The 218,624-nt window shown below is 37.6% G+C and overlaps 4 protein-coding genes across 8 annotated transcripts; all 4 read right to left on the bottom strand.

The window, feature by feature from the left end:
• Positions 1-676: 676 nt before the first annotated feature.
• LOC131425831 (uncharacterized) lies at positions 677-176,367 on the bottom strand. Of its 5 annotated transcripts, XR_009229035.1 has the most exons (16): positions 176,159-176,311; positions 146,585-146,921; positions 146,300-146,499; positions 35,364-35,687; positions 34,656-35,277; positions 16,172-16,268; positions 15,193-16,102; positions 14,834-15,131; positions 14,613-14,776; positions 14,320-14,412; positions 8,115-8,306; positions 7,879-8,052; positions 7,238-7,820; positions 6,651-7,180; positions 5,483-6,571; positions 677-5,408 (listed from the first exon to the last, which is right to left on the bottom strand). XR_009229035.1 is itself a non-coding variant. In XM_058588038.1 (14 exons), the coding sequence occupies exons 4-14, from the start codon at positions 35,019-35,021 to the stop codon at positions 6,508-6,510; spliced, it is 3,471 nt and encodes a 1,156-aa protein (XP_058444021.1). In that variant the 5' UTR covers positions 35,022-35,277; positions 35,364-35,687; positions 146,300-146,921; positions 176,159-176,311; the 3' UTR covers positions 677-6,507. The 5 variants fall into 5 exon arrangements, 1 of the variants encoding a protein (XP_058444021.1); XR_009229033.1 differs by lacking the exon at positions 176,159-176,311 and adding an exon at positions 176,337-176,367 and having other exon boundaries at positions 146,300-146,923; XR_009229034.1 differs by lacking the exon at positions 176,159-176,311 and adding an exon at positions 176,341-176,360 and having other exon boundaries at positions 146,300-146,921.
• LOC131425832 (uncharacterized) lies at positions 146,932-160,854 on the bottom strand. The gene is made up of 2 exons (XM_058588040.1): positions 151,210-160,854; positions 146,932-151,161 (listed from the first exon to the last, which is right to left on the bottom strand). The coding sequence occupies exon 1, from the start codon at positions 153,315-153,317 to the stop codon at positions 152,241-152,243; it is 1,077 nt and encodes a 358-aa protein (XP_058444023.1). The 5' UTR covers positions 153,318-160,854; the 3' UTR covers positions 146,932-151,161; positions 151,210-152,240.
• An 8,095-nt stretch (positions 176,368-184,462) lies between the features above and the next one.
• On the bottom strand, positions 184,463-203,095 carry LOC131425830 (uncharacterized). Its single transcript, XM_058588037.1, has 13 exons — positions 202,627-203,095; positions 202,510-202,559; positions 197,494-197,908; positions 196,698-197,430; positions 196,501-196,635; positions 196,158-196,441; positions 186,732-187,018; positions 186,489-186,669; positions 186,370-186,429; positions 186,171-186,311; positions 185,785-186,116; positions 185,404-185,728; positions 184,463-185,342 (listed from the first exon to the last, which is right to left on the bottom strand). Exons 1-13 carry the CDS (start codon positions 202,666-202,668, stop codon positions 185,208-185,210), a joined length of 3,120 nt encoding a protein of 1,039 aa, XP_058444020.1. The 5' UTR covers positions 202,669-203,095; the 3' UTR covers positions 184,463-185,207.
• Positions 203,096-216,178: 13,083 nt separating this feature from the next.
• LOC131425310 (uncharacterized) lies at positions 216,179-216,974 on the bottom strand. Its single transcript, XM_058587106.1, has 2 exons — positions 216,878-216,974; positions 216,179-216,815 (listed from the first exon to the last, which is right to left on the bottom strand). The coding sequence occupies exons 1-2, from the start codon at positions 216,957-216,959 to the stop codon at positions 216,310-216,312; spliced, it is 588 nt and encodes a 195-aa protein (XP_058443089.1). The 5' UTR covers positions 216,960-216,974; the 3' UTR covers positions 216,179-216,309.
• Between the last annotated feature and the right edge of the window lie 1,650 nt (positions 216,975-218,624).

Raw genomic sequence — 218,624 nt, 5'->3', positions numbered from 1 at the left:
GGCAACTCTTCACACGATTGAATCAGTGCCATCAAAGAGAGACAGATATCATCGCAACAACAAAAACCCGGCATGGCTCATCTAACATAGAATCGACACCAGTGCGAGAGCGAATTTCTCTCGATGACATTTCTGAGAATCAAAGGTTAGCACGCTGCTGTGGGGATCCTCTCTGAAGCAACAAACGGTCGCTTATTCTCAATTCGCGATCCGATTCTATACAGGCAGTTGATAATTGCGATAGAATCATTTTACTATTGCCGCTTATTCTAACTATGCGCATATAACCTTTGTATAAGTTGTATCTATGAAAATGTCTGTGAATGCTTCACACCAAGGTTTTGAAATATTGCAACCTAGTATGAGAATCATAAAGCCGAATCACCGATTCGATTTTCTGCGATAATTGTCAACTTGCGATTCTCTCTTGGTAAATTCCACACAGCACCGATAATTATCAAACTGTAGTTTTTTTTAAACGGCCGTGAAATACTCAGAGCATGAAGTAGAGTGAAGAAATGTAGCAAAATTCTCTCACGGTTCATGCATTGAGAGACTCGAGTTCTTGTAGCATCTTGTATCGGATTGAAAATGTTGTATACAATATAGATACCAATATAGCAGCTTCTGTCAAATTTTCGGCAATCACATTATGTGAAAAAATAAACGGCACAAATTTCAACATTTTTCCTTATTTATTCTCTGACTCATACCTTTCACATGTTCTTTATAATTATTGTACTTTTATTCGATTCTTACTACAACATATTTTGCCTATGTTTTGCATCTGCGTGGGTGTGTGTGTTCTTTTTTGTTAGCGATAAGTATTAACTGTCATCTCACTTCAAGGTTATGTTGTTATGTTTTGCAGCAAGTTTTCTTTTTTGTTTGTTTGTTTTTTTTTCTTTGTTATTGGCTAATAAACTAAGATTCTTCACCCTGCCGGATGCCGTCTCTGACATCAACACGACAAACCAACAATAAAAGGCAAATCTGAGATCAGCTGGAGCCAGCTCGAAGATTCTGCCAGTTGCTAGCCATTTGCGTTGCAGTAGTCTAAATCTCTGTTTGTGGTGAAACATAGTCTCTAATATAGCGGCACACTGACTGACTTATTTTTTTGTTTACCTTTCCAACCTACAGTTCACTATTAATTTCACTTACTGTTAGTACTTTTTTTTGAAGGAGAGGATTTTCAAAACGACTAGCCAAATTTCACCGATGAGTTAATCTCAATTGGTTTGTTGTTTTAGTTATCTTCTTAGTATGTTGGCGATAAAATTCAATAAACTTTCGCGTTTATTTTTCATCCATTTGTTCTTTCTCCTATTGTTTTGTTGTAAACTTATGGGTTTTGTTGTTCAACGTTCAACGCTCCACCTACTACTATTGACTAACAGTGGTTCCATCTTTCAGTGACAATCAAGTGACAGTCGCCGGTGTACTGTAGTAAATGATGGCACGAATTCCAAATATGTACATAAGGTTAGCTGTTTGCCGATTACACTGGCAGATTATTTCGTGATAGGTTTACTTCAAGGATTCTGGATACGGCAAACTCGTTCGTCAAACCAGAAAACCGGATGCATTCTGCTGTAATCGATTATTTGACAATCTGACAGCTCATTTACAACCACAAATGCATCGTTGCCATTTTGTAAGTAGTTTGTTTTCATCACAAAATATCTAACATCAACCAGTTTTAAGTACGATTCAGAGGACCAGTCAGTTTCCGTCAACGTTAACCAGGCGTCACCGTCCGTCAACATTAATTAAATGATTTTATTCTCGAATTGTTCACACGTACCAGACGTCAAAAAGTGTTCTGTAATAATGACACATCGGGCAAATATACGTATTGAATGCAGAGATGTCATCTATACAGATTTATCTGTATTATACAAATTTTACATGCGCAAAAACCATTTTATACAGATTGAAGATTTTATATACAGATTTCCTAAACTCAATACAGATTTCACAAAAAGAATTGGAAAAAAACAAATCGATATTCTTTCGTTTGAGCTCTCTTTGGTAGCAGTGACGAGATAAAAGTTTCGTAATCATTGGACGAATCAAAAATTGATTTGAAAATCTGAAAACAGTGTTGGTATTTGAAGTTGAGCATTAAATTAACATTTTGAAAGTATATGATATTGGAATTGTATTTTTTTTGATTCCGATTGGTGATGAAAATTGCAAACATTCAATTTCGTAATTGAAGATTGAGATAAAAATATTCTCACTATATTGCGAATTTTAAACTTGATTAGACACCTGCGAAAAAAATATTTACACAGTCCATTTGCCGCAGTACACACATACAAATGAGTCCAGTATATGAAAACTAGTGATGCCACTTAAGCAGAATTATACCTGAATTCACAGATTTCTGATTAACAGATATTTGTGGATTGTACTTAATATCAAATGTTAAATGGACTTGTTTGAAATTTACATCTTTAGAGCATTTAACTTTCACTTTTGCATGATAAAATGCGATATTTTTTCCAATGTCACTGCAACAATTTGATTACACAAACTTTTCAAGTCCTGCTTAAAAATTTAACCTGGCATCTCTGATGTGCTCGGCACATGGCATTTATACTTATATTAATGAGTAAGCAAAAAGTTCCTGTCAAAATTTATTTTTAGCGCTAGAGTCTTAACACTGGCAATAAAAATATCGATTTTATAGTGAATACAGATAAATACAGATTTTTTTGTATAAATATATCTGACACCTCTGATTGTCTGATTTCATGCAATTCCGTTCCACTGTCATCAGATATGTCAAGTTTGCAGACTTTTTTAGGCAGACTTTTGAAAATTGATTTTTTCGCAGAATTTCTTAAAAATTTACAGACTTTTGAAATTGTCCCCACGTTTTTTTTGTTTGCTCGTGAAATTGAAGCCTGCAGACATTTTTACTGACTTTTGCGAAACAAGATTGAAGATTTTTGAAGATATTTGAAATTTTTACCTGGCATCTCTGATTGTCATTCCTTGACGCTAACGGTCACCCACTGACGGAACATAGGAATCGTTCATTAGACGAATAACATATCTCGATAAACATTACAGAAAGTCCTAATTGCAAATGACAGTTTCTCTTATGTCGTTTTTGCTCGAGAAAATTGAAACTGACCCAGGGTGGTTTCACCAAACAAACACTTTTAACGAAACTGTGTTGGTTTTGCAACGTGGGCTTCAGCAAGCCTGATATAAAAACCAGGGTCGAAACTGACTCGATTTTCAGTTCAACAAACGTCAAAACTAGGTTCGAAACTGGCGGTTTGACAGCAGTTAGAGTGGAAACTGGGTTAGGTTTAACATCAAGCGAAAACGACATTAGTTTACTTTCTGTTTCGATTATTACGGTCCGATCGGAAATCTCTTTGACGTTTGTTTTCATCAGTGAAACAACGTACGATTTTGACATCTCTCTCGTTTTCAATGATTTGTCACCAGGGCAGTAGGCTTTCTACTATTAGAATTTCCAGACCCCGTTGGTAAGTCACTAAAAACGTCAAATATTTGTTGATGAATATGAAGCTGGGTAAAATTAGTTTAGGCTTATGTCATTTTGTGATGAAAATTTCTATGAAGCTATTTCACATTTGAGATTGCAAGTGAGCTGTTCGAAAAATTGATATTTACTAGCTAGCTCGCTATAAAATGAAGCCAATGCTGCCATTGATGTATCATCCATAATGGAAAGTCAAATCTCGATTCCTCGATTAACTAAGAAACGCAAAAATTATTCGACAAACTCTAAATTTTAGCACAGCTTTTAGATTAGATTAGAAAACAAATTTAAAGTACTACAAGTTTCATTAAGTAATTGAGAAATTCAAAAACAAGCTCGCCACAACCAGATCCAGCCTGTGGCAAGGAGAATAGCGTACGTTTTCAGGTTAACAATGGTGATCTCTTCGGTTCCGGATATGCACCCCTATTTTTTTTCTCAACAATGCATGATAAATTTTGCAGAATTTGTAGAACGAATAGAAATTCATTTGTTTAGCCTTCCTAAATTGATTTCAAATATGCGCTTATCTGGTTATACCCGTTCAAAGATTAGTTGATTAGTGTTTGTCCCTATATGTGTTCTTGAATTTTGATCTAAGGAATTTTGTTTTTTCCAAGAGTAGTAAGGTTAAAATAAGTGTTGTTTCAGTTAATAACCGGTGGCTTTCGTTTTATTTTGATAATAATTCATCACTCTCTTCTGCCTCCATTGAGTTTTTTGTTTTGGTTTATGCAATGGACAGTAGAGGGCTGCACGTTTTGAAAGTGTTGCGTTTCGATAATAGATTAAGATTTGTTCAAATTTGTATTACGTTATTTCCTAAATAGAGAGAGAATATATATATGTTGTTGTACAGCTTAAATAACAACCATGTACATGAATATTTTCTTCACTTTTATCTGACGATAAAAATCACTGAATTTTTCAACGAATTACTGTTTGATTCTTTGTAAATATTAACCCTTAATTATGCTGCTGGTTGTATCCATGACTGACTGATCAATTTGCTTCCTTTACTTGACGAATCATTCTCGAATTCGAAATCATGACATCCTCTGATTTTGTTTTTCCAACTGTCAAACCTAGCTTCTATTGGAAGGCTGCCAAAAATTTTTCTAACGACATTCCCATATTAAATCGGGTTCGAAAGTTTTCAAGCGATAATTATTTCTGTACACGTCTGTTGAGACTAAATCACAATATGAAATAAACTTCCAAGTTCATGTATTTTTAAATAATCTTGACGTTAAATGTTCTTATCGTGATTCCGGTTTATAACTTAAGCGAAATGCGATATGAAATGAACAGCATAATTCCATGAAAATAAAGCCAATGGTCGTAATTCAAGTTTTAAATCAGCTAAACAATGAACAATTGTCAATTTTCGCTATAAAATCACTGTAAAATGTCAATTTTCGCTATAAAATCGCTAACACTTGAGTTCGCTTGAAATATTTCCGCCCCAATCAGGTAGCAGCTCAGCAGTGACAGTTCGAGCCATGTTTCTTATTCCGTGCATATCGACTAATTCAATTCCAGCTGCATACATCCCAGGTCAATTAAAAACATTCCGCTGGTTTTTCGTATGGTTAATAAGTTTATATGATACGATGAATTAGACGCGACGTTCAATATGGCATTCAGACACTTTCAATATATTTCATTTGTGTGTTTGTTTATGCTTTAAGACTAATTTTTTTTACTTTTTCAATTATTTCATATATTCTCTTAGCCTACTTAAGATGCCATATTCAACCACATTCCAATGAAGTATTGTTGACATTTGCCATTTTTTGCTGAATTATGTTTGATTTGAATATTACACGCTAATTTTTGTTGTTGCACAAAACACTGGTTCAGTTAGAATATAGAGTACCTCATTATTATTATTATGTTGCTTTATTTACCCTCGGTTTTAACCTTACGGTCATTCACTGAGGTATAGAGTACCTCAATATGCTCACGTTGTTAAGGGATGAAGTATAAATTTATAAGATGGATGTAAAGTTTGCGTTTAATGTGTTTTTAACCAATTGATTATAGTAACCAAATTGCAACTTTTACAATGCCTGACGGCAAGGCCGTGCAGGGTATCGATGCAATACTATTTTGTGACTCTTGCTTGTTTTACTGGTTTTGCTGTTTCGCACTTATCTCTAAACATCTATCGAATCCATTATCAAACATTTCTAGTTACTGTCATATGAACCATTCTAGGTTTTCGCTTTCCTTGCCTTCCGATATATTTGAATCGTCGTAGACTTAAGGTATTTTGATGGAGAAATCATTCCCCCCCTACGGACTAGTTAGCCTTGAACTATTGTGAATTGAAAGCACCAGCTGTCGCCACGTGCACTTGTATGTTCATACACCATTTTCATTTATATCAAAAACGCACATTTTGAGATATCGTCCAATTTTATAGGTAATTTACACCGATTTTATAATTGTTTTGAAAAACCAGCGTGAACATCTTATTGCCGTTGTCAGTGTTTTTTTTTGCACTGAACCTCGTCAACCGAAAGAGATCGAATAGAATCCTGAAGAATTTAGTACCAATAGCCATGCTGGATGCATTCTAGTTTTTATATTTTGTTGTTAAGTGGGGCTCTTGGATGCACCAAACAGTAGTAATAGACTCCACCGAACCTTACCCTTAGCAAGGTCCTTATTCTTCTCGATCCCTTTTCCATTCAAAATCCTTCTACTGGTTTCTTTCTGGTGAACTGTCACTGCTTGCTTTGAGTGAAAAAAAAGTTACTAAATTTCGCAACAGAATTGATTCTAGGGCTTGAATCGAAATTCTGTTTGAAATTTAGTTCAGTGAGAATCTTCATTTCTGTAATCATACTTCAATCATCAACCTTGCTTTAGAAAATAATTTCAACAGTTGAAAAACAATGCTGCCAGCGTTCTTGTTTCACTCCACAATGTCCATTTGTCCTTCGCCAGTTCAGACCCCTTAACAATCGTTCTTATAGATAACCCAGCGTCGAGTACGTCTTCACATACGGGGCGTCATCAGCGGCCGACTCATCTCTGCAACGAAACCAAGATGTAAGTCAAGGGATAACCCAGGACTAATTTTAAAAAAATAAACCCTAAAACCACAACTCACTCATCATCCCACGGGCAAACGGCGTTTCCTTTCTTCTCGCTGTTGTCGTCCTCACTTCTCTGCTGCTGCAGAGAATCCTTGTCCCGTTCTTTCCGATCCCGTCGTTTCTTTCGTTTGATTTGATCCTCGATTATCACAACCGTGGCTCCGGCCGACGCTTCCGGTTCCAGTTCCTGCTTTTCTCGCGTTGTCACGTGAACCGTCACCGTCTCGGTGCGTTCCGTTTCCGTTTCCGCTTCCGCTTCCGCTTCGGGTTCATCATCGGCCGGATCCATCTCCACTTCCGCCAGCGGGGCAATCGAAGGGGCTGGTGTTGGAGCCGGGGCGACACAACCGGGTGCCATGACTTCGCCCTCCATCATTAGATCGTAGTCCACCTGTTCCAGTGACGATTGATTCGGGTGTGAAAGTGATTCGGAGAAATTGTCGTCCTCCACCAGTGGGGACATATCTTGGGGAGGGTTGGAAATTGTGCGATCCATAGCAGCCGTTCCGATATCCTCGTCGTTTTCTTCTCCGGTAAAGTAAACCTGCTCGGACAAAATACGCAATACAGTAAAGTCCAACTCAGACACAAACGATCGTACCTCTTCGGCTTCCTGGCGGTCCTCAGTCAGTGAACTCTCGCAAACCACCAACGACTGCTTCCGCTGCTGTACCTCGTCCTCCGACGAGTTCGCTAAGTAAACACTAATCGTAGGCGGTAGCTTATCCGAAACACTTTCCCATTGTTGAGCTCCAGCTTCAGAAACACTCAGAACTGATCGTTCATCTCCTTGGCCGTCAGTTACTTCCATAGGTTTAACCTCGTCTTTTCTCACAGTAAAACCAGTGACAATGTTTGTTTGTGTTGTCGCACATGTACACTCACCGATACGTTCATAGTTCGATTCTGTTTCACTAGTTTTCTCTTCAACAACAACACTTTTTACACCGAGCTGTTCAGCACCCTGCTCGGAAATGCTCTCCTTTTTCTGTTTGCTCAGATTTTCGTTCGAAATGGTAGGTGATACAGTAGAATCCTCACGGTCCTCGAAGCTTGTCGACAGCGATCCTTGTGAGACATTGCGTGGATAGTCCACAGACCGTTGCTGTTGCAGAGTACAAACCGGTTCGGCAGAATCTCCGCCGGTCGAATTAGCACGAAGTGCAAACTGCAGATCCGAGAGTCTGCGAAAAAAGATCCGTTCCGTATCTTCACGATTCGAGTTGTACGATTGTTACTCACCTCGGTGCCATGGTCATGGAGGCCCTCCGTTGCTCAGTTACCACAGGTGCCAGCCGTTTGGAACTATGGAAATCACTATCCAGCGTGTTCTGACGGAGTCCACAGGATCGTTTCATCCGCTCCGATACGTCACTGATATCTGCTGGGCGGATAACATCCGCCGCTTTTGTTTTGCTGAAATTTGACAATCTCCTATAGACACTATCAGTTAGCGAGCTAGGGATGTTCACACTAACCTGTTGATAGGTAACTGGACATCACCGTCATCCCATGGGCATACCGACACGGATACGGGAACGGATGGCTCCTTGCCAGCGGTAGGCGCTTTCGTAGTCGATGGCGTATCCCAGGGACACACCGCACAGGCACCAGTCGCCTCCAAGGTTACCTCGAGGGTAGTGCCCAAAGATTTACCACCTCCGACTTCCCTGTTTGGAGAGAATAAATGTGCTACAATGAGAAACCTTTCTCAAAACACGGCTAAACCATAGCGAGGAACAATACCAATACAGATGAACTTTCTGAGAATGTTTACACCATCACGAGGTACGTAAGTGTGTTTGTGTGTTAGTAGGGGGGAGCTAGATAATAGTATGTAGTCAGCAGTGAGCGGAAACAACAATGGCGGTAAATATGACAAAACACGTTTGTTTGTTTTTTTTTCTGCGCAATCACCAAGGAGCATTGTTAGAACGGAACATCAGGTGGAGCGATTGACATTACTGGATATTTGCGATGGAGAAAAACACAGAAGGCGCTGATGAACAGTAGTGGAAATTTAGATACAGCCAACAGAAGAAACAAGATGTGTTAAAGAACAGCAAACAAACATTTGTCAGCTACTGAACATATAATGAAAAGAGTGTGTTGAAACGCGTAAAATATGTAATAAGTAATCGAATCTGTTAATATCTTGAGTTAGTCTGAAAGCAAAACAATCGAAAGCGTAAATGTTAGCTATAACAGAAAAATAATAACGCTTTAAAGTATAGCTTGGTTTCAGCAATCCCGAATTTTCAAGTCTATTTTCTCGAGGATCAGTCATTTCTGAATTCTAGTTGCTTCAATTTCTATATTATTAGCTCAGAGAACAGACTTCAAAGCAAGAAATTTTCTTCAAAAAAGCTATGTACAACGAAGTGAAAAAAAATTGTTTCAATTGCCATTCTATGAAATCCATAAGCGATTGCTTGTCTGTTCACAGCGCATCTATAGGTGGATTACTATCAACGTTATATAAACATGGCTTGCTTGCGTTGATAACCAAAACTTTGTAAACATACAAGTAAAACAAACATGCTTGGATTTCAAGCACGTAATTTTTAGTTCTACTTGACTCGCTGAAGTAAAGTTGATTTGACTTATGTTACAGAAGAGAGCCATGTTTGCTCAACCTGTTTTTACCTCATTGCCACTTTCTTATACACATTGAACATTTTTACATGGATGTCTGCTCTCTGTGTTAGAAGTCAGTTGTTATTTAAGAGTTTTGATACCGTATGGATCCCGCTATATGCACAGTGCAATTAGAAAATAGTCGAGGGGGCAAAATCTGGCGAAAGTGGAGGATATGGTAGCAAATCGGAACCATAAGTTGATTTCGATCAGCTGTGATAAAACCCTCTGCACCCTCTTTGCAATCATTAACAGCTAACCACTGTAACCTTGCTTTTCGATTTCCCATTATGATGGAATGATCTTATGAGTCGATTTCTGGAACATTTGGTCTCATTTAAATTCAGTATATTAGTCAATAATGACTGTCAAACTGTTTCTTTGTTTGCACTATACATTGTTTCTTTAAAATTATCAAGTTTTATCAACACACGAAATTGTACTTTATTCCTAATTTCCCTAAAATAGTGTCACTGAGAATTCATAAACATAATTCATAAACAAATGACACCAGAGAGATGTCACTATTGAACGCTAGAAGAATATTAAACTAGTGACATCATACCATACACTTTTTTAAATTATGAAGCGTTTTTTTTTAAGCGTTTTGATAGATATTCTAGTCTACTTTTCTATATCATTAAAAGTACGAAACAATTTTAAAACAAAAACTTTGAGTAGGTATATCAGAGACATATCCGCGAAATTGACGCAGGACTGTATTCCAAATGGGTATAGATATTAACTGATTTGATATCGTTTGAACGTTTAAGATTTTGTAGTGTTGAAAAGTACCAATTGGGTTCTGTAAGATTGTTTTTGTATTCTAAGAATTAGAGCAGCAGATTAAAACAGTTTTCTAAAAAAGTTGTGTACGTTACTTTTAGAGTCCTGAAAAGGACCATTAGTGGCTTGGGAGCCCTGGAAAGGACTATTCTGTTACGGAAGAAGGGTGCCAGTCAAAGTCGTTAGTAAGTTTAAATTTTGACCTATAAGAAATCATTACACAAATATAATCGTAACACAACCCGTGCAATCGCTCATATATTTCAATATTTCATACATTTCGATATTTAAGTGGAAAAAACTATCACGAGATTCATTTCCGACTTTCAGAAGGGCCAAATTGTGGAATTCTATACGATATTAAACACTTCGAAAGCGAAGCAGCCATATGCTAACTTTATTTGCGCTCATTTGGCGCGAATTTCGCACTTCAAAAAGTGCACAAAACTAATCAAATTTTTCTGGATTTGCACTAAATTGACGATTTTTACCTTCGATTTGCAAAGTAAATCTCTTGAATCTAATCATAATAGTTCTTTAGGAGACATCTGAAGCCATTAGAACGACTGATTTGGTATAATGTTCTCCATCATTTTATTTTAATCATTTTATCATTTCATTTTTATGCAAACGATCAGCAGCTGGATTATGCAATCGCACGAACTGCTCGCAATGTCGATTGATACAATACTAAACTAATTTTGGTTAACCATTTCACGACCATGAGATGTCCAGGGTGAAATATGTCAGTACAGCACAATATTTTAGCAATCGTGGGTGTAAAGTAAGAGAAAAACATACCAGGGTGCATAAGTTTCCTTTAATTCCATGTGAAATATTTCTCCCTATGATCCTCAAAAATAAATAAACGAAGAGCTGGGTTCATTATATCATAATTTAATTTATTGCTTTAATTATCAGAATAGTTGAATATGGTATTCTACGAAACGATTTCGTGTACTTGTTTAGCACAAGTGGACGTTGCACATAACACATTTATTTTGTGTTCTATTTCTTATACGTCGTTTTACACAAACTTTGTTAGTGCAATAAAGATTGACAGTTCTTTTTTTTATTCATTCAGAAACACATTTGTCGCCGGATGTGTCGGAAATAAGTTTATTCAACTTTCAGTTAAAAAACATCGATTTAATAATAATTGAGAATCGATACCGATTATTATAAAAGGGAAAAATATCTCCCTTGAGCGTGAAGGGGTTAAGAGCTTTCTTTTTACGTGATTTCTTTTGTAACTTTTTCGCAAATGAGCAGTCCCAACGGCTACAAAAATAGCAACATTTGTATTTTTCGTTGAAAGCAACTATCAATATGCTGTACGGGACTCATTTCGTGCATGCAGAAGAGCCAAATTGTGAAATTGTCTACGATATTAAATTGTTTTATTTTTGTTTTCTTGTTCTCCAATGCAAAAGACCAGCAGCCGGATGACGCAGTCGCTCTTGTTTGAAGCGAAACTCAGACTGTGAACATCCAACAGCAGATATGCTCATAGAAGAACTAGTTGTTATTTTTTGCGTTTAGGCTTAAGGTACACGGGCAAAATTCCGATTCAAGAAATGACTAAAAAGGTCATGATTTGGGGAAAATAATATATTTTCATGTTATGATAATACACCATGATTAAAAGTTCTCGGATCATGGTTGAAATTTAGCGTAACGCATTTGACGTTATTGGGTATAACTTCAGGCGTGTTTCTGCAACGATGGTAGTCTTTGCAACGTAAATTCAGGCGTTATGTTTTAAAATATGTAGATTTTAAATATGAATTAAATGGAATGGTGTGAAAGTGTGTGGCGTATTGTTTATACGATTTAAACTAATGTCTCAAATAATGTACATTTGAATAGCAAAACTGTGAAAAACACAACGAATTTCTTTTAATCTGACGCATCAACAATTTAAATATGTTTTTGAACAACCACGACACCTGAAATAATGTGTTTACTTGCGTTCGTTGCTCCAGATTTGATTTTTTGTTTCAGAATTTGGAAAACATAAACGAACTGCATGAAACTACACGGGTGAATCAAACCTCTTAAAAAGATACTCTATGTTGAATTCTTGCAAATACCGCGGATCGATTTTTCCTATTTTTGTTTTCAAAACATCGAAATTATTTTTCGGTTTACGTTATCTCTCGGAGTATTATTTTAACAACAACAGTCACATCGAATATGTAAGAATACATTCAGATATATTCATACAAAATGTAAAACTTATGATGTCAATTTTCGGTTCATTATCTTTATGTTGTCAATTCTCTGTCAGCCGGTGAGTAAACCAACACAATTATAAAATGAATATGCCTCAGGATTAAGTAAAAATTTTCAGTAGTTCATGATTTTCAATGTCTACTTTTTGTCTTACCATTAATCTATTAAACAATCCATCACATCATTTGAGGCAAAGGGTTCAAAGTGATATCCGGATAGAAAATTGGAGTTACGAGCTCTAAAAGAAATACATTCCTCAAGTAACGCATTTTCGGACCATGATTAATTTTCATGGGAGAAGATTTTTGCTCATGGTTTCATGAGAAGTTAAAATAATTGGTTTCGTGATTTTCTAATCATGACCGCAGTAATGGATTTCTTTCCGTGTACGGAAGCTCATATCCATATGTAATTCTATTGTCTTCACGTGAAATTTTGAAAATCCGTCCAGGTAAACAAAGTACAGAAAGACGTAGTCCTACGTCCAAAATTTACCTAGTTCATTTTCTCCAACCGTTTAAATAAGCACAAAACTATTGCTCGTAAGGATCACAGAAATTCGAACAACCATTAAGTCCCCTAAGATGACGCTACGATTATCCAATTGCATGCGAAGGTATCAAGGACAATTGAAGTAACAATTGGTGCTACAATAGAATTACAATAAGAGCTACAATAAAAGTCGTCTCGTATAACGACATGTTCATAGCCAAACAGGGCAAAGGAGCATTTCAGGAATATGTTTTATGTTGATCTATACTTTTATGTTGCCTCGAGAATATTTCCAAAAGATGGAACTTTTAAATTGGCACGTGATTTCTAGAAAAAAACTATTCAACTTTCTGTTCTTGAAGCTCTACAAAGAAGACCAGCCATTCTATAAACACTAAAGATACCCTGACCGGTCACCGGTGACGTATCATCTAATTATTTTTTCGAATTTTATTTTATGACTATAGTTAATACTTCACTTTTTATCATTTTGTGATATGTATATTTCGATTGACACTTGACGAATACTGATTTTTACCATAACCGGTAATTTGACCGGAAGAAAATTGTTGCTTTTCTCTCCAGAAAGAATAAATAATTGAGAATTATTGAGTAGAGTTCCAGTGACCCCTAGTGTTATATACTATTCGACTCATTCCGACGATTTCGAAACATGTCTGTGAATGTTGGATGTTTCAACAAAAATGCTATAGATTTAACGAACAAATCTGTTAATTTTACCATTCAAGTAAACGAAATTGCTGTTTTCGAATGCTGAGAAAGAAGACAGTAAAATGCAAAACAAAAATCCTCTTCTTTTGACTAGAAACGTTTCATGATGCGTTACATGGCCATTGAACGCCATTTATGTCAGTTACGTAGTTGCCGTTTCATGTAAGGGCAATTATACAGAAGAACATAAGAATAAATGGTAAAGGATGATTTTTTTCTGGTATCTTTTTGGCAACACTGTTTTTGACAGATCACGCGTGAATGGAAGAAATAAAAACAGAAATATTATATGTGATTTCAAATAAGGCAATGTTATTTTAAAATAAAACTTGTATGACCCGAAAATTTCATATTTCATTTCTTAATGATGTTTGTGAACCGCAAGTAAATCCAAAAAAAACAAAATAGCGCAAAGTTATAGAAAAAGCTTTCACAAAATAATAGTTAGATAATCACAGAAAAAAAACATTTACTACACTTGGATCTAACCGTCGTGAGCAACAAGTTTAGTAGTACTAGACAAAGGAAAGATAATTAAAAACACTGAAAATACCATAGCTAAACATGTATATATAGGAAACAAAATTATGTGAGCGGTCCAACACCAAAGTTCAGTGAGAGCGAATGTGTCTTGTGAGCAAGTGTGCGAAAGGAAGGAGGCGAAAGAAACTGTGGCTGGACAGAAATGCTGGCAATTCCGCAGCCCAATCGAACTGGGTCGAGTCCCTAGTACAGAGGAGCAGGAACAGCGTTCTCCCAAAAAACAAAAAACTTGTAGGCAGATGTGGTGGGATGTCTTACTGCTTTCCGTTTTTCTGTTCGGTGATTCCCACTAGGAGGGCCGACTGTCCTACATAGCTGCCGGATGGCATGTCACCTCTGTAGATTGAGACACTGAATGTAAAGTATAAGGTAAATAAAAAGAAACCATTTCAGAACTAGCTGGCAACACTGTACCACGCTGTTGGTTGAGCACGACCCCGGCGCTCAATCGAATCGCAAAACTGCGAACCCGGGGGTGTGGTGATGTTGGACAGAAAAAACAAGAAACCCAAAACAAATCCTAAAACAGAGTTGCATCCGCACTCACTCACCTGTAAGGAATATCGCTGAGATTGCTTTGGCTATGAGAATGTGGCACCTTAGTGTTGTCCTTAACCCCACACACAGCCAACTCGTGGGCAGACCCCGACAAGCTGCGGTCACTTCCACGTCTTTTCGACAAACTGTTGACAATTCCTGTTCCTTGACCGGAGGGCTAAAACGAATTCCAATTGTAGTTTTCTATGAAATTTGACAGCATTGTTTTAATCACCTGCGTTAGAAGCGATGGATTCGGAGTAGCTGTCGTAGATCCTTTCTTTTTAGCTCCACCCCCGAAGCCAAAGAAACGTTTCTTGTGTGAAGGCTGGATTGCGTTGGCCATCAACGATTTGTAGTGTTCCGATCGAATAAAACGTGGGTAGCAGTCCTTTTTCAACAGCAACATGTAGATATGTTCAGCTGCCAAATCAAACGCAAACCTAGACGGATTCCTCAGGCCGAGTTGTACTTTTTCCATCGTTTTACCGTCGATATTGATTTCGCAAGGAGCACCCGGCTCAAGAAACTCCCTAAAATTACAAATGTACGATTAAACATCTATTCCTCTAGCTCAAATCCCCCTGAACTTACTCGTAAATCTCCTTAACCTTCCTGCAAATCTGCGAATGTGACGACCGTCGCAAATCATTGACCGCCATCCAGAACCGAATGTTTTCGTGGGAATATTCCTTTTTCAGATAAGCAGTAAACTCTTGCAGTCCGGTCGGATCGGACACTACCTCCTCGATGGAGATTCCCCAACGTTTGACACGTTTCTCGGTTGGCACTTCGACGACTGGATTGTTCATCTGCCAGAAGCTGACATCTTCGGTAACCCACGGATTCGATGGCAATGGTGGTTGCATCATAGGATCATATTCGCTGAAGGTTTCAAAATAGGACACCAGACTCTCGCACGCCTGTGACATTTTGACGCGGTTGCGCCCAAGCGAAGCCTTCAAAATCTCCACCTCTCGTTGCCAATCATCAACCGTACGTTTCCGAGGCTTTCCCTGTCGATCACGGGACGGAATCGGACAGGATTCCATCGGTGTGAACTGCCCCGGTGGAGGACGATGCACTCTCCAGTAGGCTCGCTCCTGCGAGTCTCCCACGATCTTGTCGCCTTTCTTACGTTCCTTGGCCAACCGAACCTGTTCCTCGGCCTGCATCGTGATGAAGTCCCACTTTCCTTTGAGATTTTTGTGCAAACTACCCAACGCTTCCGCTTCGTAATCCTCCAACCCATGGCGCTGCTTGTTCCGCAACGAACGTTTTGCCAGATAGATCGCATACTCGATGTTGTCGGGAGCTTTCTGCTGCCAGGGCCAATAGTACGGTGTCTGGAAACGGTACAGCGACGAGTCATCCTTCACCACCAGTGTTTTGGAGTCCGACACCGGAAAAAAGTAGCCATGCATGCAAAGCTGATTGCTGATGTTCAACGCTTCCGATTCCTCGATGCCCAACCGTTCCATCAGCCATTCGATCAAATCGTAACCTGAAAGGGCAAACAACAACAAAAATGAGAATAATTATTCCGATTTTTTCAAGCGGTAAAACTTCATACCCATAAATGCCGAAGGGATAGAGGTGAGAAAAAGTTTCTGACTGCGAACCGGCACCCCAGCCTCTTGATCCTGCATTTCCCGCACCAGACACTCCATCTGAAATAAGATTGAATGGTTGCAGAAAATTTAAGTTACTTTAAACGAAATGATTTCAGTCGAACGTTAAGTAATATCACAACAGAAGCAATTAAATTCCCCAGCAAAACCGTAGAACCTTCATAGAAATGCCGCCCATATTCATTACTTTCAATCAAACCCCACCGTAAATCTGCCAGTTCGCTCTGGCTTTGGCTGTCTGTCTAGACCAACCAGCCAAACACCTGACATCGTTGGATTTGGGGACTACTTACACAAAATTGTACCTATAAATTACTACCGAGAAACGTGACCTCAATGCTGATCAGATTGGAAGCCTTCGCAGTACTCGGCTCGGCTCAGTTTTTGCGTTTGCGGAGAATGGCGCCATGGAATGAATTGGCAAAATTGATAAGACTAATCCGCCTAGGTGTGAACTGGTAGAACTGTTCTTCTAGAGCGCATTTACTGCTTGTAACCTACTTCGTACCGCAAATAAAATAGGACATAAGCATAGCTGAATGGATTCTTTTGCTTGAAGCCCGAAAGTCCAAGTTGTCTACATGATTTAGCCGTTATCATCAAGATATCGTTTGCTTCCTCAACTTTCCTACGATGCTGTCGTAGGGGAAATTGTTGAACATATTTGTCAAGTGAAAACAGAAAAGTACAACACAAAAACAAAGTTTTATCAAAGCTTGCTCCTAGCACTATGTTTGCAAGTCCGTGTAAAACACAACTAGCTGTTACCGGAGCACCAGTCAGTTTTTGAACTTTCTAGTCGTTTGGTCTTCTTTTTCGAGAATTGGATTCCTAAGAATCCTTCAAAGTTTACAGAGGGTTTAATTTCGTTTCCAATAGGAGTGTTGAATTTAGTTAGGTCTATTGAAACTGTGATCTATATGTTCAAGCTGCTAGCTGACCCGTAAAATTTCGTCCCACCCAACATTAAATTTATTTTTCCGGACGGCAGAATTGTCAAACGAATTATGCTGATAACGTTTCTCTATATTATTTTACTGATTACTTGGTCTACAATAAACGGATTGCAAAACACATTCAGCGCCAACTCGTTCAGTCCGGCCCGAAGAAGGAATAACACTAAAATTTAATGTGAAAATATTAAAATAATTTTGTCATGCAAAAATAAAGCGAACGCAGCACCCAGGTAACAAGTAAGCACTAATAATGGCATTAAAATAGCCTTTTATAAGCACCAAAAATGCTTATAGCTCTATATAAGCATTCCTGCTATCTGAAAGCTCATTTGTTGTAAATCAATCAGAATTCAGCTTTCAAAATGCACACCAGCCATAAATAAGCATTATCTATGAATAGCCGTATATTTTGCCAAAGTTGACCTTAAGTCAGCATTAGTATGTGCTTATTGGTTATCGGGAGATTGTTCAGCACTAACAGAATCTCATCCATCTCTTCTATTACAAACGCAGCAATAAAAACAACAAAAAACCGATTGTTAAACTCAAGGAAATTACTATGTCATGTAAACAAAAATTGGATTGATGTTTACAAAATCTTAACAAACATAATTTCTAATGAATAAGTTTCATATCTGATTTATAGAAGAACCGCTCATTTCACTGTTCAATAAATGATAATGCAAATCATTGAAATGTTAGTTCATTTATTAGTGAACAAAAAAAAATTACGCGCCTGAAATAATCAGGTACTTTCGAATAAAAGTGTCTTTATGGTTGTTCACCAATTTCTGATAACATAACTGGCTATTCTTTTGTCGTGAATACAACTTACTTTACTATGGGGCACCTATTCAATATTTACCCTCTGAGAGAGAGAATAAATTTTTTTTTTCATCGTGAGTATCTCTTGTTGTATCTAACGTATCGATATCATTTTTGCTATATCTCGGTTAATTTTTCAAAAGGGCGTATAAGCGTATAGAATATAAGAAATGGGCAAATACGATTTAACAAAGCCTGAAACTTGGCCTACAAGACCGAATTCAATTTGAATCGATTTCAAGCGTTGCAAAGTTAGACCAGCAGCAAATGAAATTGAGATCTTACTTGAAGAACGAATGCATCTAGACGCTAATAATGTGAATGAGATTCAATTTAACAAGGCTTCTAACTGTGTGTACATTATGTTTAAACGTGAAAGTGATGCAATTGCATTCGCTTCGGTTAACAACGAGGTGCATAGTGTTGATCATGATAATGTTAAATATAAAATCCCTGTGTACATGGTGGACAATGCAATAGAAGTACGCGTGCATGACCTTCCCCCGCAGACCAGCGATGGGTTCGTTCGGGAAAACATGTCGCAGTACGGTGAAGTTCTTTCCATCGAAAGAGAAGTATGGCGGAATTTTTTCCCCGGTATCCGGAATGGCGTGCGAGTGGTACGTATGCAACTACGTAAAGCAATTCCATCATACATCGTGATATGGGATACATCCGTGTAAAACGCTGATTACCTATGAAAATCAGCTGATTATATATCAGTTTTGTGAACAACCTGTACACTACGGCAAACCTTGCACTAAAACTGCGAAAAGGACATCTTCAATCAAAGACTAGGTAAACCGTTCAACAACGGAAACTAGTGAGCGCAGTACTGCTGTTTCACCATCAAACCAACCGACAACTGCAACCAATGTACAACAAGGCTCATCTACAGCAACTAGCAACGAGCTCAAGACTACGAACAACAAGGAAAACGAAACGAAGATGGACACCAACAACAATACAACCGATGAGGCAATGGATGACGAGATGAGCCCCGAACAAAGTGCCCCCCAATCTTCGCAGGAGAGAAATGGAAGCTCCTCTCCCCCTAGAAAAAAGAGTGACAACGAGATCCAATACAAAAAATACGCAAATAGGACTGAATAAAAATATCTTTCAAATAAAAAAAGGAGGAAAACTCATTACGCGTGTTTGCCTTTCTCGTATTTTGGGAGCTCATAGCTCAGTGATCTGTCGAAGGATTTATACAATCTAACTACCAATAGATTCAAAATTTTTCAACTTGAACGTGTATTGCAACAACATTGAAGTGTCTCAATAGTACAAAATATCTGCTGCTGTACAGTTGCAACGGCATAAACGATGAACATTCCTCTTTATTCCATCATTTCCTGAGCAACGGTTGTCGACGAGAGAGCAACATCGGAGACCTCATGCTTTTGGTATAAAACGAGAGCCGCACAGCAGAATTGTGCCGAAGAACAGTCGCAGCCAGGCGCATAGCAAAACCACAACGAAAGCCTGCCAGGAGAAGTTGTCAGTCGTCATGGGAACGCTCTTCAGTTAAGTTTTCCGGAATTCGAATCGGAATTCATTGTGAGTTCCATATGCACCTACTGATTCCACTCGGAATGGATTGATTTATCTTCTTTGGAATCCTATTGGAAATCACAATGAATTCCGAATCAAATTTCGGACGAGTTTACCGAGTGTACACACCAAGAGTCACCTCAGATCTAAATGCAGATCCTGTTGGTCGTTACATTTCAAGGCATTTTTCAGACCCAAAAGCAAAGCCTTGTTATTAAAATTCTGTAGCGAAATTTGACCTTCTGTTTCAACAGACTTCGCAGCCGATTCAGAGTGTACAGAATCATTGCATGGCTGGTGCTACGATTCTACTACACTTTTTCAGTCCCACAGACCATTAAGAATTATTTGAATTTTCTTCATTTACTACCAAAAGCATCAGATTTATCAAAATGGAAGTTGAAATAAGTTTTGCACCCTCAGTAACACTTTTAGTTACGGTGGACAACGCTCTCACGCAATGCGAAAATGAAAGTATTGATATAGAACACATCTTTAAAGTAGTATGAGTGCCGTTTCGAAATGTCCCGTGCGAAACAGGGTTGCCACATGTCCAGATTAATCTGTATATTATTTCTTCTCATGAAAAACACAGATTTAAATGTGGAAAAAGATAGTATTTCTTAACACCGCTAAAATCAACAATCGGGTTAAAAATTACTAGGATCAGCCCCATGGGGTTGTTCGAGTTGTTGATGTGGAACAAGGCAACCAAAATTTCTAATTATTTTCAATCAAACAGTTCAATCAATCGTCACACTTTTGAATCCGCAATTGCACGAGAGTCTGCTTAGATTAATTTTTATTAGGATCCAACACCGAACACGCGAACCCAGAATATAGACTCTGTTTGTCTTGATTTGTATTTGTTTTGTAGCCGATGAAATTACACCAATATCCCATATGTATGCAATTATAACTCTTAAATTATAATTAAATAAATAAATAAATAAATAAATAAATTGAAAATACGTGGCTTGATACATTCAGATCGAAACGTGGAAATATTTCCAATCAAAAGAAGAAATAATATTAATAATTGATACAAAATATACTGAACTGTAGGTGTTTAAAACCTGACCACATTTCTACGTGTATTTTTCCTTGAGTTTCTGATTTGCACCCCTATATAGAAAATAAAGATGTGTTCCACATCAAAAAACTCATATTGCTACTTTTACAGAAACCTTTCTTAAACCAAATGTCAAATTAAAAAACAATCCACATTATGTGGTTCATCGATTTGACAGGTTTACTGGAATGGGTGGTGGAGTTGCCATTTTTCTCCAACGGCAAATTAAACATCGAATTTTACCTTCTTTCAATACTAAAGTTATTGAAAGCTTGGGAATCGAAGTTGAAACCATTCATGGAATTTATTTCATCGCTGGAGCATATTTGCCATTCCAATGCACCGGTGAACATTTGCAAAAACTCCCAAGATATCGACCGAAATTTTTCGTAATATGCAAAGCATGTCCAGGGGAATTGTAGGCAAAATAACAGTAATGGTAAAAAATACTTCATCATCAACTCTCTGCTGGTCATTTTACATTTCTTTATACCAGTAATCCGACTTGTTTCTCTTCCGTGAAAACCCCCTCTTCAATTGATCTGGTTCTAACAGATAAAAGTCACATTTGTAGTGAACTGATTACGACATGCTGACTTTGACTCAGATCATCTTCCTGAAATATTCAGACTTCCCAACGAAGCTATAATTAATTCAATTAGTTCTACTACCTTGATCAAAAAGTTCCCGGTATTTATTCAGAAAATTAAAAACACCAAATTATTCATCGAAATCAATGTCGTCAAAGTACTCCCCATCGACAGTTGCACACTTATGCCAGCGCTTGATCCATTCCTTAAAACATTTTTTATATTCAGTTTACGGTATGGCCATCAGAGCCATCTGTGATTTTTCCATAATCTTATCTGAAAGGGTGCAGAAATGCTAAAAACTTTTAAAAATGTCCAGACATCAAGCTGAAAATATGATGAAATATCAACCAAAAAAACCTAGAAAAGTAAAAAACATTATCGGGTGACTGAGAGCGCCACACGGTGGTGATTCCGGGAACTTTTTGATCAAGGTAGTATATTTAACTGTCATAGACAGGGATGCCAGGTTCACAGATTAATCTGTGTTTCACAGATTTTCAATTTTCTGCCCTGATTTTAAAAATGACACAGATTTTCACAGATTTCTGAAAATGCTCACAGATTTTGGAATAAATCACAGATTTTCACAGATTTTGGAAATAGAGCACAGTTTAGCACAAAAAGTACAGAGCGTTTCAAGAAAAAGGTACAGAGCGTGTTGGTAGTGAGACCTTGTTTTTCTTTTTTTGCTCACCAAATTGATTTTGATCTGCTATTAATGTACGAGAAATAGACTCAGATTTTCACAGACAGGTTTTTGGCTTGATCACAGATTTTTGAAAAAATGACCTGGCATCCCATCCCATAGTCATAGAGCTAATTGATTTGAATACAGATCCCACATTGAAAATCATGTGGATCATGAAATTATTTTAGAAAATTCTGCGGACATCGACACAGCAATAGATAATTTGAATCATTACATTATCGAAGCTAGAAACCTTTCAGTTCCCGAAGCTCAAACTAAATTAAAATCTCCTATCATCGATGACAATCTTCAACTGCTCATTCGGATGAAGAATGTTCGTCGACGTCAATATCAACGTTCTCGTGATCCTGCTATGAAAAACATAGTTAAGGATTTACAAAAAGAAATTAAACATAGATTTACTCTTTTGCGAAATGAAAATTTCGCTAAAGAAGTTGAACAAATTAAACCATATTCTAAACCACAGAAACCAATTCCTGCTCTCAAGGCAGGAAATCAAATACGCCTTACAAATTACGAAAAAGCTCAAAAACGTGCTCAGCAGTTCGAGAGTGTCCACAATTTTAATTTGAAATTGGAATCTCTCTGAAATCTGATCATGCTTAACTCAAGTGTTGTTACAAGATGACATTACTGCGACGAATTTTGATGAAATTAGGTCAATTATTAGGAAACTTAACAACATGAAGGCTCCTGGTAATGATGGAATGTTTGATAATTAAATTGTGAAGTTTCTGATATGATTCATTTTCACATGCTTTGAATTATGAATTTAAATGAATGCTTTGAATTATGAATTTAAATGAAAGGTCTTACAATCGCATAAAACTGTATCGAAATTGGTCCGGATATGACCTTCTATTCCGAAATTACAGATTGATAAGTATAAACCTTTTATTTTCAGCAGCGTGTTTGTTTACAGGGCACTGAAAAAAATCAAAATATTTCAAACTAGCCATATATTTCCCCAACCGGACAGATTTGGTTAGTCAATGACCAAATACATTGATATCGGGCATACAGGATCTCCCGGAACCGGGAAGTATTGTAAAAAGTGATCGCATACTCCAAACCGCACGGAACGACCGAAATTAGCACTGCGCCTAAATCGTAAAATTTCCAAAATAACTATAAAATTTGTTAAAATTGAGAATTTACTTTGCTGAAAAAAACTCTTATTTTTAGAGAATGTGTTTAGTTGGCGAATATCCTGGGCAAAAACCCGCAATATTTCAATCCAACACGAAATTCTCATTGACAACTAATTTTGTTATTAAAACCGAAAATATGTTTCTATTTATCTATTACCGTTATTACTGAGGGACAGCACAGAAAACAAAAATGAAATTGGTTTTATTAACAAGTGTATTATACAAAAACTCATGAGAAGTGTCAAAGCCAAACAATCCATTAAAAAGCTACAAAGGACAGTCTTGTTGAAAGTGTTTGCAATTGTTTAGATGTTTTTCGCATGTCTTACGATATATCCATATATAAATTTCTAAACCGATATTTAAAAATGACGCTAACTCTTAGTGGAAAGTGTATCTATTCAAAATTTGTGCGCATTTGAAGAGATTGTGCGTAATAATGGTTCTACGCGGAACAGTGAAGTGAGTTTCGAATGTTGCCACTCTAATTGTATATGTCAAATGATGTACTAAAATCTGGAAATCAACTAATTTTTTCGCCAAAATGCTGATTTCGGTTTTTCCGTGCGGAAATCATTCCATTTCCTCAGAAAAGGTTGAACAATTTTCCAAAAATTTAGATTTAAATGAAAATTGTTATAAGTTGATGTGGAATTTTGTCCGGATTCGGCAAAAAACGAAAAAAAAATCTATTATATTATTCGTTCGGAATTATGTCAATTTTTTAGTTATTAATTCAAGAACACTTTGTAATATTGATATTTGACATTGATTCTGTTCTTTTTAATATTCGTCCGGTTCTACGGTTACAATTTTACAATTTTACCATTTTGACCAACTTAATAACCTCGAATCGAAAAATGAAACTTTGGCAATTAATGTGAAAGTCTTGTAATTAGTAATTTAAAACAAGCTTCGAGTATTTCTCAGCTCTTTACTTTTCTTGGAGGATGTAAACTGTATATATATACAGTCAAAATTCGCGCAAAATCTTGAATAAATAAAGTTGAAAGCTAGCTTGTAACGTGTAACGAACTTTTTCCTTTTTCGGATTACGTGATGTTTTTCAATGATTTTTTTTTTGCGTGATGCAACCAACACCTACAATGCCTTCGTTGCCTACCTGAAGAGAGCAAAAAAGTTAGGTGAGAAAATCATCACATAAATTTTGTATTGTGAAACGAACGACGACGGAAACGACCCTCTGGCAGAAGCATTGACATCTTTTCCTTTTTGTACGATTGGAACAATGGGAATGTTCTTGTTCGGGAAGGGAGCTGCCTCAACGAAAGACACACACACACACATGGCAAATATAGCTCGGCTCGAATTTGCTGAAATAGTTCGAGTATCAAGAAAAGTTTGTCCCTCCGTTCGAGAACTTTTATTATTGGCACCAGATGATGGGAAGTTGCCGAACGTTACCCGGATGCGTTAGTGAATTTTATATGGTAGAAGCGAAGTGTGATTGGATATTACGTTTTCTATCTGGCCTTTAGTCAATATTTTGTCCAATAGCATTTTTTTGCGTTATTTAACCAAAACGAAACTCGTTTTACTAAGCAATATCCTGTCCGACTACCGATCTAATGAATAAGCTCCAAATTTAAACCACTCTGCCTTGATTGGTGCCATAAAGATAATCAAATTCACCTCGTGCAAAAAGAAAAACAGCCGTATCTGTGCCTGCGATGTGGGACAGCACTTAGGTTCCAACCACCGGTTATGATACCAATCTACTTCACAACCTACCGCACCGACAGTAGCAAAAAAGGAAGAAAATCGAAGAGCGAATAAGCCTGGATGTGTGTCACCACGCGCTGGGGGGGTGTGCGTAAAGTGAAATGGAAACAGTTTCACTGTCACGATTTCCTCTGTCGATAATGGTAATACATACAGAAACGAGCTTCCTGTGAATACCGCCGCCGCATTCCGGTTTACAGATCCCCACCTCAGATAGTGTGTCCGAAAAAGGAAACCGTTTTGAGCCTTTGGCATATATCGGTTTCCAAATCGAACCCGCCGTTTGGGGCATTTGTCAAGCTGAAATAGCTGAATGCCAGACCCGTTTTCCAGGGTTCGGTTTGGCGGGGAGGATTCCGATAAAAAAATTATCTTACTGATGACTGCTTATGTATATAAATATCAATCAGCAATCAGAAATTCCCGAATTCTCACAGCAGTTCAGGTAGATAATCGTATATATTTTAATATTGCGAACTCAGCGCCGACTCGGAAAAATGTTGGCAGCACCGTCACAGATTTTAATAAAATTTTCTGGACCTGTAGGCATCGCCAAAAAAAAAGACATGCATTCTTTTTCCAAAATTGATCTAAACTATCTTTTGAAAAGAGTCTAACTATTTTTTAACCATTTTTTTTCTGATTATTATAGTCGAAAGATGACAAATCAATATAAAATTTCCTAATCAATATACAGGAAAAATTACGAATCGCATCCGACACTGCAAAAAATCGGTTTTAAAAGCTTAATGTCGATTTACAATACATATGATTTTGTTCCCTACAAACCCTTCAAACAATGGTAAGGCATGGCATGGACATCTTTAAGCAAATAAAATGTTTTTCTAAGAAAAACTTTTTCCTGTCAAAACTGATTTTTATACTAGTCTCTTTTTATCAAAAACAAACTAAACTTCAAACTTCAAAATCATCCTAGAATGCAATGAAATTTATGAGGAGTAATAAAACCGCCCATCTTTAAGAATTCGCATAAAAAAACCGCAAAACTAAGCAAACAATGATTGATAAAAGATATCTTAAAAATCCTTAAAAAGACCGAGTCCGGTGTAATCCAGACAAAAATGTTTTTTTTTCAGAATTACAGGCTGATTAGTGTACAAACTCCAATTTCAAATTACTCACTTTTCTCAGAGATGGCGTAACCGATTTTGAGAAAGTCACGAAAAAGGGTGCTGTGCATAGTCGTTTAGGTGCTAAGAAACAATTGCATTAATGAGTATTGAAAATCATGTTTCACTTTGATCCGAAACATGGCGAAAAGTCGCTTACTAAGTTGTGAATAAATGTTCGTAATAACGGATTAACTTGAAGATATGTTGCACAACACAGATAAATTGCGCTTTTTCCATAACACAACAGTAATATAAACTAACTTGATAAATTGCACAATCAGTAGAAAAATACAGGACAGCAACTTAACATGCTACTTGGGTATACAAATTAGATCATAGATGAAAGGAATCAATTTTTTTATTAACATAAAGATAAATTTGAATTAAATCAACAAACATTTTGCCAATAAAATCAACTCAACTTTTGTTGATAAGCAAAAAACTGGTAGTTTATTTCAACAATAAAATCAGCTGGAACAGCATTTTTTTTCGTTGGGTTAAACCAAAATGTTAATTCACATCAAACAAAGATTACTGTTGGTGTTGAAGGAGGAAATTTGTTTGAAACAATCATATTCTAGATAGAAATTAACAAAAATCAAATTTAAGAATCTACTAATTGTTTTGTTCTTTCAAATAAGCTCCATTTTTCTGCGTGTAGTTTCCATAAGGCCCGTGCAAAAAAAACACACACACACTGAAAGATAAGTTATATCCACTCAATGATAAGTTATGTTCAATGCGGTTCAAGTAATTTTAGATGATTGAACAAGACTTTCGCTGTTGGGAGGTTCTGCTCTTCGTGTTTTGACAACAACGGAAAGAATAAACGAAAGAAAGGATTGAAAATGGCTCAAAACTAAATGGAAAGTAGTCGAAAAATATTTTCGTATTAGAAGCTAACAAAGTTTTCGAGGAAATGGCTCTGCTGGAAGTTGGGTTTCTTATAATTTTGTTCAGCAGAATGATTCCATTGATTTGTAACATTCAATCATTTAACTATGGAATTTATACGGCAATATTCTATTTGAATTTCAGCAATTTTACTCTAAAGAATATTGTGAAGCTGAAAATCGGCTAAAACTCAATTGAAAGACGACTTCTAACGTTTGTCCTCATAGATAGATTTGCTGATGTACCTGCGAAGAACAGGAATGTAAGCACGAATAGAACCTAACATTCGTTGAAAATGTGTCATAAAAGATGCGAACATTTTCAGCAAAATGATAAAGTGCAACCAGTCGGAATAATTCAAGTGCTGTCGTACTCCGGAAGTTCGGTTTTACATCAAAGCAAGCTAGATAGTAGTATGTATATCAAATTCAATAACACGACCGTTATCCACACGGAAAAAGGGTATCATAACCGTACATATGAAAATCAGCAATCTTTTCAATGAGATAATCAATTATATTTTGCTGACACCGCAGTGGCCCCTTCTCGCTCCTGTGACTGTGACACGATGCGGACTAAGCTTTCAGTTATCCTGGGTGAGAGATAGCCGCTCCGGAAGAAGTTCGTTCCCACATATTCAAACACACACTCACACGCACACATACATACATCAAAACAGTGCGGTTCCGGCAAATGCGGTAAATGATGACGATGCAGACGGGGGCAATGGGTGTTCTCCGGGCATCACCGGTGAGCATCTTTCCTGGCAGACTGCTGACCTTCTGGTCTGGTCGGCAGCGCCACCGGAGATTAATTCGATTATTAGCGCTATTGTGTGGCGCGAACCTCGTTGATTGCTGCACAGGATACGGCTTCACTGGGGCCCATTCCGGGAGCAATGATGATAAACGGTGCTACCAGAGTTGTGAAGTCGGCGAATCGGAGCGGAGGACGGCCGGGCCGGATGTGTTCCGTGCGTGGTTGAATGTTTCATTGAATTGTTAATTAGCTCTTCTGTTTGGTATGCTAATGTACCGCAAGCATGCAAAGTTTAAGATGCAGAATATAAATCATATTCAATTTATTACACTCCCCTCGGGCACACGTTGGTGGGAAGTTGTTTGCTATGAATTAAACTAATCACAGTTCAAGCAGTGGAAACAATGACGATTAGATTTTTCATAAGAAGAAAGAGAATATTTGGTACAAGGATCTTATCTTGTTCGTAGCTTCGAGCTACTCATTCGAAATTTCGCTGCATCAACTTTTTCCATCGACAATTCAAATATTCAGATTGCGAAAACCCTTGCTTGGTTTTTTTGTCTACTGTACCAAAAATAACGCAGATTGGTTAAGAAATGCTGAGCTTTCATCGAAAAGCTTTAAATATTCAGTTGAAGAAGACTGAAAACTCCATTCGTTCATACATTGATATTAACACAGTCTTGCCAATGTCAAATGTTCTGCACGGCACAGCCAAATGTTTTGTTTTCGTCCTTCCAGAAAACGTTTTTTATTAAACGGTAAACGATGAAGGAAACCATAGAAAAATTGGACTAACATTACGGTGCTAGTTCTCCGTCAAATTACATTGTCAAATAGTGGTTTCGACTGCCGCCGATGGGACCCGAATTGTCAGATTGTTGTTACCTTGACAAAAATCTACGGTTTCAATTGTTTCCCGACACACCTTATTTACCTGGTTTGGCTCTTTCAAATTATGAACCCATCACTCAATAAGCCGTGTGACTAACTAAAGACTGTCTCAGAAAGTATGGACGCAACCAAAAACCGCTGCCATTTCGCAATGGTTCAGAATCTGTCAATTTTTATGGCTGCGTCCAGTTGTTTACACTTTTCTCTAAGTACTTGTGCAGTTGTTTATTCGTTTTCATTAGTTTGTTTCAAAATGCGTGAACTTTCAGTAGAACAACGTCGACAAATTGTGTACAAAAGGTGCACAGAACGCGGACTGTCACTGAGAAAGATAGCAAAAATGGAAGGAGTAAATGAAAAAGCCGTGCGAAATGCAATCAGGAAGTTCGGTGAGGATAACACCTTTGAGGATTAACCGAAAACGAGTCGAAAAAAAGATCTTGCCAACCCTCAGTTGGATAAACGTATACTGAAGACGTTCGAGCAAAAGAAAGAGGGTTCAGTTCGGGATGTGGCCAAAAAAGTGGGCACTTCGAAGTCAAATGTTCTTCGCGTTAAAGAACGTTTGAATCTTCGAACTTATAAGAAGCAGAAACAACCAAAACGTTGTCCGAAACAAGAAGCATCGATCAGGCCGAGGGTTCGAAAGCTGTACAATACGATTCTTGCTGGAAATTTAAACCGCATAATCAAGGACGACGAAACCTACGTGAAACTTGATTACAAATCCTTGCCGGGACCACAATATTATACGGTGCGAGAAGGGCAAGTGTTAAACCAGTCCGAGGCATCGATTGAAGTCGAAAAATTTGGTAAAAAAACTATGGTCTGGTGAGCAATTTGTAGCTGCGGTAAGATTTCGAAACCCTTCATCCCCACTGCTTCAATGAACAGCGAAATATACATCAAGGAATGTTTACAAAAACGACTTCTACCCATGATTCGAAGCCACAAGGATCCGGTTGTCTTCTGGCCAGATCTTGCTTCTTGCCACTACTCGAAATCAACGGTAAAATGGTATACTACCAAAAATGTCACTTTCGTCCCAAAAGACATGAATCCACCAAATTGCCCACAACTTCGACCAATTGAGGAATTTTGGCCATTAACGAAGACGCATCTTAGGAAACATGTCTCGGCAGCCGAAATCATTCAACAGTTCGAAAAAGATTGGAAAAAAGTGTCAAAACTTTTCGCCAAGAAGTCTGTACGGAATTTAATGAGGAACGTTCGCAAGAAGGTGCGCCAGCTAGTCTACAATGGCTAAGTAGCAAATGTTAAGAATAATATTCTGTTGTTGTAGTCTAATATTATTAGTATATCTAATAAAATTTGAACATCTAACACTTGTGAATTATTTACAGCGAAATCAAAGTGCGTCCATACTTTCTGGGACAGTCCTACGAGAAACTCATTGTTTGTTGCCAGGAATTGATTTTATTCATCAATGTAATCTTTTTAAGAGCAATACAATCATTCCAACGCTTGTTTTTAGATCAGCGAGCGACCAGTAGTCACTGAGGACCAGATATAGGCTATACAGTGCATGAAGAAGCAATTCAAAGTGTAATTCGTTCAATTTAATCATAATTGCCATCGATTTTTGAATCGGTGCATTGTCTTGTTGAAGCAGCGATTTTTTTTTTGACTTTTACATTCAAACCATCGTACAACGCTTTAGTATTTGCTTTTGATTGTTTTTCTTTTCTCGAGTTAGATTATACCATGTGTATCCCGAAATACTGAAGTAATAACCTTCCCAGATGACCATTGTGCCTTGGACATTTCGGACGTAGTTCGCCGGCTGCAGTCCACACAAATGATGATCGTTTTGATTCCGTAGTGAAGTGATCCATGTTTCATCCATTGCCACTTCACTTTTTTCTGAATATTCGAAATATCATCAAATTTCACACAATCTTTTGGAAGTTAATACACTGGACCCTCAATTTACGCTCAAAGTCGAGGGTGCGTAAATTAAATTTCGCGTAAATTGAATAAAACATCGCGTTATTTCAAAATTTTTGCTCAGTGATCTGTGGAAGGATTTATACAATCTAACTACCAATAGAATCGAAATTTTTCAACTTAAAAGTGTATAGCAAAAGCATTGAAGTATTTCAATAGTACACTATTGAAAAACCTATCTTATTTGACTTATGTCAACACCAGCCAATCAGAACGCGTTCTGAGGAAGAGAACAAAATATCTGCTGCTGTACAACAAATCGTTCGAGAAAAATGTTCCAAAAAGTGTTGAAAATCGTAGTGAGTTCCTCAATTTGGTCCTTCTGAATGCTAAAAACGAATCCCTACAGCATATTGATAGTTTCTTTCAATAAATTATGCAAATCCGAAATGAAATAATTGACATTAAACATCGACGTTAGGACCACCCATTAGTGAAAAAGCTACAAACGAAATCACGTAAAAGAAAGCTCCTAACAAAAATTGAATCAGTTTGGATTCCATCGCCAATGCGAGCAGAACGATTACGTCACAGCTGCCAGTCATTTGCATGAATAAAAAAGCAACGGTGGAGAGCATTACAAAAAATCAGCCGTTCTAATGGCTCTAAAAGTTTTCTGAAGAACTATTAGGATTCGTTGTTCGCAAATCGAAAGGAAATATCCTCAGTTTAGTGTAAATCTAGAACAGTTTGGTTAGATTTGTGCACTTTTCGCTGTGTGAAATTCACAGTAATCGAGATCAAGTGAAGCCTTCTTTGTTTTTGCGAAAAATGTGGAAAAGGAGAATGCTTGCATAATTCATACAATTGATCAACTAATTGATATTCGGAAGTGTTAAGGAACATGTCAGTTGTTTTCGTATTCACGACATCCAGTTATGTCTCTGACATTACCCACCCGCCTTTTGTGAGTCACAGGAGTCACGAAGCGTTGCGTGCGTTACTTTTTTTTGTAATTTGAAGGCGCCTATATGTTACTTTTTTTAATTTTGGGCTTTACGAAGCGTTACATGCATTACTTTTTTTGTGAAACATAGGCTTTACAAAGTTATAGATGTGGCGAAGCATTACATGTGTTACTCGGTTGTAAGTTACAAGCGTTTCTTCTTAGCAAGTTTTAAGCGTTACGAGATGTTTTCGTTTGTAAGTTAGAGACGTTATGAAGTGTTACTTTTTGTAAGTTACAGGTGTTGTGAAACGTGATATGTGTTACTCTGTATAAGTTTATGAAGCACTACATGCGTTAGTTTTTGTGAGTTGTGGGCGTTATGTGCGTTACTTTTTTGTAAGTTATAGGTGTTATGGAGCGTTACATACGTTACTTTGTAGTAAGTTATAATCATTACGAAGCATTGAACGCGTTACTGTTTTGTAATAATAGGCGTTACGAATCGTTATATGCGTTAGTTATCATAAGTTATAGACGTTACGAAGCGTTACAAGCGTTACTTTTTTGTAAATCATAGGTGTTACGAAGCGTTACATGTGTTACTTTTTTGTAACTTACAGGCGTTATATGCGCTACATTTTTTGTGAGTTACAAAGCGTTACATGTGTTACTTTTTATGAGTGATAATCACTACAAAGCGTCAAATGCGTTACAAGCGTTACTCATTTGTAAGTTTGAAGAGATGCATGTGTTACATTTTACAAGTTTGGGCTTTATGAAGCGTTATTATTTGTAAGCTTTAGGTGTTATGAAGCGTTTCATGCCTTACGTTTTAGTAAATTATAGGTGTTAAGAAGCATTACATGTGTTAGTTTACTGTGAATCCTACGCGTTAAAAAGCGTAACATGCTTTGCTTTTTTGTGAGTCATGGGCGTTACGAAACGTTACATTCGTTACTCTATTTGTCAGTTTAAGGCGTTACGAAGGGTTACAAACGTGACTTTTTAGTAAGTTTTAGGCGTTAGGAAGCGTTACTTTTTGTAAGTTGCAGGTGACATATGTTACTTTGTATAAGATTTTGGCATTATGAAGCGTTACATGCGTGTGTTTTGTGAGTGTAAGTTAGAGGCGTTACTTTAAATAAGTTTTAGACGTTATGAAGCATTACATGCGTTACTCATTTTTAAATTATAGGTGTTACAAATCGTTACATGCGTAACTTTTTTTGTAAGGTTTAGTTGTAACAAAACGTTACATGTGTTACATTTTCAAGAGTACAAGCGTTACGAAACGTTACATTCGTTACTCTTTTGTTTTGTGTGTTAGGAAGCGTTATATGTGTTGCTTTTCGTAAGTTATAGGTGCTAAAAAGCGTTACAAGAGTTTTGGCATCCCAATTTTCTACATATTGAAGAGTCACTTATTTGCTAAATTTACTGCAAATGTGTAAATCATGAAATGATTAATAACGATCGTACAACGACATGGAATACACAGATCAAAATTAGTACGATGGCATATCTTATCGAAACGAAAATTTGTATCTAATTTTGTAGAAAAATGAGCATAAATATTATTCAAGAGAATTAATTGTTCTATTCTATCCATGAAGGAATCATTAGCTCTTTGCTTGATAAGAGAGTATTCAGTAAATTGAAATATTATTTCACGTGATTTAACGGCTTCAATATTTTCAATGTTACCGACAGCCACGTACCCAGAGGGAGGGAAAAGGCCTTGGTCCTTCCCGAAATCAGAAACAGAAACGAAAAAAGGCGGGTGGGTAATGTCAGAGACATAACTGGATGTCGTGAATACGAGAACAACTGACATGTTCCTTAACACTTCCGAACATCAATTAGTTGATCAATTGTATGAATTATGCAAGCATTCCCCTTTTCCACATTTTTCGCAAAAACAAAGAAGGTTTTACTTGATCTAGATTACTGTGAATTTCACACAGCGAAAAGTGCAAAAATCAAATCAAACAGTTCTAAATTTGCACTAAACTGAGGATATTTACCTTCGATTTGCAAGCAAGAAATCCTAAAAGTTCTATAGAAAACTTTTAAAGCCATTAGAATGGCTGATTTTGTGTAATGCTCTCCACCGTTGCTTTTCCACCAATGCAAATGACTGGCAGCTGTGACATAATCGCTCTTGTCGGAAGCGAAACTAGCTTTGCAAACGACACAAAATACATCTGCTCGCAGTGGCGATAGAATCAAAACTAATCCAATTTTGTTGAGAGGTTTGTTTTTACCTGATTTCGTTTGTAGCTTTTTCACTAATGGGCGGTCCTAACGGCTATAAAAATAGCCGCATATAGAATTTTAATGTCGATTATTTCATTTCGGATTTGCATAATTTATTGAAAGAAACTATCAATATGCTGTAGGGATTCGTTTGTAGCATTCAGAAGGACCAAATTTAGAAACTCACTGCGATATTCACCACTTTTCGGAACATTTTCCCCGAACGATTTGTTGTACAGCAGCAGATATTTTGTTCTCTTCCTCAGAACGCGTTCTAATTGGCTGGTGTTGACATGGATCAACACAAGATTCTGCAGATGAGAAAGATATCCGGCCGTTGGATCCCGCACATACTTATTTAAAGCTAGAAAAACGAACGCAAGCGCACTTCGAGTACATGTTTGGCTGAATCCATTATTATACGTCAGAGAACAGAATGATTACCCGACAATAGACAGAAGTCAGCACGAGTGCCTCGAAGGGCGTCTCAATGGACCGGAAGGATCACAATGTCAGTTTTCTGAGATCGTCATTTCCGGAACCTGAATCCGAAACCAGTATAGCTAAAGTAAATTTGTACGACCATCTACTAATATGACCTACAAAATTAGAAGATGTTTTCCGTTCTCCACGAATCGGCTGTGCTAATCTATGCAATGAATTGTCGTCATTTAATCTAGGAATGTAAATGATCTCAACAAATATGGTATCATCACATGTCTTGTGGGTTGTTGTGCTGTATAAATATTCAGAAGGTCTTAGACATGTGTACCTTTATTTATGACCGTTATTAAACGCATTGAACGAACATCAAACATCGCATATCATCAATCAATATAATTTTAACTTTTCAACACTAGATGGAAATTTGTGATTTGCAGCCTAGTTTCAAATATAAATACATGTGTGATGCATTTTTAAGGCCATCCGGATCGGTCGTGTCTTGTACAGAACCTTCTAATTTTTTCAAAAATATATATATGAAAAGGAATATGCGTTTGAAATTACTGCCGAATCCACCTACCTTATCAAATGCCATCGGTCGCGACAGTTTCTCGATCCCCGTCTGGACTCCACTCCCACTTTGGTTGATGGTGGTCGTTGACCCCGTCGATGTGGTCGTTGCTCCTGCTGCTGTTGCGAGTAGCTGCTGATGATTCGTTACCGACAGAGATGGCACTAGCTGTAGTTGATTGTTGTTGCGGTACGGTTGCAGTTGTAACTGTTGCGTAGGTTGTTGAGCTTGCGTTTGTAGTAGCGATGTTGTTGTGGCCGCCAGTGCCAGTGTCGGTGGAGGTGACTGCGGATGATGTTGCTGCTGTAGGCTGTGCTGCTGCTGTAGAAGCTTGCCTCCATCTCGGTCCGGTGGCAGCACGCCAGGTGGTTCCATGGCCAACAGGGGCAACACTTTGTGGCTGTTCGAATACTAGGCCGTGGATGGTATGGTTGCGGCCTGGCGGTAGCTACTCCCTGTTTTGGTTCGACAGTACCAGTTACTGTCAATTAGTGTTTCTTGTTTTTTTGTTGTTGTTGTTGTTTGATTTTATTAGTGCCGTCCCGCAAGAGGCACTAAGTTGAGCTTGGCTTCTGCATACTTAGTAGGAAGGCCTAGCCAAACTCCATCATGTGTGTGTTAGAAGGAAAATCTATCCGACGACGACGAAGGGAGAGAAACAAAAGTATAATCAATCACACAGACTGACTGACTAGCCAGTTGTTTCGAGTTATTCACCTAGTAGCATTGAAAGCTGAGTTGAACGGATGCCTTGTGTTTTCGACTTCGAGCTGCCCACCGCGGACAGCTGCCAAGGCGTCCGCTTGTATCGATCGCTTCGTCTTCCACTGGGTAACGGTAGTTGTAGTGCTAATGGTGCTGCTGCTGCTTCAGCTGATGTGCTAGTTGCTGCTGTTGCTTTGGACACGTTCTTCTTCTTCGATTGCTCGAAGAAATCAGTGCGAGACGGAAGCTGGGGGGGCTGCGACCGGGAGGACAGACAAAGATCTGCGGTTAGCGGTTCGAGCCCCTGGCCCATCTCGATGTCACCCCCACATCTATCTGGAACGGAATAGAGACAACAGGAATAGCATGATTATACCAGTAAATTCAATAAGAAAATTGTATACAATTTTGTGGAGTTTCAAGCAAACATCTAGACGCCATTCGTCAGGGCCATTTTAGGGGGAGGAAATTAATTTCAGCCAAACTTCGTTTGACGTTGCGGACGCACCTCCGCATAATAAAACCAGCGAAAATATCATCAATCATTCACAAAATCGCATCTCATCGAGAGGTGATGAGCGAAATAAATTTTTACGCACTGAGTGAAATGCGATGTTGCTGTTCGGAGTCACTTAGACCGAAAAAAAACAGTTTCATGCCACGTATGGTTTCGGTCGTTTAGTTTGCGACCTTTGGAAGAAACGGTTTTGGTTGGTGTCGAAAATAATAATTTCGTTAGCGTGTTTTTATAATGACCAATATTACCATCACTCTTAGCCTAGTTGGCGGCTACTCTCGCAATGTACAAATTTCGTTTCTATTTTGCACTTTGGCATAATTTCCATTACTGTCTCTTGAATGGATCACGTAAATTCCATAGCGCACCGCACAATTTCCTACGAGTTATTACCAAAGTTTTCTCAGAGGTACATTTTTGACAGAATGTTGTCAAGTTTCCCAGTACGTTGTCATTGTTTCAGTTTCTTTTACGCTTTTGAGGTGATTTTTGCTTCCGTTTTTTCCACTTGTTATAAGTTCGTCATTCCGTGAACTTCAACGTCTGGTGGAAACGTTGCGAATGCGTAATTTCATCAGCAACTTTTTCTATTTTACTTTCCGGACCTTGTTATGCAATGAAGGAAAGTCTACTAAAATGAAAAAAAGTATGCCTTTCCCTTTCCTAGTGTACATCCCACACAAGCATGATTTCTATATATTTTTTCATCTTGCACAATTATCTCGGCATTAAATTCAACCGAAACTGCACCTGCTGCTACTGCATAGAAATTGCGAAATGCATACAAATTCGATAGCAATTTCGCGGAACGAAATCGATCTGATTTATATGCGATTCCAATTGGATTCGAATTGGATGTGAACTACTCCCATATGAATAATGACTTTGGGAATCCCAGCAACAACAAAAAAAACCCATTTTAATAACATAGCTTGTTATTTTCTTCAGTTTCATACCGTTTGTTTTGTTTGAATCAGGTGTTTATGATACGAGCCTTGTTAATATGAGTTTCCAAAATAAAATTCACTATGAATATTAATACATTGAAATCCATCATCTGTCAATATCACTTTTGAGGATGAATTACAGGCGAATGATGGACTAATCAAATATTGACTTTTATACCAAATAAAATAAAAAAATCTTCTCATTTACTGTTCTGAAAAAGCTTCCAGTGAGCTTTGTATCTGTCCCCGGTTTTCGGTTACGAAATCACCGATAATAATGAGAAAAAAAGTTCCAAAAAACAGAACTTACTTCGATTTCTCAGCAATGGTTAAACCGATTTTCACAAATCTCAATTCAAATTAACGCTCTCGTTGTCTTGAAAGTTACTGCGCAATTTCATCCGATTCCAATTTTCGGTTCCGAAATTATATCGTGTCAAAACTTTCAAACCGCCATACAAAATGACGATGCAAAACCGGTACGCAACGTTACGTGTTGGCACGGAAGAAAAAAAAATACCACCGCCCTTGCGAATGAAACACATAGCGTGCTTTGTTCAATTTCGTATATCGTGCAGAGTTGCCACATTGGAATCAATATACTTTAGTAGAAAAATCTGCAAATCTGTACTGGGAGATCAAAATTCTGTAATAAAAATCTGTATATGAACATGGTAAGCAATTAAAGCGCAAGGAAAGAAAAAGTCATTAAATCGAATCTGAAAATGACAGCTATTTTTTGTTTAGAGGCGTGCTAAACAATCTGCTAGGACCTATCAGGGTAAAAACATTGGAAAAGATTCATTCACTCCAGGAAGAGCTATGAACCCCCTCTGACTATAACTCCTTACCACATTGGGTGAGAAACGATAGAATATCCTTTAATTTTAGCTCACCATACACATATTCAACCATGTATGTAGAACCAAAAACCAAAAAGTTACATACCAGATGATATGAAGTACCGTAATCGTACTCACACAAATCACAAAAATAATATTCAGTAAGCATGGTTGAGTTTGCAATAACCAGTCAGAGCTCAGATCAGAATCCTGCAGTGAAACTTGTAAAAATGCAATAGACATTTTAACATTTTCAGATTGAAATCCGGTAAACGTGCTGTTGTCTGAGCGCAAGTTTGCGAGCTGTACCAGTAGCTGACATGTTTGGATGCAGCCCAAGAACGAATCTTGCCTTCTCCAACAAGTTGGCAGTGATAAGTCTGGATCTTTCATTCGTGATACAAGCTTCAGCCAGCTCATCCGAGATAGTTGACTGACAATTTACAGCATCCGAATTTTCAACGGCTGGTGTGAAATCCCAACTGCATCATCCATCGTCTGAGGTTATGTCTCGTAGGATGGAGGTGCAATAGTTACATCATTCCTCATTTGAAACTCAAATACTTGATTGGATTACGTAGCCATATCAACAAGCCTTAGACAAATTCAGCAGCTAGAAGTTCTATATAGGCGAACAATAATAGAACTAAAACTAAAACAAATGTATCCTTTGCCGGCCGCTTTAGTTTTATTCGAACAGTTCTACTGTCAAATTTAAAACTGGTATACGTTGCCGTTCTATTTTTTCTATATTTGAAACACGAGTATAACGCTGCTGTGGCTGCCAGTTTCTTTTGTTATAATTTCAGGATTCAAATTTTAAAACTGACATAAAGACTGTCCCAGAAAGTATGGACGCACTTCGATTTCGCTGTAAATAATTCAGTGTTAGATATTCAAATTTTATTCGATATACTACTACTATAGGAAAATGATTTCCGAAAGATTTTGTGATCGTGGAAAATTTTCTCATAGCAGTGTACGACGAAGAAAGAAATTCTCTTTCGTCAGACATTCAAGTTAATTCACTAGTCATTTAAAAAACGATTTATACATCACTTTAAATAATTGATCACTTATTTGAAGCAGCTCCAAAAACGTGTATTAGAATTAATACTCAATCCAAAACAATCGGACGCTTCATGTCTCTCGGTAGATACTTTTCCACACCAATCACGTCTGTTCTCTGTGGAGGAAAACTATGGCCGCTAACGAAATCGCGAACGTGACTAAAATCAGGCACATTCACATCTACATCACTCAGCCCGAAACTACAGCATTTTCACAGCAATCGTTCCGTACTGATGAAACGAGGTTCATTAAGCATTCAGGAAATTAAATGAAAATTTGATTATGGTGCTTGGCAGCGGGCTTCGAAGAAAACTACTGCGAAACGAAGTGATTTGTCAGCCTCGTTTGCAGGGTTTTTCGTTTAAAAATTTGACGCTGATATACGAGCAAGCCAGGAAATCATCGTCAGCCATCAGGTTCGGTGAAATCATCAAGACTTGATAATTGGCTCTCCTTTGGCAAAGCAAATGTTGAAAATGTCACAGCTGCTATAACCCTGCATTCAGAAATTGATGGCTGCTCCAGAACGGTGCCGTTTCACGTTACACCACGACGGCAAAGGACTGCAACGTGCATAGGCCAAACTTCATTTTCACCTGAAAGTTAGAGAATCAACAGATGACTTACAACACGTTCCAACAGCTCCAGTCCCCATGGCTTTGCCATAATATTATTACGGAATCATCTCGTAACACGTCCACTCGGCATGATTCATAGCGGAAATTTTTGAAGCACACAAAAGTTGGTGAACAATATAAAAAAAAAATTAAATTACTATGTTCTAGCTTAGGTCATACAGTTTTGTTTTATTGTGTTTTCATTATTTCAAATGAAGCAAGAGAAAGCCGACCATTTGTATTAACAGATTACAAACACGCAATTCAAATAACATGATCCGTAATACAATTATCACTGATATCTCCTAATAATAGAACAATACAAAAAAAAACAACATGACTAAACACTTGAATACCCTAAAAATATAAGAACTTTTGCAAAAAAAAAAGAATTTCAGAAACTAAACCCTTCTAACACTACAACCAGACAAATAAAATTCGAAAACATTAGCACAACAAATGAAAAAGTTATACATAACGTAATTGTAGTATTAGATATTTATTTAAAAAATCCATAGAACTGGATAACGATAGTATTGAGTCTACAGCAAAAAGCTTTGAATTTCGAAAAAAAAATTAATAAAAAATAAAATAAAAGGTCCGTGATGGCAGCCTTGAGGCATACCAAAGCTCACTGACAGGTATCGCTGGTAAAAAACTCTTTGCCTCATCACGATCCGTTAAGTACTGCGAAAATCAATTCGAAAGTTTTCCTCCCAAACGGCGGCATTTCAGTAACTACTATCTAATTATTTATTAAGTCGCGAAGTATTACTAATTCGTACACGAATAGAAACTTTATAAGACGCAAAATTTGGACATGGAAGTTGTTTGACTAGATCCTAAGAATCCGATCAGAAGAAAATAGTAGACTATTATCACAGCCAGTTTTGAGAAAAAAATAAAATTTGGAAAATCTTGACTGAAATTTTTCATAAGAGATTTTCAGACAAAAAAAATATCAATCACAAAACGCACTGCAGAAAAGTTCAGTACTGTTTTTTTGGCGAACGCGATTCTCACTTAAGCTGATTTCACATGGCAAAAAATCAGTTTTAAAAAGTTTACTAGTGAACATTTTGTTCGATGATGTTTAAGAAAACAGTTCGCACATTCAATATATCTGATACTATTCTTGAACAGAAGATTTTTGGGAAATGAATTTCCATAGCCAATTTCTTAAATGGTGGAGTAATATCAACAATAGAAGCAACAAGTGCTGTGATTAATAATTGATATAATGATAATACAAACATTAATAAAAACCCATCACAATTCATGTTATATGCAGTTGATTAAGAAACATTAGCAAATTTTTCTTGAATATCATACGCAGAAGTAACAGGAGTGCAGGCAATCGCTACACCAATTCAAACGCGCTATGCAAACGCTGCGCCTGCTGTGTGTTTGAGACATGTACAATACTGCACTCCTGTTACTTCTATAAATCAAATTCATGCAAAGAATGTTTTACTGGGTTTAATCTAAAGCATCGCTATAATCAGAATGTAGAAAAAAAAATGTTCGTACTGGCATACGTGCATCAAAAATATCGCCGTCAATATTTCTCATATGCGAATTTATTCAGTAGAGATTTCATCAGTGATGAAAACATAATATTTAAATCCAATCACTTCGGTGTCTAACTTAAGCCTAGTGGAAATTCAGCATCGAATTATCATCGGAGACTCTTTCCATTATCTCCTTAGCGATAATTCGTGGTTAAAAATTCGTCATCAACTTTTGCGGGCACAAAAAATCACTTATGAACTTCGAAAGTTCAGAGTTTTGTGTACGCTTGTTTCATGAATAAAAATCTTGGAAGTGATTTTTTCAGCCTCTGAGTTTTTTTTAGAAAATCTCATGAACTGATTTTTTCACGAGTAACTTTGTCTGATCATTATTTTCCCCGACACTATTCACAGTGATGATTCACTTCGTCATCACTGATTATTCAATTAGAGTTGAAATAATGTTCAAAAATGGCATAATTTTTTACTACCTGTGTGGTTTCGAGTATTACGTCAGTTTTAATAATACGACGAATTTTTCAGTGAAAGAACTATCTTGTCTCAATAGATTGGTATGAAAACATCAAGAAACATTTAAACGACAGATACAAAAATAGCAAGTGGGAAATTTCGCTTTGTTTCTGAATGATTAACAAAACCTAAAACACGTAATTTTTCAAGGCTGGAAAAATGATCGATAAACTAGAAGCAAAATTTAACCTTTTTAAAATTACAGCAACAATTTGAAAATACAAAAAAGTTTTAAAGTTATAAGCTTTATGAAACAAAATATTCTTTTTCGTTATTTTGAAAAATCCTGGGAGATTTCGAACCACTTTGGAAATTCAGACAATTTCAACAAATATTGTAACTTCGAATAATTTCGTAATGAAAACAACCTAAGATTCTGAAGGAATATATTGATGAGAAATCTATGTTGTTTTTTTCGGAAACGCAGTTTCCGCGCAACTTACTTTTGGTAAATTACAAAAAAAAAGTTTTCAAAAAACACTTAACAAAATTTTTCCATGATAATTTATTATTTAGTAGTGTAAAAAATATATTACGGAGTAGAAAAATACATAGTGATTCGATATTCCTCACAAACTAAGTTCTTCAAAATAGCCGTCCATGAATCAAAGAAAAAATTCACATAAAAACTAACTTTTTAAGATGTGCATAATATTCGCAAACAATAAATTTAAAAATATGAACTAGTTTGGTTTACGCAAAAATGTTGGGAAACAAGCATAGTTCCAAAACACAAAATCTCTTTTGGAATCTCAAAAATCTATTGATTTTCGCCTAATCGGTTGACTGTTAAGTAAAAATTGAATTAAAAGTAAAACGATGACAGAAGTGACGTATAGACTAATGTCAAATAACAACAGATAAAACGAAAGGTTCGAATTTCCCTGCATTTCCTTTAGTGAAGACTATCTTATCATCACCTGATGCGTAGAAAATATTAGTGAGAATCTTATTTCATATTTAACTGTCAACAAAGACACATATTCGGTTTCAGTAGAATACATTCTTTCTAAAATAATTGAAAGCCACACAATGAAAATTCTCTGATTTTTCTGTATCACATAGGTTCCTTACTCATGCTTTTCTGTATGTCCATGATGACATTTGATCAAAAGAACTGCATAGACTGGGTGCTATCACGTTGAGCAAATGGTTTGGCTTGTCATCGTATTACCGATGTCCAGAATTCGGAGCCCACAATCAGAATCCAGGTCTTGAACTCGGAACCAGCGTCAAGTTCAGAATTCGGGTGCAGAATCCAAAACTAAAATCTAGATCCTGATCTCAAATTCAGATCCATATAGTTCAAAAATACCTTGTGATTTTACATCCAAAAAGATGCATATAAGTAGAGCGGCACAGTTCACGCAAATTTACTTGAGAGGGCATGTGAAATCACGTGGCAAAAAATTCAACGAAATGAAAAAAAAAATCAGGGCGACTGGACTTTAACCGAGATAAATTGAGGCACAAAGTACGTCCGTCATTCAATCAACCCACAGAAACACATACAGTTGCGCTTGTTTGCGGAATGCAAATTACAGTGGGAGCTTGTTAAATTTATTACAATCCGACATAAAATCATTGAGAATGAAATTTTCAATCATTGGACAAGATCGGTTTTTTGGGATTAAAGATAACTTACTCTTCATTATACTCTGTCAAAAAATAAATCTGTCAATCAGCTTATATTATCAATTTATAATTGAATTATTGAGGTTTACCATCAAATCATCATTCTGAGACGCTCACAAGCTAAAGTCAAAAGTATTTTTATCTACGACATTATAAAAGTCAGACAGTACAGTTAGTAATTTTGGTTACTAATGACTTTTTCACTCCGTTTTTCTTCAATTTTATTGACAGACTCTTATTACAGAATACTAATATCCCGATACAGATTTTTTTCTCGTGCAACATACAGATTTGAATATGACCACCCTGAGTATGAACCTTTGCACAAAACGGAATCTATAAATATATGCTATGTCACAGTTTCCACTTTAGTCAAAATTGTTGAACCAAACAGGTAGCCTCTTTAATGAGTGGATGACAAAACTGAGTTACATCCATTCACTCACTGGATAGTCGCATTTGAAATGTATGTGGTGTGTGGTTCCATTTTTCGTTTACTGTACACCGTGTTCACTTGAGTATATTGAATACCAATTAGCTGTTCAGTTTTGATTCTCCAGTAACTAACAGGCCAATTCAAAACTACCAGCGATAGATTTTTCGGGCCCGACTTTCGAATGGAGACCTATAATGTTATATACCATTCGACTCAGTTCGACGAGATCGGAAAATGTCTGTGTGTGTATGTGTGTGCCCTTTTTTCTCAGAGATGGCTGAACCGATTTTAACAAACTTATACTGGTTTGAAAACTTCTGTCGGGCCATTGATCAAATTCAAATGGCTGTGACTTTCGGTTCCGGAGATATGATTGTATAAGTGACGTAACCGACAAAACACGTTGTTTTTAATCGCTCTCATGTATATAAGGGTGCCAATATTTTGGGATCACCTCTAATTTTGTTAAGCGCTATTGTTCAAAAGTTTAAACACCTCGAAAAAAGTCCCTATGCAAAATTTGAGCCAAGTCGGTCATAGGTGAGGGGTGGGTACATGAGTTTTCCGAAATTGAATTTTTTTTTTTGAGGTCAAACATCTTAGAATTGCATGAAACGTCAATATTTAGTGCCACCTCAGAAAAATAATTTTTTTTGAAAAAATCTATGGGACTATGTTCCAGGAAAGTCGAATTTTCGAAAAAAATTTTTTTTCAAGATAACACTTTTTGTTTTTTTTTTAATTTAAATTGACAAAAACACAATACACTAACTTTTTGCATAAGCACTATTATAATTGACATGGTCTGATCAAGTGAAATGTTTTGGTCGAGTGTTTGTTCCAAAAATTTCTTTCGAGCATCACATAAAAGTAAATCAGATTATTAAGAGTTTTCTCTTAAAGCGGCCTCCCAGGTTCAATATAAATGATTTGCTCAGACTCACAGAAAAATACAGAATCTTTTGATCTAATTTCACGTAGTATTATAAGTAGAATTAGGTCACATTATATACAATCTTCAATTGAATCGATTCACTGTTTATAAAATTAGTAAAATTGTGCGTACCCTAATTCCCGACCAAAAAAAAAGTAGGTTTAGATTTTTTCCTACCAACAAAAATCACAGTATCGCGGAAGAAAATTATTGCTTAGTGGTCTTAACTAAATCCACTAGATAATATAATTGAAAAGTCGTCAATCATATAAGAATTATTATTATTATTATTATTATTATTATTATTATTATTATTATTATTATTATTATTATAATTATTATTATTATTATTATTATTATTATTATTATTATTATTATTATTATTATTATTATTATTATTATTATTATTATTATTATTATTATTATCACTGTAATTTTGTCGTGAATACGACTTACTTTACTATGGGGCACCTTTTCAAAATTTACTCTGTACAAAAATGAGTAGAACTTAATCGCGATTATCTACTGTTGAATTTAACGCAGTAACATAATTTCCTCTCCATATCATCGGAAAAAATGGTCAGCAATTTATGATAAAATTTTCAAAAGTATGAGATAACCACTAATTCAAAATTGAAGTTTTCTGAAGTGTTTGGTATGAACGAGCATTAAGGTGAAATTCAGTACAAAAAAAATGGCGCGCAAAGTTCCAACATCGAATCATCACCCTACACCGGCACCTAGAAATGCGAGATATTTTCAGTGGTTGAGTGGAATGGGACTTACGACATGCTTTACTCGCTAGTGAAACAGACACTAACTACGGATGGTAGTAAACCATGAGTAATTGACTAATATTAGAGAAACATATTTGTGCTTGTTGTTTAAAGATGGTCAATTTAGTCATTAAATTTATAATCAAAATGCTCTTATATTAATTTTCTCGTCTATTGCGGAAAATTTCATTCTTAGTTATATATAAAAACCTTTGGAAAACTAGAAATATCGAGTTTGTGAAGAGTATATCAGTGTATAAGGGCCTAATTATTGAACATTTCCCATGTTGGTTAAGAATCATAGATAGCTTTGTTCATGATTGGCCAGGGGATCTCAATAATTCATATATCACAATCATGTTTTTTCTTTTAAATCGCTATATAATTTACATTTTCGAGACAGGTTTGACTAGTTAGTTATTGGAATTAATTTCAAAATAATTCCTAACTTAGGTTTAGGAATTCTAGATCACTGAAAACGATTTGTTGTAGATTTTTCAATTTATGAATGAATCTAAACATTGCATTATTTATTGAATCGGTCTTGTCCTCTACACAACACCGTTTTTTTTTTGCTCTAGTGTGTTCCGCCTTATATTTGTACCGTTACAATTATGCAAGGGATGAATTGAAAATTTGTTAAATTCACACAAGATATCAGCTTGTACGGGCGATTATCGATATTCGGATGTGTGAAAGTAGCATGTCATGTATTCGTATTCACGTCATCCAGATATGACTCTGACATTATCCTACCGTTTTTTTTGGCATTAAAAATGCCTTACTCTTCACTATACGGGGCCGGGTGTCAATTAAAAGTTTCAAAAATAGCCGCGTAACCTTTTTGTGTCATAATTTTGAACGTTAATAACTCGGTCATTTGTTGATGGATTGTTATAATTTAACAACCAATCGATTCGGAAACTTTTAACTTAAACATGTATGACGACGTCGTTTCAGTATTTCAATAGCATACTATTGAAAAAATGGTTGGAATCGACCTATGTTTTCATCCACCAATCCCTGCTTTACAAAATGACGTCAACTTCTTGTTCGGCATAGGAGGCTTTGCGTCATGCATAAAAAACACCGCATCGTTCTGCGTAGTATGAAGAGAAATCTATAAATATAGGTTGCACAATATTTCTTTGCCTAGTTGATGTTTGACTGTGAATGAAACAAGTAGCGCGTCCAGTGAGCTGATGATTTAATTGTATATGCGTTCACTTGCTGGATTGTCGCTTTTGTATTATGCGTTGGTGAAACTTCCTGCTGTCTGCACAACACCGCTTCGTGTTCGCTTGAATATCTTATATATCATCTGGCTATTGAAGAACCGAATCAGCGTGGTTATCGGTTCTTTTGAAACATCCCATGTATTTAGCAAATTGTTGGTCGATTTTGCCATTAAAAATGCCTTACACTTCGCTTCCCGAGGCTGGGTGTCAAATTAAAACATGCAAAACTAATCGCGTAACATTTTTCTGCCATAATTTTGAACGCTCATACCTCAGTCATTTGTTGATGGATTTATATAATTCAACAACCAATCGATTCGGAAACATTTAACTTAAACTTATGAGAAAACGTCATTTGAATATTTCAATTGCATTCCATTTAAAAATTCATTTGAATTGAGTATTTTATTTTGGTTCTCTGGTAACTATCAGGCTAATTTAGTATTATCGGCAATAGATCTAATTCGGATCTAATTTGCAGTGCTTGTTCCTCGATGATTTGTTAATGGATTTTCCTCATTTAAATGATTCCAAAGCTTCAATATTGTAAGCTTAAAAATGTTTTAATTTGTCAACGGATCGGTTTGCATACTTAAATCTCCATTCCCATACAAACAAAACGGTGGCGCGAAAATGGATTCAGTATAAAGTTGTGTTATTATGATAATCATAGAAACTTCTTCTTCATTATATGTGACTGAACAAGTTGTTGTCCCACCAGGTATTAAACGCTTCAAAAGATTCAAAAAATAAATTCTGAAACTTCTAAAAGCGGCCTCCTCGGTTTGGTAGTATAAATGAGTTCCACAGGCTCACATATACAGTACAATTAGATGCAATATCATAGAGTATCAAAGATAAACTAAAGATAAGTTTACTTGCGATTTTACATGTATCGTTTGAATAGCAACCCTCGTAGAATTTGGTTAACCGCCAGTTTCAGTTCAATTATTATTTGCTTCAAAACACGCGTTGTAACTATGACAATGTTCATTCATGTGTTAATAACATCAAGTTACAATATGAACAATATTTCTGAATTTTGTTGCGTATCCATTTGGTATATTCCTAATATGCCAAAGCGAAAATCAATGTAAGTAACTAAATATTTTATGCGGACTGTTTCACATTTTTCTTCCTCGTATTGTTGCCATATTATTTACTGACACTTTCCGAAGATTATCGACGATTTTGAAGAAGGATTAATAAAATTACACTATTACTGAGCTTTTTTTTTTTTTTATTCAACAATATAATATATTTTTAGGCACACTGCTTAAGCTCTAAGATGCCAAGGGTATTTTCTAATCTTAATTAACGACTAACTTAAAACTAGAATAGTATCGTTAGATTATGTCGTCTTAGATTTTCTAGAATCCATTGTATGTTGCATGGGTCTTCCAGATGGCGCTATCTATGGCCGATTCCTTTCGGTTCGTGTGGGTCCGCGGGAAACACCCCCAGGCTACGAAGGCCCGGCGGGTGGCCCGCATGCTGGTCATCGACTGGAGCGTAGAACCGTAGACGGTGATGGTGATGTTACGGAAGAGAATGAAAAAAAAAGTAAATATTGTGGAAACCGAGGTAAATAGGGGGTATGGAAACAAAATGTCTGAAAACTACAAAGATCTAATTAGTTGCCATCGAGATGGTGAAGAGACGGAGAAAGGGGGAACGAATAGTTAGTGACAAAAAAAAAAGATCTTGTTAGTTCCAATGAAGATGGTGGACAGGGACGGGGATCGAGAGAATCGGGCGGATATTAGTGTCGAACCTGTAGGTGGAGATTATACTTTCTGAGCGAGGTATATCAGATTACACTTGGATATTAATGTGTTTAAGGTACTGATATATGAGAAACATATATGAACTATCCCGACTCGCCATCACATCTCGGACCGGAACCTCAGGTGGTCTACCTCGGGCCCTAAGGGATTCCAGTAGCTTCGATCTGGCGTGGCGATACTCTACGCACGACCACACGACATGCTCGATGTCCTGATAACCCTCGCCACAGGTGCAGAGACCGCTCTCCGTGAGCCCAATACGCCGGAGATGTGCGTTGAATGTGTAGTGGTTTGACATGAGTCGAGACATCACACGAATGAAATCGCGACTCACGTTCATCCCCCTGAACCAAGGTTTCGTCGATATTTTGGGAACAATGGAGTATAGCCATCTTCCCAGTTCGTCATTGCTCCATGAAGTTTGCCAACTTTCGAGTGTCCTCTGACGAGAAATGCTAAAAAATTCATTGAAGCAGATTGGTCTTTCATAAATTTCACCTTCTAATGCACCCACCTTAGCTAATGAGTCTGCCTTTTCATTTCCCGGAATGGAACAATGCGAAGGGACCCAGACTAAGGATATTAAATAAGACCGACCAGATAAAGTTCTCAAGTGTTCCCGTATTTTCCCCAGAAAATATGGGGGATACTTTCCTGGCTTCATTGAACGGAGAGCTTCTATTGAACTTAAACTATCCGTGACAATGAAGTAATGGTCTTTGGGTAAATTTTCAATGATCTCAAGAGTATACTGAATAGCAGCTAATTCTGCGACGTAGACTGAAGCCGGATCACTGAGTTTGTACGAAGCGGTGATGTTTTTATTGAAGATACCAAAGCCTGTGGATCCGTTGAGATTTGACCCATCAGAGTAAAACATCCTTTCACAGTCAACTGCTCTGAATTTATAATAAAAAATATTAGGGATCACTTGAGGGCGTACGTGATCCGGAATCCCACGAATCTCTTCTCTCATGGATGTGTCGAAAAACACAGTAGAATCAGAAGTATCCAAGAAATGAGCACGGTTGGAAACAAACGAAGAAGGATTAATATTCTGAGCCATGTAATCAAAATACAAGGACATAAAACGGGTCTGAGAATTGAGCTCGACAAGCCTTTCGAAGTTTTCAATCACCGTCGGATTCAAGACATTGCATCGAATCAGCAATCGATATGAGAGATCCCAGAATCGGTTTTTAAGTGGTATAACGCCCGCCAGCACTTCGAGACTCATCGTATGAGTCGACTGCATGCAACCCAAGGCTATACGCAAGCAACGATACTGAATTCTTTCCAGCTTGATGAAATGGGTGTTCGCCGCGGATCGGAAGCAAAAGCATCCGTATTCCATCACGGACAATATCGTTGTTTGGTACAGCCTGATCAAGTCTCCTGGGTGAGCACCCCACCAAGTTCCGGTTATTGTGCGAAGAAAATTAATTCTCTGCTGGCATTTTTGTTTCAGATACCTAATTTGACATCCCCACGTGCCTTTGGAGTCGAACCAGACCCCGAGATATTTAAATGTGAAGGCCTGAGCTATGGTTTCACCCCTTAGTTGAAGCTGTAATTGTGCTGGTTCTCGCTTCCTTGAAAATACAACCAGCTCAGTTTTCTCCGTAGAGAACTCGATACCCATTTGAAGAGCCCATGTCGACAAGTTGTCGAGGGTATCTTGTAATGGTCCTTGGAGATCGGCAGCTTTGGGTCCTATAATGGACACAACGCTGTCGTCGGCAAGTTGTCTTAGCGTGCAAGATGTGTTTATACATTTGTCGATGTCGTTTAAGTAAAAATTGTATAAAAGGGGGCTTAAACATGAGCCCTGAGGAAGACCCATGTAACTGAATCGTATTGTCGACAAATCATTCTGCGCAAAATGCATATGTTTCTCGGACAATAGATTATACAAAAAGTTATTCAAAACTGGTGAAAGACCATGCTTATGCAACTTCTCAGATAGGATATGTATTGAAACTGAGTCGAAAGCCCCCTTGATATCTAGGAAGACTGATGCCATTTGTTCTTTACGGGCAAATGCCATTTGAATTTCGGTTGAGAGCAACGCAAGACAATCGTTCGTTCCTTTGCCCCGGCGAAAACCAAATTGTGTATCTGAAAGCAAGCCATTGGTCTCGACCCAATTGTCTAGGCGGAAGAGAATCATTTTTTCAAACAATTTCCGGATACAGGAAAGCATAGCAATCGGCCGATACGAATTGTGGTCGGAGGCAGGTTTCTCTGGTTTTTTAATGGCGATAACCCTCACTTGTCTCCAGTCATGAGGGACAATATTACCCTCAAGAAACTTGTTGAATAGATTCAACAAGCGCCTTTTGGCAGGGTCAGGCAGATTTTTCAACAAGTTGAATTTGATTCTGTCTAGCCCCGGGGCTTTATTGTTACACGACAAGAGTGCAAGAGAAAACTCTACCATCGAAAACGGTGTTTCGTTTGTATTCGCTGTCGCGACGCGGGAGATCTTCTGGTCCGGAACAGAGTCGGGACACACTTTTTTAGCGAAATCGAATATCCAGCGGTTAGAATATTCCTCGCTTTCGATCGTGGTGTTTCGATTGCGCATTCGTCGGGCTGTGTTCCAAAGAGTGCTCATCGATGTTTCTTTTGTTAATCCGTCAACGAAACGGCGCCAGTATCCGCGTTTCTTTGCTTTAATTAGGTTCTTCATTTGCATGTCTAACGCCGCGTAATTCCGATAATTATCAGGTGTTCCGTTTTTTCTAAAAATGATATACGCTGCAGATTTTTTAGCGTTTAACTCTGAGCACTCTTTGTCCCACCACGGGTTGGGAGGACGGATGTTAGTTTTCGCGCCCGGTACACGTTTCGTCTGAACTTGAATCGCGGTTCCGAGAATCAAGTCAGCCAAAAACGTGTACTCTTCCTCCGGAGGAAGTTCTTGTGTTGATTCTATTTTCTCAGATATAGAGTTTGCATATCTTTTCCAATCAATATTTCGTGTGAGGTCATACAAAACATTGATTGTCTTCGATGGTCTTAATCCGGTGACAATTGAGATGACGATAGGCAAGTGATCGCTACCGTGGGGATCAGGGATTACCTTCCACGTGCAATCCAACCGTAGCGATGTCGAGCAAATGGAAAGATCCAGCGCACTTGGTCTTGCTGGTGGTGCAGGAATCCGTGTCATTTCTCCCGTATTTAAAATTGTCATATTGAAGTTATCGCAAAGGTCATAGATCAGAGTTGATCTGTTGTCATCCTGAAGACAGCCCCATCCCGTACCATGAGAGTTGAAGTCTCCTAAAACTAACGTAGGTGTAGGAAGGAGCTCCATGATGTCACAAAGCCGTTGGTGCCCAATCGAAGCTCTTGGGGGAATGTATACGGAAGCAATGCAAAGGTCCTTGCCTTTCATTGTGATTTGACATGCAATAACTTCAACACCTGGTATCGAAGGGAGGTTTATCCGGTAGAAGGGATAGCACTTTTTGATCCCTAAAAGTACTCCTCCGTAGGGGTTTTCTCGATCCAAGCGGATTATATTAAAATCATGGAAGGTAATTGGTATTTCAGAAGTTAGCCATGTTTCGCATAAGGCAAATGCGTCACACTCCAAGATGTTTATTAATACTTTGAAGGGGTCTATTTTCGGTATGATACTTCTACAGTTCCACTGTAAAACAGTGATCGGATCCATTACCTCGTTCAATAAATCAGCCATCGAAGGATACAATCGCTGAAATGAGGGGCCATTTTGCAGTTGACTGCTTCAGAAATGTTTTGACTGTGGGTATAAAACTCATCATAAGCTGTTTCAGGGGGTCGGAAATATTGAAAGTTGTGAAAATCCAGTCCACAATATCCGAGAATTTTATGAATCCAGCACTCGGTCGATTTTCTGGTTGGTTTTCTGGGATACTTGGGGATTTTGATGACCCAGGAAGTGCCGGGAATTCCTTTTTAGATCTGAGTTTCTCAAGATCAGGAGCTGTTTGCTTTGGTTTTTTCATTTTACCAGCACTTCCCATTGCTGTTACTTTTGGGGGACCCTCAGAAGATACCTTCGAACCCTTGCTAGGGAGCTTGTGAGAGGAAATATTTATCCTCTTCCTATAGCTGTGAGGGACTGCCGAAGATGTACCTTCTTGGGGATCGTCAGAATCACACTCGTCAGTTGACAAGCAAGCGTAAAGGTTTCCGGTGAGTTTAGGTGGCGTAGCACTCTTGAGCATTTCTGCAAAAGACCGTTTGGAACGAGACTGGAGAGACTGTTTCAATTTATCTCCTCGCAGTTTGTACGCAGGGCATGCCGCGAGGTCATGATGGTCCACTTTTCGATGCTCTTCCCGCAAGAGCCATCCGCGTGAGCCCCTCCACAGTTAGCACAACGATACTTATTACCACAATGAGAGGCTGTATGCCCCAATTGTTTGCAATTGGAGCAATTCATGACCCGCGGCACATAGAGACGAACAGGCAGACGAACCCGGTCCAGGAGAACGTAGTTGGGTAATGCCGAGCCGGCGAAGGTCACTCGATAAGAGTCTGATTGGGGATAGGATTTTGTATCATCCCCGGCGATCGACACTGAATGCAGCCGTTTGCAATCCAGTATCTTTACATTCTTAAGTACGGGGTCTTTGAAACCGCCGGCCCCGTACTTAAGAAGATCTTCGCATGTCAGGCTCGCATCTGTGACTACGCCGTCTATTTCTACTTCGCGGGCTGGCACGTAGACACAATACTCCCGCGCAAAAAGATCACTTTGAACGATCTCGTTAGCCTGCTTTGAGCTGGTTAACAAGACCCTAGGCTTCCCTGGGCGTACTTTATCAATACGTGTAATAGTAGAGTATCGTGAAGTCAATTCGTGAGATATTTTTATAAGGTTAAATTTGTTGTTGTTCTTGGTCCGGAAATAGACCACACAGGAACCGGTCGAAAGCAAAGGATCATCGGGATACTTCTTTACCCTCGGAATCTTATTGTCAGCTGAAGGGGTAGGGACAAGTGGGGGTGGTTTTGGATCTGTCTCCATTTTTTCATCCGGAGGGGGGGGAACCATTATTATTACACGGAGCTATCTCCGCACAGATTTGATTATGTATGGTGTAAGTGAAATAATCAGAGGATAGCAACAAAATACAAACAATACTTAGCTTGTTCGGCTGCAAAAACAAACGGCCACCAAGACCTGGTCTTGGTCGATTGCCTCTTCAATAGATGCCTAAAACTCCGTGAGGAAAAAAGCACAATCACAATTGTCTATCTATGGCTGTGTGACGGTGAAAAAACCTCCACGAAGAAAAAGCACAAATCACGATATCTAACTCGGTGCAAAAAAAAACTCAACTCACTCGCACACCCGAGTGTCCGATCACAATCGACACTGCGAAAACAAAAGAACGACCTTGAAAGCGGATTAATGCGGACTGTACTGGACTGGATTAAAGCGAATACACATCCGATCGCGTCGACAGATACGGTGGGAATGATTATTACTGAGCTTACTGGTACAACATTTTTCGTTAAAATAAATAAAATCTTCTCTTGGATCGATTAACTGTTTATAAAATTAATAAGTTTGTACGTTTCTCGAAGATTATTGTCATAAAATAAATCAGTTTCATTTGTTCAGGATTAAATCTTTAGGTTGTTTGTATCTAAAATTGAGCTTTCAAGTTACTTTGAATTCTAGTTAAAGGACGTTATTCAAAATCTTAACAATGTAAAAAATTGTGGAAAGGGATCAAAATTGAATATAATTAATTATCAAGAAAGAATCTAATTGTCAATTTTATCATTCGCCAATAATCTAAGCGCTTAAACTAGAGCAAGTTTGTAATTAGTCAATTGAAAAAGTTTTTAGTTTAGTGTATCATCATCTCTTTATTTTTGTATATATTATGAAGACCCTAGAAACGTTCCATTTTTAATGTTATTGTGCTCGGTCGTGTCTTGAATACAACCCTCTAATTTTTTTCATCCATTAAACCCTTGCCAACCCTTAAATTTATCTGCAAGAATATATAATTGCATGGTTTGTCGTACAATGAAATAGAAAATTATGAATTTGTAACGACTGCGACTTGAACCCAGAGTCATTGAGTCACAAAACACGTCCGTTAATCGACTGAGTCACAGAAGCCCATATCTACTTGATACATAAAATTTATACAGTGGTATTTGCTAACCGAATGCAATTCACAGTCTGAGCATGTCAAATTCATTCAAATGCTACATCAAACCTTTATGAATTGAATTGTTCGTCATTGAACTAGTTAGGTTTCAATGAATTTGCATTGTATATGGAATGAACTCTCCAACTAAGTTTATATTTTTTATAGGTGTTTACACATGATTATTTTATGGTAACGCAAGTTTATCTGATTGGAGTTAATAAAATTGAGATTATGCTCCGATTCACATTTATGCCAATTTTTACTCATTTCAATAAAGATTAAATTTGATTTTGTTTCTGACTTTGTTCATTGGAATTGTTAACGATAATGCTTAGACTGAATCTTAATTTTAATGAAAAATCTCCAAAGACCGAACACCGAAACCTCGCCGTTCGGGGAGGAAAGAGAAAGCTAAACAACTCAACGTCACTCAGCACTGATTGCGTTTGCACATTGACGGTAGGAATAATCTGCCAGAAACAATTCGTGAAATTTCACTCATCGCGGACAGACAGCAATCATCATCAGCATTAGGAGTTTTTTTTAAATTTTTTGATGTCCTCGGCTGGACTTATTCGCAAACCGTGCTCGGTGCAGTGGCCGTTTGATGGGGGATAGCTCTCGCCTTGCTACAAAAATCAAAGGCTACTTTGCTGGTAACGGAGGACGGTGCAGATTGATTTACTCGACTGCGAACCGGCCTGCTGCTGCTGCTACCACTGCTAGGGGCGGTCATTTTTCTGTGGTTGGCATCTTTTCCATAGAGATCAAAACCAAGAAAACAAATGCTTAGTGGATTTAAGTAAATATTAATTCAGCTCTGTTTGCGAAATTCAACAGCATATTATTATTAGGAATTTCTTGACTGCGGTGGAGATTTTATTACAACGGCAAAAAAAGAGGAGAAACGTTTGCTATTAGTAAACTGTGTTATCGAATGAATTTATTATTCCAGTCAAATGTCAAAAATGATAAAATGATATTCTAGCGAGCGTGTTTCGAAACGCGAATCAATGAAACAAACCAGAAACAAAACTGAATTTAATGACCGGAAAACCGATGTTCTAATCACGAACCATGTATTCAAGCAAGCCTTGTAAAGCGAATAAAGATAACAACATCGTAAATTCTAAATGGAGTCGCCCGGAAAGCGTACCGAAATTCCATACCATAGAAGACAGGATGAAGGCACTGTCAAATTCTTGATTAACTACCGTACTGTATCCGCTCATCAATCCCCTTGCGACCGGATAAACATTATACAAACCGCACAGAAAATTAAATAAAAACAAAAGAAAATACGATGGCTTCTAATGGGCAGCAACGGAACGTCGCACACTTGGATCCTTTTTATGTGCGAACAAAATAAATTACCCTCGCAATTGGTCGGCAAACGTAACGGCGGCCAGTAACGATGAATTACGAAGTTTCCTATAAATGACTGTGGTGGGAAAACGTGTGCCGATGTGAGTTTTTCGTTTCTCTGGTTTGGGGAAAGTTGTATCATGAACTCGAAAGGCGAAAGCTCAATTCCAGCGAAAAGTGGGTGGTCAAACAACAAACAATTCCAATTTTATTCGCATGTTTCATGTTTGCGCGCACGTTTGTGTGCTTCTGCTTGGTTCTTACGGATGTGTACACCGCACAAAACAATTATATTCTTGTCATTGAAGTATACTTTTCACATAAATTCTCTTTAACCCGAAAACAAAACAATAGCACAGTGGAAATTCAACTACCGGTTGGAACAACTTGAGCACATTATCATCAAGCTGAAACTGCTATGTGCTATGAGATAAACATTTGAAATAAATTCCAAACATCGTGTTATTTTTCCGTTAGTTTCAGTGTGATGTTCAGAGAATAAATGGTATCGAATGGGAAAATAATGACCCGCCAAAAGCAATTTCATGCAAATTCATTTCCTCCATCCATTTTTTACGGCATTATTTATCCTCAAACTAACTTCCTCTTTTATCGATTTTTAATAAAGCTTGTTCAACTGTCAGCTGTCACTTGATACTTAGTCTAAGTTGCATGGAATCACCGTGTCAAATATGATATCGAAATTATAGAATTGCGTTACTTGAAAGTAAAGGATGATTTTTTTGCCTTTACCTTTCTGGCAACAATGTTTTTGACAGATCACGCGTGAATCGTGTCTTGTATCATTGTGGAACTTGTCCAGTTTGGTCTATAATTTAATCATGAATCGTGGTTGGATCTATAATTTATTCAAGAATGGGTGCTGGAAAAGTTTAAGGAAGATTCACTTTTTTTATCGAAAAATTGTGTTCAGTGACGAAGCTTATTTCTGGTTGAATGGATTCGTCATATGCCGAATCTGGAGTGAAGACTACCCAGAAGCACTGCAAGAGCTACCATCAAGATGCATCCCAAAGAAGATACTATTTGGTGTGGTGCCGGTGACGCATGGGCCTTCTAAAATGGAGTCGCATATGAGAAAAGTGTCAAAGTCAACATTGATGTAAAATTAACTACAAAGTAACATGTACGTGTTCAGCACTATTTCATCGGATTGCGTTTCAGAGTAGCTGAGTTGGTAGAGCATTTCTACAGTGAGAATGTTTCAATTGTGTTTTGTTACAATAACCGATTCTTGTAAACGAGTTTGTCATCTAGTTGACCAAGCACAGAGAATGCATTATGTCTAAAGCTTCAAGACTTCTTGGTTTCATTTTTCGTATTTCTCGTTCATTTTTCGTATTTCGTATTCTATTTCAGATATTGACTATCTGAAAGCACTCTACTGTAGCTTCATACGCTCGATTCTAGACAGATTGAATCTGTCGTTTGGTCACCTATTCACCTTCGAGATATTCAAGGCATATAATCAATCCAACGCCAAATCGTCCGTTTTGCACTTCGTCGTCTTCCGTTAAACCCTCCTTAAGCTGCGAAGATCGTTGCAAGCTGATTGAGCTAGATTTGCTCTCTGTTCGACGTGACGTCAGTAAAGTCATTTTTGTCGCTGATTTACTACAAAATCGTACTATTCAGATCTTCTACAATTATTACACTTATACCGTTTTCGTTTATTGATCAGAATAGCCCGAGAGCTGACCCAGAGTTGCCCAAACAACTTTTGATGTGTTTGTTTCAGCCACCTGGGATCGCTCTAGATCGAACTCCAACCGCGTAGTTATCAGTTATCTGTCTCGATAAATTATAGGTACTAGAATAGTCTATTTAGTAATCATTGTATAATTTCTAAGTTTTTAGTTTTGAGTTATTATGTGTTATGCATCATTTGGATCTCTGTAATCTGTTGATGCAAAAGAAGAGGAGGTTTTATGCCTGTTGGAGAGAAAGTTAAAGTAAACTAGCTGTAGTGGGCTTTTCCTTGCTTCACAATAAACAATGATGCCTTTCGAATTATTGTTTATAAGAGAAATTATTTTTTTTAGGAGTTCCATTTTGGAATGCTTGAGCACAACTCCCGGTTCAATCGAAATAGTGCGTGAGCCAGTCGTCATAGGTTTTTTTCCAGCTGCACGTAGAACACTTCTTTCTCGTCATCGGGTCTCCTTCCGTCTGGGAAGTGCACGTTAATGATGCTGCAATTGAAAAAAAACGGCCTTTAATTCTCAATTTACACATCCTAGCGTTGATCGGCTGCCACCCAATCACGCATCTTGCCCAGCCCTATAAAGCCAGTTCTGAGCTCGTTCGTTGTGCCACAACTTTTATAGAAGGTAGCAGCTCGATGGCCACTTTTCCACACCTTCTGTCTCGTCCAACAAAGCTCCTGCAGTGCTACGACGTCGAATTTGCAAGGATTTAGTTCGTCGTATCAAATCTTTTCTGCACTCGGTCAATTCGTAAACTTCAGGCTAGTTGATACGGACTCCAAACTATGCTAGCATTTTCAAGTATAGGCCGAACTAGCGAGCAGTATAATGCCTTCAAGCAATGTGGATCCTTAAAATCACGTCCGATTTTAGCAATAAAACCTAATTGTCGAGTCGCTTTTGTAGTTAATGTGGAACGATGTAAATTAAAAGTGAGTTTGGAGTCCAACATAACACCAAGGTCACCACTCTTTGAAGCGTTTGTCCGTCAATTTTATAGTAAAAAAGTAATGGATTCAAAATTCGGTGGAATGTTATGACCTGACATTTTGCTATGCTGACGATAAGCCAGTTCATTCGACCCCAGGGAACGAATTCGTCCAGAAGCTTTTGAAGATGCAGACAGGCGTCCACATGACATGACCAATTGCGTAATCAATCGATGCTAAAATCTTTGACAATGTCTTTATTTGGGACCGGAACAGGGATGCTAAATTTTAAAAATAAATATCTGTATATTTGAAAGATTACGACTAACAAAACCTGGTACCCTAGCGAGTAAATATAATTCGTATTCTCGTCAATTCACTTATGTCTCTGACATTATCCACCCTACTTTTAATAAAATGGAGGTTTTCGTCTTTGAATAATAACTATATACAATGAAAGTAATAATTACTCAGGAACGTTTTCAAATTCTAAATGTGGGCCGTCATTTCATAATCAAATACCATTTTATATGTTTTCATAGGGTATCTTCAATTGTGCAAAAGAGGGCAATCAGATTTAATGTTGATAGCATCTTGTTATGGATCGGTTGATCGAGTTTATTTTTAGCCTAAGCTTGTAAAAATTGGTTTAACTATCCCTAAGAAATCGAATAAAAGGTCATAGCAATTTCTGAAAACATAGGCTTTGTTTTTGAATCTAAATTTGTTAAATACAGTCGAACCCTCTCCTAAAAGTCGAAGTAAGTACCGGAACTTAACTAACAAGACCTGCCAATGAGAAACCAGTTTTAAAGATTCCGCTTCTGTTCGCATAGCAATACTTTTGCACTTAAAATTGTTATTTCTACGCTAATCAACCTGTAATTCTGGAACCGAGAGTCAAACCCAGATAAAGTTCAAATTTTTTTATGGAATTTTAAGACCTTACCTTTGAATCTAAGTCAGCTCATTAATATGTTACATACTGATACTTTTACTGTAGGTAGGATACGTCTTGGAACAAAATTTCATCCAAATCAAAAATGTTTTTTTTTTAAAGCCGAAAATTCTGAGTACGCAGATTTCTTCCCCCAACCTTTGAGAAGGCTATGTGAAAATTTGAGAATGGTATTTTTTCGTGTTTTTGAAAATTGCTAATTTTAATATTGCGCCATCGTGCAGGTCTAGACCAAAAATTCTGAGTACGCAGATTTCTTCCCCCAACCTTTGAGAAGGCTATGTGAAAATTTGAGAATGGTATTTTTTCGTGTTTTTGAAAATTGCTAATTTTAATATTGCGCCATCGTGCAGGTCTAGCCAAAAATTCTGAGTACGCAGATTTCTTCCCCCAACCTTTGAGAAGGCTATGTGAAAATTTGAGAATGGTATTTTTTCGTGTTTTTGAAAATTGCTAATTTTAATATTGCGCCATCGTGCAGGTCTAGCCGAAAATTCTGAGTACTAGTACCACTCATACAACTCGATTCTGTAAACACCACTCATACAACCTTTTTTCAGGTTATGTCATTTTTCGACTACAGAAATTCAAAAAAAAATATGGCGAAAAAAGTTTGGCTCTTTTCAAAAGACAGTCTAGATCGTTATTGGAAAAGCAAAGTATCCAAAAGATTTTTTTATTATGTGACAAACCCGCATACGCATGGCTGCCAGACGGCTGACAAAACGCTGCCAGCAAGCAAAATATGGCTGGCAGCCATTCTGATGATCGACTGCCTCACATCCACCAGGATTTTTCCACATTGCAATCTTTGACATTTTCAGCGAAGGTGAAAAGATGAAAACCCTTGGCTAACTTAGATACAGGCGACTTTGGTTTTCCCAAATTGGATTTGACAACCGTCACTGAATCAATTTTGGTCGCCGTCTGGTGGCCATGGCTGCCCAGGTAGCCAAAAGGCCATGCGGGAAGCCTTCAAGTACAACAAGTTTCATTAAAATCTGAGAGGGTGCTGCCAATTCTGAATACGATTTAGCACGAAATTCGTCTTTGACATTACATTCTCGAGCAGAAGAATACAATTATGATGTATTATTACTACACATACTTGCATGAAATCGACTATTGATTGAAATTTGAAGAAGCCAAGTGAAATAAGATGAGTTTAAATATTTGAAACTTGATACAGCCAGGTTTTTGTCGAATGTGTTCCACATCAGCAGTTCGAAAAATCGCTAATCGTGCCGTTTTTTTGAGCTAGAAGAGCTGAAGCAGATCGCAAATGTATAATGTATATCGTATAAGTCGGCATACCAAACGCTCGAACGGAACGCCTTAATGAGATGCTTGACTTCTACTTCTCTAGTAGGGAAAAAAAGTAATGAAGTCTTCTGCTAGTTCTCCTTTCCGCCCTTTATCTTCATCTTATTGTTCCTACATCAGTAATATTAAGTTAAAGTTATTCATATTCTTGCCGTACCAAATTTAAAATGTTAAAATGAGAAGTAAAAAATGGTACTTTACATTGAAAGAGAGCCTACTTTAATAGAAAATTGTGGAGTGTCAATAACTGGAGGGAAACTAATTCATATCGGTTTTGACTGTTAAGTTGAAAGAATTGTTTAGTTGGATTCTGACAGTTCACACTTTTTTTCCGTTGTCAAAAACAATCCGATAATCGAGGTAAACTTTGCTCAAGGCTATCCGTTAGAGTGACTGTCGTGAAAATAGAAAAGCTATTTTTTGTTGTCAATGCCATTCCAAACGCGAAAACAACCTGTCAAATTGAAAATAATTGCCAATGAAATTTTTTGAGCTGTTGCCAACATTACGGAAGAGTTATCGTCTCTTTCCGGTACAGTACAGCCAAATTCAGCCTGCTTTTCCATTAGTTGAAATTTTGTTGAAATTTTAATCGTTTTTTTCTGTTTCATGGTAATGTCAACTACAATTTTCCCGTGAATCATATGAAACAGTTTCATTTTCCAGTCTAGAAACGAATCCCATTAGCTCGTTTCAACGACGGCTGCGATAGGTTTCATTTATCATTCTTCCATTTTAATTTCATTAATTTCCATAGCAAACAACTTTTCAACAGAAAAAAAAAAGAAAGTTTCAGTGTACCTGGCGAATTAAAAAGTCTTACCAGCGAGTCGGAGGATTTCGGGAACTCTTTATCCCTGCAGTACGAAGTTATACAAACAGACGTTGGATAGAAAGAAACAGGAAAAAAACGCCTGAAACATCTTGAGCAACAACTTGCTGGCCATTTTTTCTCCACCCGCTAAGAAACACAAAACAAACACGCTTCAATGAAGACTTTACTCAGACTAGGAAAATTAAAACCCATAAATCCTTCTCGGTTTTGGAGTTGGTTAAAGCTTATAATACTGTATGCTCGATAAAACAATAAGCATGGAACAGACAGGAAAGGTGTCCGTTTAGATGAAAAACATAGGATGAGAAAATTAGGTGATTGGAAACCATTATATCAAACGGAATTATAATGATAATTATGTGAAAATTTTATGACGGCCATTTCATTCGAATGCTATCAAGGAATAAAAACCTCCGCAGGCGACAAGTGACGCAAAGAAAAAGCGATTCAAAATGCAAATGCAAATTGGAATCGGATTTGTGCATAGTTAATGAAGTTAGATAGAAGTTTGTGCTTAATAATGCTATTGAATTTGCATGATTGAAATGCTCGGAAATTTAAGCTGCTTTGAAGGAGAAGTGTCTAGTGTGATCTAATACTGATCAGCATTAAGAGCAAGACTAGAACACGACACTGTTAACCTTCAAAAGTCATCTGTCAAAATTTTCTGCCATTTGGTTATAAATCAAAACCCTGAAACCCGATGTAGTATCCATAAAAAAAATCAGAAACTACGTATGAAACCTTATGACATTTCACGAACGTTTTTTTTACGTTACCTCTTTTTACGCAACTCTTTCTACGAACCAAATCCCAAATAACGTAAACTTTTTTTAAGAACCAACTTCGTAAAAAGAGGTTTTTACATCCAATGAGAACAATTTCCGGGTCCATGGAAATTACTACAATATGGGTATTTTCGGAACGGGATTGATGAGTGGATGACGGAAAACTATGTTTGAGGTGGTTCGGAAATCCAAGATGACGACTTCCGGTTTGACGATATTCCTTAAAAAACGATTGCTGAATTCCAGTGAATCGAAAGTAGAATTGCTACCGCATCCACCATATACGTCGGAATTAACTCACAGCGACTATTTGCTATTTGCTCATATTTGAAAAAGAATCTTACCGAAAAAATATTTTTATATGATGATGAGGTTATTTCGGAGACTGAAGCGTTTGTTGATTCCGGTTTTCTTGCTGTGTCTTAGAAATACATGAAACGTCGAGATCTGGTGTTATCCCGAAATTTTTTTAAATCAATTTTAAAACAGACTTTAAAAAAATTGTTTTTGAGGTATCTGAAAAATTTTGTTGCCGTTTTTCCTAGCCCGATTTTTAAAGTTACGCATATGGAGTTGGATCGAAAAAGGACAAAAATTATTTTCTTTGTCAGATGAGGTTTTAAAAAACCTTTTTTTATCCACCTAGTGGTGCAATGGAGCCTTTCTCATGTTACTCATATTACTTACTTATTTCAAAAAACATGACTAGAAGATTCAGTCAAGATATTTTTTTCAAACTTTGATAAAATCAAACAATTTCTTTGGTGTAAACTACCATGACCTTTTCAATTTGTAAACAGTTGTCAAGTTAATATAGATTTAAATGTGGCAACCCTGTACGCTATACAAAATTGAACTAAGCACACTGTGTGCTAGATGGGTGCGTTTTTTTCTTCTTCTTCTTCTTCTTCTTTTGCATCATTTTGTATGACAGTTTAAAATTTTGATACTCATTGCCCAATAATTTCGGAACCGGAAGTCGGGTCTAGATGAAATTTCCCAGATAATGAGCGCTTCAATTTGAATTATGATTTGTGAAAATCAGTTTAGTTTTTGGAGCTTTTATTCACTATTACCGGTGCGTTCAGCAGCGGAAACCGGGGACTAGTAGTCCCAAAGTTGATTTATATATCCAACTAGATTAATTTACCAGTAAGTTTTATACAAATTTGCACCTCGTATCGCCATCGCTTGTGAAAAAATACATATGAAATTGAAAATTTTCACTAATCGCACTGTAATACCGAAACCGGAAGTCGGATCCGGATCAACTTCTCAGGAACTTTTGAAACAATTTCAAGACCTTTCATTTCCATCTTAGTTTGTAAAAATCGGTTGAGAAATTTCCGAGAAAATTGAAGGCGCATTATCTGATGAATTTGCACATATTGTCTTGTAATTCCGGAACCGGAAGTCGGATCGGGATAAAATTCAATTGTGATCTATGGGACCCTAAGACCTTCATTTGAATTTGAGTTTCTGAAAATCGGTTCAGTAGTCTCTGAGAAAATCGAGTGACATTATTTGTCACATGCACACACACAGGGGGGCGGCCCGTTTGGCATAAGGTCATTTGGCATAATACCGTTTGGCATAACGCTATTTGGTCATTTGTCATAATAATAATTGGATTTATAAATTTTTGTTTGCGTTTCGATCGAGTTATGTTGTGCAAGGAAAATTCGAACGAAATATGTGAATTTCATATTCGGTCCAAATATTTCGATAATATTAGGTGAAATAGCATTATTACATATTTTTTATATTTAAAATTCTGTAGTAAATAGCACAATATCATTTTGTACAAGCAACTCGCTTAGTGCTAGCACAATATTCTGTTCGTCATAGATGATTCAGGTCGAGACGGCCGAAGGCCACGAGTGCGCTGGCGACCCGCCGTCGGAAGCGCCGGCCACTGTCTAGTTGCGGACGATTGCCCGGATAACCCAAAGCTAGGAGCTATCTCTTAGTTAAGTCCGAACAAGCGGCAGCGAGGTCGGACAGCAGGTCATTAAAAACGATAAGGCGTAGCTGCATTAGACCTTTCAAAATTGCAGTAAATTAGAACAATTTCTATTAAGCAGCATGTTCAGCTGTTATGCCAAATGACTGTTATAGCAAATGACCATTATGCCAAATAACCGTTATGCCAAATAAACATAATGCAAAATAACCATTATGCCAAATGTCGTTATGCCAAACGTGGTAGCCCCCACACACAGACATTTTCTCAGTTCGTCGAACTGAGTCGAATAGTATATGATATTCGGCTCTTTAGAGCCTCGGTTCAAAAGTCGGTTTTCACAGTGATGCATTTTATCCATTTTCATTGTATCGTATAATACATATTAAATAATTTTGTTTATTGTTTATTTGGAGTAGGGAAGAGCTCGGTGAAGTTAGTTTCTATTAAACTTGCTCTACAACAGGCGTAAAATATCCTCTTCTTCTTCTTCCATTTCACTGATTATATTGAAGAAAATCCTAGTTTCTGTGAAACGCTCGCACTTTGGACTTGACATTCTTCATTAAATTCTGCACAGTTACTTTTGTGACTTTCCTGGTGGCAGCTGTCCAGTTTATTTTGAACTCATGCATGTTTTGGGACACTGTACCTTCCTTCCGAAAGTGCCGCTTGACAATTGCCCAATACCTTTCAATTGGCCGAAGATCCGGGCAGTTCGGTGGGTTGATGTCCTTTTCCACGAATTGTACATTATTTTTTGACAACCACTGTAGAACGTAGTTGGCTTAGTGGACTGAAGCTAAATCCGGCCAGAAGAGAGGAGGAGCCTTATGCTTTCTGTATAGTGACAGCATTCTCTTCTTCAAACATTCTTCCTCGTACACCTTGGCGTTAATTGTGCCCTTCGTGAAGAAAATCGACGACCGCAAACCACAGGTACAAATTGTTTGTCAGACCAACACCTTCTGCCCAAACTTTTCCATCTCCACCGTGGTGTCAACGTCGTCCAGGTCCTGGTACACCGATTTCGTATAATATTGCGGTCCGGGCAGCGTTCGAGAGTCTTCCTTGGCGTAGGTTTCATCCGTCTTTATTCTGTTGAATCCGGTTATACAGTTTTCGCGCTCTTGTTTTGGCCTGAACTTGCTGTACCAGGGACTTTTTCGGCACCTTCTGTTTCTTGTACGTTTTCAGGGAGTTCCGAACTTTGATCCGTTAAATCATCCCGATGCAGGTGTTGAACTGCTTGGCCAAATCCCGCGAGGACACCGATGGGTTTTTCCTGATGCACTCAACCACTTTTAAGTCCCGGCCGGGCTGGCTGGGACCCGTTTTCCTACCGCATCGGGGCAAATCCTTCATGGAAAGGTTCTTACCGAACTTCTCGATAGTATTTTTGACACTAGTGTGGTGCACTTTCACCCGTTTTGCAATTTCGTTGTACGTGACACACTTTCTGAACACCAAGTGTGCAGAGTTTTCTTTCGCGTTTCCGGATCAATTCGACTCATCATTGAAACGATAAACCGTACCGAAACCAATCGATTGCGCAGCTGTTATTGACATGTAAACAAACATGTAACCGTAAAACACGCTGCAAAAAATTAAGCCATTTCAGAGTAATAACTGTTTGAATGTTGCTAACTATTTATCGATACACTCCTTAATGTTTCTAAAATAGCTAAAACTAAAACTAATTAGATAATAACCCTAGGAACAATTTCTTGACAACATTTCGGTGTACCCATAAATAATTCAGAACATACACGATCCGAAGAAAATAATAGTTTTTCGAAGATTACGGCGATGGATATCTATTTGTAAAAGCTAAAAAAGCTCGGATCAGTCTATTCTTGATAGAAGGGGATCGCCACAGAAGTAGCCTTGCTAACATCGAGACAGACAGATAACAAATCAAAATCAATTAGTTTGCATCTGTCATGCTAACTTGGAAGGTTCCAACGAAGCCGATTCAGAGCGAAAAAAAGTTTGGAGCTAGATGAAAAAAGTATTGGTTTGTGATGGTCAAAAACATGTTCACGATTATTATTCTGTGGTTGAGAATTAGAGTCATTTATTTTTAGGGTATGAATTTTAGTCCCTGGAGCAAGCGCTAGAGCTACTGTATTTTGAATTTTGAAAATATTTGCGAACATTTTGGTCAACACCGTAATAACTTGGTAATAGCAAAAAAATCGCGACCCTAACGAACTTTTCTTTATATTATCGATTAATTCTTTGTAGGTGAAAACGTCAGCTAAATTACATATGCATAATATTAAACTAGAGGTGGATTAATACAATTGTCTCTGGACTAAAACTTTATGCGTCAAGTCTTCTAGAACTTGCACCGAGAGAACTGGTCTGAAACCTGAAACCCGGTTGCGGTTTCCGGTGTGGAAGAGAAGCGTACGACTAATCAGATTCACTGGCCTGAGCATCACTTCACGCTAATTTTAACCAAAGGCACTTGGTTTAATGTGTAGTGCAAATGCTCGCCGTACAGCCGAACCAGGCGCTTGTAGCCATCTCGCTTCTGCCATATTCGGTCGGCTCTGTTCTGCTTCATTGTGTGGGCAGTGTACATACTCATCTTTTCAATGACATCATCTAGCTTTCAAATTCTTCCATCCATGCTCGTTCCATCCTGAAATCTACTTCTTAATGCAGTTTCCTCCCATTTCAGACAATGGACTCTGCTCATAAGTGGACGAGGTGGTGTTCCCACAGATTCCACAGCACAGCACAGCGCCATCCAACAGGCAAAAGACGCTGAAGCTATATGCCTAACCTACTTGCTGGCGTGGATTTGCACAACGAGCTCGGTTGTTCTCGCTGCTCTTGAGTGGCTAGGAGCCGTACAGCTCCGGTGTCGGAAAAAGCTCAAGTAGCATTAAATTATTTTCCACCCGGAGGCTGCTAGAACATACGAGGCTTTAAGCAGCTGCTACCGGAGCCGGGTTGCGGACTCGCGGTTCAGTTCGGAATTGCCGGAATCACATTTCATTGGATGGGTTGCGAACAGAGAGCCAAATTAATTTAACCTGCAATCATCCTTATGGACTCAGGATAATTGCTGCTGATCCCACAAAACCACTCGTCGAATGTCACTGCACATCACCGACGGTGAGGTCTGCCTGAACAAAAGGTCTAATTCCACATCAGAATGTAATACCATGGCGGCTTGTTCCTAGCGACAGCGAATGCTGAAATTATCGCTCGACTTAATTGTCGTCATAACGGTTTTTTTTAGTTTTATTCCATGGTAAACATTTGCGTCGGTCGCTTGTACTTTATGCCAAACCATTGAAATCTTAATATCTTACCTCAACAATCAAATCAGATCCTCAGTTGGGCGCTGTGTTGAAGCCTCTGGCCGATTTATGTCTTTGAAGAAGATGGTTTTTTTTTATTTGTTCTCTTGCTTCTCAATAAACAACCATGCGACTCCTTTTTATATCAAATAATGGTCGCGCATAATTTTTTTTACAGACTATCCTTCCTTTTCATCGAGAAGGAACATTCTCATTACTAACAAGCAAAGGCTTTAGGACAATTGGTTCACTAATCGCGTTTAGGTTCATGGACTTCCTTGATACAACTTTCGTGGATAGTCAGGAATTTCGGTTATAAAATAATTCGAGAACTTTTTAAATTTACTGAAAAAGTACGAGCAAGTCACAATCTCGTTTGTTTTATTTACCCATAACTGGTTAAAGAGTATTTAAATAATTTACTAGGATTCTGAATTTTTGCGCTTTTATTTGATCCTACTCTACTAAGAATCCAACAAAAGTGCACAAACTCAGAGTTTAGGTAAATTATTGAGATACTTTTTAGTCAGAAATGGGTAGAAGAGATAAACAAGAAAGTTATTCGTTCTTTTTTTCCTAATTTTCCTTATATGGCAAAGTAAATTCTAGATTACCGTGCAGGGAGAGAGAATTCGTTCAAAGTCTACGTCAACTTAGATTCATTTTCAACATACTGAACGTACGATTTTACTGCGAATCTCAATCAATTCAGCTTAAATAACACGTTTATTCTGACGTAACGTCGTCATACACTTATGAGATTTAACTATTGATCAGAAAAAGTTCATTTCAGTGTCACTCGTGAATAAATCAGTGCAAGTGACTTTCTAAAAAAAACTCAGTGACAGAAAAAATTATTTCCGAGATTCTCATTCATGAAACAAGCGTCCACAAAACTCAGAACCTTGAAGTTCACAAGTGACTTTTTGTATCGGCAAAACTTAATAAACAGTTCGCTTTCACATCTCATCCAAGTCAGTCGATAAAACAAAACCGCTTACGTTCGGGACGGAAGAAACCAAGTACAGTATTGTGTAGTGAACAATAGACCTCGAAAATGAGTGAACCAAACGAACGAAAGCTACCGCCGACACGAAAGAATACAATTATTGTTGACTTCAAGCAGTGCACAATTCGACCTTCGATACGAGAACTTGAAGGTTTGCTTAAGGAGCAGTTGCATCTTGACATTAAACGTGTGCATTTACTTCAATGTAATAAGAAGAATAATGTTATTTACATCCAGTTTTATAAAGAGTTGGATGCAATTCAATTCGCAAAAGATATTAACAATGTGCACTATGTGGAGCATGAAAATATCAAGTACAACATTCCAGTATATATGGAAGATAGTGCTATAGAAGTGCGTGTGCATGATCTTTCCTCAAGCGTCGCCGATTCTTATATTCGCAAAACTATGCCCCAATACGGAGAAATTCTCTCTATCGAAAATGAAAAGTGGAAGAATTTTTTCCCTGGTATTCTAAATGGCGTACGTTTGTTACGCATGCGCTTGAGGAGGCCTATACCTTCTTATGTGACATTCGGTCAGGATACAAGAATCCCGTGCAAATCACTTGTTACCTATGACAATCAATTAGCCACATGCCAATATTGCCAAAAAGCAGTCACTACGGTAAGCCATGTGATAAACTGGACAAGGAGACAACTACACCAAAAGACAACGGTGTTTCCTTTACACCAACCCCAAGCAACCCCAGTACACCTGTGACAGTCACCAACAACAGGGAAGTATCCCCTTCAACGAAACCATCCAACGTAACCCCTATAGAACGAAGTACACCAGCTGCAGTTAACAACTTACTATCCAACCAACCAGCAACTGCAAACAATGTACAACAAGGCGCATCTACAGCAACTAGCAACGAAATCCACAACAATTCCACCGATGCGACAATGGATGACGAGACGAACCGCGAACAAACTGCCCCTCAATCCTCGCAGGAAGGAAATGGAAGCTCCTCTTCCCCTAGAAAAAGGGTGACAACGAGATCTAATACAAAAAAAATATCTAAAAACTCAGCTCAATCGGCCACGTAAATCTTGTAAGAAAATAGGCCTGAATAAAATATTTTGTCGTGAATACGACTTACTTTACTATGGGGCGCCTTTTCAAAATTTACCCTCTGAGAGAGTGATAAGTTTTTGATCGTGAATATCTATTGTTGTATCTAATGAATCAACATAATTCTTGCGACATGCCATCGGAAATATGATCACAATTTTATGATAAAATTTTCAGTTTTGTGACATAGTCTCAAATAATTCAAAATTAAACTTTTCTGAATTGTTTGGTATAAACGAGTATCGAAGAGGATAATTCATATGGCGCGTTTGCCTTTCTCGTATTTTTAAGCTCATAGCTCAGTGATCTGTGAAAGGATTTATATAATCTAACTACCAATAGAATCGAAATTTTTCAACTTAAACGTGTATAGCAAAAGCATTGAAGTATTTCAATAGTACATTATTGAAAAACTTGTCTCATTTGATCCATGTCAATACCAGCCAATCAGAACGCGTTCTAAGGAAGAGAACGAAATATCTGCTGCTGTACAACAAATCGTCCGGGAAAAATGTTCCGAGAAGTGGTGAATATCGCAGTGAGTTCCTCAATTTGGTCCTTGTGAATGCTAGAAACGAATCCCTACAACATATTGATAGTTTCTTTCAATAAATTATGCAAATCCGAAATGAAATAATCGACATTAAAATTCTATATGCGGCTATTTTTATAGCCGTTAGGACCGCCCATTAGTGAAAAAGCTACAAACGAAATCACATAAAAGGAAATCTCTTAACAAAAATTCAATCAGTTTGGATTCTATCGCCACTGCGAGCAGATGTGTTTTGTGTCGTCTGCACAATTAGTTTCACTTTCGACAAGAGCGATTACGTCACAGCTGCCAGTCATTAGCATTGGTGAAAAAACAACGGTGGAGAGCATTGCACAAAATCAGCCGTTCTAATGGCTCTAAAAGTTTTCTAAAGAACTATTAGGATTTGTTGTTCCAGAGTTCAATGTCGTAGAGAATTACGCAATTTGACCTTTCTGAATGCTAGAAACGAGTCCCTTCAGCATATTGATAGTTTCTTTCAATAAATTATGCAAATCCGAAATGAAATAATCAACATTCAAATTCTGAATGCGGATATTTTTATAGCCGTTAGGACCGCCCATTAGTGAAAAAGCTACAAACGAAATCAGGTAGAAACAAGCCTCTCAATAAAAAGTGAAGCCTTCTTTGTTTTTGCGGAAAATGTGCAAAGGGGAATGCTTGCATAATTCATACAATTGATCAACTAATTGATATTCGGAAGTGTTAAGGAACATGTCAGTTGTTTTCGTATTCACGACATCCAGTTATGTCTCTGACATTACCCACCCGCCTTTTTTAATAGAAAAAAACTTAATGATGAATTTTCACCCACAGAATTATCGCTAAAGAGATTATCGAAAGGGAGAAGAGTCTCCGGTGATATTTCGATTCTGAATTTCCTTTACGCTTCAGTTCGACACCGAAGTGATTCGTGCAAGATTTAATTATTATATTTTCATCAGTAAAAAAATCTGTTCTTAATAAATTCGCAATTGAATCACAACTGAGAAATAATGACTGAACTATTTTTGGTGCACGTGTTGTTGTTCATATTGAACACTATGAACAACAATATTTTTTCCACATTTCAAACAGTGCTTAAAGCGATGGAAGGCTGTTTTAACTCCAGCTGACTCATTATACTGCACTACAGGGTCCGCCATCTAACATTTTTTTTTGAACTAGCAGTTATTTCGACATTGGTAACCCACTTCTGATTTGATAGAAACTTAGTTTTATTCTTCCGCTGAACGAAAATAGTTGTGTATACGCTTGAGGAACGCGTTATCGCTTCGCTATCTGGACTTGCGATCAGCTTGAAGAAGACCTTTTTGCCAAAAAATCATCTTCTCGGATGAGGTACATTTTCGGCGGGTATGTTAATAAGCAAAACTGTCGCATCTGGGGGACAGAAAACCCGCACGTTATCATGGAGAAGCCGATGCATCCTCAGAGAGTGACGGTTTGGTGCGGACTTTGGTCTGGCAGCATCATTGGGCCATTTTTCTTCGAAAATGAGGCAGGAGCCGCCGCCATGATTAGCGATTGGTTCTTCCCGTTACTTGAAGAGGAAGACTTGGACACCATTTGGTTCCAACAAGACGGTGCTCCATGCCACACAGCCAACGCTACGATAGATCTTCTGCGCACAGTCTTCGAAGATCGAATTATCGGTCGAAATTCGGATGTCGTTTGGCCGCCTCGGAGCTGTGATTTGACACCATTAGACTAGTATCTTTGGAGGGCTGTCAAAGATAAGTGTCATCTGGACAAGCCAGAGACAATTCAAGCCTTGAAGGACAAAACATTCGTGCAGCCTTAGGTGAAATAAAGCTGCATACAATCAAAAATATACTAAAAAACTGGACCGACCGTATGGCGTACTGCAAGGCCAGCCGAGGCAGCCATTTGAATGAAATTATATTCCACAATTACCCGGACGGATTGTACTTTAATATGAAAAAATAAATTTTGAAATCGGATGAACCGTTTGTGTTTTATTGCATGTTTAAAAAAAGTTACATGGCGGACCCTGTATTTAGAGAATAAACCCAATATCCCGCTATTTAGTATGCATTTGATTCATATAAGTAACAGGAATGCAGCATTGTCAGTATGACTGAAACACTCGAAACACTATCGCGTTTGAATTGGCGAAGCGATAACCTGCGCTCCTGTTACTTTTACGTACGATAGTCAAGTTAAATTGGGTAATATTTTTAATCAGTAGCATAACAGGCTCTGTTATTATTTTTACTATCATTATAACTATTATCAATCACAGAACTTGCTGCTTTATTGATAACGTTACTCCACCACCACGGTAGAGCTGAGTAAATCGCGAATACATCACTACTATTGATCCACTATTGAGTTTATTCATCATGTATTCTGCAATGGGTTTAGATCGAACGACTATGAGAATTCATTTCCCAAAAATCTTCTGTTCGAGAACCATATCCGATATATTCAATGTGCGAACTTTTTAAATATCATCGAACAGAATGTTCGCTAGTGGGCTTTTCACAACTGATTTTCTTTCTATATGAAATCAGTTTCAGTGAGAATCGCGTTTGCAGAAAATCGGTACTGTACTTTTCTGCAGTGTGTTTTCTGTTCGATGATTTTTTGTTTGTCCGAAAATCACTTCTGAAAAATTTCAGTCGCAATTTTCAAAATTTCTGGGCCCCTGATATGGCTATTGAAAGCATGCATCAGATCTGATTGTTTCTTGGCTTGGGAAATATTTTTCTAAAGGCGAACAAACTTTTTCAACAAGGTGTCTTAGATGTGCCGTTCGCATCAAATATCGACTAATTTCGAATGACGGGCAAAAAAACAATAACTTGAAGTTGTCACACAGAGGAATATCTCCTCGGTAAGAAAAAGATTGTGGATTAGAGTCCTCTGGTTGATTCCTTTCCTCTACAGTTTTTTTTTTGTTTTCGTTTCCGCCATTAATAATTTTGTTCAGGTACTAAAAGGTGATTTTTTATAAAATATAAGATTAGATTTTCAAAAACAACACAAACAAAATTGAGAAAATTCATGAAATCTTTATTGGAATCGATAGAACGATCGATATAATTTAATGTTTGAAGATGTTCATTGGTTCGCGTGCCGTGTGAGATGTGGCACCGTCTTGTTGAAACCACGTATCAGGAATGTCTAATTCTTCCATTTTGGGCAAAAAAAATCGTCAATCATCACACGATAGCAAAAGCCATTCAGAGTAACGGTACATCGTCGCTTTTGAAGAAATACGGCCCGATGATGCCACCGGCCCATAATTCACACCAAACAGTAACTTTTTTCGGGATGCATTGGTAGCTCTTGCTATGCTTCTATGATAAAATTATAGACCAAATTGAACAAGTTTGATAAAGACATAGGACACGACTCACGCGTGATCGGTCAAAAACTGTGTTGCCAAAAAGATACTAGCAAAAAAATCACCCTTTATCTTGTCGTTAGATCAGTTGATTATTCATTGTATGAACCATAACTCATCTCACAAGAAAATTTTCTTGATATGAATCATGTTACTCATGAAATAGTGAAGAATAGGCATGATTTTATGAGATGGAATGTTTCATGATTTTGTAATAATGGTACCGGGAATGAACTTTTATCCTTGTAGGGGTACGTCTTTGTTTTCTATATAGGATTGCGACTTCAAAATACAAACATTTAAACTGCACAAACAATGATCAGCTTCCAAACATCATCATTTTAATAACATTACACCACCAGCTTGGGAAAATTTATACTCATCCATTCGAGTATTTTAATTAATAATGAGCAATGTAAAATTTTTGCTGTTTTTAAGCCTTTATCACAATTTCCGCTAACAGAGACTACAGTTTTATATACATAAGGACTTCGATTGTTGTAGCGTTTAATTTTAACGGTCCTTTTCTGTGTATCTAACATTCTCAAAGAATTTATTTATTTCGAACAAAATTGTTTGCCAAAACACAGAAAAGTATATGTGGAATCCACAAAAACGGATTTAAGGCAAAGAACAATTTTAAGAATAAATATTTTTTGTGCAGCGAAGCCTATAAATAGAATAGTTTGGAAATTGTTTTCCCACTCGTTTTTTCAAAGCGAAATAAGAAGCAACGACTTTGAAATAAAAAGTAATCATAAAATCGAATTACGTTATGTTATCTTCTGGTAGAGAAAAAGTAAATGCGTAAGTATAACGCAGTGGTCGTACAAATGAAGCGGTAACACCAGAAAACATTAAAAAAAAACCGACAGAATCGTTTTGAATGATCGAAAAATGAAGCTGCGTGAGTTAGCTGACATCGTAAAAATATCCAAGAATTTGTTGGCTTTATATTGTATGAGCAGTTGACTATGAGAAAGCTCTGTTCAAAGTGGGTGCCGCGTTTGCTCGCAGTTGACCAAAAACGAGAACGTGTTGATGATCCTGAGCAATGTTTGGCCATGGCTCACATCCACCATATTCGCCAGATTTGGCTCCCAGCGACTACTGGCTGTTCGCAGACCTGAAAAAATGCCGGCCGGTAAGAAATATCGCACGAATGAAGAGGGTCTCACTGAAACTGGGGCCTATTTTGAGGCAAAAAATGAATCGTTCTACAAAAGTCGTATTGAAATGTTAGAGCAGCGCAGGAACGATTGAGTTGCTCTTAATGGAGATTACGTTGATGAATAAAGTTAATTTTAAACCAAAAAATGGTGTTCTCTTTGATAGGCCCGGAACTTTTCAGCCCATGTGTTATGATATTTCCGCATAATATCTGTATAAAAGAAACATCTTAATCGAGTGCAGATCACCAACTTCGTTTAGAAGTTGTTATAATCCGGAAACGAACATCGTAAAGCTCTAGAGCGATATTTGATCATAAATGCAACACATGCACAATGCAATTCAATAGCGACAAGAGTACAGCAACTTGTTTCAAAAGTTCTAAGTCTGATGATTTTCAATACCATACGTTCTAAGATTTTAATCAGGAAGAATTTTCCACCTCCGCTTATCAGTTGACTAGATGATCACTACGGAAGATTATAAAGTAGATCGAGTTTAGTTTCCGTCAAAGCGAAGTCCAAGATCTAATCTAAGAAGGTCTATTGATATAATCTTTGATCCTTTGGAACAATAATGAACCCTACATAGTTCGAAATCTTGTTATTTGACATCTTATAAGATGCACATAAATGGATTGCACAAAAATTTATATTCAAGGACATGGAAAATTGTGTGATTCAAAAATTACGTGGCTTGTATTCGAATGAAATAAAAAAATAAAGATCAATACCATCAGCGCGACTTGAACCAAGAACTATCAGAACACAAATCATGTCAGTTAGTCGACTGAACCACAGGAACACATGTCTGCTTAATGAATAATTGATGTATATATAAACCCACACAGCGCCATTAGGTAGTCGAGTGCAAAATACACTAGGAGCCTGTAAAATTCTGCACGGATAGAACATTGCGTCATTTGACAAGCCAGGTTGTTATGAATCATGTCGTTTGTAGAATTATGTCACCTGTAGAATTCGTATTTTTTTTTGTGTAATGTGATCTACGAAGGTGAGATGGTAATCAATTACAAGTTTCGCAGAAATTTTTATTGACATAAAAGATAACACTTCTTCTGAAAGGATCAATAAATGGAGTTTTCTCAAATGTTAAGAAGTGTTTTCTGTAATCTGAAAACAACCTTTTCTACGGCACCATCAAGCTAGCTGGCATGTTTAATTCTTTGTTCTGTTTTGACTTTCAAAACTCAGCGTTTTATCGTTTTTTTGCCTCCCATCGGCGCGGTTAATAAAGGTTCAGGCTTGAATTGATTACGAAATCACGGCATATTCAACACCGCCTCCGTTTACCACTCTTCCCGCTTACTTGTAGGCGTTCCTGCGACGATAACTTTTTCATTTCAACAAATATGCTAATTTATTAAGTTATGGTCCCGTACCGGGTTTAGGGCGAGCTCCGAGATGCCAAAGTTGAACCTAGTACACCTTCAATTATTCTGGATCGGGAAGCGTGTTGGGAAAATTGATTTTCCTCACTTTTTCGTTGACGGAAAGCTATGAGCCTCTCCCGTGGGGATATGCGTGGGTTCTTGTGGCTGGTAAATATATTGCTTCTATTAACCTAATTGCCTTCAGGTATTTAACTAGGCATGTATGCCTAGTTCTGCCGTATTTGGGTTGATAACGTAGGTTTCAAAAAACTTTCCAATAAAGCATATTAGCGCCTCATGATTATCGAATGAAACAACGGGCGAAAGCTGGAGAATCGTGTTGGTTTAAGTAGGCGTTGGAATTACAAACCAGATGTTACTACAGTTACTACCAAAAACTTCAGTTTTGCTTATGATTTATTCGATTTTTGGAGAATCCAGAGCAGGCTGAGACCATGCTACGTCAAACGACTATATTATTTGTCATGATTAGAATCAGAAAATAATTCGTTCTATAAAAGGATTAGCAAGAAAATAATATACGTGATAACAATGTTGATGATTGCTGATCATTTCACTGAGAGCGGCTCAATATTTCTCTTTATTGTATACAACATCGTCAATCAGGTAGATGGTGCTAGAAGAACTCACTGGCTCTTAATGCGTGAACCGCGAGAGAAATTTTCTACATTTCTTCGTTCCACCCAGTGATGCCACTTTTCTTTGAGATCAAACCATTAGATTTTGTTTCAAGTGTACTTACCATAAATACAGGCTCCTCAAACTTAGTGATCGGTGAGAAATAAATGTATTATTACTTTTCTACTTGGCTGTGTCAAAAATTTATGGAGATAATTTATCAATATTTAGTTCTTTTCCATTTATATATAATCTGGATATTTCAGGAGAAATAATGCAAAATCCATAGATGTCAAGAGGTTCGTCCACCTGAGTATGCCACGGCCCTTACCAAAGTAGATACAGTTTTGCAATGATCGGCGCTGTGTGGAATTTACCAAGAAAGAATCGCAAGTTGAACATTTTTGCAGAAGAACAAATCGATGGTTCGACTTGATGAATACTTAAGTTCAAACATTTCGAGACCCGTGTGCGTAACATTCATAAGCATATTTACAGACACAACTTATGCAACGGTTCCCTCCATAAAGCATACGTAAATAGTTAGAATAAGAGGTAAGGTATAATATTGTTAAGAGAAATTACTGTGAAACAGAAAAAAAAACTTTTCAACAGAGTTTTCTTTACCTTATATTTTAATCATTTATATCTTTAATCAACATTTTTCAGAAGGCTTCTCAGAAAACGAACCATTGCATTTTGAATTAGGGAAATATCAATGGTTTTATTTCAGAATAAGGCGTTTTAATCTGTCAGAGCAACACCAATTGTTAGATGATTTTGCATTACGCAAGTTGAAAATGTTTTTTGAGAACGTTGTGAATTGAATTTTTATTCTGAATGTAATTTTAATGATAAAATATAACCAATGTTATCAACACTTGAACAAAACATTAAAATAGTCAAGTTCGAACAATTTAACATTACAAACCGACATTCATTGGCAATCACCTCTTCCATGGTTACTCTTTTGATCTACCTTAAGTTGCGCAAGAAATATCTGTACTCGCCAAAAAAGTAACGATTTTTGCCAAATTTTGCTTTATTTAATTTTTCTTACATTCCCATGTTAGAGACACTTGAATACACACATTTCCATTCCAAAATACTCTTGAAAACTTCTGAACAGCAAGAAGTACCTGTGTCAAGTTTGGTAAAAACCCGCTAAATCACACTGAAGTTATACTGAAACATATATAAAAACGCGCCAATATCGTTCCTGCTGTGGTTGTGTTGCCATACAATAGTCACATGAGTCTATCACAATTATCCACTTCCCGTATTGAATCGGATCGCAAAACGAGAATGAGCGACCACGTGTTGCTTTAGAGCGAATCCCCACAGCAGCGTTCTAACTCGAGAGGCAAATACGGGTCATAGGGAGATATTTACTCTCGCACTGGTGTTCATTCTTCGTTCGATGAACCATACCTGCTTTGTGTTCGTGAGATGGTATCTGTCTCTGTTTGATAGCACTGATTGATTCGTGTCAAGAGTTGCCAAAGAACGTGTTTTTATAAGATAAACGCCACCATTGCGTAGTAACGTATTTTACACTTTGAGAGATCTAGGAATAAAATTCACAACGGTGAGTACGTCTTACTTTACTATGAGGCGCCTTTTCAGGATTTGCCTTGTGGTTTAAGTGGTTGTACTTAACGTAACAACACAAGTTTTTCTGCATGCCATCAAAATTATGCTCAGACATTTATGATTAAATTTCTACTCCATTCTTGAGAACTACGACCGTCTCGAAATATGCAGATATTAAAACACTGTTTTAGAGAATTCAATCACTTATATTCATTTGAACCGTTCGCGAAAGGATTGCCCATCTCTAGTATAAGGCCTCGAACGCTAATGTTGCGTTCTCATTCGCTTTTCGGACGTCGTGTCGAACAGTCGTCTCCAACTATCAGCAATAAAAGCAGACCTTCTTCGTGGTGTAAAGCCTAATTTGAATTAGATTCCTAATCCAAACTTTTGGAACTGAATGCAGAACCTGTAAACTGAGATTTTTTATGCAGTTTTTACGCGAATTTCTAAAGTTCTGCGGTTTTTTCCAGGAGGATCTCCGAAGTTGCGCGGTTTTTTATGCGAATTTTCCATGATATCCAGTTTTCTTGTTTTGTCTTAGAAATGCATGAAACGTCGAGATCTGGTGTAATCTCAGTAAAAAAAATTCTAAGGTTCCAATAAAAATTTCATTAGTTTTGCGGATTTCCGGAGTTACGTGTTTTTTTCGAGGATTTCCTAAATTAAAAACCGCAGAATTTGTTCGGTTTTTTCACATGGTTTTTTACGTGGTACGTATCCCCCGTGTAAAAAGAGATTTCAGTGTATTCTAGTCCTCTAGAAATCTAAACTCAAAGGTTGAGAATATAGTTTCAGTTTCAGAACATAGTTCCAGAACACAGGTTCAAATGTTAAAACTAAGACTAGATTTTTAGAACTGAACGAAATTCGGAAATTCTAAATATGAGTTCTAGAATTCTGAAACAAAACTTTAGGTCCGAACTCCGAACGAGAGGTTTGGAACTGGCTTCTGAACCATAATTAAATTCCTGAATTTAGTTTCAGATTTTTTCCAGAATTCTCGTTCAAAATTCAGGACGTGCATGCTGAAATTGAATTATGAGCTTGGATTCCAGAACATGATTTTGAAACTGACTAGAATTTGGAAATTCAATTCGGAACCTAGAAATATGTTCAGTTCCAGAATCCTAGAATTAAATTCACGAGCTGAAATCGTTATCTGGCTTCCGAACATGAATTTTGCAACTGAATTTGGAACTAGGTCCTAGGTTCCGAATTTAGTTCTTCAATTCAGTTTCAGTTCCTAAATGTCCAGAATTCAGTTTCTGATGTAGATAAATGAACTGTGACAAAAAGTACTCAACTCATGTACTAAATTTCGGATAAATTTCCCAACTCGGTTCCTTTTAGAATCATTAAAATATTCCCAAAGAACAGCACAGTACCTAAGGGGGGGAGGGAGGTGGGACACTCGCTCCGTGCGCAGTTTTTTGGAGGGCGGTAAACCAATAAACCTTTTTTTTTTTTGCTCGTTCAAGTCATCCTTGTTTTGCTGAATCTTATTTTGCCCGGGCGTTAAATTTCCTCGGTACGCCACTGCAGTGCACTGCCAAAGAACTATAAAAAGTTTTCCTTTACAGAGTACTAAATCCACACAAAAAAAAAACATCTATTACATTGTTAGTTGTATTGCTTCACTCTCATTTGTTCAGCGTTATTTCTGTGATAAAATATGTCTGTCATCAATAACTCATCCTTTAAATATATATGCACCGTTATGCCCGCGTTGTTGGTTCAATGAATAGGGCGCTGGTCTTACAAGCCAGTTGTCGTATGTTCGAGCCCCGACCTGGAAGGATTCTTAGTGTCAGTAGGATCCATAGTACTAGCCATGCAATGATTCTGTACACTAAGAATCAGCTGCGAAGTCTGTTAAAACAGAAAGGCCAAATTCCACGGAAGGAATGTAATGCCAGGAATTTGCTTTGCTACCGTTACAATTCGCGAAACTAAGCAGTAAAAGATGAAAAATTCACACAATCAATCAACTAATACAACTGATTATTGACATTTGGGAGTGTGAAAGAAGCATTTCAGTTTTATTCGTATTCATGAGCTTCAGTAACGTCTCTGGTATTACCCACCCACATTTTTTAAATATTCTTGACAACAGCTTGCTGTTTTTTCAGTTAAGGATTTGTAAATTGAACATTCAAATGCAATCCACAACTTCTTGGACAACATTTTTGTATAATAAGGCTTGTTCGCGTCAAAATCTGGACACCCCCAAAATACACATAACTCTGGAAATAATTCATCAGCGCGTGAAATATTTCGAAGACTGCTGAACCTACGTCTGTTTACTGTGTAAGATATCTAAATGATACTACACGATGACGTTGAAGGAAGAGTAAGTACGATAGCAATTTTATGCGGTCGCAATGAAAATCCGGAACTATCAGATAAAAATCTTGTCAGTTAAAAGCTTAAATTTCTTGAATCTTTCGATACACGTTTGACAACAACCAGGAAGACTGGTAGCGGAACAAAAACGGATCATAGGAACTACCAGAAGAACGCGAAAGTGAAGCAAATTTTGCAGAAGAGACCAGATCTTTCGCTACGTACTTTAGCTAGAAAAATAAAAATGTCTCCAACTTTCGTACGTACCTCCAAGTACTGGCACGGTATGAATTCGTGTTCAAGGTGAAAACTGTATCAACCCGTAAAGATACACAGAATATGACGATGAAACTTATATGCCGAAAGACTTCCGTAATTTCCTTTTATACTGCCAACAGTCCACTAATCTTTAAAAAAAATTGAATAAAAGTAGTTGAAAAGTTGAAGTAAAAAAGTGTATTTAAAACTGTACATTGTGAAACGGTCGTAGTTCTTAAGAATGCAGTAAAAAATGTATATATTAGCGACCTTTGAAAAAGTGCACAAAAGTTATCGATTAGTACTTTGAATGCACGCAAAAAAGTTACTGCATTTCCACTTGAGAAGTTCGAATAGCATAGAGAAGCATTTCAGAACGAAGCAAAATGCTTTACTTCCTTAAAAATATTTGGGTTGGCTGGTAATATGCAGCTGTGGTTGCGCAAGCCAAAGCCTCATCGCTACCGGAACTGTAAATAAGGTGTTGTGTCTGGTATAATTAATTCGTGAAAAATCGCGCACCTTCACTCGTAACAGGTAAGAAAGATGAATAGAATGATTTTGGAAACTTTTATTTCTGCGATGTGCCATCTTCGACGGTCAAACTATAATAAGTTTATTCTAGTAGATTTCTGCTTCACCTCAGCAGTAAATCACTGTAGTAGTACTGTGCAACGAACGTGTGAGAAGGAAATGTCAATCTTGTATGATCAACAAATTTACCTGGGGTAACAGGGTATACTCTACGCTCTAATTTTCTTTAGCGGATAATTCGGTGGGTAAGTGTATTAATTTTAAACACATGGAAATATACCGTAAAGAATACCTAAAGAAGCGTTTGTTACCATTCTTACACACTTAAAAAAAACACTGTGATTTTACATCTTATTAGATGCACATAAATGGAGCGTCGCAGCTTACGGAAATTTACGTGGAAGAATATTTAATATTGTGTCTAAAACTCCATACATGAAATTCATTGAAATAAAAAAAAAGAATACTGAGAGCAACCGTCGCGACTTGAACCGAGAATCATTGGATCGCAAGTACGTCTGTTAATCGACTGAGGCACAGAAGCATGCATTTGAATTTATACAGTCGAACCTGCTAGCAGAACGCAAGTTACAGTCGAAACCAGTAAAATTCAAGCTCATCTAACATTCAGCCATTACAAATAAAATTTTCCGTCATTTGACAAATTAAGTCTTTATGAATTACATCGTATGAGCGATTAAGTCACCTGTAAAGTTCTTTTTTTTTGTGTGTGTACGTAGCCATAACGCTCCCTCGATTAAGTTATTGAGTTATCGTGAAGAAAGAACTCTCTCGATATAAACAACAAGCTACAACTATAGAAATCTTCGAAAATCCTGGATAAAGCAACTAAAACGGTTGAAGCGAAGATTGTACAGACACTAATGGCTGGAGTAAACTCAAAAGATCGCAGTTTCTTTATGCAGCCTAATCAAGTAACTGTTTTAAGATGACTAATAAAGCACAATTCAACGAATAAAAAATGCACCTTGGATTGAACTAACAGAAAATCTTTTTTATTCCAAATTAAATCTGTTCAGATTTCGTCACGGACAAGTCTCAAACGGTTTTCTAGTTACAAAGATTAAAAAAAAGTGCATGCAAAGATGCGTTCGCCTTATTCATATAGAAAGGCTATGCAATCTCTGTGAAAACCGACTTTTTTACGTGTGTCATATACCATTCGACTCAGTTCATCGAGATCACAAAATGTCTGTTTGTGTACGTATGACTGTGTGTATGTGACAAATAATGTCACTCGATTTTCTCAGAAATGACTGAGCCGATTATCACAAACTCAGATCCAAATGAAATGTCTTATGATCCCATAGATTGCTATTGAATTTTATCTGTATCCGATTTCCGGTTCTGGAATTACAAGGCTATATGTGAAATTTTATGAGAAAATGCGCACTCAATTTTCCCGAAAATTTCTCAAACGATTTTTACAAATTAAGATGCAAATAAAAGGTTTTGAAATTTTTAAAAAAATTATCGAAAAATTGATCCAGATTCGACTTTCGGTTCCGGTATCACATCACGATAATTTTTAATATGTATTTTTCCACAAGTGATGGCGAAACGAGGTGCAAAATTTTATCAAACTTACTGGTAAATTCATCTACAAGCAGAGAAATTGAGCATGTTGAAAATAACAAAACATCTCAAGCTGGATCATGATTGTTACGAATCAATTTCTCCCTTCAACATCAACAATAATCTCTGTTTGATTTGAATAAAAAATTTTGTATAACCAAACGAAAAATATATTTGTTCCGGCTGAGTTTATTGTTGAAACAAAATAACTATTTATTACATGTCAACCAAAGTTGAGGTAATGTAATCAGCCATGTCCTTGTTGATTCAATCCAGCTCTTCAAATCAAGAAAAAAAATGGTTCGATTTATCTATAATCTTATTGATGTTGAGATACAACTAACTTTACCGTTTAAATGAACCGTAACAGTTTTATATCTTTTGTCTGTTTGTCCCATTTCATAGAGGGTTTTTAACATTTCAAATGTATGTATTGATTGTTAAGAATATTTTTGAAATTTGCATTAAACTACGTAACACATTTTCTTCACAAAAAAAAATTTTAGCAGGATCTCTATCTTGACCGGACTGATGGAGCACCTAACCGTTGGATGTTATAAAAATTGAAAAACCTTGATTATGGTATGTGAATAATTCGATCGTACAGTGACAAAACTCCTAATTATTTTGAAAAATTCATAATTATGTTAAAAATAATGTTTTTTCAGGAATTTTAAAACGAATACAAATCGAAATAAAAGTACTATCAAAAATTACCTTGTAAATTAGTTTGAAAGAAATCATTTTATTCTTAAAAACGAACAAAAATGTATGATTTCAACAAACAAAAGCGTTAGTTGCAATAGCTAAATTTAAGGTAATTCGCGTGCTTTGTTCAATTTTGTAAAGCTAAATTAATCTTGAGTTGAACCGGTCTCTCTACCCGTTTATCAGTATACACTAAAGACGTGTATAAAACTTATGACGTGGTCCTACTACACACATTATTCAGTTACGATTATGTCAAACAAGCGTATTGATGTCGCACGTAAATCCGACTAAGAAAAACATCCGCTAGGAATTACGATAAACGACCAATACAAAAACCTGTTGGCATTAGAATTGATAAATTGACTGTGAAAATTCCGTTCAGAGCTTTTACATTTTATCACAGCTCAACGAGAAACACATTGAAAAGAAGAGTCTGTTGTTTGGGGAATTTACCAATAAACTTTCCACGGAAGTAGAATCGTTTTCTAGCGGGGAATCGGCTCATTAAAGATTGAATAAACCTAAGATTATGACGACGTTATACTACAAACAGCCCTTATTCGTTCTCGGTAAAACCCGAAGGTTTGTTCAGAAAAAAAAATCTTTTCCAATTTTATCATTCATCTAATCTCACATGTAACACCCAAAATTAATCCTTCCAGCAGCGCTCTGTGAATCCATAAATGCGAAGCGTTTGACTGCGCCGGCAGCTGAGCAAGGACATGTTTTTCATTATCTAATGTCATGAATTGTAAACGGATGCTGCTAAAAAGTTAGCTGTACGAAACCGCAACCCTCCGGAGAATATGAACTGGTTGATTCCATGAAAATTTATGCTAATATTTCGGTCTGAATGGAAAAGTTTGACAAAGCAATCCCGAAAGCAGTTGTGTTCAGTTATGCAAAGGCCAAACTCACGTTTCACCTACTCAAACTCAAAGTCACGTTCCGTGATGTACCGGCGGAATGCTGTGCCCATAACGTCAATGAATGCTGTCCCACGTATGGAATGTGAGCAGGAATAATCCGTCCGACCGCAAGACTTGAGCTGCATTGAGCTGCCACGCTGTGGATTGTATGCTGTTGTGTTCCAAACTTTACTTCAAGTTTTTGTTTTCATCTTGTTTCGGAACAACGTGCCAACTGTGAAATCCGTAACAAAAAGAAAAAAAAGAGGAGAAGATGCCACAGCATCCATGCACAACTTTCATCAAAGTCACGTGGCAGAAATGAAGTGGTTCAGTAAATGTTAGTTTGTTGGCCTCCAGGTTATCACGATTGTTCAACGATAGAATCTCGTCTTTGTGGAGAACCGAACCGCGGTATTCTGCTGCCACCCTCTTTCATAATGAACATACAAACTGTGGAAGTAGAGCAAAGCCAGCAGAGCAGACAGGTATTATCAAAACAACGTCTTTTCAAAGTCAACTTCATCAATTTTTAATGTCCTCGGGATCAATTGTACTTTATGCATGCTGGAGGATGAAACGGCAGTGCTTGGAACTAAGGATAAATGTTCTACGAATGGGATGTGTTGGTAATATGAAACGGATTCGATCACCGGTGCAGTGAAGGTGCAGGCTTCGGTAAATGACTGGAGAGCAGGTGGTTCAAACGAAGATCAAATCCCATCCCTGTTATGTAGTGCTCAAAAGAAGAAGATGATGATGATGGTGATGAACGTAAGCTATACGTATGTATGTAGTTTCTTCCTGGGTGTCTATTAATAGTTGCTACGGGTCGCAGTATATCCCGAGGCGTTCGATGGTAGCTTTCTTCTTTCGTTTTCGGTGTGCAACCAAGTAATTCCTCTTTACTTCGTTGAGAAGATGAGATGAAGTATGCTTCACCCGATAGTGAAAAACCGGAGAACAACTACAGTCACACCATGCTAAGCGAGGATGATGAGATTGGCAGGAAGCTGAGCTCTTTTAGCTCATGGCTAAATGTGCAACCGACTGTAACAAGATTGAACGGACTGTTCTAGTGCCTACATGTGCTTATCTACAGTTCTGTGGCTTGGTTGAACATAAATGTTTGTGCCTTTGGAAACTCAAAATAATCGATGGCATTTTCCATCAACGTAGATTTCTCGATTATCTGGATATCTGTTTTGGAGACACTACTTCAAAACCAGCTTTGTAAATAAGGGACGTCTTTTCTTGGCAGCAGAATACCGAGCTAGTTATTGAAAGCGTTTCGGTTGCAGCACTAATCCTAGCATTAGATACGTAATTGATTAATTGGTTGAGAGCACTTTGGTATAGCGTTTCCTTTGAGGAATTGAGTTACATGTCAAATGAAATCGTTCAACTGTAAATGATATAGGAATTGATATGGATGCCAACAGATTGTGACAAACATTGTATTAATGAGCCTTCACAGATGACTGATTTCTCAACAAAACGAAAATCTGTATCCAGAGCTCTACGTAGTGAATGATAATGGAGTGAAAAGACCTTATGAGCCAAGATGTCAAATATATTTATGAGTGGAAGTATCTATTGCGTGCAAAGTAAGTCATTTGTTTCAGCTCGTACTTTAGTCTAGGGTACCGTTACAATTTCTTGCTTCGTTGATTCGGATAGTTCGACCGTAAATTACGACAACATTTCAATGTGCCTTAGATATGCGGATAACCAACTATAAACGTGTTCTATAAATTCCACTATCAAATTATCAATTCTACAAGCTCCTCGAAACGCATGTTTGCGTTTTCGAAGCACATACGACAGCTTTGAGCATGTAGCAATTCATCCATTTGCACGGAAAACCTTCCAATAAAAAAATTACGATCTCGCAATTTTTTATTTTTGCAGTTGTTATTTTAACTAATAGGTAGTTGATTCAACCAATTTGCTATTTGATTTACACATATTGAAGTAGTTGAAAAATATGTTGTTTTTAATGCTGTCTAATGTCAAAAAAAAGCACAAAGCAAAACAAAAATTCGCAATAAAAAATCAACCATTACTTTAGTTAAAATTCAAACGCGCTTCCCAAACATTTTCATGCAAACGAAATTCGCTTATTATACGTTTGTAAAACTCGTGAAGAGTAACTTTTGAATGATAGTAAATTAATGTTTATCATAACACTAGTTGTCAGAATATTAATGTGATGATAAATTATCTACATCTTTACTGCTCTGGTGTTACAAGAAGAAACGATTGATATAAAGTAGTGTTATGCACAGATAGCCGTTAGAGATATTGCAATTAACAAAACGTGTTTAACCAAAACTAGAACCCAGTGAATTGTATGCGTTTGAATTTCGGTCTCAAAATCAACTTGATTCTCCATCGTGAAATGCATGTTAATGAATGAGCATCATGTTATCTTCAAGTCATGTACAAAAATTGTATGAACAAAGTGATTAAATTGAAAATGTTTAATATTCATTCATATAATCTGTTGAAACTGTAAGTTGCAATGGCTCAAAAAATAGAAATCAGTGCATTCGGTTCGACTTTTTGTTCGTAAGTAATATAGTGGTCACAATTAGAAAGTTTTGTTGACATCAGCACTACTTAAAGACAGTATATTAAAAATAAAAATAAAAATGGTTTCTCTTAATAATTCATTAATTATGAAGCAACAACAACATTAACTTTTATTTATACCGTCATAATAGAATATATCATTTATATTAAATACTACCTGACCCGTCGAACTTCGTTTCGCCCGAATTTATTTTTTGAATTTATGTTTTCGGCCAGTAGAATTGTCGAACGTCGTATGCTGTTTATGTATCTTTCCATTATTTTACTGATTACTTGGCTACGACGAATTAATAAAAAATATAGTGAATAAGTTAAAAGCTTTTGTTACGCAAAAATTAAGCGAATGCACCGATCGCCTCATCATGTCTCTTAAAATCGACAAATTCGACATATGGAATAAAAAGTGGAGCAAAAATAACTAAGATGACTACTTTAAATTGATTCCGCAAATTTATAAAAGCTGCCCTCGCGACTTGTAGTTCGTCACTTCTCGCTAGTCTAATGATATTATTTAGTCGTGTTTGATGAATGTTCGTAGCGTGACAATCACAGGAACAATTTTCGATTAACAATTTAGCGATAAAACTTTTTTTACTTTTAATTGATAACTTCTTATCAGTCAGTAATTATTTAGTAAATTACTGACATATCAGAGACTCGGATGATTCGCATCGCTTAGTTCAACTCCTCTGGTAGAAGTTCAAAGTTTATATGCGAGAAACCTTTTGCTCACTTAAATGAACCTTGTTACGTCGAACTTCTCCGAACTTTATCTTCAAATCCTTACTCTTCTTTAAGTACTATGGTTCTACATTTTTCATATTCTTTCTCCTCTCACATTCTCTAGTTAAGTTGATATTGTTAAAAAGCGAAAGATAAAATGAGTAATTCTTGGACATTCAAAAGTTCAAGTTAACATTCTTTAAATATTGTGTCCATTAACTTTTACATGAACACTGCATTCGTTTAATAGTTGTATCGATAGTCGTCGCATTTGTCGACACCACATCATTTTCTTTAGTACCCCACCTACGATTAACGAATGGTGGAGTTCGGTACTGAGAATCTATATTAGAAAGTTTTACATGAAAACATGAGGAGTGATTGTACCAGTATTCAGCTTATCGTTCGAGTCAATGCATAAAATCTTACAACTAATGGTTTTCAATCCACCACAATTTACCCGATGCGATTAAACGAACTTCAGCATGCTAAATGCAAGGCAAACCACTTTGTTTGATCTCATTATTTAAACAGCAGAATCCTATCTTTAATTCGTGCAAAAATCGTTCTATAATGTGATTTGTTCAACTCACGCCTACGATGGCCAACATTAATCACAGTGCATCTTCTGGTAAACAATATCAGAACTTTTGATCCTGTTTACGATATAGCTAGAACACTCATATGCGTTCCATCATTAAATCATTTGGCAAGCAATAATGTTGATACCCAATTAAGCACGTGGCTCGGAATGACAAATCACATGAATCAAGTATGCAAGAGAAAACTTCACACAAAACAACTCGTTACGCGCCAAAAGATTTTCTAACGATCTAGTATTCTTTTCTTCGACTGCCAAACATTTATGCAACTCGTTATGCGCCAAACACCTATGGATGATCTAGCAATCATTGACGACTTTTTCAACGGAAAATTCCATTGTCCATACAAAACTCATTTATGGATTTTTCCCACTTTTCCAGCAAGTTTTCCCATTTTTTTATGTACGAACCCGGTGGGGGTAGAAACTAATCAAACAAAAAAAGAATCTTGTAAATCCGTCCATCCGTTCTAAAGTGATGCGATTACAAAGAATGATCTCTGCATTTTTATATATATATAGATTACATATTTTTTATATATTTTAACATACCGGATTTTCATTAAAAAAATCAGAACGTATATCCATAAAGAATATTTTATTGTCATTCAAAATCAATAATTTTGCTTAAGTTGAAATAACTAATCGTAATATCTAAAACAACTAAAGCCGATTTGTTTTTCAACTCACAACTGTTAAATCAAAAACAAGGTCGGTTGTTGTAACTGAAATCTTTATTGAAATTGAAAGGTGTGTACCTTGACTAACTGACAGCATATTTTTTTCAACCAAAAATTTTGTTATTTCAACCAACGTTTCTGTTGATCGAAAAACAAACATGACAGTTTTGAAAAAACAACAATCGATTAGTTGTACCAAATTTTAACCAATCAAATTCAGAAAAACAACTAATATTTTGGTTGTTTCACGATCGCGAGGGGTTCCGTGTGGGCTTCAAATATTCAAACTTTATTCCTATTCAGTAAACACGGTAAAATACACGCAAGGATGCGATTTTTATGATGAAATACTCGGAAATTGGTTAACTAATTATTGTACTTTATCAGCCGATAAAATAAACCGTTTATGAAAGAAAGATAGAACAATATGTGCCTGTTGTGAACAATAAATAGACACCGGTACCGGAGTCACTGCGAAACAATGCAATCGCAGTTGACTTCAAGCTGCGTTGAATTCGAGCTTTTTGTTCTCCCGCAAACGCTATACGAAATCGAACGAAATACGCTGTGTGCTTCGTTCGCAGAGCGGTGGCGGTGTTTTCTTCTTCCGTACCAGCACGTAGCGGTTTCGCATCGTCATTCTGTATGACGGTTTGAAACATTTAAATAAAATGAAAATCAGAAGAACCACCCCAACTCCATCAATATGGCAGAAAATTCTGGGAAAATCATCTCCAATAGGGGTTTACCCTTTCAAATAGCGTATATCAATTTGTTCTGCTTGGGGGCCGTTTTTATATGAAAACCCGGCTACACCCTTTGCACATATTACCTTTTAATTTCGAAGCCGAAAGTGGGATAAAGATGATTGCAATCTATGGGACCATAAGACCTTTCGTTTGAAGCTAAGTTTGTGAAAATTGGTTCAGCCATCTCTAAGAAACACACATGCATACACACATACACACAAATCAAATACACACTCAGACATTTTGTGATCTCGACGAACTGAGTCGAATGGTATATGACACTCGGAACTCCGGGCTTGCGTTCAAAAGTCGGTTTTCACAGTAATTGTATAGGATTTCATGTTCAGAATCGAAATTCAGACACGAATCAGTAATGTTTCATCACGACAACTCACGGTCGCATGCTGTAGTTTCAGTCGAAAGCTGTTGAAATGACAGTGTTTCGTGAATTTTTTTTTCATCCGCCTTAGTGCTCAGACTTGAAACCAATTGGCATCAAGCAAACATCAAGAATTCAGTTCAGTACTGAATCAATTGCGGAACGTTCGCAGAGCCAATTTTCCTTCAAAGAAGATCGATTGCGTCATCCTGCTGCGGGTCGTTTACATTGGAGCAAAATACAACGAAAAGTGGACAACGACGGAGAATATTATACAAAATCAGCCGTTCTAAAGGCTCTAAATATTATCTAAAGAACTATTACAATTATTTCTTTACAAACCGGAGGTAAAAATCACCAGTTTAGTGCAAATCTATAATAGTTTGATCATCGCATCGTGTTCTAGAAAAATGTTTCGATCAGAGGTTAATATCTTAGAGAATTAGTAATTAGTTTACTGTAATTTGCAAATGCTTAATTTCGGATAATCGGTAATCGACATCAAAATTCTATATGTTGCTAGTTTTTTACTCCCTTTTGTTCCGCGTTATTAAATTGTGTGTACAAAATCTTTGTCTCCAATAAGTCAATCTTTAGTATAAATACCGTTACAATTCTGAAAGCGAAACAGTAACAGGTTTTGAAAATCACATAATCAACTAATACGAACTCACCCCCCAGTTTTCATTTTTTTTCTCAAGTGTTTCGCAATGTTCATATGAAGATTACGAATCACCCCTTCTAGGTTTGAAAATAAATCGAGATCCCATGGATAATTTGTTGCTAATTAGTTACGGTGGTATTAATTGTTTGCTTAAATTTCTACGAGTGCTTCGCAAAGTTCGTATGATTTTAAAGAAGCACTCCTCCTAAATAAGCTCGAAAACCAATCGTAACCCAGTGAACAGTTTTCTGCTAACAAGTTACGATGGAATAGAATTTTCTGATTTTTTTTCACGAGTGCTGCGCAAAGTCCACATGCAGTTAACAAAGCATCTCTCCTGAGAAAAGCTTCAAGCGTAAAAACTTGTTTTAATCAACCTAATGGTTGTATAACTCCTTTCTCATATAACTCATTTTTTCATTAATATTACTAATGGATTCTTCAAAAAACTTTTCTATGAATATTGATTGGGAACAAAAAAGTTTGTTTGAGTATACATTAGCATAACCTTTTCAATTTAAAACAGTTTTAACCCAAGTTCGTTTTTTTTTTCATTTTCGCTTCAAATGACAGTTTTAAATATCCGGATGAAATTTGGTAGGGCGATGGGTTCGTAAGACCTTTCATTTGAGCCTACGCTTGTGAAAATTGGATGAGCGGTCTCTGAAAACCTCGATTGCACGTTTTTAGTTCATTTTGCATATTGGTTGATCAAATACGTTGACTTTCAATGAACCGAATCATCGTACCTGGTTCCGGAAAAACCGGAAAAAAGCTTGTAAGCTTGAGAATTCTAGAACTAAATTCATGAGCGCGAAGGGTTCAAATGAGTGATCAATAGTTCTTTGTTGAAGAACGGCATTTCTCTAAAAAAGTGAGACATTACGAAACCTCATTAGAGTGACCTTTTTTTCTGGTTATTTTCGCTCGCTAAACCTAAGCTATCGTATAGTCTTAGCAGAAACATACAAAGAACTAGTTTTTTTTTATTAAACTTTCTAGTTCTGAATTGTGCTATCAAAACGAACGGTTTTGCCCATCACTACATTAATCGATACAATGGTCCTGTCAAGTTGGCAAGCTGTCACTACAGAGGAGAAGTGCTACAGTGGCTTCCTCTTTCCTCTTTCAGTTGTAATTTTAAATACTTGCCGGTGATAATCGAAAACTCAAATTAGAATCGCAACCCTCTATGTATAATTCTGAGCGCAGAGAAATTTTGTTATCGACTTCATACATATTCATTCGAACTTGCTCACTACCAATAGCTAAGACAATGAAGCAGGTAGACTACTTGCCACTTGAATCTGAGCTAGCAAAACGTCAAATGACTAGGTACCCGGTACTGACGTTGAACTCTGAGAGCTTAGTTTGAGTATGGCTGTAAAAGTCAAATGAATGAGAGTAAATTTCATTTGGCTATAAATTTCATTTTCATCAAATAATATTCGATCGGAAATGAAATTTTCTCGTGCTGGTAGTAGCATACGTTTGTAGTTAATATGTCATACTTTACTTACGCACTGTTACGATTCAGAAAGGGAAGCAGCAAAAGTTTCCGAATTTACACAATCAATCAACTAATATGAACGTTTGTCGATATTCGGTAACGTGAAAGAAGCATACCAGTTTTATTCATATTGACTTCCGCCAGTTATGTCTATAACATTACCCACCCTCATGTCTATTTTATAGTTCTAATACTTACATCTTCATTTTATACAAACATTTATCATAAACTTCACAAAACTTTGCAAGTAGATATAGGTCTGGATCTTCTACAAAATGAGATAAAAATGTGAGAAAAATATATTCTAATAAATTTACTTATCCAATTTCCAAGGAAATGTATTCAAGTGCCTTTTTTACATAGAGTGTGTGTTGTGTGTATATGTTGAACTTATCCCAAGCTCCACTGTCTGGCAGTGACTTACAGGAAAAAAGATGTTTTGTTAATACATGCAAATAACTTTAGTCCAGCACTCAGGGAGGTGAATTCCGATGGCCCATTTCGTATACAAAGCAAATCATGTTCCAAGGTCACAGTTACGTCGATCAGCCCCGCCTAGATGAAATGTATGCATCAAATGGATTCAAATGTTACAAAAAGACTTTCGATCCCATTTAATTGGCAGGCTATCGACGCGTATTTAGTTTACGTTCGTTAGTTCTGTAGAGTAATAACATTTTCTAATCTCACAAATACTCGAGTTTCCCTTCAATGTTTCATTTATTACCGCATCGAAACCTTCTAAACCTTCAGTCTTCTGAACCAGCCAATTACACCCTTAAAACATAGTATGATATTGCACACTTTTTAATACTTTTTCTATAGACGCTCCTGTGCAAAACACTAATAATAAGAATAGAATTATTAATTATACATAAAAAGTTATTCTTACTTATACGACGTACTTTGCTTTATGCGTCAAATTATAGAAGAATGATATGCAAAATGCTAACTTATGAACTGCAAAGAATGCTGCAGACGGTTTTCATGAAAATAAGTTGACAATTTAAAGTCACATTAAGGGTTTTAATACTCTTCAGCAATCAAACGTCAAGGCGAAATACTGAACCTATTTAAAGGATTGTCAATAATTTTCGCATTTCAAATGAACTATTACTCACAAACCAATTCGCATCTTCTCATTTTGCTACTAACGCAGGCGATAGCACGTGATTCTATTGACCAAATGTTATCATGAACACACGGTGCGGCATAAGATACTTGTGAGCGCTTAGCTATCTCATCTTTCAACGACGCCTAGAAAAAATTTAGCAAACATTGAGTTGTCGAAACATTTTATGTTTATGCACGAGTCATTGTCTATGTTTCGTAATGAAAAATAATATCAATCATATAAATTAATAAAAAAGGTTTCATTTTTTCTATAGGAAGTTCAAAACAGTTATTAAAATATGGGTTGGTGAAACGGAGCTTACTAAGGATTTATTTTGTTTCCATGGTTTGAGTCTGGTATTATGAAAGTTACATTAAAAAGAGCCAGCTACAAATTGCTGATAAAATAAGCATAACATATTCCAAATAAAGTTCTATAATCTACGGCATGAATAAACTTTGCCAATGAATGTTTCATCACTTTTTAAACCATCATTTACTGAAAGGACAATATTTTGATATCAGTAAAAACATCGAACCTACGCTGTCACTTTCACCCACCACAACGAAAAACCAACCAAGCATTATTGACAATCCGAGTCCTTTACCGTTAGGAAAACAGAAAATGGAAAATCAACAGGATAATCGGCTTTGCCCAATAAAGACAAGTCACCGACCGAATTGTTTTCTGCGTTCATTTACCGATCCGGATAATATTATCGTACTATCATCGACACATCAAAGAGATTGACTTCCCATAGGAAAAAAAGCGTTCAAAGTGATCCGATCCAATCCGTAGAGCGAAGAGTGACCGACAAACAGAGGTTGTGTCTTTTGGTGTTTGATATCATCCTGCCAGCTGCTGCGTCTGTACAATAGACTGTGACAAGTGGGACCATGTTGGAAATAAATCACTTTTTGTCCTAGTCAAACGAGTGTCACCTGTTCCCCGAAGGATTAGCTTTCATCGGAGTAGGTTTTCAAATACGGGGAAAATCTGCATATCACTCGGATTAGTTTGTACTTTTTTATATTTCGTGTACGTTCGTCACCGGACTTTGTTCATCGGAAGTTCGTTTATGTACTATACACTCCTGTCGAAGGCCAACAGTTCATCAGAATCTTCATGCCACAGTTGTAGAAAATCGATGCTCACACCAACTTTCAATCGTTTGTCTCGCATTCTTCGTAATGGAATCCAAATTACGTTGGCATGAAATTGATCCTTCCGCTCATTACCATAAATAACAGTGAGATTCTTCAACACAAAGCCATTGAAGCTCTGGCTTGAAGAATATCTCAACCGTCATGGTTTGCTGCCCAATATCTAGGGTAACAGTTCCTGTTCCCATCGTATTCCCATCCCCAATTCTCCAGTTGGGACTTTTGAAAATTTTGAATTTCGTTGTCATTCGGTTCCTTTCGATCATATCAGCAAATGAATACCTGCATCTTTCGATGTCACTATAACGACAACTACCCTAAGGTGCATATCTATAGTATATGCAGAAAAAAGAAAGACACACTGCCAAAGACCGAGAACAAAAAATGGGCTGATTCAGACGACAAAGGACAAATTTCTGCCTAGACAAAGAGTATCGAGTCTCAGCTGTAATGAATTTCGATTCCACTTGTTCATGAAACCGATTTCAATCAATTCGTTTGAGTTTGCTGGGGAACAATTGGTTTCGATATAGAACAACTAGCATCATACTTGGCTTGATATAACAATTTTGCTTTATTATACAATGCATAAGCATTTGCGATTTGAGGCTGTAAACGTTCATTCACTGTTATTACAAAAGAAATAATTATATACTGCTTTTCAATCGAAATTTTAATATTACAATACCAATATTCAGTTCTTTTTATGTCAAAAAACTTACAAGTGCAGTTTGCCTCAATCCATAAAAGTCAAAACATGACCTGAACATGAACAAGTAGAACTTTTTGTCTCATTTTTTCTTTCTATTTATTCTTCGTGATGGAGCGAATGAGAATTATCAACCATCGTAGATCGCTTGCCAAATAAAAAAACTATAACAGAGAAGGCAAACCTGCACGCTATACAAAACTGAACAGAGCACGCTGTGTGCTGGGCGTTGGCGTTTTCTTCTTCCGTACAGCACGTACCGATGTGTACCGGTTTTGCATCTATATGTATGGCAGTTAGAAAGTTTTGATACTCATCGCCCTATAATTTCGGATAAAACTGTACAGTATCTTCCAAGACACTGAAAGCTTTAATTTGAATCATGATTTGTGAAAATCGGTTTAACCGTTACTGAGAAATCGAGGTGAGCTCCGTTTTTTTGGAGCTTTTCTTTACTATTGCCGGTGCTTTCGGAAGCGAAAACTGAGGACGAGTAACACCAAAATAGATTACTATTTCCACTAACTGCCAACTAAATGAATTCACCAGTAAGTTTTATAGAAATTTGCACTTCGTTTCGCCATCAAAAAATACTCATGAAATTGAATTTTTTTTACTTATCGCGCTATAATACCGGAACCAAAAGTCGGATCTGGATCAATTTTTCGGGAACTTTTTAAAGAATCTCAAGACCTTTTATTTGCATCTTGGTATGCGAAAATCGGATAAGAAATATCCGAGCAAATTGATTCCGCATTTTCTCACACATATTGCCTTGTAATTCCGGAATCAAAGACCTTTCGTTTGAATTTAAATTTGTGAAAATCGGTTCAGGAATCTCTGAGAAAATCGAGTGACATTATTTGTCACTTACACACATACATACATACATGCAAACATGCAAACATACACGCTTCCACACACAGACATTTTGTGATCTCGACGAACTGAGTCGAATGGTATATGACACTCGGCCCTCCGAGTCGCCGTTCAAAAGTCGGTTTTCACAGTGATTGCAGTGCCTTTCTATATGATAAATGCAAAAACTGAGCGGAGAGTAAAAAACCTGCCATTATTTTCACATATTTGATGCATATTACCCTGTAGTTCAGGAACCGGATGTTGGATCCTAATGAAATTCGGGAACTTTGTATGGGACTATAAAACCTTTCTTTCGGACATAAGTTTGTAAAGAACGGCTCGGCCATCACCGAGAAAAGTGAGTGACATTATTTTCACATATTTGGTGCACATCACCCTGTAACTGCGAAACTGGAAGTCGGATCCAAACGAAATCCAGAAGCTTTGTATGGGACTACTGGATCTATCATTTTAAAATAAGTTTGTGAAAATCGATGCATCCATCTCCGAAGAAAATGAGTGACATTATTTTCACAGTTGCGGTGCGTTATTTTCACATTTTTGTTGCATATCGCCCTGTAGCTCAGGAACCGGAAGTCGGATTCAATTGAAACTCAGGAACTTTGTATGGAACCATTAGACCTTTCATTTGAACGTAAGTTTGTGAAAATCGGCATTGCCATTTCCGAGAAAAGTGAGTGACATTATCTTCACATATTTGGTGCATATCATCCGGCAATTCCGGAACCTGCAGTCGGTTCTAAATAAAATTCAGGAACTTTGTATGGGACCGCAAGACTTTTCAATTGAATCTAAGTTTGTGAAAATCAGTTCAGCCATCTCCGAGAAAAATGAGTGACAATATTTGTAACACACAATGTATTTGAAAGTATGAATCATGCGAAATAGTTATCATTACACCTCTAGGTGGATTAAAACAGTTTTTTTATTTGTTTATTCAAAAGTTTATGTTTATTTATTTATTTATTTATTTATTTATTTATTTATTTATTTATTTATTTATTCATTTATTTGATTATTTATTTATTTATTTATTTTTTTATTCATTCATTTCCATGTAATCAACAGACAATGTGTAGTCCCAATGATCAATAGCTATTGCTATTTCCAAGTATGCTTGCACAATTGGATTGAATTTGCAACGCATAATGTGGAAGTCGAAACCGGCAAAATAAGGCCATTGCAAATTGTTTTCGAAATTTTTGTCTCCCCCCCCTTCAAAACATGTCAAAATTATCGAGGGGCAAAAAAAATTGATTTTATTCCCAACGGATTTTCAGCCATTTAGAATTTGTTTTACGCTGTGAAATTAATGGATTTTCATTTACAGTGCAGATATAGAATCGCCTGCACCACAAACGTATATTAGTGTGCGTGTGAACAGCGGAGACTGTCATCAAACAAACACTTTGTCACAACGTGATTAGTAATAATTACAGTTTGTGTATACTTTACTGATTTGCATACGTGGCAGCTATGACAAATTGTTTTCCTGTAACGTTATTTTTACGTTGTTTTTTATCGGCATGGTGAGTTGAAAAAAAGTATTCACGTTTAATTTAAAGACTTTATATCAAGTGATTTTAGAGTACGAACAACACAATTCCAATTGCACTGAGAATTCAGCGTGATGGTAAGCTGATTCAACAATCTGTTCTTGGCGTTGAGCTTCAAGAATCATTCTTCGATGTAGTTAAAAAAGAATTTGATTTACCTCACGGTATACAACAAATCGAAGAGATATATGCAGGAACCCAATCATTTCAATTAAAAGAACTGTTCAGAATTTCTGCTACGACTAGAATCAATGATTCTATCACGGCAATTGGTGGTTGCACAAAAGTTTTATGCATCTTGAAGTCAGATATCATGAAATCACAACCAAATGAGAATGTTTTCGATCAAATGATGAACTACGCTGCGCAATTGCAGCTTCCTAATAGCAGTGTTGTATCCATAATTAACGGATGTTTTGTTTTAGAAGGTTTGTTTTTTCAATGGGGATTACTCTATTGTCTGCAAGTTGTTTTGACAGTGTAAAGTGACGTCTTTACTCAGTACTGTTTGTCAAACCATCATGAATAGGATAACTCCGGAACAACGCTTCCAAATTTCCAAATGGAAATTTTTCTAGTCAATAATCCACGGTTTCCGTAGCTGGGCAGTGTTGTTCCAAGGTAGCTTTCGAAGAGCGAATCGAGCAAATGTGCGCTGTACTGATTCTATTCGGTGGACGCCATTGAGGTAATATGGATTTCAAATCGTAGAGCAATACTCGAGCGTTGTACGAATGAGTGAGCAGTGTAACGATTTTAAACAGTGAATATCTGTAAAATGTTCTGCTATTCTCATTATAAATACCAACCAAGGAGATGCCTTCGCCACAATGAGCTTAATCGAACATTATTCAGAGTCATTCGATTTATCGCACACCACCTTCAAAAAAATCTAGTTGTTGATAGAATAAAGTGGCATCCTTGATGCTTCGAACTATTTGGAATAGCTTAAAACAGCGAGAGATAATATTGGACTTTCCAAAGAAAGCTCCATATCGTTGAAGTACAGAAGGAAAATCAGGGATCGAAAATAACTACCTTGTGGAATATAAGCTGAAAGGATAAAGGAAGTGCAAGTTTAGCACCCAACAAAACAAAGTGGTGGTAGTCGGATTGGGCCAAACCTGGTGAGTAAGCTGCATGATCAAGCACTTCTCACTGGAGATTTCCCAGTGTATCGCGAACGCATTTATAAATCTTTATAATATTGTCAATTTTCCGCAATTTTTTGGTTTAAATCGTTCATTTGTTTCTGATTTAAATGAATACTATCTGAACCAACCTTCCCTTTGATGTATTTAATGTTCTCGTACGCATAGCAAAAGGCATTCAAACCAGTTTTCGATTGTTCGATCTAGAAATACTCCTAATATCAACAGAAAAATATCCATGCAATTGTCCTGTATGCCAAGCATCGATTGCAAAGTCTATTAGGCACCATGATAATTCGAATAATAAACCGTTCTAGCTCAATGTTTTCAAATTTTCGCGATTCATTTTATACGAGCAATGCGATACAACTCAATAAAATCATTCGTACCGCATCTCTCGGATCGATCGGACGTTATTTCGTGCTCTTAAGCAGTGCCGTGTGTGTTTTTCCTTGCTAAAGGTTTTTTTTCTCACACATTCGATAGTTTACCAGACTGGTATAATAGTGATCAGACGGTGCCTATCATCAAAAACTGCCGTTATTCTATTGTGTATCCAAGAGGGTTAGCTCTTTGTTGCGGTGCTAGTGATTGTTCCCGTGCGAAGGTTCCGCACACTAGCAGCAGAGACAATCATCTTGCTGACCTTGAACTGGATTAGTGGTGTCTAGCTAAGTATAATCCTAGTGTTTTCTTTTTATCATTCTACCCGTTTATCTCAACATATCTCAATAAAGCTTGTGTTTACTTTACTATGAACGAGGGCGGAGGGCGTCCTCCCTCAAATGATAATCTCTCCATAAAAATGGATGGCATAGAACTCCTGGATAATTTATCTTCCCCTGATAACCCCTCTCGCACACGCGTGTGGCCAACCGGTTCTGCGGGGCCCTATGTGGTATACTTCCGGTCCAAAAAAGAACAATCACTCAATTTGATGCAAATATCAAGTGAGCTGGCTAAGTACTACTCGGACGTTATCCAGATAGCAAAAGTTCGAGCGAAAAAGTTGAAAGTTGTCGTGAAAACCCTCGAGCAGGCAAATCAGATCGTTCGCCATGAGGCCTTTACGAGGAATTACCGCGTTTACATACCAGCTCGGGAAGTGGAGATTGACGGCGTGGTTAGTGAGGCGAGTTTGACCTGCGAATACCTTCTGAAGAGTGGGGTTGGCTGTTTCAGAGATCCTGCTCTTCAGAATGTTAAAATACTGGACTGCAAGCAATTGAGTTCAGTAAAAATTGCAGAAGATAAGACAAAAACTTATTCTTCATCAGACTCATTTCGGGTAACTTTCGCTGGATCTGCTCTTCCCAATTACGTCCTTCTGGGCAAGGTTCGCTTACCTGTACGCTTATTTGTCCCGCGGGTAATGAATTGTACCAATTGCAAGCAGCTGGGTCACACAGCCACCTACTGCGGCAATAAGCAAAGGTGCATTAAATGTGGAGGGGAACATGCAGACGAATCATGTGGCAAAAAAGCTTCAAAGTGTCTTTACTGTGGGGAAAACCCACATGAATTGAATTCATGTCCCGCGTACAAACTGCGCGGAGAAAAATTGAAGCAATCTCTTAAAGAACGTTCCAAACGAACTTTCGCAGAGATGCTGAAGAACACCATGCCACCTGTCGAATCGATGAATCTCTTTGATTGTTTGCCTACCGACGAGAATGATTCCGATGACCCTCAAGAGGGATCATCCTTTACTATGCCTAGCGGTTCTAGGAAAAGAAGAACGATCTCATCTCCTAAACTGCCTTGTAAAGGCCCAAGGATATCCATTGCGGGGACCAAAAAATTACAAATACTCGAAGTGCTTCCCAAAAACCGAAGCAAAAGGCTCCTGGTCTAGCGAACTTAGCATCAGACCAAGAGTTTCCTGCACTTCCCGGTACACCAAAAACCCCGAGTACCCCTAAAATACAAACTGAGAATCAATCAAGTGCTGGAATACTGAAATTCTCTAACATTGTGGACTGGATTCTTAGAACCTTCAACGTCACTGATCCTCTCAAGAGTCTGTTGATGACATTTATGCCAACAATTAAAGCATTTTTGAAGCAGTTGACTGCAAAATGGCCCCTCCTTTCAGAGATTGTATCCTTTGATGGCTAATACATCGAACGAGGTTAAGGATGCAATCACTGTACTACAGTGGAATAGCAGAAGTATCCTCCCGAAAATTGATTCCTTCAAAGTTCTTTTAAATAGTTCGAAATGCGACGCATTTGCTTTGTGTGAAACCTGGCTGACCTCAAATGTAACCCTCAACTTCCACGATTTTAACATAATTCGCCTGGATCGAGATGATCCCTACGGAGGAGTACTTTTGGGGATCAAAAAGTGCTATTCCTTCTTCCGAATTAACCTCCCATCGATACCAGGTATTGAAGTTGTCGCATGTCAGGTCAGAATTAAAGGCAAAGACCTTTGCATTGCTTCCATCTACATTCCTCCGAGGGCCTCGATTGGGCATCGGCGGCTAAGCGATATCATTGAGCTTCTTCCCGCACCAACGTTAGTTTTAGGTGACTTCAACTCACATGGTACGGGTTGGGGTTGTCTTCATGATGACAATAGATCAACCGTGATCTATGATCTTTGCGATAACTTCAATATGGCAATTCTTAATACGGGAGAAATGACACGGATTCCTGCACCACCAGCAAGACCAAGTGCGCTGGATTTATCCCTTTGCTCGACATCACTACGGCTGGATTGCAAGTGGAAGGTGATCCCTGATCCCCACGGTAGCGATCATCTACCTATCGTAATTTCAATCACCTGCGGATTACGACCATCGGAGACAATCAATGTTTCGTATGACCTCACACGAAATATTGATTGGAAAGAATACGCTAATTCGATGTCTGAGAAACTCAAAACAACACAAGAACTTCCTCCGGAGGAAGAGTACACGTTTTTGGCTGGCTTGATTCTCGACTCCGCGATTCAAGCTCAGACGAAACGTGTACCCGGCGCGAAAACTAACATCCGTTCTCCCAATCCGTGGTGGGACAAAGAGTGCTCATCATTGAACGCGGAAAGATCTTTAGCATTCAAAAAGTTCAGAAAATATGGAACACCTGATAATTATCGCAATTACGCGGCGCTAGAAAAGCAAATGAAGAACTTAGTTAAAGCAAAAAAACTAGGTTACTGGCGACGGTTTGTTGACGGATTAACAAAAGAAACATCGATGAGCACTCTTTGGAACACAGCCCGACGAATGCGCAACAAAAACACCATGAACGAAAGCGAGGAATATTCTAACCGCTGGATATTCGATTTCGCTAAAAAAGTATGTCCTGACTCTGTTCCGGAACAGACGATCGTCGCCTCATCAAACAGAAACGAAACACCTTTTTCGATGGTAGAGTTCTCACTTGCGCTCTTGTCGTGTAACAATAAAGCTCCGGGGTTAGACAAAATTAAATTCAACTTGTTGAAAAATTTGCCTGACTCTGCTAAAAGACGCTTATTGAATTTATTCAACAGGCTTCTTGAGGATAATATTGTCCCACATGACTGGAGACAAGTAAGAGTTATCGCCATTCAAAAACCAGGAAAACCAGCCTCCGATCACAATTCGTATCGGCCGATTGCCATGCTTTCTTGTATCCGGAAATTGTTCGAAAAAATGATTCTGTTTCGTCTAGACAATTGGGTCGAGACTAATGGCTTACTTTCAGATACACAATTTGGTTTCCGCAGGGGCAAAGGAACGAACGATTGTCTTGCGTTGCTCTCAACAGAAATTCAAATGACATTTGCTCGTAAAGAACAAATGGCATCAGTTTTCTTAGACATCAACGGGGCTTTTGACTCAGTTTCAATAAACATCCTATCTGAGAAGTTGCATCAGCATGGTCTTTCACCAATTTTGAATAACTTTTTGTATAATCTATTGTCCGAGAAATACATGTATTTCGCGCATGGTGATTTGTCGACCATACGATTCAGTTACATGGGTCTTCCTCAGGGCTCATGCTTAAGCCCCCTTTTATACAATTTTTACGTAAACAACATTGATGAATGTATCAATCCATCTTGCACGCTAAGACAACTTGCCGACGACAGCGTTGTGTCTATTATAGGACCCAAAGCAGCCGATCTTCAAGGACCATTACAAGATACCCTCGATAACTTGTCAACATGGGCTCTTCAGATGGGTATCGAGTTCTCTACGGAGAAAACTGAGCTGGTTGTATTTACAAGGAAGCGAGAACCAGCACAACTACAGCTTCAACTAGGGGGTGAAAACATAGCTCAGGTCTTCACATTTAAATATCTCGGGGTCTGGTTCGACTCCAAAGGCACCTGGGGATGTCATGTTAGGTATCTGAAACAGAAATGCCAGCAGAGAATCAACTTTCTTCGTACAATAACCGGAACTTGGTGGGGTGCCCACCCAGGAGACCTGATTAGGCTGTACCAAACAACGATATTGTCCGTAATGGAATATGGGTGTTTCTGCTTTCGCTCCGCCGCGAATACGCATTTCATTAAGCTGGAAAGAATACAGTATCGTTGCTTGCGTATTTCCTTAGGTTGCATGCAGTCGACTCATACGATGAGTCTCGAAGTGCTTGCGGGCGTCTTACCGTTGAAAAATCGATTTTGGGATCTCTCATATCGATTGCTAATCCGATGCGATATTTTGAATCCGATGGTGATTGAAAACTTCGAAAGGCTTGTCGAGCTCAATTCTCAGACCCGTTTTATGTCCTTGTATTTTGATTACATGGCTCAGAATATTAACCCTTCTTCGTTTGTTCCCAACCGTGCTCATTTCTTGGATACTTCTGATTCTACTGTGTTTTTCGACACTTCCATGAGAGAAGAGATTCGTGGAATTCCGGATCACGTACGCCCTCAAGTGGTCCCTAATATTTTTTATAATAAATTTAGAACAGTCAACTGTGAAAAGATGTTTTACACTGACGGATCAAACATCAACAGGTCCACAGGCTTCGGCATCTTCAATCAAAACATCACCGCTTCTTACAAACTCAGTGATCCGGCTTCAGTTTACGTCGCAGAATTAGCTGCTATTCAGTACACCCTCGAGATCATTGAAACCTTGTCCAAAGACCATTACTTCATTGTGACGGACAGTCTAAGCTCAATAGAAGCTCTCCGGGCAATGAAGCCAGGAAAGTATCCCCCATATTTCCTGGGGAAAATACGGGAACATTTGAGAACTTTATCTGGTCGGTCTTATTTAATATCCTTAGTCTGGGTCCCATCACATTGTTCCATTCCAGGCAATGAAGAGGCAGACGCGTTGGCTAAGGTGGGCGCATTAGAAGGTGAAATTTATGAAAGACCAATTTGCTTCAACGAATTTTTCAGTGTATCTCGTCAAAGGACGCTCGAAAGTTGGCAAACTTCATGGAGTAATGGGGAACTGGGACGATGGTTACACTCCATTATCCCAAAGGTATCGACGAAACCTTGGTTCAGAGGGATGAATGTGGGTCGGGATTTCATTCGTGTGATGTCCCGGCTCATGTCTAATCACCACATCTTGAATGCACACCTCCGGCGTATCGGCCTCGTGGAGAGCGGTCTCTGCACTTGCGGTAAGGGTTATCACGACATTGAACATGTTGTCTGGGTATGTACCGAGTATTGTGGCGCCAGATCACAGCTAATTGACTCCCTTCGGGCCCGAGGTATATCACCCATGGTCCCAGTACGAGACGTGTTGGCCCATCGAGACCTTCCCTATATGCTGCTATTATATCAGTTCATAAAGAACATTAACTTACAAGTCTGATCTGCTGAAGGGTTCCACAACATCCTCCTTCAACCTCGTACCTAACATCCGCTCGAACCTCCCCAACTGTCGTCTGTCCACCATCTTCATCGAAAAACTAACAAGATCTTTCTGCTGTCACTAATTTTTTGCTCCCCCGTCCCCGTCTCTTCACCATCTCGATGTCAACTAATTAGATCTTATCGCTGACCTAAGTAGTTTCGCTCCCTTACCACCTTTTTCAACAACATAAACTTCTCTCTGTTTCTTTCCTTCTCTTCCACAAAATTCACCACCACGGAGAGCCGCTCAAGTCGATGATTATGCGGGCCATCAGCCGCCTCCCCGTAGTCGGGGGTGTTTTCCGCGGACCCACACGAACGAAAAGATGCGACCAACAGTGATACGTACCAACGTCGTGCCAGTTTACTCCAGCGTACAAGATCCAGCCAGCCACTGCCGACCACCCGTTGAAGACTAGATCTCCCAAAGCTCATATGATGTGAATATAAAAAAAAATCTAGTTTAAGTAGTTTAAACATGTGCCCTCGGCATCTTATAGCTTAACGCAATGTGCCTTATAATACGTTATTAAAAAAAAAAAAAAACTCAATAAAATTTACCGACACAGCAACTGATGAATACACCGGAGAGTGTTTGATATGCTTAATCCACTCACATAAAACCCAACTTATAACTGGCCCCTGATTTCCACAATTATCACTTCATTCATTTAATGAAGAGAGTGCGGTTAGGAGGGTGCTTCAAATTACGCCTACAAGCTCGCACTCCGATAGACATCAGACCTCTGGCAGCATTTCGATATTATCAACAACTAGAAAACCATCGTTCGGGAGCTGCACAAACAACTACCCACATTGATGCATTGCAGATATAATCGGTGCATTTAAATTCAGAACCAGTATCAAAGTATCACACTTTGTTAGACAAGCAACAATTGGTTTAGCAAAATGAGCAGCCGAACAACTACATTTAACTGATATTGGTTGTTGATGGAGTGTGAATTCGTCACTATCGAAACTGCGAAATAATTTTATCTCTATCGGTATAGGCGGAATTTCCCTTCCTAACTGGAATGCCGATTGAAATTATATTGCAATATTGATAATAATGGTTTCGCTAAAATGAAAAAAAACGATTCGTCAATCATTTATAATACAGATGACAGAGCGAATTTAAGTTATTACTAACGTTGAATTGTACCCCAAAAAGCCAAGTTTCCGATGACCGAACAGTGCACCAGAAACGCACCACAAACCAACAGGGCAGTGAAATGCTCATCGGCGGTCCTGGCGCAATGTGCCGAGAGCCAAATTGTCTGCGGGCGTAGGAAGACTCGTCCCGGAACACATTCATCAGTGCATACTTTCAATAACAAGCATCGACGACACGGCGACGAAAAACCAAGTGCTCTCATTTTCGGCCCACAAATTACATTTCCCGGCAGAAACCACGATTTGTCACGTTCATGTTTCTGTGGATGCTTCCCCGGGAAGCTTGGATTCACGGGGGGGAGGGGAAGTACATTGTTGTTCGGTGCCATTTCAGTTTATGCTTCCGCTTTGTGAAGGAAAATTTTGATATACCATCCGACAGTCGATGGAACCAGCCTACCTCAGCACGGTGAGAAAGGTGGGCGAGGATAAGGTGAGGGTGGGGAACATGCGACCACATCAAGCGCAGATATCCCAATGGTAGTAGTGTGGTTTTAGGAACAACTATGCTAACTACCGGGTCTGGAGTGGAAATCGTCGCCATCAGTCAGTTGTTCACGAACCGGCAAACTGGCGTCCGCAGTGAGACAGAGCAGAGTGCCTGAATGACGTACTTGGGAAACCCTCCAGCAAACTGATACACTTACAACATGCATAGACCGAAATGATTGCAAAATGGGATGTTGAAATTAAATTCCTTTTCCATTTCGTATGCACGCTTGACAGGTGCAATTTATATTCGGAATTACGACAATTTAGCTTAGCTCTAGAACTGAGCTGACCGTTCAAAGCGCGGAACATTTTGGCATACTAACAGTCGAAGCTTATCAATCATTCGATCATAACATGGCACAGTCATTTCAATTTCGGCTTGAGATCCTAGCGAAGATTTTTAAGACCAATATTTGGTGTTATGAAAACATGTTTTGACCCACCTAGGATGTAATGATTCGTTTCTAATATTACTCATATTTTTACACGTATTACTGTGAGATATCTTTCGGGCAACAACTTCCAAGATTCACAAAATAACACAATTTAAATAATTAAGAGACCAGCGTTAAAGTGTTCCTAGATTAGAATTTGAGTCGACATCGATTGCTAAATTCCGGTTTGAAGTTCATTTTGACCTCTATTACCGAGAACCAATAGAGCCGAAGTCGATTCGTATGACACGTTTTGGATTTGTTTTTACTGTTGGCATAGTCGCTTTGAATGGCGGTTGGGACTTTTTAATTACTCATCAACCAGTAATTCCGTAACCGGGAGCCAAATTCAAGAATTTTGTATGCTACTTTAACATTATTTCTACCGCGATTCTGCGCATACCTATTTCGACTAAAAGGTGTCTTTTGCGTTTGAAAGCAAATAATTCATTTAGGGGTTAGCCTATGTTTATGCTTAGGGCACATAACCGTTTTTACTGTTCTTTACGTTTCGTCTTGAACTCGTCAGTGCAGAGCAGTTCAAATTGAACTGCTTATTGCAAATTTAAACAGTTCAACTTGAACCGCAATATTATACGAAATCGGTGTACCAGGACCTGGACGACGCTGACACCACGGTGGCGATGGAAAAGTTTGGTGTTGGTCTGGCAAGCAATTTGTACCTGTATTATGCGGTCGTCGATTTTCTTCACGAAGGGCACAATTAACGCCAAGGTGTACGAGGAAGAATGTTTGAAGAAGAGAATGCTGCCACTGTAGAGAAAGCATAAGGCTCCTTCTCCCTTCTGGCTGGATTTGGCTTCAACCCACTACGCCAACTCCGTGGTGTACAATTCGTGAAAAGGACATCAACCCACCGAACTGCCCGGATATTTGGCCAATTGAAAGGTATTGGGCAATTGTCAAGCGGCACTTTCGGAAGGAAGGTACAGTGTCCCAAAACATGCAGGAGTTCAAAAAAACTGGACAGCTGCCACCAGGAAAGTAACAAAAGTAACTGTGCAGAATTTAATGAAGATTTTTAAGTCCAAAGTGCGAGCGTTTCACAGAAAAATAGGATTTTCTTCAATATAATCAGTGAAATGCATAAAAATGTAATTTTTCTACAATATATCGAAAACTGATGTCAAAATATGTTTTTTTTTCGCTTTTTTATTCAATAATCAATGTTGTTAACTACTTTTCGATACACTGCTTAAGTGCTAAAACTTAAGGATTTCTGAAAATCCGTTAAATGTAGATAAATTAAGTAATACAACGAGAATAATAATTGTACGTTTATTTCGTAGGCATAAATGTTGTAATTGTAATAATAATCAAATCTAATCCAAATAACAAAAAAAAAACGATGGTTATAAAAGCACCATTGCACAGAAACGGGAAATAGGCGGGACAAAAAAGTGTTGGCTATAAATTTTATTTTTTGTAGTTGGTGTCTTCACAAAAGTTGTTTGTATTTAACTCACGGAACGACCGAAATTAGCTCTGTGCCTAATTCGCATTACTGTTTTTGAATTAGTTGATTTTAACAACTAAATTTCCAAAATAACTATGAAATTAGTTAAAATTGAGAATTTACTTTGCTGGAAAAATCTCTTACTTCTAGAGAATTTGTTTAGTTGGCGAATATCCTGGACAAAAACCAGCAATATTTCAATCCAACACGAAATTCTCATTGACAACTAATTTGTTATTAAAATCAGAAAATTTGTTTCTATTTATCTATCAGCAACATAACTAAAGGACAGCACAAAGAACACAAAAATGAAATTGGTTTAATTAACAAGTTTATTAGCCAAAACCCCATGAGAAGTGTCAAAGCAAAACAATCCATTAAAAAGCTAAAAAGGACAGTCTTGCTGAAACTGCTTGCAAATTGTGTTTTTACGCGGAACAGTGAAGTGAGTTTCGAATCTTGCACTCTAATTGTATATGTCAAATTACGTTTTTTGAATCTTCCAACCTTCCGGGCTACGCCGTCCGGTGTATTACTTGTATTCGGTTTTTGTTTTCCGAGTGCTCAAAGTTTTCAGTGAGAGAGTCGATTTCGCGAAGTCGAATGAAGAAAGCAGCGATTTAGAAGAAAAATTTTCAAAAAGTAGTTTATGTTTCGCTTATTTCTTTTTCTCCAATACAACATCGTATTTATACCTGCCAATAGAGAAAAGACTACCGCGACTGAAATATTTTTCGGTAGTAGTGTGCCATCTAGTGGCTAGTAGTCATTACGGTGTTAACGTTTTTTTCGGTGACAGTGCGCCACATAGCTGCAAATTGCAGAAGCCAATTCAACCATTTATGTTGGTTGAAAACAACGTTTTAATTCTCTAATTCAACTAAAAAATTAGTTGAATGGAAATGAAGTGTGCCTTAGCTAAGAAATGACAGCACGTTGAATTGGTGAATTCAACTAAAAAAATAGCCATTTCAACAAATATTTTATTATTATTAAGGGAATCAGAAATAGAAAATCAAAATTAGCAAAAGTAAGATTTTTTTAGTTGTCTCAAAAAATAACTAACTAAAATCAGAAAATCAACTAATTTTTTCGCCAAAATGCTGAATTCGGTCTATCCGTGCTGGCGCATCTTTTGATGTAAAAGATCATTCGGGTAGTCCATAATTGGACTTAAATCTGAATTCTAACTTTCTAACAAAAAAGTTGCAGAAAATTTTATTCTGAGCAACTTTGCTGGAGAAGCCATCTTCCTATCTATTCATTTGCTCAAGTTACATTAATTTTGAGAAGTAAAAGTAGGCTGACTCTCAAAAAATCAATTTTATGGTTCTAACTTTTATGTGAACAGATTTACGAGAAAATCGACCCCCGAAGATTTATCGAGCTAATTATTGAGCAGAATTTTGTTCAACTAAGCGTTTCAATATAAGCTACCATTCGAAAGTTATGATCGTTTTTTCGTCAAAAACTGGTCAAACTTCCAATATGAATACACTGAAGTCTTTTTTTATGCGAATTTACGTACCGCATAATAAACGCATAACTCTGAAAACTCGCATAAAGAAATCCGCGTAGCTCTGAAACTTCGCATAAAAAAGACCTTAGTGTATTCAACAGATTCACCCAAACCTCCATTTACGTAAATTTTTTTTTACGTTACAAAAGTAACGTAAAGGTTTTACGTAACTCTTTTTACGTACAAAATCCCAAATAACGTACAAACTTAAAAAATGTTACATCTTTATAGATGCACATAAAAGGAGCGTCGCGATTTACTTACATTCACAATACAAAACATTTAAAGATAAGTCATATCATTAACTTCACAGTTGTTTTAGCTGCAACTCACATCGATACAGACGCAAAATATATGCTTACATGTTAGTAGATGTAATATTATGTCATCACCGAAGAAATTACGGCATACTTGAATTTACGTCAAGCGTAAATTTAATTTTTTCTAAGAGTGTAATCTTTTTTTACGAACAAAATCCCAAATAACGTAAACTTTTTTACGAACCTACTTCGTAAAAAGAGGTTTTTGCATACAAGGAAATTCATTTCCGGCTCATTTACATTCCAAGGAAATTACTACAACATGGGTATTTTCGGAACGGGTTTGATGAGTACATGTTGGAAAACGATGTTTGAGGTGGTTCTGAATTCCAAGATGGCGACTTCCGGTTTGTTGATATTCCTTGAAAACAAAACAAAAGCTCGATAGTGAGGCTCAAACCGAGAAATATTAGATCGCCAAGTCAGTTAAACGAATCAAGTGTTCTTTTTTTTTTATTTATTTATTATAGACACAATATTAAATGTTCTTCCACGTGAATTTGTGTGAACTACGACGCTCCATTTATTTGCATCTAATAAGATGTAAAATCACAATTTCAAGTGTGCATGTCGTGGAATTTTAGACACAATGTTAAATGTTCCTGGACGTAAATTTGCGTGAACTACATTCATAATTCAAAGTATGTAAAGAGAACTCATATCATTAGCTTAATAGATAATTTAGCTGAAACTTACATTGGTAGAGACGCAAAATTTATATTTAGATGTTTGTAGATGTAATATTGTACGTCAAGCTTTAATTTTTTAAAGAGTGTATCTTTTCATTAAAAGCACTCTTAGAAAAAATGAAACTTACATTTGACGTAAATTCAAGCCACAATTTCCTTTCAAGTATTACATCTTTTAACATGAGGAAATAAATATTGTGTCTGTTTCGATGTCAACTACAGCTGAACCAGCTATGAAATTAATGATATTCTTCAATTTTACTTGTTTTGAGATGTAAATTTAAGCGAACGGCGACGCTCCTTTTATGAGCATTTATTGAGATGTAAATTTACACGATTTTTTCTAAGTGTGTAGAACTTGATCGTGAATATCTCCAGTTGACCTAAACGCAACAACATAATTCTTTTTCCATGCTATCAGAACTATGATCAGCAATTTATGATAAAATTTTTGGAAACAATTAGGGAAACTCATCACGCTTGTCTCTGTTTCTGAATTTATTTCTAGAATATGGTTTAACAACTAAAAACTATGACTCTGGAAATCAATTTAGTTCCTTAATTTTTGTTCGGTACTCGAACCCAGAATTTTGAACTACACACTTAAAAAATGTTACATCTTTATAGATGCACATAAAAGGAGCGTCGCGATTCACTTACATTCACAATACAAAACATTTAATGATAAGTCATATCATTAACTTCACAGTTGTTATAGCTGAAACTCACATCGATACAGACGCAAAATTTATGTTTACATGTTAGTAGATGTAATATTGTGTCATCACCGAAGTTATTACGATACGAGGTCTGTTCAAAAAGTTCTCGGAATTTTTTAATTGCGCGCGTCTGGAGAGTCCGGGGGCAAATTTTTTTTTTATTGTGTTGGTATATATGTCCCTAATGTATGGTGAAATTTTCAGCTGTATTCATTGTTTACATTCTGTCTTGTAGCGGCTGGTGTAGACGTGTTTTTTTGAGCTCGGCGATTTTTGTTAGTTTAAACAATGGAAGAATTGAAGAGTCAAAGAATTTGTATTAAATTTTGCGTGAAAAATGAAATAAAGTGTAACCAAGTGTGCGAAATGTTACTGAGAGCCTACGGTGAGTCTGCTATGAAAAAAACAAGTGTTTACGAGTGGTATAAGCGTTTCCAAGATGGCCGCGAAGACGTTGAAGACGACGAACGCTCCGGTCGACCCAGCACGTCAATAATCGATGAAAATGTGGGAAAAGTGGAAAAAATGATTATGGATGATCGCCGAATCACTATCAGAGAAGTTGCTGATAAAGTTGGCATATCAGTTGGCTCATGCCATCATATTTTTTCAAATGTTTTGGGCATGAAACGAGTGGCAGCAAAATTCGTTCCAAAACTGCTGAATTTTGATCAAAAAAACAAACGCATTACCATTGCTCAGGAGCTGTTAAACGACGTCAACGACGATCCAAATTTACTTGAAAGGGTCATAACTGGTGATGAAACATGGGTGTACGGTTATGATGTCGAAACAAAAGCACAATCGTCCAAGATGAAAGATTAAGGCAGAATCGCTGAGAGTGCTACAGAGCATTAAAAACAGTGACTATCAGGGGTGTTTCGAAGACTGGAAAAAACGCTGGCATAAGTGTATTATATCTAGGGGGGATTACTTTGAAGGGGACCATAGAGATGTAGACGAATAAATAAATATTTTTTTAGAAAAATGAGAATTCCGGGTACTTTTTGAACAGACCTCGTATACTTGAATTTACGTCAAGCGTAAATTTCATTTTTTCTAAGAGTGTAGAATTTCAACTTCAGAATACATCTGACTGGATGTTAGATCTGAACTCCGAACCTGAATGTTAGAACTGACTTCCGAACTCGAATTTAGTTCCTGAATTCGGTTTCAGAAATTACTTCCTAAATTCAGTTTCAAAATTCATTTCCAGAATTCAGAACCTGCAACTAAATTGGGAACATGTATTCCGGAACTAGATTTCGGAACGGAAATCTTTTTGGCAACACTGTTTTTGACAGATCGTGAATCATGTCTTGTGTCATTGTCAAACTTGTTCAGTTTGGTCTATAATTTAATCATGAATCCACGTTTGCTTTATGATTTAATCATGAACGGGCTTTGGCAAAGTTGGAGGAAGATCCACCTTTTTATCGAAAAATTGTGGCAGCCAGAAGCATTACAAGAGCTACTAATGCATGCCCAAAAGTCACTGTTTGGTTTGAATAAGGAACCTGGATTCTGATAATGAGCCTGATAATAACCCCAGAATTCTAGTTCTGGATTCCAAACCTTAATTTTACAACTAACTTCTGAGCCAGTTCCTGATTCCGAATTTCTTGAATTCAGTTCCAGTTACTGAAATTTGGTCCAGAATTTTAATTCTGGTGTAGATAAATAAATGATGGTAAAAAGTGTTGTAAACATCGGATTTATTCCACGAATCGGTTCTTTTTCAAACCATTCGAATATTTTATTCATTACGATGCACAGAAATCTAATATACCAAAAAATCAGAAAATTAAAAAAACTTGTAGTAGCTAATATTAGAGACATAACCGCGAGATTGACGTAGGACTGCACTGGAGATGTGTATAGATATGAATTGATTTGATACCGTTTGGCCGTTTAATGTTTTGTAGTACTGAAAAAGGGGAGCGGGTCATATCGCCGAAAGCCATTTCGCCGAAAGTCGTTTCGCCGAATGCCATTTCGCCGAAAGTCATTTCGCCGAATAGGTCATTTCGCCGAAAGTCGTTTCGCCGAAAGGGTCATTTCGCCGTAATGGTCATGTCTCCTGCATGTTATGTCACCTGTATAAATGATGTGGCGCAGCCACATAACCGAAGCCAAGAGGGCTCGGCGGCACAAAGCCGCCGAGCCGACGCCAGCTGAGTCGGCCGCCGACCCGCCGTCGGAAGCGGCGGCCTCTTGCATACAAACCTGTAACCGCCTCGTTTGCCCGGTCTACTCAAAGCTAGGTTTCTTTGCTTTAGTTAGGTCCGAACGAGCGGTAGCGAGGTCGGACAGCACATGAACCAAAACGATGTGGCGTAGCCGCATTAGATATTTTTTCATTTTCACTTAATAAACGGAAAATACCACCTACATTTGCCTGGTAGATACACCTATGCAATTGCTTTGATGCTTACTAGCTAATAGCCAACAAGTTTTCTTGGGAACTACTTTCTGAGGTTCATGAATCAATCTTTATTCAAGAGTACAACAAACAATCATTATTCAAGAAGTACAATGGTAGGTCAACAAAACGGGCGTTAACGCTATCATCTTTCGTTTGTCTTTAATTTAAATTATTTCGATTTCAAGACGATTTCAGGATTCGGCGAAATGACCCTTTCGGCGAAATGACCCTGATCCCTGAAAAAGACCATTTGGTTTCAAAAGATTGCATTTGAATTCTAGGAAGTAGGGCGGGGTTCTGAAAAGACTATTTGGTTACGAAAGATTACGTCTGTATTCCAGGAAATAGAGCGCCATGCCAAGCCATTTGAGATCAAAATGATGTACGAGATTTATTTCCGGTGTCCAGAAGGGCCTAATTGTGGAATTCTGTACGATATTAAACACTGTTCGGAACATTTCTCTTGAATACGATGCAGCTAAATGATAACACTATTTGCGCTCGTTTGGTGCGAATTTCGCACAGTGAAAAGTGCACAAAGCTAATCAAATTATTCTAGATTTGCACTAAAATGATTGTTTCTACCTTTGATTTGCAAGGAAAGCATTTTTAACAGTTCTGTAGATAACATTTAGAACCATTAGAACGGCTGATTTTGTATAATGTTCCCCATCGTTTTTTACTTTTCGTTCTGGAGTAATTTCGTTACACTTTCGTGTTGTGAAATTTGGAAAATGCACCAGATGAGCATAGTAAAGAAAGACGTAGTTCTACGTCATTAAAATATTCTGTCAAACATGTGCACGCTTTGACATGAACACGATTGACGCAGAATTGAAATGAGTTTGTTGCGTTCAGCTTTCTGACGCCTGTCTGTCACTTGTAAGCACGTTTACGAAGTCAATCCATGGGTCAAAATAATTGCTGGATTATAAGATATTCAATTTGTCCGGTTTAGTCCCGGTCTCTCTCCTTCAACTGTATGACAATTTGTTCTACATTCACGTAAATTCGTTCGGGGTTTGTTCAATGCGAAGCTCAACTGTACGGGAAAGGCATTCACTCAAGTAGTGTCGGCTTCATTCGCACCCGAATGAACGAACAAGTTCGAATACCAAAGAGACTATCGAGCAAATTAAGCGAATTAAGCTTATTTGACATTCGTTGTTTTTTCGATTTTCAAGCAATATTGCTACAAACTGGACAACAATTTTTTCTCATATTTTGCTTCGTTTCCCGGTGATTATGGAGCAGTAAATTAGATCTAGATGAAGTAATTTTATTTCAAATTCAGGATCAAAGTCGGACTAGCTATCGCTTGGAAAATTAAGAAAATTGATTTAGTTATCGCTTGGAAAATCGGTTTTCACAGCGATTGCATATTCTTTCAATATGGAAAAAGCAAAAATCGATACATTAAACTGAATCGCTTTTATACAGTATGGAACTTTTCGTTGTTGGTTGGTACAAAAGTTCCACCGCAGTAAACCTAATACCCGGGATTGTCGTTTCGGTCGATGAAAATTGTAATTTTGATTTTGATAGCGAACACCATTCACAGTACCTCCTAAACTTCGTTCGAGCTAAGGGTTCACTGAGGTCAAAGGAATTTTTTGCAATCGAACTCAAACGGCTTTAGCTTCTCTCGATGGCTTCGGATCTAGAGGCTAGAAGGTTGTTGAAAAATTCCAACCGCAATGAAAAAAAAATCCGCCTCGGCAAGGCCTTTTATTTTGTTTGGCAGTAAACATGCCAGCAAAATATGGTATCTTTCCGTTTCTGCACGCCTGAGTTACATTTTATATTTTCGGAATGCAGACTGCCAGCTTGCGTTTCGGCATATTGAATGTGAAACGAAGCATGTATTAACATAATATAATTTACTGGTTGTTAACTGGGTATATTATAGGCTTCGTGCGCATTTAGGCTTTTTTCGGGTGTATTCCCAGTATCATTCCTGGTCATGAATTCATAAGCAAAGAAGTTGTATGTTCCGGTGAGTCCTGTTATGTGTTGTACGATTAAGTATGAAAACATTTAAACTCAAGTCCGAGCACATGTTAATTTATAGACGAAGGAAAAGTTTTGCTTTGGCTGGTTATTTTTAGTTCAATGTGAAAGTTTTTTATAATTTGGCTTGAACGCGTTACGGAAATTAAAGAAATAATTTCAAGATTACTTCCAAAAGAAATTTTTCTAAGTCAATTTATGTGGAATTTGAGTTTGACCTGGAGGTAACTTTTCTCCCATTGGATCGAAACCAACCAAATTATGCATAGATCCTCTTCGAAAGGTATTACTTACATCCTGTGAATGGAACCGTTGTGTGATTTGGTGCGGCTAAGATGGAAGTGAGTCAAGTGCAGGCAGACATAGGGAAAAATGTATCTTCTTATAGAAAGTCCGGGGCTGTTTCGCCTGTTATAAAAGAAAAAAAATGCTTCAAATCTTCAATTCAACAGGCACAAGAGCACTTGAAACATTTAAGGGCCCAGTTGGCTTTGGATCACAAGTGTGTAGCAGGAAGAAGAACGAAGCAACATCTAGGAAAGCGGAAGGAAAAGATGAGGAAAATTTCACCCGAAATTCCAACATTTCAACACGTGATGTTGTCGAAAAGGTCGCCGTTTCACCCAGTAATGTCAAATTCCCAAACCGAGCTGAACGGTAGCAACTGTTGCCACGAACCGTGCTAGGAAGCTCCCCATTGAGATGCTGGCCAGCTACAAATGCAGTGTGATGGATGACGAAATATGTGTCAAAACTGACTGAACTGATAAATTCGAAGAAAACAATCGTTTCAAAAAAGAAAAAAAGCAAATTTTTGTCACATTTATATTGGAATTTACAGACAGAATTCTGTAGCTGCACTCTGGAAAACAAAAACAACTTTTGGCTGAATTTAGCTTCATGTCACTATGCCAAAAGCACACTGGAAGAGTTTAAAGCTACAGTTTTTTCTCAACGTTGAACACTGAAACGTTGAGATTTTCCCCAATCAACTTAACATAATTGATTATGGTTATGTAAACTGAGTTTAAAACTACTTTTGTAAAGATTCTGTGTAAGCGAAAAACAAACAAAGAAACAAACAAGATTTAGTATACTCACCAAACCAATCATAAAATAATATAACACGTGCATCAACTGTCTAACTGACTTCTAAGTGACCAATAAAGACTAAGAAAAACATATTTTTTGGAAAACTCAACTTCATTCATCAACATATCAACACAATCAGTCCAGCGCTTGTATAACATGTCAACATTTTTGTGGAACGATTTATCTTTTGTCTCAGAATAAGCATTCGTTTCCGAGAGAACTTTCTCGATGGAGTAGAATCTTCTTCCTTATAGCATTTTTGAGGCCTTCAAACAGGTAGTAGTCGTCGGGGGTCATATCCGATGAGTATGGTTTGTGCGACAGCAAATCGATTGAGTTAATCTGTGGTTGTCTTTTTTTATCCATTGTGAGCAAACCCACTTTGACTAACGTTTGCATTAAAATGGTTTTTTTTTTCGGATGGTGATAAAAAAGCTAATGCAGATAATTCGACGCACACAATTCTGTACGGAGTTGCTTACTGTTTTTGTTACTATAATTAATGCTTCATGCTAAATAGTGTACATACTACCGCAATTTTCGTATACGATTATTAAAAAAGATTCCGGCGTAATTACCTTATTTCGCTGGACGGACCGTTTAGCATCTTCAGTGCCGTTTAAACTCAATTGTTTTTAATGGATCAGAATCCACTTAGCACTTTTCAAGTCGATGCTTAAATAGCTGTGTTATTTTTCCACAAAACCAATGATAGTTAAACAAACGAAATTTAAAATCCATTGTTTAGAGAAAATCAAAACTAGCGTCACTTAAATCAGTGTTACTCGTGGTTCTAGCATCAAAATGTCATGACATTTTGAAGGTTTTGAAGGTAATGCGGAAATTTCGTCGTCAACGTTTTCTATGTATCAATACAGGAATTTATTGATCCACGTTTTATTTATGTGATGAGACGCATGTTTTGACAAAAATCTGGAATCACATTTTGACACTGAATCCTAAAAATGAATGCTGGAATTAAACTTTTAAACTGATTCTTGAAACTTATTTTTAAACTTGGATCTTGAAATTGAATATTGCAGATCTGTGCTTTGAACAAGAGTTCTGAAAATGTATTGAGAAACTAAAGTTCCAACCTAAATTCAAAATTTGAGCATGAATTCTTGACCTGGTTTCTGGAACCGAATCTTAATACTAGATTTGGATTAGGAGAAACGGAATTAAGGACCTGGATCCTTTATAACTGCATTCTGGAAGTGGATTCTGAAACTGGATTGTGGCCATCGATTGTTGAACTGAATTCCTGGATTCAGGGTTCTGGAATTGTGCTCTGGGCACGCTCTGGAATTGTACTCTGGAACGGATATGGATAAAATTCAGGATATCCGTATTCACAAGATGTGGGACCTTTCATTTAAATCTAAGTTTGTCAAAATATTACTTACCAAAACATGTCATACGGGAGATGAAATTTTCAAATTGGTGATAATAGCAACCAGAAAAAATTACCATCGACGTCAATCAAATGCAAATCTCTGTAACATAAATTGTGGCTCTTTGGACGTTTTACTTTGTCCGCCGTTCTTAATTTGTAGATGCTAAAAAAACACTCGACATTGCTTAACATTGAAAAGAATCAACAATTTGAATTGAAAAAAGTGAATGTATGAAAAGAATAATCAATGGAAATTTTTGATCTCGTTAGCCCCACCTTATTGACAGTAAACGTGCAATGGCGCGAATATATAAAGCGAAGCAAAGTCTTGGCATTGTGGTTTCAGTTACTGGACCCAAAGCTATTGATCTGCATAAACCATTGCAAGATACCTTAGATAACTTGTCCGTTTGGGCTGTTCATCTTGGTATCGAATTCTCTGCGGAGAAAACAGAGTTAGTCGTCTTTTCAAGAAAGCATGATCCCGCGCAGCTTCAGCTCCATATGATGGGAAGAATGATCCAACAGGTTTTAACTTTTAAATACCTCGGGGTTTGGTTTGATTCCAAATGCACGTGGGGAGGACACATTAGGTATCTGATAACGAAATGCCAACAAAGAGTAAATTTTCTTCGAACAATAACAGGATCTTGGTGGGGTGCTCATCCGCAAGATCTAATAAAATTGTATCAAACAACGATACTTTCAGTGATGGAATATGGATGCGTTTGTTTTCGTTCCGCTGCAAACTCTCATATTATCAAACTTGAGCGAATTCAGTACCGTTGTTTGCGAATTGCCTTAGGCTGCATGCATTCGACACATACAATGAGTCTTGAAGTTCTGGCGGGAGTTCTTCCATTAAAAGATCGATTTTGGGAGCTTTAATCACGCCTGCTAATAAGATGTGAGGTGCTGAATTCCATGATAATTAATAATTTCGAACGACTAGTCGAGCTTCGATCTCAAACAAAATTCATGACATTATATTTTAACCATATGTCACAGGAAATCAATCCTTCAAGATATATTCCTATCCGTGTCAGCATCCTAAGTGCCCCTGACTCAACTTTATTTTTCGATACATCCATGCAGCGCGAAGTGCGTGGAATCCCGGATCATCTACGCTCGACGGAAATTTAAAAAATATTTTCAAGTAAGTTCAGGCATATTGACTCTGAGAAAATGTTTTACACGGACGGATCGCGAATTGAAGAAGCGACAGGGTTTGGTATGTTCAACAATAATGTTTCGGCCACATTGAGGCTTCAAGAACCTGCTCCTGTGTTTGAGTGTAATCGTCACATTATCTCCAAACCATTATTTCCTCTTCACAGATAGTCTGAGTGCAATTGAAGCCATTCGCTCAAACATGACTGGCAAGACTGAACCGTTTTTCCTGGGCAAAATAAAACAGTGCATGAACGACATATTGAACAATAATTATCTAATCACTATAGTCTGGGTCCCGGCTCATTGCTCCATTCCTGGCAATGAAAGAGCCGATATTTTAGCCAAATGTGGTGCTATTGAGGGTGAAATTTATGAGAGACCGATTGCTTTCAACGAATTCTATAGCTCGTCTCGCCAAAGAACACTTGCTGGGTCGGTGGATGCACTCAATTATTCCGAAAATATCGACAAAGGCATGGTTCAGGGGACTGGATGTGAGTAGGGATTTCATTCGTGTGATGTCCAGACTCATGTCCAATCACTACACGTTAGATGCACATCTCCTTCGAATTGGACTTTCCGAGACTAATCATTGTGCTTGTGGCGAAGGTTACCGCGATATTGACCATGTCGTTTGGACATGCGTGGAGTATCGTGATGTCAGATCTCAACTAATAAATTCTTTGCGTACCCAAGGTAGACTATCCAATGTCCCAGTTCGAGACATTCTTGCTTGCCGTGACCTTCCATACATGAAACTTATTTATCATTTCATAAAGAAAATTGGAGTTTCAATTTAATAAAAGCCCCTTTTAAGACTTAGTTCTGATTCCAGCTGCGTCCATGAGTTCAACCAATAGCTAAATTAGAATAAAAATAATGTAATGATACAAACAAACTCGAAACAGTTTATGAGATTAACAACAAAATGTCTGAAAATAACTGCTTATTTTATAATTTATAGAAGTTAATCGTTTGGGTCAAATAATATTTCCGAGTAGATTTCATAATTAATGACGAGTTACCTAAGATGATATTTAAGTAATAAGAGAATATGTTTTAATAAATTCAAAACGTTGTGACTATGTTAGAATTAAATTAGGATAAGAATATTATGTAAAAGTGATGCTACGGCGAAGAAAAACTTATGTAAACTGCCTTAAGAAATAAACGTATTTATGAAAAAAAACGTGTCATACGGGAGATGAAATTTTCAAATTGGTGATAATAGCAACCAGAAAAAATTACCATCGACGTCAATCAAATGCAAAACTCTTTAACATAAATTGTGGCTCTTTGGACGATTTACTTTGTCCGCCGTTCTTAATTTGTAGATGCTAAAAAAACACTCGACATTGCTTAACAAGGAAAAGAACCAACAATTTGAAGACCGGAAATCGGTTCTAAAAAACTAATTTTGATATTTTCTTTCATTGAAAAAAGTGAATGTAAGAAAAGAATAATCAATGGAAAAGTATTATTTCTTGAATTTTTCATCTCGTTAGCCCCACCTTATTGACAGTAAACGTGCAATGGCGCGAATATATAAGGCAAAGCAAAGTCTTGGCATTATATTTCTTTTGTGGAGTTTGACTTTTCTGTTTCAACAGACATCGCAGCCGATTCTTATCGTTCAGAATGTTGGCTGGAAGTACGATCCAACTGACACTAAGAATCCTTCCTGGTTGGGGCTCGAGCTACGACAACTGGCTTGTAAGACCAGCGCAACATGCATTGAACCCCTAACCTGGCCGCGGATATATAAAGGAGGTTGATTCTGTCAGCACTGATTTCATTCGCATCGTATGCAGCTCTGCAGCTGGTCGATTTTATTGTCTTGAATATCGGCTTTTGATGTGGCTTGTGGCAGGTTTCCCGATTTTACTTAACTTGACAAAAGGAAACCATTATGCTTATTTTTCTTATATATTGAATCATGGCTGTTGTGGATATAGATGGCTTTCTCAGTCATGAATCGCTACGGAAAATTTAAGAAATAAATGGTTTGCTTTGGCAATCGTATTGGAGATAGCTGTCAATATCTATTAAAATTCATTTTTATTAAAATTGCTAAACATTGGACAAGAAAGTCCAGTCCTCCTGCGAATGAAAGCGCTTTCAACTGTACACCGAAGCTAAATTAAACTACGAATCGATAGCCACTTCCGACTACAATCGCTGCTCGCCACAATCCAAACAAATAAATTTCAAAATCGTCCACGAGTTCTCGCGGTACCACACTGCCAACGTAAATATATAATCGTTCATAATTTTCTCCACCCATAAACAACGCCGACAAGCCTGGCTTTGTTTTCGGTATCATCACCAATTATCTAATCTATATTTGAATTATTATAGCATTCGTCGTGTAGCAGCCACTTGCCCGCCCGCACCTAGTTTCGTATTTGGAACTCGTTTTCCCTTGCATCGAACACCATCTGGGAAGAATCAAAGCACATTCAGGCGGGAGCGGGAAGAAAAACTCGCCGGTATAATTATAATTATCTGCGCCAGCAAAGGTTTACTCAAATATTTATGCTATACTAATGAGGTACAATTTCTACTTGCGAAAGACCTGTTCCCGTACGGGGGGGGGCAAGCTTGATGCATAGCTACTTTTCAGAGTGATCCCTTAGGAGAGGCGATCCTAATTTATTTCATTTCATTTCTCGTAGTTGACAGCTGTATCAAATTCGTTCCTCGACAGATTTACCGGTTTGACTGTAGGTGCACCGAGCGTGAAAGCGAGGAAGCCGGACGATGCTTCTGAGAATAAAACCAATGGAACATGAGTTGTAATTAGATTTGACAGTGAACCAAAATTGAGTAATTAATCGATGGTTTTATTTTTATCTTGGCGTCGTTTGCTTTAACAGTAAAAAATATTTCGACATGAATTTTGGACTCGATTAAACACGTCAATATCGTCCTAGGAAAATTTGGATGAATTTGAGTCTTCTGAGTTGGAGATATTCTGAGAGTGTCGAAAACGATTCATATTTACTGTTGATCTGACACATGTTTTAGGCGTTTTATTTATTTTATTTATTTATTTATTTATTTCTTATTCCTTCATCTGACCTGTTAAAGTCTCCATGAAGCATTGGAAGGGGAAAAGCCCAATTGAAAATAATTCAATCGTCCAATTGGGCGTAAAAACCCCTTCATCTTTTCTGACGGTTGACAATAATACAGTTCTACATACATTTTCATATTACATTGTGGGCTTACACTTATACATTACAATAATCTTCTTAGTCTATTTTTAAAAACATCACATGAAATGGAAAAATCAAAACATTCATAAGCACTATTAAAACTATTACACATTCCCCTAATGGGTTCGTTTTGTCCATAGTCAGTACGTTGATAGTCAAGTCTTAAAAAGTTCCGTGATCTTAAAGTTCTAGGTGGTACATTGATATTTACTTGAGAAAGGATATTAGGAGCGTCAATTTGTCCCATCAATAGTTTCCCTATAAATACAGCTCTGGAAATATTTCTCCTTTTTGAAAGTGTGTCCATACCCAGTAATCGACAACGATCAGTATAAGGTGGTAATTCTGTCGGGTTGCGCCAAGGTAAAGATCTGAGGGCGTAGCGGAGGAATTTAGCTTGTATTGATTCAATTCGGTTAATCCAAACGTCCGCGTAAGGACACCATATTACCGATGAAGCTTCAAGAACAGATCGGACAAGGGTGAAATACAATGATCTGAGACAGCAAGGGTCACTGAATTCTTTTGCTATTTTAAAGATAAATCCAAGATTCCGGTTAGCTTGTGCAATGATATGGGAGTAGTGGTCTCTGAACGACAGCTGAGAATCAAGTACTACACCTAAGTCCCTTACAATTGATACTCTCTCAAGGAATTCTCCAAAAATAGTGTATCTCCAGAGAATAGGTTCTTTCTTGCGTGTGAATGAAATAACGGAGCATTTCGATGTACTAAGCGTCAATCGGTTACGCGTACACCAGTCGCTGAAGACATCAACTTGTCGTTGTAAGGCCATGCAGTCTTCTTCAGATCTAATGATATGGAATAGCTTGAGATCGTCTACATAAACAAGCCTACACCCTGGCAAGGCAAAACAGATGTCGTTGTAAAACAATGAAAATAGCATAGGTCCGAGATTGCTACCTTGAGGCACCCCCGACAGATTCGGGAAGCTATTTGATTCACAATTTCCAAGCTTAACAGAAAGTGAACGGCCAACAAGATACGATTTGAGCCAATCTGTGAATGTTTCCGATGCACCTAGTTTTCGAATTTTCGCAAGTAGCAGAGTATGGTCAACACGATCGAACGCTGCTTTGAGGTCTGTATAAACTGTATCAACCTGTGCTCCATCTTCAATGTTTCTGATGCAGTGTGACGTAAACTGAACTAAATTCGTAGCTGTTGATCTACCGGGGAAAAAACCATGTTGATCGGTCGATATGTATGATTTGGTTTTTTCAAACAAAACATTGCTAACGAGAATTTCGAATAACTTAGAACCAGCACAAAGAGAAGTTATACCGCGGTAATTTGCTACATCTTGCTTATTTCCTTTCTTGAACACAGGGAACATGTACGATTTTTTCCAGCATTGTGGAAATATTCCTTGCGACAGAGACTTATTGAAGATTATCATTAGAGGAACACACAGTGCATTCGCGCATCGTTTGAGTATGATGGCAGGAATGCCATCTGGGCCAGTTGATGTTGATGATTTCAGTTTTTTCAACGCAAAAATGATTTCTTCGCATGTGAATTGAATGTTACCAAGACTTATAATATCGCAAGGAACATCTCTGAGCCCGAATTCCATCTGAGCAGGATCAAATGAAATTGTTTCGAAGACACTTAAGAAATGTTTAGCGAACAAGTTGCAAATTCCAGAAGATGAATTTGAACATTCATTTCCAAGAGTCATAGTAGAAGGGAGGCCTACCTCCTTGCGTTTACTTTTCACGAAAGATCAGAAACGTTTTGGATGTTGTTTAAGATCGGCTTGTGCTTGTAAAACATGTCTAGAATAAAGCATGCGGTTATAGACCTTGTAGTTGTTACTAGCGAGAGTGAATTCGTGCTTAGTTATAGGGTTACGTCGATTTGTATAATGCCGAAGTGCAGCTGCTCTTACGCGTTTCAGTGCACGAATGTGCCGATTTGACCAAGGTGGTTTTGGGCGAGGTCGTGACGCTGGTACATGTAGATTAAACAAATATTTCAGTACATGTGTAAGCTTTTCTACCGCTACATTGACATCAGTTACATTATCCAAAAGAGATGCCCAATCAATTGACTCTAATGAGCTATTCAATCCGGTGAAATCAGTTTTCGAGAAGTTAAATTTCGAGTCTTCGACAGTATTGTTGAAGCAAACTTTTTGGTAGCATGTCAATTCAGCCAGAAGAGGTGGATGATGAGGATCAATCCCAACGAGAGGCTCGACAGCTTGACGAACGTGACAATTCGCTAATGCTTCCTCGTTTATGAACAGAAGATCTAGAGTACGATTCAATCTGTTTGTCACCATACTAATTTGGAACATATTTAAAAGAGACATCCCGTCTATTAGAGTGCAGTTTGCTCCCGAAAGAGAGGAAGATGTCGGATCGATGGTAGCATAACCGTAGGAAGTATTCTTCCATACAAGACCAGGTTGATTGAAATCTCCAAATAGCAAATGAGAAGTAGAAGGATCCAGTCCACTTGCAATATTCAATGCAGAGTCAATATGCTGTTGTATCACGCTTGCGTTGCTTGCCATATCAGGTGGAATGTAGACCACACCCACGCAGACATTATAATCGCGACTACCTATATGAACCCAGAGCTGTTCTAAAATATTGTTACAGTTTGTGTTTGCTTTTGACATTAATCGGTTAGTAACAGCAATAAGTACACCACCGCCTCTTTTTTTACCAACACTTTTTGAGTCACGATCATTCCGGTAGACTGTGTAACCAGGACCAAACAACTGCAGCGAGGAGATGTCGTCGTTCAGCCATGTCTCCGATAGTACAATCACATCAAATTCCGCATCATAAACAGCAACAAAGAAGTCGTCGATTTTGGTGCGCAAACCTCGCACGTTTTGATAGTATATTTTTAGTTGTACAGTAGTAGCATCAGGATCCGGATCTGCAATGTAAGTCAGCAGGCGAGTGACGGAATCGGGATTGCAGACGTCATTCTCAGTCATTGGCTGCAAACAGGAGTTCTTTTGAGGAGGTGCAGTATCGAGTGTAGCTTCGAGAGGACATATACCCTCCCAAGCTTTACCTGGAGAAAAAATTATGGCGGCATCAGGAACTGGGGATAAATTCATGGCAGCATCAAGAACTGGATCTGCGATGGCAGTCGGCAGGCGAGTGACGGAATCGAGATTGCAGACGTCATTCACAATCATTGGCTGCAAACAAGAGTTCTTTTCAGGAGGTGCAGTATCGAGTGTAGCTTCGAGAGGACATATACCCTCCCAAGCTTTACCTGGAGAAAAAGTCATGGCGACATCAGGATCTGGAGAAATATGCTTGGCAGCGTCAGTATCTGCGATGGCAGACGACAGTAGTCCGTCAGTTGATTTAAATCCAAGTAATTGCTATCCAGCACGAAGAATATGCTGACGTTTCTTCTCAACGAGCTTTTTATACACAGGGCATTCCAAACTGTACGCTTCGTGTTTTGTGTCTAGATTCAATTTTCGGTTTCTGTTCATCTGAGCACAGTTAGCACAACACAGTATTTCTGAGACACAAACAGCCGTGGAATGGTCACCAGCACATTTTGAGCATACTTGAGAGTGGTTGCACTCATTGCTCTTATGTCCATAAGCACAACATTTGAAGCAGCGCACGATCCCAAAGCATTCAAACACTCTACATATATCCCAGCCAATGTTCACACGACCCAACTTTAACATAGCTTTGTTCGCATCATTATTCACTTCGACTATATAATTGTATACCGTAATGTCGTTACGCACTGATTTGAAGCAGGTGATTAATTTCAACTCAGTCAAGTTGACTGATTCATTCTGATCCTTCACACATTCCATAAGTTCACTTTCAGAAAGCATATCGGCAACACCTATAATTTTTTTTTGATATATTTCAAATGCTGAAACGTGTAAAATTCAAGTGCTGAAACATATAAAATGAAAATATTATTTGAACATACACATTTAGATAAATTTACATCTTTATAGATGCACATGGAAGGAGCGTCGCGTTTCACTTACATTCACAATTCATAGCATGTAAAGATAAGTCGATCCAGGCGCAAAATTTATTTTTACATGTTAGTAGATGTAATATTGTGTCATTTCCGAAGCAATTACGGCTTGCTTGAATTTACGGCAAACGTAAATTTATTTTTTTCTAAGAGTGTACCCATTCTTTCACAGAGCTAATTTTGAAAAGGCGGCCCATAGTAAAGTAAAGCTACGATCAGACTAGCCAGTTTATCTGTCACAGTTTATCTGCCACAGACAAGTAATTTTTCGGCAGTTTATATTTGGTCTGGCAATGTGATTACACTATTCACAGTTAAATGACTGCAACAGTCAAGTTTGACTGCCGACAGTGAATACTTTGACAGTTGTTATGTTTGACTGTGACAGACTTTTTGAGCATGTCTGCATTGTGATTACATTGATCAGACAAATCAAAGTGGTCACAAACTTAAATATAGGGAGTGGGCTGTTTATTGCAGTTTTTCTGCACAAAGTGATCACATTGGAAGAAATTTTGTGGGGCAGAGAACTTTTCACGGAATATTGCATTATGATAAAATATCGATCTGATCTCACAAACGGAAGTTCGTTGCGTTGCTACTTGGTTTGTTTCGAAGCAATTAAAGAAGGAATATATATATATATATATATATATATATATATATATATATATATATATATATATATATATATATATATATATATATATATATATATATATATATATATATGTGCTCCGTGCACAAAGTCAATGCGTGACATTCGTCATCTAACACTCGATGTGGATAGACGAATAACCTACTACGACTAATTTCGATTTTGTTTTATTTTTTATTCGCAGTTGTCTACCTACCCAAGCTATGGGTAAAAACCGCCATAGATCCGAGAAGGATCCAAAGGATGCTAAGCGTCTGAAGCCAAGTGATGTACAGGTAAACGATCGTTTGCTGAGTAAAAACCAATATGCTGATCTGCCAGTAGATGTCGAAGAGGAACTGCAGAAGAAGGAAAAAATGCCGCCTTTCTACCTGAAGGGCTTCCCACCAACTCTACGCTCGGATTTCAACACACTGATCAGCAAAGGACTACAGGCAACAATCCGTTTATGTACTGAAGGCTACAAAATAACTGTTCCGGCTTTGAACCACTACAAAGGAGTGGAATGTTATCTGAAGCAGACAAAAGCGGAATACTTCACACACGATATTGCCGCCAACAAACCTATGAAGGTTGTACTTCGAGGACTACCCGACATGATGGAAGCCGAACTAAAGCAGGCACTGTCGGAGGCTGGACTAAAGCCTTTGATGGTGTTCAAAATGAAGCGACATAATACGGATAAAAAGTTTAGAGATCAACTGTACCTGATTCATCTGGAGAAGGGCTCCATCACCATGAGTCAACTGAAAACGATTAAATCGTTATTTCACATAATCATCGAATGGCAAAAGTATAAACCGGTACATCGGGATGTCACACAGTGCACAAACTGTATGAACTACGGCCATGGAGCGAGGAATTGCCACATGAAAAGTCGGTGCGGGAAATGTGCCGAACCACACAATACCAACGATTGCCTACTAGATGACATCGCTGTAAAATGTGTGAACTGTGATGGCGACCATCCATCTACTAGCAAATCGTGTCCCAAACGTGCTGAGTTCACAAAAATTCGACAACAGGCATCCCGTAAACAATCAACGCGCAAAAATGTTCCACAGAAGGATGAAATTAATTTCCCACGGCTCCCACCGAAGAGGGATATTCCGAATTTGCCGCCACTTCCTCGCAGCAATCCAAAGACATCAGCCGCTGGATCTCAAAAAGAATCTTCCTCAAGAATCCCTCCTGGATGGGGCAATAATCAACCACAAGCAAAGGATGACTCTGGTGATTTATTCTCTGCTGAACAACTGATCGTCATTTTTGAAACAATGACAACAAAACTACGAAACTGCAGAACGCGGTTAGATCAAATCAACGCCTTAGGCAAATTCATCATCGAATATGCAATATAATGAATTGGTTATAGTAAATTGGAATGCTTGCTCACTCAGGAGCAAAACTGCTGAATTGTCCGACTTTCTTCAAGAGAAAAATGCCGATATTGCTACTTTAACTGAAACTCATCTTAAACCTGAAATTTCTATTTTTATTTCCAATTACAGGATTCACAGGCTCGACAGGACAACTACCAGAGGAGGGGGAGTTGCCATTGCCGTTAAACGATCCATTCAGCACAGGCTTCTGTCAGCCTTTAAATTGCAACTCATAGAAGCCATCGGAATTGAGATTACAACGACGATGGGACCCATCATCATCATTGCAGCGTACTGCCCCAAACAAACCAATCTTCGAGATGGTACGTGTGCATCATTGAAGCGAGATCTGGCTATGCTCACTCGACGACAGAACAAATTCATCATTGCTGGGGACCTGAACGCACGGCATGAGCTGTGGGGAAACAGAAGACAGAATCGAAACGGATTCGTACTTGCCGAAGATTACGAAGCTGGACAATACAACATCTTCGCTCCGGATCAACCAACGCGACTTTCCAGATCGGGAGTTCATTCCATTTTGGATATATTCATCAGCAACATCGCCATAGACAGCTCTCCGGTTGTCTTCAACGAGCTCTCTTCTGACCACTTTCCAGTAATATTGACGTTGGGATCTTCACCAGAAACAGTGCCTATTCAACCTCGGAGGAACTATTATCGCACCGATTGGGTCCAATTTCAACAAATCGCCGACCAACATATTAATATTGATCTGCCACTTGATTCCCCGATGGAAATCGATGCGGCCCTATCTTCCTTCCAGCATTCAATCACAGTCGCTCGTGATAGGGCGGTTCCAGTACAACATATGCCGAGTTCCTCTCTTCAAATCGACAGTGTCACCAAGAAACTCATCCGACTTCGGAATATCTACCGGAGGCAGTATCAACGAACTGGCATTCTAGATAGGAAGACTACTTATAACAACTTAACTAGGATAATCCAGGAAAGGATATCTGAGCTTCGCAACAGGAACTTCCAGCAAAAGCTTCGAGTAATTCTCCCACATTCAAAGCCCTTCTGGTCCTTAACGAAGGTGCTTAAGAAAAAACCGAAGCCTATTCCTCCTCTGATGTCACCCCAGGACGCAGCTGAAGGAATACCTTTAATCACACCAGTAGAGAAGGCAAATGCGCTAGGCCAGCAGTTTGTGTGTTCTCACAATTTAGGACTTAACATTGTTAGTCCATATGAAAGAGCCGTTGCTGATAGCGTAGCTGAGGTTGACCAATCAGACAGCTTGGTTCCTGAGGAAAGTAGAGTCACTGCGAATGAGCTGATGGCTTTTGTGAAAAAATCCAAAAATATGAAGGCCCCCGGTTTCGACAACACATTCAACATTTGAGTATTCGCTCATTTGTCTTCTTAGCTGAAATTTTTAACAGGTGCTGGGAGCTTGGTTACTTCCTTTCAATGTGGAAGTTAGCTAAAGTTATCCCAGTTTTGAAACCGGGGAAAGATCCTTCCTTTTCCAAGAGCTATCGGCCCATCAGCTTACTCTCTGCCCTATCCAAGCTGTTTGAAAAGTCAATACAAAGGCGAATTCTTGCTTTCGCAGATGAACAGGACATATTTCTGGAAGAACAGTTTGGGTTCCGGAAAGGAAGATCCACCATCCACCAACTCACAAGGGTTAACAACGTCATCCAGCAAAACAAATCAGTGTCCAAAACGACTGCCATGGCAATATTGGATATTGAAAAGGCATTCGATAATGTGTGGCACGATGGACTGGTGTTCAAACTGCATCGGTATAATTTTCCCATGTATCTTATTAAAATTATCAAAAATTATCTTGCAGATAGAGCATTCCAGGTTTCTCTGAATAATGCACTTTCAGAAAGATTTACTATTCCTGCTGGTGTACCCCAGGGAAGTATCCTAGGTCCCATTCTATACAACATTTTCACATCAGACATCCCACCTCTTCCAGGTGGTGGTGTTCTGTCACAATTTGCTGATGATACTGCCATTCTTTACAAAGGTCGTGTCATTAATGCTCTGAAAAATAAACTACAGACAGGTCTGGACGCTTTAACAGAATATTTTACAAGCTGGAAAATTGTGATCAATGCAGCAAAAACTCAGGTCATCTTGTTTCCACATTCAAGATCTCCAAAACTTGTTCCATCAGACGAATGCAGAATACGATTCGGTGATGAGGTCATTTAATGGTCCGATGAAGTTATCTATCTAGGACTCACCTTTGACAGACATCTGATATTCAGGTCACATGTTGACAAAATCGTTCAAAAATGCAGCATACTCATTAGGTCTCTGTATCCGCTGATTTGTAGAACATCTAAACTGTGCCTGAAGAATCAGATGGCTGTCTATAAACAAATCATCTACCCCGCAATTGAATACGCAGTCCCTGTTTGGCGAGGTTGTGCACGAACACACAAACTTAGGCTTCAACGCATTCAAAGTAAGATCTTAAAGATGATTCTAAATCTACCCCCTTGGACAAGGACTAGTGAAGTACATGAGATTGCCTCACTGGATATACTAGAACAAAAATTCGAACAATACTGCACGAAATTTGAAGAGAGGTGCTCAATCTCTGAAATACAAATAATTCAAAATTTGTACGTATTAGGTTAGGGATAGTTATAAGTAGGTAGACATTTTATAAATAATTAAAATAAATATTATGATTAAACATTAGTATGTAAAACAAGAGTAACTAAAACACCTAATATTAATAACGAATCGTATGAACAACAAAGATGAAAGGCCAAAGGGTCAAAACACTTGTACTGTAAAATGTTGATGTAATACACAAAAATAAGATTAATAAACAGATATTTATGCATAAAAAAAATGTCAATGCGTGACTATTCGATAAAAACAAATGGTAGTCATTTCATTTAAATTCATATTTCATTTCAAAATATTTCATCTTTGTTACAGTACTTTGGTTGTTCTGTTTCTTATTTTCTATCTGTATCTTGGTGTTCACTGATTTAGTGTCATTTGATACAAATAGTATTCGGAAATAAATGAATACGACGGAGAGGGAGAAGCTCCCAGTCAAGTGCTTTGTTTGTATCCTTCCTGAACTTTGAAACTGATTTTGATTTGACTCTGCAGTATTTTTCTTCAAATGCGAGCATAAATCATAATTAACTTTTTTCATTAATTCATTGTTTAATTTTTCATAATAATTTCATCCAAGTACAAAGCAAAACGTTCCAGTACTATGCTTCTGGAGATCCATTGCATTTTATCGTGAAGGAGGAGCTAGGAAAATTCAATAGTAATTTCTATTAAGAATTCTACGAAATATGCGATAAGCTTCATTATTTCTACTGGAAATGACGACATTGACAACGCGGTTCGGTGAGAAGTTAGTACACGTGGTTAAGCCATAGAATTGGGGTCCAATACTCGTTAATCGATTTCGATCGATTTTAAGTACTTTTTTGTAAAATAAACAATATTTGTGTATAAAACTAAAGAGCCACAGCATCATATACAAAGAGCCTTGGGCTATTCCCGGCTTCCTGTTAGTGTTCCTGAAATAGTGGTCATATACTCAAAAATGGAACTCACTCTCATTTCGTAGAGGTCGCTTGACCGATATTCACAAATTTAGGTTCAAATAAAAGGCCAAAACTCCTGAGCTTCTGAACTTCTGCGCGGATGCAAGTGTTTAAAATTTCATTTTTGCCATTTCTAAAATTATAAGTATTTAAAATTTAAACCGTCGTTTAAAGTACGATGGCCGAATCATATAAAATCTTATAAAATTGACTAAAATCAATACAGTTTGTAAGTCATGTTAACAGATGCTCATTCGAACCGACCTCATTTACACCGATTGCAGAAGTACTTGCAATAGCAAAACTGTTTCATTTTGTTGGTTGTTGGTTGTGCTAATTGATTTTTTTCGTTTTCTTTCTAGAAGCAATAAAAATTATTTCGAAGAATACCACATATATGAGAATGTGACAGTATGAGTAATACGAGAAAGCCATCAATACACCACTAGGTGGATTAAAACAGGTTTTTTATTACTATCTGGTTTCTACACATTAGAAAATAATTGATCACGAAACCAACCCTCTTGGGGAAAACCACGTGTACTCACTTCTCACACTAGTGCTGGAACGTTTTGCTTTGTGTTTGGATGTAATAAACAAGTTTTTGGTTGTCATAGAATCTGTGGCAGACAACTTCTGCACAACAGTTTCAGAAACAGTCAAATTTGTCTGTACAGTCATCAACTGTTTGTCTGTCGACTATGATCACACAGTGATTACATTGTCACAGATAATCTGCACACTTTGACTGCATACAGATGGACAGTCAAGCCGATTTTGACTGCTTGCAGACAACTGCGAACCGATTACACTATGATACAGTCAAACTGCACAAGTTTGTGCAGATAAACTGGCTAATGTAATCGTACCTTAAGACGTATTCACGTCAAAACTGTGCTTTAAGGTGTGTTTCTGACTTGCTTACATCAAGTGAATGGTAAAACGGACGAAAAAAGCGGTAAGCTATAGAAGTAGTGGTAGGGGTAGGCTTTCGAAGGACTATGAAAATTATCTTTAATAATCAAAAAGTCGATATCTGACGCTACATTGTTTGGTCAATTTTCTTGTTCTAAAATTGACCAGACAACGTAGCGCCAGATATCGACAAACTGGACTGTAAATGACAGACTTCATTTTCCTCTGAAAAGAAAAGTTTACATCAAAGGTCGAAATAAACAGAAAGAAATAAAACGCACTAAAATAAACATCACTCCTTTCTATCAGAAGACTGAGACAGCCGCGTTTTTTTTTGAAAAATTACAACATTTAGTAATAATAACATACGCCTAATGGCGCCGCATCCGCTGCTGATAATTTATGGAAACAGCGTCATGCGCCGTCTGTTTTGATATTCTCGAACGGCGCAGAGCTTATAGTTATTTTTATTATAATCACTATAAAGTAACAGATTTTGTCTTGTTTTCTCAGGTTGAGCTAGAAGGGGTCAAAGAATTGTAGTTTCAATGAAAGTCATATGACGTCAACTACCTCTCTGTGGTGTTGTCAGCTGAATTCTTTATTGGTCCCCTGTCATGTAACAATGAAGCCCCAAGGAACAATTGAAAGTGCCATTATTTAATTTTTACTTTTACAGCGGCTTGAAGCCCTGAATATCGATTTTAAGCTTCGAAAAAGTTTAGCTTGCTAAAAACAAGCATAAGCAACAATATTTTCGAATCTTCTTTAGAACTTGAATGGGAAATTTTAAAGGGAAAAGTCACACTAAGATACGCTGGTGTTTACATAACAAAAATTACGCTATCAACTTGGTCATGAATCTACGTTATCTCGTACCGAAGAAAAATCTTGACAAACCTACGATGCCAAATCGGAGACGTGACCTAAGTGCTTCAATCTATCTTCCGTGTTTGTCTGCAGACTTTCCATCAACCATCGATGATTTAGACATGTTCGCAAATGTGATTTTCTGCGACACAGCTTAGACCAGCCCAATCGGAATACCAAACTGCGAGTATGAGGTAAAATGAAATTGGAAGCGGACATGAGCGGGCAATATATTTTCCAATTTTGCCTCGCATAAAACAAAAATCAAACTACAGCTTCATAGCTTAAAACAAACATTTGGAGAGACTACAGTTAACGTCATTTCAACCGGGACATGAGTACATGAGCTGAGTTTATGGCAATTTGATGTGATCGTTGACGTCGGTACCGTCATCGTCGGCGTGATTGTCACCTTGTTTATCATATTTGTACATGCCCCTGTCGTCACGTCGCTCATTTGGCAGTCTATCACAAGGGAAGCATGGGGTAAGGCGCTGCTTTCAGCTCACTTCAGTTCAAGCTTCAAGTTCCAAGGGGAAAATTTTCTCAATACTTTTATCGACGAATGTCCTTTAATTGCGTAAACTTCTACTCTCTAGGGACGCCTACTGTGACAATAGTTTCACCTGCGAATGCTTTACACCATCCAACCAACCTGCCAACCAGCATGCAATACGGGAAGGATGAGTTGAGCATCACAGAGAAAGCGGAATACTTGGGATATAAGAAAAACCGACAAACACATTCGACATGAGATAAGGGTCATATTATTACGTCACACTGGCGGAGAAAACATCCTGCGTGGCTCGGAGCTATGCTGTGCTGTCTCATATGTGGGTACGACAACGACGACGACGACGACGACGCATTTTACGCGCGGGTCGAAAAAAAGTGGGTGGAATAATTTTCGGTACGGTTGTCATAGCAAAACATATACGCTGTGGGCTTGTTGAGTGCAAAATTGGTGGAGTGTGGTAAATTGTTGCATAAATATTTAAATATAATTTAATCATCATCAAGGTCATATTCAGTTGTGTATGCTTCCAGAGCAGGCATGTTGCGAAGTGTGACAGTATGATGGCAGGCTTTACGGGAAAATACACCGCAATTACTCGTCCGTCCTACGGTTTAAAGCATAAAATGTGCTTGACAACTTTCATTAACTCGACGGTGGGGACTGAAATTTCTCGCTAGAACAACTTTTACGGAAACTCATATGCCCTTGGCAGGATAAAAATATATAAGAAACGGTGCACGATAGCACATTCGAATTTGACAGATCAGTATAATAATAACGTATGGTAGTAGATAAATACGTTAAAAATAGTTCAAAGGATAGAAAAACGTGTATTCTTGCTTTTTGTATGATACCATTGGCTAAATTCTTCCAACCCATCTCACATTATGCTTCGCAATCAATAATTTTATGAAACTCATGATTTCTCGTACTCGTGCTGACTTCTCAGCTAAATGAAGTAAGTAAATGAATGAAAGCCAAGTATTTCAATAAATTTTGTATAATTAATTTCAATGCGACCTTAAAAGACGTCGATATAACATATTTTATTGATTTGTATGAACCTTCGTAATCTTGCGTTTAACTTTGTATAAACAAAGAAAAGCGTCGCAAGAATACCATGGTTACACTACAATACCGAAAGAAAACAAACATGTTTACAAGTTTTGCGAAAAAGTGTTGTTGATCTGATTGCTACTAACTGGAACTGACACGTATCACACTTATACGTGCAAATTAAAAGAGCCGTGGAATATGATGCGAAATTGTTCGATAGCATGCATATTTAACGTCCGGGTATTTTGGCTTAAGTACTTGAAAATAATTTATATTTAGAACCATTTTTAGATCCCGAAGCTACTCTTGCTCTATCCAGCAGTACAACTATGATGAAGACGAAGATAGAAGCGACCTGTTCGGTAATAACAAGCAAAAGTATGTTTCGATCCAACTATTGGGAAAAATTAATTTACAAATCTATACTTCCATCATAGTCACTAGCGGAACTATAAACAGGAAAAAAAATTACAGGTGATATAATTCTAGAAACGATACAATTCATGTTAACTTCAAATGACGCAACAATCCATTCAATTTTACAGGCTCTGAGTGTAATCTTGGATTTATATGTATAAATTATTCAACGAGCAGATATGTGCTTCTGTAGCTCAGTCATTTAATTGACGTGCTTTGAGATACAATGTTTCTCGGTTCAAGCCACGCTGTTACTACCGATTTTTTGTTTTTTATTCCATTGTTTTTCATAACATATCATTTTCAAATCACACAATTTTACATGTTCTTGTTTATAACTTTGTGTGAAATACTAAAGCATGCTTTTGTGAACTATTCGAATCAATCTTAATAAATTGGTTATTTAGGAGCAGATAAAAGCCCACTGAAGTAAGTTTCTATCGAACTTGCCCTCCAACAGGCATAAAAACTCCTCATCTTTTGCATCAACAAATTACAATCATCCAAAAGACACATTTTACTTATACTTAATACATTATTATTATTTTTGTTTCGATAATAGAGTTAATAATAGTTAATAGTTTTAACCTAAAGGCCATTCACCTCTTTGGACCAACAAAACTTTCTGACCCTATGTGTGGAGTTGGGAATCGAACCCAAGTGGACTGCGTGAAAGGCCCATCACGATATACCCGTCCCCTAATATTGTTTATACTAATTAAACTGAAAATATCAATCCTAGCTGAACTGAAACTAATTAAATCTAATTAAACAGTAATCTGAGAAACAGGTTCTTAATACGTATAGTAAAAAAATTTGAATTGAATCGTGAAAATTTTCGTGAACGATTTGGTACGATTTTCGTCGTAGATTATCAAGACAAGAGTGCTTCAATTAACTTAGCTCGACTTTTGGCAGTGTAGCACCATCCTATATGACTGTGAAAAACTGGTATAACGAAGTCAATCGTAATCGCAGTTCACTGGGCGATAAATTCAATGAAGGTCGTGCAAAATCAGTTGTTCTGCCAGAAAACATCGAAACTGAGAAATATCTGATAGTGCAAGATCGTCATGTGACGTACCGTGAAATGGAGGTAGCCTTGAGCAATAGTGTGAAAATGTGTGTTATAAAAAAATTTTTCTCGTTGGGTCCTACATAATTTGACAATCACTCGAACATATTAAAAGACTCGCATTGATGCAATGAAATGCTGAAAAAATCAATCGTGGTGCTAACATATACAGAGGTGACGAAACATGGATTTACTCATATGAGCCCGAAACTAAACTGTAGAGGTATTCCAAGAAGAACCAAATTTAACAAAAATTGTTCACGCTCGAAGCACTTCAAAGAAAAAGGTAGCTTGTTTTTTCGGAACAAACGGCCATATCGCTACCGTTGCTTCAGAGGATCGTAAAACCGTCAATTCTGATTTGTATACCACAATTTTTTATCAGAAGTTTTTGGTGAAATAAGGAAAACAAACACAAGACGTAAAATCATTCTTCATCACGATAATGCAAGCTCTCACACATCGGCTCAAACAATCGAATATTTGAGCACCCAAAACGTCGAATTGATGTACCACCCGTCCTGACTTGGCACATAACGACTGCTATTTGTTCACTTCCGTGAAGAATAAACTGAGTGGAGAGTGATTCAATACTCCTGAAGAAGCTGTTGAAGAGTTAAAAAACTGAAATTTTTTTTATGAAAATTGGTTGATGCATGCGTATGCAAAAGTAGGAGAATATTTTGAAAAACAAATAAAACCATTTCCGATCAAATTTAATACTGTTAGGTCATTTTTAGGCTAAATACATAAGTAACAACCCTCGTACTAATTTTTCTCAGAGGTGGCGTGACAGATTTCTAAAAGTTTAGATTCAAATGAACGGTCTCATAGTCCTTTGCAACACTTCTGAATTATACATGAGTCCGACTTCCGACTCCGGAATTATAGGGTAAAGTGTGTTAAATATTTTATACCATCACTCAAAGGGGCGAATAAAAACGTGCCCGAAGGTATATAATCCCCTTAGATTTAGTGTCCCATTTACTCATTCGGACCAAAAACGACAATCTCGATGTGCGACAATGGTCGAAACCTGGATCTATCTTTACACTTTGGAGTCAAAGCGATCGTTAGCCGACTGAACTGCAGAGAGTGAGAACCGTTCAAACCGACCAAAAAGGCAAATGTTGGCCGCAAAGGTTCTGATCTCAATATGCTAATTGAATTTGGTTGACATAACAATTTTCGTAACATTGATGTGTTTGAATAAAAAAAATCGGAGATAAACGACTTCAAATGAAAACAATCAAAGTGCTCTTTCACCAAGACAATGTACCGTATCACAAGTCGCTTGCTACTATTTCGTAATAAATGGTTTTTCATAATGTCAACGAGTTCACATTTTCAACCAGATCGGGGATGTGAAGTCTGATGACTTGCTACCTATTGCTGGTATTGTGCTTTGGCACAATGTTGATAGTGTTTCTTGTATACCATAATAATACCACTATGCTTTGCATAATGGCAAGATTGCAAAATACAAACAATACAGAAATCGTATGCTTTTGGATGAATGGTAGTAGCCACTTTTTCGAATATTTGATAAGTTAAATTTCTTAGTTAATCGTTTTTGTAGTAATGAAGATTTTGCTCTTCGAGTCTAAACACTTTTTAGCCTTGAAAATCATTGTCGAACTAGCCAGGATGCGTCAGAAATTGGAAAATTTTCTGGTTGACGTCAGGTCACTTGAGATGACGCCGATTGATGGCACAGTTACTTAGGCTATATTGCCGGTAAATTTTCGTCTATAGCCCGATGGACTTCCTTTTCACTGGACTACCAGCGAAAAACTTACTGTGTCGAAATCTCGACTCGCCAAACCACGACTCGAAGTGTTCACTCGTTGAGAGGTTCTCCGGTTTACTGCAAATAACAGTTTCTCTTTGACTACTTTTTCTTTCGCGAATTTGCCGATGGAACTTGTATTAGACGCTTAACTTTTCACGTAACTTTCAAATCGAAACCTCAAGCATCCGATTGATATTGAAAGCTTTGTAGACATTTTTTTAATGTCTCCGTAATAATCGAAAGAGAAAGTAAACAAAGATAGTCTCTCATTTGCAGTTAGGCCCTTTCGTCATGGGACGATTGGTTAGTTTCATCAACCGTAACCACGTAGTCAAATTTTGATTGAAATTTGTTGCATAACTTACGCACTATTGTTTTCGAACTGATTGGTTTCGTGCTTCGTTCGTTTCAATTTGACAAACAATGCTTTTGTGTCAGCAAAGCGCATGTCAAAACGTGCATCAACAACGAGCCTGTTGGTAGATCTTTATATTGACAAACAAATTAGATGAGGAAAATTAATCATGGCTAGATTTCAATGTGCACATATCTTATTTGCCTAACATATTCATATTGTGTTGCGAAATCTATGTGTTATAGCCTGTTGGCATTATACCGGGACGACCTGGACGACCGGGACGGGACCGTCCGGGACTATCCGAGACGTTTTTTCCTCATCGACAATGACTGAGCTGCCGGCGTGTGTATGTATTGGAACGGTAAAATCGTTCTGCTTTTTGACAGTGTGTGGGTGAATGTACGTTTGAACAAATTTTGTTAGAATGTACTCTTTTCCATCCGCACATGAAAGAAGCAGATTGAATAATTGATTCCGTTCCATAAAAAGAACATAACCGAAAGGATCCGTATTCAATCCAAACAAGATAAGGTTCGGGGTGGGATCGTGTTTCGTAGGCGGAGGTTTTACTTTCAGCGCTACAAAGTATCTCCATAAATTTCATTTTCGATTTGGTTGGTTGCTGCATGGTAGATTGGTTTCAAGAGGCAATAAGTAACGGCGGAAATCTTATTGCTTGACACAGTGTCTGAAGAACACGGTCGGGAATGAATTTATTCAATTGTGCTTTATTTTTTCGTCAGGACATGCTAACTATTTACTGCCCTTATTGCATCGTTGTTTCGCTGTCATCCGACGACACGTTTTGTTGATATCTTTTCACAAAGCAACCTATGACTCGTTGGTTGCGTGGACCATTATTCGTGTTTGTTTTGGTTAAGGTTTATATTTTGAGTAATGTGATCTGATATCAGCTGAAATTGAAATTTCGATACACAGTTCGAAAAAATCTTGTGTTTTTACATCTTATTAGATGCACATAAATGGAGCGTCATATTTTACACAAATTTATATTAAAGAACGTGTAAAATTGTGTGATTCGGAAAATTGCATGCCTTGAATTCGAATGAAATAAAAAATAAAAGATCGATAGCCGGCAGCGCGGTTTGAATCGAGAAACATTAGACCATAAAGCACATTCGTTAATCGACTGAACCACAGAAGCACATATCTGCTTCACACTTTAAAAAAAACCCTGTGATTTTACATCTTATTAGATGCACATAACTGCAGCGTCGCCGCTCACGCAAATTTACGTGGAGAACATTTAATATTGTGTCTAAAACTTCATACATGAAGTTCATTGAAATAAAAAAAAAAGAATACTGAGAGCAACCGTCGCGACTTGAACCGAGAATCATTGGATCGCAAGTACGTCTGTTAATCGACTGAGCCACAGAAGCATGCATCTGCTTGGCCGGTAAAAGGTGCATTTAAATTCATACAGTCGCACCTGCTAGTAGAACGCAAGTTACAGTCGAAACCAGTAAAATTCAAGCTCATCTAACATTTTGACATTTGACAAATTAGGTCTTTATGAATTACATCGGACACTGACACCACGGTGGCGATGGAAAAGTGTTGGCAGCAGGCTCCTTCTCTCTTCTGGCAGGATTTGGCTTCAGCCCACTACGCCAACTCCGTTCTACAGTGGTTGTCAAAAAATAATGTACAATTCGTGGAAAAGGACATCAACTTCGGCCAATTGAAAGGTATTGAGCAACTGTCAAGCGGCACTTTCGGAAGGAAGGTACAGTGTCCCAAAACATGCAGGAGTTCAAAAAAAATAGGACAGCTGCCAGGAGAGTCACAAAAGTAACTGTGCAGAATTTAATGAAGAATTTCAAGTCCAAAATGCGAGCGTTTCACAGAAACTAGGATTTTCTTCAATATAATCAGTGAAATGCATAAAAATGTAATTTTTCTACAATATATCGAAAACTGATGTCAAAATATGTTTTTTTTCGCTTTTATATTCAATAATCAATGTTGCTAAATACTTTTCGATACACTCCTTAACATACTAACTAATACAGAGAGCGAATCGATTCAATTGAAGATTGCATCGATTTTTGTCGGAATTTGATTATAGTATTATGTGACATTACATCTAACGGTTCTATATTTGTGAGTCTGTGTAACTCATTTGTCCTAAACCAGGGAGGACGCTTCAAAATCATTTTCAGAATTTTATTCTGAATCCTTTGAAGCGTTTTCTTCCTGGTGGAACAACAACTTGACCAAATTGGTACTGCATGAATCATGGCTGGTCTGAAATTTGTTTACAAATTAATAATTTGTTTTTTTTAGACAGAGCTTAGAATTTCTGTTTATAAGAGGATCTAAACATTTAATATATTTATTACACTTTGCCTGGATTCCTTCAATGTGATCCATGAAAGTGTGTTTTTTGTCATACGTTAAACCTAAGTATTTTGCTTGATCAGACCATGTCAATTCCAAGCCATTCAATTTAAGAATGTGATTATTGTTTGGTTTAAGAAAAGAAGCTCTTGGCTCATGAGGGAAGATCCAAACAAAAGTTATGATATGATAATATGAGTCATAAATTGCTGATCATATTTCCGATAGCATGAAGAAAAATTATGTTTTTAGCTTAAGTACAATTTTGAAAAGGCGCCCCACAGTAAAGTCAGTCGTGTTCAAGGCAAAAGACGAACGCGAGCGCACTTTGGAAACATGTTCGGTTGGACTTTTTTGTACGTTGGTAACTGTTGACTAAACCGGGATGTACTGAAGCCGAAACTAGTGTTCCGATGCAGTCTAGGGAGGTTGAATGGGTCAATGATGTCGATTATCTGGGATTATCATGGTATACTTTTCATGAACTGTCTTGAAAAAAAGAAAATTAAACCATCGACAGTGAGTATTAGTGTGCATTATTGGATAACCGATTGATAACCGAAACAATCAGTCGTGATAGCGCCACACTCGAGACAGTGTATTTTCTCCAGAATGTTAAAACGAACTAGTACGCAGTATTCTGGAATATTGAATTTCGAAGCTATCGTGGTATAACTAGTTTGCCAGCAGCGTCGAAACTATTTGAGCTAGTAGTTAGCGCTTCAATATTATCTCAAACGAAGACATACATATCCACCGACCAGCATGGTTTTATGCCTGGACGATCAGTGAATACGAACCTACTGGATTTTACATCGACATGTATTACGCGGATCGAAGAAAAGTCACAAGTTGATGCCATCTACACCGATCTAAAAGCTGCATTTGATCGAATAGATCATGGAATACTAATAGCAAAATTGTCTCGATTAGGCGCTTCGAGAACGTTTGTAAAATGGTTGAGCTCTTATCTATGCGACAGAGTACTACGTGTGCAGCTTGGCTCTTGTACTTCTTCTCCGTTCACGAATAAATCGGGTGTTCCTCAGGGCAGTAACCTTGGTCCACTACTGTTTGTGCTGTTCTTCAACGATGCTGCTTTACTACTTGGCGTCGGATGCAGATTGGTTTACGCTGATGACTTAAAGCTGTACCTGGCAGTCCGTGCTGTTGAAGATTGTGTCCATCTTCAGGAGCTCCTAGATATTTTCGTAGACTGGTGTCGACGAAACTTTTTAATAATCAGTACCGTGAAATGTCAAGTTATAACTTTTCATCGCAAAATAAATCCAATAGTATTTGACTATCAAATTGATGGACAAACGCTTGATAGAGTCGAATTTGTCAATGATCTCGGAGTTTTGTTGGATGCTAAACTCACCTTTAATCTACACCGATCAACTTTAATTTCCAAAGCAACGCGGCAACTCGGATTTATTGCAAAAATTAGTCGGGACTTCAAGGATCCGTATTGTTTGAAAGCGTTGTATTGCTCATTGGTGCGTCCACTAGTTGAAAATGCGTGTTTAATTTGGAGTCCTTACCAACTGGTTTGGAATTTACGGATAGAACGTGTACAAAAGAGATTTATTCGATTTGCTTTGCGGGACCTTCCCTGGCGGAACCCACTGGATCTCCCACCGTATCCTGACCGTTGTCGCCTGATTGGACTGGAAACACTAGAGCGACGTAGAAAAATACAGCAAGCGTTACTTGTGGCTAAAGTAATCAATGGCGATATTGATTCACCAAAATTGTTATCTCTCCTTGACTTCCGTGCTTCTCAGCGATCTCTACGCTCGACGAGTCTACTTCAACCAAGATTTCATCGTACTACTTTCGGACTACATGAACGAATGACAGAATGTATACGTGCATTTTCCAAAGTTGAACATCTGTTCGAATTTGGGGAACCATGGCATAAGTTTGCACAAAAGTTATCAAGTGTTTCTTTTTTATAAATTGAGCGTTTGTACCTTTTTCCTTTCATTTAGACTATTATTTGTCAGATAAATTATTTTAACAAATAAACAAATAAACAAATACGGAATTACTGTTTGAGCCTTGTTACACAATGTTCACATCGATTGGATCGAAAGGGAACGAAAGTCAAAATTTTCCATCCTATTTGCTCTTCGAAGACTACCGTGACTGAATTGTTTACAATTACTACGTTACGAGAATCTCTGAGCTTGCATCAACTAACACACCCTGTAAATAGATCAATATCAGCTCAATCGGCTCTTCGTTTTTGACACAAAAATTGGTTAACCCCTTAGTAACCGTTCATTATATTGTGTTTTCCCGAATTTGGATTTGGCTGAAATTTTATAGAAATCTATGAAACCATGCTTTCGAAAATTGTCATAGTTCTCTCAGGGAAATTTTCGTGGGCTCTATTGTGTAGTTTTTGACCGTTACTAAGAAGATTGTTTGAGAAATCGGTAAGAGTTACGTATCAAAAATTTTGAACGCTCTTTTTTCCGTGCTTTCGGAACCATTAACATATATTCGAATTGAAACCAGCAAAATGTTCAAACTAGAAGAAGCTCTTTTTGCCTTTCTCATATAGAAAGGTTATGCAATCACTGTGAAAACCGACTTTTGAACCGAGGCCCGGAGGGCCGAGTGTCATATACCATTCGACTCAGTTCTTCGAGTACGCAAAATGTCTGTGTGTGTGTTTGCATGTGTGTGTGTTTATGTGTGTATGTGTGTATGTAACGTTTTTTGCACTAACTTTTCTCGGGGATGGCTGAACTGATTTTCACAAACTTAGATTCAAATGAAAGGTCTTGTGGTCCCATACAAAATTCCTGCATATTATTCGGATCCGGAGTTATGGGGTAAAATGTGCAAAAAAATGAAAATATGTGTTCTAACTTTTCTCATAGATGGCGCGACCAATTTTCACAAACTTAGGTTCAAATGAAAGGTCCTGTGGTCCCATACGTAATTCCTGAATTTCATCAGGATCCGACTTCCGGATCCGGAAATATAGGGTAAAGTGTGTTAAAAATATTATACCATCACTGAAAAGAGCGAGAAACCGTAAAAAGTTTTCTGAATCGACCTCAAATCTTTTCCAATTGATAGTTTTTATCAGTAGACGGTCGAACAAATCTATTTCGGTTATTCTTTAAAGAATCGAAGAAAAATAATTTTGAAGAATACCACAGTATTATATATGACAGTATGATTGATATGAGAAAGGCATCATTACACCACTAGGTGGATTAAAACAGGTTTTACATTGTCATTCACAATAACACACTCCTGAACTTGAAGGTTCACACTCTTGATACTCTGAATTTCCGGAACCGGAAGTTGAATCCGTACTATGAAAAAGTTAAAATCAATTTTTTCTCAATTTCAATTTTTAGAATATACGAATATTTACTTAAGTGGGAAATTATTTTCTATGCGAATTCGGAAATTCTTTTTTGTTGATTGATTACTTATGAATTTGCACTCACGCTTCCAAGAAACAAGAGGCACTAAACGCGCACCAAGAATGAGATATGAAGAAGTTAGTTGTTTTATTTTTGATCCGGGCCCCTCCCGAAACGAAATCCTGGGTACGGGCCTGTCTGCTTGTAATAAAGTCTCAGGAATGAGAAATACTGAAAACTTAAGATCGTTACTATGTTTTATTTACAGATTTAATCATGTTTCCCAAAGCTGTTCTAACAATAGCAGTCCGAAAAACGCAACTAATTCAAACCTTACAATAAACCTGATATGCATTTATGGATGTTTTCAATCCAACTAGAAATGGATTGAAGACGTAAAAGACTAGTTCAACTCTTCAGCACTTCGTTTCAAGCGCGCGATTCTATCGCAACAACAATAAATACATTCGCCAGTTTATTGCCTATTTATGGTCCCAGTTATCAATAAATTGGCGATGATTTCTGTTTGATGTTTCATTTTATATCTTTTCGTTGATATTTTCTGAGAGTGGGTGTTTGTAATCATAGCTAACATTTCAACGATTGAGAACTATTTCAATACGAACTTGGTTGACTGCAGGTGTGCCTGCAAAGTAGAATCAAATCGTGACAGTATTTTTAGAACTGGACTTAGACTGGATGACATATTATGACATGTAACTTTTTTTTTGTATCAAGCAATATTTTCTAATTACTTACCGACTAATTCAATCGCTTCTCATAGCTTGCGACGTCGTGCTGGCGATCGTTTACACCATCCACGGTTGCAGTTGCGTCAGGAGCAGGAAATGTGCCGCTGTGGATGTATGTGTTCGCAAACCTCCGCACCACAATCCGAACGCTCTCCCCCAGAATCCTGTCCGCTGCCTGTCGCACTGCCTCCGATGATCCTGCACCAACTGATCCGCCGACCGAGAAAAAAAAATTTTTTCGCTTTCCTTGCAAAGCTACTTATTCATCTTTTGCTCTATTCAAATCACTTACACGTGGCCACTCGACACAGGCACAGACGGCCCTGACGGAAGGATGGGTAGGGTTGGGTTGCAGCAGAAGACAGCCCCAATTCCTCTCGACCGCACTTTCTACACAATTTTTCCACTTCGAATGATGCTCTTAGATTGCTTAACAGCTTCACTTCCTCCGCCCACACACAGATCAAAAAGCTTTCGATTCACTTCCAGCACTTTTACGCTTTCGCTTTGGCCTGCGCTGGCTTCGGCAGGATTTCCCTTTCCGCACTGGTGCACAATTACTTTTGCTGTGTGGTGCCTCTAATGACAAAGCTGCGTTGCAGGACAACAGCTGCGTTACTTGTAAATGTCTCTAAGGAAAATGGTGATAGCAGAGAGAGAGAGAGAGAGAGAGAGAGAGAAGAAAAAAATGTAATGCAAAACACGCTCCTATCCGATCGGTGTCTGCCGGGTGTACGCTCGAAGATGGGAGCAAAAGTACGCCGCGGTATCGCGAAACGGTTTAAATGTCGAATGCTGCAGAACTCAAACAGACTTGGTAATCACTCATCTGCTGCTTCTGTTTGTGATCGGGGAGGATTTTCCGCATGCCGGTGGGGTTCCGTGTGTACATCATTCAGCATCTCAAAATGTTCGCTTTCATACCGCTACTCGAGGGAGCTTGATCTGGTGATTATGTTCAGCTGTGTTTTGGCGCACTGATGATGTACGGGTTCAACGGGAGGGAAGACATCCGAACAAACAGAAAAAAGGGGGGGTTTCAATCTCTGGTTACGCGAATGACTGAATAAATTATTCGAGTCAGTGCCAAGTTCAGTTACGTTCTATCTTTTTCGCTCTTCCGAAATGCTCCACAAGGTCGTCTTTAGAGACTTTATACTGTATGAAACAGCAGCCAAACAGATATTATTCAAAGCGATTCAAATGATAAAACATCATGGAGATAACGAGCCTGTAAATCTTATGCACCACTATTATCTCCCTCCGAAAATAATTTGCCAGCATCGTGTGTGCGTCCTGAATGTGGACTGGTGCAAACCATTCACCTAAACAATGCTGATGCTTCCTTTTATGGTTCTGGCAGCATATGACTGTGTTTGCGCTGCGAGAGGATAAGCCGCCTCATAAATGTTCATTGTTATATGTTTACCACAAGCAACATCTGCACGGAACAATAACAACATTATCCGGTGGCTGAACAGACATACACACAAAAGCGGATACAATTATATGTACATTGCCGAATGTTCGAGAGCCGTACTTTTCGGTGTCGGTTTCACCACGAGTTTTGAAATTATCCTTGGCTTGCGTTATAGATCATAAAACGGAGATATATGCCACAAATACGGTCGAAAAAGCAATTTGGTAATTCTAAAATCTCGCAATTTATTTCATTAAGTATAGTGTTTTTAGAAGCGACCGTCAAACCGTCAAATTTATGCGCTTTGGGTAGGAAAAGTAGTAATGCCAACATGCAGCTAGCAGCTCGTTTTCCTACCTTATCCAAGGCAGTTAACACAGCATACCGTTTACCGCCGGGATGATATAAATAGAGAACAAAGTACTGAGCAGTTGGACTATTTTGAAACGAGCAAACTTGTGCGAAAAAACGTTAGTTGTGGTCCGCGATTAAAACCAATTGTTATTAACTTCAAACTGTGTCGAATTCGTATCTTCGTTACAAGAAATAGACATTTTACTCAAGGAGTTGATTCCGCGGATAATATGCAATACACATTCCGTTAGCTCCTGGGAAGGCATGACATACAGAACGCGTATTATCTCCCTCAACAAACAACAAGACCGAAATTTATACGAAAAAAATTGTCTCAATGCGGAGAGATTTTTTCCATCACAAAGTGGCCCCAACCGTATTTTTCCTCCTGATTTGGTGAAAGAATTTTGCTACGGATATTTTGAACGGTGTGCGTATCTTGCGTGTTCGCTTAGCAAATCCAAATTTTATGTGATGTTCGGTCACAAAGAAGAATGTTTATGTAGATCACAGGTCACCTACGAAAACCAGCAAGCCACGTGTCAATACACTTCAAGTCATCCGTGGACTATAGTTAGCATTATAACAAAATGAACAAAAACATATCTACACACCTAAAACCAATTCTCGAGCTCGGTAAAGTAAAATTCCGAGACAGATCGAATTTAGGGTAAGGGCTCCCTATTTCATCTCATTTGTAAGAACGTCGCCTCAAAACCCCGATTTAGCCACTAAATTCACTATAACTTTTTCATATTACTACTTTATTCGCCTTGCTCCACGTTGAGAATTGATTCACATTTCTTGAAAATTTAATTGATGTATTCACTACTCTGCACCTAATTTCATCTCAATGGAGTTTCATCCATTCTATCGTTGGTCCTTTATTCATCCTATAAATTAGTAATGGCGACAGAAATCAAAACAAAATATTCCACTATTACACTTTCATGTTCAAAATGTCAGAATTCTTCTTAAAAACGGCCTAATGCCAACTATGAGCCAACACACGATATTTTTAGAACCAGTTTGAAATCCTTTCGACGTTTAAAAAATTTTCGGTCGTTTCCGTTACCTTTCGCTTTAAATTTAAAATTTGGTGAACTTTAAATAAAACCAAAAACGGAATTGTTACTATTTAGGCATTAGCCCTTCTTAAAACAAAATGCAGAACCAGAGATGCCATTTATACAGATTTATCTGTATTGTATAGATTTTTGCGTTCGCATACTGATTCAAATCAATGTACAGATTTTATACAGATTTCCTAAATTTAATACATTTTTGTACAGGTTCATAAAAAGTGAGAAGAAAAAAATTACACTTTTCTCTCTGAGTATCTTTTAGTATTCGATTGTAGTGATTCTTCAAAAGTTTATCAATCAACGGACAAATCACATGTTAAAGTGGATTTTTATGCAGATTATGATTAACACTATTTTATTAGTGAAAATAGATAGAGCAGATATAGACTTTCTATGCAGAGTAATACATATTTTCTATGAAGATATCTGGCATCTCTGTGCACAACCGATGAAACACACACACTTCACAGCGTTATGTTGACGTATAGCAAAATGAAACCAGTGCTACTAGATTTGCCACAATGGTTATTTCAATAGTATTTAACACGCTCTTTCTGGTAATATTCGAAGCCGAAACAGTTTTATTGAAATATTAATATCAATAATATAATTAAACTAATGTCACGGATACCAAAAACATACTTTTGGATGATAATTTGAAGAAGAAAAATAATTTTCGTTTTATAACATTATGAGATAACTTGGCAATTTTACGAAACCAAATGAGATGAAAACAAAGCGCAATCAGGTGATCAAAGTGAAAAACTTTCATCTCATATTTTTGAAGACTTTTATTGCTTGTCGGGTAATTTTTGAAGTTTTTAATCGTTAACTAAACAAGTGGCAAGTGAACATTACTAATTATGAAGTCATCCAGCATTCAATGGTAGTGTAATTGTGCGAAATAGTGATCTTGGACTTGAGATGAATCGATTAGTAGATAATCAGAAACATGACGAACTGTAAATCTTGAGACGAAAATGTGTCCTAAATTGAAAAGTGAGTTTATTTTATATGAAAAAAACGATCACCGAAGAACTTAAAACCATTTCTTTCAATGGGAAAGTGTGACAATAGCTTTTATAACCATTTTAAAACATTTCACAGTTTGGTTCAGGTAGGTTGTAAAATATTATTCATGTTCAAAGTAATGAGGTGACGGGATGAGATGGAAATAGGAGCTCAGATGAAATAGGGAGCAGTTACCCTATATTATGTAATCCGAGAATCGTTCAGAAGATTTATTTATTTTTCGGCGAGGTTCCTTTTTTGCCGAGATCTGGCAAACTCTTGTGCTGAACTCATCGAAGATTAACAATTATTCCGAAATTATTGTTTGTAGAAATTTCGAAATATGTGAAACTCGGCTAAACAACTGTCATTTACGTTTTACATTTTTGCTAGGCACGACACTGACGACACATACTCACACACATACATACACACTTAGCCTTCCGGGGTAATTTTCACTAGTCAATTTTTCAAGTGATTGCATAAACTTTCTCTATTAGAAAGGCAATAAGTGTACTTTTATAGAAAAACATCGTTATCTTGATCTTGTAATAACACTAACAAGTAGGTAAAAATAGAATAAAAGATTTACAAACTTACATATTTTTCACCTGAACAATATAGATTTAAATGTGGCAACCCTGCACACTATACGAAAATAAACAAAGCATACTGGGAACGGAGCAAACGCGCACGTACCGACGCGTACCAGTTTCGCATCGTTTAAATGTTATGACACTCATCGCCCTATAATTTAGGAACCGGAAGTCGGATCTGGATGAAATTTCACAGTATATTTAAAAACAATGAGAGCTTTAATTTTATTTATGATTCGTGAAAATCAATTTAACCGTTGCTGAGAAATCGTAGTGAGTTCCATTTTTGAAGTTTTCTTCACTATTATCGGTGTTTTCGGAAGGGAAAACAGAGTACACCCAAACCTCCGTTTACGAACACTTTTTATACGTAACCTCTTTTTACGTACCTCTTTTTACGTACCTCTTTTTACGAACCAAATCCCAAATAACGTAAACTTTTTTTACGAACCAAATCCCAAATAACGTAAACTTTTTTTACGAACCAAATCCCAAATAACGTAAACTTTTTTTACGAACCTACTTCGTAAAAAGAGGTTTTGTCATTCATCGAAAGTGATTTCCGACTCCATGGAAACTACTACAATATTGGTAATTTTGGAACGGGTTTAATGAGTAGATTCCGGAAAATGATGTTTGAGGTATTTTGGAAATCCAAGATGGCGACTTCCGGTTGATTGATATTCCTTGAAAACCCATACAATATAGGTATTTTCGGAACGGAATTGATGAGTAGATGTCAGAAAACGATGTTTGAGGTAGTTTTGAAATTCAAGATGGCGACTTCCGGTTTGTTGATATTCTTTGAAAACCTATATAATATGGGTATTTCCGGAACGGAATTGATGAGTAGATGTCAGAAAACGATGTTTGAGGTGGTTCTGAAATCCAAAATGTCGACTTCCGGTTTATCGATATTCCTTGAAAACCCTTGCAATATGGGTATTTTCGGAACGGAATTGATGAGTAGATGTCGGAAAATTATGTTTGAAGTGGTTCTCAAATCCAAGATGGCGACTTCCGGTGTGTTGATATTCCTTGAAAACCCATACAATATGGATATTTTCGGAACGGAATTGATGAGTAGATGTCAGAAAACGATGTTTGAGGTAGTTTTGAAATTCAAGATGGCGACTTCCGGTTTGTTAATATTTCTCGAAAACCCTTACGATATGGGTATTTTCGGAACGGGGTTAATGAGTAGATGTCCGAAAATGATGTTTGAGGTGGTTCTGAAATCCAATATGGCGACTTCCGGTTTGTTGATATTCCTTGAAAACCCATACAATATAGATATTTTCGGAACGGAATTGATGAGTAGATGTCAGAAAATAATGTTTGAGGTAGTATATATTTGAGGTGGTCTTGAAATACAAAATACAATTTGAGGTGGTCTTGAAATACAAAACAGTGACTTCCGGTTGATTATTATCTTTTGAAAGTTTTTGCCATTTTCCTTTAACTCTTTATTCCTTTAAAACACTATACCGTTCCGAAAATACCCATAATGCAAGGGTTTTCAAGGAATATCAACAAACCGGAAGTCGCCAACTTGAATTTCAAAACTACCTGAAAAATCGTTTTCTGATACCTGCTCATTAACCTCGTTCCGAAAATACCCATATTGCAAGGGTTTTCAAGGAATATCAATAAAGCGGAAGTCGCCATCTTGAATTTCAAAACTACCTCAAACAACGTTTTGTGACATCTACTCATCAATTCCGTTCCGAAAATACCCATATTGCAAGTGTTTTCAAGGAATATCAACAAACCGGAAGTCGCCATCTTGAATTTCAAAACTACCTCAAACATCGTTTTCTGACATCTACTCATCAATTCCGTTCCGAAAATATCCATATTGTACCGGTTTTCAAGGAATATCAACAAACCGGAAGTCGCCATCTTGAATTTCAAAACTACCTCAAACATCGTTTTCTGATATCTACTCATTAACCCCGTTCCGAAAATACCCATATTGCAAGTGTTTTCAAGGAATATCAACAAACCGGATCTCGCCATCTTGAATTTCAAAACTACCTCAAACATCGTTTTCTGATACCTGCTCATTAACCTCGTTCCGAAAATACCCATATTGCAAGGGTTTTCAAGGAATATCAATAAAGCGGAAGTCGCCATCTTGAATTTCAAAACTACCTCAAACAACGTTTTGTGACATCTACTCATCAATTCCGTTCCGAAAATACCCATATTGCAAGGGTTTTCAAGGAATATCAACAAACCGGAAGTCGCCATCTTGAATTTCAAAACTACCTCAAACATCGTTTTATGACATCTACTTATCAATTCAGTTCCGAAAATATCCATATTGTAAGGGTTTTCAAGGAATATCAAGAAACCGGAAGTTGCCATCTTGGATTTCAGAACCACTTCAAACATCGTTTTCCGACATCTACTTATCAATTCCGTTCCGAAGATACCCATATTGTTAGGGGTTTTAGGCAATCTCAATAAACCGGAAGCCGCCATCTTGGATTTTGAAACGAACCCAAACATCATTTTCTTGCACTTACTCTTCACATCCGTTCCGAAAATAAACATATGATGCGCGGTTTCCACAATAATCACACAAAACTTTTTTTACGAACCAAATCCCAAATAACGTAAACTTTTTTTACGAACCAAATCCCAAATAACGTAAACTTTTTTTACGAACCAAATCCCAAATAACGTAAACTTTTTTTACGAACTACCCGTTTAGTTCGTAAATGGAGGTTTCGGTGTACTAGTAGTCCAAAAGTAGTTTTATATATTCACTAACTAACAAGATCTGTCAACTAGATAAATTTAGCAGTAAGTTTTATAAAAATGTGCATATCGTTTTGCCATCGCTTGTGAAAAAATACTCATGAAATTGAAAATTTTCACTAATCGCACTGTAATACCGGAGGAGTCGGATCTGGATGACCATTTCGGGGACTTTTAAAAGAATTTTAAGACCTTTTTTGTCACTTAGTTTGTAAAAAATCGGCTAGGAAATTTCCGCTAAAATTGAGTGCGCATTTTTTAATAAAAAAACTGACACCCGCTCTAGTTCTTGACTGCCGTAATCGAATTTCATATGTGTGATACTTTCATATATTACTACCATTCATACATATATGAACCACATACCAGTAAGTTCTTGCTGCGTAGCTCTCTAGGTTGTACCCGAAGTATGATTGTATATGTATTATGCAAATGTTGAAACTCATTTCCTCCTTTTCGTTACTTTGATGTCTAAGCCCTGCGCTTTGTTCTAGCATAAACTGCTAGAACAAAGCACCATGCGTTTCCTTTGAATTTGATGGGGACGCATGGTCGACTGTTATTTATTTTTTAGAAAAAAAAACAAATATTGTGGTCGCACACATTTTTTAAAAATATGAAAACACTTTAACATGTCCAAAAAATTTTTATGTATCACTAAAAAATCCAGGGTGGTGCAAAAATTGGAAGAGGGAAAAACTATGTTTCAAAATTTTCAAGTATATTTTATGGAAGAAATGCATTTTCAAAAATTTTGAGAAAAATTATTAACCTTTCCCATAATGCTTTAAACATACCTGATTTTTTCAAATTTTTCGGAGGAGCGGTTTCTTCAAAAATCAAATAAAATAGAAATCAATAGAACCACCCTAGCTCCGTCAATATGGTAGGTAAAGGGTTGAAATTACGAAAAAATTGTTTCCAGTCTATGGCCTTTCGAATGTGGTATAACAATATGAATTCTACTTGGGAGCAGATTTCACATGCTTATCATGCTATAGCCTTTAGTGCCATAATTTGAGTTTAGAATTCTCATTCTGCAACAAATATTCAGAATTCCGAATGATATGAATTCTAGATCTGGATTTTGGAACTAAATATTAGATGTGAACCAAAATTTTGAAACTGATTTCAGAACCTGAAAATAATTCCTGATTCCAGATTCTGAGTTCGTTCCCCTTATTCAAATTAAGCATGCTGGAATTGAATTCAGGAACTTGGGTTCTGGAACAAAATTTTGTAACTGGATTCAATACTACAGGTTCGGAATTCAAGTTCAGTATTCGATTCCAGAATTAAATTTGGATCCTGAATTGTGAAAATGATTATAGTTACAGAATTCTAAAACTACATTAATAATCTGAATTCTTCATCTGGAAAAAACGGCTATTGTGAATAAGTTATAATTTCAATTGTCATTAACTTTTTTTTCGAAAATTTGTATTACATTGCAAATGTATGAATTTGCACCTTTTTCGAAAGCTATGTAAACTAGCCGAAAGTTCGAATTAAAAACACATACTGTAGTAGTCGAAATAAAACTTCCGTGATGTAACGGTTTTGCTGATTGTCCCCTTCCCCCCCTTGTCACAATTTTGTCACAATAGTTTAAACCCCATTAAAGCGTAATTTGTACATGACGTCTTATCATCAAGCAGTAACTTTCCCCAAAGCCTGAATACAGTCCAGCGTCAATTTCGCAGCTATGTCGTTGACATTATTTACTCCTTGTTTTTATAGACAAGATACTTGTCATACTGCGGCCGAAAGAATCGACTTGTAGAAAGAACATTTCAACGACAATATTACTTTGAGAAATGAACCGGTTCGTGTGATTTGACGCTACTCGATTATTTTTTGACGATTATTTTTTTTAGGTAGTCGAAAATTAGACCTCCAGAATGACCTTTGTGATAGTCGTGGCAGCCGGATCAGGGTCATTTCGCCGAAATCCATTTCGCCGAAAGCCGTTTCGCCGAAAGTCATTTCGCCGAAAGGGTCACTTCGCCGAAAGGGTCATTTCGCCGAAAGGGTCATTTCGGCGAAAGGGTCATTTCGCCGAATCCTGAAATCGTAATTAGAATTGATTTAAATTAAAGACAAACGAAAGATGATAGCGTTAACGCCCGTTTTGTTAACCTACCATTGTACTTCTTGAATAATGATTGATTGTTGTACTCTTGAATAAAGATTGATTCATGAACCTCAGAAAGTAGCTCCCAAGAAAACTTGTTGACTATTAGCTAGTAAGCATCAAAGCAATTTCATAGGTGTATCTACTAGGCAAATGTAGGTGGTATTTTCCGTTTATTAAGTGAAAATGAAAAAATACTAATGCGGCTACGCCACATCGTTTTGGTTCATGTGCTGTCCGACCTCGCTACCGCTCGTTCGGACCTAACTAAAGCAAAGAAACCTAGCTTTGAGTAGACCGGGCAAACGAGGCGGTTACAGGTTCGCATGCAAGAGGCCGCCGCTTCCGACGGCGGGTCGGCGGCCGACTCAGCTGGCGCCATCTTGGCTTCGGTTATGTGGCTGCGCCACATCAGTTATGCAGGAGACATAACATGCAGGAGATATGACCCTTACGGCGAAATGACCCTTTCGGCGAGATGACCCTTTCGGCGAAATGACCCTTTCGGCGAAACGATTTTCGGCGAAATGACCTATTCGGCGAAATGGCATTCGGCGAAACAACTTTCGGCGAAATGGCTTTCGGCGATATGACCCGCTCCCGTGGCAGGCATGTGATTTATTTAAATTTCAAATCAGCAAACTCTTAAAAAAAACACACATATAGTCTGAAATCAGGCAAATTGAACGTTTATAGAAACAAATCGTGACTGAGAAAGTCGTGAGTAACCATTACAGTTAATCTATCAGTGGTTCCAATAACTACAATGAGTGTTATTATGATAATACTACACTCCAATTAAACCCCAAGAAATATTATGAGACCAAGCACAAGTATGTAATTTCCCATCGCAACAACGCTAAGCTGCATGTTATATCTCCGAACGAAACATTGTTGGGTATTAGTGATGGGGCAATACTATCTCATCCACCTTACGGTCGAGACTTGCCACCAACAAATTACGTCTGGTTTCAATTGTCCCGGGTTGGCGGTTCAATGCATAGGACGCTGGTCTTACAAGCCAGCTGTCGTCTGTTCGAGCCCCGACCTGGAAGGATTCTTAGTGTCAGTAGGTACTATGGATCCATGCATGCAATGATTCTGTACACTAAGAATCGGCTGCGAAGTCTGTTGAAACAGAAAGGCCAAATTCCACCACAGAAATGTAATGCCAAGACTTTGCTTTGTTTTTCAATCGATACAGAATCATATTACCGTCAAGATAATCAATTGGGGACGGGTATAGTGTGATGGGTAAGTCGATACCTTTCACGCAGCCCGCCTGGGTTCGATTCCCAACCCCGCACACAGGGTCAGAAAGTTTTTCTGGTCCGAAGAGGCGAATGACCTTAAGGTTAAACCTCTATAATCGAATCAAAAAAAAGCTAATCAATAATCGACTCGATTTCTTCTAGAGCACAAAAGCCGAGCTTGTTCACACTAAACTCCGTTCGGTAATTTTTGCTTCTTTGGAAATCACCTACCAAAATTTGAACAGCTGAGGTCGGTAATCCAATTTAAATGTGTTGGAGCTAAATTCATGTGCTATCCGAACGATAGAAAAATAATAAAAAATTTCAAAGGATAATAAGAACATGTGGCATCCCTTAACATCACAGACCAACTTGTTCGAATCTGAAATATTCTCTTAGAATTCATTTGCGACTGTTTATACGTTTACTTTACTTCAGCGATTTAAATTCCTTAGTGAAATCAATCAATGAACACTTCTTTTTCATATACTATACGTAAAACGCAAAGTAAAGTCAGAGTACAGAATTCTATTTTTGTAATTCGACCACTCAGATACTTAGAGTACAGAATCATTGCATGGATAGTGAAAAGATTCTATTTGTGAAAATCGGTATCGCCAGCAGGAAAGTGAGAAAATAATAATCACAGACATTTTGCGTACTCGACGAACTGATTCGAATGGTATATGGCACTCTGGCCTCTGTTTAAAAGTCGGTTTTCACAGTGATGGTATAACCTTTCTTTATGATAAAAACAAAACATTGTCACTAATAGCAGAAACTCCTCGGAACTCCATACTTGTTCCATCTGTTATCTTGAGACGTTTTGCTTGAGTTTTCCTCTCCGGTGTACAAATTTTGTCGAGCTATGCCCGTTTATCAAAGACACACAATGAATCTCAAATGTCTTTATTGAACGAACGATAGAATAGTAAATAATACTCTTGACATTGTGATGTCAAGTATTCTGAATTTCTCCCGACGACTAGCTAATGATTAGGAGATTGATATTAACTAATATCATGAACACTAAATGCTTCACCTAATAAACATACTTATTTACGTAGAATGTATGAACTACTTTGAACTGCACGAACTGTACTTTTCTAAATTCCAATACATTCGCTAATCGGATGTTATTGTTGTTTTTTTAGCAGCGAACACACCCTGCTGACTATTATCATCCTCGAAATATTATATTGCCGATAGAGCAATATTTTGCCTTACTAAATGACCCAGTCAAAATACCAGTCACAAACACCATGCCCCGGAATGATTCGATTCAACCGGAACACGCAATACTGTGCGAGCTTAGGTGAAACGATGGTTGCGTATTTTACGGGGCACTAGCATTTTGCTTCGCTTCCGAGCGCCCCATCTCAATGGAGAAGAATGCCGCTTGATAAATGCCGAGCAAAACAACAACAAATTTAGCGTCTAATTTTCCCCTCACCAACGCGTTTTTGTGTTTCCCTGTCGGTTCGAGGAACGACAACTGGAGCTCAACAGTGCAAATCAGCACGGTTGTGAACTACTTTCGTTGTCTTTTCCACGCCACGACTTGGGTAAGGAAAATTTATACCGAGCTTATAATTCATTGTCCACACTTGTCATAAAATGTCAGAAAGCAGTCGTTTATTAGATCAATCAAAGTCCTTCCAGCAGTTCGCCGTCACGATTAGTTTTTTTTTCACAAGTTCAAGTTATGTCTTTGCGCCAAGTTTGCGATTTCAAACCACCACCAAAACAGAAGTAAATGAAGAACAAAGACCATTTTGCTGCTCCGCGATGTAGCCTAAAATAGTTCTTGACATATTTTATTATTTCTTTCACCCTGTACAGTTGGGGACTCCTGGAATCATAAAAAAATGTTATCTACTGGTTCGAGGACTGGCTGCTTTCCGGTGAAGGAAAAATAAATAGTTAGCATCAACTCGTTTCGAAGATAGAAAGAAAATTCTCAGCTTGAAGGAGTGGTTTTTTCCGCCACTATAGCGCCTTTTTTTCTTTTTTGCTTTCTCGTTCGTGATCACGTGTAACCAATCACCGAAATTGACTGCGCTTAGTAATGGCGTTCGAGACAGTGAGAAAGCGAAAAAAAAGGCAAGCACCAAAATCAAACAAAAACGTTCGCAAACAAGCAGACACGATGTAATTATGGGAGTAGTTCTTTCTCGCTGCTTCAGAACGAAATCTAATTGTGACGATAACAGATTTTGCATCCAAACCGACGAACTGTTTGAAAGTGATGGTGTATTGTTTGCTTAGAATGAGCATCACACCACTTCAAATGAATTGTTCGCGTGGATGTGTCTGAATCAAACAGAATGCAAATTTTTTTTTCTTACAGCAACTACGTTCTGGTACGAGTGCTTCGGAGAGTACTTTTAAAATATGCATTTCTTTCATTTTGGTTAAATTTCAACAATCTCTGGTAGTATCGTTATTTCCAAAACATTAGTGATCATCGAAAACATCACAAAAAATATCAATTTTACAGGTGACAAAATTCAAACAATTCATAACTGTTTCACTTGTCAAATGATGTGATATTCCATTCTAAGCCGATTTTCATGAACTTAGATTTAAATGAAAGGTCTTGTAACCCCACACAAAGTTCCTGAATTTTATTCGAATTCGACTTCCGGTACCGGAATTACAGGGTGATATGCGCAAAAAAATGCAAATAAGTGCACTTACTTTTCTCAGAGACGGCTGAACCGATTCTCACAAACTTGAAATGAACTTCAAATGAAAGGTACAATTGCGCTATACAAAGTTCCTGAATTTCATTTTGATCCGGTTCCGGAGTTACAGGGTGATTAGTGAAAAAATTCTTATTTCAAAAATGGATCCCAGTCACTTTTCTCGAACCAACTTCGATTATACAGGTTCCCAGATTCCGGTTTCGGAAGTACCTCTTTTCGTTTCCTCAGAGATGGCCTAACCGACCCAAATACTGTTTCACTCTGAAGGTTATACTAGCTTATGGACAAACCTTTTTGTTTTTTAAGAATCAAAGAAAATTATTTAGAAGAATACCACATATTTATATATGAGAATATGTGAGAGATATGAGAAAGGTACCATAACACCACTAGGCGGATTAAAACGGGTTTTTTTCTTTGTATTTTCTTATAGTAAAACAGTTCAAGAATACTTTGTGAAATTTTCAAGCCTATCGGAACAAAACTCAGCAAGTTATGGGCCTTTATCTTTACTTATCTCATACTGCGAAAAAGCAAGAGTTCGACACACAAGCCCAAAATTTCTGCTTCGATTGACTTAAAAGCTTGTCAAAAAATTCTTGAAATAATTAATTATATCAAATTATACAAGAAAAAATGATTCTGTGGAAATTTTAGACCCTACGGACTTCCTTGAATAATAAATTGTTTCCATTGATTTAATAGAAAAAAAAAACTTTAAACGTGTGTTTCTCGAAAGCAGGTTTTAGAAGACCGTGTCCATCGTCATTCAAAAAATAATGCAGCATTTTTTTTCAAAATTGGTGCACACTTTCTACATATGAAAAACCAGACCCCAACATTTTCCCTTACGTTGTTTGTTACTTTGGGGAGGTTTTGCAAGTTACAAATGACGGAATTTTTCGTGAAAAATCGTAGTTTTTACTTTGAACAACCTCCAAAAATTAAACAGACCCTACCCCTCCTTAACCTTCTGACCTGACAACTGAGGGCTGATTTTGTTCCAATTTTATGTCAGTATGTTCCAGTTACTGATAACTATAAGGGAAATGTTGTGTTGAAAAAATACATACTTTCAACTCGTCAAAAGATGCTTGCTTTCCAAGGTAAAATATAAATTGTATTTTATATCTTTTAATTTTATTACAACTACTATTACTGTATAGTTAAAGTATAATAGAAAGAATTCATTTTTACATTCTTATTGCTCAAACTTGATTTTAGAAACCAGATTTAATTTACAAGGTGAGATGAAAAAACTGCAACAAAGTAAAACGCCATAATTTTTTCATTTTTTTTTTTAAATTTTATTGAATGAAAGCAAAAAATGTCGGAAATAACATCAAATTTGAGAATCGGTTTAGATTTGTTCGAATTGGCCACCTTTGGCACGAACTATGGCCTTCAAACGGCCAATGAAACCATCACACGCTGCCCGAAAGTGGCTCTGCGGTATTTTGTCCCATTCTCGGCGAAGCGCTTGCTTGAGATGATCGACACTTTGGTATTTTTTAGTGCCAACCTTGCTTTCCAAAATACCCCAGGCACAATAGTCCAACGGATTGGCATCCGGAGATTTTGGTGGCCATTGTGCGGTGGAAATGAAGCGAGGAACCTCATTTCTTAACCATTCTTGGGTGGCGCGTGCTGAGTGCGATGGTGCTGAGTCCTGTTGGAATGTCCAAGGTCTGCGGCCGAAATGTTTGCGTGCCCAGGGCTTCAGAACTCCCTCCAAAATATTTTCGCGATAGATTTGCGCATTTATTTTGACCCCACGGTCGATGAATACGAGCGGCGAGCGACCATCGGCTGTTATGGCGGCCCACACCATCACCATGGCCGGCTTTTGAGTTCTGGTGGCCAACCGAAGTTGCAAATTTTCAGCTGACCTCTCTGGCAAGTAAACACGATCATTTTGTTTGTTTACAAACTGCTGGATAACGAATGGTTTCTCATCGGAGAAAACCAAATTCGGCAGTTCACCACTTTCGGCCAAGCGAAGCAACTCTTTAGCTTTTTCGAGTCTAACTTTTTTTTGCGCATCAGTAAGATCTTGCACTTTTTGGAACTTCAATGGCTTTAGTCCAAGCTCATTTTTCAATATTTGCCGAATGGCATATTGCGATATGTTCAGCTCACGAGCCATTTTTCGGCCACTGCGACGCGGATTTCGTTCAATTCGCTTCTTCACTTTTCGAACCATTTCTGCCGATGTTGCTGTTTTTTTTCGTCCACTTCCTTGACGTCGGGCTACGCTACCAGTATCACGGTAACGAGCGATGGTACGAGACACAAAAGATTTATTCACTTTTAAATGCTGGAGGGCTCTAACGATAGCCACTTGTGGTTTTCCAGCCAAATGCAAAGCAATCACACTATCACACTTGAATTCCATCACAAATAACTTTTTTTCTGAAAAATTCCCACCAAAATGCTTTTGTGCGCTTGTAAATAATATAATGAGCTGTCACTAGAATAAATCTGACAGCTGTGGGACGAGCGGTTTAGAAATGACAGCAGTCTGAAGTTGGTTGCAGTTTTTTCATCTCACCTTGTATTGTCATTGCAAGAGTTGTATTTATAAAGAGATGAATTGAAAAAATGTAAAGATTGCTTATTTATCATGCAGTGACTGGGTGGAGTTATCAGTTATCATTATTCGGTTATCATACTTAGAACAGAATTCATTAATATATAACGATTGCCGTGGTGCTGAATTTTCTTCACTTATACCGTTCAAAACCAAGAGCCGTCCAAACAACTTTTGAGATGTTTGTTTTAGCAACCTGGGGTCGCACTAGATCGAACTCCAATCGCGTAGTTTCGCTCTGAAAATTTTTTCGAGTCGCATGCGAGCTTGTTAATTTTTTCTTTTTTTATGAGTTGTTGTTTAGGGCGCGTACCACGTGTTCGCTTTACTCGGAGTCAGAGTCGCCCGCGCGTAGGTTCAAAAACGAAAACGGTATTAAATAAATGCACGTGAGCATATCTACATCAATAAATGTTACATCACTGTAACCGGCACGTGAACCACACGCAACGGAGCCGCAAAACAACTTAATTTTAAGGAGCAAGACTCTTTGCAAGCGTATGAGTAATGTCAACAATTTGTGCGTAAAAACAAATTCCGGCGCTTCCTTTCCTGATTTTATTCAGTAAATCTTCCATATGGTTGCAAAATAAAATAATCGGATACTTCTGCTTAAAACTGCAATTCAAGAAAAGCGAAAATCTTAGTCTAAAACTCTTCCGCTTTCCTTAAAACTGCTCGAGAAAAATAATTTCAGTTCCAGCTTACATCCACTAACACATTTGATTAGCAACAAACACATTCCTATATGGATTTCCTCTTGCAGAAATTTTTGCGATATAAAGATTAACGTACCTTCTGTGGATAAAGCCGCAAAATAGGAACCTTTAATTTAACACGCGAAAGGCAATGGATATGGAATGTTGTCGTAAAACTATTTATTTTTCCGGAAAACTGCTTTTGTAACAGAAAATATACAGTTTTGTTTATTTTGTGTAGCAGAATCTAATACAAATGCATTGAAGCAGTGTTGCTAACTCTTTTATTGGGGAATTGAAATCTACATTCTTAAAATGTAAACAATTTTCCATCAAAAGTTGGTGAAAAAATGATTAAAACTGATATTTCATCCAAAAAGTCTGGCTTAACGTTCGTTTGAGCATAAATTATTGCTAAAAAAAGATTGTTTGAAACTCAATCGTGCAAGCCACTTTGATAAACTGGTTGCACTGCATATATGAATACAAAGATCTATGACATACGCACCAAATAAAATGTACGTAATACACAAATTATCAACACAAGTCATCTTGGTTTACTCTTGATTCTTAAGGGCATTCCCCCATAATACATAATTTATTCTGTGCCTAGGCTCAAGACTCCCTTGTCGAGAAAAACGCAGTACAGGGTCCGGCACTCGAAGTGTAACCAACTTCAGACCGCTCGCGCAGCTGACGCACGGGCATCAGCTCTCTAGAAATTTGCTAAATGACAGTTCGGAGTTGTATTGTTTACAAGCGCAAGAAACATTGTATTTTCTGCCGAGAAAATTTTTCCAATTGAGCAATTCGTAAACTCTCAAAACGATAGGGTTTACTTGACCGACCGTTCATACGAGAATTTGAGTCATCGATTGGCCACCAGGAGGCAGCACCCGCAACAGATAATGGTTTGGGCCGCTGTAACCGCAGATGGGCGCTCTCCAATCGTTTTCATCGAGCCTGGCGTCAAGGTAAATGCGACATATTATCGGGAAAGTATTCTGGAGGTTGCTTTGAAGCCGTGGGCAGACAAACATTTCGGTGGCAGACCATGGACGTTTCAGCAGGACTCGGCACCGTCTCACAAAGCTCGAGTGAACCAAGAATGGCTGAAAAACAACGTTCCGAACTTCATCACGTCCACACAATGGCTCTCGAATTCACCAGATGCGAATCCAATGGATTATTCTCTTTGGGCCATTTTGGAGAGCAAAGTCCGAACTAAAAGATACACTAGTCTCGAGGCGCTGAAAAAAGTTATTGTCCGCGAGTGGGCCTAAATACCTGCAAGTCACATTCGGCAACTTGCGATTCGTTTTTTGACCGTCTCAAGGCCATAGTCAAGGCAAAAGGTGGTCATATCGAGCAAAAGTGAATTGATTCTGAATTTTGTATTATTTTTACACATTTTGTACTTTGAATTAAGTAAAAGTAATTTTCCAAACTGAATTTATGGCCTTTTTAATTGGTTACACTTCGAGTGCCGGACCCTGTACATGGGTTTCTTTGGTTTAAAACTAAGAGCAAATTCAGCAGCTGGAAACCTTTATGGGAGATATGTAACAATTGTATCCCTAGCCAGACGTTTAAGATTTGTTTATTCCAACAGTTCTACTGTCAAATTTTAAACTGGTATACGAGGCCGTTCTACTTTTTTCAACATTCGAAACACGAGTAAAACACCACTGGGGCTGACAGTTTTTCTTATTATAATTTCCAGATTCAAATTTTAAAACTGACATAAATTATGCATCTAGAACTAGAACACTCCCGATTAAAATTCTTTTAAAGTTTAAAATGCCAGTTTTCGACAAACTAAGATTCACTAATATGCTTTGGTTTTCGTTTCAAGTCGCATAACTATTCTCCCAGTCTGGCAACAGAGGCAACCATGCTTCGAAGTAAACCGATATTTCTCAATACTAGAGAATAGATCCATCATCATCGTCAACCTCTTAGCTTCGAGTTTACTTGCTTTTCTAGTAGTGCTTCAATCACTATTCGCGTATTATCGATTAGTGTGGTTTGAAGGAAACTTGAACCAGTACTAGCGATGTATTTCTGTCCACACTGGACAAGAGCTGGGTGGCTGGGTGGCGACGGCCAAAGCGCAAGGAACAAAAGACGTGCAAAGTCCACCGGCGCCTTCGGACCTTACCCGACAACCGACTGTATTTGACGATATACACTGCGATGGTGTAGGACATGAATTCAGTACCAGCCCAACTTTAATCGCCCTGTTTTGTTTCCGGGATATTTCCACTTTTGTGATGTAGCCGCCCCCCTCTCGCCATTATTACACAAAGAAAATAAAGAAAATTAGCATATCCGTTGTGGATGTCGCGATGAAAACGAAACAGGATAATCACGTTGACTATTTTTATACTACGAAGTACGAAGGCAACCAACAGAAAAAGCTTCGCTTTTCTGAATACCAACTTTAGTAACTAAATTGTTTTTATGATGTTTGGATTTATTACCGTTGCTTTGTAATTTTTCACACAACATTGTTGCAAGCCGTTGCCATGTAAAAAAATACCTTTTGTCAAATTTTTGTATATGCTATTTTATTTACAAGTGAAAAAAAATTCTGTTTGTTTTACGTTGGATACAGATAAAAAGTTATGTTGATAGTTATTAATGCATATGTAAGCCTGTCTGGTTATGACTGATTTCATCTGAAATACATATCTATCCATTTATAAATTCCTCCAGACATAACCTATTTACGTCGATGAGACACGCAATATGTTAAGCAGTTTATAATATATATTTTTAGAAGTATAACATAATCACAAATAACTATTACGGATTTTTTTTTCAAATGTTTGGTATGAACGAGCATTAGAGTGAAATTCAGTGCCAAAATAAGGCGCTCAAAATTCCAACCGCAGCGTATCGTGCAAAACCGACACATAGGAATACGGAACATTTTCGATAATTTAGCACAGTGTGTTCACGTCACGTTCTGTATGCTAATAGAACTGGCATTAACAACGGTCAATTTAATCATTCAATTTATAACCAAAATGTTCTTATAATTCATTTAGGGGTTAGCCAAATTTTGTGCTAGGGCACATAACCGTTTTTATTATTTTTACGTTTCGTCTTTGACTCATCAGTGCAGAGCAGTTCAAATTGAACTGCTTAGTGCTAAACTCGGCAGTTCAATTTGAACCGCTAAGCAGACGTAAAGTTTCTGCTACTTACAGAACACTTTTTGTTTTGCAACGGAGTGCAATGTCTATTCTGACGTGCCGAACGAAAACGTGTTTTCGACTATTTCTGGCCGATGCAGGTATGGTCATTTAGGGGTTAGCCAAATTTTGTGCTAGGGCACATAACCGTTTTTATTATTTTTACGTTTCGTCTTTGACCATTTCTGCTTAGCGGTTCAAATTGAACTGCCGAGTTTAGCACTAAGCAGTTCAATTTGAACTGCTCTGCACTGATGAGTCAAAGACGAAACGTAAAAATTCTTATAATTGATTTTCTCACCTATACAGAAATCGTTCATTCTTTCTTGCAAAACTACAATCTTTGGCATGTTGAAAATATGTATGTTTATGTATACGCAGAATAATCTCGATTTTTTAAAACAACAAAACCATCAGTTGTCTATCAAACCTATTACTGCTTAGTACTACTTAGTTTCAATTGGTATTCGCAGGTCCCCGCAGAGTATTTGGAGTACTTTAGGTTCATGGTTGAAGAAAACTGTGGTGAAATCAATTATTGATTTGGTTCTATGCACCCGACGAACGACCATATTTAAGTTAAATCCGGGTCTAAATAAACGAAACACAATAATAATCGGTTCATTTTGTTTTAATTATGTGTAAAAACTGTTGGTTATAAATTAATAATATTGTATTATTTTTCATGAAGTTTTAGAGAAACTAAGATAACTTTTGTTCATGCTTGGCGAGTGCATATAAATATTTTACAGCAGAGCTTAAAATTGTCACGCATTCTCAATGAAAGAAACCATTCCAGCAGTCTCATTTTCAATGTTTTACTGTCTCATTAGCGGCCCTTACACGATCATTAAAAGTGTCATTACTAAGAAATGACACTTCTGCTTAAACGCTCGCCATTACTGCATTACTGTACATCATTACTTTTCAGCATTACACGTTCATTATTAATGATGAGTATTTGTAACTACTCCAGCAATAGCAATAGCAATATTTTTATTTTCGTTTAGCTGAAAATAAATTTGATTTGCCATTCAAACGTTAAGGTTAATGAAATATTAACAATTTAAATTTACACTTTGTCATTTTTTCGCGTATAGTACTAAAGATGTTCAGCACTTCCACAAAAAAATAAGAAGAAATAATGTTGGTAATGATGGAAAATCCGGAATTCCATCATTACTCGTATCATTACTGAACTCGTAGACCTTACACGATCATTAAAAGTGCCATTACTTTTTAGTAATGACACTTTTAATGATCGTGTAAGGGCCGCTATTCGTAAATGACCGAAGAGAGACGAAGCATTTTCGTTTCTCATCAAAAAAATGAGAGAGCATAATTGCCAACGTCACTCTTTTCTCTGTGACAAGACGAAACCAAACTAACGTCTTCAGGTAGCAACAGCAGAATTTCAATTCTCATTCTTTCATCGATGTATTGAAAATATGTGACGCTTGGCTATAAAAAGTGACTGAAATATGACAAATCGAAGTAATTACATCCCAGAACCTCTTTGGAAATCAAAACTACTACAAATTCGAGCACCAACAGTTAAAACTTATTGTGAAATCTTTTTCTGACGTTTTCAATTCTCACAGCTTAGGTTGAATATCGTCACTGCATACTATGGGATTTTCACTGAAAACTGCAAATGACTGAAATGGCAAATGAAAGAAAAAACACAATTTTGAAACTACTGTCCCGCTTATGTCATTGACTGGACACAGCGATGCCAACCCTACGGATTTTTCCGTATATCAACGGATTTTTGTCTTTTCTACGGATCTACGGATGGACCTTTTCCAAGATATGTATGCATTTTTTCCAAGATATGTACGGAAAATGCTTCAATATTGTCACATCATTTATCCAAATTTTTTTGTATGTCCAATTATAAAAACTATCAAACATCTACCGGCACTGAGTCCTCATTTTAAGGAAGCCTGTCTTTATCGCTTGGCATTCCAATCTGATGATTTTACGTAGTTTTTTTTATTTATTGATTTACTTGTATTTGATACGTACTAATTTTCATTCTAAACATTTTTTTAGATACATTTAGTGAGTTTTCCCCCATATAAGTACACGGCAAGCTCGTCTCAAAGGAGCATGTACGAGTATAATTAGACTTGGAGTCAAATCTACGGATTTGACCTCAGGAAAAAGTGGTATCACTGACTGGACATGGATTTCGTTCTCATAGTTTGCAAGCGAAGCTGAGAGTGACAGTAATTTCTTGTCATTTTCGTCTATGTTTCAGTCAATGAAAATGAGTTTTTTTAGCTCTGATTTACAGTTTTAGAAGTCCTAAAATTCAAGACAGCGGCTTTCGGTTGTGAAATATTCTTCCAAATCACTATGTAGTTTGTATTTTCGAGACGGGTTTGACAAGTAAATTACTGAAATTAATGCTATTTTTATTACTTTTTCATATTTAGAAACCCTAGATGGCCACAAACGGTTTGTGGTTAATATTTCTCATGTGAATGAAGTTAAACAGGTCTTGTTCGCTACACAACCCTGTAATATTTTGCTTTCGTATGTTCCGCTTTGTACCATTAGAATTCTGCAAGTGAAGCAATGAAGTTTTGTGAAAATCCTACAATCAATCAAATAGTATGTACGATTGAGGGGAAGTATGAAAAAAGCACGTCCGTTTGATTCGTATCCACGTCATCCAGTTATGTCTCTGACATTACCTACCCGCCTTTTTTTGTCGTGGAATCTTGAAATTACGAGAAAGGTTTCGTTTTACATGGGGATTACGTACCGTGTTAAAAACAAATCCATAAGAAACAAAACTGAAACGGAAACCGTGCGAAAAAACCAAGTAGGAAATTGATTCAACGTAATAATTCTAAAAACCGCAGATTTGAGTATTTGTTTTTGTAATAATGTAACTGTTATTTCACAACAAGAAATTGAAATCTAAGAGCAAATTCAGCAGCTGCAAGATGCATATGGGTGGTCTATGATATAACTGAAACTGAAACAAACGTATCCCCAGCATGCCGTTTCAGTTTTATTCATTCGAACAGTTACACTGTCAAATTTAAAATTGGTATAACGGTAGAACGGCCGCCTATTTTTTCTATATTTGAAACACAGACAAAACGCTGCTGGGGCTGCCAGTTTTTCTTGTTATAAAATCCAGATTTAAATTTTAAAACTGACATAAATTATGTTTCTAGAACTATGCCCTTAATGGTCATTTTTAACTTAACTAAGTGGGAAGAAATGGGTATTGGATAAAGATCTATACACCTGCGTTAGAGACAGAGTTGTAGAGAAAGTGTCATGCTGAAGCAACTCATTTCATTGGCGTAGATCATAATACTGCTAGAACTATACTGCACTACTCGATATGATTGAGGAGTTTAAGGAATTAGTAAAATTTAAGAAATTAGTTAGTGTAAAAAGTCCTTGTATAATAAACCATATGGAAGAGACCTTAGTGTATAGCAGTGACCAATACATTAAAAGAAACAAACTTATAATTTTCCTTATCCAATAAGAAAATACTTATATATAGCTGATAATCTTTTGCTACAATTCACAGCTACCGATGATACTGCAATAAGAAGAAATCACCACTGAATGATAATCTTGAGTAGATGAACTCGATTATCTCCTCACATCACCTAATCACAATTAATATGATTTATCGTAGTAACGCTAAGGTATATTAACAACTATTGTATTTTAATTATTATCGCAAATGCAGTGGTTTTATCGCAAATATATTCACCATTCGTTGCTATCAGTTTGAGCACATGAAAAAGTGACTGGCAGTACAGTCACTATAGCGTTTTGATTATAATCATTTCAATTCATTTTTGCTTTTCACATCTACATCCACTAGCGAGTTTAAACAATACAACCAATACTAAAAAAATGTACTTTTACTACAACACAACCCAAACGAATTTCAAATCTAGTTGTGATTTGCTACTAGAAATGTAGAATATGTCGAGTAGTTTCTATTCAGAGCAGCCATTCGAGGCGTACGCTTCAGGATATTCCCCTTGTATGCTCGTATTTGAACATGGCCCTTCAAGGGTGACGGGCTATTCATCAACCTTTTCAGAGGAAAAATCTATTCAACCAGCGTTCCGCAAGCATACTACGTTGCGCCGGTGGCATTATGTTAATTGTGCAAAGATGAAAAGAATAAGTGTTGTATTGAGAGCAAAAAAATACAGGCAAACAAGGAAAAAGGTTCTGCCTCTCCGGTACAAAGTTCAGCGATTCTATCACCATACACCAATATTTATATCTTTAAATAACAAAGTTAATGTCTTGTTAATCATTAAAACATTGAATTTGACACAACTAAACAATCGTTGTTCATTATAGGAGAAAGTAATATAAAGCGCCCTTACTAACTAAACTCTTCCCTTTTTATGCAATCCAGCATTTTCTAAACAGAAGTTTCATCACTATCATTTCGTAGGATCTATCACTGTGAAAACCGACTTTCGAACGGAGGCCGGTAGGGCCGAGTATCATATACCATTCGACTCATGCACATGCACTAATTTTTAGAGTTCATAGGTTGACCTCTAGCAGTTTTTCGTAAAAAGTGAATTTCTCCATACTAAATCCCATGCAAATTTGAAACTTCGAGCGCGATAGTTTCACCGATCGAGTTAAAATTTTGCATAGTTCGTATGGGACCCCAAAGGGACAGAAAAAAGTTTGTGTGAAGCTATAAAATAAGCGTTTTCAACTTGTTCCCATACAACCTTGTCCCACACTAATGCGCAATAAGTTTTCTCGGAAATTTCTTCACCGATTTTCACAAACAAAGATGCTAATAAAAGGTCCTAAAATTCTATAAAACATCCCCGAAAAGCTGATCCAGATCAGATCTCCGGTTCCGGTCTTACAGCGCAATAAGTGAAAAAAAAAATTTCATGAGTTTTAATTTCACAAGTGATGGTGAGACGAGGTGTAAATCTGTATAATACTTACTGGTAAATTCATCCAGTTGGAAAATCTTGTTTAGAGAGTTAGTGGATATATAAACCTACTTTGAGACTACCTGGTCTCGGTTTCCGGCTTCGTAAGCAACGATAATAGTGAAGAAAAGCTCCAAAAAACAGAACTCACTTCGATTTCTCAGCAACCATTGAACCGATTTCTATAAATCTTGATTCAAACTAAAGCTCTCGTTATCTTAAAAGACACTGTACCATTTTATCCAGTCGGAAACTTTTGGTTCCGAAATTGTAGGGCGATGAGTGTCAAAATTTGCAAACCGTCATACTTAATGACGATGCAAAATCGGTACGTGCTCTTACGGAAGAAGAAAACACCTTCTCCTTTTACTACGCTCGCAGCGTATTTCGTATAGCGTGCAGGGTTGCCACATTTAAATCTATATTTTTCGGGAGATAAATCTTTAAATCCGTATCGGGAGATCAAAATTCTGTATTGAAACTCTGTGTACGAAAATGACAAGAATAACAAGTGCCCCGAAAGGAAAAAGTTTTTAAATCGAATCCGCAATTGACAGCTAATTTTTGTGTGGAAGTAGCGTTTATTGTAATGTAATTGGCAATCATGTCACTTTACTCTCTGTTTTCATATGCACACACTTAAAAAAAAACCCTGTGATTTTACATCTTATTAGATGCACATAAATGGAGCGTCGCAGTTCTCGCAAATTTACGTCGAAGAACCATTTAATATTGTGTCTAAACTCCATTTCCCCGGTTGGGAGTTAGCTACGGGTTCGAATCATGTCTCTGCGGTAACATTTTTCGCGGCTTTCATTACATAATTGCATTTGCATATCATTTTTCCCCATTAGATCCTGATCATATTCAAAACTAGCTCAAGACGGCTCTACGTTTTAACAAAGAATAAAACACAAATCGTCCATATTTCTCTTTGGACCATGAATCAAGGCACTATTTTTTCAGCACGGTGAATCTATTTATCTTCAATGAATGTTTTGACCAGATTCTCACTACAGACGCCTTTATTAAAATGTTTCCAGGTAGCAAATAGAACAGTTTGGCTTTTAACTGATACATGGTTTCGCGTACAGTGAGGAATGTGGCGCCGGCCTGCTAGAACCACATGTCGAGTGCAATTAATCTTTCTAATCTGTGGAAAAAGCCTATTAACATCGAACGGTACCTTTTTAAGTGACTCAGAACGATAGACTCCAATCGATTTCGAAAAAGCAAAATTTAGCTATTCGAAAAACCCTGTGATTTTACATCGTATTAGATGCACATAAATGGAGCGTCGAAGTTCACGCAAATTTACATGGAAGAGCATTTAATATTGTGTCTTAAATTCCATGATATGAAATTCGTTGAATTAAAAAAAATGAATACTTATAGCGACCGCCGTGACTTGAACTGAGAACTATCGAATCGCAAAGTACGGCTTTTAATCGACTGTACCACAGAAGTACTCATCTGCTTGGCTGATAAAAGGTGCATTTAAATGCAAGATACAGTCGAAACCAGTAAAATTAAAGCTAATCTAACATTAAGTCATTACAAATTGAGTTTTCCTTCAATTGACAAATTAGGTCTTTGTGAATTACATCGTATGAAGGATTAAGTCACCTGTAAAATTCAAAATATTGTTGTGTGTATGGTTTCGGCCAGCTGTTTCAAACAGTGTAATGCAAATGCGCACTCAGTTTTCTCGGAGATGGCTGGATCATTACACATCATTCAAGGTTTTATTATTAGGTCCATTTTCGGTTAACGGTTAAATGTTCACATGTGCAAAATATTGCACAATATACGTTCTCATTTTTCTCCGAAATGGCTGGATCGATTTCAACAAAATCATAATCTGGTCTTCCGGTCAAATGAAATTTTTTTCTGTTCTCATCTGGATCTGATATTTACCTCTGAAATTAAATGGTGATATGTTCTAGAAATGAGAAAAAGGGTGCTCCTAATTTTCCCAGAAATGATCTCATCGATTTTCATAAACTCGGATTCAAATGGAAAGAGTTAAGATTTCACAAAGAAATTCTGAATGTAATTTAGATTAGAATTGCAGTTCCAGTATTGCAGGGAGATTTATGAAAACACTCAGATTCAAGGGCGATTCGCTACAAGGGATCAGATACAGAGAAATATATCACTTAAAATAAATTTATAAATTTCTTCAGTTTAAGAGCTCGTTAGTAGATGATCGAATAAACTTCATTCCGTTATACCAGTCTCCGATTTTCGGCTGGGGAAACCCCAGGAATAGTGATTAACAACCTTAAACTCAAATTTAAATATGAGAAAGTCCTATGATTGTGTTGGTAACTGTCAAATTTCACTTGATTCCGAATTCCATAAAAACTCATGGAAAATAAAAAGGAACACATTGGTTTTGTGCTAAAGACTGATTTCATTTATAGACTTTGTTAGTTGATGATCTAACAAAAGTCGGCTTTGACTACAGTTTTTAATTTTAGAAGCATCAGAGATTCTGATCAAAAACATCAAAACGGAACTCACTTCGATTTCTCAAGGATAACTGTACTGATTTACATAAGCTTGTATTCAAATGAAAGGTCCTATGTAGATGCTAAATTGTATCTGAATCCGACTTTCCGCTTCTACGATTAAAGAATGAAGATATTTCAACCCTTTGTTCAAAATGATAAAGCAAAAACTAAATTCTTTAAACAATGTGTCATTATTCTCGAGCTCGTCCTAATGAAATTGGCACCATTGAAAATTTTACCTGGGATAGATACAGATTCCACAGACAATCCTCTGACATGTTTCATGTAAGACTGGAGCTATAGACACAATTTTTCTTATATTTATTTATTTGCTTGCTTCAACAGTTTCACTTTTGCATTGATTGACCAATCAAAGCGCCTACTCCTTCAAACCCATCGCCTCAGATAGGGAAATCTAGTATACCAGCATAGTGTCTTAAATTTTTAGCAGACAAAATAGGACACCGCTTGATATTAATCAAAATTTCAATCATATGTAATTACAAATATGTGGCTTGATACATTCAAATCAAAACTTAGAAATATTTCCAATCAAATGATGAAATAATATTAATAAGTGATACAAAATTGACTGAGCTGTAAGTGTTCAAAACCTAACCACATTTCTACCTGTATTTACTCTTGAACTTCTAATTTGCACCCCTAAATAGAAAACAAAGTTGTGTTCCACATAAAAAAAACATTTGTTTTTGGTTTGCTGCATTTAAACGTGGTTGTACAGATACCGAATGTGGTAATCGTTCTGGTCGTGCAATTGAGGTGGCTATTCCAGAAAACATAAAAAAGTCCGCCTGGTTATAAGTTATCGTAAATTGAAATATGCGTGGGATATCTGAGGCCGTAAAGATGTTAAAAGGCAGTGTGTTTACAATTTTGCATGAACATTTGACCATGGAAAAGTTCTTTTCAACTTGGGTGCCACGTTTACTCGCAGTCTATCAAAAACAACAACGTGTTGATGATTCAGAGCAGTGTTTGGCCATGTTGACAAGAAATAAATCAGATTTTTTTGCATCGATATGTGCCAATGGATGAAATATGGATCCATGACTTCACTCCAGAATCAAAACGATCACGAGTGGACTGCAGTACAATATTCATCTGGTAAGGTTATGGCTTCAGTATTTTCAGATGCACATGAAATAATCCTCATCAACCATTTGAATGAATTTGAAAAATCGTCAATGGTATCGATGGTTAAATTGAACGAATTACACTTCCAATTGGGTCTCAGTGACTACTGACGATTCGTCGATCTCAATAACGAGCTCACCGGAAAGAAAATCATCTCAAATGAAACGGCATTTACTATGACCGACACATTTTTTTCGGTGAAATAAAATAGACTAAATGGTGCATTTAACACGACACTTCGACCTACTACTGTTAATATATCCGGCGCTAACGATTTCAGTCGCGAGATAAAAAAAATGACGTGTTGTGCCTGTTAATAGGACATATTGCGGGATTTGCACGCAGTAGAAATCTTGCTTTCGAACCATTTTAATTACTTTATTCCAGCTATTAAAAAATTATGAATACTATGATAGGTGTCGACGGTCGACGGTAAGACGATCGTCTCGATCTCTCAGCCCATCTGGGTTAGGTTCCCAAACCCGTTACCCAAAGTCCGCTAACAGTAGAAAAAATCGACAATCCTTGATTACCTTCAACGGCCGGAAAAAAATCGACACAGCCATCGTTCAATACCGGTGCTTACCAGCAATTTTTCTTAATAAAAATCACGGGACCTGAGTGACGATAATATTCCACTGCTAGAAATCTGATTCCACAATCTATTACAGATTGCCATTCTTAATCAGCGTTGCTCAAAGCGGAAAGAAAGAAAAAAAAAGCGAGAAACCAACAAACCAACGAGACACTGAGCTCGAACCTTCCTCTCGGGCTAGCTGGCACAAGCGACGCGTACTTTCAACGTGTTGTGCCAGCACTTAGCTCTGCAACAACCATCTTCAGGCTCCTTATTGCGAAAGACCTAAATTCATCAGAACAGGAGTCAAGTGAGACATGAGAAGTGGTGACATTCCGAGGCAATCACCCGCGATGCTCATCAGCACACTAGAATGAGAGGATATCTTCCAGCGCTCGCTATACGCTATTTATCTGGGGATTTCCGACTGGGGACGGCAATAACACTCCTTCTCGCTCAATCACGACCGAGTTCCTGCTGGTATTACTGTTGTTACTATTCACTGCTTGATGCTGACGTGAGGCGTTTCGAACGAGAAGAAAAATCACCGATCAATGTAATTTTTCTTCTGCTGTCACTTTGTTTTTTTTTTAGATTAAGCGAAACTAAACTTCAATTTTCTCTGTACAATCCCAAATGCACTACTGTCACCGAATTCAAGCACAGAACAACAGAACTTTTCCATCTATGTATCGCATTTTTTCCCTGAAATATTCAAAGGTTCAGCCGAAGTTCTTCGGCCGTCAGCACCACCACCACCACCACCACCACCACCAGTCGCACTACCAGTAATTCTCTTTGTGCTACAACAAGCGACGGGAATTTTCCGATGCACACACCCAACATTTCACGGTGACCCACGGATCCAGTAGCTGACAGCTGATAACGAGTCCTGTGAAAGTGGCCGCTGCACTTGGCGACAGTTATTGCAGTTATTTTTCTGTCCGGAAAATAATAGTTCCTGTTGCCGTTGCCTTTCCGCTGGATCCACAAGTAAGGATTAGAAAATTTACAAACCAACCGCAACCGCACACCGACGGATTATGTAAACTCATCGCAGTGAAAGTCTCGGTTTGACTGGGATTCGCAATCAACACTCGAGTGGTCGCTGGTCTGTGTTCGGGTACGGTCGTTCCAGTTTCGGCATTCGGCTGTTTGTTTTTGTTGGTCGTACGCACGCGCTGCCGGAAGTTACTGGAAAACGGTTACACTGGTGAGACTGTCTGGGTGCTCCGTCGAGTCGATTCCGAATGTATCTGACTGGAAGGGAACTGTCAAATTGAAGATGGGAAATGCGGGTGCAGGGTTGAAAATGATTTGCTCGGGAAACTGATTACATATTAGGCAATGCTGGGGATGCTGCACATTTGGATTTTTGACGTGATTACGTCTTGCATTACCATAGAGCACCTTTTCAAAATTTGTACAGAGGGGTCTCGTATAACGCGGTACACCGGGGGCGTGAAAAGCGAATCCGCGATAAACGGGACCCAGAGCATACGGGATTTCGACTGATTGGGGCTGTGAACGATTATCTCGCTTCGGTCGACAGATAGAGCTGTACAATCTTCGACAAACTTGTTGTAGATACTTAGACCCACAATTTAGTGTAGTTTGACCGACAATTTGTTGAGAACTGCACCGCCAGGGGCGCTTTGAAAAGAGCATGAAATAATTCATATATTCACAATAGAAAAACAGTTTGAACATGAAATATCGCGAATATTTTTCTTTCGGTGGTGTCGGTGTTTTCAGAAAGAATGTTCCGGAGGTCAAAACAGATCAAATGGTGTAAACAGTAATTGAAATTTATCGCATGGCTGACTCTAGTGTGCAATTCGGCGTTCGAAATTCCTGCAACTCAAAATCATGTTGACTGATTAAGATGGTTTCTTCGAGAAGGTGTTTTAAGGTTCCAATACCTATTGAACGATTGATGAAACAGTTCTTATTGTATCTACAATGTGATCTTCTGTAATTGAATACCATACTTGTTTATGAGAGTGATCTTACCGATCAGTTTTTGAATAAGTTGATGAAGGAGAGACAGATTTCAAACTGTTTTTCTAGTAGTAAGTTACTAAAGTATTAAGATGTATAAGCTATCGACATCTGAAATCTGAGGAACTTGATAGAGTGAAAACTCGAATTTCATACTTAATGTTTTGATTATTTATACAATTATATATAATGTTAAGTACATAAAATGTGACATATATTGCTCATATAGTTTCATTTGATTTATTATTTGAATTAAACCTTTTTAGTGAACAGGGAAAAGCCCAATGGAGCGAAAATTTCATAGTCACACTCTTCATCAGGCAGTAAATCTCCAAATTCAGTATTTGTAACAAGTGCGGATAACCAGTGCGAGATTGTAACAAAAGCTGCTACGTAAACGACCAAAGACATATTTCGGTGAACTGATAAATCGATAAATTTATAACACTCTTGATAGCTGGAAAGTTTGTAGGGATCACTGCAAGGGAAACTACGAAAAGCAAACCGAAGAAGTTTATTCTGAATGGCTTCGACGTGGTGGATGTCGAGTTAACAATAAAGAGCTAGAAAGACCATTTTCAAGAATCGCAAAACAGTTCACAATATAGTGCCTTTAGGCAATACATGTTTTTAAAGGTCTTTGTGATACTAAATGTAAACCCTAGTACTTCGAAAATTATTTATTTGATGTTATCCTCAAAATTAGGTTTTGTTTACAACAGGACGCTCAAATCCTCTACGGTCGAATTCCGTTTGAAAACATTTCGGGAAACTATATGGTCGAATACGACTGTTGAGCGTTTGCGATAGAAAGAATTTTCGAATTATTTTAATGCATAGAAAACCATTCTATTGAGACCGCATCAATTGGAGAAAAAATTCGAACTGATTCTACGGGAATTAGGTATTACCCTAATCTTTGAAAGGATTAATAATTTGAAATCATTGGCTTATGTTAGTTTTAGGAATTGTTGTGGAAGGTTGAATTTATTTAAATAACAAATAGTATCAAAAATAGTCGAAAATGAAGATATTATTCAAATTATTAATCGTACAGTAAGTTATATTTGTGGTTAGATTTGTTCACTCTGATCGTTCTTCCATTCAATCAATAAGTTCTTTAGTTGTGTGTTAGATTGTCTAAGGGTGTGTTGCATTTGTTCTCGTCGTTCGATGTTGTTATCCAAAGAACAAAAGTTCTCCAATTCGTTGAGTAGCAAAATTTTGGAGTGGATTTATTCAGCGCTTGGTTGTGGAATAATAATATCATCTATATCATCTGTATCAGCGTAACATCAGCGACTATTTCTTCTGCCGTAATCAATTCATCAGCGATGATGTCATCAATTTCTGCACGAGAAAGATGTTCAGCACCCATCTTTTCACCGAAATCCTTAATTTCAGAAATTATTCTTTCGTTCTCAATATCATCGATTTGTGTACCAGGTTCAAAAAAAAAAGATGGAAGTAGTTTTTTCTAGCAATTTTTCAACGTTGATGACTTAATTTGAACTAAAACTGATTGAATGCAGTCAAAGCAATTCCTATGATGCGATTTGAGCAAAATTGTTCTAACTCGGGAATGAAACAGTTTTGCACCCAATCTTGGAAAATTTCTCGAGTCATCCAGCCTTTTTTATTGCTCCGGTAGTGTACTGGGAAATTCGAACGCTACAAATTTTTTAAAGCACATAGATTAGCTACATTTTTAAAACTCCAAATACCTAGCCTGATAAAAGTTGGAACGGTAACTTCGAGCTGTCATAGCTCAGCTGTTTTTCAACGAATCTCAATAAATTTTACATCCTCGAATTTTGTGAAATTCGTAAATTGATTCAAAAGCTTTGTAGCAGACGAAAACCAATGAAAATTTTATGTTTCCAGTTCCAGATTTTTTTCACGCGCCCAAAATGCCCTATCTGCTTAATTTCTACTGGATGTTCAGCAAGTTAGCTACAACGTGTTTATAGGAATCAATTTCACGTCTCTAACACAACCAAATGAAACGAAAGAAAGAATCTATGATCGTTCTCTCTGTTGCACTGTAGTTGTTTTTATATTCTTGCTTTCAACGCGACTCAACTAGTATATAGTAGTATGTATGCAAGAAAGTAATTCTGCAGAAACACACTACCACAATTACGATAGCGTCGCGTAGAATGTATGCTTAGTAGATTTGTTAGTGAATCGCATGACACAAAATCATTTTATGACGGAGGGAAGCACATGAGTTCGCATCATTTTGCGAATCCTCCGAAATAACAGCTATTTTAGAAAACCGAAAAATTCAGAAAACTATATAGAAACCGCATATTTCTAAACTTGAGAAATCCCATAAAAGTAATCATATTTCTTACCAAGTTTGTCCGCGACCAAACAGCTATTAATTCCTACACAAGCATTGTAGAAGAAATCTCTGCCGTCAACTAGTATAAATCACTAAACAAACAAATATAATTTTCCCAAAAAAATAGATTTCTAAGTGATCATGATCGCAATAGCGCAACCTTTTTTTGGAATACTGAACTACTGTTTACATTATCGAATACTTTTTGATATCCCAAGCAATGTTGAGGAAGATACACTGCTCTTAAATTATCACACACAAGCTTTTATAAATCTTCTAACCAGTTTGTAAACCCTCGAGAAAACGATCTCAATAAATCAAAATAAATCAAGATTACAGGAATTTCCAACCCAGAATTGCACACCAGCGTCACCAAGTGAGAAAAATATTTACAACTGTTCACACTATTTAATCTGTTTTTACCTCCTTTACTTTCTTTCCGAAAACACCGCCAGAGATATCATATAATAAATTTTATATTGTAAGATTGTGATCACACTAGCGCCATTATGTGGGAATGTTCTCAACAAACATAGTTTTCATTATGTAAACTATAACATTCCTAACAACTTTCCAACAAACTAAACCGCTCTATATCTTTTAGTTCTTTTATAAGAACATTATTCTGATAATTGACATTTGTATTCAAGCACACTAGCTACATCTTGGAGTAAGTCCAAGTTAATACTTTTGCTGTTTGACAAACTCCCGAATTCTCGCATTCTTCAAAATACTATGTTATAATTTGCGAGTTACTTGAAGCTCAAATCGTTTTCTCTGTATTAAGTGAATGATTTATATCATGCATTTTTTCAAAGCGCCCCTAGCGGAGCAGTTCTCAACTAATTGTCTGTCAAACTACACTAAATTGTTGGTCTAAGTATCTACTACAAGTTTGCCGAAGATTGTGTGGCTCTATCTGTCGACTGAAGCGAGATAACCGTTCACAGCCCCAAGCAGTCGAAATCCCATATGCTCTGGGTCCCGTTTATCGCGGTTATCCGGCAATAACGAATCCGGCAACAACGAATACCGGCAAAACCGAATCCGCGTTGTACGAGACCCCACTGTACTGTGGAAGAATGGGTCGAGCTTAATCGTGAATATCTCGACTTAAATAAATATAAATATATATAAGTCAAAAGTTTGGTTTTCTCAAATTTTTGGAAACAATGAGAAAAACTCATACGTTTGTTTGCCTTTTTCGCATTCGAACGACGGTTACCTTAAGGTATTCTCAGTCCATATTCTAAAATGGACGAGTGTAAAAGGTGAACCATGGTCGAAATTCGATCATTAATAGTCGGGATTGGGAGTCTTGGTGAATATCTTCCGCATTGTTCCTCATTTAGGGCAGATTCTTGAACTTAATTCTAAAACTGAATTTCAGAACAAAATTCAGAACCTGAATTCTGAACTTAATTTAAGGTTAAGAATTTAGTTTCAGATTTTGGTTTCACAATAAAGGTTCAAAAGTTAAAACTAGGACTCTGCAATTCAATCCTGATTCTAGATTCTGAAACTAAAGTTTTAGAACTGGTATTTAAATAAGATTTTGGAAATTGTTCCTTGGGTTACTATCTAATTAGTTTTAGTTTTAGTTAGTTTAGAAATACTATGTTCAAGTGAAATGTATCATTTGGGTGATTATAATCTGTTTATGCAAAAGATGGGGAGGTTTTATACCTGTTGGAGAGCAAGTTTGACAGAAACTAACTCCACCGAGCTTTTCTCTGCTTCAAATAAATAAATAAACAAAGTTGAGTTGGCGGTTCAGGGCATAGGGCGTTGGTCGTATAAAGACTGTCCCAGAAAGTATGGACGCACTTTGATTTCGCTGTAAATAATTCACAAGTGTTAGATATTCAAATTTTATTCGATATACTGATAATATTAGACTTCAACAACAGAATAGTATTCTCAACATTTGCTACTTAGCCATTGTAGACTAGCTGGCGCACCTTCTTGCGGACGTTCCTCATTAAATTCCGTAGAGACTTCTTGGCGACAAGTTTTGACACTTTTTTCCAATCTTTTTCGAACTGTTGAATGGTTGCGGCTGCCGAGACATGTTTCCTAAGATGTGCCTTCGTTAATGCCCAAAATTCCTCAATTGGTAGAAGTTGTGGGCAATTTGGTGGATTCATGTCCTTTGGGACGAAAGTGACATTTTTGGTAGTATAACAGATCGGCTGAAAAGTTCGTATCGTTTCTATGAGAGGGCGCCACTAGAATTAAATCCATACCATTTTCAGTTAGTACCAACCTTCAAAAGATACGTGTATAAATTTGACAGCTGTCTGATTATTAGTTTGTGAGATATTGCATTTTGAGTGAAGCTACTTTTGTTTTTGTGAAAAAAATGGAAAAAAAAGGAATTTCGTGTGTTGATGAAACACTACTTTTTGATGAAAAAAAGTGCCGCCGATACCAAAAAATGGCTTGATGAGTGTTATCCAGACTCTGCACCGGGCGAAGCAACAATTCGTAAGTGGTTTGCAAAATCTTCGTAGAATCAAAGGTAAAAATAATCAGTTTAGTGCCAATTCAGAATAATTTGATTAGCTTCGTCCACTTTTCGCAGTGCGAAATTCGCACTAAACGATGGTAAAAAAAACTAGCATTTGACTGCTTCGCGTTCGAGAAAAATGTTCGGAAAGTGTTTATTATCGTAGAGTATTCAAGATTTTGAAGCGTCTGAGAGCCGAAAATGAATCCCGTACAACATTTTGGTAGTTTCTTTTACTCAAATATTGAAATATATAAGCATATTGAAATATATGAGCAATTGTTACGATTATATTTATGTAATGATTTCTTCTATATCAAGGTCAAATTCACAAATGTCAAATTACATTCTACTTCCTGAAATACAAACGTAATCACCCGTAAGCAAATAGTTCTTTCCAAGACTCCAATGATCCTTTTCAGGACCCCAAAAGTAATGTCTGTCTTAAATTTCCACCTTAATTCCTCACACATGGATCAATAAGTCCCGAGACCAAAGCAGAGATGGCGCTCGTAGTAAACCAGTAACCACGTCTTTCTAGAGTACTAACCTTTGCTTGAAACGGGTCAAAATTTTAAGTCGATCCGACCAGAAACAGCTGAGTTATCGAAGTTGGAGTAAAGTCGTTTTGTAGTTTGTTTAAAAAATGGAAAAAACCGAGTTTCGTGTTTTGATAAAACATTGTTTTTAATGGGTAAAAACACCGTGCAAGCGAAACAATGGATTGAAAAATGTTATCCGGACTCTTGTCCATCAAAAGCAACGATTTGTCGGTGGTTCGCCGAGTTAAAACGTGGTCGTACCGACACAAATGACGCGGAACGCTCGGGTAGACCTGTGGAAGCCGTTACACCGGAAAATGTGAGTGAAGTGACAAAAATTGAAAGATCGGAAAGTAAAGCTCCGTCCTTCATGAAAAATTGAGCATGAAAAAGGTTGTTATTGGAGAGACTCTTTACTAGAGTCACCAATGTTATTGACCGCAGAGATTCCTTTCTGCAGCCACCAATGTTACTGGCGAGAAAGACCAGTTTTTTCTTGGCTCCTCTTGGGGCCACCAATGTTACTGAGGGATATCTATATGAAGCCTAGTGTAATTGTTTCGCAGCCGGATAGCTCTCGTAGCGGTCTATCCACCTTGAATTTCACTTGGGCTGGTTTTCGGATGAGTAACAATTTCCCCCCGAACTGCAGTGAATTGCAAGTGTTTTATTTTAACAAAATCTTAACTATATATACAAGTATTTTCCTTACAACAAATGTAAATGTTGCGCGACATTACCGCAACATTCTCGGTTTTCCCTTTCCATCCCATTGCGGGATCCTAGCTCACACGGATACCTAGCTATGTCAGCGCGCGCATCTAGTTTTACCTGCTTGTTTACAAAGGTATTATTTACTTCATACATCCTGGTGCGCGGCTCAGACCGATGCTGTGTATTTACATATTTTAGTCCTTATCGAAAGCTGAGCGGAAAGATTTGATTGCTCTAAATGTGGAAATTCCTATATTTGGCCCTAGACCCGCTTGAAGAGCGGCTTGTCTCGGCTTGCACACAAATCATAAATCTATACCTGCTTTATTCAGGCACTACAACCGCTTGAAGAGCGGTTTAGTATTGTTCATTATTTTCTTAATACTTTACAATGTCTAGACCCACTCTTTGGGCCATTGGATAAAATCCCTGATTTGATTTAATTATAAACTGATATAATTGAATTATTAAACTGGTCCGTAACAAAGGTTTTTTCCAAGTGGGTGCCGCGATTGCTTTCGATGGAACAAAAACAGCAACGAGTCGATGAAAAAAAAAATTGGAAAAACGTTGGAACCATTGTATCACCCTAAAAGGTTGTTGATAAATAAAAAAAAGGCGTTTATAAATTAAAAAAAAATTGCAAAAAAAATGTTGTTTCCATTGTTAGTCTCGGGACTTATTGATCCATGTGTTAAGATACAAACGAAACCTTCCTTTCCAGGACTACAAACATTACGTTTACCTACTCCAAGTTTTAATTAATGAACCTTCGTTTGAGGTTTGGGATCACACGATAGTAGGAGAGAGCCGGATTGGGCCAATAAGGTGGAAACAATGGAAGCCCTCAATTGTCTTGTAAAAGGTGTGAATACTAACATCTTTTAATTTTGTTTAGGTATTTGAAATCTATTTCATTACGGCAAAATGACATTCGACAAAACGATGTTCGCAAAGTGGCCCTTTCTCCAAACGTACATATTTCACAGGGAATGTGGCATTCTCAAGTTTAATAACAACTCCACTCGCGTTCACTTGGGACATTTTATTTGATAAAACAACAACTAGTGTATCGTGTAAGAAATGTTGCACCTTGTAAAATGGGTTTTTCTTTAAATTATAATATAGTCACGAATTCAACAAACTCTACTAGTATCAGAAATGATTTCACCAAATACATAAGTCGCACGGAAAAGCACTATACAACAGAGTAACACATACAAATCATTATACACACATACATGTCTATACTGTAAGTTATCTAGATAAAAAACAAACTGTTTTGGCACTATTGCCACATGGCTGTCGTGTATCACATTGACTATATTCGGTGAGTTATTTTGTTCGATATATTGTTATTTCAGATGGGAATGTAATGCAATACTTCCTAGAACTAGGGTTGCTTGGGTGTCAGGAGATGATAATTACTTTTCTCTTCCTCTAGTGATGAACCACACAGACTTCGAAGCACTGGGATATAATGTTTCAACTGTTGTATCTATCTTTTAAATTGTTTCAATCAATGTTTGGGATCCATCACGACTAGGAAACTCTGGATGAACAGTGCACGAACGACGTTCAAAATCGGTGCTAATCGGAAAAGTGAACAAATTGGAATTTCAATCACTATCTATAGCAAAGTTTCAACTATACAGATTTCGACATTCAATTCACTACCATTTCATTTCATTCTTCCTTAACATCACAGTTTGCATGTTTCGCCTATTCATCATAAAGCGCATCGATTCCAACTGCATGACTTTGTCACATCATTGTCACATGAACGAAGGGGAAGTTTTTCTTGAGCGAGACGATTTGGTCCGAGATGGGCTTTTCAAGCTGCGTCGAGATCTGTCCGACCATGGTTCCGGTACTCGGCCACACCATTTGATAAGATCTTGAACTTCATTCTGCAAGTGAATCGATTATTGTCGGAAGTCGATGTCAAAAATGCATCGCCCATTCGCTTACCTGCAGATAACCGGGAAGTTCGTTGAAAATGTCCTGCTTTGTAAGTTCGGTATGCTGTGAAACATACGATAAACAGCTCGCTTTCAGTGTGGATGCGTTGAATCGATCGGAAATTCCCAGCAAATAGATTATCGATTCTCCATCGATCGATGTAATGAGGGTATTTTCACAAATGTCCTTCAGGTTATCCACGGAGTATCGATCGGCCAGCAGCATCAGTTCACAGATCTGATCAACTCCCACCGACTTATCTACCGGTGCACCATACAAATAAAGTAACATTCTCCGGAATATCACTGGCGAAGTGTCGTGGATTATGATTTTTCTACAAAATTGGAAAGGGACATCGTGAACATCCTGGGCATGTCTAGTCGTACTTACCTCGTTATTTCTTCCTGCATCCCGGACAGCAGTGCCTTTTTGAACCACTCACAACGTGCTGCCACAATGACCCGGTGTGCTTTGAAGGTATGCGTTTGATTTTTTACGGGTGTTCCGCAGTTCGTTCCGCCGGTACTGTCCGACAGTAACGCATCGTCCGGACTAAAGTCGAACACCGAAACGATGTTTTCGTTTTGACAGTCCGTCGGCGAAACAACCACTTCAAATTCCATATCTGCTAATTGACCCGAGTGTAACAATTTAAGGGCGTTTTTCGAAAGACTGCTGTGTAGTGCCGACGGAGGTTCGCAAAGATTTTGCACTAGGTTCAACTGGAAAAAAATCGGGAATGATCGGGATATTTGATTTAGTTGATTCATTCTTACCTTTGTATTAGTATAATCAAAATATCGACTAGGACAGGGTCGTGGATCACCGAACCCACTGTTATCCACGCAACGATTCTCCAACAGACCTAATTCTAACATGGCACGTGTGAACTGTTCTTTCTGTACCAGATTGGATATCTGGAACAGAATTCCAACGGTAATTCTACGGTTGCAGAATCGAAAAATTCATACTTACATAAAACATAGCTTCGTTCAAGGCAGACTTATGTTCCAGTAATTTTGTAATAATTCCATTCTGAATAGAAGAACCTGTTCAGTATATGCTTCCATATTTAACGTTCAAACAATACATACCACCTGACTTGTCAAAAATTTGAAGCAAAATTTAAACTCCTTCCAACCAATCTTTTCATCAATGGTATCACATAATTCCTCTAATCTAGCAATTAAAATTGGCACTTCCAGAATAAGCTGATCCAAGTTCGACCGCACAGTTTGATGTTGATACAGATGATTCATATCGTTGAACGTCGATCTTGAAGAATGATAAAACAAATATAATAAAAACGTATCCGTTGTATTACCATAATTGCACACCTTTTGTGTAGTATCACTTCCAACGCACTTGCCACCCGCCCGTAGATGTCACGCATTTTCTTCACCTCGTACATGTACAGGAAGAATTTCAAATCATTTTCGGAGTTTGGTTTCATCCGAGAGTCACCACCGGTGGATGGACTCGGTGGTTCCTGGTACACACTGTTACCGGAGTATCCGCTGGAACTTCTGGTGCGCACGCGAACCGGCTGCCTTCCTTCTCGTGTTCCGCCCGCCGAACCATTCCCGTTGCTGCGAGTGTCGGTGGCGTGCGTTGATTTTAGATCCTGAAAAGTTGGTTGGAAATTTAATAGCGTGAAAACGATCCTTGGCCAAAATATTTTGCCTGGAAATATTGAGAAAAAAAGACTTATATCCGAAAGATCAATTGAATTCGAATTCAATAACTATGACTATTGCTTTAAAATCCATTCACGGAAAGAAATCCGTTACTGCTATCATAATTAGAAAATTATGAAACCAATCATTTTAACTTCTCATGATACCATCAGCAATAAGTCTTCTCCCAAGAGAATTGATCATGCGTTACACTTGAAGAATGCATTTCTTCCAAAGCACGTAACATCAATTTTCTACCCGGATATCATTTTGAACCCTCTGCCTCAAGTGATGTGATGGTTTGCTTAATATAATAATGATAAAGCAAAAAGCAGACAGTGAACAGCAGGAACTTCTAAAAATGTTATCTTGATCCTGAGGCATATTCATTTCGTAATTATGTTGTTTTACCCACCGGCTGACAAAGAATTGACAACATAAAGCTAATGAACCGAAAATTGACATCATAATAGCACGGCTACGCTTTTCGTTTGGCAAACATCAACGTTACATTTTGTATGAATATATCATCACACCATTCTATTTATTTCATATTTTAAAACATAACGCATGAACTTATGTGGCAAAGATTACCATGGTAGCTGAAACACGCCTGAAGTTATACCCATCAACGTCAAGTGCGTTACCCTTAAATTACAGCGAAATCAGTCCAATCGGATCACGATCCGAGAACTTTTAATCATGGTGTATTAACATAATATGCAAATATACAATTTTTCCCAAATCATGACTCGTTTTGGTCATTTCTAGTATCGAAATTTGTTCCAACGATCTTCCTTTGCTCGAAAGCGGAATGGGATTGTCCGCGAACTCTGTAATGTACACCCCCGTGCCGTCGAGCACTCTTCTGAGCAGTGGGAACAGATAATAATCCGCGAGAGCCAAATCGGGTGTAAAAGAAAAACTGATTTTAGACACAATTCCCTTTAGAAGGAATTTTTATTTTGCGTTTCACCATTGTTACTGAACAAATATTGTAACAATATGCCTTTCTACACTCTCGGAGGGATGCGGAATGCTCTGCTGGTTAGAAAGCAAATTGAGACACCCAAATCCTAAGGGAAATTGGTGTTTCAAATTTTGCTCGTAAAATACTAAGCGTTCCAGAAGTAATGATGAATGCGTTATGAGTGCCTATTGGCACGAAAATAAAACTATGTGTCTCGGAAAAGATTCAAAGTTTTACTTTATCACATGACAGTTTGTGTCTTATGACACGTGCTGTCACCTTATGGAATCCATAATGCATTGTGAATTAGAGCTTCTTAAGAACATCCAGTGACTCATCATCAATGCTGGAGGTTATCAACTGACTACCTGCAACATTGGAGTTGGACTCCAGGATTCTCCATCGAAGCACCGGAATCGTCGGGTTTTGGAAATTCAACCTAGATCCTCTTCAAGCTTTCTTTGCTGTTTTAAGGGACACTAAAAGAGATCTTATTTTCATGAAGGTTAAAGGGTTCAATTACGAACCTGTTGAACCTTGCCTTCTCATTAATCATTTCCAGCCTTTTTTTTACAAGGTGAAATGCATTTACGTACGGAGTGTGGGACTCTCCACAGGACTACCCAACTGTTGATTGGAACTACCCACTAAAACACCTCGGATCTCCAACCCTACCTCCCCGGCACCACCGCTAGGTATTACTTCGGGGTGGAAGGCTATTGGTGCTCACAGCACCCTTCCTAGGTTTATGCAGAACGGGGATCAGCATCCTGCTCTCGAGGGATCGACCAGTTGGATGACGAGGTCGGTCCAGTGATGCCGGCTGGAGGGTAACTTCCGGTTCACTGGCGCCTCGACGACCCAGAACTTATGCTACGTCGCGGAACTACTCATCTAGTCCCCGACAAAGGATCTAGACTACTCCGACGGAGAGTTCCCCGGCGAAGGATAATCTTCCGACACCGAGTCTCTTACACCAAACGGGACACCCGATGGAGTGCCGAGGTCGGTCCCGCGATTCCGGTTGGAGCATGGCTTCCGGTTCGCTGGCGCCTCGACGACTCGAATCGGTGTGGTGGCGGCTACTCGATTAGCCCCCGCCGAAGGATCTAGCATACACCGACGGAGTGTTCCCCGACGAAGGAGGCCCTCCCGAAACCGACGCTTTCGATTCCCGTCAGCGCCCGACCGAGAGGATACCTGGGTCGATCCAGTGATCCCGGTTGGAGGATAGCTTCCGGTTCACTGGCGCCCCGACGATCCTAGCGGTATTACGCCACGATTTACTCGTCTAGTCCCCGACGAAGGATCTAGACTACTTCGACGGAGAGTTCACCGGCGAAGGAGGTTCTCCCGGACCGACGTTTATTCGCTGATCCCTCTTGAGCCTACTAAGGTTGCACGCGGCTAGCGGTCGCGGCTGCCTGTTGTTGTTCCGTACTCCATTTCCGCTGCAATATGCCCGCAATTTGGGATGCGGCGGTCAACACTGCGTTCCAGTTCTCTACGCAGTGGCACATTCTCTGGATCAGGTTCTCCGGTGTGGTGTCAATGCCGCATGCCTCCAGTTGCTCACTCCTTTGAGCCGCGAAACGGGAACATGCGAACAAGACGTGTTCATTTCATTTCCAGCCTTTGCATGAGCCAAAGGCGACTGTCCTCATTCTCAGGATCATCATCCCATCAGAACAAGTCTTATTGGATGAAATTGAGGCAGTAACATCTCGCAATAACCTGATTGGATTGAGCAGGGCCGGTGAAACATGTTAAGCCTAGATGGGTAATTTAATCCTGGGGAACGACCCACTATTTCGAAGTATTCCTTAATTCTAATGGAAATAACATTTATCTCACACGTAAATTGGAGGTTTGAAGAGTTTTCGGTGTTTTACCTTGAAACAAAATTGCGCAGTTGAAGGTCGAATACGGCATAAAATTACTGTGGGGTTGTTGACGTAGGACTACACAACTAGTTTCAAAATCTGCTGTATTCTGTATAAACTCGGCTAAGCCTTGGAACTGACCCAGAGTTTACAAAGTTTTCCAGTCAATCGAACCACAAACACTAAACCTACCGACTTATCAGTGACATTACAAAATGGAAATAACGAATTCCTTGTATTGATAATATTGCTTTTTAAAGAAAAAAACGCGCAAGTCCAGCAATGAATTGAGAAGTGTTACCCGCATTAGGATCTATTAAAAACAAAGATTTGTGGTATTCTGATTTTAAATATGGCCAAATGAAGCAGTCACCAGGAAAAAAATGGAAGTTTTGATCATCGTGGTTGATGGAACGCAAAATCAAAGTCCGTGAGATTAGGTGTGCTGAAATGGTTAGTCCATCAACTGGATGTGATTTTATGATATTTCGCGAAAATCTCACAATAGAACAAAAGCAACAACGCATCAACGATTCAGAAGGCTGTTCGGCATGGTTTCGTCGCAATTGAAAATATTTCCAGCGTTGATATGAAACAGTGGACGCAACATGGATCCTCCATTCTAATCTGGAGTTGCAGTCCGAAAACGCAACAGGTAACTGGGAACAGTCATGGTGTTAGTTTTTAGATGCTCGAGGTATAATTAACATAAACTATCTTGAAAAGGAAAGTACCATCAAAAGTGATTATTACATTGAGTTATTGATGCGTTTGAAGTGCGCAATCAAAAATTGGCATACTGTGCTGCATTCTGAAGATCTAATGCGGCTGCTACTTATGCCGTTTTTCATTGAAAAATACTGCTGGCGTGGATTGCTCTGGTTTTGCACATTTGAGCAGAAATGGCAATAAAAGAGCGTCAAAAACTTCTGCTCGAAAGTGCAAAAATAAAAAATTGCATTGCTTCACCTAAAAAAGCCATAACTGGCTAGAAATTGCCAAAAACATTCACAGCTCTCTGTGCATAAAAATTCCATTTTTTTTGTCGTGAATACGACTTACTTTACTATGGGGTGCCTTTTCAAAATTTACCCTCTGAGAGAGTGATAAGTTTTTGATCGTGAATATCACTGGTTGTATCTAACGAATCAACAGAATTTTGGCTACACGCCATCGGAAATATGATCACAATTTTATGATAAAATTTTCAGTTGTGTGACAGAATCTCAAATAATTCAAAATTAAACTTTTCTGAAATGTTTGGTATAAACGTGGGGATAATTCATAAGGCGCGTTTGCCTTGCTCATATTTTTAAAGCTCATAGCTCAGTGATCTGTGAAAGGATTTATATAATCTAACTACCACTAGAATCGAAATTTTTCAGCTTAAACGTGTATAGCAAAAGCATTGAAGTATTTCAATAGTACACTATTGAAAAACCTGTCTCATTTGACCCATGTCAATACCAGCCAATCAGAACGCGTTCTGAGGAAGAGAACAAAATAAGCTGTACAATAAATTGTTCGAGAAAAATGTTCCGAAAAGTGGTGAATATCGTAGTGAGTTCCACAATTTGGTCCTTCTGAATGCTGGAAACGAATCCCTACAGCATATTGATAGTTTCTTTTAATAAATTATGCAAATCCGAAATGAAATAATCGACATTAAAATTCTGTATGCGGCTATTTTTATAGCCGTTAGGACCGCCCATTAGTGAAAAAGCTACAAACGAAATCACGTAAAAAGAAAGCTCCTAACAAAAATTGGATCAGTTTGGATTCTATCGCCACTGCGAGCAGATGTATTTTGTGTCGTTTGCAAAGCTAGTTTCGTCTCCGACAAGAGCGGTTACGTCGATTACGAAAGTCAGCGGCATCCATCGGAATTCAAATTCAACTCATCACTCTACATCACAAACGCTTTCATAAAAGGTTCTTTTCAGAGCCACCATTATTTTATTACTATACTGGTTATTTCATAATATTTGTGTTTCAGAATGTTAAATGTAAATAATCTGTACTTTAGTTTAGGTGCATCGTTTCCAATTCTACATACAATTTCATAAAATTGATCAACTAATTGATATTCGGAAGTGTTAAGGAACATGTCAGTTGTTTTCGTATTCACGACATCCAGTTATGTCTCTGACATTACCCACCCGCCATTTTAATTTAGGGCACTTTCATCCATTTAGAAAAATGTGGTCTTATGAAAGCATCTACGATCAACTTTACAGCCACTTTACTCTCGACAAGTTAATTCACTTGCACTTTAGGAGACATAACTAACTTTGGCGAAAGCAAAAACGCATAATAGAAATATTCACTAGCATCGTTTCACCCTAGATCCTTAGATAAATCAAAGTTCAAAATTTAAAACAAATTCTTATCCATAAATTTAATGATCCTAATCGACAATGCACCGAGAATGATAAATGTTTCATTAAGAGCCATCGTCATACAGTTTCAGTTTTAAGACAATCTATTCCGCTTTGAATTTTCTTCGAGTTTACTCTTTCAGTCTTCACTTTAGTTAACACTTCTGTGATTTCTCTGCTATTTTCACTTAAAATTTTGTCTTAATAATAAAATAGTTCCCTTTTTAGAACAAACTCCGACAAGGAGCAAATGTTTCTCGTTAGCGATGTTGATTCACTGTTGATGCTTTTTAGATTTAGTCTCCCGAAAGTATGCTATGACAATCTCAGCAAACCCGACGCCATGAACTTTCCGACTCGTTGTGCCCCTCTAGACAGTTTCGAAGGACTCGTGCCAGATTTAGTTCATTGCCGAACATTAAATCTATTCTGATGTATGATAGTGTATCCGTTCTCATCAACAGTTACCAAAAACCCACCTGATTTCACATCAGAATGACCAATCACGCTTTGGTTTTTTTTTTCATCTGCAGAATCTGGTATATGACGTGCAGATCTAATGAAAGTCATTTTTATTGACTCAAAATAGACGAAAGTGAACAAAAATAAATGTCACTCTCAGCTCCGAGTCTGAGGTGGTTGAAATCGTAACTGACCATAACAACATGCACTATTTAGAACATGAAAACGTTCAACCCATCATACAAGTGTACGTGAGAGATCATGCCAAGAAGTACCCATGTTAATCCCTGGTCACCTACCGTAATCAGCTGGCAACATGTCAATATTGTCAGTTACCCGTTTACTATGATAAGGCTAGCGAGAAACCGATAAAGAAAGCATCGACATTCAAGAACAACAGAACTACTAACTACCAACTTCCAAAGGGAAATAATGAAAAACTCCAACGTGGGTTGGTGAACAGCAACAAAAAAAAACCGCACGATGACTTCCCAGAGTGACAGAAGACGGGGGATGGTGGACCAATCCGTACCGTAAATCATTCAGTTTCATCGTTTCTGCAATTTCAGGATACGAAACTCGTCTTTTTCACAAAGCTTGATGGAAATCAGAACTCGTCTCACACGATCATCTGTTATTCAAACACTAGTGGATAGATTGTCATGAAATTGAGTGTTGGGTCATCTATAGGCTTGTTCTCAGCATAAATATACACGGTTCGAAACTATTCTCGTCTTTTCTGTGAGAGGTCCGGAACTTTTCATTCCATGCAGTATTGTCATCGAGGAAAAAGAACCGATGTTGACAAACAATTTCGATTATCAGCTCGAATATGTTAAAAACATAAATTGCAAGGATAATATTAAATACTGTTCTGGTGCAATATCGAACATCTTTTATAGAAGATTTTCATACGAATTTGGCATAACTAACAACGACATCATAATTGTTAAAATAAACATACTTGGATTCGATTCAAACATTCCTTCGACACAAATAAAACCCGGGTTTGCGATTGAATGCATAGCGCGCTGGTCTTACAAACCAGTTCTCGTATGTTCGAGTCTCGATCTGGAAGGATTATTAGTGCCAGTAGGACCAGTAGCACCAGCCATTGTCTTTTAGCAATCGAAATAGGCGAAAAGTTTTTGGTATCATTCGGAATTTCGCAGGGAGGCCATCTCGAGCCATTATTATTTTTACTCTACCTTAACGATGTCAACCCTCCAATAGTAATGTGTAACAATGGTGACTCATCAGTACTAAAAAAGGCGGGTGGGTAATGTCAGAGACATAACTGGATGTCGTGAATACGAAAACAACTGACATGTTCCTTAACACTTCCGAATATCAATTAGTTGATCAATTGTATGAAATTGTATGTAGAATTTGAAACGATGCACTTAAACTAAAGTACAGATTAGTTACATTTAACATTCTGAAACACAAATATTATGAAATAACCAGTATAGTTCTTTAGAATAAAATAATGGTGGCTCTGAAAAGAACCTTTTATGAAAGCGTTTGTGATGGAGAGTGATGAGTTGAATTCGAATTCCGATGGATGCCGCTGAATTCCGTCATCTAATTCCAGGCTGAACTGTTGTACGTGGGTGCGATAATGATATGGTTGGTGTAGGTGTAGCGTTTACAGCCGATTATAATCTTCCAATAAAGAAAACATTAATTCGCTGGGTTGATCAATGATACAATAGGCCTAATTTATTGAACGAAACTATCAATAAGCTATAGGGATTCGTTTCTAGCATTCAGAAGGGTCAAATTGCCTAATTCTCTACGACATTAAACTCTGGAACATTTTTCGCAAAAGCAAAGAAGGCTTCACTTGATCTCGATTACTGTGAATTTCATACAGCGAAAAGTGCACAAATCCAACCAAACTGTTTTAGATTTGCACTAAACTGAGGATATTTACCTTCGATTTGCGAAGAAAAAATCCTAATAGTTCTTTAGAGCCATTAGAACGGCTGATTTTGTGTAATGCTCTCCACCGTTGTTTTTTCATCAATACAAATGACTGGCAGCTGTGAAGTAATCGTTCTTGTCGGAAGCGAAACTAGCTTTGCAAACGACATACAATACATCTGCTCGCAGTGGCGATAGAATCCTAACTGATCCAATTTTTGTTAAGAGGTTTCCTTTTACGTGATTTCGTGTGTAGCTTTTCCACTAATGGGCGGTCCAAACGGCTATAAAAATAGCAGCATATAGAATTTTAATGTCGAATATTTCATTTCGGATTTGCATAATTTATTGAAAGAAACTATCAATATGCTGTAGGGATTCGTTTCTAGTATACAGAAGGACCAAATTGAGGAACACACTACGATATTCAAAACTTTTCGTAACATTTTTCTCGAACGATTTGTTGTACAGCAGCAGATATTTTGTTCTCTTCCTCAGAAAGCGTTCTGATTGGCTGGTGTTGACATGGTTCAAATGAGACAGGTTTTTCAATAGTGTACTAATTAAATACTTCAATGCTTTTGCTCTACACGTTTAAGATGAAAAATGTCGATTCTGTTGGTAGTTAGATTATATAAATCCTTTCACAGATCACTGAGCTATGAGCTTTCAAAATACGAGCAAACGCGGTTTATGAATTATCCTCTTTGATACTCGTTTATACCAAATATTTCAGAAAAGTTTAATTTGAATTATTTGAGATTATGTCACACAACTGAAAATTTTATCATAAAATTGTGATCATGTTTCCGATGGCGTGTAGTAAAAATTATGTTGATTCGTTAGGTACAACAAGAGATATTCACGGACAAAAACTTATCACTCTCTCATAGGGTAAATTTTGAAAAGGCACCCCATAGGAAAGTAAGTCGTATTCACTACAATAGGGAGGGCGCTTTCAAATCAGTTTTCAGAGTATTGTTCTGAATCCTTTGAAGCTTTTTCTTTCTGGTGGAACAATTTGACCAAATTGGTTCTGCATAAAGCATGGTTGTTTATGAATTAATAGTTTGTTCTTTGAACAGAGCTAAAAATGTTTGTTTATAAAACTAGTATTACTAATCGACCAATGAATTTGATATTGATGTCTTCGAATGCCTATACAATAATCAAATTACGATGAAACTCGAGCTGTTATTTTCTTACAATGGTGTTTTAATCGGTTTTTCAGCGATCACCCAGATTGTGTCTGAAATGTGCAAATAAATGTGACAGAATGAAACAAAAGCGGTGGGACCGAACATACGGGAACATACTACTAAAAACTGTCAAACGGCGTTCATTTCGCAAAACTTTGTAAGTTTATGTTCAGTTCATATAAAACCTGATACGAAGGCAGAGAACATTAGGTAATAAATATTCTCTACCTTCATACACTGCACGTTTGGCTCATCCTTTGAAATCTTACCTTGCAAACCTTTTCCAGGGAATTCTTCACTTCCGAAATAGCAGACGTGAGTACCTCCAACACGTACGTGATCTCCGGTACCAAGTAGGACACCAGGTCGTTTTTCTCCTCGCTCGTCAAACTGCTGAGAACCACGTTGATGTTTTGCAGCAGCTGATGAGTTTGCGAGAGAAAAATCGGCATCCGGGACCGTACGTATTTGATGATCTCATGCCGCTGATGGCGAGTGAATGTGGTCACATCTTTGGTAAAGATGTTGCAGAACTGCAGCAGTTTGATGATTGCTGTAACATTTACAAAGTTTTAAATTTCTATCTAAACGCAGTAAAACAATTGAAAGTACCTGTAAGAGTTTCCTTGAATCCTTCCTTGAACACCTGACAGAGTACACAGGGACTATGGGAAATCGTATTGGGATTCACCATCTGGATCATGAAGTTCAGGCTTTCGTGAAGATCGGAAACAACATCGATGACAACTGAGAGCAAGTGTTGAATAGTAACGATACTCAAATGGACGTACTTGGCAAACAATACTTACACTTCTTAAGTTGAATGTTCCGTAGATAATTCTTGCAAGGTTCGACCATTCTACTCAGGGGAGTCGTACTCTCACACATCGCTATCAAATTGATGCAAGTTTCCTCTTCCAAACCCTCAGGAAGACATTCACAGTACAACCAGTGCAGAATGGTGCTCAACATCTTAGTGGGAATGTTGTTCAGTACGGTGAGTGGTGTCAGGGGAGATGATGGCGGAGTATCCAGTGAGCAAGGAAAAAGGGAAGAACTTCTCGTACGGAACGGCGAGGATGGTGGCTTGATTTGTCCTCGCTGGAATGGATCGACACTGGTTGTAGCGATACTAGGGATGGGGAAGGAAAAAATGTTCCTGTCGGAATTAAGGTTTGAGTCCGATGCAGAAACTCTGTTCCTTTCGGGAACATCCAAAAGAATGGAGACGTTTGCGGCGAGACAGTTGAATGAGTTGGAAACATTGTTGACTAGTTTGGGAGAGAAATTGTAAACGTCTAAAGCAGGTGGAAGTAGAAAATTGTTGGTCGTTGCAAGACTGGGCCGCTGGCTGATATGTTGGAACGATGCTCTGGATGATTGGGTACACGGAACCGAAGACACTTTCGTCAATGGTGCATGTGGCCGTTCGGCGGTGGATGCCACCTCAAAGCGACTCGCAATGTGTTGATAAGTCGTGGCAGCTGCCATACTGCTACAGTCAAATCCGTTCAAGCGCAGTATCGGTGAGTGGACATTGTACTGTGGAAAAAAAATTACCTGCAGCTTATAATTGAATGAATCAAAATGATTGACATAACTTACGATGACATTTTCACAGCTCTTCAGGGTTACATCGCAAAAATTTCCATCATCAAGCACCGACAGCAGGGTAAACGGTATCTCCTGACCCACCGATTGATCATCCATGACACGCTTGCAAACCAGCTGACACCAGCCATCACACTTGAGTGTCATTCGATCGGTCGGTTGGTACGAGTTGGTTTTGAACTCGATACTGTGACCCGTATAGGCCCCGAAGATCAGTCCTGGTCCATTGGATGTCAGTTCGATGACTTCGAAAGTCTCGCAGCTGAACAACACTACGGCCGAATCGTTTATCGGACAAAACCCGCACTCAAAGCTGGACATCTTCTGGTCATCGAAAATACTTTGGTTCGTGTTGATCAGGTCATTGTACCAGATGATGTCGCCCATTTCATCCAGGCGGAATTTGACCCTGCGAAGAAAAAAATGCAACCGTCAAACGTTTAAAACTAGATCCATTGTTACGGACTCCAAGAAGTTGGTGCATCATGAGAATTGTTTGTACTATCTCTTCTTCAGCGAAAATGAAAAATAATGTAATCTGTTGATACAAAAGATGAGGTTTTATGCTTGGTGGAGAACAAAAATCTACGCTCCAACGTGCTTTTCTCTTGCGTCTAAATAAATAAATAAACAAATGGTCAGCTACCTTTTGGAACAACAAAAACACAACCGAATTTAACTGCAATGCGGAGACCCATAGTGTAATATACCATTCGACACAGCTCGAGATTGGAAAATGTCTGTGTATATGCACCTTTCAACTACTTTTTCAGTGTTTTTCAGTGCGCCAAAATTTCTCGACGATGCACAGTGGTTCAAAAGCCCAATTTCACGCTTTTAATTGATAGCTGCAGTCGTCGACTGTACTTTGCCGTGACTGTAGCGAATGAAAAATGTCATAGGTCTCATGACATTTTCTCTCGTGAATGTCGCCGTTTGCTCTCATCGGTAGCTGTTCTACTCTCTTCAGTTGTGGGTTTGTTTTGGCAGTTCGGGTGATTTTGTTTTATTTCCAGCTGGTTGATTTACTCCAAAACGTCGTTTATCATGAACTGGCATTGGAGAAGTAACAGGAGCGAAAGATTTGTTGTCTCTGCGATACGATGTCTTGTCTTTGCGTCATACCGCTTTGCGCTGCTAATATTTTTGAATCATCTGCATGAGCAAGCTTCGTGATTGAATTTTTACCATGCCAATCATTGTCATTATAAATGTTATGTTATAAAACCTGATCAAGCTGTTGTGTGATTTTTATCTCATTTTTCAAAGCAGATATAAATATGAAAATGTATTTACGCGAAAACGAAACAGGCGCTAACTGTGCATAACTAATATGAGAGAGTCACATTTGTGCATGTTGTTGAAAACGGTCAATTTAGTCATTTAATTTGTAACCAAATTGCTCTTATAATTGAATTTTTCTCGTCTATAGCGAAATTTTTCATTCATTGTTACAGACCAAAATCATTGGCATGAGCTACAATATTTCACTTAGCTGATTTCAATTAGGCGTCGTTTTATATCAAGAACCATAAATAAAAGTAGATTCTAATAATCCAAAAACTTTGGCTAATGCGTACTTCTACTCACATATACCGTTTCGATCAGATGCACTATTGGTTATAAGTGAATAATATTTAACTATTTCTCATGAATTTTTTAAGGAATTATGAATACTTTTTGTGCGAGCTTGGCGAGTGTATATCAATAAGTTATAATTGTAGAATTCTTTAAAACTGGTATGGCGGTTTTCGGCTTGTGGATACTGAATTTATGAATGAATTTGTACATTGCATTTTTAATGTCATCGCAAGCGGACCTGTCCCCTAAGGAGTGCATCAAAAATAAACTATCCACAAATTTTTCTTTCGAATTATGATAAAAAACGATATTTTATTCAAACTAAAAATGGATCCTTTATTTTACGAGGTTAAACTTGCGCATAATGAAAACCGGATGAAATTTAAGTTATTCCTTCACGAATTTTCGAACTTTTGATCGAACGCTCTTATGCAAGTTCCGTACAAGTGTTGTATCGCATTTTTAACGCTTGAGCAAAATTTTTTTGAACTCCTGCATGTTCCCAGCTTTCTTACCAGGCTTCTTGCAGACCCTCTTCACGATTGCCCAGTAACGTTCGATGGGTCGAAGCTGAGGGCAATTTGGTGGATTGACATTTTTCTCAACCAAATTTATACCCTTTTCCGCAAGTCAATTGAGAGTGGTTTTGTCATAGTGAGCCGATGCTAAATCCGGCCAAAACAGTGGAGGTGTACTATGCTTCTTATATAAAGGCAACAATCTCTTCTGGAGACGCTCAGGTCTATAGATTTCTGCATTTATTGTTCCGGTAGTGTAGAAATGGTTGACTACAAACCACAGGGACATATTGCTTGCCATACCAGTACCTTTCGACCGAATTGCTCCACTTGAATCGACCTGTCCGCATCGCTCACATCCTCCCCAACGACGACAGTAAAGTATTGTGGACCTGGAAGAGTTTTCCAGTCCTCTTTTCCATAAGTCTCATCGTCTATCAAAACGCATGCATCCGGACACTGCAAAAGACGCGAAACTTTCTACCCTTTGTTTCTAGATTTTCTGCTTCTTGTTGGTCTTCATGTGATTTCGCCTCTTATACACTGGATACACTGGATCATTCCGACACTCGTTCCTGCTTTTTTGGCCAAATCACATTAACATTGATTTGTTCTTCATGATTAGAGATACCACTGTCTGATCCAATTTCGGATTGGAAGAACCGGGTTTTCTGCCTCTTCCTAGTAGCTCATCCAAATAATAGTGTTCCCCAAACTCCTTCTCACTTAGCCATATGTTCAGAACCTTTATTTTCACTTCCTTCTCAATATGCGATATTTTGAAAACGCAGAATTTCAACCGCACAAACAAGTAAACAAATGAAAGCTGACAGCCAAACGCACAGCATGCAGTGATCTGAGCATAAAAAATAATCGCAAATACATGCGTACAACACAAATGTATGTGGATGGCTTATTTATTAACCCTGTAATATTTTGCACTCGTGTGTTTCGCCTTGTATCGTTAGAATTCACACAATCAATGAATTAGTATGTACAATTATCGATATTTGGAAGTGTGGAAAAAGCATGTCAATTTTAATCATATTCACGTCATCCAGTTATGTCGCTGACATTACCAACGTTCAAAATTTTAATTCAGCATTGTTTAACAAAATTAGTTTGGTTTGTCGGACTGATGCAAAACAAACTCTTACTCAAATTAACGGTCTTATAGTCCTTTGCGTCCTTAAAATTTTATTTTAATTTAAAGTTCTACTCTATTTTTTTTTTTTTTTTTTTTGATAAATATACGATAAATATATCTGAAAGATTTGCGAAGTCTGCTGAAACGGAGCAGTTGAATTTCACAAAAGAAATGTAATGTCAAAAGATCTGATATTCGCGATTTGCCACGAAGAGAAGATTTGATCGGTTGTTGATCTTCGCTTTTCGCTTCGTTTGGCTGTAATATTATTCCTTAGAACAGAAGCCAAACTGATTTGCACAAATTATTGAGTGGATGGGGTCGTACATATGTTCCATACCGTTAATTCACTGGTTATTCAAGAATCAGACTTAAAATCGAGAACTGTTTTTTTAATGAACGGCTGCAAACTAGAATCAGATAAGTGCAACAGAGCTTGAAAATCTCATTTTGGTATTTTTAAATGCAAAAACCGGATAGAAACATTTAATACAACACGTTTTTAGTAAGAATCGGACAAAGAAATAGATAAACGCTTAGCCGGTTCATCCAAACAGCTGTGGAATTCAGCATAAATTTAGCCACTCGTGACAAACAAGCAAACCAATCATTTATCTAGTTTTATATAATTAAGTCTTATATTTTTTCTGTAAAACACAGTCAGTTTCAATGCGTCCGAAATTTTATCCGCTTTTATTTCCTGGTAGCGTTCGGAAAAAGGAGTGAAGTGGAGAGAAATTAAATCGACTCAACACGGTTCCTAAGCACACAGACGCAAAGGGAATTGAGGATTCGACTCAAAATCTATACGCGACGCATTGGCCTAAGGCCTAAACACTGACTACTATCCTTAGATAGTGAACGGCTCCTTAATAAAGTTGATGAAAGCGCAAAATATTTACCTCCATCGCAATGCTATAAAACAAAAACATTGGATCTTCCACTGACTGAATCATGTAATGCCACAAATTGCCTACCGGCCAACTACACGAAAATGACTAGAAAAAATGTATGCGCCTGACAGTATACTTCTATTATTTCCTGTGTGTGCATTGCAATGCAATAAGGCGAGCTTGTTTCGATATGCTGAGGAATGTTTTATTTTCGCGCTATCTGCCAGTATCTTTTCAGTTTCCACTGTGGGTCTATATGGATTATGGAAAACACGAGATCAAGCGCTTTTGCTCTTTCAAACCGTTTGACGTTTTGTAGGGAAAAGTTACATTTTTCTCATCCTAATAGCTTACATTAAAATTTCTTGAAACGTCTTCTAGATTATGGAAAAGTTTATCTAAAAACTGACCAGTTTACTGATGAGTGATTCTCGAAAATAACCGCGAAAATCGTTCAAATTATACTCAGTTAGATCTTAAAAAATATATATCCCATGTTTAATATAGTTGTGAATTGTTAAAAGATTTGTTTTCCCAAAAATTTATCATGGATATTAAGATCTAAAGTACGCAAAGTTTTTGTAGAATCCACAAGAAGAACAAATTTACTCGGATTACTAATTTTCATTTCACTTTTATGTACATCAGCTACCTTTAATAACTGACTTAAATTGAAAGGTGTTCAACTGATTCCAAAAATTAAAAACAAATCAAACCCGTCTTTGCAAAGCTCGTCAGTAAAACGCAGATATCATCGCAGTTTCAAAACCAGACTGTCGCCCCGCAAAAACTTTCAAAAAAACTTTATGCCACTCCCTCAGCCTATTAACAATATCAAATGTCCGACGTTCACCCAGTAGCAAATAGTTACCCGTCCATTCCGAGTTTCTCCGTAGTTCCATCCAGATAAGATTCGATGATCTGAAAAGAAAATCAAATTAGGTAAGTGTCCTTTTTTTTTTTTTTGATAGTTTGACTCAGCTTTTACCTCCCATGTTCCGACAAAAGAACTCGATCCATCGAGGGACATTTTGATAACTGTGTCGGTTCTTTCGATATATTTTTTTTCCAACAGAACCAAAACTACTTCAGCATTCAATGCATTTTAACTGATATGTCACTTCTGAGCGTGCCACCGAGCTCACTTCATTTTATATTAAACAGTCCACTTTTTTGCTACTTAGAGATCTCTAGCTCTACCACCACATTATGTGTTTCAACTTTTAACTCCATTAACTCTTTCAACACCGCAGGATATCAATTCAAATCGAACAACCGTGCCGTCTGACTGCCATTTTTCTCCTAGATCTAACGTAACAGCCGCTAGTTTAGCGTTTTAATTTTCACCTTTTGCTGTTACTACTTTTCTATTACTGCCATATCGACGGACGAGAAAAATGAACCACCTGAAGCGAATCCTGCAAGTGTCACACCATATCACTCCAAAGGCAGAAGAACTGTGTGTGTTTGTGCGCTTGAGCGAAATCTGCATCTGTCAGAACGGGCTGGAAAAACAGAAGCGAATTTTTCCTCCACACACGCCCACTCCAGCAGTACCCCGGAACAAAGTGTGAGACACACGATGTGTGATAAGAGAGCGGCTGGCACTACTACACACACACACACCCACCCGGACAGTACGATGAAAGCACGTGCAACTTTGAAACCATATGATTCTAGGGTGGTGCTTCGGTACGTTGCGTTGTCGCATTTTCAATTTCGTCTGCAAAATAAACATTGATATTGACTTATAACTATTTCAAATATTAAATGGCATTTATTCCATTCAGTACTAATCACTACGAGATCAAAGAGAAGTTCGGTTACAATTTTGGGTTTACCATTCTAACAAACTTTCGTACTTCCGGTAACATGGATGAATCCACAGTCCCGAATCATGATTCCACGTGTTCTGACAAAACCTTCAGTTACCTTCACAGATAAAAATATTTTGTGATTTTACATTTATTTTCATGCACATATTTGGAGCAGGCAATTTACATTACAAAACGAAGCGGTTTGTAAATATACAGTCTTGTTCAATGAAAAACTAAATGAATTTTAATGTAATTTTACATCAATCATGGTTTTAAATCAGATTTTCGTTTCAACTGATGTCTATTTAATAGTACTATCGGTTTCATCTTTTCTTCCTGTGTTCTGACATCCTGCACCACTACGATATCCTCTGTTACTTTATTAGCGAAGAAAAAGTGCCCTCGATGAATAACTTTTTACTTAACTTTCAAAAAACGAAAGTTGAGGAAACCGTGTTCAAACCAAAAATTGAAGGAATAAAATACAAAGCTTGAATGGATATAACTTAGGTACATAGTTTCCAAATATTTTTGCATAAAATGTATAAAAATTTACTTAGAGTGCATTCTAAAACCCAATTTACTCTTATTCATAATTAATCCGCCTCTTTAGAACTATTTAACCAAAGAACTATATTACAAGTTAATAAAATTTAAAAGATCAATCTTTCCAAGAATTATTCAATCTAAGAAGCTATTTTCAGACCTATTAAACTTTGTTAGATAATGTCATTCAAAAATGCCGGGTCCCTTCAAGAAAGGTTGTTTGTCTGAGAGCAAATATAGCAAATGTAACTTATCGAACTTTCAAGATGTTTTACAATTGATTTAGAAATGTTATCTATGTTAGATATGTTCAGAAATATATATTAAAATTGGTTGTGCATCTTGTCACTGTTAAGTTTCACAATACTACCGAAAAAATCACTGTTGAACAACTTTAAATACATCTAAAACAATTCTGCAGAAAATCACCAACTTGTTAATGTTTCACTAGAAGCTCTACAAAAAATTTCACATCGTCATATAAAACGGGAGTAACTATAACAATTGTGCAACTTATCAAAAACTTTCCAAACTGCTGTCATAATTGTAATAGTTTTGAGTCCAACTTTACAGCTTTTTGGAAAGATGATTAATATTTTATATCGGTTTGAATTTTAAAAACTCATCACCCAGAATCGGAAGTCAGAATCGGATAAAATTCAAAGATGTTTTATAGGATCTTAAGACTTTTCATTTAAATCTTAGATTCAGCCATCTACGGGAAATATTTAAATTTCGTTTCACATATCATCCTGTAGCTCCGGAACCAGAAGTTGGATCCAAACGTAATTTAGGAACTTTGTTTAGGAGCATACGACTGTTTATATGAATCTGAGTTTGTAGAAAACGATTGAGTTATCTCCGAGAACATTGAGTGAAATTATTTTCACAGACACATTTGCTGATCTCGACGAACTGATTCGAATGGTATATGGGTGGTATGTTCTTCCAACATTTATTGATGTAAGTAGTTTAAATCAAAATAATTATGGAATTGCTAACAACCCGAAAATGCTGCAATCATTTAGTTTACATATGTCATATTCGAACGATTATGTTGCCAAAAATGAGCCATGCTAAAATCGGTCCGAGGCATAAAGTCATGAAAAATGATACTGTACGCAGTCTTTTTGGTACTTAGAAACAATTGTATGTAACAGTATGAAAAATCCTGCTTCACGTTGCTCTCAAGCATTACTTTATCATACAGCGCTCAAAATTTCTACTACTGGAATAAGGCGAAAAGTCACACAAATATATCGATATTTTCGTTAAAAATGGACGGATTTTGACAATCTATGGCTTGTTGGATAGCTTTTACCGTGCAGAATATAAGTCTAAAAACATATTCGATTTTTAAGGTCAATTGTTACAGATATTGTAAAAAAACTGAAAATTTTGACAAAAAACTTTACATAACTCTCTCTGTTGTTGTTGTTTTTGTTGTTGTTATTGTTGTTTTGAACAAACTATCTTAATAAACTAGTCGTATAAAAAAGAGTTTAATATTTTGATTTGTCATAAACCAGTTTTCCTGCTAACACTGAAGCTTACTGTCAGATTTCTTATGACAGCTGCAGAATTATATTGACAATTGATCGCGAATAGTTTTTTGTTATTGATCTAACACACTTAGATTTTTTTCCCGAATCTCGGGAAAACTTTGCCGAGATTTGAACAGCCACTCGGTAATCATCTCGGCAATCAATAAAACAACTGAACTTCTCGGTATTGTTCTTTGGCAGATAATTTTCTTTTACCGAGATTTTCGGTTTCGAGAAAACTTTGAATTATAGAGATCCTCGTCGCGTTTTAAAACAAATTACCGAAATTATCGGTGTTCAAGCATGTAAGCTAATGTCAAGATTTTAAGCAATAAATTGAAATAAATTTTTTAATATAAAATAAGCATTCCAGTTAAAACTCAACTTATCATTGATTTATTTATTTCAACATCATGGGGCCTGTTGAACTAACAGGCTAGGAAATTTGAAATAAGGAAAAATATGCCGCATGAAGAAAATATTGCCAAACATATACGCCGTTCTGGCTGCACTTCCATGTCATTTACAGTAGAGAAAACAATTCGATTTTCTACCGAAAAGCGGATTCCGGCTACAACGAAAGCAATGGCTCAATAAAGCATTGAATATTTAAAGAAATATATCATACTGGAGTCCAATCAATTTTATGTATCTTTATCACGTAAGAAGGCTCTGGGGGATTTCTTGTCACGAATAATCGTCGAACATATAACAAACTTGTTCTTAATATCACGAAACATATCGCTATATTCGGATTCAATTTTTATTTGCAAATAATTCCACATATGAACTCATGCACTTATTTACATCACTCAGTTTTGCACTTAAGAAAAATGGCTACTTTGATGAATCACCGAATTTCGGTTGTCTAAAAGTTGTTTACCGAGAATTCGGTAAGTTGATATTATTAATTTGATGATTTCGGCAAAACGACCAATCTATAAAACCGAATATCAGTATAACATTTTGAATTGCCGAGAAATCGGAAATAATACACACTAAGATTCGATTCCGTTGTTCGGTAATTTTTTTGATGAAAACTTTCGGTAATCAATAGAAATTACCGATATTTCGGTACATGAACTTCATTTTACAAAAATTATGCAAATTTTTACCGGACGATCAGTTTTACGTAAGTTTTCATTACAGAATTTTGTAAGTAGATATACAATTTACACGGTAAATCTGAATAGTCGCCGAGTACGGTAAAAACCATACCATCCGTATGGTAAAATAATCTTCCAACAACCAAACTTCTGTAAATACTGATTGTCATGGAAACTAACTGTCAAACAGTTATTAAAATTTTCTGTAAGTGTCTTTTTATTTACCAATCGAAAACTATTTTTAAGGGTTCGTCGAATGGAATGAGGTACAAGTGCACAAGTTTTAAAAACATTAGAACTACTCAAAGCTTTTTGTTTACTTATTGGCAGAAACCAAATTCATATCACTATGTCCACTTGCTGCCAATACATTTCGTTCGAGTTATTTCTGGTGGACTTGACAGGTTGGCAGTGCTCCGAAAGGCGCTCATAATTCCGGTCAACCGGGAAGTGAAGTTACATTTTTTCTAGACATTTTTTTAATATTTTTTCGTGGATATATAGTGCACAGTAGTCACAACTGGTTCGAACTTTCTTCACTCGTTTCTATGAAAAATATTCAAATTCGAAAAACCTTATCCTAAGCTTAAATTGTATGTTGTTTTATGAAATTCGAAAATATATTCAAATTAAGAATTTAACCAAAAGTAAACAAACGCAAAAAATTACCGAACCATTCGTTAGATCCATTTGGTTTACAGTTTACGGTAATTTTTTTTTTTTTTTTTCATAAATACGTTTATTTCATAGGCAATATACATAAGTTTTTCTTCGCCGTGGCATCCACAATACATAGTAGTTTAAACCTAATACATTTCGAATATCATATTAGTATGTTGGTACTCATTAGTTAATCTAAACACTGTTTTTATCAAGCGAGTTGCTATTTTAAATTACATTAAATAAAATACATTTATTTTGTACATGATCTTATAACTATTTCAGGATTGTTTGTATCAGTTCACCACTTATATTCAATATCCTATAGTTGGCTATTGGTTGAACTCATGGAAGAGAAAACAGTTTAACATAAAATAAAATTTAAATTGGAACTCCAATGGATTTAATGAAATGATAAAGAAGTTTCATGTATGGAAGGTCACGACAAGCAAGAATGTCGCGAACTGGGACATTGGATAGTCTACCTTGGGTACGCAAGGAATTTATTAGTTGAGATCTGACATCACGAAACTCCACGCATGTCCAAACAACATGGTCAATATCGCGGTAACCTTCGCCGCAAGCACAATGATTAGTCTCGGAAAGTCCAATTCGAAGGAGATGTGCATCTAACGTGTAGTGATTGGACATGAGTCTGGACATCACACGAATGAAATCTCTACTCACATCCAGTCCCCTGAACCATGCCTTTGTCGATATTTTAGGAATAATTGAGTGCATCCACCGACCCAGATCATCTTTATCCCAAGAAGCTTGCCAGCTGGCAAGTGTTCTTTGGCGAGACGCGCTATAGAATTCGTTGAAAGCAATCGGTCTCTCATAAATTTCACCCTCAATAGCACCACGTTTGGCTAAAATATCGGCTCTTTCATTGCCTGGAATGGAGCAATGAGCCGGAACCCAAACTATTGTGATTAGATAATTATTATTCAATATGTCGTTCAGACACTGTTTTATTTTACCCAAGAAAAACGGTTCATTTTTGCCAGCAGCGTTTGAGCGAATGGCTTCAATTGCACTCAGACTATCTGTGAAGAGGAAATAATGGTTTGGAGATAATGTGACGATTACATTCAAGCTATAATGAACTGCTGCTAACTCTGCTATATAAACAGATGCAGGTTCTTGAAGCTTGAATGAGGCCGAAACATTATTGTTGAACATACCAAACCCTGTCGCTTCTTCCATTCGCGATCCGTCCGTGTAAAACATTTTCTCAGAGTTAATATGCCTGAACTTACTTGAAAATATTTTTGGGATTTCCATAGAGCGTAGGTGGTCCGGGATTCCACGCACTTCGCGCTGCATGGATGTGTCGAAAAATAAAGTTGAGTCAGGTACATTTAGGAGGCTGACACGGATAGGAATATATCTTGAAGGGTTGATTTCCTGTGACATATGGTTAAAATATACTGTCATGAATTTTGTTTGAGATCGAAGCTCGACTAGTCGTTCGAAATTATTAATTACCATGGGATTCAGCACATCACATCTTATTAGCAGGCGTGATGAAAGCTCCCAAAATCGATCTTTTAATGGAAGAACTCCCGCCAGAACTTCAAGACTCATTGTATGTGTCGAATGCATGCAGCCTAAAGCAATTCGCAAACAACGGTACTGAATTCGCTCAAGTTTGATAATATGAGAATTTGCAGCGGAACGAAAACAAACGCATCCATATTCCATCACTGAAAGTATCGTTGTCTGATACAATTTTATTAGATCTTGCGGATGAGCACCCCACCAAGACCCTGTTATTGTTCGAAGAAAATTTACTCTTTGTTGGCATTTCGTTATCAGATACCTAATGTGTCCTCCCCACGTGCATTTGGAATCAAACCACACCCCGAGGTATTTGAAAGTCAAAACCTGTTCGATTATTCTTCCCATCATATGAAGCTGAAGTTGCGCGGGATCATGCTTTTTTGAAAAGACGACCAGCTCTGTTTTCTCCGCAGAGAATTCGATACCAAGATGAACAGCCCAAACGGACAATTTATCTAAGGTATCTTGCAATGGTTTTTGCAGATCAATAGCTTTGGATCCAGTAACTGAAACCACGCCATCATCTGCCAATTGTCTTAGTGTACATGGGGTTACTAGACAGCTGTCAATGTCATTCACGTAAAAATTATAGAGGAGCGGACTGAGGCATGAGCCTTGCGGGAGACCCATGTAGCTAATTCTGATTGTTGCCAAATCGCCATGTGAAAAATGCATGCGTTTCTCTGACAAAAGGTTGTGCAAATAATTATTTATAACCGCTGGGAGTCCATGTTGGTGGAGCTTGTCTGAAAGAACATCAATGGAAACTGAATCAAATGCTCCTTTAATGTCTAAAAATACAGATGCCATTTGTTGCTTTTGAGCGAAGGCAATTTGGATGTCAGACGAAAGTAATGCAAGGCAATCATTCGTCCCTTTATTTCTACGGAAGCCAAACTGAGTATCTGACAACAAACCGTTCGTCTCGACCCAAGTGTCGAGACGTCGTAGAATAATTTTTTCGAACAATTTTCTGATGCAGGACAACATCGCAATGGGTCTATATGAGTTGTGATTGGAAGCTGGTTTCCCCGGCTTTTGAATGGCGATAACTTTCACTTGTCTCCAGTCAGGTGGAACAATATTTTGCTCAAGAAACTTGTTGAACAATTCCAACAAACGTCTTTTTGCGAGGTCGGGCAGATTCTTCACCAAGTTGAATTTAATTCTGTCCAATCCAGGAGCGTTATTGTTACAAGACATGAGTGCTATGGAAAATTCCATCATTGAAAAGGGGCTATCAATGGAATCATCATTTGAAGAAGACTCCCTAACAATGCTATGCGTAGGAACGGAATCTGGACAAACTTTCCTCGCAAAATCAAATATCCATCGATTCGAGTACTCCTCACTCTCATTTCCTACGTTACGATTCCTCATTCGTCTGGCCGTATTCCAAAGAGTGCTCATTGAGGTTTCTCTTGACAAACCTTCCACAAAATGTCTCCAATAGCTGCATTTCTTAACCCGAAGTATGTTCTTGTACTTGGTTTCTAAAACCAAGAATTTTTCAAAATTCTGAGGAGTTCCTCCTCCTCGTTTTAAAAACGTCTTTAAAGCATTTTGTTTCGCGTGTTTAGCATCTGAGCACTCTTTGTCCCACCAAGGATTTGGAGGTCTTCTGTTAGACGATGGACCAAGAAATCGTTTGGTTTGGGCTTGTTCTGCGGCCTCCAGAATCGAACAAACGAGGAAGTCATATTCTTCAAGTGGGGGAAGCTCTTCCATTGAAGTTAAGACACTTGAAATATTACTTTGGTATTTAATCCAGTCAATATTTTTTGTCAAATCATATGGAATATTAACTGAATTAGCAATGCCTTTGTTACTGCTAATTGAGATGATGATTGGTAAATGATCGCTACCATGTAAATCAGGAAATACTTTCCAGGTGCAATCTAGTCGAATTGAAGTCGAACAAAGAGATAAATCTAATGCACTTGGACGTGCAGGAGGTCTTGGGATCCGTGTCATGCTACCCATATTTAGTACCGTCATGCTAAAATTGTCGCAAATATTATATATTAGAGATGATCTGCTATCATTGTAAACGGAACCCCACATCATTCCGTGCGAATTGAAATCTCCTAAAATCAAACGTGGAGCAGGAAGGACTTCGACAATTTCATTAAGCTGTCGTTGTCCAACTTGAGCTCTTGGAGGAATATATACCGAAGCAATGCAAATGTCCTTTCCTTTAATGTTTATTTGACAAGCAACAACTTCTATACTAGAAGTCGAAGGAATGTTTAATCTATAAAAGGAATAACATTTCTTAATTCCTAAAAGCACTCCACCATACGGGGAGTCTCTGTCGAGACGTATAATGTTAAAGTCATTAAAATTTAAGGCTATGTTTGATGTAAGCCATGTTTCGCACAAAGCAAATACATCACATTTTTGACTATGCAACAAAACTTTAAATGAATCAAGTTTTGGCATGATGCTTCGACAATTCCACTGCAGGACAGTGATTGAATCATTTGCGGCGGATGATAAATTATCCATCAAATGATACAAAACCTGTAAGAGCTGGCCATTGAGCTGATAACTGTTTCAAAAAAGTTCTAGCTATTGGAAGGAATGCTGTTATGATGGTCTTTAGAGGTTCAGAAATATTGAATGCAGCGAAAATCCATTCTACAATTTCCGAAAATTTCAGTAATCCTGTTGGTGAATGTGAAATGGAGCCCACTGGATTATTGTCTTTTCTTGAGCTAGTTCCTGGATTGGTTTGTGAATTTGACAAACCAGGAGGCACAGTTTTTGGTTTTAAATTTGGCTTTTTAGCTTTAACACGGGGATCTTTTTTTGAAGGTATAATTTTAGGTGTCTTTTTTGGTATTTTGTGGTTTGTTAATCTCCTCTTAACAGACCCTTGAGGAGTGACAAACGAGGTATCTTCACTATTTCCGTCAGAGTCAGATTCCTCTGGCTCCGCAAGATTTGAAAAACCGTTTTCGGTTTCCAAAGGGGAGACATGTATGACCGTTTTGAGCATTTCTGCATATGTGCGCTTAGACCGTGCTTTTAAAGAAAGCTTCATTTTGTCTTTACGCAGCTTAAATGCAGCGCACACTGAAAGATCATCATGAGGGCTTTCCCCACAATAAACACATTTTTCAACATCTTTATCGCAAAGATTATCCTTATGAGGCCCTTGACATTTGATACATTTGGACTTATTACTACAGTAAGTAGCTGTATGTCCGAATTTTTTACAGTTCGTGCAATTCATAACATGCGGTACGAAAAGCCGAACAGGAAGACGAATTTTATCGATATAGACATGGCTAGGCAATGCAGATCCGGCAAATGTTACGCGAAACGAATCTGAGGGACGATAAGACTTTTTTCCATCGACAATAGATGCTGAGTACAATTGTTTGCACTCGAGTATCTTAACTCCCTCAAGCATGGAGTTTTTAAAACGGCCAACTCCATTTTTAAGTAAATCATCTGCTGTCAGACTTGCTTCAGTCACAACACCGTCAATTTCTACCTCCTTCGATGGAATGTAAACTCGATATTCAATAGCAAATAATTTACAGGTTACAATATCGTTTGCCTGTTTCAAGTCGTTAACTACAACTCGAATTTTATCTCTATTAACCTTACAGATTTCTTTAACTTCAGAGAAATGTGATGTCAAATCCTTTGTAATTTGCATCAAGTTTAAAATCTTTTCTTTTTTTCGAAGATAGACTATCCATGGCCCAGTGGTACCCTGTGGATAATGTTTAGCCCTCGGAGTATTTAAACTTTTACTAGTATCCGGAATCGGATTCGGATGATCTTCCATGAGATCATCCATTACATTAAATTTTTTTTGTGAATTAATAATACCAAAATAAAAACTTATGTTTAGTAAAATTTCAGATATAAGAAATAAAAAATAAATTAAATTAAATCTACCTTGTAGCTGATGTCTCTGTTCCTTTATCGTGAAGAACGACGTGAAGCTCTTCCAACGATTTCCAATTGGCAGTCTTTTGCTGTTTCCAATTGGCAGTCTTCTGTCGTTTACTGCTATCTCAGTTGCTCTGCCGTCGTTGTGAACACCACTGCACTTGCTGTACCTGACCCCAGGTACAGTGCTTTTGCTCTTGGTGGCGATCAAATGCGATGCTTGCAGTGTAGCACCTCGCGATATATGCCGTCTCTTTTGATCCTACGCAGCGTACAAATTCTGGTACCTGGTAGATCAGCACTGGGTTGCTTTAGCACCTCTGTGCCTTTGCACCCCTTCGTCTTCGCACCTTTATGCGATGGCACCTCTGTGACTCGTCACTTCTATGCTCTCGCACCTCTGTGTCTCTACACCTCTGTGCGTATGAACGGGATGGCCTTCGTTGCTAGCTTTCCAGTCGGGAAACGCCCCGAATATTGCGTTTGCTATGGGCAGTTTAACTACCTGAAGCTTAGAATTGTCTCGGTAGCAGCCGTTAACTCACGAGCCAGTACAATCGAAACACAACCTCTTCGCTTGAATGGTTTTTACTGAATCATGATTTACGGTAATTGTTTGACAATTCAGCAATAACCGAACGATCGGTATTCAATTCAATTACCGAACTGATTACCGAACGTTCAGCTGTTGCAAGTTCAGTAAAAAATTACCGAATTCTGCGAAATTTTCTAAGTGTGTATACCGAGAACTTTGGATAAAGCTAACTTAGCCGAAATTTTAGTAAAATATCGCTTTGCCGTTCGTTTTCAGCATTTTTTTTTCGTCGAGATCAAAATTAAGTTTTAAGTGTGTAGAGATCAACCCAAGTGGCTGAATTTGTGCTGAAAAGGTAAGTGTTATGCATATTTGTTTAGTGCCTTAATTATATTTTTCGATACAGTATTGGCATTTTGTTTCTGACGTTACACAAAATTGTGCCAGGGCTGGGTTGCGAACCAGGGCTGAGTTGTAGCAGAACTGTCAAATTTCATTAGATTCGTAAATTCGATAGTCCCACGACAAAAGAGCCTAACCGCAAATGAGAGCCTATCTTTGCTTACTTTCTCTTTTGATTATTACGGAGCCATTATTGCAAATTCTCAAAAGTTACCAATATAAATCGAAAGCTTGTAGTTTTACCTTGAAAGTTTATCGAAGAGTTAAGCTTCAAATATAAAATCAGTTCGGTAAATCGTGAAAGAAAAAGTAAACAAAGAAAAACTGTCATTTGCAGTTAGGCCCTTTTGTCGTGGGACGGTCGAATTCATGATTTTTTTTAATGTTACTCTATCTGTGTTACTTTCTGTGTAGTATGAACTAGCCCACTGTGATTGAACGGTTGTGTGACCTGAACTACTGTATAGTACGTGAGGTTGTGTGAGTGACAACGCAGTGCTGAAAGCGAACCTCTAAAATGAATTCATCAGGAAATTTACCTCCTACTTTCCAGGAAATTTAAATAGTTTATCGAAAGTATATTTCAAATCAGTATATGAGGTACACAAAAGATAACTGCTACCTAAATGTAACAGAAATTAACAGTGATTTTGACAATAGTTGTGAAGTCCTACGTCGACAGCTCGAACAAACTCAAAGGACTATCCCTTGTAGTTCTTCATAATATCTACGTAGAACATAGTAACAATTCAAATGCCTTGAAGTTTTATTTGGAATTCATAATGGTTTTGTGAACTATTCAGGAATGACTACCTACAGCTCTAATCTATGCCTCTTTTGACATGTTGTATAATAGTTTTTAAATCGCTCTTATAAAACCTTTAGCACGGACTAACAAATTTGCAAAAAATTGAACTTACCATTGGTTTATTAATTTTGTAGTGTAACTCACTAAAAATAAAATAACTAGAGCTAGAATTAAACTATGCACACATTCTTAATATTGCTTTCAAAAACAAATTTATTGATTTTAGTAATTACTGGCGGAAAGGTTGCCATGGAGATATAATCATATTAAACTTGCTCGGTCCTTCATCTCCAAAAGGCTGTTTCTTCACGTGTTTTACTTGCAGGGTAGTTTTATTGGCAACACGATTTCTCCGGATAGGAGAAACCTACGGGTTCGAGTCCCGTCTCAGCGGTAACTTTTTCGCAGTTTTCATTTCATAGTTATACTCCCTTGGTATTTCTCCGATCTGTTTTCCTCTTTAGATACTGATCAACTATAAATTTATTGAGTTTAAAGTATATTTATATTTAAAATGAGGATACACGATTGATTTTGATGTTTCATATTCAGAACACATGCGCGAGTTAACACCAGAAAACAGAAAAAAAAATCCACAAAATCGTTTTGAATGATCGAAAAGTGAAGTTGTGTGAGTTAGTTGACAGTTAGTAAAAATATCGAAAGAACGCGTTGGCTTTACATTGCATGAGCATTTGACTAGGAGAAAGCTCTGTTCAAAGTGGGTGCCGCGTTTCCTCACTGTTGACACAAAAACCGAGAATGTGTTGATGATTCTGAGCAGTGTTTGACCATGTTTAAACGTAACTAACAGGAATTTTTGCGTGAATATGTGACAATGGATGAAACATGGATTCACCACTTCACTCTGGAATCAAAACGATCATCATCTGAGTGGACAGCAACTATGAACCTCGTCCGAACTGAAACTGAAAGGCCTATCCTATTTTGAGGCCAAAGATAAATCGTTCTACAAAAGCAAAATGTGAGTTCGGCGCTGGAATGATTACATTGCTCTTGATCGAGATTACGTTGATGAATAAAGTTAATTTTGAACCAAAACATCGTGTTCTCTTTGTTAGGCCTGGGACTTTTCAGCCCATGTGTTATATTTCAAGGCGATTAGTTATAATTCCTGTTCTTATCTATACATTCACGATAAAAATGGAAGCACTTGAATATTTTAAACTCAGAGAAAGCCTCAAAATCGTAAATTAAATCTAAAGTACTCTTAGTATGGAATCAAATACAATGTGATAACAATCCTAAATAGTATTCTGTGTATACGAATAGTACCAAGCAACAATACGAGGACGATAAGTTGGCTGGTTAGGAGTCTTTATATGTGGAAGTTCGCTAGTTAAGGCTGTGAAACATAGAAGATGGATTCAAGATTAAAAACTGGATGTCAAACAGCACGTTACTACCGCGTTATGCCGAAAAAGACAACGTTGAGTTTGTGCAGGAAGCAGTAAAAGAAGTATTACGGAACACCTTGAAGGGCCATTTAACATTTTAGGTCCCATGCCGACCACCGATTCAAGTAAAAATCTTTTCACGTGAAATTTTATTTTATTAGTCCAGGAAGCAATAATAGCTTATTGGTTAATTTTACACGAAATAAATCTGATTATTTCAATGCATGGATTATATCTAATTATTTCTATTTCCGAGGTAAAGTTTTGTTTTGTAATCTATTGCATACAAGATTCTAAGATATTAAAAATAATTCTCACGTCACTAATTCAATCAAAATAACTACTAGCACTACACTAATATCAAAAAGACACTACCACAGAATCCCATGTTCCAGAATCACGATTATAAACCTTCAATTGCTTGGAGCCATCGGTTCTAGCGCTTTTCGTGCGATCATTCGATGCGGCCTTCACTCCGCCACCGGATTGAGTATTATCTCCTGCCGTAGGTAATTTGAGAGCACTCATTGTCCACTGCTGCGAGTCTGTATCGTAAATGTACAGTCCCCTTTTCGATACCGATGAAGATGAAACCGGGAATCCTAGATCAATTATTCGTTTACCTTCATCTGCCGAAGCGTTCTCGAGTTCCGGGTGTGAACAGTCTTGATCTCGGGAAGGAAATCTCAGTATGGTTACAACCCACTCTTTCGCATCGGCATCGTAAATATAGAATCCCTTTTTCGAAGGTTTATTATTCGAACCTGGCGTGCATGTCGAATTAGTTGCTTTTTCATTTGCAACAGATCCAAACCTCGAAACCGGCTCTTCGTCGGAGTTGGGAAAATGGATTTTACTATCGTGCTCTGTATAGTAAGATAAACAATTAAAACAAAACAAAACTCTTCCTAGTACGACAAAAGCTCACCTGTTGTGGCTAAACTGTACATTTTACAATGTACCAAAATTAAAGCGAAACAAAGAATAATCCTCACAAACAACAACTCCATCCTCTCGGTGGGGAAACCACAACGCAACTGGTTTTGCCTCAGCCAACATCACCCAGAGGCAGTGAATGAACAAAGGTTATCAAATCAAACTGAAAGTCTATTGCATTCTGAAGTCGATCCACTCTGAGTAACTGGAGTGAATATTTCTCAGCCACGTGAGAAGATCTCGTAGAATATAGGGTTTGGGGATTTACGTGTGTGTTCGCATGATGAGATACATTCAATGATTTGAATTTCTGAAACTGTTTCTTCAAGGCTGACGAAAAAGGTTTGTTGGATTGAGCATCTGTTAGAGTTTGCGCGAATGTTGTCAATAATGAACTATTTTCAAATGGTGTTCTCCATTTAATATAAATACACTTAATTCAATGATTTGTTTTCTAGTTTAGAGCCATCTTGAGTTAGTTTTAAATTCGATCTGTATCTAACGGGGAAAACAGATTGGAAAAATTTCATGTGAATACAACCATGTAATAAAAACCGGGAAAATGTTACCGCAGAGACGGGACTTGAACCCGTAGCCCTAGCTCTTAACCGGGGAAAATGTTATACCAATTAAGACACACTGCACAAAAAAAACGCGAAGAGACAGTCCAATTGACTAGAAGAACCAAGCATGCTTCGCTTTTCTTGACCGTCACAGCATTCAATTGCACAAGTCTACCTTCGCTATTTTGCTTGGCCGTCAGACACTGATTTGAGATTTTGTTTATGTCTCTTCTGCTGCGTATGGGGTACACCAGCGTCATTATCAATTTGGCGATCTCAGCTGATGTGTGGTAGCAGCTGTGACGATTACGATCTCGAACATAATATATTGAAGGATAAATCAAACTTCGATTGACTTTCAATGCCTTGTTTTTAAGTCGGAAGGCTTAATTAGATACAATTTGTTTTATTGCAGATTAATGTTATTTTTCGATTACATCCGTTTAAATAAATTCTGCTAAAAATGTTTGACCCTATTCAAAAGCCAGTATAGATAAATTTTTGGTAAACAAATTATGGAAAATAGCCTTTTCATACTTTGTTTATCAAAGTTAACATGTCGCGACATTAAAGAATGCACATCGAACAAATCTTATCTGATGAATGAAGATTTCAAGACAAATAAACAAATAAACTACAATTTGCTTTTAGACTAAAGAAAACAGTTCTTAGTCTTAAGAATATCTTTTCCTATATATGTTAGACGTAAGCAAAAATGGCGCCATGAATAACCCTTTTTGGGAATAAAATAAACTTCGAATTGTCTATAAAATGATAGTCATAAAACGAATATTTCGAATGGAATATGACATATAAATCACTAATATGACTCATTACCCTACAACAATATCACGACGCTGAAAAATTAATTAAACACATTATTACCCTGCTAGTGAATACCAGGTATATGAGGTGGAGTTAAAAGTAACCTACTTGGAAATGGAATTAAGACAAAAGATTTTCATCCCCTTTCAGGTCCACACTTAGAAAAAAAAATCGTGTAAATTTACGTCTTAATAGATGAACATAAAAGGAGCGTCACAATTCCCTTGAATTTACATCTCACAGCAAGTAAAAATGGATAATAAGATTAAATTCCTAACTAGTTTTGCTGAGGTTGGCATCGAAACAGACGCAGTATTTATTTTACATGTTAAAAGGTATATAGGGGAAAGG

The sequence above is a fragment of the Malaya genurostris genome, chromosome 1 (assembly GCF_030247185.1).
Source record: "Malaya genurostris strain Urasoe2022 chromosome 1, Malgen_1.1, whole genome shotgun sequence".
Classification (NCBI taxonomy): Eukaryota; Metazoa; Arthropoda; class Insecta; order Diptera; family Culicidae; genus Malaya; species Malaya genurostris.
The sequence above is the reverse complement of the archived record's forward strand: the minus strand, read 5'-3'. Positions and strand labels throughout refer to the sequence as shown.

Coding starts and splice junctions, on each gene's coding strand:
- LOC131425830 (XM_058588037.1), bottom strand. CDS start 202,668: ATGTCCCTCGATGGATCGAGTTCTTTTGTCGGAACATGGGAG. Junction 185,729..185,784: donor ATGCAGGAAGAAATAACGAG/GTAAGTACGACT, acceptor CCAATTTTGTAG/AAAAATCATAATCCACGACA. Junction 185,343..185,403: donor AACTTCCCGGTTATCTGCAG/GTAAGCGAATGG, acceptor ATTCACTTGCAG/AATGAAGTTCAAGATCTTAT.
- LOC131425832 (XM_058588040.1), bottom strand. CDS start 153,317: ATGTTTATTTTCGGAACGGATGTGAAGAGTAAGTGCAAGAAAATGATG.
- LOC131425310 (XM_058587106.1), bottom strand. CDS start 216,959: ATGGAGTTGTTGTTTGTGAGGATTATTCTTTGTTTCGCTTTAATTTTG. Junction 216,816..216,877: donor GTACAGTTTAGCCACAACAG/GTGAGCTTTTGT, acceptor CTTACTATACAG/AGCACGATAGTAAAATCCAT.
- LOC131425831 (XM_058588038.1), bottom strand. CDS start 35,021: ATGGAACCACCTGGCGTGCTGCCACCGGACCGAGATGGAGGCAAGCTT. Junction 14,413..14,612: donor CTCAGCGATATTCCTTACAG/GTGAGTGAGTGC, acceptor CTTTACATTCAG/TGTCTCAATCTACAGAGGTG. Junction 6,572..6,650: donor GTTTGCCCGTGGGATGATGA/GTGAGTTGTGGT, acceptor GTTTCGTTGCAG/AGATGAGTCGGCCGCTGATG.